This window comes from Echiichthys vipera (genome assembly GCF_963691815.1).
Source record: "Echiichthys vipera genome assembly, chromosome: 5".
In the NCBI taxonomy this organism is placed as follows: domain Eukaryota; kingdom Metazoa; phylum Chordata; class Actinopteri; order Perciformes; family Trachinidae; genus Echiichthys; species Echiichthys vipera.
In genome coordinates this window covers 15,088,160-15,365,408 of record NC_139830.1, presented here as the reverse complement: position 1 = coordinate 15,365,408, position 277,249 = coordinate 15,088,160, and the positions used below count along the sequence as shown (strand labels likewise).

Sequence of the window (277,249 nt, the reverse complement as noted above, 5' to 3'; positions counted from 1 at the left end):
AAAATCATTAATGAGCTTAAGATGATCTCAGCTCTGCCTGCATAAAATCTTTTCTGGGTGCAGGCTTGATGGATTAAAACTCATTGAAAAGGCCAAGGAGCTGCCTTCTATCCAATAATATAAAGCGTGTAATTCCGCCAAAGGATCCTGAAAGTGGTTCTGGCTTCTCAAATGTGAGGACTTGCTGCTTTTCTGTATCTAAATGACAGGAAATTGAATATGATTGAGTTTTGGACTGTGGTTTGAACAATACAAGCAGTTTGAACACATAAAACTGTGAGAATTTCATCATTTTTTGACATTTCATAGACTCAACGAAGCCTAGATCCAGTGATACATCAGTTGAGATATACATCCTTACAGCTGATCTATCTATAAACTATAGTCGTTAATGTTAGTGACATACTGTATACAAACCCTTACTGGACAGAGGAATAGTCATATTTAAGTACCTTTCTCTAACTGAAGGGTTATTATTGGAGTGTCACTTAATATTTTGAGGGTCACATAAAAGTTTCATGTCTCCCTCACACACACATGCACACACATGCAGCAGCGGGCCCCTCACCTGAGCATCTTTTCTGCAGGGAGAGGATCTCCAGGTGGAGGCCATGGAGCAAAGTGAGGTGCTCCTGCTTGAGGAACACCACGCTCCTCTCCACGCTCCCTATCTGCCGGGAAAGGCTGCTCTCATCCCCCATGGCGAGTCTGAGAGGGGACAGAAGGAGCTGATTCATGTTTTTGTTTACTCCACCCGACTTCTTTTCCCCCCACCTTAACACACTTAAACTGTAAAGCTCCAGCTCCTAAATGTCACTTTCACACACTGAGAACATTGCTTATGTCAGCCACAGAGAGCCAGGAGGGCAAGTTCTGTATTGAGGTCATGTGGGAGCTATAAATAAGGTATTGATGACCAGAGAAGTCAGCAGAAAAGGAGAAAACATGCACCTCCTCCAAGGCAGGATGCTATACAAACATCTACAGACATCATTAAGCCTTTATTAGCTCTTAAGTACATGCAAATGGATCTGCTTACCTTTTAATGAATGTCAAGTGCCAAAATCTACTAAATATTATTAACAAGCGTTATAAAAGAGTCCTCTGATCAGGGCATGCTGGCCTCCAGTGCTGCTCCAAATCCCGTCGGCTGCGCCATTCACCCAAACACATTTTATCTGAGGCGTAAAAGTGCTTTCCAGCCGCATGTGACGCCGTTTGATTAGAGGACGAGGAGGCTGGACGGCCGCGTGAAAATGCAAAACCACCGCGACGCATGGCACCGCGGTGCTCCGGAGAACGCGCTCCTCCCTGCAACATGGAGCATCTTCACGAAGAGGATGTTTTCAGACGCGTAAACGCGAAAGCCTCCGAGGGAAGTGAGCAGTCCATTTTGCAACGTGCGCACCTGTCTCTCCCTCCACCGCCGACCGAGACATGGAGCCGCTGTGGACGGGAGGATGAGGCTGAGCTGGGGGAGTGATGAAAACAAGCCTCCGTGAGCAGAACACGCGAGAACATCGTACGACAGTCGGCGGGACAGCTGATTGGAGGGACCAGCCCAAATCAGCTGTACATCGACGCGTGGGAGTACAAAGGAAAACACGGTCCTGTGGTAGAAGCAATAAAAATAAATAAACAACAACAACAACAACAACAATAAGCAAACATCTTAAAATCTCACTTGGTGTTTATCAGTCAAACTGTTTATTTGGGGACTTTGTTTTTTTTTGCATGATAAACAGACACAATCCGGGCTGCTGCAGTGGTTCTCAAAATGCGGGCCGCGGACTTCCTGGGGACGTCTCGGGAGATTTGGTGTTACTTAACCCCGAGTCCCAGAACATTTAAATGGACATAACCTTTATCCGGCTGTTAAGTTTAACAAAACAACTTTTCGAAATACACTCCTTTGAAATAAAACAGACAACAACGGCCGAACATGTGAACAATTTCAATCACCTCTAACGTCAGTTAGGGCGCACTTACACTGTCCATCCGTACCGTACCCCGTGCTTTAGGGTACTTGTCCCCCCCTCCCTCACCCCCGCGGGCCAGGCCCGTTTGTACTCACACTGCCTGGGCCTCGGCGAATGCTTCTTAGCTGCCTATACGTCATCACGCCGTAACACGTCACACACATTGATGACGTCATCGCGATGTGTCGCTTCCTTTACAAATCTTTCCATAGACCTCTGAGTTTTTGTGCGTCTTGTCCAACTGTTTTTGAATATTTTCATCGACCAAATCCGCAGTAAACACTCCACCTCCGCATCACACAAACGTGAACCTTTCGCCGCCGTTGTTTTATATGTCTGTGCATGGTCCGTCCTGCTTTTTTCTATGTTCGAACAGGCGGATATAAAATGACGTCAGAGCCGCCGTAGGCCTCGTGCTTGTAAACCTGCGCACACTCGTGCTCGTACATGTGCAAACGTGCTTTACAAAAGCCCACCTCTCCAAAATGGGCTGTGGCCGGCACTCACACTGGTCAAACTAACTAGACTTTACCTGTGAAACATGCTTGGGCTCGATACGAATGGACAGTGTGAGTGCGCCCTAAGACATCTTTTTCATCCATAAGAAAGAGGTAAAATGACAATTACGTTGTTTCTTAAAAACTCAGATCTGTTCAAACAACGGGGAACACTGCACTGCGGCATCGGAGAAATACAAGGTTTGGACCCAGAAATCATATTTTGAAAGGGTGTTACGTCACGACTTGGCGGCTGGATAGGATCTATTTGATTACTGTCATGTAGCTTATATTATATAAAATACAGCAGAAGTATGTGAAAATAAATCTAGCTCCACCTGTACCAACATTATAATGCTGACATTACTCTATCAGTAACAATATTGTAGGAGCTATTTTATGCCCACGGTTTGCATTTTATTATTTAGTCTAGTCTTTAGTGTACTATTATTTTTGGACACATAGTGGCGGTCACTTGGAGCACAGGGTGGTTTGAAAAGGGGCACAGGTGACAGGAAGCAGTAACACAGGTAGGGGCTAAACAGTTTTTACCGGCCCTGCAACAGAGAAGCAACACACCACGATGAAAAGAGTTACAGAATCTTGTGCATGCATCTCTATGTCAACTACCCACACCATATACTCTACAACCTGTTAACCGCGTCAGTCTGGTAACGCACAGCGGGGAATATTTAGAGAAGTTTGACCAGCGACCGAACCAATCAGCGTTGGTTTTGAGGCGGGTCAAAGTGTGACGCAACGCAACTTATGAGGATGAGATGAGCGCAGTTATCGAGCAAGCCGCTGGGTATCCATTGGGATATGGACCGGGCACCTGAAATTGTGCCTTTTATCTGTAAATTTGCATTAGACAAACGGCAAAAATCCTTTACCGACATGTTGTTTACCTCCTGAGCTTTGCCTCAACGCTGATTGTACGTCATACGCTTCGTTGATCTGATTGGTCGATTCATGTTGGTGATAGCGGATGGTTTATCCAATCAACAACCAGTATTTTCGCCCCTTCCCAAAAGATCTCTAAACAAGAGTTCCCAAACGGACGATGGCGAAGTCAGTTTAGGTTACATCTGTTCCTTATGTCCAATTTGAATTGTATGAATAACGTTTTAAATTGTGATATAGCTATTATTTAAAGGTTCGGAGTATTTCTCACACCACTGCTATGTAGTATTGATAAGTATTACTAGACCGTAAGCTAATTTGCCCAAGTACTCCAGACTGTTTTACTCAATTAATCCCAAAATCTGCAGAAACTGACAAATGAACTTTAGTAAAAACAGTCACAACACAACACGTGTCCTTTCAAACTTTATTTTCACGTTAAACAAATAGTTAATATACAAACATATAAATCAAAGTTTTAATTAGAAAACAGTCCAAAACATGAAAAAATAAAACTGTTATATTTACACTTAAAGGCATAATTTTGTGAAACATGACAGATCACTTAGCTCTCACGACCTCAGGTGCTTCAAGATCCTTCCCCTTAATGAAGGGTTTTAATGTTCTTGATGAGCTGCACAGTGTCAATAGTCTTCACTGAATTTATTCATTTAATTTTTTTCATAGTTAATACATAATATTTCACCAACCACCAGGAAAAAAGCCACCAAATAAATGAACAAGCAAGGATATAAGACTGGAGTTTTGTTTTGTTGGTTGTGATAAGGGAGCTGGTATTTTCTAATTCTGAGAGATCGATGCCGTTTCCTGTGTGAGACGAGGCAGCGTGACTTCATAACAGCTGCCCCTCTCTCCTGAAATAACGTGTCCACTACCCACTAATACAAAACCATAGATCCTTTGACCATTGGGACAAATAGTTTGAAATCCAAGCCATACAGACAGCAAAAAGAGCAGGAATTGGAGCTTGATTCACTCCAAAAGTTCCTCAAAGTGTCTTTACGACGCTTCTTCGAGGAGGCATCTCGACTTGGCTGCGGTTTTATCACAAACCCTAAAAGCACACAGCAGCATGATCTATAATTTCAACAACATTACAGCTTTATACGACACATTCACAAATATAAGCTTGCTTGTTACAAGGAACTTCGATTGTTTAAGCTGCCCTAATTCAAAGAACTGAAAAAAAGAAGCAAATCTACATTCACAATAAAAAAAATTCAAAAGGGAGTTACTTTTGATATTACAATCTGGGAATCAGCCACGACAAAAAAATAATCCAAATTTTTACCGCCCCCCTCCCAAACAGTGCTGTTTCTTTAGTGCAGTGATGTCTTTGATTTTAACGTGGACAAAGAGTTGCATGTACAGGCCCTGATAGGTTTTGTCATGTAAGTATTTCAGTGTACACTTTGTGTGTCTGATGTTTCCTTCCGACCCAGTTCAGCATGTTGGCGTTTGTAATATGCTTGACAGACTGGTTTTAGGGCTCGAACATGTGTGCGTTCAGACTGAGGTTTTCCCCTGTAGACGTTGGGAAAATGTAAATATAAGACCCAAACAACACAACTTACACGATCATATCAGCTTCACTATAATCAAGTTATTTTTTTCAAAAACAGGGGCATTCTTTGAACATCTTAAATCCACAACTTCTTTTGAGTACAAATAAATTACACATTTACACAATTTAACCCCTTAAACAATGATTATACACAAAAAGGCAAAACATTAATGGCATCAAATATTTCCATATAAGGACTGTAATGCTATGATCAGCGGTGAGAGAGTGTGTATGAGAGTTCGCTGTGTTCACAGATCTCAGACCGGTCGGTTTTTCTACATCTCGCGGTGCAAATGGAAAGGCAGGAGGCACAGATCTACCAAGATCCCACAAAATAAAGACATCTGTGGCGTGTTGAGGTGACTGCAGGGATGTTGAGTGTGCCGCCCTCCGCAGGACAAATGTAGAACAACAACTTCTGCCTGTCTGAAAGCTCCTACTGCAAACTCACGGCCCACTAAAGGAATGCATGCAAATTGTGAAGACATGGACGCTAGTTTGTACTGCAGCACTTTCTATTGTCACTTAGCTTGTTTTGTTTTGTTTTCATTTTACAGGCTTCAAGAGTGCTCATGGATTCAGCAGCCGGCTGAGCTGTCTGACAGCCTAAGATCTACTAACACAATGAATACAAATACAATTTGCCGATGAGGTCTGAGGGGCAAAATCTGCTATAACCTGACTATTAGTTTTTTAGATTAAATAAGAAATCATTTAGTCTATAAAAATGTCAAAAAATCGTGAAAAGTGTCAAAAAAAATTGTGAAAAATGTCCATCCCAGTTTCTTAGAATCCAAAGAGACTTTACAACCAAAAGTATCCAATTTAATATGATATAAAACTGAGAAAAGCAGGAAATCTCCATATTTAAAGAGGCTGAAACAGCATTTTCTGTCATTTCCGCATGAAAAATTACTTTAATTACTTTAACGATGATCCGATTTTCAGAATAAGAAGGCACTGATTTTTCTGTCCATTAAATTATCGTTGCAGCTTTAGTTATACTGTATATTTCTAATGAATGTAAAGCCTGCTATGATGTTCATGATTTCAAATTTCTTTCTCACAGATGTTTTAATACAGTTTGGCAAAAGCATAAAATGGCCACAATTGTTTGCTACTAAATAACAAGCTGTTCTGCGTCTGATCTGTTTTATTTACACACCACTTCAAAGTATTCACCCGTCACCCTGTCCTCTCCTGAAGTAAGGACTGGTTTCTGCTAGATATCCTTAGAGGCAATATATAGTAATAAAGAACCTGCCAAACACTGACAGCAAAGCTTGTTCAAGCGTGAGGCAAATAATTGTTACAAGCTTTCTGAGGTAGCAGGCGTCTTGTTTAGTTGAGGAGATCTGTTGGAAAAATAATTAAATAAAAGATAGTCACCTCTGCAGTGGTAGTGTTAAACAATAAGCAGGTTTGGTTCCACAGATGGCTACTCAGTGGTAAATAAATGTAATGTGAGATTTTAAATTACCCACAACAATACAATAGAATAGAATATATTATAATATATTATATCATTTATCAATAAAAGGTTATTCTTAAGATATTTGTACCTGTTTCCTATGGAAATATATGAGTGTAGCTGGGTCTGTTTGTATCTTCATGTACCGCAAACTACATTTTAGAAGAGATTTAACTGAAACACCCTGTGGGAATTAAAGGTGTTTGTCATTGTTTGAGAGGCCTTACATTGTTCATATGAAGAATCCTCAGCCACAGGGCGTTAACGTACAGTAACGAGTGTTTTTATGAGTGAGAATACTCCTTGTGTCCCTTCCTCCTCTCTACATCTCCTTCTCTTTCTTCGTCTCCCTGGTGCTGCTCTTCAGAAAGTCGCTCCTGAGCAGCCGACAGAACAGGACGATATTCATGACCGTCATGATGGCCATGCCCACGCTGCCCAGCGTGTAGGCCAGCAGGGGTACGTTGTCCCTGTTGAGCACCAGCCAGCGGGTCATCCAGGCCAGCGTGTTGATGCGGAACACCACGTATGTGCCGAGGTTGATGATGCTGTTGACCCGGTACAGCGTGCCCGTGGCGTTGCCAGCCATACGCAGCATTTGCCTGAGGTGGAGGAACACGGAGTTTATTTCCACCAGCAGTGCCACCACGGCGAAGCCCACATAGCGGTAAGACACCACAGAGAGGCCGAAACAACTGATCACCTAGATGGAAAGATGGTGAGAAAGAAGACAAGGGAGAGGAAGGTAAGGATGGGCGTGGCACAGCATTCAATACAAATACAATATTGTCAACGCTGTGATCATGGACGCATTATGAGATAAAGGGCTTCTGCACAAGATTGCTGGATTAATACTGTATATAATACCTAGAATTAGTGATAGACCGATACATCGGCCAATATTTGCGTTTTTTAGGTGCATCAGTATGAGCCGATGCGGGTGTCCTGAGATAACTTCTGTTATGATTTGGCACTGTAAATAAAACTGAAGTGGGCACAGACATGCAAAAAGGCCCGCCATCTGTCCCCTGACACATTTGGGCTTGTTCCATGCTGATGTTATTTAAGTGGTTAATATATAACTTATGCCACTATTAAATGCAGGGATGCAGCTGATTCCACTGACGCCAATATGCATTTTCATTGACAAATCATCAATGAAATTCTTCGTTTGCTGTCCACAGAATGCCAGACAACGTAAAAGGAAAAGATTAAAAATAGTACAAATCACAGCAACTTTAAAAAGGCAGCATGTTGCAAATATATGAAACAACAATAAAAAAGTGCAAATGTCAGAGAATAATACAGAGAAAGTTAATAATTTAGATTTTCTTTCCAACTGCCTCTCAGTGCTGATGTTTGAACACTTTCTTTCACCTTTGACAACGTTTATTACTCAATGACCATGTGGAAGGTCACCACCCCCGTGACTCATTTCTGCTGATCAGTGCTTATGAAAGTTTATGTGATAACTAACAGAACGTCTCCACAAGAGGGCAGCAACATCCCTCAAAACCGGTCTGAAATCCTGTCTGCTGACAGTCTGGGAAAGGATTACAGACGCTCTCTGACATGTTGTGACAGAATAAAACGCTGCCGTTTAACACACTTACACAGCAGCTGCGTTGCAAAACTGGGATGATGGAAACTCATTTGCACTCAAAACGGCCGATTCAGCCAACTCCCCACAGGAGCCAGGAAGACTGTCACACCACCACGCTCATCAGCTTCACTCACACTCAGAAGATTTCACTTTAGTCTCAGGGTTGCATGAGGTCCCAGGATCTCTAAATCAGGACATGTGAGGAAAGTCAGCAGCACGCTATCCCTCACTCGCGCTCACATTAAGTAGTCGGTCAAGTCAATTTTATTTACACATCCTAATATCACAAGTCTGTACAGCATCCGACACCCTCTGTCCTTGGACCCTCACCTCAGATAAAAAACTCCCCTTCTTCCCCCCCAAAAAAACTTCCATACCTCGGAGAGACATGCAATAGATGTGTGTACATTTTATATCCACTGAAATGTGTGACTCCTGGGCTTAAAAATTCAAAAGGTTTTCTATACTGGACGCGTTTCACTCCCTTCAAAGAGTTGTTAGTCTTGGCAGTGTTTCTTGTTAAGTGCATTGCTCATCTTTCTCTAAAGAAACTATATCTACGATTCAAACTCTCATCAAAATGGTTAGGGCGAGGCATCCAACACTGGGGGTCATTTGTTTTCAAGATGTCCTGTCATAGACTAAGTGTCGGTCAAGGGGACACTTTGACCTTGAAGTGGCTCAACTGGGCACTAAAATACAGAACTCCATTTCTGCCAGTAAAAGAAAAAAACAAGATGAAACATTAGCCTCATGAAGAAGAAAAAAAGATCCTATTGGTCATTATAATGAGACACTTAGGGCTATGCAAATTTAACTAAGTCATTGTTTCAAGAGGTTTTCTCTTTATAATGACTTATATATTTCAATCACCACATCAGGCTTCCATACTTCCATACTTGTAAAGAACAAAACTATAAATAATCCTCTGGGAGATATGTTCATCTGAACTGTAGTGTTGCACAAACATGGGCGTCCTCAGGCCTCGTTGCTATCTGATGAAAAATACATCGTTTCAGTGTAGCTGAACAATAAAAACAATGATGCGAGGATTGACTCTGACTCACAAACACACACACACACACACCCCAAACAATCACAGTACAAATCAAAGTCGTAGTCACACAGTCAAGTTACAGTGAAGACGAACAGCGTCAGTGAGTAATGACGACAGCGAAAGCACCGCGGTTAGCAACACAGACTGCCCACCTCATCACACACACACACACAGACACGATGAGTTTGAAAACTCCTGGATAAGTGAGGTGTGTTATGATGATACCCTGTTATCACCGAGGCAGGCAACAACAAACGACTCCAGTGACTAAACTAAACTGGTGCTCATTGCAGTCACCATGATAATCCACTGGACTGCTGAACAACTATCCCTCACGTTTGTTCTGCACCTCGATGGCTTTGGTTCCAGAAGATATCTAAAATGAAGTCAATAAAGCAGACTATGATGAAATTATAATTTAATAACACATTACACAACGAAGCACCAACAATGTAGTTCGTGAACCCCTAATTTATTATAAGAATTTTATGAAAACAGTGTTTTGAAAGACTTAACTACTGGCCCCGGTACCAGCTCCTCTCATAGTAAAGTCCATTCAAGTCTATTACCAAATGCATTTCAAAAGGACGGAGCCCATTAGTGCTTCGTTTTACGTGTAGGGACTCTTATCCTGCTACTGCAGAGGTTTGGTGTTATTTTGAGCAGTATAAATGGTTAAAAAAAGCAATAAAAATACTTTCACTGTACTGCCGCGAGCTAATCAGTGTTAGCCACGACTGGCTGTTAGCGACTCTCCTGGATTTCTCTGTTAATAGGTCATACATGAAAAAAACTGTATCAATGGCTTATTTGATGTGTTTAAGTGTTGAAAAAAAAACATGGGATGATTTTGCACCAGAATTACACTTTAACTATGAGCAGAAACTAAAAAAACACATCTTCAAATAAAGAAGTGTATTAAGAAGAAGTCTTGAAATCAGTTAAAAAAAAAATGAAAGACAAAATAATCATTATCAGCGCTGGCAAACATTTAACACCCATCTGTTTTTTTTGGGTTAGATGGAAATCCACTCTGCTTATTTGGGATCATCTCAAGACATAAAGCCCATTCCCACTGCATGTTTGCTGCGGGGCTGTTGCGCTGTTAATATGCCCGCCTAGCTCACAGAAGTGAGCTGACAACTGAGGTTTACACAGAGCAGCGAAAGTGCTGAGCTGACGTCTGTGTGAAGGGTGGGTGGGATGGTTGTCAGCCCGGTGGAACGACACAGTAGTGATGGCGAGTCGACCCACAGCAGGTCAAAAGGTGACAACGTTCAGAGTAGCCCAAAATATTAATAACTTACAGAAAAATTGCGCTCGATAGTCCACCTCTTCTCCCTCTCTCAACAACACACTGCAGTCGGTCTCGGTCCTTCGCTCTACTGACAGTCGTGCTACTATAATAGATGAAGTTGGTAGTTTGTGGGTCGGGTCGGGCTGAACGGTGCAGATCAGATCCCTGTGTGAAAAGCCCCTTACACGGTTTCGACTAGAGACGCAACTCCTTATGAACACAAACTAAAAATCTCTCTCACACTGACTATGAATCCAATATTTCAAACAAACGTGAAATGAGAGGATATCCTCTCATTTCACGTTTGTATATATATATATATCTATATATATATATCTATATATATAGATATATATAGTGAAAACATACTAAACACGCACTCACTGTTTTCAGTTTACCACCACAATACCTGCAGTAAAAAGTGTGTGTGTGTGTGTGTGTGTGTGCGTGTTATAAAAACATCCATTCATGTTTGCTCAAACCCGAAGCAAAAGCCCTGACAGCCAGGACCCTCATCTGTTACCCTGAACATGTGAGGACAAGACCACACTCTCTGATTTACACACCAAGGCCAGGTCATCGCTGCAACCACATCAACCAGTAGTCTTTAGTAGTGTGGCTCATCTCAAGTCTAATCTCATAATAGAAGATAAAACCAGGTAGAGCACAGGTCTGGGAAGGTCAAAACAAACCCTTATACAACGCTGAGATAAGATGATGAAGACGATTCTGGAAAACAGACTCTGTGTTACTTCGTTCTGTCGTTCAGCAAGTGGAATCATATCAAATCAGCATTACATTTGGAGACACTTCTTGAGGTGTTTTAATGTAAAAACAGAATTTCGTTATGTCCCTCCTGCATGTGGATCCAGGTAACCTCTCTTTTATGATATTTCAGCCAATGACATAAATCCATCTAATCTGGGAATAAACACTGATAGGACAACGGACACGCTATATAACATGCAATAAAGTTGTACAACAAGTAAGTGATGAACCATAAAAGGGTTATGTGGACGGAAGAGCCACGATGTGTGCATCCTCTTAGTAGAGAGGCAGCAATCAGGTGACAATGAGCCCACGTGGCTCAGCAGCCAACCACACACCAACTCTCTGTGATAGATGAGGCCTCTGTTAGTCCTCCATGAAGGACGGGGGGCAACTCCCACACCCTGAGCTGAGAGGGAATCACAGTAATCCCCCTGGATCCATCAGATGATTAGTGATTCGGCATTCGCTGGATTTGCTTTGATAAACTCTGCTGAAGCTTTGCGTTCACATACAAACACAACTACCCAACTAGAAACACACACGTGACACCTGTTGCATCATGCAGCATGGCTGCCAGCAGCATTTTTAACCACAATGGCAGCATATTATTACAGATGTAGTATTAATGCTGCGTCAAATACATTCAGTCTAATCTCAGGTCATTACAAATAATTATTAGGATTATGTATCTGAAACATAAGTGAAAGGATTAGTTCTGCAGTGTGGTGGCAGATTTAAAGAAGAAAATGTACAGCTCGTACATTTGAGGAAGATTGTGTAGTATGATTGAAAGCTGAACCAGCTGATCGACATTTTAGTAATATTGTTTTATCAACTTATTTTTTTTACAATGTCAAGAATGAACCTTCAATCTCATTGGAATGGTTCGTGGTTAAATGCACTTATTGTGCGTCGATTTGGATAAAAGCGCCAGCTAAGTAAATACAATGTTTTTTTTCCCTTAAAAAACATGGAAGTTGTTTAAATGACCGGACACATCTGTGTGGACAAACTTCATCTTCTGAGCAAAACCTCTTCTACAATGGAAAGCTCCAAAACAGCCACTAAAGGACTCTGTGATGAGCTTGTTTTGTGCCGTTTCCACAAATCTGCTACACTATAACTGTAAATATTCTCCTATAACATGGTAGAAAGAGGCTCAACAGCCGAGGACAGATGGTGTTATTTAACCTTTGGACTGCACTTTTATACATCAACCTACTGTTTATAGCCATAGCAATAGCATAAGCAAGGTGCAAGGTGGTATGGGTGTTTGTTTCCTACATTTTCTCCCAGTGGGTTCAATTAGATGTTCTCTACACCCTGGTGAGGGACCTCCTCGTCCCACTTTCAGGAGGGGACACTGGGTGAAAATAAGGAAGGCAAGTATGGTAAACAGTGTGAACATGTCTGTTATATGAACATGGTGAAACCTGTTAAGAACAAAAGAAGCTCTGAGATGGGGGGGAAAAATCACTTTCTTCCGTCTTGCACCGTCAAAAGGAAACCACCACTCTGACCCACTAAAAAAAAATGGGTATAAAGTTCATGGCATCTATTGATAAAGGTTTTTGCTTTTGAATAGCTACTGCAATCAGTATTCAGAATAAAGCTAAAGGGAAACCCAGGGCGAGATAAAACTGATAAAAATGTTCGAAACACTGGGCTGCAACATGTGTCTTGCCATGTGCAGGCTACAGCGCTAACTTCTGAAAAAACTACACCTTAACTTAGCTTATTCGCTCCAAACCAGTTGACTGAAACATGCTGAATTTTTTTATGCACTTTTTAAAAAGAAGATTGTATTATTCTACAATATTGAGAAAAAAAACAAAGATTCAAAATCCCAAACTGAAAATTGAATACCTACCCAACAGACGAATATCTAAATAATTGAGGATTTGAGTGTTTAGCCTACCCATGGTCTTTTCGTCATGAAAATACATCAAATAAGCCACCAAGACAGTTTTTTTTCGTTGTTCAACCATGTATTGAGAATGCCCAAAGAGATGCTAACAGCCCCAAAGGGCTAACATTGATTAGCTTGGGGCAGTGCTCCAAAACTGCTCAAAATAGCACTCCTCTCATTTCCGTGTCAACACTGGATCGATATGTCACAAACAGCAAAGTAATTATTCATTTCCATGGAATCATAAATGCAAAAACAGTGCATTCGGTAAATGACTTGTATGGACTACCAGACAGCATGGACCTACTGGCACATACTCTTTTTTAATGAATTCCAGGTTCACTAACTACGTTGTTGGTGCTTCGTTTTATGTGTAGGGACCCTAATCATGCTACTGCAGAGGTTTGGTGCTATTTTGAGCAGCATTAGTGGTTAAAAAATTGCTGCTTTGGATGCGTTCAGCCCTTTAGGGCTATTATCGTCTCTCCCGCATTTCTCTATACATGGTTGATCAACGTAAAAAAACTGTCTCGATGGCTTATTTGATGCATTTTCATGACGAAGAAGACACTTTACGCCTTACACTTTAAGTAATTAACAAAAGTAATCTATGCTTTCATCTCATCGCGGCAGGATTACTGTAATTCCTGATATTCAGGGCTCAGCCAAAAGGCCATCACTCAACTCCAGCTTGTCAAAAACTCAAGACAAGACCACAATTCTCCCATCTTTGCAGCACTACACCCTATCTGGATTTCCAACTTTTACTAATTACTTTTAAAGTTCTACCAGGCTTTTCTCCTATAGATTAACTCATGTCCTCTGAGCCGTGCTGCTGTCTGCATTCCTCAGGTAGGACTTCCCTAATTTTTTGCGCTCTCTTCCCGCTGCGTTACCAAAGGAAACCGGGTTGTTTCCGATAGAACCCTGCAGTTGTGAAACTCTACAGTACGTCTCTCTCTATCACTCTTTTATCATTTGTATTGTGTGTCAGTCTCCCTCTGTCACCCCTGGGCTGAACATTTGCAGGTTTCACACACACTTACACTGATGCAGCGGACATTTACATGCTCATGTGTTTGTATAGCTTTGCTCATTTAAAATAAAGCTGGACTCGCCCTTCATCCTTATCACAATTTACAAAAGTCAAAGCAGACACAAAAAGGTTACGCAAGGATTCAAACCAGTTTCCCTGCCTCCAGCTGATAACTTGTTAGCTGGCCCAGTTATAAAAAGGAGAATTTCAAGTTCAGTACAAGCCCAGCATGTTTTTTTTGGGTTTATTTTACACAAAGAGAGTGTTGTATGATAAAGGGACTGTGTGAGAAAAAAAGACAAAAAAGGTGGTCAGGAGGGCGTGGTCATTAAGGTTCACAGAGGCCCGACACAGTCTGTGTGTGTGTGTGTGTGTGTGTGTGTGTGTGTGTGTGTGTGTGTGTGTGTGTGTGTGTGTGTGTGTGTGGTTGAGATGTTTTTAATAACTGCACACAAGCAAGATGAAAGCATTTTCACACCCATATTTGTTAAGTGATTAAGTGTATTCCAAACACATCACAGTTCAGTGAGTCATGACCACACCACTAACTCATGTTCACAAAGATTGCGAAGAATAATCTAGAAGGTGAGTAAATTTTGAATTCATCCATAAATAGGGGGACGTTCAGAGCGGCCGTTGGAACAGTGGTTAGAGCAGTCGCCCCATGTAAAGAGGCTGAAGTTCCTTGAGGCAGCGGCCGCGGGTTCGACTCTGACCTGCGGCCCTTTGCTGCATGTCTCCCCCCCCCCCCCCTCTCTCTCACCCCATTTCCTGTCTGTGCTTTTACACAAACCTGAGACTATCTGGGCCACAGACAGACAGTGGCTGAATCTGTGCTGTTCGGTGTACATACATACAAAGACGACGGTTGAAGATTAATTTATTTTACATATTCTCAATGTCCGGGGGAAACCTAGTATCTCAGTGTTTTGTAATTTTTAATTTTATCATGAACCAGTGCTGTTGGTCACTCCTCACGTCTGTGTGCGGGGTTTATAACGTTTTAACCAACGAAAAGTATTTAAAAGAGCTTGTGACCAAATCTTGTAACACCATTGGACCCTCAAACTGTCAGCAAGACCTCACATTCATGAAAAATGACTGTACAAGGCTTGTTGAGATATAAGGATACCATCACAACGTTACGTTTCCTAAACAGTGCTTCCTTAATACAGGTCATGAAGTGACAGGAAATGGCCAAGTGAAGCTCCGTAAAGAGATGAGAGACATCTGGTGACAGTCAGACAGCTGTGGGGTGATGAGCAGGAGGGAGAGAAAATGGAGGGAAGGATGTGCAGCTCTCACACACACACACACACACACACACACACACACACACACACACACACACACACACACACACACACACACACACACACACACACACACACACACACACACACACACACACACACACACACACACACACACACACACACACACACACACACACACACACACACACACACACACACACACACACACACACACACACACACACACACACACACACACACACACACACACACACACACACACACACACACACACAAACTTTTATCATGAGACCTGCGTTAACTCCCGTCAGCTGACAGCAGCACTGCAGGGCACTTCAGCGCCTCACTGTCACAAACATCTGTTCAGAAACCAACCCCCACCCCACCGATGCGGCCGAACACAATTATCCAGGCCAAATATAATCAATCAGTAATGTGGTTATTAGTTTTTTTAAATGTACCGAAAGAAATAGTCTTTTGCTCTCGTCTTCACGAGACACCAGGGCGAGGCTCTCTGACTGCTAAGAGGCGTGTTTTGGAGAATTGTGGTCACTTGTAGTATTCAGGCCCTGAGTGCGACGGGAGGAGCGGTGGTTCACAACGCTTTGAGAGTACTTTACACTCAGCTATGACCTCACTTCCCAAAGAGGCCAAGGAAAGATTCCCAATGCGCTTGACAGTCATTAGCACCAGGAAGCACCAGAAAGCTCTTGAGATAATATTCCGGTTTGTTCAGGGGGTTGCAACACTTTTCACATTACTTCACCAATGCATCATTTTGCTTCCAAAATGAAGTATTATATGTGTATTCTTAAAGGAATAGTTTGGCATTTTGGGAAATACTTTCTGTTCCCTTGTGTGTGCCAAGCTACACTAGTGGAGGAAATTTAGAAAATATTTTGGGGGGAACTTTTAATAACAACAATAATAATAATAATAATAATACCATATACAGTGATACTGTGAAACTATAATATTTTCTGAGACGTTAACGTACCGTGAAAATCTCAACCCGTTGCAGCCTAGCATTATGATAGGCAGGAATTCTGGGGAGAAGTGAGATACAAACAAAGGAACCCTCTCACAATTACTGCAGATATTTCATGTCTGTAAATGGTACACTCCACTCTCCTCAAACACACGATGCGAGGTTGGTATGCTGCACTCTCACATGCTTGCACACCCGCCTACGCTGCTGTTGGAATCATACAAGTGCTCTGGTATTCCCACCGCAGCTGGATCTCAGCCAAGTTTGTTCTCTATCTTTTTTCCATGCAGTGGTTCGAGGCCATTAGGTGTGTCACTGCGAGAACAAATGCACAGTTCCTACTTTGCCCCACCTTGCTATTTCAACAATGACAAATAGCTTAGAGAGAGAGAGTCGACTCCCTCTGTTTTCTAAACCTGCTGATGGATGCGTGCCTCTACAAACAGCATTCCTGGTCGTCATGCCAACTGCAAACAAATGCCAACTCCTTTTTTACTTTTTTGGGGGCACTCGGCTTTTCCAGCCTCTTTGGGAAGCATTGCACGTGCGCGTACGAGTTTGTGACTAAACTGCTCTTTTCTGTCGACTACCTCATACGGCTCATTCACGCCAGCCTGCTCTGTTTAGGATGGATGGCACCTGCATCTGAACGGCTTATTTCTACCTCACACTGATATCCTGTGATTGGATCAACACCAATTATACAGTGAGTTTGTTTTTACACACGTGCTGTCAACTGTTTTACGATCCAAAAACAGCAGATTAAATAAAAATTAAAGATGTACCTGCTATTTCTTCCTCATTTATTCCTGTAATTGGCAATTCTACCTCCTAATTCCCAACCAATGCTAATACAGGGTTACTACACATTTTCCAAAGTCAAATTCAAGCACTTGTCAGGCATTTCAAGGAGCATTTTCATGCTTTTCCAGCACCTTACAGCTGTGGTTCACTACATGTCGGTATACCGTAAAATAGTCAGTATACTTATGATTGCACTTAGTCATTAAATAAGATGTTATTGTCCTATAAACTAAAAAATTATGTTTCGTGGCAGCTTTCTACAGAAGGACGAGAAATGAAAGGAAAACTAACTTGACCAATAGGAATTTAATCAACTATTTTGATAATCTGTTAATCAACAAAAGTCATTTTTCATGCAAAAATGTCAGAAAAGGTTGTTTTCAGTCTCTTAAACATGGTGAGATTATTTTTTGTGCTATATCATATATACCATCCCATATAACATAACATTTCAAGCATTTTATTCAAAATTAAAGCAGTTTTCAAGGATTTCCATCACCGTACAAACCATGCTAATAGTTTCCTTTTTCTGTCTTACTGGTCCCCAAAGGTGTTCAATACTCCAAGAGATTAGATGAGTGAGACCAAAAAAAATGGATAAGGAAATTCCTCAATGTCAGTCATACCATAGGGGACAAAAAAACAAGATATAATACCAACAGAGCAGTGGAGACTCTCATTGGTTTGTAGCCATGTGAGGGGGCGGAACAAGCTGCAGAGAGTAGGTGGACGAGGGGGATGGGGGAGATGTTTGGAGTTCATGCTAAGATAGGGGGGGTCGAGAACAAGGCAGCGTGTGTGATATATGGAGAGGAGCTGCAGCGCAGAAATGTTTTGAGGGCTCAGGAAGCAGGAGGTTTGCTTCATGTTTGTGGGTCTCTCTCTCTCTCTCTCTCTCTCGGGAGGCTGAGGTTCATATGGAGACCAGATGTCTGTCCTCCTGTCAGGACATACACAGAATGGCGGGGGGAGGGTGGGGGATTTCCTGGGATTCCCCGCCAAAAAAAGGAGATCGCCAGGACACAAACACACATCACAAATCCCTCCACCCCTCCATTTTCTATTTTGAAATATGCGTCTCTCTCTCTTTGGCCATCACCGTCGTCAGTATGTGGCGTGGTATTGTTGTTTTTGCATCATTCAAGGGCAGCGAGCTGTATGTTCTGCTGTAATTTCACCAAAAAACAAAAGCGGACGTTCCAGCAGTTCACGGTTTACACAACATATTGTTGACACTGGAGATTTTAAAAAGCAACCCTCGTAACATGTGGTCTGTGACGTCAACGTGTGGATCAAAAGGAGGAGTGTCAGAGCCCAAGGCTTGTGGACGGCTGGAAATATATCTGTGGGCCGGCTAGAAGAAAATAACAAAACAAACATATGCTGAATAAGCTGCTGCTCTAAAATATTAAGAGGCCCTGGATGTTTTAAGCACGCAAAGCATCACAAGGGTATATTACAACCCATGCTCTACACTTCTATTTGACATGAACACTAATAATTCTCAACCACTGGAGGAAGTACGTCCATCAGGAAACAAACCAGCTGAGCTTCAGATATGTTTGAATAAACAGGGCCACCTCAGCAACAATGGGGACTTCAAACCAAATGAGGCTTTAAGGATTAAAAATCTAGCCACTCTGTGTCGACTGGTGGTCCATGGTCTTTACAAAACCAGCAGCGAGTGGAAGGAGCAGCTGGAGCAATGAAAAGGGAAATAATAATAAAGCAAAAGACAGAAACAGACACACAGGACGATCAGGTTCTACAGAGTCGAAGGCGTTCTGTGGCATTCCAGTGACACTGTGTCAAAAAAACAAAGTATGTTACTGCTGCCAAAAGTGACATTCCCTTTTGGCTATGTAAGGTAAGCTTCACGCTCCTCTCAAAAATCTATTTTCATGCTTGGTAAACTGAGACAAGTTCCACACATATCTGAGGTTGGTACCGGACGAACATTCAAGAGGGAAAATGTGACCGAAGTTGAAAACGGCGAATACAGAGTGTGCGAGCACCTAAGAGGATTCCCAGGTTATAAGAATACAAACACACAGACACATGTGACCATCAACCCAAACTCCTTATGCATGTTACACCATCCACCAGCAGGCGGACGAAAGGATGAAACCTCTTCATAACAACAATTAAAAGTATAACGCTTAATTGTAAAAGGCGGGACAATGATATAGTATATCTCCAGATACAGAGATATACTTGCTGAAAAACCTGTTAAAGTGCCGGAAACAGACATCTTTTCCATTCAACTGTCAAACAAATTAGAAATGCGAATAAACTAAGCTAAAGTGAAGTCTCAGCAGACGTTGCCGCCCTCAGCTACGCATATAAAAAGTAAAGTAAATGAGTCGCCTTGGCTGACGAAATCACCCACGAGAGAATCAATCAATTGGGCAAGTTTTAATTGTTCCTTCGTGTCAGTTAATATTGGCCTTCTTTCATGCTGTCCGGACGCAAAAACACGCCATGAGATACATCTTTGACAACACCTTCATCAGCCATGTGAGTTAAAAGTTCTCTACGTCAGAACTTATTTAGCAAGGGCGTTTTCATATCCCATCCTGTCTATAATCTCTCATTTGATTACTAAAACATTTTTGCACAATTTTTCCGTTTCCATTCAGCTTTTTTAACGTGATACCGCAAAATAAGCATAAAAATATGCAAATGAAAACACATAAAATTACTTTAATCAGACAGCTACATGGCTCCAGACTTTCAAAAAATATGAAAGTTCATGGAGATGCCCAACCAAACTTAAGTTTTTCAAATTTTGCACTTAAAATTGGTAAAGGGCTTGGGCGAGGTTTACAAAAGCTCCTTGTCCAGCTGGAGCAACGCACATATTACTGCCACAAAAGCTGTAAAATTTGTGCAACATGTTTAACATTTGAAATCTGAGGAGATGTGACAGTTATATATATTTAACAGTCTTTTAGGTTACAGGCCTCTCAGGCTGATTATTGCACATTTGGAGACAGCAAAAGGCAGATGAGAACTAAATTAATTCCCCAGGGTGTTACAGGAGCCTATCATTCTTCTTGTGTGTGTGTGTGTGTGTGTGTGTGTGTGTGTGTGTGTGTGTGTGTGTGTGTGTGTGTGTGTGTGTGTGTGTGTGTGTGTGTGTGTGTGTGTGTGTGTGTGAAAATCAACTTGTGCACAGTAATCCTTGACACCAATTAGACTGTAAATGATGATGAACGGTTACACAACTAAGATCCACATAAGGAGAATATAAGGAGCATAGTGCAGAGAATAAACAAGAGTGAGCACTATACTTTTGAAGAAGAGCTGGGAGAGCAGATGTGATTAGAAACAGCGGGGAACCTCAACTGCTGATTAGCCTGCGCAGCCTCCGTCTGTTTTAAAGGAGCACCGCCCTTGGCCTTCTCTACAAATAAAATTGAATTCTGCCTAATGAGAGAGGGATGAGAAGCATTTATGGAAGGAAAACAGCAAACATGTGAGAGGGCAACGAGAGATTCAATTGGTTAGACGTCGGATATACTGCAATAATGCTATTCACATGCTTTCGTACTTCACGGAAAAAATAATCTGCCCTTTTCTGCTTCTGTTTGGCATCCTTCTCTTCTGGCTCATACTTTTAATTGCAAACTCACTATTTCCAAGAGTCATGGACAAACGTGGCGGAGACATACTCAACATGGGGAGAAGGGATTTTTACAAGAACGGCAAACAAACCCTGGTTTTACATTAACCCAACTAACTGACCAATGCACTGCAGCGGATCTCAAACAATGACAACCTTATCTTTCTTACACACTACGCTTAACAGGCTACACATTTATGATTCCTTTTGAAAGCCTCACGTGTTATGGGTTAGGTGCGTAGACATATCTAATCTCCTCAGAAAAAGAACCCTATTTCTGGCAGAAATATCAAGACTTCCTGTTTTCCAAAGGAAGCACCGGGTTACGGCTGACAGGATCTCATCAGGCGTGAGTGACTGCGGCAGGGCCCGCGTGCTTCTCAGACAGAAATAAGTAGCAGTAATCTCCACTTCAGTCAATAAGAAAAAGAAAAACTTTCCATGGAATGCATGACTTTGTTATTCGTCCTGGACTGCGACAACAGGGATCAACAAAACATGTGTTAAAACTCATGCTGTTTCACTACATGTTTGTGTAAAAGAGGAAACCCTCAGAGGGTGATTACACAAATGAAGACGCCAAGATACAATAATTAGTGCTTTTGAGCAGGCAACCACTAAAGGAGAAGGGAGGGGTGAACACAGAGCGGAGGAGAGAGGAGAAAAGTGAGGGAAAAACAAACAGGTTCGACAGCACAAACTGGGTCAGACAAGTGACTTACAACTCTGTTGGCGTTTTGCAGCTTAAGAAAACTTTTATTACAACTTGCATCTTCCCTCAGGGCCAATCCTCTAGCTCGCAACTGTAACATTTACCTTATTTATGAGCATAGATGGGCGATTCATCACATTTTCACAATGTTTAAGAAAACAAGATAATGAAAGATAAAGTTAATAAAGTGCCACATTCCGTTTTTCAATGATGCTTTTGTTTTGTCTTGTGTTTTAAATCCAGCACACCCCTTTCTCTTATAGCAGTGCGCCGTTTTTGCTGAGTTTCTGACTGGAACTTGTTAAATAATGGTTTTACAAAAATGTTGAATAGAAGGAGTTTACAGTTGTTTGTGGAACTGCACTAAGGATACAACATAGTTAACTTAATTAAAAAAATAATAATATATATATATTTTTTTTAGGTTTTATTTGTTTTTCAGTTGATTTATATTGAAAGTTCTGGAAAATCCCCTCGTTTTTTGTAATGTTGTCTGCCCTTACACTTAAAAGAACATTCAGTCAATGCGTGACTCAACGTACAATACTAACACACATTTTTTTACCATCAATTGCCAAGACAATGTTCAAAAGACGCAAGCCCCCTGTACAGTTTTTGCACACTAGTGTGGTGTTGAAGAAAAGGATTTTCATGGGTGAAAGATGAATCAGTGGGCTGCCGATACGAGCAGAAGATTAACTAAAGACTAGTCTCTTCAGATGACCGGTACACTTACGCTTGCAAATCAAGCCCTGACTCGTTTCTTCTGCTTTACAACCCTTTGTGAACCTCTTTCGCAATAACGAAATGTCCTATAGCTGCCTGAAAAGAACAACAAAATAACAACAAAATAAACAAGAAAAGGGCAAGATGTGACACGATAGCAAAAGAGTTGAAGGATGACGGCCTACGTGTGAATCAGGGAGCGAACACCACTGAAAAGAATGAATGGAAGTCTTGACGATGGTACAGTGGCAATGAAGGAAGTACAGAGAAACACAGAAAGCCATGTGAATGAGGAAGAGGTCTCTGCCCCTCCCACACTCTAGTGACAATCTGAGGCCAGCTGGCTCGGCCAAAGCATCCATTCACAAGGCTTCCAGGAAGTGAAGGAGAAAAAAAATAAGACTTTCAGACAATACGGCTATCTTCTCACGTTAGGCCTTTGCCACCAACAACCGGGTGGTGTTGGAGCTGGTTCCCACAACTAATTCTGACTGACTCTTAGCGTTTCCATCTCTCTCCTGGTAAAAAGTGACTCAGGTGTGCCTTTCACCTCGTTTAGAAACAAAGGACCAATCAATAGCCTCACCGTCATCTGTTACTAGGCAACCAGAAGCATCATGAGTACAGGCTTCAATGCTAATGTTCAGATGTCAGTTTTACCTACACAATTGTTTTATTTATTAGCAGTTGTCAAATAACAACAAAAACTAAAGTCAATTGTCAGGTTAAATCTTAATTAATCTGGTTCTGCACATGTGCAACTCTCAACATGACGAGAAGGAAGCAAGGCGGAGCTCTCCTTAGCTACTTCCATCATCAGCTACTGGAAAACAAACTGTAAAAACTGTATTAAATATTTTTTGTTTTACTACTTGCGCTGATTGATTCACTAGCCAACGATGACCACATTTCACAATGAAACCATAATTTAATGATTTGTCAAGGAGGCAAATGTTTTATTTGAAAAATGGTACTAATGGAGCTAACGACTAAGAATTGGAAAGTTTGCCCGGAAACAGCAGAACATACGCAACAATTCAAGATTAACTACATTTTTGTACTTGGTGCATTTGGCAAAATGATACCATTGGGAAAATCTCAAGCTCAGGGACAGCACTCAGAGAGGACTGTGTTGACTATTTTCTAACTTTTTATTATTTTCTCATATGCATATGTTGTTATGTGGTCTGTTATGTTGTGTATTTGTTGCAAGGAATTTTTACATCTTATCACGCAGCCATTAGACGACTAAAATCAGTAGAACCATGGGCCACTTTTACATGTGGTGTAAAAGTGTGTTTGTGTGAGAGAGAAACTGTAAAGGGGCTCATTCAAGAGGGTTGTTTTGTATGTAAATATGTGGGAAGATATAAGGAAAATATAATATCAGTATAAGGCCATTTAAAGTATGTTTTTCTTCTATAAATCTGTAACTGTAATGTCAGCATGCAACGAAGATTATGAGCCACGTCCTCAGTGGCCTGATTTCTAAATTCTGCAGAGAAATATTTCCACATACTTTGGCTTGAAAACACATCTGCCTTAAACAGTGGTTCCTCCACATTTTCCAAAGTCTAATTCAAGCACTTTTCAAGCATTTCAAATTCCATTTTCATGCTTTTCCAGCACCATACAGCTGTGGTAAACTACATATTTGTATAACACACTCACAGTTTATTCAGTATACTTATTATTGCACTTGCTCATCACATTAAATTAGATGGTACTGTGCTATAAACCGACATTATGTTTCGAGACAGATTTGCAGAGGGGTGACAAATTAAAGGAAACCAACCTTTCATGTTTGTAAATAGACTTGCAACAATTAGTTGACTTACAGATCGACAGAAATATAATCAACTATTTCTGATAATCTGTTAATCATCAAAAGTCATTTTTCGTGCAGTCTCTGTTTTCAGTCTCTCAAATATGCAGATTGTTTTTCTTTGTTTTAAATATGCCATTCCATATAACATAAAATTTCAAGCCATTTCAAGCACTTTATTTAAAATCAAGCACTTTTCAAACCTTGAAAACAACACAAGTGTTTTCAAGGGTTTCCACTACCCAAACACAGACATGGTGTGGCTGCTGTGCAGTACAAATCCACCCCAATCCGGCCAGAAACACTTCAAATAAAAATTTAAATAAACAGCTTTGATGAGGTGAGTACTAACGACAATAACCAGTCGAGAGCTTGGCAACAGAAGGCAAGACACAACGTCGTTGGCGCGGTCTTAGGTGTAGGTCACAGAGAGAAAATATCAGGATGTAAATATATATTTCCACTTCAGGTCATTTCCCGTAGTGTTTAAAAGGCAGTAATGGGGGACGGGTGAACTGATCAGTCCTGTTCTTCCCTCAGGGAAATATCTCCCAGCAGACCAGCCTGCTGAGGGTCAGGATGACTGGCTCTGAATCTGCTGGAAACAGTTAACCACAGTTAAGTGGATGGCAAGAGAGGGAGCCGGGTGTTCAAGTTCAACTTTCTCAAGGCGTGAAAGGAGGTTGAATGCTCGGCGGGGGGCTGTCAGACTGGAATGATTGTCTCTTTGTTCCACCCTCACTTGTCCTTTGTCACCAGACGGGAAAGACGGGTATTTTTTCTTTCCCATTTATGAACTTCTGACAGGTGCGCTGGGGTTTTGCTGCATGATTTATCGGTGCAGTCACTACTGTATATTGATTTCATAGTGGGGGTAGGTAAGAGGTTAAAGATGATGATTATTTTTAAGACAGACACCTTTCTCATTGCCAGTAGATGAGTCTGCCTTTCTTATTGTTTTTTCTGATGAGTCACATTCAAGGTCACTAAGATACCAGAAAAACAGGGATACTGAACAGTAGAAAGCGGCGTGGAGTTGGTGGAAATGTTGAGGTGGTTTCTTATTTTTTGTATCCGTTACCAGTTTAATCTTTCTTGCAAACTCAGAATTTGATTATAACTTTTCCCACTAAAGACAAAAAGCCAGATGAGTGTTACTGGGTTTTTTTTTGTTGAGTGGGAAAGGCTTTAGATGTAGGTTATTGTCCGTAATGGTCATGGTGAAACATCTTTGGTCAAAGTGGTAAATCTTGGACCTGGGTTTATGACGGTAATGCTTGAAAGACCTACCACAATGTGATGAAAGAGAAGCTCCCAGGACTGAGTCAACTTCTGGTTCACCACCATGTCAAGGAAGTCATAGATGAAGTAACCTGTGAGGACGGAGAGTGTTTAGTCAACGTTAATGACATCTATAGGTTCAGCAATTCATCAATCAACCAAAGCATGACAGATTTATTTGGCAAGAGAAGCCTCAAGCATATCAAGAGTGTCTGGGGGGACCCTGCTTCCATGACGACAGTGATGGCAACCAAGATGTGTCCCGGAGAGGGGCTATTCATATCCACCAATCCCCACCCCTTCCCCACCACCAGCTGTATCCATGGTGACAGCTATTCACAATGCCGGAAAAATAATGAAGTGTTGGGGATGAGGAGGACGGAGTGCGAGGGTGCTCGGGGCCGGCGTGAGACTGGAATTAACCCTTATTATGTTGGAAATTTGACCCCAAGGATGCTTTTTTCCCCCAATGTGGTGACATGTTTGGGTTCGTCTAAATAAATGTAATCGCTACAAGCCGCAGAACAAACCATTATCTGACATTCAATTGATTTATTTGCATTATCTGATCTCCATAATGGCTCATATTGTTTCAGAAGAGCATTGACGATGATAAGGGACGATCTCCACGCCAAAGGAGTCTTTTCAACAATGGCGAAGGAGAGTTTGGGTCAAGTTTACGAACGTAACGAAGAATGGATGTCGTTTTTTTAACGCACAGTATTTCTGTTTATGTTCTGCAAGGGGGACATGCCAATGTGCCAATGCTCAATGTGCCAACGCTCAATGTCTTACTAAGAAGGCCAAAGGAATCAGAGAGTACTTGACTTTCTATTGGCTGCTGGCCAACAGGAAGAAGATGAGGAAAAAACAGGTTTCTAGTGAAATCCTCCAGAGCAATAGATTTGCTTTTTTCCCCCATTCTAGATCCTGTGAAGATCTTGAAACCAGTTTGTCAAACAAAGCGAGTTTGACGCTGGATGAATACGTTCAGCCTGAAACTCGGTTGTCTGACAAATTGGAGAGGCTCCATGAGCAATACTTGCGATCCTCGTGTCTTTTTTTCTGCATTAGAGATAACATACTACTCTTAAACACAACAGATGCAGAGAACTATTCTTTTAAATTAGTTTTCTGCATCGCAACGTGGAGAAGGTACATGACAACAGTACTGCACACATGAACCGTTGGATTCCTCTGCAAGACAACGTTCTAAGAATCGAACAAGGTCTTCATTCAACAAGCGGAGAACCATTTGTGGCATTTCACTGCGAGGTTTGCAGCGTGGTATCGCAGCGAGCCGGGCTGAATACACAAGTCTGGTGAACAAAACTCCTCGCTCCAACTCGCTGAGGCCTCAGAATCACACCACATCACTAGTGGGAGGGCTCGGGAGAAGCACTCCACTTGTTTTTGTGTGAATGACTCCCCTTTCTGTTACCACTGGCGTGTGACGTGCACAGCTTGCATAAATCAACTGACTTTTTTGCGCGGTTACTGTCTCGGTGATGTCACAGCACAGTACAGGGTTACGCCTGGTGCTTAGGACTGATAATAATGCCCCCCATTGATCTTCACACGCGGACACTGCCCCTCACTTTGCCAGCCTCCAGGGCCGGGCTTCCTGAAAGAATGTCAAACATCCTGGGAATCCTCGGGGAGCCCTTGTTGACCGACACGGATCCAATAAATTTGTGGTTTTAAGTTGGCTCACGTGCCACTAGATGCTCTGGAATACTTTAAGGATTAAAGAGAAAAGGTAAAGTTGCTATTCTAACAATGTGGGGTCGCACGTGCACTGGGGTTTAAGAACACTTAATGAAATCAAGTTAAATCCATTTCATGTAAGTGTTTAATTTGGTTCACGGAGAGCAGATGATGAAGATGAGGATGTATCCTACATGTGGATTCCACGAAGCAATTCAGTAGCAAAAAAAAATAAATAAATACTACATGACAAATGAACTTTAGTCGACACAACAAGTGTTCATAGGGTCAGAGTCACATTAAAGGGAGAGTACACACACCCTAAAGCACACCCCAGACTCAATAATGCCCATCTCTCAATCATTCATAGATCGTGGCAGATCCAGGAACAGGCATAGGACTTAAGAAATTATTGAGCAACAATTAAATCATTCAGCCTTCAGCGTGACGTTCACTTATGAGTAAAAAGGCTCAGTTTACCAAAGGGCTGTGTGATATGATGATATACATCGTCAAAACTATACAAAAATGCCAATGGTGTTATTTTAACTTTAACAGTGGCCAAACTGCTTTATGGCAATATTCACATAATTTTGATGCCACTTTACGCTCGGATCCTTGCACATTATGTTTATTTTGCGCTAAAATTCTTAATAAGATGAAAAAAAAACGGTATTCTGGAGTATATGACAGTGAGCTTTACCACGTGGTTATTTAGTATTGAATACTTATTTATGTAATTATAGGCCTACCGGGATAGAAGATTTTGCCCATATTCCACTTTTGTGTACCTCTCTTATAAAGAATGTGCGTTCATTTGTTTCAGTATGTATTGCTGATAAAATATATATATTTTAAAAGTCTCTTATCCAATTTATTAAACTAATACATATTTGTCAAGTTAGGTCATGCATCAGCTGGTTACATTAAATGTTTTATGATCTGCACACAAACTGTTTGCCCTAACACCATGAGAAAAATGAGACTAGCTCGGATGAATAATGTCACTTCCTCATTTCCCCTTATGATGGCAGCACCTATGGGTGAACTCCATCTCCAGCCCTCCCTTCCTACCACCACCACCACCACCCACCACCACCACCACCACCCAGCCCATTCAGACTATGATTCAGACACAGGCCACAGTTTGTGACTGTATTAGTGCCCACGTCTACTCACCGATTGAAAACGACACCAAAGCGTGAGAAAACACAGAGTAGGTTTCTATCAGATCTTCAGCCATCTGAGGGTGAAGGAAGAAGCTGAAACACAGAAGTCAGATAAATCATTTCAAAGGAAAAAAATGTGTGAACTTTATTGAGAGTTATACATTTTACAGTTAACAGAGTCCAAAAATGACACAAATGATATTGAAGTTAGATTATAATATTAAAAAAGTGGGTCAACAGTAATGAACGAAGGGTTTTGTACAAAAACATGTTTATATTTCTTAAATTAAAGTGTCGGAAATTGAGGATAGTTTTGGTTTAAGTAGTGAAACTTAAGGTAATGTTTGGGCACTAATACCCCAAAACTATTCAGAAGATACCCAACCCTATACTGAACCCAACCAAAAAACGTGTCTAAAACAGAACAACAACAAATAAAGACAAAAATGACACTGAGGTTAGTTTATAACAGGTAAAGAATGCAAAGACCGAAAAAAAGGTTATAAAATAACCAAGTCATAGAATAACCTTCTCACTTCATCACATCCATATTATAAATACTAGTAGAGGATCTGGTCAAAAATTAGGTCGGTCAACAATATGATATAAATACAAACTACAGTCAAAAAACATTTAAAAGAAAGGAAAATATATTTAAAGCACATTTCTGAACACAACCGCGCCAAAAGCCAGCATCCATTTATTGAAACCATGCTTCCAAGATAAACACAATAAACCATTTACTTCCAACACTGAATAACACTGATTTTGTTGGGGTTAACTCACCACAGCACTGCCCACACCGCGGTTATAAAACTGTGCACGAAGGATGTGGAGATGTTTCTCCATTTCCACGCATTCCTGCAGGCGGATTCAGGCATGGGCAGCCTGGCCACTCCAGCGTTGACCAGCCTGAAAAACCCCACGGAGCCCCCGGTGGTGAAGATCACTGAACTCAACTCCATGGCTCAGTTGTTTGTGTAAATGTAAACACTTCACGGGCTGCGACTGTCCCCCAATGTGAGCGTCGCCTGTGGTCCAGACAGACACAAAAGCGTGTTTCTTTCACGGTTGTTTTCCAGGGGGAGAAGGCGTGGACGCGTCTGTCAAATGCCTCCCCACTGACTGAATGACTGTGGTGTGTTTGTGCGGGGAGGAGAGCGCCGTGTCCGCAGGTGCAGCCGGTGCAGGGTGCGGTGATGGATGCGACCGTGAAGCCTCTGCTCACAGTTGTGAAACCGTCCTGTTGTAAAACCTCATCCCCTGGCTTGTGTAACTTTTTCACATCAACAGAAACCAAACGGGAGGTTTTCCCCGCCCTACTATAAAGGGGAGCGGCCACGAGCACGTTGCGTGTGTTGTGATACGTTCAAGGGCTGTCGGAAACGTCGGAATCTAAGGCAAGCGGTTTAAACATTGTATCAAATCACACTCCCATATTTTATTACATTTATAATATAATTTATCCTGGTCAAAATTGAATTGTTTCTAGTCAGAATGATCGTTTCAGATATCCACAACATGTTTTATGTTTCATTAAAGCATCCCGATTAGCTAATGCCATAGCAGTTCGCTAGTGTTCCTGGGGTCCACATACCAGCAGACAATACTCAATACAGTCCAACAACTTAACAAAAATACATTTTAATACAATACAAAATACATTTCAAATACAATACAAAATACATTTTAAATACAATACAAAATACATTTTTAATACAATACAAAATACATTTTAAATACAATACAAAATACATTTTTAATACAATACAAAATACATTTTAATACAATACAAAATACATTTTTTTAATACAATACAAAATACATTTTAATACAATACAAAATACATTTTAACTACAATACAAAATACATTTTAAATACAATACAAAATCCATTTTAAAAACAATACAAAATACATTTTAACCACAATACAAATACATTTTAACTACAATACAAAAAACATTTTTAATACAATAAAAAATACATTATAAATACATTACAATAAGTGCAGCACAAAAGTGCATTATAAAATGCATGACAAAGTACCTCGAGGAAGTGCAATTACCATATTATAGAAATAAATAAAAATAATACAACTTTATCCATAAACCCTGAGTCAACCACTGAAAAGTGCATCTTTAACCTCTTTTTGAAGGATATTTTACTTTTTACTTTAACATCATCATTATGAGTACAAATGACGTCACTTTTGACATTCATGAGTGTTGGGCATTCAGTAACCTAGATATCCATAATTAAATTAAAGATTTCTAGAATGAACATTATGGGTATCTGTAATGTCATTCGTGCTAGGATAAACTCCCATTTTAGATATCTGCAATCCAATTGTTACAGTAGACATTTTCAAAGTTGTAACATAATAAATGTGTCCAAGTTTGATTCCTGTTGCAGTGAACGTGAACGACATCAGCTGACAGGAAGTTCACAAGGACCAAGGCTGTTGCCTAGCAATGGAATTCCATTAAAAAGATCTGTAGTCATAGTTTTAATTTCAGATATCCCAAATGAAAAAGAAACATATTTCCATAATGTAATGTTGACTATGATTCAGTAAAATGTCATTGCAGATAAGGATAACAAGAATAACTACCTCTCCATCTAATCCTCTCTGTGATTAAATTTCACAATCACTACTAATATTCACATTAGAAGAAAACTGTATACGCTAATATCAATTATGATAGAAATGAAGACTGACTTTGATTTAGAGACAGCCGCCTACTCGATGAAGAAAACACTTAATACATTCTTGTTTTATTTTTCAGAATGAACTAATAGGCACCAAGATAGATTTTGTCACGATGTGTTTTATGTCTTGCAGAAACACTAGATCATACCTCAAAGCAGCCTATTGTCAGATCTAGGAAGTACGAAGAGCCCTTAAAGGGAACATTGCTGAACCAACCTCAGCTGTCCACAAACCACTGTGGATATATGGGAATAGTAGTTTATTTAACATACAACTAGTGAATATAATAATAACGCACGGTAGCCGACTTTGATTTAGCACAACAAGAAGTATACACTGGTATTGTTTGATATGAAAACATGATGAATATTTGCCAAGTGGAAACGGGGAACACACCTTATTCAAGCTGGAGTCTATCCAACTGTGTATTTGTCAAACAGCGCCACCTTCTGGTTAAAGGTCATCTTGCTCTCATAAGTATACTCCTGTCATTGGCATTGTCAGCAGGTTAAAGTGACTGGATATCTTCTGTGGACTTTTAAAAAGTGTAAAATGTGTATTGTAAAACAATGCCTTAAGATTTGTTTTTGTTTTTTACATATTTTACTTCTATCAACAGTCATTTCAAGACGAGAGTAAACAAAAGCAGTGAAGTCAGCAAAGGGCTGACATGCACTTCAGAATCAGAATCAGAATCAGAATCAGGTTTATTGCATTTTTTTTTTCATTTTTTCATTGCAAGGAATTTGACTTGATTTGACAGTGCCTCCATAAAAAATAAACATGAATACAAGCAAACTAAACAAACTAAACATACTTACACATTTATATACATTTATATGTACATACAAATACATACTTGTGTAAGAAATGCAGGGAAGGGCTGACTTACATTTTCAGGTCAATGCTGGGATTGAACTCACGCTGCCCAGGCTCATAAACTTGTGAACTTGAGTCATAGTTTACCCCCTCTACTATCATTTATGTCTTGAAGGGTATGCTTTATCCTCAAATGTAACCTTTTCTAAAAGTGATACATTTGCAGCAGCTTGAGACTGCACTCAAAATGTGTACCACCCTTAGGCATAATCTAAAATACTGTTTGTGTTGACTACAGATCATAACTAGTTATGCATCTGGTGACTATGGAGAAGTCTCTTTTCTTCCTAGCAAAAGTAATAAGGGGAAGAAGAAGAAGAAGAAGAAGAAGAATTACTTTATTTTTATCCCACACGGGGAAATTCAATTTTTTCACTCTTATTATTAATCATGTTACACACACACAGGCCCGAAATACACACACATGCACAGACAGGACCTATACATGCAATTAAGGAGAGATGTTAGAGCGAGGGGGCTGCCAGTGACCAGCGCCCCGAGCAGTTGGGGGTTCGGTGCCTTGCTCAACAGCACCTCGGCAGTGCCCAGGAGATGAACTGGCACCTCTCCAGCCACCAGTCCACGCTCCATACATGGTCCACACAGGGACTTGAACCAGCTAACCCTACGGTTCCCAGCCAAGTCACCTATGGACTGAACTACTACCGCCCCCTAATAGTTTCCTTTTTCCTAGCAAAAGTTATAGGGGGATACAAATGATGTCAAACTCCATATTCAAATTACCATACAACAATACATACAATTCAACCTGCCATAATGCATAAAACACAGTCCATGTCCTACCAGTGTTGTGTTTTGTGTATACTTCAGATCATAACTAATACCCTTGGTGAATATGGAGAAGTTACTACAATCCTCACAAAAGTTACAAAAGCTGATGAAAGCTATTTACTTCATCACCTTTCACCGTGAGTGTATTCCGTTTATCTGTGTTGCGGTCGGTTGTGGGAGGAGCTCGCGGGTACCACGTGACGGTGGTAGGCTGTCACGCGGACAGTTCCTCTGCGCTCGCTCTCGTAAGACCTGACCTGACTGTCGCTGCGTCTATTTGTTTCCTCCGAGGAAAAGGCAGCGAGGACGGGTTTGAAACGCCAGATGCATCATTTGTGACTGTTGTTTTCTGCGGAAGGAAACGGGTGAGCGCAGCTACACGGAGGATCCACATATTTCATATATATTCATATTATTATTTACATTATTTAATTCACGCAGCTAAATTTATGTAGAGGTGAATGGGAGTTTGTTGAGAAGCCGGTCTTGTGAGTCTCATCTCTCTCAGATAATTTAGTAAGTCTGTTAGCTTCACGGTAACAGTGCGAAATGTTCAGACTCATACTTACTCTGCATATTCATCGTTTGTTTTACATATTATAATATTTCCCTCTATTATTATTATTAGGTTTCGTCTTCGGGTACTGTACGGGTAGATGAGAGTTACAAAACAAGCACAAATGCCACAAAACAAAGGCATTCAAGATTTTAAGTGTATTGCAATGGTGTATTTATATGTACAGTAAAAATATAGGTTAACGTTACAACGAAAGGGCGTAACAAAAGGTCAATAAGGTCAATTTACTTTCTTTTTTATTATTCATTTGTCGTTTTTACTGTTCGTTAAAAGCGTCCTATCGTTTCTCTCTTTCTGTTGATAAATGTGTCCGTCAAAACACCCTGTAAACTTCTGTTTTGAAAGGTGCTTTAGAAATAAAGTGATTATTATTATGAAGGCTTTAGTCTACAAGTGTGAATGTAATTTCCTGTTGAACTAATCCATACTTACTTTGATCTTTAAACAAAGCTTAATGACAATGTAGCCTCTACCTTCAAAATAATAATTGTGTGCCTGTATCCTGTATCCTCCATCATAGCCCGTTTATGTTCCACCCAGAGCCAGTTTTAATTCAAGCTGGTCGTCCTAACAATTGTCACACTGACGCAGGAATGAATCAGTCCAGAGAACCAGGTCAAGGTGAGGAGGAGGAGGAGGTGACAGGGATGGTGTGTCAGGAGGCAGACCTGAAAGATGGACAGTAAGTCACAACGCTTCTTCTCCCCGAAAAAAGATCAGACTTTTTCATATAGTCACCACAGATCGATGGAGATTATCCATGCTTTCATGACCTCCTTGAGTTTTTTACTTCAATATTTCTCATTCCCTCCCCTAAAGGATGAAGGAAGTGACCGTGGGGGAGCAGACAGTGTTGCTGGTCCGTACTCAGGGTCAGTACAGTGCTGTTGGAAGCCAGTGCTCTCATTACAATGCTCCTCTTGTCAAAGGTAAACCTTCAATCTCTACATACCCTTATATGAATTAATACCTTTGCATTGCATTTGAATTTGAGTGTTTGAGTTGCATGTTCTCTGATAATCCAGGAGCACTGGTTGGTGACAGGGTGAGATGTCCGTTTCATGGTGCTTGCTTTAATGTCAGAACCGGAGATATCGAAGAGTATCCAGGTCTGGACTCGCTGCCTAGCTATAAGGTAAAACACGTTAGTATTTAATAGAACTTTACCACGCTCTCATGTTTAAAATTTGATCACATTTGAGATGGTTTGCACATTTTTACATACATACATATTTTACTTATATACCACATTGTCCAAATTATAGATTTAAGCTTCAAATCTAGCTTTTAAACAAAAACAAGTGGACGTTTATTAAAGAAGACACAGAGAAGTTTCAAATTCTACCGCAGCAGATGAGAGATTAGATTAAATAGTCCCACAGCCCTACATATTTTCAAAATAAAATAATATTTTGTCAGCTGTTAACACACATTTAGCTATGTTTGGCAAGAAAAGGGCAAATTTCAACTCATTACTCGTTAAATTCAATTGTTCTGTTGCCAGATCTTATTGTTGTTCAGAGTAGGGTGCGTGATTATTCACATTTTTTTTCACTTGGGTTTTTGTTTTACTACGATTGTTGAAAAATGTTGAATATATGTGAACAAGTTCTCAGTAAGTTGTGGCAGTGCAATACAACAGTTTTGTTCTCATTTCATTTGATTTATTATTTATATATTAAGTATGTTATATTTAAAAGTAATATTATTTATTTTATTTATCTCACTTCAAATACAATTTATTATAGATATGTCCAGCTTTTTTTGTTCTTTCCAAAGTCAAAGAGCAATAGTGTTAAATAATCATGATATAATGACCAAACTATTTGTAATTCTGATATTTGCCATAATCGAGCTGCTGAGAGTACTTCCTCGCTCTAAAACGTGTACTTTGTTTTAATGAATGGATGCTTTCGTCAGTGTTTTACCTTAACTTCTCTCTCATTTTAATTTTATTTCACAGGTAAAGGTTGAGGGTGGCAAGGTGTATGTTTCCATCAACAAACATGTAAGTGATGGGAAGTTAAATAGATTAAAAATGATCACGTTTACTTTCATTTTGTATTCAAATGTTAAACTCTTTCTTTTTTGTCTCTCAGTCGCTGAAGTTGAGGAGGCGAGTGAAGGAGATGTGCAGCATGGTGCCCGACATCGAACACACTATCCTGCTGATAGGAGGAGGTAAGGACTAGATATGATAAATTAATAATGAATACTTTTTTGTAAGCTCCATCTCATCCCTGACAAATCACACACTGAATAAGAGTGTTGTGATTTCAGGCCCTGCCTCCCTGGTTTGTGCTGAAACACTGCGGCAGAACTGCTACCAAGGTCGAATCGTCATGGTGACCAAAGACAACCTGCCTCCGTTTGACAAGCCCAAACTGAGTAAGGTGAGAACTCAATCAGAGAAGAGAGGTAACCTGGATTAACTCTGCCTTGTTTGTCTTTTTGATGTTTTTAACAGCCTGTATTCAGATGTGTGTTTTTAGTCAACGTCACCTTCTTTCAGGCTTTGAACACGGACAGCAGCAGCATCCTCCTCCGACCGAGTGACTTCTATCAACAGTTTGGGATTGAGGTGTGGACACAGAAGGAGGTGAGAAGCAAAGAGCGTAAACTGTGAAGTACTCTCAGCATTTTGAGTAGAAACTCATCCTCTCTATTGTTATGACACCACCACACTTATCTTGATGTAAGATGAGATTTATTTTGTGAATATTTTGTTAATATTCAAGATTCAAGAAAACTATGTTTATCCCCAAAGGGTAATTAAGGTAAGGCACGTAGAGCAGACATTGCACAACGGCAAAAAAGAAAGACAGACAGACAACAAATATGTACATACGTTAAACAGGTGCAAATCGGCAATGAAGTAGATTGACTTGTGTGGCAGGTTCACGGCCATGTCCACGTTATACAGATTGGTATGTGCTAATGTGTGTGTGTGTGTGTATGTGTGTGTGTGGGGAATGAAGGGGGTTAATAGAGAACCTTTTTAGGGTTACTGGAATAAGTGACACATTTGATTTAATTGTAGCTTCATGGTCTTTTCTTTGAGTTAACAAGGGATCTATCTAACATGTTGTACCCTGCCTGTAATTCAGGAAACAGTTAAAGTTGGCGAAAGTATACGATGATGAGATGATGTAGCATGTTTGTTTATGAGTACTGAGTTGTCCTACGCTGAGGGGTGTCATTAAAGTAAACCTAGTCGAAGCTGGCTCCATGCTCTTGCTCCATCCACGTATCTAAAGTACTTTTGTGTAATAACTCCAAATTAATAGTTAACGCTATGAAGAACCAGAGTTACATTAACTATGTAATATGTTTTGTGTTGCAGGTGGTGTCAGTGAACCCAGCTGATAAGGCGGTGAAGCTGAGCGACGGCTCTTTGCAGCGTTACGACCAGCTTCTCATCTCAACTGGCTGTAGGTTAGGGTCATCATCCTGTTCCTCAAGTCACGTCTTTATGTCAATTTGTCACGCTCAGGTGTCATAAGACTTACTGATCACATGAAGTTTGGGACGGTGAAGCTCTTTTTTGTTTTGATCACAGAGCGCGGCCACTCGACTGCCCTGGTTGGGACCTGAAGGGAGTAAAGTTACTGCAGACATATGAAGACGCCAAAGAGATTCATAACTCCTGTCTGGACCAGAAAGCTGTTGTGATTGGAGCCTCATTCATTGGTTACCAGATTCAGTCTCTCTTAACATAACAGACAGAATGAAACTTGGATTGTGCGTCTTTGTTTTTGATTCACAGCTTGACATTAGTCCTGGGCGGTATGACCTAAAATATGTATCTAATTTGTGAGATTCTGGCAGTTTCACTATATTTATTCTAGGTTCATATAGACTTATTCTATTGTCAGGAGTACATAGAATGTAAAAACACATCGTTTGGTGGTATAATTAGTGTGTACAATTATTAGCGTTACAAATTCTTTATGTACAAATGGCTGTGGGCCATTGTCTTGCGTCCCGTTAAAAATGTTCATCGTGGGCTATTAATTGTTGTATTGAAGTTTACAACCATTACTAAGAATGTTATGCCATCAGAGCGGTTATTTCAGTTATGCACTGGATTGGTGGTATATAAAGAATTCATATCATACAAGAAATTATAACTGGTATACCGCCCAGCACTAGTCGAGCTCATTAGATTGTTCATAGCCGTCACTCTCAATATTTAATCTACTGTGTAAATATTTGACAGCGCAAGATAAAGCTACTCTACAATACATATAGCCACACCAATATTGCAGGCGCCTGAAGTGTTTTTCATTCACACCATAGGTATGGAGGTGGCATCCTACTTGTCAGACAAAGCTGCTAGCGTGGCCGTGGTCGGCACCTCCAGATACCCGTATGAGCGATCTCTGGGGCCAGAGATCGGCAAGATGAGTATGCAAGTAAGAAACAATGATGCCGGTCGTCTGTCACTGTTGTCTCTTAATGTGATTTTATGCTTTTGTTATTCAGAACTTGCTTTAAAACACAGTTTCCTCTTTTAAGATGTTGGAGGAACACAATGTAAAGTTCCACATGAGTGATAGAGTCACTGAGATCCAAGGGGAGAACGGCAAGGTAACACGGACACACACGGACACACACGGACACACACACACATGTTCGTATTACACTTCTGACCTTACTACAAGCCTGACTCAGAAGTTGTAAGTTCCTGATTCCTGATTAAAAGTGAACGCAGCATAACCGTAATCGACGATCTGGGCCAGCAGTCCAACCGCTGTCAGCAGCGTCACTAACATGGCGGCGTATTTACATTTAGCCCGGTAATGTCGACACAGACACGGATAATGTACTCGCAACACGTGCTTTCATTAGTGGGTCATATGATCAATCACCATTGTCACTATTTGAGAGATAGTAACTTAAAAGACAATTAAATAAGGGAAAATCTTATGAAGTACATCCTTAATGTTATTATTTACACGTGTTTTTCCTGTGAAAAAAGCCTATTATCACTGAAACGATAGAACGAGTTTCTGATGCCTTTATTAATCTTTTGTCCAGGTGAAGCGGGTGGTGCTGAAGAGTGGTTTAGTCCTGGAAGCTGATGTGGTGATTGCCGGAATCGGTAATTTCTGTTGTTATACACTCTTTTTATTAATATAATAGGGTACAAATCAAGTTTGGGGCTATTTTAACATGCAGTTCTGCCAAAATCAAACACAAAGATTTCTGTTTTTCAGGTGTTATACCCAATTCAGACTTCTTGGCAGGAAGCAAGTTGGAAGTGGATTCAAGGAGAGCTGTGATTGTTGACAAGGTAACCAACTTAATTTAATCATTGGCACGACCAATGAAACATAAAAGTGGTTCACAGTTTTACATTTATGTCTATGTCTGATGGATACGGTTCATTGTCTGATATTGTATAGCTGTGTAAATATACTGTATAAACATGTCTTTGTGACGCCTGCTGCAAACTCATCAGTTCATGAGGACCAATGTACCAGACATTTTTAGTGCTGGAGACGTCACCTCTTTCCCTCTGTCCATTCGTGGAGACCAGAGGGTCAACGTCGGTCACTGGCAAATGTCACAAGCTCAAGGTGAGAGACTGAAGCATTCAAAGAAACACAGCTTTAAACTGTGTTGGATGGGTTCTATTTAGTTATTTCTGCGTAATGCATCTTTTTTAATCCAAAATAATTTGATGCCTTGGTTTAACTTTATCATGCATGTATTGTTTGTGTATGTTTTACCCTCAGGAAGAGTAGCTGCCCTAAACATGCTGAAGAAACCAACCAAATGTGAGTCTGTTCCTTTCTTCTGGACTGTGTTACTTGGGAAGAGTATCCGATACACAGGTAGAGTATTTATTGAGGAAGGTGTCACCCTTGCATCAGAATATTTAAACCCATATCAACCGTCTATACAGAGTCTCATTTCCTCATTCTAGGCTATGGAGAAGGATACACAGAAATCATATTCAAAGGGAAAGTGGAAGAAAGGAAGTTCCTGGCGTTTTACATCAAGTGAGCAGCGGTCGACTAACTCCTGATACAGCTGAATATGAATTTATGCTGTTTGTGCTCAGTTTCTTTCATTTCTGCTTTCACAGAGATGAGGTGGTGGTAGCAGCGGCCAGCCTGATGTTCGACCCCGCTGTGGCTCGTCTTGCAGAGCTGATGGCTACTGGCCAGATCTTAACAAAGGCACAGGCTCAGTGAGTTTCATCCTGGTTTCACAAAGACCAGTCTATGCCTTTATATACACTGGATATAAAAACTATAGAATAAAGTATTAAAACTTCTTCTTCTTTTTTTATTTAGATTTATTCTGAAATGCTGTTATTTTCAGAATTTGATAGAATATCCGCTGTGGCTATACCACTGCTGTACTAGCATGTTTTTTTAAATTAACCAAGGCACTTCAACAAAAACCTTTATTTTGAGAAAAAAACAGTGAGCAAATTTAGAGATCAGTAACCATTGTGTCAGAAGAGAAGATTTAAACAATGTTTTCTTAGTTAAATAAGTCAGTTCAATTTGGAGGAGGAAGTGTCAGAGTCCAGAGCTAAACACCATAGAAAATCTCTGGAAAAATCCTTGGCGACAAAGTAATGTCTAATAAACCCACTACAGTTACTGAACTGTGGAAGAGACTGAAGAAGAATGGACCAAGACCAAACCAGAGCAGTGTGAGATATTACTGATGTCCTGTGGGCGCAGATGTGCTGAATTCATTCAAAGCAAGGACCTCTACACTTCCTATTCATTTTTGAATCTTATAGTCCTAAGAAAACATTATTTAAATCTTCTCCTCTGACACAATGGTTACCGTGCTCTAATTTTGCTTTTTTTTCTACAAAATAAAGGTTTTGTTGAGGTGCCTTGGTTATTTAAAAAAACATGCTAGTACAGCAGCGGTAGAGCCACAGCAGATAGTCTATCAAATTATGAACAATGAAAAATAGCAATATGTTAGATAAATCACGTATTTATAATTTGTTCACTAATTTTGATCTCCAGTATAATTTATGCTCATCAATTACATGAAATAATGAGGAATTTGTCAGCTGTGTCATGCCATTATCCCACTTGGGGGCAGCAGAAACACATCAACCGTTTAATACTGCTATGGCCAACCTGTGAGCAAACGATGCTTTTGTTCACATCCAGCAGATATGGAGCAACATTATTATTCATTTGGAGTTGTGTTTGTATCCATGTGGTGCTGGGCATTACCTCTCCATTTGTTCTGTTCTGCTATCCACCAAATATCTGGCTCTTTAACTACTAAATCCTGCAATGTGTTCACCAGCTAGTCACTAACTTTGTGAATGCCATTTTGTGCGAGTCAGGCAGCTCAGAGTCAATTCTTAGAGTTTTTCCACTGAGCAGAGCTGGCCGTAAATCACGCATGAGGGTGAACCAAAACAGTAAAAGTAAAATTGGCAGCCGTTAAACCAAAAGAACGAGCTTAAAGACGCTAAAACACTCCATAGAGCTAAGGCTAATGAAGCTCTGAGGGGCATTCTCTACAAATGACACGTTTCACTTCACATAGTAATCTGTTAATATGACAAATACTTTATTGTAACTCAGCTGGTATATACATGACAGAAACACAAGACAGGATGTTCAATACGTACGTTCAATAATGTCACAAACATTTGAGTGTGATGGTTTTTTCATATTGTTCTTCGAGGCAGATGTTGGCACTTTAAATGGCCCGTGGCTTCATACATCAATACTGTAAACATTAATAATTTGATAATTAATGTGGGGGGGGGTTGTAATGACTCATTACATGATGATATTATAAATCCATATTCCAAATCACAAGGTAAGACTCATAACCTGGATACTTCTCTCTGCTGATATCTGTTTTCTCATTTGCTCATCGGTTCAGGGCTGATGACCTGAGCTGGCTGCAGATGTAACCAGAGGTCTGCTGTATCCAGGAGCAACACCTCTCAGCGATGGAGGATGTCACTTTTCTCTTTCTTGTTCCTAAATGGTGCCAAACACTGAAGCCCATATTGCTCCTGACAGTTGGCCGGCACCGAGCATGGTAGATGCTGCCATCAGTGTGCGAGGGTGAATGGGTGAATGGGAAGCTATAATTATTAAGCGCTTTGGATAAACGCACTACATAAATGCCGGCCATTTACCATCTACTGCCTCAGGGCGTCTGAAAGCCAACCAGACCTTTGCTCTTACTCAGAACGCTGTTACCATAGCAACATGCAAAGCTTTTTTTCTAGCAGAGTCTGGATAAGACTGGATTTTCACCCGTATTCATTTTAACTACAGCTGTATTAAAAGTGGGTCGTCTAAATGATAAAATATTTCTAGGGTAAATAAAAAAAACTAGGCAACATAAATATATACAAACTGTTTTGTGAACTTGAAATTTTACGATTCCATTAACACTCAATTTAGTATTAAAATAGTAAAAATAGTAAAGTAATTTTAGCCAGTTTAGCTAATTTTAGACATTCTGAAAACACACACACACACACTTTATTTAAGTAACTTTTCTAAAAATCTAAAATGTAAAAGGTCAGTTAAAATGTTGCACTCAACATGTATACAGGGATTAACATGCCTTTTATTAGCAGTTTATTTTCATTTTTTGTAACTCATTTCACTTCTAGGCTTGAATCAATCCTAAACATTTATAGCAGAGATGTAGCATATTCTTTTGTCTTTATCATATAACTTGAAATTCAAAAATAAAACAAAACCACTTATTGTAATCTTAGCATTCATTGCGTTACAAATAAACTCTGGGTGCTATGTGGTATTTAACTAAAGCTCTGTTTCCACGTCACACTTTCTGTTAGGGTGGTTGAGTTTTCTGTCAGGGATGTTCTTCCTGATATTGTTTGTTACACTGACGACAACAAATCATCTCAACTGTAGATCAACTTTGTTATTCATTAGTTTTAGATTATCACAGTCTGACAGTTGCTTATGAAACGGTGATTAAAAAAACACAATGTAATAATTTTCAGGTGTAGTGGGAGAGTGGTTATTCAGTCTGTTTCGTTTTCTTTAAATCTATTATAACAATCCTTGACAATAAGTCTCAAACATTACAGATATAAAGAAATCATCAATACAAAGATAATAGAAAGGTTATACATACTTTCACATTCACCATAAATGATCCTATGAAATGTTTCAATATGTTAACTTTGAAAAGTACAACATAACAGAAGTTGCAGTCTCATGGTTATGTAAACAGTTCACAGCCTTACGTCTATGGGTCCATTGGTCCAAGGAAGGTGGCTCAGCTGATAATCATAATAACTCTATGGGCTAATAACAGAAGGGCTCTATCATTTGTTTTTGCCCAGCCGCCTTAAGAGAAACATTACTTAGGCTCAAATGGAAAGGCAAAAGTCAGAACTTTTCTGTTTAACCTTCTCCCAATAAACTTGTAGTTTAAAATAATCCCAAAAATCTGGGAACAGTCTCCCATTAAGCTGCATCCTCCACATCCAACAGAGAGGATTAAAGTTTCTATTAGTGGTGTTTTAAAACACATCATCCTCCACTTCCAACCAAATTCTTGTTGGGCTACTTAAAGGTGCTATATTATGTTCATTTTCAGGGTCATACTTTTAAACGTTTACATGCTTGAATGTTATTTTTCTCATCCTGTCTGTCTGAATAAACCTGCATTCACCCTCTGGAAGGCTTCGTTTTTAGCGCCTGTGTCTTTAAAGACCCCCCTCATGAAAAAAGACCTGTCTGCTCTGATTGGTCAGCGTTTCTGGGTCTTTTGCATCTGTACTATCGGAGTATCTGCACCATCACTGCAGTCGGGAATGACTGTAACTTTACTGTAGCAGCACTTTCTTCCTGTATACAGTACACATCACAACGGTACAGAAGTCCTGACGGCTCGTTTAAAGGCACAGTTTCTGAATATGAGCAGTGTGCAATTCTCTGTGGATTTAGTGTTTTGATACTTTCACAGTATTTATATATATAACACCTCGACCTGCTTTATAATTTTTTTTTTTTTTTTTTAAAAGACGTGGAAATCTCACTTTTTACAATATGGGATCTTTAAGCTTTCGTGCTAAGAACATCTCCCACACCTCATCTTCAATTATGGTGTCCTCCAATTTTCCCTTTACATACAATGTAATGTTCGTTTGAAGCATAGAAAGGTCAAACCAATACTACAATATACGTTATTTTAGAATCTGGACACTTATTTAGTATATTATTAATGTGAGTGCATTATTTATCAAAGAGCCGTAAACCATGATATTCAGAAATTAACTACATCACAAGAGACAGGTCATGATTAGCACAGAAAATGATTAGACTCATGTTATGAACTTATTATAAACTAATTAACATCTTTTAAAACTTTTTCTTTTTAAACATTTTCACCAGATCTACTCAGTCCTCAGAGCAAGCTCCTCAGGATTCAGACACAGCTTTATTTGCTTGTTTTTGAGCATTTTGTGACGGAGGATCCCAGTTTGTCAGCCAGCAGAAACGGGTTGAGGTGGCAGTACTGAGGAACAAATAAAGACAATTCAATCCTCAGTTAATAACAAAGCTTTCACTGTGCAGTTCTGACAAAGACTTATTATTTCTGTGAAACCAACATTTAATTTGTTTCTTTCATGCGTGGGTCAACTTTACTTTTTTTCTGAATGTGCCCAGTAGTCAACCTTTCAAAATAAAAGCATTTCAGCCAAGGTAAACTCAGAACATCAGTTACCTGTGGAGTCGACTCTGAGCCAGTTGACTTCAGTTGATCAGATATCTGGATTTCGAAATCGGAAAAGAAACGGGATCTCTGGAGGATTGCTGCCATCTCTCCACTCACCTGCACTGCCACGTCTTTCTGCGTGGCACAAAAGAAGACATCGGTGTCATCTTTCCAACAACACAACAGATTCTTTTTTACATTTGAATATGCAGGATTATTTTCTTTAAAATTAAAAATACATACAAACATTTACTTTTTCTTTTGTTATAACAATTGAAAACGCAAATTTACTACAGGCAGACTGAGGTTTTCTGGTGGGACTTTTATTATACCTTGAAACAGTGGGAGGAATCAAAGTCCAGCTGATCTGGGAGCTCTGCCACCGTTCCTTTATAAGTCACTGTCGCCTCAGACAAGATTTGAGTTTTGGGCAGCTTAAAGAGTCGGTAAGTGGCCGAAGCATAGCTGACATCACCTGCAAATATGAAGAACTGGCTCAGTTGGAGAGTGAAAACTATCTTTGCGTGTTATCAAAAGTGTTGCTTTTTTTTGTTACCTGCTTTTGCTTTGAGCTCACTGTTGTAGATCGCAATGTGGATGGCTGAAACCAGGTGTGGTGTGCTGAAACCTACGCTGTGTGCCAGTGAAATGAGATCCGGCCAGAACAGAGAGCCACCCATTCCTTCACCTATAGGCTCGAAATCAAGTGTCAGTGGGAAAAGGGATTCTGCTCTTTTACACTGAATTTGAGATAATAACCCAATGTTATCTTACCCCACAGGACTGCGTCTTCCTTCATGTGCTCAGGAACGACTTTGCTGGCGTACATGTCACTAAAGTACATTTCTCCTCCCTCCTGTGTAAAATGAATAAAACCGTAAACAGTGTTTTCCTGCACACCACATTTCTTTTTACACATTAATGTAGTTGACAGAAATTCTTCAAACTAACCTTTAGGACATTGTGAGCTTGCTGTAGCACTGCTCTTTTATCAGGACACAAACAGACTACACAGTTGGATCTGGACACATTAGAGGGAACAGTTTTGGTTAGAAGTTAACCAAAGCTTATAAAACAGGCCTCTGATAGATCGTGTAGACTCATTTCATGCTTTAAACCTACAGCACAACATCCACTGAGTCTCTCTGTATGCCTGCTTCACTGAGCTTCTCCATGTACCCCTGGACAAAAGTGATGTTGGGCTTCTCGTAGCCAAACTTCTTCTGATGATACTCGACGTACTGACGAGATGCTGTGATCTAAAGTAATAAGGGGGAAATTGTTTTTGTTACAAAACTCCAGATATAAACAACATATATTATACAGACAACATATGTGAGAGAAAATTTAAATTTAACTTTACAGAAATTAATATTTACAGTAGTGAAATAAAGTTAAATCAGCAGTGAGCGCAGAAATCAAGCGATGTGTGTGAGCGTGCATGTGTAATCACCAGCTCCTCCGTCATATCGATCCCTGTCACATGTCCGCTCGGTCCAACAAGTTTACTGAAGGCGTAAGAGTCTCTGCCAGAGCCGCTGCCGAGGTCCAGGACTCTACAGCCCTCAAGCTTCGCTGGAAATGGAAGACCACAGCCAAAGAATCTGGAGAGAGGTGTCGTTAATCACCTAAGTCATTGTGCGAAGGTGGGAAGCATATATATTAGATGTTGTAGAGATAGTTCCGTGGTGTAAGTGATGACAACAGACTAAGAAAGTCCAAAAGCTAGTTCCTCTGCTGGGATCTATGGCTGCAACTAACGACTCTTTTTATTTTAAATGAATCGGTTCATTATTTTCTCAATAAAGCGATTGATTGTTGGGTCTATAAAATGTTAGAAAGGGTAAATCAGAAGTTCCCAAAGCCCAAGATGACGTACTCAAATGCTTTGTTTTGTCCACAACTCAGCTGACTGTCATAGAAGAAAATCGACATCAGGAAATATTCACATTGAAGAAGCTGGATTCAATTCAATACAATTTTATTTAAAGTGCCAAATCATGACAAAGGTTATCTCAAGACAGTTAACACATAGAGAAGGTCTAGACCACACTATGACTTATTTATGATTCACAGAGATCCAACAATTTCTCCATGAGCAGCAACAACTATAATAATAATAATAACTAACTATAAAGACAATTTATAATGCTATTTTTCTTTCAAAAATACTCAAACCCATTAATCGATTATCAGAATTCATTTAATAGTTGACAACTAATCGATGAATCATTGCAGCTTTACTGGGAACTTCAATTTTAATCACTGAATTGAAGCTTGGTTACATATTTAAGTAATGTCTGAATTTCCGTGCCCTGGATAATAAAGGGTGAGCCTTGTACAGTCATGTGCGTATGTTTTCCAGTGTGTTTACAGAGAGGTTCAATGAGTTTCTGGCAGCACGACCATTAGTTGATGATTGCCTGACCTGTCGACGGCTGCAAAAGAGTTGCAAAAGAATAGAATTGTCTTTATTTGTCTTTGTACCAGGACAACAAAATTTACAGTACAATCCCTTAAAGTGCAGAAATAATTTAACATTAAAAGCATCAAAGAGAATATACTAGACCTTTAAAAGACACATTTAAAAAGACACATTTAAAACGACACACACACACACACACACACACACACACACACACACACACACACACACACACACACACACACACACACACACACACACACACACACACACACACACACACACACACACACACACACACACACACACACACACACACACACACACACACACACACACACACACACACACACACACACACACACACACACACACAGGTATTTGCGGTGTTCAGCACTGTTATAGCTTTTGGATGAAAACAGTTCTTAAAAGTAAAGGTGAGGCGAGATTGGACACTTGTACCTTTTGGTTACCTCGGGGTGAACCAGGCTCAATGCATCGGTGACACTTCTTGGCACTGGGCGGCGAGACAGACTGCAGGCACTTGTTTGCAGATCTCCAGAGGACTCCAGTCGACTGCCGTAGTACTTCTGCACACGACAACATATATCTGACACAACTGTCTTTACACATGCTGCTATATATTAAATAATTCCCTCCTGGGATTATTAAAGTATTTCTGATTCTGATATTTACTTTACATATCTAGTTAATGTCAGTTAAGTACATTTACTAAAGTACTGCACTTAGGTACAATTTTGAGGTACTTGTTATTTGCTTAATTCCATTTTAATTTACTTAATACTTCTTTTTCGCTACATTAATTTACTGATTACTCTACAGATTCAGATGATTAATACACTATATTATCAGCAAATTAAACAACATATATATTTATATAGATTAAGCTACACAGCAGTATTTAATGTAAATAAAAATGTGCAACTTTATCATTTATCAGCTGCAACATTAAGATGATATTTACATTAATTTAATAATTATTCATTCTCAAATGGACCATTCTGAATAATGAGTAATTTTACTTTGTGTACTTTAGGAACATTTGGTGCTCATACTTTTGTACTTTTACCAAAGTTACATTTTGAATGCAGGACTATTACTTGAAACAAAGTATTTCTACAGTGTGGTATTAATACTTTTTTATTAAAGGAAAAGCTCTGAGTACATCTTCCATCACTGGAAAATACTCAGTGGGTCGTTTAATTTAACACGACTTTGCAATGTGTCAGAACTGATTTTGAAGTAAAGCTGAACTCTGGACTGAAGATAAAACCGAACTGAAGTCTGAAACAAACTAAAGTACCTTCACATTTTCCCGCACGTCGTCACAAGTCGCCATCACGTACAAATACTGTGAACAGAAAAAAAGAGGCTCCAGTAGATGAGGACCGCAGCCGCTGGGTTGAATAAATGACATGTGGGTCAGTCCTGCCTCCCTTATGACGTCACTCTACTCTTCCGGACAAGCTTTCACAATAAAAAGAATTAAAAATAAAAGCATTGCTTTAAATGTGTCTGTTATTTGATATGTGGCACTCAAATGAGAAGAAAGCCAGAAAAACATTAAGTTCCTTCTTCATAGCCAGTAAAACTACCAAAAGTATGTTTACAAGGAAAAATCCACTTGATAAAGCAATCCAAAAACATAGATACATTAATAATAATAATAATAATAATAATAATAATAATAATAATAATGCTAATACTTACCCATTTATTTATTTAATTTTCCATATTTATCAGAATCAGAATTAGAAATGTGAACACATACAAGGAATTTGATTCCAGCTTATTGTCACTCTCAATTTACATACACAGAAATAGACGTACAGCTAAAAGGGAAACAAAAATTAACAAAGGTAAACACAAACATTGAACTGATGTGTGCAGATCTAGATACACACACACACACACACACACACACACACACACACACACACACACACACACACACACACACACACACACACACACACACACACACACACACACACACATATATATATATATAACACAGGAATGCTGCAGAGTACATTGAACTGATGTTTGCAGATCTAGATACAGGTATATATATATATGTATAACACAGGACAATGAAATGTGCAATGCTGCAGAGTACAATTGGTGCTGGGATAAATATTTCGTTGTGATAAATATTGTAGTTAAATCCAATATATATTGCATTATATGGAACAATCTTCCTCCCTCACTTAGGTGTATCACTTATTTTCAAATCTTCAAATCATCAAATCATCTTTATTTACATGTTTTCAAACATTCTGCTCTTGTTTCTGACCTACCTTACTTTTATTTATCTCTCTCTAGAACTCATTCTACTTCAGACTTGTACCCCTATTGTTCACGTAATGGTCTATATATATGTGTATATTTATGTATAATTCTGTATATTTTACTAGTGCATGCAAGCAAATGTATTTATAATGGCATGTGATGTGTTTCCTTGTGCATATATATATATATATATACTGTACTGTTCGTACTTTATTCACACCTTGATGTTGTAATGGGCAGACTTTTTAAATAAACGTATTATGTACCGTTCGTTTTACGTTGAAGCCCCAACACTACAGGGGGCAGTAGTACACCGGAAACCCAATCATCCGGGTACTTTAAAATTGCGCTTGTCCAACGTTTGCGTAGGATTTTTTTACGTAGAGCCCTAACTGTTTCCGTGGCAACACTCTTATATCCGGCGTACCTGTTGTTCGTGAGTTCCTCTGAACTGCGTCCATCGTGTGGCCGCCGTCGTCCGTCGTGCGTGATGCAGTTTTTATGAAGACAAATCAACACAACAGTGAAGCGGAGAAAAGGACAAAACAACTTTTGAAAGAGACATGTTGTGGTAGCTGGTTCTGTCTTCAACGTTAAGATACTACACCGGGCGTGAAGGTAGCGAGGTGAGTGGTGGTGCGAGCATTTTGGTTTTGTTACGTTTAGTCGTTAGCTGATGTGCTAGTTTTAGCAGTTGGTTAGCTTACCGCTTCATCCACGCTGGGCCTAACGTTAAGCAATGAGTGCCGACATCGACGTAACACTTTTCTAACGTTGGGTGAAGTGTGTTGTAAAGAATAGATTAATTACATGTGGTGCTGAAAAGTTTACCGAACGGGTAATAAGTTAAGTCCCCTGTGCGCACATAACGTTACATTTGGTGCTGTATGGGAAGACCTGTTGTTAAGCTATCTGGCTAACCGTTAGCCAACTATTTGAATGGTTTCGTAAGCATTTCTTAGCCAAGATAATGTGCAATAGGTGTCTGCGTTTAGCTTTTGTCTGTATCAAAGCTAAAACAGAATAAATATTTTTAAATTATTAGAGTTCTCTGGCGAACATGCCAGCCAGAGGTCTTTATTGCCTGATGTAACAGAGTTGTTTTGTGTATTATTTTTATTTATTTTTCTGAGTTTGAGCTTAAATCACCAGTTTTTGATAATCTACATACACTGAACCAAAATCGGAAAATGTCAGTGCTTACAGAAGCTCTTTGTTTGGTGTTTTCTTTCAGTAGTGAGGCGCTATGGCAGCTACCTTCCCCTACAGAGGGGTCCCTGCAGGGATGCCACCAGGTGTGCCCCCTCCTGTGACTATCCCGGACTACATGTCTGAGGAAAAACTGCAAGAGAAAGGTATGTTTGCTTTCCCTCAATGCAGCACATGTCCTGGTGTAGTTAAAACTACAATGTCATATCACACTAAATGGTGATTTATTTTGTTTTAAATGTCCTATCACTCTACAGCAAGAAAATGGCAGCACTTGCAGGCAAAGCGCTACTCCGAAAAGAGGAAGTTTGGCTTTGTGGATGCTCAGAAGGAAGACATGCCACCTGAGCATGTTCGCAAGATCATCAGGGACCATGGAGACATGACTAACAGAAAGTTTCGCCATGACAAGAGGGTGTACCTTGGGTAAAAATAAATCATACTATAGTAAATGTGTATTTTTTATTTTTTCGGCTGATTAACATTGTCATATGTACTCTAGGTAGACTGCAATGCACATGTGTGCTTAAAACTGATTGTCTCTGTGCACAATTTATTGTTTTAAAAAACATACAAACATTGTAATTGGACAAAAGTAAACATCACCACTCATCCTGTATTTTTGTTTTTGTTGAACAGTGCCCTCAAGTACATGCCCCATGCAGTACTGAAGCTGCTTGAAAACATGCCTATGCCCTGGGAACAGATCAGAGACGTCCCTGTCCTCTACCACATCACTGGAGCTATTTCCTTTGTGAATGAAATCCCTTGGGTCATAGAGCCAGTCTACATCGCCCAGTGGGGGTAAGAGAGAGTTTCATATTGGGTGCTATTATTTTTGTAGAATGTGGCACTTACAAATGTGAGAAATGCACAACCACTGCATTATACTTCTCTCTATTCCTAAAATATTGAATCATTGGTATCTCTTATCCTCCCCCAGCACCATGTGGATCATGATGAGGCGTGAGAAGCGTGATCGTCGGCACTTCAAGCGGATGCGCTTTCCGCCATTTGATGATGAGGAGCCGCCTCTGGACTACGCTGACAACATCCTTGATGTGGAACCCCTGGAGGCCATCCAGATGGAGCTGGACTCTGAGGAGGACTCTTCAGTTGCGGAGTGGTTCTATGAGCACCAACCCCTCAAAGACACAGCCAAGTAAGCCATCACATCACACTTTTAAGGCCAAACATTTTAAATGTAACACATTCAGTTGATGTGACGCTAGCAGAATCAAAGGCTAATTCATTTGTGCCCTCTTCAGGTTTGTGAATGGGACCACCTACCGTCGCTGGCAGTTCACGCTGCCCATGATGTCCACACTGTACCGCCTGGCCAATCAGCTGCTCACAGACCTGGTGGATTTCAATTACTTTTATCTGTTTGACCTCAAGGCTTTCTTCACTTCCAAGGCCTTGAATATGGCCATCCCCGGGGGACCAAAGTTTGAGCCACTGGTCAGGGACATTAACCTTCAGTAAGAACCTCTCAACTTTAATAAAATATGCAATTGTTTCTGTTTAACCCCTAACAAAACATCAAGTAAGAATGGGTGGTAGATGATTTGTGCCTTAGCCGGTCCTTCTCCGTGTCTCCTGCAGGGATGAAGACTGGAATGAGTTCAATGACATCAACAAGATTATCATCCGACAGCCTATCAGAACGGAGTACAAAATCGCCTTCCCCTACCTGTACAACAACTTGCCGCACCATGTCCACCTCACCTGGTAGGAAATTGATTAATGAATTCATTCTCACAGATTCATGAGAAGTAATTCAAATTAACTAAAGAAAGAATATTCAGATGTGAATTGTGTGAAATGCCCCTGAATGTCTTTGCTCATCCAGTGAACACATCTTTTCTAATATCTTTCACATTTTCTGTAAGAAATTAGTAGATACTCATGAATATATCCCTACAGGTATCATACACCCAACGTGGTCTTTATCAAGACAGAGGATCCAGATCTCCCAGCGTTCTACTTTGACCCGCTGATCAACCCCATTTCACACAGACATTCTGTCAAGGTAAGGGTGGATGATTGTGGCTGCTTATTCATCTGAAGTCCTCTTACAAAGGCGCACTTGCATTGTTCTGCTTGCCTGTGCGTAAGAACTAGAGGAATATTGAAATGAATGGTGACTTATGCATTACTGGCTGCAGTAGCAGTTGGCCCTTCATCGTTCAGATATTGCTTCTAATTATTTGAATTTGAATGAGTTGGGGTAAAATTCCACATCCATTTTCTTTGCATTTAACTGTTCTAATTACAAATCAATATTCTTTAAATTCTTATTGTCATTTCCTGTACCCACAGAGTCAGGAGCCGCTGCCTGATGATGATGAGGAGTTTGAGCTTCCTGAGTATGTGGAGCCCTTACTCAAGGAGACCCCACTCTACACAGACAACACAGCTAATGGCATTGCTCTGCTGTGGGCACCAAGACCCTTCAACCTCAGATCTGGACGCACGAGACGAGCCATTGATATTCCCCTGATCAAGAACTGGTGAGCAAACTACCAACAAATGTGTCATTTACTTTGATTGCGGACATGGTTTTGTGGGAATGTTTTGTGTATCTCATTCAGATGTAGGACTGTATTTTTGAGAATTTCTAAATCCTAATTGTTCAATTATTCTTCAGGTACCGTGAGCACTGCCCTGCAGGACAGCCAGTGAAGGTGCGAGTGTCATACCAGAAACTGCTCAAGTACTATGTGCTCAATGCTCTCAAACACAGACCACCCAAAGCCCAGAAGAAAAGGTGGGCGTCCCTTTATTTTGGTTTCCTGTTAACCTGTCTATAATTTAAGGTGTTTCTTTTTCCTTATTGTTTATTTTTCAACTGTTGTTGTCTTTCAGGTATCTGTTCCGCTCCTTCAAGGCCACCAAGTTCTTTCAGTCCACCAAGCTGGACTGGGTGGAGGTGGGTCTGCAGGTTTGCCGACAGGGCTACAACATGCTCAATCTGCTTATCCATCGTAAGAACCTCAACTACCTGCATCTTGACTACAACTTCAACTTGAAGCCTGTCAAGACACTGACCACAAAGGTACCATCTCCATGGCAGATTCAGCTGTTGTTGTTGACGACATTGTTGCTCTTAACCTACAATACTGCCATTAACCCCTTGTTGGTAGCTTTAAGCACAGAAGCCCATATTTTGTGTGAAACTAAAACGTGGATTAAGCCCAGTTTTTTTTGTTGCTAAAATGTCTTGCACTCTGTACTATTTCACGAGTGTGACCTACAACTGTTTTCTTGTTTGTGTCCCTCAGGAAAGAAAGAAGTCTCGATTCGGCAATGCCTTTCACTTGTGCAGAGAGGTGCTACGTCTCAGCAAGCTGGTGGTGGACAGCCACGTGCAGTACAGACTGGGAAATGTTGATGCCTTCCAGGTTAGTTCAACAACAAATTTTGCACAGCACATCTGTATACGAGCGACATTCCCTTGCAGTCTTCCTTTCAGTGGTGGCAACGTCTTGAAATTGTTGTATATTGTTTTCAAGAATTATTTTACAATCATTTCACACTTGACCAATCCCCAACTTTTACTTCTGTATTGTAGTTGTCTGATGGACTGCAGTACATCTTCGCCCATGTGGGTCAGCTGACAGGCATGTATCGCTACAAGTACAAGTTGATGAGGCAAATCCGGATGTGCAAAGATCTGAAGCATCTCATCTACTACCGGTTCAACACTGTAAGTAAACACTCCTGTGTATTGATCTGCCAACTCTTTGTTTATTGGAGATATTATGTTATTTCCCACAAACTACACAAAATGTGTTTAGCTTTGCACCTTAAGTTTGAATTATAATGATTTTTATTTATTATTTCTATCAGGGTCCTGTGGGCAAGGGTCCAGGTTGTGGCTTCTGGGCTCCCGGCTGGAGAGTGTGGCTGTTCTTCATGAGGGGAATTACTCCGCTGTTGGAAAGGTGGCTGGGGAACCTGCTGGCTAGGCAGTTTGAAGGTATGATTTTCTGGTTTGGCAACAAAATGGAGGTTTGTGTCTGCAGGAACCAACAAACTTTTAAAACAAAAATTGCCTTTGATTGCTTCAACAGGACGTCACTCCAAGGGTGTTGCAAAGACGGTGACCAAACAGCGTGTGGAGTCTCACTTTGACCTGGAGTTGCGTGCTGCTGTGATGCATGACATCTTGGACATGATGCCCGAGGGCATAAAACAGAACAAGGCCAGAACTATCCTGCAGCACCTCAGTGAGTCGTGGAGGTGCTGGAAGGCCAACATCCCCTGGAAGGTCAGTGCTTTACAGAGATCCTTTACACTGAGTACGATATGGCAGAAGGGGTTATTTGAATCACAGAATCTAAAAATCACCGTTTCATATGAGTTGATATTTTGTCTGACCCTGGAGTGTCTTAGGTAAAATGTGAAGTGCCTGAAGTGTTGGGGTCATTTCAAGGCCTTCAATTGTAATGTTGCCTAGACTTCTTAAGCATTCAGTGCTTTAAGTTGTATGCACCTTGTACTTGGTGATTCAGATAATGTGTGGCATTTGTATTGTGTTTAGAAATGTGAATATTCAATATGGTTTCTTAATTAAAGACTCAGGGAAATATTTCCTTTTATTATACAGCAGATCACAATGCGAAGATGACAGACCAAAGAAACGGCATAATAGTGGTTCAAAACATTTGTGCCACTTTACGTTGAGCAAGAATGAATAAAAAGGTGTTTTCTTCCCATTATTACAGGTGCCAGGCCTGCCCACTCCCATTGAGAACATGATCCTGCGTTATGTGAAAGCTAAAGCTGACTGGTGGACCAACACTGCCCACTACAACCGTGAGCGAATCCGTCGCGGGGCTACTGTGGACAAGACCGTGTGCAAGAAGAACCTCGGGAGGCTGACCCGTTTGTACCTGAAAGCTGAGCAGGAGAGACAGCACAACTACCTGAAGGTAACACACAGAAAAGGAAAGCTCAAAAAGAAAATTGAAAGGGCCTTTCCATTAACGTATTTGCACTGTGGGAGGTATGAATTGTTGCTTTGATTAGTCATATTTGTGTGCTCTTTGGTCTATGACCAGAAACTGAAGTCCTCTTCCAAAGGCGCACCTGCATTGGTCTGCTTGCCTGTGCGTAAGAACTGGAGGAATATTAAGATGAATGGTGTCTCTTTATTTTTTACTGACTGCAGCTGCAGTTTGCTCCTCACCATTCAGATATTGTTTCTGATAATTTAAACTTAGTGTACTGTCTTAACTTTTACATTAAGCTGTTTTAATTGCTCAAATCTTTATTTGCTAATAACATGAACTTTTAAAGTATTTTTAACATGTGTATGTTCTTTCTAGGACGGCCCCTACATCACAGCTGAAGAGGCCGTAGCCATTTATACCACCACTGTTCACTGGCTGGAGAGTCGGCGGTTCTCGCCCATCCCTTTCCCTCCACTGTCCTACAAACATGACACCAAGCTGCTCATTCTGGCCTTGGAGAGGCTCAAGGAGGCGTACAGGTAGACAACTTAAACAGCAAATATTCAGCAGACTTCACACCAGGCAACACAACCTGGCAGAATATTGTTTCTGACATTATTTGTTTGCTTCTCTGTGTCCCCCAGTGTAAAGTCTCGTCTGAACCAGAGTCAGCGGGAGGAGCTGGGGCTGATTGAGCAGGCTTACGACAATCCTCACGAGGCCCTGTCCAGGATCAAACGTCACCTGCTCACCCAGAGAGCCTTCAAAGAGGTCAGCACCAAGACATGCCAATATTCAAAGTTGGCTGTTGTCAAACTTCATGTGGAATGTTGAGAGCAAAAACTGGCTAAAAATATATTTTGATTCCACAGCTCAATAACAAACGATACAGATAGTAAGCATCAAGGTATAGTGGGAAATGTTACACAGTATTTACCATAAGTGGATGAAATGGTCTTTATTTAACAGAGCTTCTGTCATTAGATTGTTGGCAGAAAAAAGTGACTTGAGGCCTAATTCACAAATTAACCGAGTACTAATGTCAACAGCATACTTTTTCTAAGTCACTGCAGGAAATGTTTGTTGCAGACTGACTCATGATGACTACTTCTTATGCAGGTGGGTATCGAGTTCATGGACCTGTACAGTCACCTGGTGCCCGTGTACGATGTGGAGCCCCTGGAGAAGATCACAGACGCCTACCTTGACCAGTACCTGTGGTACGAGGCAGACAAAAGACGCCTCTTCCCACCCTGGATCAAACCTGCTGACACTGAACCACCCCCCTTGCTGGTCTACAAGTGGTGTCAAGGTCAGAACCAATAAGAGGGTTTACTGTATTAAGTTATATGTAAAAATTATATTGTGTAATAACTTGGTGTGCATTGAGTTGGCCTTTAAATTTCTGTTAATAACCTGAATCTCATCTGATAGCTCTCTTTATGTTGGGACCAAAAGTCAAACATTATCTTTTTGTTAATTCTCCTCAGGTATCAACAACTTGCAGGACGTGTGGGAGACAGCGGAGGGAGAGTGCAACGTGATGCTGGAGTCCCGCTACGAGAAGATGTACGAGAAGATTGATCTGACCCTGCTCAACAGGCTGCTGCGTCTTATTGTGGACCACAACATTGCTGATTATATGACAGCTAAGAACAACGTGGTCATCAACTACAAGGTAAACACACTTCTTCATTTTAAATTTGATTTGATCCTGTATAATCTTAATAGCAGGGGTGCCCAATTCGGTCCTGGAAGGCCACTGTCCTGCATGTTTTAGGTTTCTTTCTGCTCTTGTGGCCTTCCAGGACCAGAATTGGGAAACCCCTGCTTGATAGATCATTCCTTAGATCTCTTATATAAGGAACTTATTGCTCAGTGTATAGACATACTCAAGTTACTGTTAAAGAAGTTTTTACTGATGTGTTCTTACATCGAGGCTGAATACTTTTCTGTTTGAAGCTAAAAAAAATAAACTTGCCATGCCTTTTCCTCATTGTCTCTTGTCTATCTAGGATATGAACCACACAAACTCCTACGGCATCATCAGGGGGCTCCAGTTTGCCTCATTCATTGTACAGTACTACGGCCTGGTGATGGACCTTCTGGTGCTCGGTCTGCACCGTGCCAGTGAGATGGCCGGCCCACCTCAGATGCCAAATGACTTCCTGAGTTTCCAAGACACACCCACAGAGAGCGCCCACCCAATCAGACTGTACTGCCGCTACATCGACCGCATCCACATCTTCTTCAGGTGGGATTTAAACACCAATAAGAATGATGTTTATATACAGCTTTTAGATATGTGGCTATTCAGCAACACAAGATTTGATTGACAGCATGAGTTTTGAAAATGGCCTGACTTATTAGAAATCTAAATCTTGGTTCTAGTCAATTCTTCTGTCGCTGCAGTACATATTTGTGGACAGAATTGTAAAAGGTTTTTGTTGATTTATTGTAACTCTCAGCATTTTCATGGGTTCACCAGGTTCTCTGCTGACGAAGCCAGGGATCTGATTCAGAGGTACCTGACGGAGCACCCAGACCCTAACAATGAGAACATAGTGGGTTATAACAACAAGAAGTGCTGGCCCCGTGATGCTCGCATGAGACTGATGAAGCACGATGTCAACCTGTGAGTCTCACCTCAAGATTCAAATTCTTAAAACTAGTAGTTTATTGTATTATAAATTATTTTATGATGATCATATATTGCCAGGTTTGGAGAGAAATACGCATAACCTTTCTAATCTTAATCTTCACAGGGGACGTGCTGTGTTCTGGGACATCAAGAACCGCCTGCCCAGATCAGTAACCACTGTGCAGTGGGAGAACAGCTTTGTTTCAGTCTACAGCAAAGACAACCCCAACCTGCTCTTCAACATGTGTGGCTTTGAGTGCCGCATCTTGCCAAAGTGCCGCACCAGCTATGAGGAGTTTACCCACAAGGATGGTGTGTGGAACCTGCAGAATGAGGTGAGGAATTGATGCCCAAAATGAGCTTCTAACATTTGCATTACATGATAAGAAGGATAGCTTAACTGCTATCTTTCTTGAAGTGGCCACAATCAATCCTGTGTTTGAAGTTCTCGTATTGCATGTGAATGTGTAGGTAACCAAAGAGCGGACCGCACAGTGTTTCTTGCGTGTGGATGATGAATCGATGCAGCGCTTCCACAACAGAGTGCGTCAGATCCTGATGGCCTCTGGCTCCACCACATTCACCAAGGTCAGCTGACTACCGTCTCCCAAAAAAATAGAGCATGTAATGGAAAATAATGATAGCTTTTTCAGAATATTTTACCGTGTCCTGTCTTTACCTCCAGATTGTGAACAAATGGAACACTGCTCTGATCGGTCTGATGACGTACTTCCGTGAGGCTGTGGTGAACACCCAGGAGCTCCTGGACCTGCTGGTGAAGTGTGAGAACAAGATCCAGACTCGTATCAAGATCGGCCTGAACTCTAAAATGCCTAGTCGCTTCCCTCCTGTAGTCTTCTACACTCCCAAAGAGTTGGGTGGCCTTGGCATGCTGTCTATGGGCCACGTGCTCATTCCACAGTCAGACTTGCGGTAAGTCAGCACGCAGGCTGCTAATATCTTGATCTTTAGTCACTAAATTATCTTGTAGATTAATTTAGCAAACTGGGCTTTAATTATTCTCCCTCTCTACCAGGTGGTCCAAGCAGACAGATGTGGGTATCACCCACTTCAGGTCTGGCATGAGCCATGAAGAAGACCAGCTGATTCCTAACTTGTATCGTTACATTCAGCCATGGGAGAGCGAGTTCATCGACTCCCAGAGGGTTTGGGCTGAGTACGCCCTCAAAAGACAGGAGGCCATCGCCCAGAACAGGTATTATTTCAGTTGGATCAGCTTGTGAATGATAACATCCCTTGGAGACTTATGATCTGCTGTTCTACGCTGATGGAATTGTATGTATTTTTAAAAATGTAAGCTGAAGCTAGACAAGGCAAATAGCACTGCGTTTTCTGTTTCAGGCGTCTGACCCTGGAAGATTTGGAGGATTCTTGGGACAGAGGAATCCCTCGTATCAACACACTTTTCCAGAAGGACCGACACACACTGGCCTATGACAAAGGCTGGAGAGTCAGGACAGATTTCAAACAGTACCAGGTAAGATGAAGACACTGCTAATATGTTGAAGGGGAAAAGTGTCTTGGGATGAAATGAGAAACCAGGGATCAATCGTTTAAGTGTAATTCTGACGACATAAACCTAACAAATGATTTTTGTATGTTAATATAGTAATTTTGTTTTTGTCTTGATTGTGTGCAGGTGCTGAAGCAGAATCCGTTCTGGTGGACACATCAGAGACACGATGGCAAACTGTGGAATCTGAACAACTACCGCACAGACATGATCCAGGCTCTGGGCGGTGTGGAGGGCATCCTCGAACACACACTCTTCAAAGGCACTTACTTTCCCACCTGGGAGGGTCTCTTCTGGTGAGAGCATTTTGATACTAAGAACGGTCACAGTACAAGAGCATAAGAGAGCTTGAACACAAACCACTCTTAAAGAGAAGAGTGCACTTAGCACAACCAAAATACTTTTGCACTTGCTGTACTTGGTCTGTTTGTTTTTTCTTTTCTTTACAAATGTTAACATCCTTGGAACTGATTTTGTGGACTTTAGGGAAAAGGCCAGTGGCTTTGAGGAGTCCATGAAATGGAAGAAGCTGACCAATGCCCAGAGGTCTGGTCTGAACCAAATCCCCAACCGTCGCTTCACACTTTGGTGGTCACCCACCATCAACAGAGCCAACGTTAGTACAACCAATATTTGTAAATTTACCTCTTCCAGAATTGATAGACTTTTAGGTCCCTGTAGAAAAAAAGTCATGAATGAAGAACTGTCTTAATAGCTTAAAAATGTCTGTCTTGGTCTAATTTTTTTCACTCCTCTGTCTTCAGGTGTACGTTGGTTTCCAGGTACAACTTGACCTGACAGGAATCTTTATGCACGGCAAGATCCCCACACTGAAGATCTCCCTCATTCAGATCTTCAGGGCTCATTTGTGGCAGAAGATTCATGAGAGCATTGTCATGGATCTTTGTCAGGTAGGTTTTATTTTCTTTTACCTCATTATGGACTTGCTTTTCACTCAGCGTAACAGCAAAAAGGTAGCATGTTGAACTTTTTTTTTAAAATGGCTTTTACCTGCTAAATTAACTGTTCTTCCCACAGTGGTAATATTTTTTTGTTTTTGTGTACAGGTGTTTGATCAGGAACTGGATGCTCTTGAGATTGAGACAGTGCAGAAAGAGACCATCCACCCCAGGAAGTCGTACAAGATGAACTCGTCCTGTGCAGACATCCTCCTCTTTGCATCATACAAGTGGAACGTCTCTCGACCATCTCTGCTTGCTGACTCCAAGTATGTGTAGTATCAGGATTTATATGACTTTTACCTTTAGAAATATGTCCCTAAAAAGTTACACTAGGTGCGCTGAAAACATTTATGGGTTTCATAAACTCATCATGGAAGCATTTGAAATGTATCTGTTCAAATTAAAACATGCACCTCCTCCTTCAGGGATGTGATGGACAGCACCACCACACAGAAGTACTGGATCGATATCCAGCTGCGCTGGGGTGACTATGACTCACATGACATTGAGCGCTACGCCAGGGCCAAGTTCCTGGACTACACCACCGACAACATGAGTATCTACCCCTCCCCCACAGGAGTGCTCATTGCTATCGACCTGGCTTACAACCTCCACAGGTTAGGAATGTTACAAACATTGATACAAGACCAGTATGATTGGCAGATTGACATAAAGGAAAACCTAAAAATAGGGTGCAACATAATTATTGTTGCTATATTGTGTGATCTCTTGAACCAACATAGTTATATTTGCTACAGGTAAAGTAGCACTGCTTGGTGGTAAGAGGGTAAAGCTGTCTTTTCTTTATAATTGTAAATGAACCCCAGTGTATTATAGTTTGTACAAATAAACCAAACATATGTACAGCAAATGCTTGACAGCATTGCCTGAATTTTGACATCTACATGTTCATGTCCACAAATATGTTCTGCAGTAGCCGTGGAAGTATTCACACTAGCTTTCTAACTTGTTTTACATGAATGTAACTGTCTGCAATAGTAAGTCAGTTCAAATTGTGTTGTGTAGGCATACTCTGACCTCCCTTAAGTGTACTAAATTAGTTGGTATTGAACTATCATTTTCTCTCCACCGCAGTGCCTATGGTAACTGGTTCCCTGGAAGCAAGCCTCTGATACAGCAGGCCATGGCCAAGATCATGAAGGCTAACCCTGCCCTGTACGTGCTCAGGGAGCGCATTCGCAAAGGTCTGCAGCTGTACTCATCCGAGCCCACTGAGCCCTACCTGTCCTCACAGAACTATGGTGAACTCTTCTCGAACCAGATCATCTGGTTTGTAGATGACACCAACGTGTACAGAGTCACCATCCACAAGGTGAGGGCCGACTATTTATTTTCCTCAATAGTAATTCAATGACAAGAGTTTGTTTTGGAATTACTGCTTCTTATTTTTGTTAATAAAGTGTCTGAATATTATAATATTATGAATAGATTATCCTTTTTTGTTTAGTCACATGTATTCTCCGTCTATTTCAACAGACCTTTGAGGGTAACTTGACCACAAAGCCCATCAACGGAGCTATATTCATCTTCAACCCCAGGACCGGTCAACTTTTCCTCAAGATCATTCACACGTCTGTGTGGGCCGGACAGAAACGTCTGGGACAGGTACGGCCCTGCTCCACCACTCACACTTTTATTATCACCTGCTCTGCTTTTTGTATTGATTTATTCTGATTCCTATTGTGTTATGTAGCAGAAACTCTTACTATGATACATTTTAATTATATGTTCAAGGGGAAGAAATAACTCTTACTACCATTTTATTTTTTATATTTGGTCTATATTATGTTCGACATTGTTTAAAAAGAAAAACATATTTTTATTACTGAAACAATGCAGCGACATTTGAAATATCATAACCAGAATGATATATATAGATAGATATTTGGCACAAGCACTAAAGTTGTCCATTCGTCCTACGTGTCTGACTTTATTCTTGCTCTGTCTCTGTAGCTGGCCAAATGGAAGACAGCTGAAGAAGTAGCTGCCCTGATTCGCTCCCTCCCTGTGGAAGAGCAGCCGAAACAGATCATTGTAACCAGAAAGGGCATGCTGGACCCTCTGGAGGTGAGATTCTCTCATGCTTATAACGGCAATAGTAATTAGGAGCCTTGACATATAATCTCAGTGTAACTGCTTAAAGTTGGATACTCCAGTACTTATGCAATTGTTCTCTCTGTACAGGTCCACTTGCTCGACTTCCCCAACATCGTGATCAAAGGTTCCGAGTTGCAGCTGCCCTTCCAGGCTTGTCTGAAGGTGGAGAAGTTTGGAGACCTGATCCTGAAGGCTACAGAGCCTCAGATGGTGCTGTTCAACCTCTACGATGACTGGCTCAAGACCATCTCGTCTTACACAGTGAGTTTCACTCTATCCCGCATGAGCCTCAGACCAGGATTACGTGGATCGCACTAAATTTATATCACTGTATCGTGTCTCTATGGAAGTTTTTTTGTTGTATTTGTTTACACATGGAAATTATAACATAATACAAAGATGTTAGAAGCTTCTGTGCTTTGTTTCCACCACAAATAACGGTTAAAAAACAAACTTGTCCTTGTGGCTGTCAAGTGTAGCTGAGCTGATCCAAGATGACAAAACTCATCAGAGTGCATTAGGTGACATCAACTTATCCCCTGTGTGAATAGTTTTTGTGTGGTGTTCTGCCCCATCTCTAGGCCTTCTCCCGACTCATCCTGATCCTCAGAGCGCTCCACGTCAACAATGACCGCGCCAAGGTGATTTTGAAACCTGACAAGACAACCATCACCGAGCCTCATCACATCTGGCCCACCCTCACTGATGAGGAGTGGATCAAGGTGGAAGTGCAGCTCAAGGATCTCATTCTGGCAGATTACGGCAAAAAGAACAAGTAAGTATTAATACATGGACTGAATATTTGCCTGAATTAAATACAGTTTGTCATAAATGTTCTGTAACTTAATAAAACTGAATAAAGCCAGACTTGTATTTAGTGCTCAATGCTTCCCTTGTCTTCACCCAGTGTGAACGTGGCCTCGCTGACCCAGTCTGAGATCCGTGACATTATCCTGGGAATGGAGATCTCAGCTCCGTCACAGCAGCGTCAGCAGATTGCAGAGATTGAGAAGCAGACTAAAGAGCAGTCGCAGCTCACAGCAACGCAGACCCGAACTGTCAACAAGCACGGCGATGAGATAATCACCTCCACCACCTCCAACTACGAGACCCAGACCTTCTCCTCCAAGACTGAGTGGAGAGTCAGGTAAGCAGAGTTTATGATCCTTAAAGAGATAAATATATAGTTTATCGTAGTAAATGGGTAGAGTTTTGGTTTCCATATCAGTTGGCTTTAATGTTGCTCGTTCCTCACTTGCCAGGGCCATATCTGCTGCCAACCTCCACCTCCGAACCAACCACATCTACGTGTCATCTGACGACATCAAGGAGACGGGGTACACCTACATCCTGCCCAAGAACGTCCTCAAGAAGTTCATCTGCATCTCAGATCTGCGAGCACAGGTATGTACGGGATTCATAGAACTGCAGTTTTCCTTTGACATGTCGTCGACGTAGTCATCAATCTAATCGACGTGAAGTGCAAAGTAAAACTGTGCTAGATACTGATGGTACACCGTCTCGTTCCAGATTGCAGGCTACCTGTATGGCACCAGTCCACCAGACAACCCCCAGGTGAAGGAGATCCGTTGTATCGTCATGGTGCCACAGTGGGGGACACACCAGACTGTCCACCTGCCCAACCAGCTGCCTGGTCATGAGTACCTCAAAGTAAGACAAACTTGCTCTTTCTTACCATTTTAAGATTGTTAACTGTGCTTTCTGCTTTTAACAGTTTTAGTTTTATCTTGTACCAGCATTTTAAAACTTTTTTTCCCTTCCGTAAACAGGAAATGGAGCCCCTCGGCTGGATCCATACCCAGCCTAATGAGTCGCCCCAGCTGTCCCCACAGGACGTCACCACCCACGCCAAGGTCATGGCTGACAACCCTTCTTGGGACGGAGAGAAGACCATCATCATCACTTGCAGGTACGTTTCATAACACAGATGGTGAGCACTTATAACTCAGAAGTACATGGCAATCTTGTACTTATAAAGAGGAAACATCTGTAAACAAAATACAGTAGTAAACATAGTAAAGTGATGCTTGTTAATTGAATGCTAAGTAAATTGATTTTACCTCCATTTTATCAGCTTCACCCCAGGCTCGTGCACGCTTACAGCCTACAAGCTGACACCCAGTGGCTACGAGTGGGGTCGGCAGAACACAGACAAGGGCAACAACCCCAAAGGCTACCTGCCATCCCACTATGAAAGAGTGCAGATGCTGCTCTCTGATCGCTTCCTGGGCTTCTTCATGGTGCCTGGCCAGGTGTCCTGGAACTACAACTTCATGGGTCAGTAGCCATAGTTTTTACTTTTATTAAAGGAACTTATATTTTGTACTTTAGAATAAATTATTTTTTGTTTATTGCTTTTATTAGTTGAACTAAATGATTCTGCTTGAGTTTGAATCTGTGTGGCTGTATTTGTCATATACTGCTGCTTGTGTGACAGAAGTCGGTGCTGTGTATTGATATTTCTCATCTGGCCCTGTGTCAGTTTGATTGATTTTACTGTGCAAATAACTTTTTCATTACTCTGACTAATACTCTCTCTCGCACCATGATGATTTTCAGGCATATAACAGTTTTTAACTCAAACAAAACTTAATTCAATATGTTGCACACATTTTCTCCTAGACACTTTTCAGGCATTAACCATTGGTGTCTTCATTTAAATGTTAAAACAATGGCTTATTAAGGCAGGACTGGCGTGTACAAGGGCTGTCATTTCCCTGATTCCCACTCATTGTCTGTGAACCACCGTGCAATGCATTCTAGTAGTACGGCGGTGAGTTTCGAGTGACTGGGCTTCAATAAAATGAAGGTCCAGGCTTTCAGCGAGACTCTCTACCTCGCGAAACTCACAGATATCTTTTAAACAAACTCTTGTTTAGCTCAAATTAGGACAAATTCAGCAACTGCATGGTTCTTATCTCGCATAAAAAATGTTTAGAGAAACACTTCTCGGTAAACTATTTTTAGAATATCAGAGAAAGTTTCCAAACCAGCCGCCATGATAACGTGTTTATCCTACTCCAGGTGTGCGCCACGACCCCAACATGAAGTACGACCTGCAGCTGGCCAACCCCAAGGAGTTCTACCATGAAGTCCACCGGCCCTCGCACTTCCTAAACTTTGCGTCACTGCAGGAGGGTGAGATCTACAACGCAGACCGCGAGGACATGTACGCCTGAGCGCACACGCTCTGCTCCCCACATATTTTGTAGATAGGTCTGCCAGAATCATGTGGAGCCGGTCCAGAACAGCCCGTGTAATATTTCTATAGAACACAAGTAACTGTGATGTCTGGAAATTTTTATGTAAAGGCTTTAGGACGTTTTTAGTAACATGTTTTTTTTTTTACATTTTCTACAAATGTTTTGTTTTGCTCCCCACTCTCTTTCCTCCCTTAATTACAGTAAATATACTTCAAGAAGATGCAGTCTTTAGTTGTTGTGGCTTGTTATACACCTAAGCATGTGTGCATTTATGTGTAGTTTTCTGTACACAATACTGTGGGGTAATATTTGTTTCAAAGGGTAAAGACTTTATTTCCCCTCTGCTCTTTGAGAAATGAAATTGAACTTGCCAGTAAGTCCCTGTTATAATGTTCTGTACATCCTGTGACATTGTGGCTTGGGTTTAAATAAAGATCACAATTTTTTATAAACAGTTGTCATGTGATAGTCCAATGTGCTGTTATTCTTATTGCTTAATAAAACGGCTGTTAACCAGAAGAGAAGTGACACACGTATGTTCATTTTGACTGTGCGGAGGGGGAACTTTCTTGTTTTGACCTCAGAAAAGCCCCAGGTCAACACTTGGTTTTGGTTTCAGTGAACTGCTCAGGCACTCTTCAGCAAGTTGGAAACGGACCTAAAATATGTCAATTCGATTTACAGTGCCAAATCATAAGAAAAAGTTATCTCAGGAAACTTAACAGAGTAGGTATAGACCACACTCTTACTTATTTATGATTTACAAAGACTCAACAATTCCCTGTTGAGTACACGGAGAAAAACGAAAACCTTCCCTTTAACATGCGGGAACGTCGGACGGCTATTAAGGAAGTGTCCCCTTTCTCAGGGTTCCCAGGTTGCTGGAAATCTTTTAACACCTAAATTTTAGTGTGGTGTTTTCTAGGTTTAAAAAGTGCCTGGATTTTGAATAAAGTGCATGAAACCGCTTAAAGTGTTAAATTATATGGGATTGCATTTATGATATAACACAAGATTTTGAGACACTGAAACCAGAATTGTCTGACATTTGTGCACAAAAAATTACTTGGTCACCATAATAATTGATTATATTTCTGTTGATCCACTAGTCGAGTTGTCGTCCTGTAGAAACATGTCTCAAAACATCATGTTTGTAAGTGCAATTATAACTGTACTGAGTATCGTACTCTATACAAATATGTAGTTTACAACAGCTCTAATCTGCTGGAAAAGCTTGAAAATGCACCTTGAAATGCTTGAATCTGACTGTGGAAAAAGTGCATGAGCCCTGTTACTGTTCTTTAAGACTTCATAGAATATAATAATGATGTTCTGCTGTAGTTAAGCCTGTGTGGGTGTAGTTTTCTGCCTCCCAAAAATTTTTATTATGTGATATTCATTTGGCAGTTATGGGTCAGCCCTTTCTGACTGCAGATCTGCAGAGGAAATCCAATGTTTACGCTCTGGTGCATGCATCAGTATGCTCGACCTGACAGGCGAGTCTCTGCATGTAGTGTGTGTATATACTCAAATTACATTGGTCAGAAAAGTAGGAGGATCCAGCAGCGAGTAGACTGCACAAGTACTGTCCAGCCTTGCACTAATAGTTCCCTGCGGAGTACTCGGTGTTCTTGTATTTTTGTGATAGGCCGTGTTACTGTGAGCAAACATTAAAAGTACGTGACGTTGTTTTAAAGAGGAGCAAGTTCAGGCGTGTCATCAGCGTGGGCTCAACCGTGCACGCGCTTCACACCTGCGCTTGTTTGTTGCTTTCGCGTTCATAATCATTTTTGTTTCACGGCTGGCTGTCATGACGCTCTGACCACAAGCCGCCCTCAGTTTCAGTAGCGGGTACAGGGCATGTGAAGAGCGCTGGTGGCACTGGAGACATGGAGGCACCTGAAGCACACTCCGAGGGCTGTTTTCACCGCCCCTTCTCGGCTCTCACTGTGGATGATGTGTATGAAATAGCCAAACTGGTCGGCGCCGAGTTGGAGAAACTCATCGACGGCTGCGGCAAAGAGAGCGTCGTGGGTCTGGTGCCGAAAATAGTGAAACTGTTGGAGCTGCTGGAGAGCTTCGCATCCAGGAACCACGCTCACAAACTGAAGGAAGAGGAACTGCTCAAGACCTTCGAGACGATACAGCTGCAGCAGCAGAAGCAACGTGCGGGCAGAGACAGCGACGACGGCAACGATAAAAATGAAACACGGGTGAGGAATATGGGCGCTTATTTATCCACTCGACATTTTTTGTAAGCGACATGTAAGCACCTGTGTATTTAATCCACTAACGTTGTGTTTGTTATACCAACGTTACAACAACGGTAGTAACGGCTGTATTCTGTGACGTTTAGCTTCACTCAACGGTAGTAACGGCTGTTTTCTGTGACGTAACAACATTGAACTAACGTTAGTTGTGGGGCGGCCAGAGGAGCACTAACGTTAACTGTTAAATAGCAGTTCCAATACATGGCCGACGCCTCCCAAATGTAGCGTAAACATTGGAGATACAGGAGGCTCGTATGGGGTGAAATTCTCACTGCGCTGTATTCATATTTTATTGTCTGGGCCCTATCACTGGTGGCTAACCTGTGTCAGTTACTATTGATATCAATCTGCTAACGTTAACCTGAAATACCGGCACTGGCTGCCGCCCTTTGTTGTCAAGGCAACCACTACATGACAGTTAATGCTTCGCTCGTTGTTACTGAACGGTTAACAGTGAGGATACGACAATATTTACGTTTATTCTTTTGTATTTTCTAATGCTAACGTGTCGTATAAGGCTATTGGTAGGAATATAATTAGGTTAGTAACGTTAGCTACTAAGTTAGCTGGCTAAAAAATAACCTAGCTAGCTACTTACTTAGTAGCTTACTTAGTGTGCAATGCTGCCTAGAGGAGGTCAGAAAGTCAGAACATATTCTAAAAGTAACATACACATAGTAGCCTGAATTCACTTGGTGTTATTTAGCAAAGTAAAAGCAGACCACTCATGCTTGCATTATGAATGTGGATGTACAACAGTCATTTATTATAAAAAGAAAAACACAATTGTGTGTTTAGCATGTTTTATCTTGTACATTGGACTTCCAGCAGGACTACAGTGGCCACTAAGTGTAAGTTGTTTGTGGCATTCAGTTAACAGAAACTTTGAATGGGAATATGCACTCTAAAGTAGAAATAGACCTGCCCGATATTTGTGTTTTTTAGGTGTCTGTATCAGCCGATGCGTGTTGCTGGAAACCCCTTTTTTAGGCAAAGCAAGTTTATTTATATAGCACAATTCAACAACAAGCTAATTCAAAGTGCTTTACATAAAACATTAAAAACATTGGAAAGAAACACATTTAGAATGACACTTGAAAACATTTTAAGAAGACATTCAAGTAAAATTATTAAAATTGTTGGAAAACACATAAAATGACATTTGAGTAATGTAAGTTAAAGGTCAATTAAAGCATTAATTGTCAATTATCATTTTCAAGACATTTTAAGTTCAATAAATGTTCCTTTTTTTAAATTCAGACTCGTAACATTTGTTATCATCATTGTGTCATTGTTATGATGTAAATTGAGGGAGCAAAAGTAGAATCGGCTCAAGAAAATCGGCAATCCGTATAGGTCATGGGCCAAGGCTGATGATAAAAGAATCGCTAATGGCATCGGCCCTAAAAAAATCCATATCGGTCGATCCCTACTCTAAAGTATCATTTCAGGGGTTAACAGGGAAGCTAATTTTCCCCAGGCTCCCCAGGCAGATTCATCCAGCCATGCCTTTGTTCTTCATAGCCTATCTAAGTCTTTCTGAAAAGAAAACAGACGAAACTTACTATTGTCTTAAAAACCTGCATTGAGCAAAAGTATAGTGTCACAAACTAAACAAAAACTAGTAAAATAACAGGGCTCCAAAACAGCATACATGTCTTGCTACAGTGTTATAAAGTATTGAATGAGTGCAGTTTGAACCAGCATACATGTGACAAAAACAAACATGCAGAAACTACTGCGGTATAATGCTACAGTAGCCTACAGCAAGAGGGAAGTTGGCACTGTACTTCCACCGCAGAAGCCTGCCAATTTACTATAAATGGTTTGATTTAATAACACATCAAAAAAAGTCATTGTTGTGGGACTGCTATATTTCAAATGTGTTTTTATAAAGGCAAAACAATTATATGTTTAGGTCTGCACCTAATAAATATTTTCATTTTCTCTGTTAACAGAGTAATTTGATCTATAAAATCCAGAAAGTTTCCTGAGATGACGTCCTCAAATGTCTTTTTTTGTCCCCAACTATAAGACATTCAGTTTACTGTCAGAGAGGAGGAAAGGAACCTGAAAGTATTCACATTTCACTTTTTCCCCCCATAAAAATGTATCAATTATCAACATAGTTGGCAATTAATTTAAAAGTTGACAACTAATCGACTAATTGCTTCAGCTCTATATTTGTTTATATAATTTGTCTGAATGTTTATGTTCTGTGCTTTTAAACCTATTTGTTGCCAGTTCTGCATCATATGAAGTCTCTTACAGTAGTGTTGATCCATCAGCATGTCTAACCCTCTACACTTTAATCTGTGGTATTGGTGCATAACAGTGTTATAATCCTTGATAAGAAATTAAATGAAGGCTCAGAAGTCTGAATTTGCTGGTGCGGTGCTAGGGAATAATTTCAACAAAACATCTGGAATGACTTACACACCAGCTTGGATACCTATATTACCAAATCCAAATTCTTATATTCTCAGATATTATTATTATTATTATTATTATTTTTAGTTTTGCGTCTCTGAGGTTATGGCTTTACAGTATGTCTCGCATCCTCTTAAGCAGGAATTGCAGCAGAAGGAACAGATGTGGAGCAGGAGGTGTGAGGAGCTGCAGGCCCAGGTACAGCAGCTCCAGGAAGACAAGGAGGAGCTGCAGAGCAGGCTGAAGGGCAGCCATGCACAGGGAGGTAAGGTCCCAGGGTTTGGAAGTTAAATGATGAATGATCACACTAAATTCACATCCTGTTCTCAAGCAGTGAGGTATATATTGCGTGCTAGATAGAGTCATCCAGAATTGCCATTAGCTCTTTTCAAAAAAGCAACTTAACCTCAAGGTCATGTGGTTATGTAGTTCTCCTACTCCTGTCCACGAATGCACATGTATGTAACAGTTCTTAACATGAAAATGCTCCCCCACCAATGACTGTGCAGATTCAAAGCAGTGGGTTAACAGTCATGTGTACTGAGGCGAAAAGCAGTCGAACTGGTCATTGTGTTTATAGTGTAGTTATGTGAAGCAGCAGGAGTTATCACAGGTATGAGAGGACTCGGAAGAGGGCTGTGTTTACCCTGCAAACATAAAGATGGGGGAAAAAAATAAAGATATGAACATTAATTTGTAAAAATTGTAAAATTAAAAATGTGCAGAGGAGGTTTATTATCATGTTTTTATCTTTAATCACAAAAGGATTCATTTTCACTTGGTAGATAGATCCTGGCACGGCATAGGAGTTGCAAAGTTGCTAATGGCAACCAATTCTTGGCCTTAGTTGCAATTAGAGGGAACCATTTTTTTAGGGATGTCGAAAAGGAACACATGCACCCCAAAATAAATTGCATCAGTGATATTTAAATATTGTTGTTACAGACAGAACCTGAACAACGCTGCAAGTGACAACGTTAATGTGCGTGGACAGGCATCTGTTTTACAGACAATGGCGAAGCAAATTAAGTTGTTTGATTGTGGGGTGAAAATTTTAGCTAAGCTGTCAACATCACAAATAAATGTGCAAATTAATTTAACTGACACAGCAGAACCAGATGAACCTGAACGGAAAACAAAAAGGAAATCACTGATCTTTGGGTCCTTTATGCCTTATTTTTAGTATTAAGTTCACGTATAACTGCAAATTATCTTAATAACTCAAAAGATAAGGTAATAATACTAAAAAGGCAACCGTATTTTCAGTTTTGGTAACTGTAAGCTGATGCTGATTTTAAAAGTTAGTGTTGAGCCCTGTAGATTGTCAATATTTTGTAAGAAAAGCTTAAATAAAAGTTATTCTAACTGGCGGAATAATTATCTGTTCATGCACATAAGTTATGTTTGAGATCTACTTCATCGATTTAGTTTTAATACTTTTCTGCAAAGTGAAACAGAAAATATATCATTACTTCTTCTCTTCACCACAGTAAAGTGAGCCAAAGGGTGGAGCTCCTTCGCTGACTCTTGTTTTCTTGTACTGACACGAAAAATATGATGACCTCACTTTTTGAGTAATTTGAAAAGAGGCCATGTGGCAGATGAATGTGATCATTCATTTTATGCGATGAATGTGACTGCTGTTAAGCCCCCACTCTTCACTCAGCTCACTTGAAGTCTGAATGTGTGTGTGTGTGTGTGTGTGTGTGTGTGTGTGTATTCAGTTTATGTAAGAGTTACATGTCAAGGGTTTATTGTTTGTTTATTGTATGTTTAAGAGACCCACCGTACTTTTTGCTGCAGCGGCAGTATGTCTAGAAGGTTCAGTTTATCCAGATAATAAAACAAACAGAAAACATCTTGCCATGAATCGTATCTGTCTTCGCGGTATCTTTGGTATTTGCCAAAGTTTGGAGATATCCACGTCAGAGTTTTCTCCCTCCGCTCCGCTCAGGTACGATAGAGGCGATAGAATGTTATTTGTGGTTTGCATCAAAGGAATGCATCTGAAAAACTCAACAGTAAAATGTCTTTCCAAAACAAGTCGCTGTAGATAATCTACAGGCCTCGCTGCAATGGGGGTGTAACCTGGGCACATAAAACTGCCTGTGAGCATGTGTGAGATACCGTGCAGGGTAGGGGGAGATTTGAAAATATGACCATGTAATCAAAACGACATCTTAAAAATAGACTTATTGTTAATTCCTAGATGCTTAAACCAGGCCTGCTGAGCCAATGGGCTTGCAATACACTGGGGGAACCCTCCTGTATGTTTTTTGGGATTTGGGTGAACTGAACCTTTACGTCTGTGTAAAAAAACATTAAGATTGTTTGCAGTATCCTCTGTCACCTTTAAAGCACTTTGTTTAACCGGTTATATGTAGATTTCTTCATTTTCATGGTAATTATTGCACATGTTCTTGAAGGAGAAGAGGACTTGTTTTAGTCTGTAAAATATGCTCAGATTCAGAAATGAACCCTGAACTCTGTCTACATGGTTTAATTTTCTCAGTTGCAGTTGCGGAATTACAGTACTATTATTAATTACAGCTTATTCAATCCTACAGATCACTGAAGTGCCTCTAATAACAATCAGTTATGTATTCCACCTAAATGTTGTCATCAATTGATGACTGATGTTTGTGTTTACGTGAGTTTGTGTTTGTGTGCAGACCGTGTCCAGCGGCAGGAGCGAGAGGTGATGCTGAAGCTGAAGGAAGTGGTGGACAAGCAAAGAGACGAGCTGAGGGCAAAAGTCCAGGAGATAACTACAATTTCCAAAGAGGCGGAGGCAGTAAGGAGACGCAAATGTTTTCAAACATTTCCATCATTTAAAGTCACCACAGATAACGTTTCCGTCTTAACTCATCATTATAAAATATGTAAATGTAGATTGCACAGTGTTATGGCTAAGGAAAAATTACACCACCAGCATTTTGATTGGCTTTCTATAGGCCTTGTTTTCACTATGCAATTCTGTCTGCCTGGGAATCCCGTCAAGCACTTGACTTGTGCCTGTACTTATGAAGGTAATAAAATAATAACATGAAGGCTTCGTAGTCTGAACAAAGACTATCATCAACTGGAGTTCTTGCTGGAGTGCATGACACCTCAGACACGTAAACACTATTCAAATACTAAAATTGCTTTGGCTTCAAAGGTCAGTTCCTTAAAGGTGTGTTGACTTTCTCATACAAACAATAATGTTTATTATATCATTGTCTTGCTCAGATAATGTGTTTTAAAAAAAATATTTGTACACATACTTACACAGTCATGTATCACATACAGCATCAAAACAGAAGTTACATCATGTAAATTACACTAATAAACGCACAGGAAGACAGAAAGTTTGTCGGTGGAAGAGTGCAGAGATTATCCTCATAGTTACTGGTTGAAGATGAAGCTGCACTTAACACCAGTCTGGGCAGAGCTTTACCCCTACACAGCTACCGTGTGTGTGTGCTGTTATGAGTGTTTGCACGTGTCTGTATGTCTGTTAAGGCATGTGTGACACGTGATTTAAATAGCAGTCATAACTGGGTGTGTGTGTTTGTTAATGCTTTGCTTCTTGCTCACAGTCTGTTGACCTGAATCTGAGGAAACAACTCATGGTCAACTGAACTAGTTTCTGTGTTTACTCAAAAGGATGCCTCAAATGTTTTTCATCCCAAAAATGAATGCTTCACTTGTTTGGTTTCATTCCTTGACACCCCCCCACCCCCCTAGACCTTTGGTCCAAATCCCATCCATGGAGACATTTTCACCCCACTCTCATACGCAGAGAGATTGTTGTTTTGGTTCAGCCCTGGCTTGTTGGTTTTGGGTCTAACTATATTTTCACCTGGTGGGAAAAACGTAAACTGCCTGTTTGATTTTGAACCTGTTTAGTAGATATACTTGCAGCTGTTTCATGATTCAAATTTGTAGTTAATCTGTGTGTGTTTATGTGTGTGCAGCTCCAGGAGCAGCTGGAGCGCTTCATGAAGATGAATGCGGAGCTGCGACACAAGCAGAACGTGCTGCAGGCCCAGCTGAAGAGCACCGTGGAGAGGAAGGCCGACATGGAGGCCGACCTGAAGGAGAAAAGCAAAGAGATAGAAAACCTCCAAACTCAGCTGGACAAAACCAACAGCAACGTCCCTGTATGCACGACTGTTACAATATATATGTACATAATTTATGTTTGCTTTATTTCACGTCCAAAGAATAATTCAGAGATGTTTTTACATTTATTTATGATATTAAAAAATCAACAATCACTGAGCTGCAGGTCAAAATGAATCTAGACGATTAACTAATTCTACTGTTTCCCTAATTGAAAAATGTTCTGGACAAGAGCTGAAGATTTAAAAAATAAATGTAAAGCGTTTACTACTTATCAAATCCACTCCACAGAAACAAAACCGAACAGAAACAAACTATCAGTATGTCTTTACACCTCTAACAAGCTGAAGGCTGTTGTTGACTGTCTTGACGTGGTCCTGTAGTCTGTATGACCTGATGTGTCTTTGTTGTCCCATCAGTCCAGCCCAAGCCAAACAGCTTGTGAGTCCAATAAAAAGTCAACAGTTGACCAGAAGGATCCCGATCAGCCGTGCTTTACCAAGAAGGAGGTGCGTGACATCATTTTCGAGAGGAACGAGCTCAAAACCAACCTGTTCCTGGTGCAGGAGGAGCTCAACTACTATCAGAGGTGGATCTACTGTGTGTGTGGTCGTGTCTTGTTTTGCCATCCTTCTCAGAGAAAGCTAAACATGTTAAAGTCTGTTTCAATGCCAATGTGTCGACTGCTGGATATGTGGGTGGGTTTCTTAGCGAAGTTACATGTACATGAAAATGATGTGTGTCTCTGCAGGGAGATCCTGAATGAGGAGAGGTGTCCGGGTTTCCTGTTAGAAGCCGTCCGCTCTGCCATCAAACAAAGGAGAAAGCTCATTAAGGCAAAGATGCTTGGAATTCCTGTGAATGAATGCAGCAGCAGGTCTTTCTTAAACACACGCAACACACATCAAATCCAGAAATAATGGGCCTGTTTACAGTTTTTACAAAGTTTTTGTTTCTCACCAGTGACAAGGAGGAGAGGAGTTCTCTGTTCGGGCAGACAGAAGTAGACAGCACTGAAGTTGATGACACTGACAAACCAGCTGAGTCACGCATTCGAAACCTGTGAGTACAACTTCGACATACACTGCTACACTGCACTAGCCTGGCTTACGCAATTTAATCTAAAGAAGATTTGGTCTGGGAACCATCTATTCATTTTCTCGTATTTAAGACGTGGTTTACAATTGTCCAGAGCTGTTTATTGGGCGCTACGCATCAAATGCATCAGTACGTAGCTCATAGCCAATCGTATCAATTATACCAGATGATGTATCCATGGGTGTAAAGGCTTAGATGTGTCGCATAGACATAGACATCGTCATCATCTTGCCGTCCCTCCCCGTTCTGTGATTGGTTCCTTCGCTGAGACGAAAAATCGATCCATGGAATCAAAGCTGCCGAGCAGGGCAAAATGAAATCGCGCGCAGGCTAACACTGCACTGCTCAGACTTGAAACCACAATGGTCTGCAAAAAGCCAGAGATGTTGTCCTCTTTTGTTGAGATCTCTCTCCTGGGTTTTTGGTAGTGGCAGTTTGGTATTTTTGGTTAGCACATGTCCCTGCCTGTTTTCTCTAAGAGAATTTAAGTTAATCCCCTTGCTTGCAATGCTTACCAGTGTTGTATAGCAGATGTATTAAAAGATGATTCTTATTTCCTTTTACTAAAACGTTTGTTTACTGTAGAGGTGTGTGTTTTCTCATTGTTCCAGAGTCTGGCATGTTGGACATTTTCTGGTTATCTTAAACGTGCGTGTGACATAATTATGCTTCTCTTCAGTGATTAGTCCTAAGAAGTGCTCTCATTAAATGCAAAGCAAGTGCAATCATTTAACACAGCAGACATCTTTTGTGAACCAAATAACTGTTTTCATCTGTCTCACTGTCTCTGACTTTGTCCTGACATCTTGGTCAATCCTGGACTATGTTTAGCCGTAATCCCTGACAACAGATCTGACCTCAAGCCGGTTTTTTCCACTCTGTTGGCTGCAGCTTCGGCTTCCTGACGCGGTCAGGCAGCGGCCGGAGCCCCACCCACATGAGCAACTCAGCCTCCAGCTGGGAGATCATCGGAGACTCAGAGGCTGCTGATGAGACGGGGCAGCGACCGTCCTCCTGAGCCTGGTACTGAACACAGGGTCCACACTATGAGACTCCCTTCTTCCCTCTGTCACAGCTTCGTCAGCTTGTAGCTTGTGGTTGTGGCTCAGGAAAAAGATCACAAGGACATTTAAACGAAGCCCCAGTGTGTATAACACAAAAGCAGTGTGTGAGGAAAGAGAAGGTGTGAAAGTTTTTAAACAAACTTTTTTAATTTCCCTTTTGTTAACTTCACTCGTGCTCAAAGTCCACTTATTTTTCTATAGTACTGATAAATAAGTACATATAGTATTCTAGTACTACAGTACAGTATAAATGGTACAGAGTATAGCAGTATTAAGAGGGATACTATATAACTCACCACAGAAAAGATATTTCCTTTTGTATGATTCAGGTATTGATACATCATGTTATTCTTCATTGTGAGGTGTAAAAATGGGTTATTACACAGATATTTTTATAGATCTTTAGACATTTTTAACAAAAACCAAAGACATTACAAAAAGATGCATTATACATACATATACATTATATACATATATATTTATATATATATATATATTCTAAAATGAAACTCTCCCCTCTATAATATGGAAAACAGTATAAGTTCATCTCTGTTCCACAAGAGGGCGTTAGATAATTTTATGACTAACAATCAAGATTTTACAACAACAGAACAATCTATAATGTAAGTTTTACTTCAGTAGGGTTTTTTTTTAAACCGAGTGTTTACTCGTGTGTTTTTCATGATTTGAAGCACTTTTATGCTCAAGGACGAAAAAAGAAAGTTGTACTCATATTAGCAGTCACTTCCAGTAGTGAGTGCATTTTAACCCCTTAAGCCTTAGCTTACCGTTTGTATTGTTAAAATTATTTTCATTGCACAGAGTCAAAGCCTTTGGCTGGTGTGTGTTTGATGCCAGTGCCATAAAAGTGCATGTGTAATATGTCTGTGTAAGGACATGTATTCTGGCTGGTTCCTGTACATTGGTTACTTTACTAAGGAAAAACTAAAAGCTTTCTTCTGAAAATAAGAAATTGTGTGGTTTTCTTTAGTTCCTACAACCATTAACTGACCAGTTAAAGTAACCAAATGTTGGGTCCCTTCTGTCCCCTCTAAATGGCTGACCATAACACTGCTCAGACAATGACAGACCAGTGGTGTATATGTTGAGAGACAATGTATGACCTTCCAATCACGTCATGTTTTCCTAAAATACTGTTTGCGATGTATTTTTGTAAGCATGTTTTTGCTGACGAAACAGATTTAAGATGTCAGTTGCCATGTGAGTGAATGTTATTGATAAAATGGGATAAAGACAATTCAAAATGTGATATTGAGATTTCAGTCCAATAAACACAGCTGTATTGAAAATCAAAACGACCTCAATGCATTTTTTCCCATGATTCAAGAAAAAAGACATAATACTAGTTTACAAAACGGCACTGTGCACAAAATGTTGCTAAGCAGGAGCTCAAAGTGCTCACGTGATCATCTTTGTTCGGACTTTCAAGACTTATAAGGAGGACGAAGAAGGCGTTCTTCATCATGTCCTGGAAGACCGTCAACAATAGATTCTGGGAAAAAGGTGAACATTGGGGGTGTGGGTTTATGTTTGTACAGTATGTGACCCACCAGTGTGTGCGGTGAGTTTTGTGTATTAGTGTTCGACCATCTTTAAAAAGCTCTCTGTCTGGCTGAATAGAAGGAAGTGGCTCTGACTTCCCCAGGAAATGGGAAGAGGAAACCTGGGGGCTTCGGGCCACAAGACGACTCACAGGAGAGAAAGAAGAAGGGAAGGGTGGAGAGTCGAGAGAAAGGGATACTGCCTCCCATTGTGCTCCCTCTGACTGGAAGGAGAACAAGTTGAGCAGAAAGTAAGGAAAGATTGGACATAAAGACGTGAGAGAAAGAATTTGGTCCCTGTGTTTTTGGTTTAGGACTTTGTATGGAGATGAAGCTTCTCCTCAGAGCTCTGAGTGCTCTGCTCTGCTGCTCGCTGTCCTCCTCACAAACACTGGATCCTGCTGGGAAGAACGTCTGCCACAACATCAGGTACGACAGAACCTCCACTCACTCTGTTCTCTTTTCACTGCTTTGATTTTGACATTGCTGTGAAAAAGCACAGTATTAGCAATATTTCATATCTACTTTTTCCGCTTAATTATTTTCTCAGGCTATTGCTATAGTTTGTAGTTAGAAGTTTTATTAAGTTTGCAAATTATCGTACTGATTTGATCATTTTCTGTGTATTCAGGGATCCTTCCACCCTGATCTGTTGCACTGGATGGCGTCGAGAGGGAAACGAGTGCACAATACGTGAGTTTAAATATTCGAATGGCTAGCAATCTGCAGGAGTTATTTTCTATTTTATTTAACCTTTATTTATACAGGTCATCTCTTGAGGCACAGGGTCTCATTGACCTGGTCAGCACAACAGCAATACGATACAAGGCTACAGACAAACAGGACATTCGTTAAGCTTTTTCTGCCTCCATATTTACTTTGTTTTCTTGGTGTCTCATTCCCTAATGTGTGTGTGTGTGTGTGTGTGTGTGTGTGTGTGTGTGTGTGTGTGTGTGTGTGTGTGTGTGTGTGTGTGTGTGTGTGTGTGTGTGTGTGTGTGTGTGTGTGTGTGTGTGTAGCTGTGTGTGAGGGGGAACAGGCCTGCCTGAAGGACGAGACCTGTGTGTATCCTGGAGTGTGTCGCTGCCCACCTGGCTACTACGGAGCTCACTGTAAAACACGTGAGTTACAATAAAAAGGAGCTGTTTACCATCAGTTTGTTTTGTTAAAGTGATCATTTAGGGTCCCTTAAGATGATACTAATATTGCATTTTTGTAAAATGACATCATAAACCAGTAATTGTTTCTCTTTAATTTCATGTAAACTGTGAAAGTTTAAGAGAATTTTGACCAGTTGGTAGAACCTTTAACGATTCATAAACATCTGAATTGGGATATAGGGCCCCAACTAGACACTGATTTTTGTGAGTCACAGGCCAAAAAGATTGTTGAATCAAATGATGAGGAATTCAGTAGAGAAAAAAGTATTAGTAAATATTTTCATCTGAAATGTAGAGGGGTGGAAGTATCATGAAATGGAAATACTCCAGTTGAGCCCTCAAAATCGTTCTGAAGTACAGAGCTTGAGCAAACGAGGTGTTTTAAGTGTACAAGTGTTATATTTATTTGTTTTGTCTGTTTGGTTGTTACCAGGCTGTCCTCCTGAGTTCTGGGCTCCAGACTGTCGGCAGGTGTGTCAGTGCCACCCTCATGGCCGCTGTCACCCCGTCACAGGTGAGTGCACCTGCAACCCCAACCGCTGGGGTCCGCTGTGCCAGTACGCCTGCAAGTGTGCCCGGCACGGACACTGCCACCCCGTCCACGGAAACTGCACCTGCGACGAGGGCTGGTGGACTCCAACCTGCACCAAGTCGTGTCAGTGCGTCAGCGGGGGGGCTATGGGGCCCGGCTGTGACCAGCTGACAGGCCGGTGTCAGTGCCACAGGGGCCACTGGGGGCTGAAATGTCCTGTCACTTGCAACTGCTACCTGTCACCATGTAATCAGCGTACCGGTGTGTGTGAGTGCGAGGAAGGCTGGTGGGGACCCAGCTGTGACCGGCGATGCAACTGTGACCTCACGCACAGCAGATGTGACCCAGCTGACGGGCAGTGCCTGTGCCACCCGGGGTACCATGGTGTCTACTGCAACCTGCCCTGTGAAGATGGGAAGTACGGCAGCGGTTGTAAAATCAGGTAGGTGTCAGAAGATTCATTTGTTTGTTTAAATACTTGTGAGTTACTGGTATTCCTTCTGTTTTTGTCACCCGTCCTCAGCTGTGGTTACTGTAAAGACAACCAGATCTGCTCTGCCACTGATGGCGCCTGTAATGCCTGTGAGTTAGGCTGGAATGGGACACAATGCGACCGCCCGTGCCCGGCTGGTTCTTACGGTGACGGTTGCCAGGAGAAGTGTCCGCGCTGCAGAAATAATGAACCCTGTGACCCAAAAACTGGGAAATGTTGGAGGTGTGACCCTGGATGGACTGGACCCAGGTGTGCATGAGAGTTTTAGGCACACATAAACACTTTTGACCATGTTGTACTTAAAGAGATATTTTACCCATTTTAATCCAGGTCTCTGTCATGGCAATGTTCAAACAAACAGTGTTTGGCCGGTCTCCATGGTGGACGACAGAAGTTAATGTGCTAATACATGCATATTTATAATATTTGGGGATAGTAAAAGTTAAGTCTGCATGAAAATACTCCTTTATCTTGTCTACTTTCATCTTTACATTTCTATGGTAGCCAGCGTTTTAGAGTGTGAAAATGTGTGATAAAGATGGACAGATACGTTTTTTTCTGTCCAAAAGTATGTGTGGGACAATATCCAAAAAAGAGGAGAATGTTTAAACTGTTATGCATCTAGTGAGAACAGGGTTTTATGATTCGAAATCGACGTGAGATGATTATTCGTGTTCTTGGTCCTCACTCCCTGTCGCCCAGGTGCGAGGAGGCCTGCTCTAACAGGACGTTTGGAGATGCCTGCAGCTTCCTGTGTAGCCCTTGTTTCCATGGTAGTTGCCATCATGTGACAGGAAGATGTGTCTGTCAGCCAGGCTTTCAGGGAGAGAGGTGAGCTTAAAGCAGTGTTGAAACTGTTTCATTCTATGTTTGGGTTTTTTTTAGTTATGAAAACCTGAAAATGGTCATAGTGTCTGCACCAACAGGACATCACTAGTTTCTCACACTGCTCTGGTTCGATCTTGGTCCATTCTTCTTCAGTCTCTTCCACAGTTTGGTAACTGTAGTGGGTTTTTTGGGGGATTTTCCAGAGATTCTCTATGGGGTTTTTCGAAGAGTGCCACAGATGTAACTAGCCCAACTCAAAAACTACTGTTTTTATTTTATTTTTCTGAAATTACCATGAAGTAGTAATGCACTTGCAAACACCTCTGGCTAAACAGCACTGAACTGAACTATGGTCTCATAAGATCAAACCCAGGGGACAAACAGCCATAAACAAAGATTCATGTGAATTAGGTTTTGTTTCCCGAAGAAGGGAACTTCTCAAACCAAGACAGTCATGTAATTTAAAACAAAATATGCTTCCTAGCATAGTTGACAGTGTTGTTATTGTGTAAGTGTTTTGACGTTAGCAGGTTAAAACATGCAAAACCTCCATTATGGTTCCTTTACTGTAATGTTCTTCTCTATGACGCAGCACTGTTCATTACAGTAGTCATAAAGGTTCATTTTAACAGTACACTAAAATAGATTATGACTCATACACAGATTTTTTTTGCTGTGGTGATGTAATTGTATGACTTAATGTCTTTTTTTTTCCAGCTGTAACAGCAGCTGCCCCACCCTGCAGTTCGGCTTCAACTGTTCATCCATCTGTGACTGCAGTGAGGGGGAGAGCTGCCACCCAGTCACTGGTGTCTGTCCCAACAGTAGGTCCATCCATCTGTCAAAATGACTCTGCGTATGCTGGTACATGGATATGTGCATGACCCCTGTGTGTATGTGTGTGTGTGTGTGTGTGTGTGTGTGTGTGTGTGTGTGTGTGTGTGTGTCTGTGTCTGTGTCTGTGTCTGTGTGTATCAGGTGGCAGAGCTGCTGTTCTAGCAGGTGTATTGGTTCCTTTGTTCCTGTTGCTCCTTGCTGTGCTCTGCTGCTGTTTGTGTTGTGGAGGAGGTCCTATTGATGGCAAAGACAGGTCTGTACCTCTACCAACCTATCTATCAATATTATGTTCACTGAGCATACGCTGTAAGCCAAACACTACTGGACTACCTTAAACTGGACTGGAGGCAGTTTGTGTACGTCAAACATTACCCACTTTTATTTGTCAAATGTGAAAATTAAGGGTTTTTACTTTGATTTTGAGCCATGACAAACTGAACTTTTACCTCTACAGCTCCAGAAAATAACATAGTGTTTATGTAACAACCCAAAATCTGGAAGTATCTTCTTCCTTTACATTGGCAATTGTGGTGTCATTATGACATTTTGGGTGGTGGAAAGACAAACAATACCAAGGATTTTAACTTGTATAGAAAAGAAGAATAGAATAGGATAGAATTGTCTTTATTTGTCATTGTACCAGTACAACAAAATGTACAGTACAATCCCTTAAAGTGCAGAAATAATTTAACATTAAAAGCATCAAAGAATAGTCTAGACCTTTAAAAGACACATTTAAAACAACAGCTTAAGGAGACAAAACAAAAAACACTAGAATGCAGGGACCCTGAGCATCATGTACCATCGTAATTTAACTATGGCAACCGTACAAAAGTGTGAAACTCTTACACTATAAACCTTCTTTCTTCCAGGGCCGCTGTAGCTGATGGAGGGGTGTCAGTTCGGATGAAATATCACGTCTACAGCGTCCTGGCTAACATCGGTGCTGCCCTCCCCTGTATTTCTAACTGGTCTTCTGGCCTGCCTCGTGTCACTGGTCGGTCTGACAACACAGTGTTTCTTGTGTAATACACTTTAGTTCATGGATTGTGTACAAACTCCACTACTCCAAAAGTTGTATTTATACGTAAGGATATGTACAGGGAAGGTGAAAAAAGTGCATTTTGGCAGTTATTTTTCAGCGACATTGTGCTTAATGTTCCTTTAGTGAGAAATATTTAATATATTTTAACTTTTACTTTCTGAGGTAGAATGACTGCATGAATTATGAAGTAATATTTTATTTAGGTAACATGCTGAAAGGCGGCGTGAAATGTCAAAGTTCCCTCACTTTGCTCGACTAGTTACTCAACTGTTTATTACTAAACTCATCTCAGGTGAAAACACAACGGGTAATTCCTGACTTATGACATCTATCATGTTTTATTATGCAGATACATTTATCATGAAAAGTAACCCTTCTTAATTCTAATAGTCCTTCCAAAGAACTTCAAAAAGGGAAGAATTTCTTCAGTATCAATGCAAAACAATGGAGCTGAAAACCCCAAATTCAGATGTTATCCATATGATCGGAAGATGGACAGACTTTTTGATATGGAACGTATTTTACATGGAACCGAATATGTAACAGTGGTGCAAAAAAAGTGTATCGATTTGACTAACATTATCTTTTATTATTCATGTCACACACACACACACACACACACACAGTGTCTCATCATGACCCGGAGCTGACGTTCAACCACAGCTTCATTGAGCCTCCCTCCTCTGGCTGGGTCACTGAGGGCTCCTCCTTTGACAGTGATGAGGAGGAAGGAGAGGCGCTCTACTGCGTCCCTCCAAGAGAAGGTAGGAGCAGGGATACGGCAGACTTTACACTGCTCTCTTCTGGTAGTGAGCAGAACTGCCACTGCACACAGTATTTTAGTGCACTGTGAATATAAACCTTTATGACTACTGTAATGAACATGGCTGCGTCATAGAGAAGAACATTAAAGGAACCATAATGGAGGTTTTGCATGTTTTTACCTGCTTATGTCAACTGGACTTTTATGTCTCTTTGTCAGACATCCCGGCGGTGGCGGGCGGCGAGTTCCACGAGATGACCTCGAAGTGTAACATGTTCATAGACCCGTCTGGCTTCAGCAGCGAGGACATCACCTCGCCCTTTAACATCCCCCGCACCTCCAGCATCGCCAAGTCCAAGCGTCCGTCTGTCTCTTTTGCAGAGGGTACCCGCTTCAGCCCCAAGGAGAGGCGCGGTTCGGCTCAGGACCTCGGTGCGCTCCCTGGACACCCACGCAGCAAACCTAAGTCACCCTGGGGGGTTTTGATGGTTTCCGCCCTCCAAAGTCCGGGAAGTGCAGCTAGAACTGGGGAGGACGATGCATCTGAGGGCCAGGAGGGCGAGGATGAAGACGATGTGCAGGCGACAGAGAATCAAGGATCAAGCAGTGAGGCGGGGGACCAAGAAGTAGATAGAACCCCTTCTCGGGCAACCCTACAGGTCCCTGGGGCATCCGGACGAAGGAGGGCTATGTCCAACACAGCTGCTCATAAAGGGACGCCGCTCCTAACATCTGCCTCTGATGCTCAGGTGGGGGTTTTAAATAAGGTCACCACAGTGTATGTGACGGTGGGTAAGGCAGGTAAGCCCGTGACAAAGACGGAGACGAGCTCTGAAGGCCCCGTTCAGGCCATGTTGCGGCGACTCGGCAGCCTCCAGAGACAAAGGGAGCAGGAGTCTGGCAGGCCCAAGCCTAAAGGAGCTGAAGGGATTACCAAACCACCCAGGAAGAAGCTCGGTGTTCGGGCGAGTGTGTGGGAGCAGGGAGGGACGCCCGGAGGCGAGGTTGGCATATGTAAGCCAATCAGGAGAAAGCATGCTTCTCTCAACTCCCCTGACACAGCCGGTGCTAATGACACTCCATCATCAGAGGGCGGCACTCCAAAAAGGCCTCTGTCGTTCATTTTGCAGAGCGTACCGGAAGCGGCTTCGGCTGACTCTGGTTCAGATCTGAGAGCTGAGGTGGGTGACCCAAGCACAGGGAAAACAGAGGGAACCTACCTGACTGTGGGACCAGCAGGGGACGCTGTTAGTCTCACTGAGGTCATCACCAACGAAGGTGCAGTGGTCAGCGTGAACGATGAACCCTGCTACGAAAATGTCATGATTAAACAAACTCATAACCTCTGAATCAAACACAGCTACATTTAAATCTGGAGACACTTAATCTGAGTGAACCGTTTATTGACACATGCACAATAAAGATGAGAAAAGAGAAAAGACTTTTTGCGATTAGACCCCCAACGTGACCTCATCATATTTAAAAGGGGTTAGAGGAGCCGTGAGCAGTGTAGGATACTCCCCGATGGAGTCCAGACACTGGTGGTGACGAATGAGGAGGATGCAGCGACCTGATTGGATGAGAACAGGAGCTTCTAGTGAGCTCAGACCTGAGTGCTGAAACTGATGAACTGGAGGTGAAGGGGGTGGAGGAGGGTTGTAACGATTCACACTGAAATTAAAACAACAGAGAAGAGAACCAATATAAATGTTGACAGCAGAGATGTGATTAGCTGATGGAGAGTGTGGCTAAATCTGGTTGAAATTCTTACCTTTCTTGCATATTTCAGTTAGAGCACTCAGCGCTCCCCACCAAAGTCCCAGCCTCTTCCCCCTGCCTGACCTGACGCTCTCTCTCCTGTCACGTGCGTTGAGAGAGAAATGTTGCATTCAAACTATTGGATTTGAGGGAGATCGACCCCGAATTCTCGAGTAAAAGGTCCTACTTTGACAGGTATTCCAGTGCACTTTGCCTAGTTGGAGGTCCAAAAAATTCGGACTTCCCGTGGCACTGGAACGCAGAGCAACGGATGACAGGCAGGAAGCTCTGCAAAAAAATTTCTGGACCGGATAAAATGATTGGTCAGACTTTTATTGGAAAAGTATGAGAATTGAATATTGACGAGTTTTAACACCTGGTGGATTTCTTTTACATTTTAGTGTGCCATACACTTTTTAGGAGCATTTCAAGATTACAAAAGAAAAGTGTAAAAAAGCCAGAAAGGTAAGAATTGCTTTAAGTAATGTTTGTTGGAGTGAACGCCCCTAATCAGCTGATAAAAAGGAAGCAGGAGAAGAGGGCGAGAGAGAGAGGAATGAGAATGAGTGTGTAACATTAGATAGTCTTGAACTCATGCTAAGCTTCATATTTATTACTTTGCAGTTGTAATGCTGCAGGAAAAGGGGAACTTTTGAACCATAGAGTTATGGGTTACACAATGTAATGTGCAGCATGCATGTTGACATTTACAAAGTATTTGTGATTAAAAAAAAAAATCTTCACCTTGAGCCTAAATTCTACAGAATATAAATGAAACACGTGCAATTTATAGTTTTGGTTGAAAGATAAATGAAACTAAAAAATATCAGGTGTGGCATTTTGGTTATTTTTCCCAATGAGGCCAGTGATTGCACTCAGTATCTCCAGTTTCATATGAACAAAAGTATAGGCACAATTGAACAATCTTTTTTTTTTTATTGTCTCCAGTGATGCGTGTCGTATTAACTGTATACATAGAAGTACTGTAATATCTGGGACTGCTTCTTGGAATGAGATAAATAGACATAACAACAGTCTGTTTTGAACATCTGGGATGTACCGGGAAGACGAGAGTAAACAACAGCAAAAACATCATAGTAGTCATAACTGATGTTTTTTATTTGTCATGGAGGAAAAAACAAGTAAGAACAGACTGCTACACGTTTTGAGTGTGACTCAGTCTGAATCATCGTTTAAACATCCGTCAAAAACTGCTCATAATCAACAAGGTTCATTTATTATCATTGTATTATAGTGTCCTATTATATTTTGCCCACTAAGGTGTACAGACAACTGGAATTGTAAGAATTTTAAAAATGTTTTCTCATCAACGACCTACAGTCAAAGTCCCCCCCGTCCCTCTGACCTCAGCTGTGACAGTTACAGACGCTGCTGTTAGGTTAAAAATATTTATTGGAATTTAGGGATTTTGCCTCTCATTACTAGAGGGACGACATGCCATATTTTGATGATCCCCCTGGTGGGTTTAATGTCTTATAATCTCTGTGTTACACTTTGTTATTCACTGTTGTGTGTATGATTAATAAGGAGAAAATAAACATTCTGAAATCTGTAGATAAATGATATAGAACATCACTAAATTACTGTCTGTATGGTTGCAACCTAGCAAACTTAATTGTTGTGACACTGAAAACATAAAATCTTATAACTGTTGCAAATGATTTTTAATAACATATATATTTAACTAATCAAAATGTAGTGTTTGCGGTCTCTTCTGACTTTATCAGCTGAGTTTATTGTCATTAGAGTTGTGTTTAAGTCGGTCAGCTGACCTAACTCCACCAGCTGAACTTTGGCCACGTTGAGGCACACTACTGTGGAGAGCAGCAGTGTGGACTTTGATTGATCTCCAATATTTGCTAAAGCTCAGCCGTTTGTTATGTGTTACACTGAGAAAATATGTCAACAGCCAACACTGCCTGTTTCAGGTCAAATTAATGATCAGTTATGTACAAATTTAGTCAAAAAATAATCCTTGAAATACCCAAAATACTACTTCTCTGCCCCGGTGTTGACTGAACAGCCAAGCCAGTACTTGGCGATGGATCTGGGATATGGAGGCGTGGCGAAGTCGACTCTCTTAGTCCTGAGGTCCACTCTGTAGTATTTATCTAGAAAACAAGACAGCCATTATTGTTCCCTCCCCTTGTGCTTTTTTTTGTGTGAACACATCTTACTCTGATGTAACTGAACAGGAGTTTGGACCTGAATCATAAACCAGATAACAGTACTGAAAATACACAGGAACTGCAGTCAGTTTAGGCATCTTGTTTCTTTGTCACATGGACAAATACGCATCATGCGAAACTAGTTATAATAAGCCTTCTGCGATGAGGCAGAGCTGGGGCAAGTTTAATCAAATTAGTCAAAATAAGCTCCTGCCTGCTCTCAACATCTGAAACTCATCTCACAAAGGTCTTCCTTCATCAGTCTGCCTGTTCCCTTGACCACTTCGCCCTTTAAACTTTATAAATAATTAATATAATGTGAGCATTCCTGCGTTAAATTGTTTTCTATAACTAGGATTAACCTAAACTGCGCTGCTAAAGAGTCTGTCCCTGTTGCGTTACCTCCTTTAAAGAAGTAGACGCTCTGTATGGGCAGACTTCCTCTGATACCCCAGTGCGACCTGTCGTTTCTGGAGTCGTAGTTTCCTCTGTTGTTCTGGTTGTAACGATCTCTCCGCCTGTCCCGATCCCAGTCTTGATCCCAACGTCTGGCCAGGTCTCGTCCGAGCCTCTCCTCCATCTGTCTGAGCCTCTCCTCCAGCTCCATCCTTTTCTCCGCCATCCTCAGACCCAATTCCATCCCTCTTTCTGCCATTTCCTGCCCCATGTTCATCCCCTGCTCAGCCATGGACCCCCAGAAAGGTGAACGGCTTTGCCTCCTACGACCCCACTGCTGTCCGTATTGCTGGTTCCACGGCTGTCCGTACTGCTGGTTCCACTGCTGTCCGTACTGCTGTCCGTACTGCTGGTCCCACTGCTGGTAGTCATTGCGGTGTTGCGTAGACCTTAAGGGAGGGAGGTATATTCTGCCGGCCATGGCACCATCAAGTGGAGACTTGAGGCCCTTCCAGTCCCTGTCAATGAAGTGGTGTTTGTCGTGATGCTGAGGCACTAGAGAAGGTTAGAAAAAACATTAAGTTACATTACCTGCCTCCACCGCCAAACAAGTACAAATGATCCCAATTGCCACAACTCACATCCAGATAGGAGCTCGCTGATGACACGTTCATAGTTGTTGTAGTAGTATAGGTCAGTGTGACGCCTGAACAGCGTGGACGGAGACCTCTCAGACATGGTGACACACTCCTCATGAGACGGCTGGTGCAAAAACTCATACGTGTAATACTGATCCCCTGGAGAATCCAACAAGATGCCCCAAAATGAAAATATTTTATGTAACTTTATATGTTTTTTTCCCACACTATCATGTGCTCAAAACACCACATTTTCTATAGAACTATCTTGATATATCGTGTTATGTCTGGCTGTACCTTTGAAGAAATAGACCTTCTCTTTTCCATTGTGACCAGGAGCAGGCAGCGCAAACGCTGCGTCCACATGGTCAGGAACTTTGTCAAAGCCCACGCTGATATCTCGAGGATAGTCATCATCCAGCACACCGTTATCAAACCTCCAGTACTTGTTTCCCTAATGAACATTTTGATCCGTTTTTAAATTGTTATCACAGCAGGGTTTTGATATTCATCATTTATTAAGACAAGATCCTTTCCTGTGTTCCTACCTTGAAGATGTAAGTCTTGCCTTGACAGTTGACGCGGGTGAATGCGGCATCAATAGGCCCAGTGATGCCCCACACGTCCTTTATGAGCTTCGGATAACCAGGGAGCACTGACTTCTGGTCCAGTTCAAAAAAGTAATCCCCTAGAAAAAAAAACCCACAAAACTTCATAAGCATGTTTCCCCTGCAACAGAAAGATCTTATACCTCGTTTTGCTTTTTTAATCAGTTGTCAGATTACTGCACTTGAGTTGATCTCTCACCTCTGAAGGCATATATGGAGCCATTTTTTTGTTGCATGAAGGAGTTAAAAGGCCTCGCACTGCAGGCCTCAGCGTCTGGGTCGGGGGCTTCAGTAGGGGCTGTAGTGAGGGGAACAGTGGTCGTCTGAGGGGGTGTAGTTGTGCTGGGGCCCGGCTGTGTAGGCGAGACTGTCTGTGAAACGGGGGGACTAGGGACATTCTGAAGTATAGTATCAATCAGTCGAGGGGGTTTGATCATCTCTAGTGTTGTTTCTGGATGTTGATGTGGTCTGCGAGCGAAGTCTGCTACGATGGGCTGATGTGTGGGCTGCTGGAGCTGAGGACTGACAACAGTGAAAGACTCGTCGTGGGCTGTACGTCTAGACGATGGAGTGGTAGCTTCAAACAGCTCCCCATCATCGTCCTCCGCAAACACAAAAGTGTCTCCTCGAGCTGAGGGAGAGAAAAGTGATGTCATCTTTCCCTGCACCGTTTAGACTGACTCCCAACATGACAGTGTTTTAAAGGAAATGAGCAGAGAGGTTTCTTACTCAGCATGCCACAGTTGACCTCAAAGTCAGAGCAGCAGCTCTTGTAGTACTTGCACATGGAGTCGCACTGACATGTCTTCTGAGCGTCAAAGCCCTTCTCACAGCGACCCATACAGGACTCTGAAGGTAAAATGACACAGTAAAAGAAAACGGATGGTCTATATTCTGTAATTGGATGTACACTGTCGCCCAAGTTGGAATCATTTTGTTTCATTTATATGTGGTTTAATTTTCAGAGATTGATCAATAAAGTTCTGAGAATATATACACTTTATCTATCAAGAATCAAAATATTGTATTACAACATTGGGCAACAGTGTATTTGTGTCTCTAATCAAATGCATTTCCTCTTTTGGGTAATAAAGTAAAATTGGATTTAATTTGATTACAGCTCCCATGAGGCATTGACAGCACGTCAGTGGCAAAGGCTTATGGGATATGTGTTTTTTTCATCATGGCCATACTGAATTTTAATTTTGTTGTGGTTTTATTTATCTAATATCTTAGCCTCATAACTACAGTGTCCTGAGCCTCCTCCCTATTCTGTATCCAGAATCTCCAGAACAATCTACGTAGTCCTCACATATCTAACTGTCATACTTCCTGCAAATAGATATAGTAAGGAGATGTTGTGCCCTGGCCATTTTCACTATTTTCTATCATTTTATAAACTAAACATTTAACTGACACATAATCAGATTAATTGTTAATATAAGTGCAGCAGTCGTGTCGACAGGGCACCACAGTTAAAACCTCTGATTGGTTGATCTTATGCTAAAGTCCTGAAACATGATGACTGAAGGATGAGCAGCAAGCAACACTCCTCTATTTGCGACCTATACTCTGAACTTAAACGTGATTATTAAAGTCGTACTCACCATCGGCAGCAAAAGTCTGAGCGAGCAGAGAGAGCAGCAGGACGAGCCACGGCCTCATGTTGCCTCTGGAGTGTGAGAGGGAAGAATGAAGAAGTAATGACGGACCGTGTGCTCACAATAATTGGAAACATGTGTCAGTCACCCCGCTTCCTTGTTTACTTTAAACCTATTTGCAAACCTCTTTCTACTGGAGCAAATAAACAGAGACACAGAGGGAAAGAGAGGTCGATGAAAAAGAAAAGTTTAAGCCAAGTTGCTATTGCATTTTTTTTTAACTGTCAATCTATTTGTCATTTAGTGTCATTTAGCAGTGATTTTCTCTCTGCGGTCGGAATAATGCTACTCAACAAACAGCAGGTTTAGGTCAACAATCAGGGTTCAGACTGAGGTCATGAGTCCATGTCCCCCTGACACCGGTCTACCAGAAAATAAAAAAAATAAAAAAACAGCCATCTAAACAGTCTCTAATTTGATTCATTTATTCAGTTGAACGCAATTGGTAACATTTCATATTAAGATACATACAGTATATTCACCATTTACTAGTTGATTTTCAGCATGCATGTTAGTGGAAAATTGTCTCTTTAACAGTGATTTACCACCATAATTGTTGGGCGGTGGTAGAGTGGGTCGTCCTCCATTCGAGAGATCGGCGATTCGATCCCCAGCTCCCCCCGTCCACATGTCGAAGTGTCCTTGGGCAAGACACTGAACCCTGAATTGCTCCCTGTGCTGCGCATGGGTGTGTAAATGTGGTGTAAATGGTTAGATTAGATTGTTGATGTCTGTGTGAATGTGACGAGTGTGAAAGCGCCTTGAGTAGTCAGAAGACTAGAAAGGCGCTTTATAAGTACGTGAGTCCATTGACCAATTATCATCATTGTCATGTTCTATCACCTTAGCTGGGCTTGTTTCTACTATTCTACTAGATTAAATGCCATAACATATAAGTCATATTCACATTACTGCAGATATTATTACTGTTACTGTAACTTTTGTAGTTGCTTGCATCTCTGGGACTGTCTCTCTGTCTCTGTCTTTGTGTCTGTCTTTGTCTCTGTCTCTCCACCTGTCTGTCTTTTCTCTCTTTCTCTCTCCTTTTCTTCCTCCCCAACTGGTCAAGACAGATGTCCGTTCTCCACAGAGCTGGGTCTGTTCGACGTTCCTGCCTGTTATAGGGAAGGTTTTTGTTGCCACTGTGTGCACAAGATTGCTGGATTAACACTGTATATAATAACTATAACTACTCTTATTAAAACTAGTGTGACTAGTGTTGTTGCTGCTCTTGGGGGGATTGTTGGGTCTCTGTAAATCATGAATAAGTCACAGAGTGTGGTCTTTACCTTCTCTATATGTAAAGTGTCTTGAGATAACTTCTGTTATGATTTGGCACTGTAAATAAAATTTAATTGAATTGATTATAAAGCACTTTATAACTATAGGCCATTAAACAAGGGCATTAATAAGTGTTTTATAATTACTAATAAAGAGTGCTGCTATGCAAGCTAACAAGCAACTAGTTAATGGTGAATGTGTGCCTTAATATTAAGTGTTGCTGTTCAATTTTAAAGTTTTATTTCCCAACATGAAGGTATGTTAAGTCCTCTCCATGCTGCAGTGAAAAAAACATTTTGGTGGGGACATTTTGAATCCATTAAATGTGTGTGTCTGCTGACTTTAAGCCGTTACATTTTAATAAAAAATACTCCTAAAAATACTGAAATCAGCATCCGACGTACTCTCACACGTTGCCTCTATGATTGAACCCTCTGCACAGTATCACAGTCATTCACAACAGTCAATATTGTCTCAACCTCTGATTTTTGTAATGCTTTGAATTTGCTGCACTATTCTTTTTTCTCTCAAAATTCTCTACATTACTTTTAAAGAAGTTGTTTTTAATATTCTAAGTGGGATAAATGTTCATTTATTCATTATTCAATGAGGCATTACCACTAATAAGATAAATGCTGCATCTGTATCTTGAGCATATTCACTTTTCATATTTCATATTATACATGTTTTAAACTGTCAGCCTATGGAGGACTAAACATGACTTAAGTCTCAATAAATAAATAATGTATAAATAAATGTATAAATAAATACAGGAATAAATACATACAGAAATAAATAAATGGGACCTGCTACCTCATTCACATATTAACACAGAAATACATAAATAAATAGATGTAGGTGAACTATTTATACATGCATGTATTTGCTTATGCATTTGTTTATGTTTTTATACATTTATTTATACATTTATTTATTTATTTATTGATACTAAAGTCATGTTTAGTCCTCCATCTCAGCCAACACAAAGGTGAGTTTCTAGTTCCCCCTAATGGCATGCATTTGACTACCCTTAATAAAATAATGATATCGTCTAACAGTCTTTACATAAATCGTATATTGATGGTGTGACTCAGGTTTCCTCCTCTTCCTCCAGCAGAGGGCCTGCAGTGTTTACACCGCTGAGCAGGATGAGCTGTGACCGGCTGTGATGCAGGAGGAGAGACGGGGGGAGGAGGAGGAGGAGGAGGGTGGTGCTTGTTTTTCCTGTTCATCACTGGCAGCATCAGGAGCCGGTGGGCGGTGCAGACCCCTGAAGATACAGATAGCCTGCGGATGCTGACCGAAGGCTGCGGTGATAGGCCGGGGGGTGATGCTATTGGAGAGCGGTGTCATATTTTGTATTTGTGCGGGGGAGAAGAGCCGCTACAGCGGCAGCGTCAGGCAGGAGGTGGCAAAGAAAGACGAACAGGTCGTCTTTTGTCTGCAAAACACAGACAACAATAGTTTGTTTTCTTCACCGGAAAACAAGCAGGGTTGTCTTCCTCCTCTTTCAGACTGAGGTCCTGCGTGCAGAGATTTTGTCTCTTTAAGGACACTTCTGCAGACACAGATTTGGTTCGGGTATTAAGTCCTCCATTGGTCGGAAGGATACAAGAGACAAAGCATCAGCTGTTGACTCAAGATCTGCTCATGAGCCTTTAAAGTCAGGCAGGGCACCGATTAGAGAGGGTGATGCAATTTGGTGAAAGCTGTCACTTCTGATTTACAGCCGAGGTCTTCCTTGGGGTCCATCTGTAGGAGGCAGCGGGCTGGAGATCACGGAGGGGACAAGAGGCCTTTGTCAACAAACACATCTCAGCATCCTGACGTGTTTCTGCCGGTAGATGCTCTTGTCTCTGACGCTCTTCCTGTGGAGGCTCTACCGACATTTCTCCATCATGTTCAGCTCAGAAAGACTCACAGTCCCGGAGTATGTGAGCCGGCTGCAGAGAGGGAGGAGCGGCTCCGGCTGCGACCCCAAAGCGGTCTCCCCGGGCATCAATGCCGACGTCCAGTTGGTTCTGGACAACTCCCTCCCCGCCCTGCGCTCCGCCATCAGGAGGCTGAAGTCGTCTATGGAGACCTCGGATTCAGACGAGACCCGCAGCTCCATCGCGCAGCTCTTCCAGCTGGTGGAGGAGGCCTGGGTTTTGCCCACTGTAGGCCGCCAGGTGGCCGAGGAGATCTGCAACAGGATCCGGCTCGACGGAGGCCTGGAGCTGCTGCTCCAACTTCAACAGACACCTGCTGTGGAGATCACCTATGAGTCTGCAAAACTGCTGGAGCAGATACTGATCTCAGAGAACAGGTACAGTGTGTGTACAGGGCTGGATCTTCTGAAGATTTTAATGTGCACTTTCTGTTGAAAGTTTGTTTATTATTGCCATAGTTTTTGAGGCCTTAATACATGTTAATATAATAATGCATCATGTTGCACAAAACAACACAAGCAAATGACAATATCATGTAATATAATAGTGTTTCTGTCATATGATCTCTCCAGGACAGAATAATGGAAACAACTTACCACATAGTAACAACACAACATAATAACCTGAGTTTACAACTTAGGTTATAGCAAGGCTCTTGCTTGTACAAAGGCATGTATTCATGTTTTGTGTCCACTGGAATTGTTGGGTCTACGTAAATCATAAATAGGTCATAGAGTGTGGTCTATACCTAGTCTGTAAAGTGTCCTGAGATAACTTTTGTTATGATTTGGCACTATAAATAAAATTGAATGGTATGACCTCCTTATATATATTTTAGGACATATTTTCTGATTACTCAATTCATCATTCAGTCTATAAAAATGTTTGAAAACACCTGTCCAATAATCCACAGGTAACATGACATCGTGAAAGTTTAGTCCGACCAGCAGTCCAAAACTAAACTATATTTCATTTACAGTGTTATAAAACAGAGAAAATCAGCCTTTCCTCATATATGAGAAGCGGGTTCTGAAGACTGTTTGGCGATTTTGCTCAATGAAGGACTTAAAGGATTAATCAACTGTCAAAACTGTTGCTTCAGTCGAACTGCGGTCAGCCTGAGTGCATTACTGAAGCTTTGTCATCATATTCCTGTTTTCAGAGATTATGTAGCGCGTATAGGTCTGGGGGTCGTCCTCAACCTGACTCGACAGAAGGAAGATGCGCAGCTGGCTCGCAGTGTATCGGGGATCCTGGAGCACATGTTCAAACACACAGAGGAGACATCTGTCCAACTCATCTCTAACGGTGCCCTGGACGCCCTCCTCTTCTGGTGCCGAGGTACAGACCCCACTGTGCTGCGCCACTGCGCCGTGGCTCTAGCGAACTGTGCCATGTATGGAGGCCACCGCTGCCAGCGATGGATGATCGAGAAACAAGCGGCTGAGTGGCTTTTCCCACTGGCTTTCTCCAAAGAGGATGAACTCATTCGCTTCCATGCGTGTCTGGCTGTGGCTGTGTTAGCTGCGAACCGGGAGATTGAGAAAGAAGTGGTGAAATCTGGAACCCTGGAGCTTGTTGAGCCATTCATTGCATCTTTGGATCCGGATGACTTTGCCCGCAGTTTATTGGACAGTGCAGACTGCATGCAGGGTAAGACGGCAGCGGATCTGCAGCATCTTCTGCCATTACTGGATGGCACAAGACTGGAGGGAAAGTGCATTGCAGCCTTTTACCTTTGCGTTGAGGCCAGCATCAAGTCTCGTCAGCGTAACACTAAGGTACAATCACTGTCCACTTTCCATGTAACTCAACATTTTTACGTAATACTGTCTGGTTTGTTGTGACTTTAATTTGTGCTCCTTTCAAGATATTTCAAGAGATTGGAGCAGTGCAGAGTCTAAAAAGAATTGTCATGTACTCCAGTAATGGCACAGCCTGTGCTCTCGCCAAGCGGGCACTGAGAATGATGGGGGAGGACGTGCCAAAACGTATCCTATCTTGCGTGCCCAACTGGAAAACCTGTGAAGTGCAGACCTGGCTGCAACAGGTTGGCTTCAGTGCCTATTGTGACCGCTTTCAGGTACAACTTTTTTTACTCAACAGAGAGACTGTACAGGCATAAATATCAACCTGTTAAACAAAATTTCTCACCTTTTGCTGTATAGGAGCTCCAAGTGGATGGAGACCTCCTGCTGAACATCACGGACCAGGAACTGAGCGCCGATCTGGGCATGACTGCAGGCCTCACTCGCAAGAGGCAAGTGCTATGAACCTTTCAATTCAGGAGCAATGTGACGAATGTCTGACAAATACCTCGGTTTCGTCTCCTCCTGCAGGTTTTTGAGAGACTTGCGCGTGTTGAAGACTTATGCCAACTACTCCATGTGTGACCCAAACAACATGGCTGACTGGTTAGTTGAGATGGACCCTCGTTTCCGTCAGTACACCTACGGCCTTGTTCAGTCAGGAGTGGATCTCAACAACGTCCAGAGCCTGACCGATCTGCAGCTCCAGCACGACTGCCACATAGGCAACGGAGTCCACAGAGCCAAGATACTCTCTGCTAACCGCAGGCCCTTAAAACCATGCCACACAGATGCCCAGCCTGCAGGGCCCGACGTGTTCATCAGCTACCGTCGCACTACTGGCTCCCAGCTGGCCAGGTCAGAACTGAAACAGGATTAGTGGAAAAATAAGTAGGAAATGGGGTAAATTAGAGCCAGGGCAAGAGCAGAAGGCATGTGTGCTACAGCTACATTTTTACTTGACTTTCTAATTTTCTTCTCTATCCCAAGCCTTCTGAAAGTGCACCTGCAGGTTCGAGGATACAGCGTCTTCATAGATGTGGAGAAGCTGGAGGCTGGTAAATTCGAGGACAAACTGATCCAGAGCGTACAGCGGGCGCGCAACTTCATCCTGGTCCTGTCCGCCAATGCACTCGACAAGTGCATGGGTGACACTGATATGAAGGACTGGGTGCATAAGGTCAGAAGTTTTCCATTCTCTGGAACTCCATGCTGAAATATTACGTCTCATTATATCTGATCTCTGCTTAAAACTTTCAGTTCCACTTGGCTCTTCATCAAGATATTTATATTGATACAACAGCTGCTTGTGGAATCTTTTTAATCCTGTTACAATCATATTCCCTGTCAGATGAAATTACATGTGACATACATATTGTAGCTAAAACAAGGGGTAGGATGTTTTACATCTGTGCTTTAACATGTGTGAACATTTTATGTATTTCATAGACTCAAAGGAATTCTCATTAATCTTGCAGGAGATAGTCACAGCCTTGGCTGGTAAGAAGAACATAGTGCCTGTCACAGATAACTTTATGTGGCCCAACCCCACGTCTCTGCCGGAGGATATGAGAGCGATTCTCAACTTCAACGGCATCAAGTGAGTAACTGTTTACTCTAAAGACTCAAATCAACCAAAACTTTACTGTGCAAAATCTTGTTATTGGTTAACACATCTGTGTATCTGGGACAGCACCTTTTCACACCAACTGTGACTGTGTGGTGTACAATAAACTTCATTTAGAAGGGGTCAGGAAGATCCCTTCCTCAACAGTTGATTTAGTTGGATTGGGATTTTTCAAGTCAAAATAATAAATATTTTAAAGCCTCTTTTATTTCTATGATTAATAATTTACGAATACAAAGGTTACAACTTTTTACTGTCTGTGATCCATGTTTCCCATGCTAATATTGCTTATAATGCACGCCATCAAATGCCCGTTGCCTTTTTGTTGACGCAGATGGTCCCATGAGTATCAGGAGGCCACGATCGAGAAGATCCTACGCTTTCTGAAAGGACAGCAAGACCAAATCGACAGCGCGGACGCCTCCAAAGGGCAGGAGAAGAAATAAACAGACAGTTCGATCTCAGCTATAATACGTTTAGATGATGCCAAATTACACATGGCCTACGGTGAACAGGCCGGCAGCTTTCCCTGCTCTGCCCAAATGCATGTGAAGTCAATTTGATTTTATTTAGCTTACATGCTCATACAAATACCTAATATATATATTATAATATACCACGAACAAGAACAGAAAATTATAAAGGGGATTTCAAATTGTATATAATGAACTGTAAGCCTTTAATGATAGCACCCTCACACTGCTGTATATGTGTAATCAGGTACAGTATACGCCTTCTGTCTCTCAGGAAAATAACTGTGATTGATCAGCTGTCATTGGCACCCCAGCAAAAGCATCAATAGCATTTTCTGAAGCATCCACTAATCCCAAACGTTATATGTAATCTTACTTTACTGTTTTTATGTTTGGGTTGTGACGTACCTGAGCAGATACAGTGACGTGTTCATGATGGCAGTATCCACGGTGGGCATAATCCTAACTAGAGGCATGACATATTGTACAGAAACAAACAAGCTACACGCTGTATAACTGCCCCTGATTTGACCACAGATTTAAGGAGCGTGCAGGAAATGAAAAATGCCTATGTATTATTAAACGTTTCCTTCCTGCTGTATGTTTAACTTTGAATTGAAATACATAAACTTAGAGTATTCATAAATGCACCGATGAGTCTTTGAAAATGACTCCGTCTGTGTTACAGATTGTCAAGTCTGATGAGTAGAATTCTTTGTCCGCTTTGTAATTGATACCTTTGTTCTCTCAGTGTGTTAAACGGAAGCAGAAAAATAAAAAACAAAAACACATCCAGCAATATACAAGATACACCGAGGTTTGTGAAAATATAAAAGACAAGGGGCAGATCAAAAATTAAGAAAAAAACCCTGCTTCATAATAGATGTGTGATAAAACATTTACGTCTCTCCTGTTCTGTACAGTTATATCACTGTAACCGGATGGCAACTGCTGTTCTGCAGGGCTTTTATCTGATATGGTCTACATATTGTTTGCCTCTAATGTCTTCCTTACATGTGCTTTGTGAACTTTTCTTTTCAAATATTTGATTTTTTTAAATCATATTTTTAACATTCTCAGTGTGAAACAAACATCATTTGGTCCCTTTATTTGAAACATAGTGAAAATAAAAGGTGCTGTAAAAGAATTAACAGTGACATCCTTTGTTTGAAATTCACTTAATCACAGGTGACATGTAAACTTAAACAAATTTAACCTTCATCTTTATCACAAACTATTCATAATGATCCAATTATATTCCAAAAAAAAAAAATATGAGATAACAATCTTCATGCTGATCAATTCACAGTAGCTGAGTTAATACTTCACTTAACCTATAAACTTCCCTTTGTGCATTTTAAAGCTGATTTGGCAGCTCTGGTTCCCCCACTGGACATCTAGGACCTGACCCCTGTGTGCATGTCGGCTGTGGGCCTGTGCTCTGGGACTATCCAGTGTTGTTTGTGTTGGTGGGAGTAATCCCTGCCTGCTGCTACAGTTTCATGCTCTGCTGTCGATGACTGATAGTTGGGTTTGGACGTTTGGCAAAGATCATCTTTTCTGCATAGTGTGATACCACAAATCTTACTCACTCCATTGTTTGGGTTCTACAGAGAACTTCCTCAGATCTTTTACCTTAATGAGCAATACCACAGTGTGAAAATACATTTGACTTGTTTCTAGTAAAAAGAAAGTAAGAAATTTACTAAAATTCCAAAAGTAAAAGTACTTTTGTTATTGGATTATAATAATTTACACATTACTGTGCACATCACTTATGCTGCAGCTGGCAAAGATGGGGCTCACTTGAACTACTTTATGTACTGTTGGGTAACTTGAGAAAGCCATATATTATCTGAATCTATAAAAAGACATCTTAATTTAAGTTGCAACTTATGTAAGAAGTGAGAAGTATCAAATACAATATTTGCCCAATTGTTGTACGGACTAGTAGAGGAACCTGTCCTGTAGATAGGATCTGGATGTGGTGGCTGAAAATAGACTGATCTTGTAGTGTAGTTCACAATTTGTATTTTTCTTCCAAATTAGGACGATTCATTACCAAACAAATCACCTATCTATCATTACGTTAAAGTGAAGTGATCTCAATGAATGATATTTGTAGATGTAAAACATTTAGCAAATTAAAACAACACCTGCCACCGACCTGAATCAATTACGTGCGCAGTAAAGTCACTGCAGCAAATATCTTGGACATTTAAGCAGCAAAAATCAAACGAGTACCGGTAGTTATAAACTTGACAAAGGAAACAGAACTAAACTTTAGCCTTAAGCTTTAGTTACGCTGCTGACTGCTGTACAGCTGCACAGAAGGGCATTTCACAGAATCAAATTAATATTTTCCTCACTAATGGCACACTTTTTCACCCACCTGCAACACATCCACTATTAACTGATCTGCACATCACTAAACTTACCATATGAATAAAGTGCCCTTTAAATCGTAGGAAAATACTGCGCCATTTACCAGGTTTTTGTTGGTCGATGGCACAATCTCATTTTAACACCAGCACACCCAGGGGCGCATGAGTTGAGCGCAAAAACATTTACTAAAACAACATGGATGTGTAAATTACAACTGCGTTGGTCTGGATCCAGCAGTGACAGTTTTGCTGTGTGCCTGGTGGAAGATCGAGCCCATTATGTTCATGTTTTGGAACAACCGAGGAGTTTGTGGATGTTTTCTTTTATGGTCAGCACCGTAAGCTGTAGTGTGCTTTTAGAGCTACTGAAGTTAAAACATTAAAAATAGAAATGTGTAGGGTACAATCTTTTGCATAAAATCACAAAATGACATTGAACCATGTTCATGATATGATAAGACATAATTTGTATGAATCATAAAACATCATAAGACATAACCACAGTGTCCACTGTCAAATGATTTAGACAGAGGAGGTGTACAGTCATGTCAGTCAGGAGGTTGATCGTTCATCCTCTGGTGTGACCAGGAAGAATCCCATTGCTGGGCTCGTTAACAGCAGTCAGCTGCCCTATCACTGTGTTCAGATCAAAAGTCTCTCCCAGATGGACCTGGTGGATGACTTTGAGTCAGTCTGCTCACCTCATAGACTGACACCAGGACAAACTTTAACTTCCTCGATGACCTTTAGGTTCCTGCCCTCTGCTCCTCTTCAGGTCAGGATGCTGGGGAGTCTATGTGGCCTCTCCTCTGCTCTAAACATTGTAGGGTCCTAAAAAGACAAACATGAAAAATGATGAATAGTTTATATTGCCCACCAGGTGTGGATATTGATTTTTTTTTTGTAATGTGCTTATTGGAAATGTTTTGCTTTTGGAACTAGAATTCACTAATAAGAAAACAACAAAACGTTCAATGAGGCAAGAGCAACACTCACCCAATTATTCCAGCGGGGATGAAGAGGATAATGGCAGCAAGTAGGAAGGGGAAGCCCTTCATGAAGTAAAGTGTGGCTGGGTAGATGGAGTTGAAGAGGCCACTGCCCACAAGAAAACATAAGCTCTCCACACAGGCGACGGAAGCAAACAGGGTACCTGAGAGGAAGTACAAACGTCAATAAAAGTCTCTTAAGACAAAGGGACATCTGCTTCGAAATTAAACTGCACTGCAGCATTATACTACTGATCTAAGTATAACAATTAAAATTCACTGGCTACTAGAGATGCACCGATCCAATCTGATCCCGAAACCTGGGCTGAGCGTAACAGCCGATACCTAATACCGATCCGTTACTACTGTTGAATGAATGAACCGTATACTTTGCCATGTGAGTGAAGGCGTCAGGCTTGACATAAACATTTAGCATTTTAAAAAGGTAACAAATTAACACAGATATAAATGTACTCAATATTATTTATTAACAAATAACAAAGTGTACATTAGCAGCAAAAATGAATAAATAGCTCTTCCATGTAAAGTGCACTGCAAACAGAGATATTCAAATGGAATATAAAATATAGCAGTTGCCTGAAACCCAACAAACAATCACTTAATTAACTTTATTAGTCAATATCGGAGCCGATATCCGATCCAGACCGGTGCATCTCTACTGGCTACAAAGCTGACACGGGTTCTGAAAACAATATATCATGTATTAAAAACAATGTTTAAAACATGAATAGTATTTGTACATGTTCAGTGACTGACCTTGTTCTAAGAGTGTAACGATACTTGGATCTGGATCGATATGTCGATTCAATGATCAACGATCCAATAACATCAAAGTAAAGTAAAAAGTAAAAAATTTTTATTAAAAAGGAATAATAGATTGTTTTCATGTAAATGTCTGGGAAAGCTAAACAGTAAAAATGTATATTTTTAAGTATATTTTAGTTGCTTTTTGAGGGTTGATATAAATGTAACTGCTAACTTATTGTGGCAGACTTTGTGACATCATTAAAAACTGCATTGTTGTCCAAAGAAATTATATATTATCGTATTGTGATAAAGCTTGTGATTTACATCCCTACCTTGTTCTGATGGGCCCACCAACTTGGACAGCTTTGACCTGAGCACAGGCGTCGCAGCCATGAAGAGGAAACACAGACCATAACCTGGTGACAAACAAATGAACAGATTTGATACAATAAAAAGGAGCTCCAACAAGTTAAATATCAGCAAAAGATTTATATTGTACATTTTGAAACGACATTAACAAATATTACAAATATTCTAAATGATGTAACATGGTCCATATGATATTGTGCAGCTACTTTACAATCTCTGAAATCCTAACTACATACGCACGGTTAAACTTGTGTGGATGTTAATTTTCCCCACAGTCTACAAGCAGAGGAAGTGTTTTTTTAATTGACTGGTATCCAAAGTTGCCTGTTAACACGAAGCCTGTTCAGTCTGTCAACTCGCTGAGCTGGACTCCTGATAGCGTCAGTCTGATAATGTGAGACTATTTTCAACGGTGGCAGAAAAAAGTGTCCTTGCTTTCAAATCCTTTCGGCAGAGCTTGGACAGCACAGTCAGAGGAGGATAGTGAAAGTAAAACGGACATATTCAATTTCAGCGTAAAGTCATTAAATGGACAACTAATGGATATACTCAGCAATTTTGCTGCAAGGGATAAGGGATAATCATAGGAAAAGATTTTAGTTGGGCACATATGTCGCCATGTCTTATAAAGGCTGAATGTGCGTAATAATGCGTACATAACTGATTTCTTTGCTTTACGGTGGAGTACGCTTGAAGTCATTTCCCTTGCGATGACTGACTTCGCTTTTGTTTATGAGGAGAAAACAACTTAACAACTCAAATTAATCTTTTCCCGTAGTCAACAAAACATCTGGAGATCACTAACCCACTCCAGATTCTCTCACCTGTAAACATGAGCTGGGTGCTGTCAGCTACGGAGAATAACACCAGCCCGCTGACATTGGAAGCCAGACCCACGAGAGCCACCCAGGAGTCCTCCAGGCAGCGCTGCATGATCTTCAGCCCCAACAGACTGCTAAGGTAGGCCAGGTGTTGAGCTGCTGATCCGTAGCCAATGAGGGCCGGCCCCCAACACAGCGGTGAACTCAGCTCGTACAACACGTACAACTCCCTGCTGCCGAAGTGTACAGTCACCACCAGGAAGAAACACAGCGTGTATAGCCATAGCTTGCATCTGTGAAATCTTCCGCCTGCCTCACTGGTGCTGCCCCCTGTTGAGAAGAGGTGCCAGACAGCTTTATAGTGGCGAGAGGTGAAGAGCTTGGCACTCGGGTCTGGCAGGACGGACTCACGGACAAACAGGTAAGTGTACAGAGCCGAAGCCAAGTTAGTGGCCAGGACCAGCCAGAATGGGTTGATGTACCTAAATGCAGGCATAAAAATATAATGGTAATGATCATCAATTCAGATAGGAAAGTGCACTGGTTTGACTGACTTCTCTAGAGACTGTGACTGTGCAACAAGACGCTTTTCTTACCCTTGTGCCCGTCGCCACTGCCCTCCAATGATGCTGGCTAGCATCCCTGAAAGGCCCAGACAAGCCTCCAAGACCGCCACTCTGAATGTGCGGGATTTTCTGTCGCTGATATCGGCCACATACGCAAAGCAGCCCGCCAGGATGGCGTTGAAATCACCCGAAAGGCCACTAAGCAGCCTGCCTACCAGAAAGTAGACCACAGGCAGCTTCAGGTACATCACCACTAGGTAAACCACAGCTTGGAGAGCCAGGCCGAGGCTGGGGATGATAAGGACAAGTCTGCGACCTGCGACGTCACTCCATGAGCCCAGGAGAGGCACCACGAACAGGCCGACAGAAAAGCCCCCAAGACTGATGTACAGGTTCCAGTGGGCTGTCAAGGTTTCCACCTCCTGCAAAAAACAGTCAACCACATTTATCAGTAAACAAGAGTTTAAGAGACTCAAGTTGTTTATGCTTGGCCCCCTCTCCTACCCATTGTCACATTTACCGTGCATCCTAGGAGTTAATTTGGTCCCTGACTAGATATGTATGACAAAGGGGGCCCTAGTGAACAGGGCTGAAAACTACTGATCTATGTACAGTACCTAACCACTACTAATGGTTCTCATTTAAAAAGCATCAGTGAACCCATCCGAATAGTGCAGGGTCATCATTTCTCTGTTCCTTAGTTTCAACTTGTGACAGCTGTTCCTCTTTGCTTTTATTTATTTACCCATGCACCTGCATTTAGGTACAGATGATTTCACCTCTTTGTCTGTCTATACTTAGTCATTATATTTAGCTTTGAAATAATGCTTCTACAGGGCCTATAGAAAGTCCTGATACCCTTTTTGTGTTTTACAGCCTGATATGATAATATATATAAAAATATATTTTTCCAGCGTGATTTCGGTACATATTTTACCATACAACATTCAAGTGAAATAGCTTTTTTCATTCTGTTTTTTTTTAATTTCTGAAAACTAATAAAAAATGAAAAACTAGAATAGCAATGTTGGAAAAGTGATGAGTCCACAGATTTAATACTTTGTGGAGGCACCTGTTGCTTTAACTACAGCCATCAGTCTGTTTGGATCTGTCTCTACCAGTTTTGTGCACCTAGATCGGAAAATATATTTCCCCATTCTTCCAGCAGAACTATTCAAGTTCGGTCAAATTCTGTGTTGAGCAGCGATGGACTGCACTCTTCAAGTTCACCCACAGATGTTCTGTAGATTCAGGTCAGGGCTCTGACTTGGCCACTCTAGGACATTCACCTTCCTCTCCTATAGCCACTGAAAGCCCAAAAAGTGCAATTTTGATCTCATCTGACCAGCTCTTTTGAAAGCATCTTTCCAACCATGATTAATTATATGTGTTACAATGCACTGCGAGGTGGTGAATCCTCTGCTGTGGGATTTTTTGATATTTGTAATTTATAATCTTTATTAGGTCAGACGTGAATCCTGCATCCCCTATGTAAACCTTTTCATATGACAAAATTGATCGCCATGTTTGTATATGGTCTGCCAGATGACATGAGATAATCCCGGAGAACACTGAGACATTTTTGTCCTGTACATCCTGTTCCTGTAAAGTCTTGTGGTGACGAGTCTGAGAGAATGCTTTGTCTGAAGATGTCACCCAGCTGAGTCTTTGCCCTTGTGACCTTATCTGTAAGTTGGATTCCTCCTCCAAAGGTAGATGGCTACTAAACTCAGGGTCTCTCCTTCTGACTGAGCTTTGTGTTTGAGACGGCAGGAGTTTAACTTATTTTTGTCTACAGAGAAAAATACTTTTTCAAATAAACCACAGAGAAAAAGCTGATCCTGTTTGTTGATCTTTATCGAACAGACTAATTTCCACAACACCTCAAAGAACAGCTGATTTTATTCTGAAGTAAAGTCAAAGCCATCATAATTGATGTCAGGTGGAGGCCAATGAACTTAATCCGTTATACCTGAGAATATTTTATAATGGTTATTCTACACTTTTCCAACACTGCTTTTCTAGTTTTTAATTTTGTATTAATTTTCAGAAAGTTTGTGGAAAAAAACGTTTTTTTAGGTATAATCATATCAGGCTGCAAAACAAAAAAGTGACTATTTCAAAGGGGTATCATGACTTTCTATAGGCACCCTAATTGTACCTAAATGATGATGTCTTTCACTGTGGACTTGCTTTTATTAGGCCAGTGATTTATGTTTTTTCATGTGCTGTTTTTGTCTGTGTGTTGTACACTGAGTGGATTAAAATGTAGCACAATGCCATTTTTTAACAATATCCTACACATTTCTATTAATAATGTCATTTTTATATTATTGCTTTAGATGCAACTATTTTAATACTGGTTTTAACTTACAGGTCAGTAGACTGGCTGAGTCGTGATGAGCAGACTGAACTATTTTGTGCCTTTTGTAAGGGGGGAGGTGAGAGGGCCCTCTGTGAACCTCCACTATTTTCCGCAATACATAATCTCTCAATGTATTCAGCCATTGTTTTTATTTATCTTATGACAGTTGTTACTCAGAAAACACTAATTACGAGGAAAAAAAGTTTTCCCAGCCACCCCACCCTTGTGCCCTGGGTAGTCTGCCCCCCCCCCGTCTTCGTCCATGATCCTGAGACAGGATAATGTTAGGCAAACAGCATTTTGACACGGTTCCTGTTATTAAACCACATTTAAAATTACAATTCCTTTACTTCAGACTTTAGTGAATTTAGTGAAGTGCTGAAATCATTTCGTCTACAACCCCTTTAACTTACGGGACTTTATTATAAACAGAAGTCCATTGCTAGGCGACAGCTTTGGTCCTTGGTAACTTCCTGTCAGCTGATATCATTCACATACACTGCAACAGGAAATAAACTAGGACTGTTTATGTTTACATCTTTGAAAGGCTCCATAAAGCCCTTTGTTCCCCCCGGATAGTTAATAAGTGCATGTTACGAAGCCGTGGCTATGATAAATGTGACATTTGAGTAACCGTTAAAAAAACGTTGACTACCGTTTGAAGAGGGTCCGGGGGCACGGAGCTGTTGCTGCACTCCGACCTCCTGGAGCCGTTGAAGCCGAGGTCCTCGCTGATCCGATCCCACAGATACTGAGTGGACAGAGGCGCCTGCAGGGCCAGAGAAAACATGGAGAGGAACAGCACCGGCTCCACGGACACCGGCAGCAGCGGGCATGTGAACGGCGGTCGTACGAAGCGGGTGCCCGGTACATTAACATCAGCCTCCCCTTTGTGCTCGGTGGTTTCGTCGTCAGTGGATGCGACGTCGTTGAGCTCGTCGCCGGGAAGGATCGCCGCGGTGTCCAGCTCGTCCATGTCGAACAGACTTCACTGTAAACATTAACCGTGGTAAGTTAATGTGCGTACTTAACGCCACTTTATGTTAGAAGTATCTGAACAAAAGCGAGGCATTAGGTTGCTCTCTAACTTTCGGTAACGTTACTAGTGTGTTCACGCTGCTGGTAACGTTAGTTACAACGGCTGGACGGTAACTTATCCAACGGCTGAGCTCAGCGGAATAAAGGAAGCGATACTGAGGCACATTAAAGTGTGAACTCAGCGACACCCCCTGGCCGAAGAGGTGAACTACATTTTCTAAGACGAATATATCAGTATAGTTACATCAACTGGCCACTTCAAGCTTAACTTTACCCACTGATTTAATAATAATAATAATGATAATAAGTTTATTTGATACGGCACATTTTTACAGACAAAGTCACACAGTGCTTCACATGATAACATTGTTAAAATAAGACCCAGACTGTAAAAGGAGCAAGCAAAAAATTGATACCATCTCATCTCATCTCATCTCATCTTCATCCGCTTATCCGGGGTCGGGTTGCAGGGGCAGCAGCTTTAGCAGGGGACCCCAAACTTCCCTTTCCTGGGCCACATTAACCAGCTCTAACTGGGGGATCCCAAGGTGTTCCCAGGCCAGCGTGGAGATATAATCACTCCACCTGGTCCTGGGTCTTCCCAGAGGCCTCCTCCCAGCTGGACGTGCCTGGAACACCTCCCTAGGGAGGCGCCCAGGGGGCAACCTTACTAGATGCCCGAACCACCTCAACTGGCTCCTTTCAACGCAAAGGAGCAGCGGCTCTACTCCGAGTAGACCAGCCACCCTCCTGAGAAAACCCATTTCGGCCGCTTGTACCCGGGACCTCGTTCTTTCGGTCATGACCCATGACCCAAATTGATACCAATGGAATTAAAAGTACTTAAAAACCCAAAATGACAAACCTGAGACAAAAGCCACTTTAAACAAGTTAACTAGTTGCCTCGAATTGAGCATTAACATTAACACCAGGGCCAGAGCCAACATTTGAAAAATCCTGAGGCCTGAAAAGTAGCCCAATTCATAATCTTAAAAACACGGGAATCCACCTATTTAATTTCAAAAAGTGGCCTATTTTCTTTTTTTTTTAAATTCCCACAGTTTCTAAAAACACCTCAAATTCTCCACAAAAAGCAGGAAGTGTAGACACACTTGCTCTGAATGACTTCAACACATCTGCGCCCACAGGACATCACTAGTTTCTCACACTGCTCTGGTTTGGTCTTGGTCCATCCTTCTTCAGTCTCGTCCCCAGTTCAGTAACTGTAGTGGGTTTCTTAGCAATTACTTTGTTTCCAAGGATTTTACATTTTATTGTTTCAATATTCTTAACTTCAAAGAATTGCATAACCTATTTTGCCGTGTGACAGGGGGCATTTTCTTGTATGAAAGTTGCAGCCGATTGGGAGACAGTTGCAGTGAAGGTATTGCATGTTGCTGAAGGAGGTTCACATAAACATTTGCATTCACCCTGCCATGTATCTGTAGATGGGGCCCCTCCTCCAAATTTAACTGACTTCTTTAAACACTTTGGGTTCAGTCTTCCCACAGTCCTACGCAAAACATTACGTTTCCATCAGACACAAATAAATTGAACGTATGCAATCCTTGCCCTGTTCAGCCCTGAACTGGAGAGCAACTCCAGCTGCAGCGTTGAACCGATTCCCCACTGAGAGTCTTCACATATTCCTGTCCTCTCATGCACCTGTTTTACGTGGGCCAGCCTTTTTGAGGGACTTAAATTAATCTGTGTCCTTGTGAAGTTTAAATATTCTTTAAATCACAATCTTGGAACGACCAACCTCTCTTGCAATGACTGAGAGGGTCATCCCTTTGGCCTTCATCTGGACAACCTGCTGTCACAGGGTTTCAGTCACCTTAGAGCAGCTGACATCTTGGAAAGTAACCAGGAGAATTAAGTAAATTGTCACCAGGTGCCAGATTAACACCAAGGTATCTGAAAGTGTTAATCTGGCACCTGGTGACAATTTACTTAATTCTCAGTGCTTTTTTCACAAAATAAAGTTTTTGTTGAAGTGCCTTGGCTATTTAAAAAAATATGCTAGTACAGCAATGGTGTAGCCACATCAGATATTATATCAAATTATGAATATCAAAAAAACAACAGTATTTCAGAATAAATCAGGAACCAATACTTTGCTGTCTAATTTTGATCTCCACTGTATACCATGTCTACTATGTCGTGAGTAATTATTCTCGATTGATAACGCTACTTCTAATAATGAGGTTAAGGAGAAATCAATTTAACTTGAGGCATTTTCTAATTTCGGGGGAGGAATGTTTGGCAGAATAGCAAACTAGCTGTCGGCAACTTAACTGTAATTAAATACATACTCAGGGTAGTCTCAAACAAAGAAACATCACTCATCACTGTCTCTTGCAAAACCTTTTCACTTCACACACGCACAGTGAGAGGATGATCTGGTTTGTCTACATTTCAGCCTCTGTCGTAGACTTTTCTTAGGAATCACAACGTACGCCCACACGACTTATTTACTAAGCCATTAAATCTGTTATCTAATGACACTTTGTTTTTTACAGATCACCCTCTCCTGCTCCTTCAACAAGACACAAACAACACAGTTATCACGTCGTAATTCCCATCAGGCATATTCAACGGTAAATGTGCCTTGCTCTCTTTGATAATCAGTGATAAAGCTTTATTCCATCCACTACTTCAGCAAGCACCCGAAGGTGTGAAATGATGTAAATGTGTGATGTCTAATCTGTGGTAGGCCTTTTTAATTATCATTAATAATTTCTTTTACACCTGAAAGGCAAATCAGCTGTGTTTTTCCGTAGATTATTGCTCCTGGTTCTTACCGTATCGACCCCTTTCTAAACACATGGAAACGCCCCCTGTACATGCAGGCCCCTTTATTCTAAAGTACATTTTTAACCTTTTTTCAGAGGAACATACTGTTTATTAGAGGTGTGACGAGATTTCTCGTTATATCAACACATAAGTGGATGAACGGCAACAGAGTGACAGTAAAGTCACGAACAATATATAAGAACTGTGAGAGGATAGTTCGGTCAAACAGTGCAACACTTTAGGAATAATGTGTCTCAGCGTAAAATTGAGGGGATTTCATCGTCTCAGCGCTCATCGTGCTGGAAGATTTGTTTCTGTAAAGATATGTTTAGAAGTTAATGAGGCTGAGCATGACTGTCGTAATGAAAGTGATTGAAAATGTCATTCTACCACTGAGGAGTCAGGAGAGCGAAGAGCAGAGGCTCATTAAACAAACACCAGCAACAGAGTTCAAGTTTTAGACAGCCAGTGAAGTATACAGGAGGGGGGCGACTCATTTTGTGGATCCTGGAGAAAACAGTGACTAAAGCTTGAATCTTTGGTGAGGAAAATGTATTGAACGCTAAATTGTACAGTGTTTTCTAAGACATGCTAACATGCAATTAACCGAGGATGTTGTATTAATAGAATTTCGCTCAGAAAATGATTAGATTTGGTCTTCTGAATGAAACGAGAATCAATTTTGATTCAGAGAAACAACAAAATGAAAATAATAATCAAAAAGGATCAAAGACCTCAGTCTGAAAGGACATTCATCGCTTTACATCGTCTTCTTAGCTGCAACAAATCCAGGAGAGGCCTCCGTCATTGACCCGTTGTACCATGTAATCTTTGACTATGATAATTGAAAAGTGGGATCATGATCAGGGGGTCAAATCAATCCATGTGCATTTCACAGGAGCATTTTATCGCTCTTTGTTTCTTGTTCAGCTGGTGTAAATGGAACCTGCAGCGACACAAGCAATTCAAAGCAAGGACGTGTTTTATTGTCATGTTGAAGAAGATTAATCAAGCTTTACAGGCTCAACGTGTGTTTCTCTTTCTCAAGCAGCTGTCACTTGTAGCCTAAACATGTCAAGTGCATCTGATCATTTATGAAATTATGTATCATGGGGCTGTACTGGTGTACGGAGCACCTGCCTGCGACCACCCTGCTTCCTGTTATTCTCCTCCCCATGATGGGCACCATGGAATCAGGCGAGGTATTTCCATCTGTATTTTGACACACATTTTGATGAACCATTTCTCGAAATTAGTTGACAGGCATTTGGATTTCCCTACTCATTTCTTCCCTTATCCAGGTTCGTATCCAGTACCTGAAAGACTTCAACGTGCTCTTTGTCGGTGGGCTGCTGGTGGCCATCGCTGTCAAGCACTGTGACCTGCGCAGGACGATTGCGCTTCAAGTGCTGCTTATTGTGGGGGTGAAGCCAACTCTGTAAGAAACATTATAAACATACACACTGCAGCTACAGTATAAAATGTGTGGATATCCCTGTTGTTGTGTGGAAGAGGTTCTGGAGCAGGACCAGGGCCAAAATCAATGGCCAACCTCAGTAATGCTCCTGTAGTTGAATGAGAGCAAATCCACGATATTGTGCCTTCGAAGTAACAGCCTATAAAAAAGGCGTATAGACAAATTGAGGGCACCTTTTGAGGATCACATTGTTTAAGTTACGGTTTAACTGTGTCTGTGCGTGTCTGGACAGCAGAGTGGGAAGGGTTCATTCTCTGTTGCATCACATTTTGTCTGTGGCATATTAGGTCTGTCCCATGAAGATAGTGCAGTTTTATAAGCATGCCTGTCCTCTATCTGTGTACTATAACAGACAAAGAAACAGTCAATAACTTGTACTGCTTGTGACAGCTCATCTCACTGATTCATTGCTCTCTAATAGATGTTATCCCCACTGTTTCCTGAGTTGTAGCCTGATAGCCCCAAGGTCAAGCCTGTACAACAGAACATGCTGTGCTGCTCCTTTTAGACAAATTACTTTTGTATCAATGAATATTTTTTTTCTCCCTCGGTAACTTAAGTTAAGCGTGTCCTGCTCCTTCCTATAAGCAACAAGTTCTTTGGTACTTGAACAAGTGGGAAAGCAGTGTGTTTTGTATACAGACGAGTGACACAATGATTAACATGCACTTAAAAGGTATGAGGCAGACTTTGAGGTGCCAAAGTACATTTCTCATCTTACAAAAAAAAATATGAAAAGAATTAATCCACAAAACCACATTTTAGTTCTGATTTTGATGGCTTATCTGTTTATCAAATTTATGTTCACAGCATCTTTCTCTGTATCCATAATTCATTAAGATCTATCCCTATTTATGATGGGCCTAACCAATGATGAAAATAAACTGTTAGCTCCGAAGAGTCCCTTTTTTCTTCCTTGTCTCCTTGCTCCATCACTGCTAAACTCCTTTCACCTCTGCTCAGTTGGGACACCGTCCATGAACAGAGGCTTTTGCTTCTGGGAGGAGGTTTTGCATTGACCCACAGGAGTGAGGTAATGCAGTTGATCATCAAGTCCCAATCCTTTTAAAGATAATTATTTCTATGAACGTTTGAATGCTGATGTATGTTTTCCCACCTTGCATAAAGAAATCTGGACTTTCTTTGTGGCTTGGAGAAAGTCACAACAACAGAGCATCCCTCCTCTTGCCATCTTCATCCTGTTGTGTCCTCGGGTGGCCATGTTCACCGAATGTTCCAGCAACAATGCCCCCACCACTCTCTTTCTGCAGATACTGGCCTCCATGGTGAGACAGGACACAATACTCTCTCAATCTTCAAAGGAATAGTTCAGCATTTTGGGAAAAGTGACTTCCTAGAGTCTCGACATAACGGTGAAGTTGACAGGCAACTGTGTTCCTCAAGAAATGGTCACATCATGTGATTCCCTGTGCTCCCTTTGTGTTTTAACATTTCTGTGCAACAAATGAGTAACAAGTTAATGTTAATTATTGAGTGCTATCTTTTGGTAGGCTAGTCAGCCTAGCTGTTTACCCCACCATGGGGCCCAGAGAGAGAGAGAGAGAGAGAGAGTGTGTGTTTGTTTTTAATCCAGGCATCAAGATACACCCACTGTATGTCACGTTTCCCTGCACCATCTCTGCCTCGCCGGCCTTCATAGACATGGTAAGACCTTTCAGACAAGATCGAGGCCCCATAAGTGAGTGTGTTGATATGCACACAGTGTTTTGAATAAAGGCTTGTATCTACTTTTCAGATAAGCAGCCTATATAAATCTTTATATATGATCATGATTATCTATTTGCATATACACAATATTCTGAATATCACCATGGAAACCAAACTTAGGCAGACTGAGCAGTTAACACAACGTGTATGTCGACAAATTGGTATTAATACCTACTCTGAGGGGGTGTTGACAAAACACTGTATCGCCTTGTACCATGGTTAAAATATATATATATATATATATATTTTATGCTTCCGGTTGTACCAGGTCAAGCTGGAGTCACAATTAAAAGGTCATTCCAGCGCAAAATTATCTCATGGTCTTTTTTGGCACTCGGGGTTCACCAACTACATTTTTGGTGCTTTGTTTTATGTGTAGGGACTCTCAACATGCTACTGCAGAGGTTTGGTGCTATTTTGAGCAGCATTAGTGGTTAAAAAAGCTGTTTCAATGCCTTCACCGTGCTGCCCCGAGCTAATCAGTTTTAGCCACGTCCGGCTGTTAGCAACTTTCCCACAGTTCTCCGTTAATCGTTGTTACACAGAAAAAAATGTCTCGATGGCCTATTTGTATCTAAGTGCTGAAAAAGACCATGGGATGATTTTGCACTGGAATTACACTTTGTTCCAGCTGAATACTTTACCTGTTGGGCCAATGTCACCAAAGCAACTTGAATGTGAACTCAAATGGAAAAGGCTTATTGATCATTCTAACACTGGAGGGCTGAGCTGGCAGTATTTCTTTATTTAAAGCTCCCCTGTATACTCCCAACATCACATCCTGATGTGCACTGAGACCGGTCCTTTAGCGCTGAAACCGCTTCTTCTATAATCTTACATCCTCCCTCACATTGCAATGCTCCTCAGAAACCAGCCGAACGTGCTGACTGGAAACATCGGAGCACCTGTTGTTGATCTTTTGACTGAGCTGACTGATAGAGAAACGATCAACAGAGAATCATCATTATGCTTACTTTCTCAGTTGGTTACTTGGAGCAAATTATACACATACAAGATTGAAAATAATGTAGTTACTCAAACTAATTTGTGTTGTCAGTCACCAACAGAATATTAATTTTCCAAGAAGATAAATGTTTGGAATTAGAGCTGCTGCAGGATCAAGGGCTCACTGTTGTATTTGAGACCGTTAAATGTAATGATGGGATCAAATCTCATTACCATCCACAAGATTAGGACCACTGGGTCCTCATTTGATTCAAAGAGAGCCAAGAGACAGAAGGCAAATCCCTTCAAAGGTTCAATGTGGGAGAAATACAAAATGATTGAAGGTAAGGGAAATCAATTATAGGAAACTTGATTGAAATAATTTCATTGAAATCCTTGGCAGGGGTCTCCATATCTGCCGAATGTACTGTAAAGAGCAAAGGGGATTGAAAAAAAGGTGAAACTACAGTACACAGAGGACAAAAGGTCATGCAGTTATGAAATCCAAAACGTTGTTTTGTTTGATCTAACAATCATTCTTCTGGTAAAGACGAAGGGATGGCAACATTCAAAGGAACAACTGTCAGTCCTGTTCTCACAGTAATGGAAGTTAATGAAGGTGTGATGGATGTCTGTTATCAGAGGTAAGATAACATCTTTATGTCAAGATATGTTCTGTCTTATTTCAGTCACTTTTGGTCTTTTTATAATCACAATGTGAACCAGTCCTGTCTGAAGCAGACAAAAGGCATGCAGGATCAGGATGTATAATGCTGCAGAACATTTTCTGCTTAAAAGCATTTATTATAAGTCTCAGTTTATTGACCATGTTCAAGACACGAGACAGGAATCAGCACGATGCATAATTGCAATTATCAAACTCTCTAGAAAATGTTTTCTTTTTTACTCTGCTTGACTTAACATTTCTGAACCTGCTTTTATAATGAATGATCTGAGTCTAATTAAATGATAATAGTGAATATAACATACCGAGAACAGTCATTTGGGGAGACAGCTGCACATTTTATTATGAAGTATCCCTGGGACAGGCAAAGTAATTGCTGAATTTATATGACCTCACCCCGAAGGGAAAAAGAGAAGTATTCAGTGATAAATCTCGCTGCCTCAGGGACTCTGAATGTTTTTAAAGAGACACTCATAAATCACAGTGTCTGAAAATATGTAATTAGATTTGCCTTTACTTTATATTACACCCATCTTCTGATTTACAAAGATTGTTTTTACTAGAGGAAAATTATCAAACCAATACAAACAAATTAAAATGCGCCATGCAGTAACCGCATAGATATCCTCATGTTTTCAATTAGCTACAGACAGGTTAAAGTGTGTGTTCCTGTAAGATCGATCACAGAGTCCTTGAACAGATGATGGCAACAAACTGTTGTCCTGTAATTTGCAGTTGTGGCTTATTAGGAAATTAACAACAAAACGACACAGAGCAGTATAAAGAAAGGCAGCTTTTCTGTTTTAGATTGAAAATTATACACACTGTGTTCCATAAGATTGAAATGATTCATTAATTAACATGTCCTAAATCTGCAAAACATGATATTGCTACTGAGAATACCTGAGCACTGCAGGACTTATCTCAGAAAACAATGAGACTTTCATTGAAGTGGCCCCTGGAATCTGTTCCCACATTACACCCTCCTCAAGAACTCCATCTTTGGCAGAAAGAGCCTTCGGCACTAACTTTTCACTGTAACACGAGTTTATTCAAACTGTAATTAATCCTCTATCTCTCTGTCATTCTGCCTCGCCCTCTCACTGAGGACAGAGTTTGTTCAAGGTATAGCAGCAACTTAAGGCTGCAACTGCTTTCCTGGTTCATTGGGAGGATAGGATAGGAATCTACCTGTATTGACATACCTGTACTCCCTCTCTCACTTACTCCTTAATTTAACTGCCACCCGTACTCTTTAAACCTCATACTGTAAAGGCTTCAGAGAAGAACCAAAGTTTCAATTTCTCAAGGGAAAAGGAAATGCTTGAAAAGACGTCCCCATGGAGCATCTTAAAGTGCGCTTAGAAGCGACTCGATGGTTCTGAGATTAGTTTGACTCCACGTCCTGCAGACCGTAAGAGCCTGATTGGTGGTTACGTCACGACATTAACTCCTATTGGCTGCATCAGAAACTGACATTTCAAGATTGACTGCTTCTGTTTACCAGAGTAGCCAGTGCTTTTGGTTCAGTTTGCTCCAGCTGTAACTTTGTGTGTATCCTTGCCTGCGTTTACTTCTCAGCGTTTGTTTGAAAGCGCAACAGTTAAATGGAACTAGATCACATTTAAGACAGCCTTTGCCATGGGCGAGCTCAGAAACCAGGGCTCTGTGCCCGCCGCTCTCAGCCACTGGCTGCGATCAGTAGTGTATCTTATATCCCGTTCAGACAAGTAACCATTCAGTCAGGCAAAGAAAGACTGATGGAAGGAAAAGAGAGCGCTGTCATCTGCCAATGACTGCACCAGTAGATGTTTTGGAGCCTGTTGCAGCAGGTTTTTCTTTCTCTATATCTTATTGCTGGGCTAACCTGGATGAGAGCCAAACACACACACACACACACACACACACACACACACACACACACACACACACACACACACACACACACACACACAATGGGGATGATATTCAGAGCTGCCAAAATCTGAAACCAGCCCATCAACCATTTCCATTCGTATTTAGACAGACAATCTAATCGAAGTGCTTCACTGTGAGGACAGAGGGTTAAATGATGCAGAGGCTACGGGTCTGAATGAAAACTTCTGACTGTAACTACAAATCCACAAAGAAGAGAGGGTTATTTGCAAAAGTGAGGTGAGTTAATTATACTTTTCTAATATGTGAATGTTGGTGTTTATATCTATATAAAGAGCTGTAAGAATATAGCTCTTTTTGCTCTGATTTGCATTCTTTTACCTCCGTGTTTATGTAGTAACCTACAGAGCACATAACTGCACTGGCACTGCTGTAGGTGTTGCATGTTGGTTGACAGCTGTGAACTTTGAGAGGCAGCCTTCTCATGTCAACACTACTGACAAAACTCTGTTAGCATATTATCCTGACAATTGGATGGACAGATGTACCTGTTCTTGTCTTCTGATTACTGTAGACTTCTTAAACATTTGTACAAAGCGTGGGACATTTTGGGCCTATTTGAGGTACTTGTATTTTACTTAGTATTCCAATGTTATGCCACTTCATACAGTACTTGTACTTACTTTGCATCTTACAAATTTTCATACCCTTTGTTTTCGATAAATCAAAGTTGAAGTGTTCCTTTGTGTAAAGACAATTATCCTACTTCATGGTAAAGTCTTTAAAAAGCCTCTTTACACTGTCACTTTATATTACCACTACATCACTTTATTAATGGTACTGTAACTATCTGCTGCTACACTTACTGTGCTTAAGGACATGCTGCTACATTTCACTGTGGTTTACTGTAACTTACTGTAACTTACTTCAGTATGAAATGCTGCTACACTTCACTGTGCCATACTGTCACTTAGTTCTGTAGGAAATGCTGCTACTTTTTTAACATTTTTAACACTTATAACTTATCGCTCCTTCTCACTTATTCACTTATTTAGTTTGTACTTATTTCATTTCAATCTGCTGCTAAACTGCACAGTGCGTATTGTTGTATATTGCATATACCTACGCTTAACCTGTCTGTTGCACTCTGTCACACTTAGTTCATTGCTTGATTTATTTTAGGTTAGCTTAATTTTTTTTATTTTTGATTTGTTTTATGTTTTATGCTTATTGTTACTCTGATCCTTTCCCACCTTTGTATTGAAACTGTTGCAAAATAATTTCCCTCGGGATAAATAAAGCTTCTTGAATCTTGAATCTTGAATCTTGGATCAGCTGGAAAACATATCCTCACAAAGCTGAATCCAGGAGAGTTTTCCTGATGCCATGAAAAGTTGAGTTTATAGAGAACCGTGATGATCTTACAGAAGATCAAGTACTGACTAAAACAAATCAAAGAGAACATATTTCTCCTGTATTAGCTTATTTGCACTGGCTACCTGTAAAATCTACAATAGAATTTAAAATCCTTCTTCTTACCTACAAAGCTCTTATTGGTCAGGCTCCGTCGTATCTTAAAGAGCTCATAGTACCGTATTACCCGACTAGATCGCTGCGCTCTGAGAATGCAGGGTTACTCGTCGTTCCTAGAGTCTCCAAAAGTAGAAGTGGAGGCAGAGCCTTCAGCTACCAAGCCCCTCTCCTGTGGAACCGACTCCCAAGTGTTATTTGGGAGGCAGACACTGTCCGCATATTTAAGAGTACATTCAAAACTTACCTCTTTGAAAAAGCTCACAGCTAGGCTTACGAGCCCTTTGCTATGTTGTTATTTTTAAGATGATTTTTTCAAGACAGATGGCCGTCCACGTTTGTGGTTGCTTGCATCTCTGGAAGTGTGTCTCTGTCTGTCTGTCTTTGTGACCGTCTTTCTCTCTCCTTTTCTTCCTCCCCAACCGGTCAAGACAGATGTCCGTCCTCCACAGAGCTGGGTCTGTCCGACTTTCCGGCCTGTTATAGGGAAGGTTTTCGTTGCCACCGTACTCTACGGGGGAATTGTTGGGTCTTACATCTTAAATATGTCATAGAGTGTGGTCAATACCTACTCTGTAAAGTGTCCTGAGAACTTTTGTTATTTGGCACTATAAATAAAATTGAATTGAATTGAATTGAAGATGATGCACTGCTGTAGATTAAACTACCCAACATAAAAATAACACAACCAAATCTACAGCAGTAAAAATGCAACATACGCATTAATGCAACAATAATATTAATCCAAAAACCTCATATATAAGAGTAAAACACTGACAGGGAACATTTTTACTGCTGAATGAGTACTTTTACTTTTTAAATTTTGCTTTATAGACATATTTTAAATCAGTTCAGAAAGAAATTTAACTTTTATAATAACAAGAAAACAATCCAATATGTTTATTGTCAATATCGTATTATTGTGAGAAAAGGTGCTCCTTTTATTAATGTGTATTTTTGAATAAGTTAGCAATTAAGTTAATGCTGTTTTGGATAAAATATTTTTACTTTAACAATCATGTGATCATGTTTTTATGTATGCACATCCTGAGTCAATGACCAATAGAACTGCAGAAAAACACTTTATATTTTCACTCAATTTCAGCATAAAAGTCCAAAATAATGCAAATAAGGGAGTGTAATGAAATAATATGATGAGATACATTGTCCCTGGCTCACAGCACAAGTAATATATGATAATAGGAATTATGAAATCACAGAAAACATATCCCCAATTAAATAAACAGCTTTCATTCACCACTATATTAACATCATCAGATCCAGTGAAGGAGGAAACTGTACATGTAAAACCTCCTCCGTAGGAATCACTTTCAAACTTGTCTCAGATTTGATCAGATTATAAGAAATGTCAGTAGAGTCCCAAACTGACTGAAGTATTAACAATGGGAATAATCCTGCTGGACACGCTTGTGTTGATAGTTTGTCTAAATTTTCAGCACCGCACCCAGGCTGAATGTTCTTGAGAAATGCCACAATGACACAATTGATGCTGTTCTGTGATTACATGCCAAACCCCATAACTTATGATCATTCATACGAACCGTAAAGATAAGATCTAAACAGCGGACTTGTCTTTTCTACATCCTGTTGGCTGTTACTTGTTGTTTGGCAGAAAGTAAAACCAGCTCTGGCGGGAGGTTTTACCGATAATTTCACAATACAATATAAATATATTTTTTGTGAAAATTAAATACATATGCAAGTTAAAGTAAACTAGATGATTAAAGTTACTAAAATATTGCATGCTTAAAAAACAAAAATTGAGCAAAGATTGAAAACGCAAAATACAGGTTTTCAAATAATGTGTTAAAGTTGTTTATTTGAAGATAATATTTGAGGGATCCAAACTTTCATTGAGGTTTTTAAGTAATGTGAGTAATATATGGAAGAATTTGAAGAAACATACTTAAGTACTTAAGTAAAGGTATATTCAGCAAAATTAACCTGCGTATCAAAGGTAACAGTAATTATTTTTCAACCTAATGGGCCCTGTCAGTATTACATTATCATATATTATCATATATTATCATATACATAATATAATATATAACATTTATTAAGTCAAATTGTTCCAACAGAGATGTACCGCATGGTGTCATAAGCCGTATAGCTCATAAATCAGGAAAAACTTTGAATGTCTGCTCTAAAGTAGCACTGTATAAATACATTTTAATTAGTCACTTTAAAAACAATGAATTCCTAAAACAGGTCCTCACAGTTGAACCACTTATGTTTTTATGCTCATATAGCATTGTTCCTGGCCCCAGTTTGTGACTCTCAAGATTACATGCAAGTCGCAGAACTATGCAACCAATTACGTGAAAAAGGAATACTCCGTGATATTTACAAATCCAAAAAGGTTACCACTGTTGTGAAGGTATTTCCCTAGTACCCAAAGCCTCTTCATGTGTAGGCTGACAAGATCTTTTCATTTTAGTTCATGTTGTACAAACTGAATAATCTATCTATCTATCTATCTATCTATCTATCTATCTATCTATCTATCTATCTATCTATCTATCTATCTATCTATCTATCTATCTATCTATCTATCTATCTATCTATCTATCTATCTATCTATCTATCTATCTATCTATCTATCTATCTATCTATCTATCTATCTATCTATCTATAGATCTATCTATAGATCTATCTAATATAGCTATCGTTATTAAACAACTGGGTTTTTTTCAAATGCGGATGCTCACAGTTCTGTGACTCAAATGTTGTGTTAACACATGAGAGACACACAAACTGGGGCCACTTCTGCACGTTAAACCTGTGCATCATGGGTCACACACAGAGAGAGAGAGAGAGAGACACACACACACACACACACACACACACACACACACACACACACACACACACACACACACACACACACACACACACACACACACACACACACACACACACACACACACACACACACACACACACACACACACACACACACACACTACTGCTGAATCTTCTCTTTCTGTAAGTGCATCTGTTCTGGCTGGTGGCAGCGTGTCTGTCAAGCAGTTGAGAGGATTTGTTGCCACAGTGGTTAAAAGGCAATCTCTCAACTTTCACCTCAACACTTCAACCTCCTTTGATGTGAACAGGAAGAGCCACGAGTGCTAATTGTCTCTCTTTATCTCTCTCTTTCTTTCTCTCTCTCTTTCTCTCTCTCTCTCTCTCTCTCTCTCTCTCTCTCTCTCTCTCTCACTTCTCCGCATCAGCATTATTTCGCTTTACATGACCTTGAACAGCCATGGTTTGTTGGCAGTTTTAATGAGCTTGGTGTATGTCGGTGGTTGAGATTACCTTTACTGGAACTTGGGCCACGTGTCTGTCACCTCCGCTGGGATCAGATAACACTTCTTTACACTCAGTTATATAAACACCCTGGCCCATGTACATCCACTTATGTCAAACTTTGCTGTTTTAATAAAAAAAGAAAGGAACTGTCTTCACGCCTGTATTCATACTGTCAAAGGACACAGTATAGTGTATCTTTCAGATTTACAGTAGAACGATGACTCCGTAGGTGTGAACTCAAAGGATCAGTGACAAAAAGTGCTTTGTCAAAACACTCGAGGTACGCTTCCTGTCTTGTGCCAACACTAATATAAATCAAAAGCAGAATTACAAATGATTTCACAACTACAAAAGGAGTAGTTTGACTTTTTGGTTATATGCACTTATTTGCTTTTTTGCGTAGATGAAATGATCAATACCACTTTAATTTCTGTTTTGGTTGATATGGTGCCAGCAGCTGGTTACCTTTGCATAACATAAAGACTGGAAACAGGCACCTCGAAGATGTGTGCAGTTGTTTTTTCTTCTTTGGATATAGCCAGGCTTTATGTATGTTTGCCCACTTCTAGTCTTCATGCTAAGCTACCAAGCTGCGTGTTATATTCATCTTTAGCTATTTTCAGAGTTACTGTCAGCTACAGAGCAAGCAGCAGTCTGCTGTCCTGGAAAGTGAAGCCAATGCAACAGTTCATTAAACCTGCAATCTTTTTAATGGCCAACAGGGGGTGACTCCACTGCCTCCAAAAATAGGTCTACAAGTCACAGAGAAAATGGACCCACTTCTCGTTTGATTTATTACTTGTTACTCAGTAGCTAATTTCAAGTCTTCTTCAATACATATACAGACCATAAAATAGGGGATGCTTGTGTTTCTCTCTTAGAACTTTGATCCTATCGGTGTTTTTTCAGTTCTTTGAAGTTAATTTTAACATTTTGGTCGCCTAAAAATGTCTTGTTTGATTGTATGAAAAGACAGTCTGCTGTTCCTTTTTTCACCTTGCTAACTATATTGGAAAACTTGGCTCCATCCTCTTAAAAAGCAAGATAGCAACAACCAAAAAGTCAGAGTTGAGGCTTCAAAACAGTAGTTCACAAACCGATAGGCGATGTCTCCCTTTCCTTTATACTGTGGTGGTATCAATCAAGTGGTATCAATCTTCTCATCTGACTCTTGGCAAGAAAGCGAAAACTATCACATTTCCCAAAGTGGCAAAATATTTCTTTAAGTCTTAGCATTTGTGTGACCTTTAATATTAACTGATGCAGCTGACAATTCAAATAATCTTTATCCTCCGTTGCAAATTATGCAGAACCCCGTTGGGCCTGACAAAACTGCTGACTAAAGATAGATGACGGTTTTTCTTCCCCATCTCAAATTTAGCTTGTTTTCCATCTCTTTACAGGAGCAGGTTTTGGTGCAGCAGTGTCAAATCTCAAACATCAACCCCTCAGGTCAGCCTACATACCTGTGAACCCTGTGGGACCTCCTGCCAACAGATGGCAGAATCACAGGTACTGAGCCACGTCAGGCCTTCCTGTTTTAACCCAAAGCAACTTCTGTGTATCACTCGAAATAGAAAATCAATTCTGACTCTGCCTGTACATGGACAAATGACCAACTGTTTTAACCTGCTTTTGATCTGTAGGCTTTTTCTTTTTTGTTTTTAAAGACAAAGTATGAAACACCAAATGTTTAAGGAATAGTTTGATATTTTGGGAAATATTCTTGCAGAGAGTTAGAAAAGAAGTCAGCCAGACTCGTGTTTGTATGGTAAAATGAAATGAAATTAAGCTCAAACCAGCAGTCAGCTAGCTTAGCTTAGATTAGCTTAAAGACATTACATTAAATTTAGTTTAGCTGACATTTTTATCCAAAGCGACTTCCAATAAGTGTATTCAGCCATTAGGGTACAAACCAGAAGAGCTAGAATTAAGTAAGTGCATCATCTTTAAATAAGCCACACTACAGAGTGCTACATAAATGTGCAGGTTGAAAGTGCAGTGTATATACAGTAATTTATTTATTATATAAAATGTCCTCTTAGCCAAGGGGCAGTCAAAAGAAATGCATTTTTATCCTGCAGCGGAAGATGTGTTGACTTTCAGCTGTCCGGATGTCGATGGGGAGCTTGTTCCACCATTTTGGAGCCAGGACGGCAAACAGTCGCGACTCCGTCGAATGACTAGATGTTCCTCTCAGTGAGGGCGTAGCAAGCCGATTGGCTGATGCAAGCTGAGCAGGCGGACTGGGGTGTAGGGTTTAATCATGTCCTGATTGTAAACTGGGCCTGATTCCTTAATAGCACGATAAGAAAGTACTAGTATCTTGAGCCTTTTCCCCTTCTTTCCAGTCTTCGTTCTAAGCTGCTGGCTGTAGTGTTTAATTCTTAGCAATAAAGCAAAAATACTTTTTCTAAAATGTCGAACTACCCCATTAACCAATCAGAAGCACTGCATATTACAATAAAATTGAAGTAGTGTGTTCTGCTGTCCCATAAATAACAGTTTGATAACATCAAGGTGTAGGCCTAAGTATGTGAACATGTCAATTCAGGTTAAAAGGCTGTTTGTGGTTTGTTTACTAGGAAAGAGGATGTTTTCCAGTAATGGCCTCAAGGGATTCACAGAAATAAAAAGTGAAGTCATTACACAATGAACCCATCCTTGATGGTTTTGTCAACACTTAGTGATTGTAATATTCATCTTTATTATGATTTATATTCACTGTGATGATCACACCATAGACTAAAGAGGGCAGGGACGTCTGCTTCACCAAGAAAGAGGGCAACACCTTGAGCTTGAGGACAGCATCTGTGAGCAGGAGGCACAGCGCCGACGGGATCCTCGGTTCAGGGTCAGGATCCGCACCGGGACAAGGCCCCGTTGTCTCGGATCGTTTCCATCCCTACCGTCGACAGTTCAGCGATGGAGCCGTGCCAGCTGCAGTTTGCCTCCAACAGTGTTCGTCTTCCTTCAGCTGTCTGCAGGAGGTGTGCAGTCCTGGCCCTCGTTCACATAGCTCCAGCGTCGAGGCACCAACATCCTGGGATCAGTACAACGGCAGCATTCAGGTTTCTAGATTTATGGTACACTCATTTATCGTCGCCTATTATTCAGTTTATGCAGTCAGAAAACAACAAGTTGATATCAGGAAAGTGACTTAGAGAGTCTATAAAGTTTACTAGAAAGAAAGGGAGTGAATCGGCAGAGTGGATGACCAGAAGTGTGTAAGAGATGTACTACCTGATGTTCCTCACATGTTAGGATGACTACAGAGACACACACACATGCCTGCACACACTGAAGCAACTAATTGGCGCTCAATCAAATTCATTTGTGCAAATATTAAAGAGGCTATAATGTAGATTTTTCATAATAACGGTGTATCAAGTGACAATGTGAAAGGGGTACAGAGCATTATCACCTGAAACTGCAGCTTTACAGAGCTTTATAGTGACTTTCAGATCAATGTTTAGCTGTCTGGCCCCAACTACCGCTCTCATAGTGTTGTTTTCAGTGCAAACGGTTCTAAAAATGCCCATTTCCTGCTCTAGCACTAAAAAGAAGACGGACACAGTTAGATAGGTAGCTGGTAAATATAGTGGGGCATTTAGCAGCATTTCCCCTCAGGAGTTGGTGGAGACACAAAAACAGAGCTTAAAGAAAGTGAATATTTTATTTACATTCAAGTCCAAGTGATCAAAAAGGCAGACATTTTATTACAAATGTTTTTATTGTGCTTGCATAATACAGTTTGGATGGCTTCTCTAGACAACTTCCTTTTACTTCCTTATATTTGCAGAGTTCGTTCCCAGAAGTACCAACTCTACCAGGAGAGCCCTCCTGTTTCCTGTCTCAAAGCTATCCATCCTACAGCTCATCAAGCCCTTTACAACAGGTGAGTGAGCACGTCGGTAGAACAATGTAGAAGTTGGGACGTGTGTGATGGTTAAACGTGAGTGAGATATTTAAGTTTACCTTTACAATTTGAGGGTATCACAATAATCTATATGAGCCAAGATAGTGACACCGGATTTGTTTCAAATGCAGTGGGAAATACATGACGTGACGTGTGTGTGTGTGTGTGTGTGTGTGTGTGTGTGTGTGTGTGTGTGTCCTCTTCAGGTCTCAGCTAGACTGTATCTTAATACTGATCAGTCCAACAGCTCAAAATATTCTCTCCAAAGTCTCTCCCCTCAATCACACCAGGAGAACACCACACACTCCCTTTTTCCGAAGCCCATTTACTCATACAGGTAACACTGCATCACACAACATATTTTGCAAACATTTATATTACTGTCTACTTTTATTAAGTAGTAATTAATAACATAATAATAAAAGTGCATTGTGTGTATAATAATAGTACATACAACATTGTGCAGAATTCTGATGTCAATTCTATCCAGTGATTATGGACGGGGTATCTTAGAATTTACGTGCTTTGTTTGCGCCGAATGAAAAAAATGTTAATGTAAAGAATGTTTCCTTCCTGACCGCAGCATCTTAATCTTCTTGGCTCTGAAGAACAGTAACACCGGAAGCCTGCCGGTTAGTGAGATCTACAGCTTCATGACTGAGAACTTCCCCTATTTTAAGGTACCACAACTAAAGTTTAAAGATAAACTCTATCACATGCTTGATCTTAAATTAACCAACTGAAAAAACTCATCAGTGACACAAGCACTGAAAAACAAAATGTGGTTGTGAAGTAAAACACTAACCTGTACAATTAGTCTGCTCCAGAAGGCTCTCTAGTTCAATCGATAGTCTTTCTATTAGGCATGGGACGATATGAAAATTTCATGCCAAGATTTTCTGGGTAAAACTTTGTGACTCATATAAATTCAGTGTAATTTCCCATTATTACAGTAGTCCAAAGAAGGAAATCAGGCAATAACCGGGATAACTCTGCCCAGGGAGGAGGGTTGGCGTAGTGTGTGTGTCCTAAAACACAGGACTTTCACCCGGGAGACTTGTCCTGGAAGTACTAAGCCAAACCACAACATTTTATTCTAATCCTTTCCATGTCGTTGTGATGCCTAATAGTCAGCTTTTGTTGCTTAGACCTAACTATTGTAGTGCACTTCGGTCCCTGTTTTATGGTGTATCCATTTCTATATAGATCAACAGCTGAACAGGGGTTCATGCTCAGGCTAATTACTCTCTAATGATTAATGACACCCTGCAAAAATCAGTGTGCTACACCTGGACCAGCTGGGTTTTAACTTGTGGAAGCACGAGGCGGCATGGGCAATTTAATGAGATGTTTTGTATCTGTTTGTGTGTGTGATTAAAAGGTTGTTGCAGGTTGTTTTCACAACAGGAAATGATTAAAAAACAACAACAAAGAATTGTCATAATTCTATGACATCATTTATCAAGTCGGTAGATCGAAACCCCCGTGCTTTAATATTGATAAAGGCAGCTGCAAGGTTGAACCTCTGTTTGAACCCTGGGTCGTCACAAATACTGCACATTCTTTAAAATAATCTACAAATCAAAGAAGTTCAGACTTACTTCTGGAAAGAGCTCAAACACTTGGTACCATTCATATTCAAGAAGGCACCTTATACATGGCTGCTTTCCAAACAGCTGCCTGTAACATTAAACTCAGGCTGCAGGGCCAGAAAAACACATGAGGTAGATGAGAAGGTATATTTCAAGGACAGTCAAAGTAGTGTAGATACATCTTCTTTCTGAATATTATTGTTAGTAATAACTGTCATGATAAAGTATCTTTGAGTTCATTTCAGTTCAGTGGACACTTGCTATGGCATGCAGATATTAGACACCGCAGATGGTGGAAAAATCAATACACGTTTTAATATCGCCTCCAGGGAAGGAGGTTTCTGGATATGGATTTCAGGGAATTTGAAACAACACTCATAATATTTGAGTGCTTAATATGACACATACGTAGATACTGAAACACAGTCAGGGAGTGGGTGAGAGCTGAAGTGAGGTCAACAGTCTTCATTGAACATGAAAAGAGAAAAAAAGGGCATTTCAGTATAATTATTTTCTTAAAGGTGTGAAACAAGTTAAAACTAAATTAATGAGGGACTTAGGAGTAAGTTCCAAAGTATAATGGAGCACACGAATAGCAGGAAAACTTTGTTGTCCGGCTAACGCTTCGACGCCAAGTGTATTTTCATCGGCGTCAAACAGGACAAAAACTCCTGTTCTTTTAAACGTATAATATGTAGAAAGTATTGCTTATTGTTAGAGAGAGAGAGAGAGAGAGAGAGAGAGAGACAGACAGACAGACAGACAGACAGACAGACAGAGAGAGAGATGGTTGAGTGAGCTAGAAAGTGACTGAAGAGAGTGAGCGACGTTCATTAAGGACAATGGCATGAATCAGAGGAATAGAATAGTATTTCCTAATTATTTTGCAATTCAATCAAAGAACAAATATACACACATACATCCGCAAAACCACTGCTGTAGGGTGCCTCACTGTTGGATTATGGGTGAATGCGGAGCTTCATCTTGTCTGTGAGTGTGTGTGTGTGTTGGTAAAACAGACACACAGCCTCATACCCTGTGTGTCAGTATGAGATGCTGAGACCAAAATAAGAAAATCCACACACCCATTAGAAGTGATGGTGTCCATCACTTCTAATGGGTCAGAAGTTATAACTGAGAGGGTTTACTTTTGTATTACTTTATACATGGTTGTTTGTAAGATAATCCTACATATTATATCTTTAAATAACATCAAAATAGAAAAAATATTTGTCAGACAATCCATGTGCTCCGTTATACTTTGGATCTTCCGATTTGCTACTGCTTTCTTTATGTCATGTAATACAATTTTATACATGATTGGTCAGACAACATAAGCTATCTGAAGATCTCACTGATTATATATATATATTTTTTCATTTTCTTATAGGAAATTATATGAAGTGTCCTGGTAGCACAATGGTTAGGACACATATGTAGCAGACATAATAATGTGCGCTCTTTACTTTTCATCTTGTACCACTAAGTACTCTGACATGACATTATAAAGAACAGCTGCTCAAACTCTTTTCTTTCCTATCTTCTGCATCTCTCCATCCCTCTCTGTTTTAAGTCAGCTCCTGATGGATGGAAGAACTCTGTGCGTCACAACCTCTCCCTGAACAAGTGCTTTGAAAAAGTGGAGAACAAAAACGGGAACTCGTCCCGTAAAGGCTGTCTTTGGGCTCTCAATCCGGCCAAGGTGGAGAAAATGCAGGAGGAGCTGCACAAGTGGCGTCGCAAGGACCCCATCAGTGTTCGCAGGAGCATGGCGAGGCCAGGTGGGTCCCTTAAATGTATTGAAAAATGTGGGAACCAAAGAACGGAACAAATGGAAAATAATGTTTTTCAGAAGATTGATTTTTACCATGAATGGATTACAGTAAAAGATTAAAAGGTCAAAGATGTACTGTACGGATGTTAGACCATTTAATCATTTCTTGCTGATCTGACCTGTATTTTGGAATTTTAGTGCATCCTATTTGATTCAAACTTTATTTGATACACATTCTTTATACAGAAGACCTTGATCGTCTACTGGGAGAGAGACCGGACAAGCTTAGGTCTTTGCCACCTTACACTAATCCAGCTTTGTTATCCAGAGCGGCCCCTATCTACAGCACCACCTCGTCATCTTGCACCACAGCCCAGCTTCAACCACCCTGCCTACCCATTCGCCGTTCACAGTATACCCATGCTCAAAATCAGCAGCCCTACTACCTTCCCACTGCCGCTGTTCACCCCAGCAACTCATTTGCCCTGTACTCACCCTGTGGACTGCAGCCTGCAGCTGGCGTCTCATCAGCCACTGGAAGCTTGCACTCCCCTATGGCTGGTAAGATGCCACCGGTTTACAACGCCGCCCTGCAGGCTGAGTTCACCACCAGGAGCATGCAGGACTTGCTGTTGGAGGGAGACGCCAGTTATGACATCGACGCACTCAACCCCAGTCTAACTGACCTGCAGCTGCAAGGTACGAGAGTCAACTACAATATGATGGATAAGAATAAAACAAGCTAATTTTCCTTTTTCCTTTTACCGTGCAAGGAGACTAGAAAGTGCCACATCAATGGCCACGCATCATGCATTCAGCCAGGACACAGGAAGAGATCATAGAGACGTGAAGAAGATAATTCATCACCTACACACAACAAGTCTTGTTTGTTCTATTCTAACTAGCTATTTTCAGCTCATAGTAGCTAGTAGTTACCTAATTTTGTCACTACAGAGATGTGGTATCATATTATTTGCATACAAAGTCTGCATACGATTTGTCAATGCACAAAAATCCTGTGTATATTAAACGTTTCTGCTGCTATCACACCGCATCAGACATTTTCACATCTAAGAAACAAAAGCTCAGGTGCAATTAATTACATCAACAATGGCTCCGTGTCATTTTGCTTAATCGTCTTTATTCTCTAAAATACCCCTTTCACCTGGGTTTTCGCCCAGGTCAGTGTGTTAATGAGTCAAATTCAGCCATTATTTATGTTATTACAGATATTTCTTCATCTTTTTCCAGGTAACTTGTGGGAGGAGTTACAGGAGGACAGCCTGGTGTCTAATCCACATGTCACCACCACAACCCCGTCCACGACCTCTGCGCCGCAGGATCATCCCGTCCAGACCAGCTGCTTGCAAGTCACGTCCTCCCCCATCAGTCAGATGTCAGAGGTCACCGCCGGCGGTCGACGAAAAGCAGAGTATGAGGACGAAAACTCAGGCGGACACTTTGAGCAGCATGGCTGTTTGAACGGACTGCATCCTGTGGTTTATTCAGGAGTGGAGAGTCTGGCTGGGTATCTGACCTCCTGCACCGCATCCATCTCCTTAATGTAAAGAGCGGACTGTCTGGGCTCTTTCACACTCCCTGACCATTCATGTACTATATTAACCTGAATGGAAAATGCTGTCACAAGCAGTTTCATGCCACATTATTAGTTTGGGGATTATTTAAACCATCAACTCCGCTGACAGACTCTGTAGAGGAACTCATTATAGTATATTATTACTTTTTCTCTCAACCTATTTATTCATTTGCAAGATCTCATGGTGAGTCAGCAAATGATAATAGGTTTTATACATGGAAAAGTAAACAGGGAGACGCTTGACACATTAAAATTGTAATTAAATTCCTTTATTTGTGAGTTTAGCTATTTATTTACCTTTTACAAGTTTTATTTTAAAATGTCACATCATGGTGGTATTATTTTGTGTATTTGTTTTATATAATTACAAAAATACTTCATTTATGGCATTTAATAATTAATTAAAATTATTTAGTAAAAATATTTCAACTTCATACCCTTATTGATGCATTGTTTGCATTCTTAACATTTCAGTTCTTCTTTTTTTTTTTTAGTAAATAACAAATGATTAATTGATTTATTAATGATCTTTTTCAAGGGTTGAGTTCCTCCATATTAGAGTGTAAAACAAAACAAAACAAAACATAAACACACATACATTGCTGGAGGATGTCCGACACTGAAGTGGCTGCAACCTGAAACAAATGCACAGTTGTCTGGATAATGTGAAAGGAAACAAATTGGACCTGGCTGCTTTTCCAGCTAACTAAAAAACAAAAAACAGTTATTAAAGGTTTGAACATGCCTCTGAACATGTTTAATATAATCTAATATTGTGTGTAATAAAAGCAAACCTGTGAAATCGTGTATTGTATATTTTACAGTTACACTGACACGGGCTCAGCATGAGAAAATCTGTTTACACGGAGGTTCATAATTTGATTGATGAATGAACGTTGGCGTCATGGCAACAGTGCAGTAAGACCATTATCACAGAAGATGGCAGCAGAGACAGTTTGTGACCTGCAACATGTTCAATATGAGGAAATATGTCCTCATAATGTAATAAAATGTCACATCTTTTACTGTTTTCCTATTTTAGTACTCTACAATAAGTAGCCTGAGGGAAAACATGATATAGACCACCCACAAACTTTATTTACATGCATTATTTTAGCACTTCAGGTAGTTTCAATAACTGTTTATGTAAAGTGTTGTCTTGAACTGATTGAATAATGTTATTTTTAAGTAAATCTGAATTGAGTAATTGTTAACTCTTGTTGTCTTAGTCTATTTTTTTTGTCTTAAAACATGTCTGGAAGGGATCTTTAGTCTTTAATATGTTAAATATCCAGCACTCTGTCTGAAAACCAATAATACTATTTGAGAAGATACAGATTATAATCAAGTAACATTGTCATTTTGGAATAAATCTTTTGTCTATCCCACCAATAAATGGCTGGCAAAAGAGATGTAATTATGAACTATAACATTAACATTATAGTTGATTATATATACTTGGTTTTTGTTTCTTTTAGTCTCCTGTTTTGAACTGATTCAGATTCTTTGTAAGCTTCAAGTGTTTTGATAATCTGTCGTCTGCTTAACATGATTTTTACCATTCCTGTTTACTTCCTTTGTTCAGTTTCATCTTTTGTGAAAACAAAAAAACCCCCAATAGATGTCAAGATTTCGAAAAAATCCCATATTTATTGCAGTGATGGAATTTCCGCTGTCAAATCTTTACATACTTTTTCATGTTTCACTTAAAACATTTATCATCGTTTAAGTATACACAGTGTTCAGTACTACAGAGAACGTACTGGATATCAAAATTGGGATGATATAGGTTTTCTGACACTTCAAAGTGGCTATTTATTTAAAAAATACTCCTGAAGTAGTAGTACTACATGAAAACATACAACAAAAAGTACACATTTCTGTTTGTCGTTCAAATGAACGATGACGGAATGAATCATTCAGATGTGTGCTACTAGAAATTTAAGAAACTTCAGGAGTAAAAATGTAATGAGCTTCCTATACAAACTATATAAATGTACATCTGAATGAATTCATTATTATTCAACTCTTTTAGGATAACTTCTCTCTCTATGTCTCATAGTGTGTTTCTGACTCTTTTTTCTTCATATTAACAGCTATCAAAACACACAAAATGGAAATGAATCAACGTCTTCCTGATGATCAAGTGGAACCCACATATTCAGACTGAAATCCACAGTATGTACAGACACTGCATGTGTTTGCTGCCCACACACTCACTCACACACTCTGATGCAAACTGATGATCAAACTGGCAGAATTCAATGTTCCTGCAAAGACGCAAAGGGACAAAACTATTGGTCTGGCAGCTGAATACCTGAATGGAAATTTATGGAGTTAACATGAGTGAGAAAAGAGTGTTTAATGCCAGTCAATTGTCCATTGGTTCATCTGTTTATGGTCCTGAAGTGGTACATGTCATGGAAAATGTCTAGAGCAGGGAGGAGTGAGGGGTGGAGGCTTGTCTTCCTATGGCCCCCCACTGTAGGAATAGTCCGCCTTGTTGTGCATCACCAGCTTGTTGTCCACAAAGTAGAAGCTGTCCGACTGCGTCTCGTAAGGGTGCAGGATCATCTCACGCACTGAGACAGAAAAGAAACACTGAGAACTCAGGATTTTGTATCATTAGATCCTGTTGGATCTGATCAATGTTTCTGTGTGTGGTCACGTGGGTGTGTGTGTGTCTGTGTGTGTCTGTGTGTGTGTGTGCGTGTCTCTCTGTGTGTGTGTGTGTGTTTGTTTGTGTTGCCGTATTGTGCATGTGACACTCACTGATGTCCTCGGACAGCGCAGGGAACTCGTAGATGTGCTCGCACGTGTTCTTGCTGCTGGGCATGCAGAAGCCAAACTCAAAATCAAAGCTCTTGAGCAGCTGATCTCGGAAGTAGTGTCTCTCGATCATGCGGAAGTTGTTGATGGGTGTGTCTCCCACTGTGAACTCCACTCTGCAGAAACACAGGGAGGAAATTAATTTACCAAGCAAATGAAAAACACAAGCTTTGGGGACTACAAGGTCAGTTTGTTCCAGTTTATTTCAAATAGAGCCATATTTTTATAGTTTTGACCCTAATTTACCAGTTATAACATTAAACCTACTAAAATAACTATATTAGCACTGGAACTGTTCCTATATCATTCAAAACCGCTGCAATAACCCCAATCCTGAAAAAACCTGGTGCAGATCCTACCAACTACAATAATTTCCGTCCTATTTCAAATCTGCCCTTCATTTCCAAAATCCTCGAGAAAATAGTCTCTACTCTCACTTATCACTTAACAACCTGTAAGAACAGTTCCAGTCTGGTTTACGTCCCCTCCACAGTACCGAAACTGCAGTTGTAAAAATCACCAATGACCTCCTCATGGCAGCTGATTCTGGTCTACTCACTATCCTCATCCTCCTCTGCCTGAGTGCGGCCTTTGATACCATCAGCCACCCACCCCCCCTCAATCGGCATCACCCACACTCCACTAAACTGGTTCAGATCCTACCTCTCAGGCCGCACTCTGTTTATCCAACTCAAATCCTTCACATCCCAGCATTCCCCCTTCACTTCAGGTGTGCCCCAGGGCTCTGTCCTGGGGCCCCTCCTTTTCATCATCACCTTCTTCCCCTCGGCAATATCTTCCGTGAGTACAACATCAGTTTTCACTATTATGCGGATGACACCCAACTCTAACTCTCCGGTAAACCCACCTCCACCCTCCCACCCTCATCCCTTGCTGACTGCCTAACAGAGATAAAATCCTGGTTCTCTTCCAATTTTCTCAAACTAAACAGTGAAAAAACCGAGGTTCCAAATCAACACTATCCAAAACTCCACCGTCTCCCCCTCCCCACAAGAGTCTGGGTGTCATCCTCGACAGTACTCAGTAGTATCTTTTCACTCTCATATCAAAAACATTACTCGGTCTGCTTATTTTCACCTACGCAACATTAACCGCCTCTACCGCCCCTAAGTCCATCCACAGTCTCGCTGCCTTTTCCCTTTGATCTTATTTTCACTGTTGGTGTTACTTTAACCTGATTTGATCATTTTGTTTACTCCCCATTTTTATTATTGTTTGTGTTGCACTGTTTTTAACAAATGTATGGTGTTCTTGAGTGCTTAGAAAGGCGCCTATGAATAAAATGTATTATTATTAATATTATTATTAAAATTATCTGTGTTTAAAGCTGTATCTGAGCTCCTAGGGTTCATTCAGTATTTTCCCAGTGTTTATGGTTTGTATTCCCTGTTTTTGGGAATCAAACAGTTCATTCTTTAGTTCTGGTCTCTTGCCTGGTAATGTTTTCTGCGTTTGGGTCCACCTGCCTGCTTCAGCCACGACACCTACGCTTGGGAACCTGTTTAGGCAACAGAACTACTTGGTTCGGATGAGGAAAAGATTGTGATTTAGGGTAAAATAAGTATCTTTGTTGTGTTGCGTAATTTACATAGGTGGTGTTCCTGAAGTATGTAACGTAAAGTAAGTTAAAATAATGACCGTGGGCCTCTGGGTGAGAGTGCTGTGTTCATTTGACCCATCCATCCACCTCATCCACATACAGATTTGGCGCGTTTTATACTACATCACCTGCACCAGCCCTGCAAATAAAATTATGTCTCACTAACCTGCAGTTTGTTTACAACCTGTTTGATAGATGACAGCATTTAAGTGATGTTGCGTGGTTGCCAGATCTAAGCAATTATTGTAACTTTAACAATGCAATGTTGTTATTACAGGTAAGAATGAAGGCCAAAACTATGAAACTAAAGACAAACATAAGAAAAAACACATTGTATCTAATGTTCATTGAGCTTTTTTCATTAAGCCTAGCTTATGAGTCAGTTGTTGGGTTGAAATTAGTCACAAAGTAGGAGTCTGATGATGAGCGCCACTCAGGAGCACTGACAGCTATCTGGTGCCTGACTCAGCAGGTGGGCTTACTGTCTGCTCTGTATGTTCACACTTATGGTCGTCGGCCTGCCGTCCCACACTGACGCCCACACACCTCCCACATCCGGTATGTGTCTTCTGTTAGTGCAGTAGGGTTGACCGCACATTATTGCATAATTCAGATTTATTTTCTCTCTCTTAAATAAACACTGAACATTAACTTACGTGGCTCCGACCTGCCGCAACTGCAGGAAGGCTGGAGTGAACTGGTATCGGACAAAACGGCCAGCGTTGGGGTCACAGTGCTTTCTGTCTCCTGCTAAAGAGATTTTAACAAAACAAGTGAGAAGAACTAACAGCTCACATACAAACACACAAACAACTCCAGACTCTGAGTAGTGGAGTGCTGTAAATAGGTTTTAATGAAGTGTTTGGAAACAGGGTTCGTAAAGCTTTTTCCAAGCACTTTCAAGGTCTATTTTCAAGCTTTTCCAGCACCTTAAAGTTGTGGTAAAATACATATTTCTACAAATAAATACTGTAGATATTGAAAATGATTATTTCACTTTTTTCCCCATTAAAATCACATTAAAAGAGATGGAACAACTAAAATTGTTTTGTAATACCAGAAGGATATGAAATTAAATTATATTTCTATTCTATAGCTATTGCATATATAAATATATATATAAAGCATCAAACCTTAAAAGCGCAGCATTAAAATTCAAGCATTTTCAAGGATTTCAAGCACCTATACGAACCCTGTGGAAAGTAATACTAAGCATACGAGGGATAAGCGAGACCTGGATTATACTGCAAGAGTTGTGTGAGAGATTGTGAGCGGATGTTTTGATATAATTTTGTGAAACGACAACACTTTTCTCCGGTTTTGATGCTCAATCCACTGTGGAGGATGTATGACAAACTGACCTGGTGTTGGAGGTTTAGTAATCTCAAACAGGACCGTCCCTGTTTCCATGTCACGGATCTTAAACCTGGTGAAGTCGATCATGTGGACATTTTCTTCTGGAGAACAAAGATAATCTGAAAGAGAGAAAAGACTGTATTCTCATCCACATACTACTACAACTGCTTTAGCCAAAAATTACAATTCACACATTTGCTTTACAACCCATTCAACGTACGACACCTTCTACCCTTAGATCCTCAATTTGAATATAAAAACAAAAAAAAGGGATTCCTCTTGCAGGATGAACAGAAATACATCATCATCCAAATATGTGCATGCCCGGTTTCTCTGTGATTCAGTGTCAAAGTGTGTCTCTCTGTTGTGCTTCCTCCTTAAGAAAACTGGAACACAATGGGATTAAGTAGAAAAGAAAGGAGCAGGAACAAGCCTGGAAGTTTTTGAATACAAAGCACCTCATTAAACAACATTCACTTATTCACTGGTTAGTCGGCTTCCTGTCTGCCGACGCTAAACACTGTTCTCTCACCTTCTTACCAAGTATTTTAAATCTTCTTAGATCTTTAAATCACTTTTTTTACATGAGAGAAATGTTCAGAATGAAGCTTTAATGAAACGATAGCTCATATACAGTAGGTGATTTGCTCATTTTTAACAGGGGGGGCATTCACCTGCGATCACAAATCCATCTGCTTCTTCAGCACGCCGGACAGCACCGATTTATCAATACAGAGTCTTGCATTGCCAAACCAAACTAGAGTATGATCTAAATATCTACCTCTGTATCAAGGAAAAATAGTAAAGATAGCTAAAGGGGTGTGATATCCGGCACACACAGCTTTATACCCGCTATCCAGTAAGCCAGACTAATCAATGCACAGCATATTTAGACTGCTGATATTTCAGAGCCGTGGTGCGTGTGTGTGTGTGTGTGTGTGTGTGTGTGTGTTTGTGAGTGAGTGTGTGTGTGTGAGTGAGTGTGTGCGACACTCCCCTCCCAACGGGTCAGGATTAACCCTAAGAGGCTTATTGTGTTTTACCATCACATGGATCGGCTGCTTGGGAGGGGAATGTCTCTCTCTCTCTCTCTCTCTCTCTCTCTCTCTCTCTCTCTCTCTCTCTCTCTCTCTCTCTCTCTCTCTCTCTCTCTCTCTCTCTCTCTCTCTCTCTCTCTCTCTCTCTCTCTCTCTCACACACACACACACACACACACACACACGCACGCACATACTATCTCATTAGGGTTATGGTAAGGGCAGTTATAATTAGTAGTCTATGTTGCATAAGAATGGTCTTTCTTACTGCTGACTTCATGAAGCACATTTAAAAAGACAGTAAGGGGGGCAACAATGGAGGTTAAAATAAGATAAACACACACATGAAAGCATCTGTGTATCTGTGTATGTGTCTGCACATACACAAACTCACACTGCTAAATCCTCTACTATTTCTGAGAGTTAGAGAGCAGATGGGCCACTCAGGCTTTAGCCACCTGCTTGAAGATATTTATAGAGCCTTTCTTACAGTACGGTACACCGTACCTGACACCTTGTCTAAAAATGTCGTTCTTGTGAAACAGGACTATTTAAAACTTATTTTTTAAAATAGATTACATGTTTTGAACACTGATGTAAAGCTGTTTTGAATATTGCCGATTTCACGTGGTGACACTATGATTATTTAAAGCTGCAATTTGCAATTTTTTTTATGTCAAAACTCAAAGATAACACAACATCTGGTGTCTATCTTAAGTTATGACATCACAGTTATTGTAGACAAAATGCCATTGACTAATTACATAAATTAAATGCAATAACATTTTAAATAGTTTCCCCCCGGGGTTTATGTGGAGTGTGCAGTATTTAAAGCTTTAGTATTTGGTTTCATACTTCACCACACAGATGGATCTTGCGATATGTTAATGGGAAAAAAAAACAAAATACATATTTCAGCTTTAAGCCTATTAGCGGCACTAATAGTAGTGTCTAAATGTCAGATTCCTCCTCATCACATCACATCATCCATCAGAGGTCTTCATGTGGTTCATACTGGTTACAGGTATAAATCATGTCTATACAAACCACTGATGCTTTTATGAATTCGACAATACACCATACAAGAAATAGCTTAGAAACAGCTACACAAGGCATATAACTAAAGGCTTTTGAACATTTTAAAACACTTTAATGTATAACCCTTTAAATCTAAGTGAAGAACGTTATGTCATCTTCTTGACTTGTGTAATCATAATTTCCTTGCAATTAGACCTAACTGTAAACTGGTAGATAGCTGTAAATGCTGATGGGAAGAATTGTAGCATTGCATGAAGTATTTTACATATGCATGCATGTGTGCAGAAAATACATGTGCACCTTTGAATGCATGTATGTATCTCGGCACATGCATTGCAGAATGCATTGGATGACTAGAGGATTTCTTGTTTACACACTGTAGAAATGAGTGGAGTGTTGCCATGGTGAACATCACAAGGCTGGTCAAGACGTTTCCATGTAAAGCTGCTCAAAAAATTCTTTATATAGCTCTCCAAAGTGCAGTAAGAGGGTTAGAGAGCTGCTGTTTGATGCAGTGCCCTCTAGTGCCAGTTCATTTGATGTGAGGCGCTTATCTGCTCTGAGAATATTACTATAAGTCTACTGTTAGTCTCAGATTGCTTTTCTTATAAAGCAGCAGAAAGTAAACACTTTCACACAGTTTTTATGGAGCGCTTGCATACACGTGGCCTGAGGCCAATCAATGTAGAGAGTTAGTCTGAGAGGAATTCAAATCATCTTGACTCGAAGACAAGCTTTAAACATCATCAGCTGGACCAAACACTGTTATATAATACTGTGTGATTAAAATGATACTGTTTCTTCACCACTCCGATTAAAAAATATATGCATATATAACATGATTTATACGTAGAAATATTTTTGTATGTATTGTACACAAACACTTGGTCGTAAGCCGAGTGACTGATAGTTTCAGCCTGCTGAGGTTAATCCAAACTAGCTTTTGTAATTGGAGGATTTATGTAATATGTTATATTGATGTTTGTCTGTGTGTGATACTGCTGACTGTGAATAACTTGTTATCAATGTGTATATTGAATGCAATTAAAGGGTTAATGAATAGGATTTGTAAAGTATCCATAACATCAGTTGGATGTTACAAATTTGAATCAGTAATGTGTTGATTGAGTTTAAAGTTTATTTAATTTTTTTTATTCAAGGGTGTACCCCGCCTCACGCTCGATGTCAGCTGGGATCGGCTCCAGCCACCCCGCGACCCCGACCCCGGGATAAGCGGTTGAAGATGAATGAATGAATGAAAAGATTTTTTTTTCTGATTTTTATTCCTTTATTTATTAGTAGAGCTGAAGACTGAAAATGTGGAAGAGAGAGAGGGATAACATGCAGCAAAGGGCCGCTGTGAGGACTCGCTACACACGAAATAAATATGTGGAATACACAAATGACTGTGCATCACTTTTCTTAGTAAAACTGAATGTACGAATGAAGTCTGTTTTTGCTGAATAGACAAAAAATGCATCAGGACGATAATACTAATTACTTTTCTATTGCTCTTATTTTTTTTAAATACCTTCTAAAAATATCAATGTTTATCTCCCAAACTATGGTCAATACTATAATATCAATAACAGTGCTGTCTCGATTAAAGAAATACTTAGTAGGCTAACAACACTCATACGATTTTGTTGAGTAACTGATTTGTTTATTTAATTGACAGATCTGTAAATCTTAGTTTCTCGTCCCTATGTGCTCATAAGTCATTCAGCATTTTTTAAAAAAGCATAAAAAAAATTACAAATCGACTCAAGAAATCTTGACGATCTAAGACCAAAACATAGGTACATAAAACATACAGCAATTAGGTGCCTGGTAAAAATAAATCTCTATTTTCCCTCATAGCAAAGAGCGAGGGAAAGAGTGTCTAAAGGGTAAAATATGTGTCATCCACTAGACTGATCATTTCTGACAAAAAATGCCCTGTTTGAGAGTCTTTTAGCGGAGTACTTGAATGCATCATGTGCAGCTGTTATTGAGCAGCTCTCGTTGTGGGCAGATGAATTTTGTGAATCAGAGATGGCTTCTTGCCAGAACCTGCTGAAAAAAGACAGATGGAGCATTTCATCTGATAGCTCAGGCAGTGAAATCACTTTTACCCAGTCTACTGCACATATTCACGCCATAGACTGTTTAAAAAATGGACACGGCCTCTACGTAGATGTCCGTTCTCTCAACTTGATCCAATCATCCTCGCCTACAGGAGTCGCCATCTTGTCAGACTTTGACTCCGCCTCATTTCCTCTGACCAAAAAAAGTACTGATGTGACGTTGGGGGGAGGGAGATGCATCCTGGCTATACTGTACCTCTGAGGTGAACTAAAGAGGCTGCGCCCCTAATTATTCATACATTATCCATACCCCCAATAAAATAAAAACTAGCCTGGTACAAAAAAAATTCACTCCCCTCAGTGTTGTCATGGAGATAGGACCTAAACATACAGACTTTTGTACCAGGCCTTTAATATGTTTAATTATGGTGTGAAAAACATCTATTTAACGTCGGGGTCAATGAGAAACTTCCCTATTAGGAACCTGGCTCTAGTGGCCACTCGGAGAACTGCAATTTTTGGCCCTTCTGTATTGCATCAACCAGGGAATCGCTGTCGTTGGGGCTGGATTCACACATAACCATGTCACTCCCACAGTTGAACAAGAGTACACCACTCTGATTTCGGAGCCCAGATGACGATGCACTGCTCTGACATTTAGGGGTTTGCAAGAGTAGTAATACATTTTATTCAGATGTTTGCTGCTTAGTGACAGCAACGTGAAGTGTGAGCTGTGGAGGAAGAGGAGCAGAATACACACGATGAACGATGAGAATCATTTTCAGGTTGTGAGAGACAGAGAGGGGGTAGAGATAGAGAGAGAAAGAAACATAGAGACGGAGGATACAGAGAAAAGGGAGACTGCATATTTGAGGAATAAAATTGTAAAACATCGTGAGTGCGTCTGTGATGATAGCCTCTTACAGACTGCAGTTAGTCACAGTATTTTCTACGATGAACCAGGGCCTTGTTTCACAACAATAACAGATGTCTAGGCTTGCATCTGGGAATATTCAGGAACATTACATTACATACATTTCCAATTTTAGGCAAATTAGTGAGCTTGTGATGGTCGCAGGCCGATTTTGTTTCCTATTAACTGAGCTTCCAGTTACTATGCTAAGCTAAGCTAACCAGCTGCATATTTATCATACAGTTACACAAGTGGGGCAAGTGCGGCTGTGGCTCAGGAGGTGGAGCAGGTTGTCTACTAATCGGAAGAGCGGTGGCTCAAACCCCAAATTGCTCCCAAAGGCTGTGTATATGTGTGTCTGAATGATTAGATCTTGATGAGCAGATGGCACCTTGCATGGCAGCCTCTGCCGTCAGAGTATGAGTGAATGAAGCAAACGTAAAAGTGCCTTTTGTGGTTGGAAGACTAAAAACGCATTACAATCCGTTTACCATCTTATCATCCAAATCTCTGCGAGAATTTAAGAAAATTTACCAAAATGTTGAACTAATCCTTAAAGAATTTGCTCTGGCTCCAACACAAGTAGTCCAAGCATTGTTGTAAAAGAGGAAAACCTTACTGCAGTCATTGTTTTCTAATAGGAAATGATAATGTTGGAAGGAAATTATCCAAGCAAACAATTGAAATTGATATAATAATGTAAAACTTTAACGTCTTGTAAGAAAACCGTTTTACTATTTCCCCTACTGCATTAATCACTTTGTCTTTCAAACCATGACGTTCATACCTCACTTCTTTCTTCCTTCTGTCTTTTACACACACGCACACACACACACGCACACACACACACACACACACACGCAAAGTGCTCCACTTCACTTCCTTCAACACCGTCACCTAGCAACGCTCCTTCTGATAGTCAGCCAGCTCGATTAGCCTCTTTTTCCTTCCCCTCATCCACCTGGCTGCTCTGCAACAACAAGGTACAGCAGCGAATCAAAGCAGAGTATCTGAGGTTAGGCATCGGGGGCATGCAAATGAAAGGTTTCAGGTCTGCTGAAGGTATACCTGAGGCCTCCTGCAGACTGAGGGCCTCCTTTTGCCTGATTTCACAAGTTTGAAGCAGAGAAGGAATCAGGATGTGCAGAACACTGGGACTTCAATTATAATATGACACGATAAATAACAATATGTTTTATTGTCCCCGTGGGGAAACATGTCGTTAACTCTCAGCACATCCGATGTGCCATAATTGTATACTGATGTTTCCACATTCATCTTATCGTGATTTCCATGTATCTTATTTCATGCTTTTAGCCTGAAAAAGGTTTTTACTATGTGGGTTCTCATCTATGCTAAAACACATTAGTCATAGACCCGACAGCAGGTTCTTATTAAACATATTTATTTTCACTCGACTGGAATAGGAAGTCAATACAGTCCTGAAAAGATCCCTCTGGCAGCAGCCCCATTGAAGGGAGTAAAATTAGCACCAAGTCTTGAGTCGTGCTGTGTTTCCTGTGTTCGGATACACAGAGCCTGTCTGACACTAAAGTGGCATTCATAAAGAACAAACGAGCTGCCATTTATAGCTCCTTAATCCACAAGATTAGCCCGGAGTTACAGACTTTCAGCCACAGGGATTGACTTGACATGCCTTATTCTTTCCATTTGACCCTGTGGTTTGAAATCAATGCAGAGACCGTCTCTTGAATGAATCCCAGAACATGAGGAAAAACAATGCAGGCATGTTTACTTGTCTTCACGTTACAATAATCCATAGCCAGAGGCAGCCGGTGACATTAGCATTACACCTTGATGTTCACATCATGATGTACGGTGCACCTGTGTGTGGCAGGTTGTTACATGTTTCTTGGTTAACAGCACCTGTGGGCAAACTGGCGAACGTTGAGGTTCATGCAAAGGTTGCATTCTGAGCAGCTGAATGCAGATGAGGCTCTTTCCTCTTATCTACGGCCTACCTCACCGAGTTGAAAATCTTCTGTGAGAGGGTTTTATGTGGATAAATAAGTGCCATGGGTGAGAAAGACACTGAACCCCAAAAACAAACAAAGGGTTGTAGATCCAGAGTTCGAGATATGGGGAAGCTCACCAGAAAGCCTCATTTAAAAACTTAGGGGGTAGCTGTAAATTGAATTGAAATGTAATTAAAACAGTTTTTTTCTGTAGAAATGTACATTTTTCTGTTTAGGTTCCTGTAATAAGTAAAGTTATCTTGACCAATATTTGAGGCTGCGTGAATGTTCATAATTATCATGGGACACAAACCATTGCCTGTCCAATGTGCATTGGCATTTTTATTGTTTCTTGGTGGAGGGCAATAATATATATACCGTATATCATAAATAATATTTTATCTAAAATAATATTATATTCTGTTTCTTTGTTGCCCCCAGGCTAAATATTTCTCTGTATGAATAAAAAAGTATTGATAGCATACTTTTCACGTAAAGGTGGGTGCATTCATGTATGCATGTTCATGTCCTCCCACCCCACATGCGAAAAATAAGGCTCACTCAAAAGCCACAGTGTCATTCGAACACTGAGTAGGTATATACCGCGCTTTCATGTCTGTACAGTAGATATGAAGCTACAGCCAAAAAACTGTTATCTTGGCTTAACAAAAAGACTGGATACTGAGAGAAACAGCCGGCTCTGTCTGAAGGTAAAAGCTCACCGATGTTAAATGACATGTAACATGTTTATTTGTGAGTTTTAGAGGTTCTGGCAGGCAGATTTTGTTAGTTAGCTGTTTCCCTCTGTAGCATTGTAAAACAAATATTACGCATATTTTCCCAAATCTTTGTTAAATCAGTGGAAAAATTGTGAATAAAGACTTTGCATACCAAGCGGCTTTAATCATCAGATAACACACGCAGCACTGTGCAGCACACCATGAATATATCAGTAGCTCACCGCTAAGTGCTAAGTGTTTTTTCTTCAGGTGAACCAAATTACAGCACTTCATGAGTATGATCCAACCTCTGTCTCCACACAAACACACACACACACACACACACACACACACACACACACACACACACACACACACACACACACACACACACACACACACACACACAAACACAAACACAACACACACACACACACACACACACACACACACACACACACACACACACACACACACACACACACACACACACACACACACACACACACAAACACAAACACACACACACACACACACACACACACACACACACACACACTGACCAACCATTTATTTAGCTGTGAGAGGAAGTTGAAGGGAGTCTAATGATCTAAAAAGGGAAAAAGCCTTGCAGACAGTTTGTTCACAGGAAGTTCTAAGAGGCGAATAAAAGGGTTTAGAGAGGAAATAGAGCATCAACCCTGTAAAAACAATTAAATACAGTAAATTTGGAAATATGTATGTGATTAAAATTCCCTTTTCAATATAATCACATGCAGAAGTCAACCCTCAAACACATGTGAGTGTGTGATTTAAGCTATCATTGCCTTTTCATGTGAGCTTCCACTTGCAACCCTTTTGTACAACAGGTTATTGGAAGCAACTACAGCAACTTAGTTGCTCTAATTTCTCCCTTTGCTTATATACATTTTTTCTGATAATTTCATTCATAACAACAAAGGTTATTTGTATACATTTTCCCCTGTAGGGATATTGTTATTGTTAGGGTCAATACAATATAATATGAGTTCCCAGCTCTACAGCAAAAATAGAGAACAAGGTTAAACTACCGTATCATAGGCCTTCATGAATAGAATATGATATAGGATTGTTTGACGCACGTTTAGTCTGGATAATCTTATCTCTTCTGGGGACTCCAAATATTCTTCAAATAAAACAGAAGGAAAAAGAAATCACTCTTTGGCTGATGTGGCCATAACTCCCAGATATATGCAACCAGAAAAACTGTATTTTCTTTTAAATTAGTCAACAGTGTTAAGCTTGGATCATAATTATGTTGCTGAGGAATGCCTGTGGGCTGACACTCTGTAGTTATCATGTGAAAGAAGATCTATTTAATGGGAATCATGGGAACATTGTGAAAAAAATGCTTTTGGCCCCTGTAGATATGTTGACTGCACATTTTACTGTTTCTTCAATTGAAATCTGAAATGCACACAGATGAAAGTGTGGGCCTTTAACACAGAGCTTCTGCCAGAAATATCCGCACCAGCCAGTGATCACTGAGTTATTGGTACTAATCAATAACCCTATGACGCTCTATGGGACAGTACAATCTTACATAATGCACCTCGAATGTGATAGCATTTCTAATATTGAGTTAATATGATCCTGAGTTTGGCAACAACTGCCCAATTCAAAGGGTGAGAGCAGACACATCTCCATGTCAAATCACTCTGAAAGAGTAACCTTGTGACAGCTGTGCACAGGAGATTAAGAACCGGCTGCACCAATCAATTTTAATTAAAGCTGTATCCATTGTGTTGGCAGACATCACAGAGTGGAAATCCCACCCAGCGCAGATAAAGCACTGCTCTGTGTCCCAGACTTATTAAGGCCAAATAATTGATCACCCATTAGTGTAAAAAGGAACCAGGCTTTTCATAGTGAATCATTTGGACGAGGCAAAATTACACATCAATGTAGTTTCTTTTTGGAGTCAAAATAGACGCAGTGCAACACAGGATCTAGTGGCGTGGAGCTCCTGCACCCCATTACATAAGGATTTCAATTTTGTTTTTATTTTCTTCTTCTTCAGGTAACTTTCTAAATGTACAATCCAACAAGCGCGTCCACTTCACCCAGGAGGTGGCAGGATTCAAACTTCTCTCCCAAGCTCTCTTTTTCCACTTTACATACAACTACTTCCTTCACTTTTCATATGTACAATTCACACCATGAATGCCTTTGAAAAGCAAAGTGTGCACCATTAGTGAGCAGGCCTTTCACCTTCGTGTGGCAGGTATAAAGACACAGCAGTAACAGTCTCACAGCAAGGTTGCAGATTGCAAGCGTGTAGGAGAACTACGGTGGCTGATATGAAAGTGCAAATGGCCCTCACTAGAGTCAGTGCTTGGTTTGTCCGTTCTGAGCTACTGTAAAAACATGGTGGACGACACAGGAGAGGACATGCTCTGTCTCCTCTGTATGTAGATATAAATGACTCATTCCAAGGGAATGGAAACACAACTATTCTTATTTTCAGGTGATATTTAAAGACTATAACGGAGTTTTGCATGCTGTAATCCTCCCATTCACTCTGGACATTGAGAGATCCCTCTAATGCACTTCCAATGTAAGTCAAGTAATTTTAATAAAATATATATCAAAGTTTATCTGAAGTTAAAGGTACAATATGTACTATTATCCTAAAAAACAACTTATAAACTAAAACAGTCCCTCTCAATCATCACTGATGACCCTCTAGAAGAGTGTGATGGCGTCTGTATGAGCAGACATCCTGACCTCTGCCTGGATTCTCTCTTTTATTTAAATTTTTTTTTATGTAGACAGGGACGTTTCTGGCTATGGGTAAAGAGGCACCCACCCTGCGTGGGGGTTTCCCCTCCAGTCAACAGCAGTGCAGGGTGAGCAGCCCTCAAACTGACACATGGGACACAGGGCACACACACGCACACACACGCACACACACACACACACACACACACACACACACACACACACACACACACACACACACACACACACACACACACACACACACACACACACACACACACACACACACACACACACACACACACACACACACACACACACACACACACACACACACACACACACAGACAAACAGAGACAGGATGAAGCTCTGCATTCACTCATAATCCGACAGTGTGGAACCTTCTAGCAGGGCTGTGCCGAGATGATGATGATGTGTTTATTTGTGCTTTGAACGTAACCACTATGAAACAATCAGAAAATACTATTTTATTCACTGCATTGTCCTCACTGAATGGCGCTCACTCTCTTCACTCACTGTCTAGCTCGACCATCGCTGCACTCTCTCTCTCTCTCTCTCTCTCTCTCTCTCTCTCTCTCTCTCTCTCTCTCTCTCTCTTTCTCTGACCATTAAGCTGGGGAGGAGAGGAGGGGCGACTGAACGCTGTGTGTTTACTAACAGTAGGGGATACTTTTTTACATATTGTATCTTAAATATGTGGCTTTGGCACCACAATAAAAGTTGTACAATTCTGTCTGTCAGTATTATAAATCGCTGTGCAGTCTTGATAAACGCACAGCAAAGCGTTAAACGTGTCAGATGAAAAACAGCCCTGCGTTAAAGCAACACAGCCCCCATGCGTTGCTTAACGCAGGGCTGTTTTTCAGCTGAATCCCTGCTAACTGTGAGTTAGGCCTGGTATCCAGAGCTCTGAGGTTACTAAGATCCAACCGAAGAGTATAACTGTTTAAATTCATGCGTCACATTTAAAAACTATTGCAGTCAAATTGAAAGACTCAAGAGCAAGTCCATGTTTTCACTTTTTATCAACAGGATATTCTCCCTCTGACTGCTCACTCCAGAGCACTCACATGGAAACACAATTAGACATGTGGGATGAGAGGAAAGTAAATCACAATTTCAGAAATGTACTGAGTTTTCTTCCAAAATATATATTGATTATGAAAAGATATAACTACTATAATTCCTGATATTGAAAGATTACAAGATTTCAGTCATAAACAAACCATTTTTCCTGTAACAGCAGTATTTCTTTTTTATGTCTGCCTGCCTGCATATCACAAATCATCCATCATGTAAACAGTAAACTGATAATTTTTCATATCGCACCAGCGCTTCTCTGCTGCCTGGATTATATTTCTTCTTCTCTCCGCCTGTGTAACAATGAGGCGCTGTGCCTCCCTTATCAGCACTGAAATGCTGTGACAGACTGGAGCTGGGCTGCCCCAAAATGGTGGCATTTACCTCCCAAAAGCACAACTGGGAAAGTCATTTACACCGCAGGGTGAGGCATTTTTCTCTTCTCTTGCCGAGATTTTCATTCTCTTGCAGCAGAAAATGATAGCTGAAATATGCGGCACAATATTTCTGCGCTATCATCACTTAACAGGACACAAGGAAGACGATTCTACATCACTTCATTTGTATAAAACCACACATCATCCAGCTAGGGTTCAAATGAAGAGAAATATCGCTGTTGAGAGGTTCTTTCTGTTACAATGTCCAGCTGTATAAAGCCGGTAAATGAATGGTTAGGCAGCACAACATTAACTTTATGTCTAATCTGATATCCACAATATAAACAAACAGCTCTCAGGCTATTAATTACCTTAGGTGTACAGTATCGCGTCACAGGCCTCCTGACATAATCCAGATTACTTAGATGTCAGTGGAGAGCAGTGACGTGCAGTGAGGGTTGGGGTTGGGGAGGCACTGACTCACAAGTCATATTTATAAACATACAGTAGGATGCCAATAGGATAGGAGGAGAGAATAGGATGCTGAAAACCATTTTAAAACACCAGTGCAACTGTATATTGCAGTATATCTGACCTTTACTGTAAATGACTATATATTGCAGCATATCTTACCTTTACTGTAAATGACTGTATATTGCAGTATATCTTTCCTTTACTGACTGAAAGTCCAGCTTTGAAAAATGTCTTAGTTTAGAAATAAAATCCTCCATTTTCAGGGCGAGAAATGACAGCTTGTCGCTAAGCTCTACAGCGTCGCACAGCACACTTCTTGTGTTTACTTTATGCACACAGGTCAGAGTTCACCGTGATCTGCCTGCTGGCTATCAGGCTGCTCACTATCGCCGCCTTCCTTGAGGCAGAGGTACTGCCTGCCTCAAGCCAAGCATTTCCCCTGTGGATTTATGTCACATCAATAAGATGTAAATATTACACACATACGTAAAATACATCACTGAACACCATGGAAAAGAAGACGTATGCTTTTATTTCATAAAAGTGTCCTCAATCATCATAATGGAAACATAAACAGAAATGGGAACAAGCACGCGCAGAGGGCACGCGCTCAATCCAGTTTGTGAGTGATTGCGCAATCTGGAGGGAGGCTCGGCTGTCCGTGCCTCACCTCTCGTCTCCGAAGAGACTCCGTTTATTTAAATAGGAAATACAGAATTTTCTGCCATTTTTACTGTAAAAACGGTCAAAATACTTTAAGAACCACACCAAAATCATAGTCCAGAGGATAAATATTAATACTTGTGTTATTTTATTATTTCGTTTCTTTTTCCTCTCATGATGACAGGGGAGGCACAGCCTCACCTGCCTCCCCTGACCGCACGTCACTGGTGGAGAGCGGAGATTACTGCACCATCATGAGTGATTTAACTATAATTGCACTGACGGAGCTTTAAGAATTGCTTTTCTGCTGAGGGGAAACAAGATGGTTTTTACTATACTGCTATATTTTGGCGGAATTCATTCTTGACTTCAGACTTCACCGTCAATCACTGCTATAAATATGATTTAATGAAAATAAATGCAAATTAACCTTTTATGAATCAATAATAAATTGTTTATTTTTGTCTCGTGTTGTCAGTTCATTAAAAGCCTGATCAATCAATTCAAAGTGAAAGCAGGGTTCGATCCTGTTAATTATAGCGACAATAAAAATGCAAGATTTTTTTTACAATTTTTGGGATCTAATGTGGGTGGTTTAGGTAAGGAGTTAGAGGGAAAATTCAGAATATCATTAGTCATTTCACAAGGTCTTCTGCTAAACCCCTCTTCCAGTCTCTAATGAGAGTTTGCTCACATTTGCTGATGAAGACCTTGAGATGAGAGACTCCAGAAATGAAGCAAGTAATCAGACCTTGAGTACAGATTTTCTTATTTTTTATCTGTCAAACTAAAATGTAGGTCAAGAATGAGCTTTCATGCTCATTATAATACTTATGAAGTAGACTCGATTAATCACATCACTTTCTGTAAGAACTATATTCTTCCCCGGCCTCTGGGTATCTTGATTCGACGCCGCCTCCAAAAACTTTTCATTTCAGTCCCAATCTCACACTGAATCAAAACAGCAACATCATGGTCAGCAATCATTTCAGAGAATAAGTAATCCAGGTGACAGTGTGTGGTAGTATGTACTCATGAAATAGAAGTTGGTAGTTTGTGAACTAACCAGGCCTATTAGCCACCTTTCACAGTCTGCCCTTCCCTGTTTCCATGACATAATCTGTAAACAGTTTCCATAATATGTTGAACAACAGGCTGATAGTATTATTCTCTTGTATTTGTTCCAGCTGACTACTGTCTGTGACAAGCTATAATCACTGGATCACATCTCTGGCCACCTGTTACCTCAGAGCCACAGGTGTCTCGAGGTGAGGATGTAGTAGGAGCCAGATTTTTTTTTGTCTTATTAGGATTTGGGAAGCACACCAGGAAGTACATAGTAACTCACCTTCTTTCTCTTTCGATGCCTGCACACTCAGAGAGATGCAAACCCCTACTGTCACACACGTTAGTAGCTGTAACACGGGGCAACGTGCGGTTTTCTTTATCTAAGGTCCAATCCAAAATGGTAAATACATCCAATTGCCATTGGGTATGATATTAATCTATAACTGCTCACTGACTGTGGCACACACCGGTTAAAAGTGTCAAGTCTTATTTAAAACCATATGGACTCTGAGCTCCATCGGCTGTGTCGCTGTCCATGGTATGTAGTTCCTCGAGACGGACAATAACAACCGTAATTGAACGCAGGGAGTGTGTTATTGTGTATAATAAACGGAAATACACAATGAAGAAGGACGCCACAGCAGATGGTTTGCACTAATCTCCTCTAACTGTAAGGCTTGAACTACTCTTCGCACCGTGCCAGTTACAGGAGCGGGTCACTTACTCTTGGTGATCTTCTGCAGCCCGAGCACATCATCGGGCGTTATTACGGTATTTCCGCGCAATTCCTCTTCAGTTCTAACCGGGATCCCCATGTCTGATGAGTTGCAGCCTTGCTGCACTTTCATGTCCAACTGAAGAGGGCTGTTTCGGTGCGCAACCTGACAGGAGCTAAGGCTTTCTGATGCTCTCGGCGTCGTCGCCGCAGGAGCCGATTTAGTTGCGTCGCAGCTTTTGGTTGCGCGCTGGCTAATACACCGTGCAGCAAACAGGCTCTGTGCTGCTACAAGAATAACTCATTCTCCGTGCCTCCTCCCCTTCTCGATCCGGTAAAAGATAAAAATCAGTCCTTAGCTCCCTCCCCACCCTCGCTCAAGCCTCATCGGTTCTCTCACAAGCTATTTAATCCAAATCCTGTGGCTTTAAACCGACCGGGGGTGCGTGGCTGACAGTCTGCGCGCGTCGTCATCTGCTGTTACACCGGCGCGTGCATGGCTGGGCTTTACTCAGGAACAGTAACTGATTACTTCATACTCTCTTTCTCACCTCGGAGAGAGGAGCCGCTACATCCGGTGAGGCAGAGGTTCACGGGTGTCAGAAATAACATGTGGAAATCATAGTTTTGTTTATGCTGTGTGGAGACTGACGGGTGCTAAATCCGCATGTTTATGGCTGTTAAATGACTGTTTCTCTCCTTTTGTTCACACTGTGAAATAAAATAGCTTCTTGAGGTTTGGTTCTGTGGCATTGTTCACTTCAACAGGTAAAACTGTATTAATGTTAATCATTTTATGGCCACCTGGGGGCAGAAGAACAACCTGTAGATATAACATCTCCTATTGTAAAAAGTGAGAATGGCATGCTTCCCCCTGCTTCTTCACCCTGCTTACTGTCACCAGCAGAAACAAACTCCTCCAAATCTCACACACAGCAGCCAAGTTGAACAACCTCACCACCCCCAGCCTCACAGAAACAAATGTACTTGCAATCATACGCCTGACACGTGGGATAGATCACCCTCTGAACCCACACTTCACTCTGCTCCCATCTGGCTGCAGATATAGGGTGTTTGACTGGAGGAAAGCCCATTTTAAAAGAAGATTTGTCCCCTCAGCCATCACAGCGCTGAACAAAAATATGTAGATCATCATGGCTATGTGCTGTCTATATGTTGTTCTGGGGATATGTGTTATTTGAGGGGAGAGGGTGTGTTATCTGTATATGATGTCCATGTGTTGTGCCTTTTAAATGTTTGCTACCAGGAAGAAAGAAACAAAGAACTGGCTTGTGAGAAAACGATTATTCACTTGGCCTTGGCGACAGTAGAGAACCTAAAAAACCAAAAGCAGGAAAATACTGTTAAACGATTCAAAGGCACAGCACATATTCAGAAACGGCGCCTTTAAACGAGCATTGACTGTGCTGTCCTCATTCACTGTTCGTACATATAACTAGAAAAAGTAATGCACTGTAATTTCAACAATTTAAAGAACAGTATAAGAACAGCATGACTGATTAAACAAAAATAGGGAAACAAAGATGAAGAGGAGACTATCTTTCAGCTTTACAATATTTTTATTTCATTTTTCTTCGTTGGAAAGTTGCTTTCCAGATGCCAGCATCCCTGAGAAAGTGTAAAATGCAAATCTTCCAGATATCCCCATCATTAAGCTGAAACGGGCCAGCCAAAAGATATCCACATCTGCAAAACCCCAACCCTGCACAGCCACCTTTCTCTTGGTTAATCACAGACTGGCCAGTGCCTTCTTCCTTTCAGTGAAGTGAGCCTTTTATTCTTTGTGCTGAGGAGATAGTGCCTCCCTCTGCTTGGCAAACTTACTGCAGGGCATGTGCAGAGCTGAGAGCTGTCCATGGTATTACTTTGTGAGGAGTGATATGATTGTTTATCCCTTTACTCTCTAAAATCGAAGGATCCCAGGAGAGCGAGAGCACTGGTGAACAGGCCTATTGGCATCATGTCAGCTAGAAACACAGAGGCGAGTAAATAAAAAATAAAATAAAAGGGTTATAATAGCGTTGAAACAAACTAATAAACACCAACTAATCCCCTTCTCCCTTTAATGATCTTTTTATGAGGTCTGTAGACAGAGAGCATTGCTACTGTTTTTATAGTGTTCCAGTTACTCTGGAAATCTGTGGCAATCAGAATCATTCATGATGCCACATAATCCCAAATGCTACCAGTAAAAACATAACAATATTCAAAAGCCATTAGCTTATGTGAGGCCAAGTGGCTGTTGAAGAATTTCCAAGGGATGGTTAGCAGCATGGCAAGCCTGACCCCTTTGTTATTCCCTCCTGTTAGCCCACAGTCAGCTGGACTCCTCTCTATGCGGTCATCTCGAAGCAGCCCCTGCGGTGAGTCTGCATGTCTCTCACCCTACGGATTGACTGGATCTGGGGTTGGTGGGCTCCCCACTCGTTATAGTGCTTGAGAGGACCCATCTCGAACACATACTGGTAGCCACGGTAGCCAGGGTACTGGTAGCCCACCCAGCTGTGTAGACATAGAGAGAAACATATGTAAATCACAACGCTCTACTAATGTTGTTGGCTAACAGCTGTGTCTCCTTTTAGTTTTCCTTTAACTGCGATGGATTGAAATGACTTACGTTCCACCGGTGACCTGAATGCTGGCAACACGGTCCTGGAAGCCGTAAGACCACAGGCTTGGGATATCTTCATCGCACACCTCCATCTTACGACCCTCGAAGTTTGGACATTCAAACAGGCAAATCTTGTGATCCTGGGGATCCTATAAGATACAAACATCACTTTTATATTAATAACTGTTACTATAGATGTTGTTGGTGCAGATTCTGGTTCGCTCTCTGTCCCAGATTTTAGCCAAAGATGGATTAAAAGCAAAAAAGTAAAGTCAGGATCACTAAGGTTGGATGAAAAAGCAGCATGAGTACAGTTATTGCTGGTTTTGATAGAAATTTAAGCCAGGTCAGAACTCTGAATACTTATAGTTGCCTGGATTTTTTTAGTCTGAACATCATCAAATTGAAGCATAAACGTAAGAAAAATGTCAGCTAATAAGAGCCAAAAATAAAGTCAATCCAAAAATACTGGTAGTGGAATGAGCCTATAAATACACATATAACTGCATCCATAAAAAGCACTTCTCTTTGTGCCAATTGAAGACTGAAAGCTAGACACAATAGACATTAAAAAAAAAAAAAAAAACCTGCAGACTGATCCCAACTCACCATTTTGACGGGCCTGACTGACATGAAGCGGTCACACCTGTAGCTGTTGGACCAGGTGTCCCAGCGGGGATACTCTCCCTTCTCCAGCATGAACATCTCACCAGTCATGTTCTGCTGCTCATAACCCACCCAGCTGAAAGACAGACAGAAAGAGAGATAGATAGATATTATTTAGTGAAAATATTTTCAGTGATTTAACAGAAATTTCGATGGAAAGTGGGGCGACTTACGGTCCACTCTCGACCCTGATGGAGCCGATTCTGTCCAGACCCTTCTCGCTCAGGTTGCGGCACTCTCCAAACAGGTCCATCCTGCGGCCTTGGAAGTTCTCATATTCATAGAGGTATATCTGAAAGGTGAAAACAAGCTCAACGCATTTATTTCTGAAATAAACAATATTTTCAATGCATACTGTTAGTCGTAGTTTTTAGGATTAGTCGATAAAAATAAAAAAAACAGTAGAGGTACCTTGTTATTGCGCAGCCCAATGGCAGAGTGGCTGCCAATGCTACCCTGAGCACCTGAGTGAGACATGATCAGATCTAGAGAGAGGGAGAGAAGCACAAAGTCAGTCACACTTCATTGTGAGGCTATGAGGAGGGTGATCACTGTTGGAAAACACCATGTAAACCAAGAGTGGTGTGTGTGAGCACAAGGATTCCTCTTGGTGGTAAGAGTCCCTGGAAGGATCTTTCAGTCTTCCGAGCCTTCGTTCTTTCGTTCATTCGGCATTTCTTGCCTCAGCGCTAAAAGGGAACATTTTGTTGCTTGAACAGTACATGTTCTGTTGATGTTCACATAGCTTTAAAGTGACAGAAGAAACCTTTCTATATGAACATTTATTTTGTGATGGTAAACTGTAGAATACTGCACTTAATGTGTGTAATCCAGAACAGTCTAATGTGCATCCTGATGAAGGCTTTGATACGACGACGTATCAGACCTATTGTACACTAACACTAATAAAAACAATAGCCAATTTTTTTTTTTTCTCTGAAATTCAAGACTTTAACATTGGAAATTTTGAGTGTTTTCACAGAAAATTAGTCCACCCCCCTGGCTCTGAAATTATTATTTTCTTACCTACAGCAACCTACAGCAGCCCTAATCTGCCGTCGTACTTTAAAGAGTTCACGGACAGCAGGCTGATATGTGGTTCTCACTGCCCTCTGTGATTTCAATATTTTGTTTCGCTGCTTACCATAATCAGAATCAGTGTTGGGTGTGGTTGAGGGGGAGCACCTGTAACCACACCCAACAGTGATGCAACAATGCACTGACAGACCCTGGGGTACACTACTGCATCACCGCAGCATGGTGAGACGTTAAACCAGTCATAAAAATAGGATTTTAAACAGTGTTAAATGGCTTTTTCGAGGTTAAAACATATTGTGAAATCATTCCAGCATTATGTCTTCCTTTTGGACTTGTTTTCTTTTTTAATGTACAAAAATGTTCACTCAAAATCAAAAAAAGGAAGCAGATTTCTGCACAAGAATTTCTAAAACAACGTTGCCCCTTCTTTCTCTGTGTTTCCATTAGTGTCTCCATGAGAGCAAGAATTCTCATTGATATGCCACACAAAACCAATCTGTCCAATCCTGTCGTGATCAAATTTTAGGGATAACAGATTTTGTACAGCACCTCACCAGTCTCAGCATGACAACATAAACTCCTACCCTGCTGCAGTTTATGTCAATACTCCATCTGCTCAAAGTTAGGATTAAATCTTTCAGTCCAAAGTGTGAGCAAACAGGAAAACCACAATTATTCTTCTCAATATCCAAAGTAAGAAGACCTTAGAGTGGAAACTTACAGTTACAATTGCAGGTTGAAACGGACCGACCTTTGGAGAAAGTGATGGAAGCCGGCGTTGTTAGCGTGGATATATATATACATTCACATCCAGGCTGAGGCTACAGAGGCTAGATTCTCACTTCTCATTGGCTGGGAGCTCTTTGGAGAACGGTGCAGGGTCAGAGGTCACGCCGCTTATCTGTGGGCAAGTCGTGCTGACTCGGCTGCCTGTTTGATTGTCCAGCACCATTGTGGGGGACCGGGGACAGTCACTGCCATCAGCAGAAAGTTTGCTTTTCCACACACACACACACACACACACACACACACACACACACACACACACACACACACACACACACACACACACACACACACACACACACACACACACACACACGCACGCACACACACACACGCACACACACACACACACACGCAAACGCACACGCACACATAAACACGCACACACGCAAACACGCACGTACGCACGCGCACACACACACACACGCACACACACACGCACGCACACGCACACAAACAAGCACACACACACACAATTACTTTTGCAGACACCGCTCTCATGGTCTGTCCTTCACTTTCTTTCTAAACTCTTTTTCTGCAGTTTCTCTGTGATCTGTTTTGTCTTTCACCTCCATATTCTCTCTATTTCTCTTGATCCTTGGTGCAGCCGGCCCAAGCCTTTGAGCCCTGTGTGTGTAATGTGCTGACTGGAGCGCTATCCTCTCTCTATTGTTTGGACTGGCGAGTGTTGGACGCTCTTTTGCGTATTAATGCTGGACAGGCTATATCCATACATGCACATCTCATACAACCCCAACTACACAATCATGTCATATGCACACTTGCTGCACACGCTGCAACTTTACACTTTTTTGAGATGCCTTGTTGAAACACTGTTATGAAAAAAAAAAGGTTAGATTTTCTAACACATATTTCTTTATTCATGCTATTCTTGTATGCAGGGTTTTCTCTGTCCATGAACTGTCCGTTCCATGTCAGACCTACAGTCAGCACCTAGGCTATACAAATTCACACATTCATTATGGTACCCAAACTCAAAAAGGCTATTGGGGAATTTTTTTTATTGTACTGCATCAGATTTGTCCATGTCATACTTTTTGGCTAGACCACAACTGCCTTATACTTGGTTTTGTATTGTTTCCATCCTTTTAAAACTCATTAATGCTAAATACTGTAAATAAAAATGTAATAATCAGCCAAACTTATGGGTAGAAATATCTACAAAACAAGATTAAAACAAGATAAAGAGTTAAAATACTTATAACATCACAATTACTCCATTCGTTTCTGACTGATTACTGATGACTGGTGCATTTGACATCCATACATATGGAAGTAATACATATAATCTGTGAATCTATCAGGGTATTTTTGTATAACAAAAATGAAAAAGTGTTTACACATATACAAGAAAAGACTAATACCGTGATGCTGAAGTGAGGCAAGATCTTATTAGAACAATGTGAATTCCCCCCAATGAATAATTTGGATGCAGCTGTTAGACAGTGGTGAAAGGCCTGTGTGGAAATCGGCAATTTGAATTTATAAAAAAGAATCATAAGAGCACAGAAAAAGAGAAATGTCCTCTTTTGTTTTACCAAATTCAAAGACTAATGAACACATTTAAGATATTTTTAGAGTAGAGTAGAAAGGGGTGTAGATTGAGTGATCAGTTGCCCTCATTTTGAGGTAATGACAGAACCGTTTATGATTCTTTCCTTATCTGTGTGATGGCCAACAATCATCCCTTCCTGCTTGCTCACAACTGCATTACCTGCAGGCCTGGGGCATTTATCCTATTTAGACCAGGAAGTAGATGTTTCTGAAGGCGTATGTATCCTAGTGTTATAGTTTTATCTTTACATTTGCATGTGACATTTACAGTAATAACATAGTCTTTATATTGCACAGTCTATTGGTAACTTGGCACAGAATGTAAACATCACATCTCTCATCATCGTTTTGGGTGTGACTGAAATATAATTTAGTTTAAAGGCTGCAGACATTTGACTAAAGCTCTCATACATGAAAGCTCAGCTTCATATTACACTTAAAAATGAATTCACATTGAAGTCATACAAGTCATACAAGGGCGGTAAAAAATATAATGAACATTTTTACATTTTGCTTCTTAACTAACTTTAAACACATTTACTGCCTCATTTATTTCATTTCTCATCATCTCAGAGTATTTAGGAAATACTTTATGAAACAATGAAAATTTATTATAGGAGTTTTTGTGAGAGCTACCACAAGTTTACAGTTTAACTGCCTTGAAAAAGTGTTTTAATTTTTACATAAATGTGCTTTTACAACATGTTTAGGCTCAATTGACAGTTTTAATCGTTAGTCATTTTTATGAAAAAAATTAATCAGAATCAGAATCAGCATCAGAATCAGGTTTATTGCCAGGCAATTTTCATTACAAGGAATTTGACTTGATTTGACAGTGCCTACATAAATATAAACATGAACACAAGCAAACTTAACATAACTAAAATAATTAAAATGAAAAAGTAACATTTAAGTGTACAGTGACAACACGTTCAGCTGTCATTGTCTAAATGTGTGTGTAAGTGTGGGACTTCTTTTGTATGCTCTGAATGTATTTCTGAGTGCATGAACAGGCCTTTGCGTGCCTATCTCTGTCCATGACTGTGTGCGTGCATGACTGAACATGTGTGTATACAGCAGTGAGTCAAAAGGTGAAAGGACCAGAGATGAGGGGTCAGTTGAGGTGGACATGGCGTGCAGATCGGAGATGGAGCACAGCGCAGTGCGGACATAATTCAGTAAGTACATTGTGACAATACATACCCAGTTTGTTTATTAGAAAATGTGTGTCATTTTGCATCCCGTGTTTATTTAATTACATTTTTTTGTTTGTAGCCTGCAGTTTCTGTTTTTTTGCACTTGAAGACTGAATATGTTTTTCCCTTTGCACCAGAGTCACTGGCAAGAGTATCCACATCTGTGATGATGTGTTTCCTGGACCAGGCTGTGCCAGGACTTGGTTTGGCCCATTGGTCATGGACCATTTGGAACTTGTGCTTATCTGCACTGGGCACAGTGCCCTCCATCCAGTCCCACTGCAGCGAGCTAAAGCCCGGCAGCTCAGTGCTGAACAATGACTGGAGCAGCAATGTGCTGACTCCTGCCCCGACCCACAGGCCCAGCTGCTTTTCAGCACCAGCATGTATAAATAGGTCCGTTTCCTCTGGGGTCAGGACATCGTTTTTGTGGAGCCCCCTGTGAGCACTGCACTGCTATTCTTTGGGGCCGGTGAGGTAAGCCCTCCATCTCAATCCATTCATCCTATAGACCATTGTCACTTTACATTTCTGTGTCTTTTGTCGTGTGTTGTTTGTTGTTTCTGCTGAGCCACATAAACGTATAGATCCAGGTCAGACATGCACATACACATAGTGACCATGCACTGGGAGACCAAACAGCACAGTGCCTACATCAACAGCTTGTGCATCATGTGAGAGCATGTAGCCAGCTTCAAGAAAGACTTCATACCCAAACAGATGACATGCAATAGTTCAAATGTTCTTTCATATAGGTCAAGATTATTTCTATTGTATTAAATATGATAACACAAGAATATGATTATAGTGTTAATAAACACTGACTCAAAAAAGGGTGGTGACATGTTGTGTTTGAGCTATGTGATGTTTTGCTTAATGAGCTAATTATATAAATAAAAATATGATTCTCCCTGCTCTCTTCACTGAAAGTAAATCATCACTGAGACACACAGTAGCATGGCTCTGAATAATCCCAACCCACTGGGACCATGGAAGGTGAGTTTGATGTTTTACCATGGATGATTAACAAAAGCAGATTAAGTTCATTTTTAATTTCATGCCTGGCCTGATGATGTCAATGTGTGTGTGTCTGTACACACATCAGTGTGTGCGTGTGGCATGTGCATACTACATGTATGCATTTGTGTCCTCTCCAGATCACAGTTTATGACCAGGAGAACTTCCAGGGGAAGCGTCTGGAGTTTACCGCAGCCTGTCAGAACATCATGGAGTGTGGGGTTGACAACATTCGCTCCCTGAAGGTGGAGTGTGGAGCGTGAGTGAAACTAAGAGCTCTGCATAATATTTCACACTGGGGGGAACTTACCTACAGGAAACAGATGCAGCTATCAATACATTTATAGTCAGCAGCAATTGAAATGTTCAGCAGATCTACTATCTGATTCGCTGTCGGTTTTACAAATGTCCTAATGGTCCTACATGTTGTGTCCATATGCTTGCTGGGGATAGTTGGGCAGGATATGAGCACTCCAGCTTCTGTGGACAGCAGTTTGTGTTGGAGAGAGGAGAGTACCCTCACTGGGAGTCGTGGAGTGGCAGCAACGCCTACCACATTGAGAGGATGATGTCCTTCCGCCCCATCTGCTCCGCTGTGAGTTTCTGTCCCTCTCCAAAGGCTTCTGTTTTTGACTTCGCTTGTTTCTCCAGAAAAGATTAAGAGATAAAAAAACCCCCCACAAAATTTGTCTCATCAAATTGACTCACTTGTTTTTTTATGTGACAGTCTATGTGATCTTATGCACTTTAAGAATTTGGACTTTCCACACAAATTAGATGAATATGGTAAATAACATGTATTTTCTTGCATCGTGGGCACACAGAACCACAAGGAGTCCAAGATGGTGCTGTTCGAGAAGGAGAACTTCATGGGACGCCAGTGGGAGATAAACGATGACTACCCCTCTCTGCAGGCCATGGGCTGGGGCAACAACGAGATTGGATCCATGCAAGTTCAGAGTGGCTCGTAAGTTTAACTTCTGCACTCAGATGGATCTTTACAGGCTTCTGACTTGTTATTGAATTCACCAACATGTTACATTTAAACTCATATACATTCGTGAAATGGGCTGAATGTAGAAATACAGAACAGAAATAAGAAAAAGTACAAAAACAACAAAAAAAGAGGTTTTTGAGAGGTATAGAGATGAGAAAAGGTTGAGGGGGATAAATGGGAGGTAATTGTTTATATATTAATTGATGGATATTCGGGTTGTACACAAGAGCACTGGGATACTTGTTTGAGTTGTATATTTAAAAAATATGATTTCATTGTTTAAGTTACGGAGAAGGGGTAGGACTAGACAAGTGAAAACTTAATCCTACTCCTTTTCATATTTGTTTTGCAGTTTATTTGTTTTTTATGAGAATTTTAATATTGAGTTAGCCATGTTGACTGTTTATTTGATTATTGTTTGCAATAATTTGTTTTTATTTTACATGTTCAAACTAAACAAAACTAAACATGACATAATACAACAGATCAGTATATTGGTAATATTAATAGAAAATCAATCAATCAAAGGATAGTGTTATTGATTAAATACTGAAAATGAATATATAATAATAATGAACATGTTGCATTGCATCAATAGAGTTGCACCGTTTTTTTTGCTGTTACACTAACAACCTGCAGACACAGACACCTGAACAACCACCTGATCCCATCCATCAGGTGCAAATTATTTATTGCATCTTAATTAGTGTCAACAGTGCAATTTTGTAGTTAGGTGTAAATTATGTATTATACCAGGATAAACCCCTTGAGATGTATTATTTAGTTTTCAAGGGGTTCCATGTTTCTGTAGGGTGCATAGGGTTCATACTGTTGGTTATCCATGTTCAAAATATATATAGGTTTCTAACTTTTTAGTGTACTTATACGTTTTTTTATCTATCTATTACAGTTTAAAAATGAGCACTAGCTCCCATTTAAGTCTGATTCATTTGAAATGATCCTCATTGATTAATCAAATTGATTGGTTTATTGGTCGACTGACACGAAAATATTTTGATAATTAACAATCGTTAAAATCATTTTTCATTCAAAAAAATGGCAGGAAATGCTATTTTCAGCCTCTCAGATATGGAGATTTCCTGCTTTTCTCTGTTTAGTATCATATTAAACTACAAAACAAGACTTTTAAAGACATCAGCTTGGACTTTAGGAACTTTGTGAATTTTTTCACTATTTTTTGACAATTTATTGACCAAATGCTTAATCCATTAATCTAGAAAATTAACTAATATAACAGAAATAAAGAAATACAATGTTTCCCATTTTCTGACAAAGTCAAAATTACTACTTTAACCTGATAATTTCTCGCTACCATTTCTATCATATTTCCCTTTGTTTGAATGAGTGACATGATCACAGTGACAGTTTTAAAGAGACCTAACAGCTGCCGTCTTCTCACATAGTTTTGAAGAGGGGTTATTTTCAACCATTAATCACTGCTTTCCTTCTTCCTCGACTGCTCCCTCTCTCCGCGTCCAGCTGGGTGTGCTACCAGTTTCCAGGTTACCGTGGTTACCAGTACATCATGGAGTGTGATCGTCACGGCGGCGAGTACAAACATTACAGAGAGTGGGGCTCCCATGCTCAGTCCTTCCAGGTGCAGTCGCTGCGTCGAATCCAGCAATAAGACCTGCAGCCTCATCTCCCAACCTCTCACTCTTTACCTCCTCCTCCTCCTCCTTCTCCTCCTCTTCCTCTTCCCGCTTCACCCAGTCATTCCAAGCTTTAGCCAGCTCTGTTGGACCTTAGTGAACTAAGGCTGACACGTAGGTGGTGCTTCACAACAAAGATGTTTACCGCACTTTTGTTTTATTCTGTTGTCAAATGAAAAAGAAATAAATAAAACACAGTCACTGAGGAAAAGCTCCTGGCTGACGCCCCACTGAAGAGAGAAGAGGAGGAAGTAAAAGGCCTCAGAGTGGAGATGTCACTCAGAGTCATTGCTCCTCATATTCGTGGGTAAAGATGGTGCTACCAGTGATCAATAAAGAAGGAATGGACAACAACAAATAAACAGAAATACAAGAGTCTGCTGCTAACATCCATGGTGCTCAGATGTGATTTATTTTCATTGTTTGCTTTTGGAAAGTTTTAGATTTACAGAACATTCACACTATGGCTTCTCCATTCACAACATACGGGCACACAAGACGAAAAAAGAAAAAGGTTGTACCAAAGCTGAGCAGTGTAAACTACAATAATTCTTGTGTTGCCTGGTGAATATACATTTGAGGAAGTTCTGAGTTTGTGATGTGAAAATAATTCAAACATAAAAATCAACAGCATGTAGTAAGTGCTACTATTATTGATTGGAAATCAGGTGCAACAGTGAGTTCATGAGAAAACCATGCTCTGATAGTTTTAACGGAAGATAAACACTTAAATCAACAACACAACCAAGTTAGCTGTATTGTGGTTGCCCTATCTGTACACACAGTAAAAGATAGGCTTAAGGTTGCTGATAACAGTTAATAGCATACCTACTATGGAACTTAACTTAACTTAACTTAACTTAACTTAACTTAACTTAACTTAACTTAACTTAACTAAACTTAACTTAACTTAACTTGAAATTAGAAAGCTATTGAATTTCTAGCACTGAATATTTAATAATTGAAAATATGTATCTGACTGCATTGACTCTGAATTTAACTCTTTATTTTTCAGTGTTCATAATTTCAAGGCTTAAACATTCAACATTAAAAAATTTAAAGTTAAAAAATTTTAAGTAAAAAAAAAACAATATGCCAAATTCAGAAGCAAAATTCAGTGTTGACATTCAGGGAACCAGGGAAGAGCAATGAATTCCAGATAATACTCCATTTTCTTGCATACATACAGTGGTGCAGTGGTGTTCACGAGGTGGGGGATCTGCTAGGTAGGTGAGTATGTGACCATGAAGGGAGTGGGTAAACTTACATTTTTTTATCATTGTCATGCAAAAATAATATGTCCAGCACAACTATTGACAATTATTTTGATAAAAAAAAATGATATACTCTATATATTCCAATGTCTTTTTGGACGATAAGTGGGTATACTGTAAACTGCCAGTGTAAGAGGTATACTCCGTATACGCATACTGCGTTTACCCTCCACTACACCACTACATACACAACAGCACTGATGTTTTTTAAAACATGCAGAGAAATGCATTTTCACTTAGATCCCTTGTCAATAATCTTTAAATTAAACCAAAAATCTCTGATGCCATGAGATAAAGAGTTACAGACCTTTTGCTACATTTTTCGCAGTTAATGGTACAACAGAAAACTGTCTGTAGTCAAAGGAAAAGACTAAATAAAACAAGAAACGTGAGTTTTCAGTCATAAAACAACTCTGATACCCACAGTAGTACAAGATTAGGCTACTTGTAATCAGTAATATACTGTATTTCCCAACAATAAACAGCCCCAAGCCCAGCGTGTTCCTTTACACATAGGTTAAATTCCTATATTAGCATACAGTCCAAAAGAATTTGGCATCGTACAAGTTCAAGTCTACTGAGAACATTTTGTAGAGCAAATCATCAATCAACAGATGTGTGATAGGGAAAGAATGAAGATTTTAAAAAGTATGCCTAAATAGGATGTGTTCAAATAAATAAATGACAATAAATAAAGACGAAGAAACAAACACACACACACATAAATGAATAGACATGCTAGAAGTTATTGGTCACTCACACATTGGCTTTATGACATAAAGTCAGAATGGTGTGGAACTATTCCAAACAGAAGAGACAAGATGATATGTGAGAATTAAATATTGGCAGAAAATCTTTGGTGCTTAGACTCGACAGGGAGATTTGTAATCAGGGGACGTCCACCCCGAGTAGCAGCAAGACAAATACCTACATGGAGTCAAGACACTGTGGTGGTGGCTGATGATTCTGAGTAGACTGATGGAGCTGTGAAGACTGGCGGTGATAGGGAGGTGGAGGGGCGAAATTGACGGATGAAAGGTGCGGATAACAGCAGCATGAATGTACTAAGGGAGAGAGAGAATAACATTTAAAAAGTATGTAGGTGTCTCACTGTGCTATTGGACAGATGTGACCTGAAAACCCCCTGGTGACATGATTGACAGCCCCAGAAAATGACAGTAAAAGAAAGAATGCATGAGAGGAGTGAACGACAGGATGCATAAGCATGCAAAAGGTTCAACTTAAGCAAAAGTTTCAATAATAGTGTCATACAATTCTTCTGAAATAAAATGGTTCTCATGTCTCTTATAACACAGAAAACAAACAAACAAACAAACAAATTATGAAGGATTAACAACCGGATTAAGACTCACAACCTAAATGTTGCGGTGGATTATACAGTTTAACTGGACAAACAGGCTCAGATGGTTTTCCTGGGTAATCAAGTTGATTACCTTGGTGCATTTTAGGGGCTGTTAAGGTAGAACTTGGGCAAAAATATGTAAAGTTCACTTTACTTTTATTTGTTTTTTTATTGATCAACCAAATTTACAAACAGCAAAGTGGGTGGAAGCAATATAAAAATCTTACTGCGTCTGCAGGGACTTGCACAGACTTTTTGAGGACTCTTAAGCACATGTTTTGGCTAGAGGACACTTTAGTACGTGTTTTGGCACCTAGAGGACACTTTAGCACACGTTTTGGCTCCCAGAGAATGCTTTAGCACACATTTTGGCTCCTAAAGAACACTTTAGCATACATTTTGGCTCCTAGAGGACACTTTAGTACATGTTTTGGCACCTAGTGGACACTTTAGCACATGTTTTGGCTACAGAACACTTAAGCACATGTTTTGGCTCCCAAGAGGACACTTTAGCACACGTTTTGGCTCCTAGAGGACACTTTAGCACAAGTTTTGGCTACAGGACACTTTAGCACATGTTTTGGCTCATAGAGGACACTTTAGCACACGTTTTGGCTCCCATAGGACACTTTAGCACACGTTTTGGCTCCTAGAGGACACTTTAGCACACGTTTCGGCTCCTAGAGGGCGCCTGAGCACATGTTTTGGCTCCTAGAGAGCACTTTAGTACAAGTTTCGGTTCCTAGAAGGCACTTTAGAACATGTTTTGGCTCCTAGAGAGCGCTTTAGGACACGTTTCGGTTCCTAGAAGGCACTTTAGAATATGTTTTGGCTCCTAGAGGGCACTTTAGCACATGTTTTGGCTCCTAGAGAGCGCTTTAGGACACGTTTCGGTTCCTAGAAGGCACTTTAGAACATGTTTTGGCTCCTAGAGGGCACTTTAGCACACGTTTTTGAACAATTGTGCCACGAGGGGGGCGCCACTATGTGTCTGTGTGGCAAAAACGGAATAGCAAAAAAAGCCATAACAAATCCAGTCCACCTTAAATGTTTCCGTCACTGTGGAGATCCGCCCCCTGTGAGATGAGCGGAAGTAGGTGGAAACAGGCAGGCCAGACTGACTCTGACAGCAAAGATACGTCTGTCGCTGGGGAGCCAAACTCCCCCGGACCTGGTGTTTTGTTCTTTCATTTTTAAACTCCGAATGGTGTAGAAATAGAAGAAACGTCAACATGGCGCACACTTGGGAGCATCTCTCGACGACGCCGAAACTCCGGCTGGCACTTTTCGCCTTTCTCCCCTTTCTTGTTGTCTCCCTTGGCGACGCCGTCACGCGTTCTACGGAGGAAAAAACGGTCGAAACTTACGACAAATACTACAATTATGTTACCATGACCGCGCGTTTACAGTCCTTAGCTCGGGAGTACCCTCACATAGCTAACCTGTCGAGCATAGGTCAGTCTGTGGAGGGCAGGGAGCTCTGGGTGATGCGGATCACAGAAGACCCCAGCAGGGACACACCGGGGAAACCCAAATTTAAATACGTGGGGAACATGCACGGCGACGAAACCGTGTCCAGGCAGGTGTTGGTGTACCTTGTGGAGTACCTGCTGACTAGATATGGAGAGGAACCGCGCGTAACTGAGCTGGTGAACACCACGGATATTTACATCATGCCCAGCATGAACCCCGACGGCTTTGAGAAGTCCAAAGAGGGCGACTGCAGTGGCGAGAACGGGGGGCGAAACAATGCCCGAAATGCAGACCTGAACAGAAGCTTCCCTGACCAGTTCGATGGGACGCGTGTCAATGCAGCGAACATCCCCGAGGTCATGGCCGTGATCAGATGGATACAGGAGAACAAGTGAGTCACTCTCTTAAACACACTGTACACACACACACACACACACACACACACACACACACACACACACACACACAATAACCCAGAGTCCAATTGTTTGAGGTCTTGTTGCACAGGGCAGAGATCTTCAACAGGGCTCCTCAGATATACTGCAGGGGGTCGGCTAAATTGTTCTTTCCAAAGTTTTTTTTGTTTTGTTTAATATGTCTGAAAACATACATTAACATAAATGCAACGTATTATTATCAAATATACATTTGTGGGAAAAAAAATGATAAGGTAGTCATACACAAATACAATTGAGCTGAAGGATTCAATGTGGCTTCCAAATGTATGTTTAACATTAACATATGATGTATAAATATATGAATATGTTTATAACGACCCTTGTAATATCTCAGTATTGTATGCACCATAAAGAGATGTGTGTATAGACTTTAGGCCACCCTATCCGTAAGGCCAAATTTAATATGCAACTCAATTTAATGCAATATATGCAGTAGGGAGTCCCTGCTTCGTCTCTCTTAAAGCTATGGGGTCCTTGGCCTAAACAAAACGTTAAAGAGCCCTGGTCCAGAGCACAGGCTGGAATGACTTAAGTAAACCTTATTGATCTCTAGACACTTTTTGGTCAATGTGTATTTCACAGTGGAGGATTTAAGGAGTGACAAACGTTCCTGTCAATGAGCAACTCTTTGTCTCCTTTTATTATAACCTCAGGGGGTAGCAGGTGTGACTCACAAAAAGTACGACTGAGGTACACCTGGCACTTGGGAGTTAAGCTCAAGATAGATTTGTTGATAAATCAAGATAAATTCATCTGCAACTCTTTTCATAATCAAATAACTGTTTGAATCACTTTTTAAGCACAAATGCAAAAGTGGTTTCAGCTTCTTGAAAGTAATTTCCTTGTTTCTTGCTTTTTTAGTAAACTGAGTACCTTTGGTCTCTACACTACTAATATTTGGAGCACATGACATACAAACACAATGTCCATGGTTCCCTTGTTTACTGTCTGTCACTATACTATCAGCTATCCAATAAACCCATAAATGGCCAAAAGAATATATGCAGATTTATCAATAATGAAAGTAATCCTTAGGTGTAGCACTAATTTGAAGAGAGACAAACATTTTTGTCAATGAATAACTCAGTTCTCCTTTCCTTAATTTCCTTCTTTATCAGTGAGTAATGTGTATGACTTAAAATAAAGTCAGCAAGAACTGCTGGCCTTAGTCATGGTGCAACTAAGATTTACTTCGAAGAATAGACTTAAACACTGCTTGTTCATGAATAATCACTGAGTAAAAGTGGCCATGCCGGCTTCCAGGCTGCTATGCAGAAACGGAATTTTCCTCTAGGGTATTTCACACAGCAGAATTATTTCCTTGTTATGAAGAAAAGCTACATATGTGCATGAGAGTATTGCTCTCAGATGGACCTATCCTTCTAATATGTGCCATTGTCTCCTCAGATTTGTGCTGTCCGGGAACTTGCATGGGGGCACTGTGGTTGCCAGTTACCCTTTTGATGACTCAGCCTCCCACCAGCGGCAGGGCCACTACAGCCAGTCACAGGAGGACGGCCTGGTCCGCTACTTGGCCCTGGTGTATTCCCAGAACCACCCTGTGATGAAGACGGGTGAGCCCAGATGTCCCGATGCCCTTGATGAAACCTTTAAAGATGGCATCACCAATGGGGCGCAGTGGTATGACGTGCCTGGTAAGATGATCCACCTTTCTAGTTTAATCTTGTGAGGCACCACAAAATTATTTGTTCCCGTGGTGATCAGAAATCGGAAAACATTGGCCAGTTTTATTTGAGATGACCCACGTGGCGTTGATATTCTGTCTGGAAGGTGAGAATATCCAGCCAGAGACCGTTTTTAAAACTGAGTTCAGTGGTGGGGGTGACATACTATCCTATCGACTTCAATGGACCATCCCACCCTTTCTTATAGAGGCTAAAAAATGTCACTCTGACACTGACACTCTGAAGTGAAACACCTAGGTACTTTGTTGCCATGGAGATGGCCCGTAGACCTATTGTTTTATATTTGTTGTTGGCAGCAGTAAAACTCTTGTTAAAAACATTTTTCGTGACAGTCTAACCGATGTTATTGCTTGTTATCTCCCCATCCATGTATCTTATCGTTGTTGTTGGACAGTTTGCAGCATACATTATGTGGGTTTGCACAAGTGATATGAAAACCTGTTTCAGGAAGCTGTGACTCAGGAACAAATGATTACATCTTCCTTTACACTTGGCGTAGCAGAGCTGTTCTCACTCAAGGTTTTCTCCCACTGCAGACAACAAGTAAACAAATCAATCTTTTGTGAGCGCAGTAGCATAAGTAACAGTCCAGAGCAACCTGAAGAACTTGCTTTCCAAAGCTGCTTTTAGACAGTTTCCTGTAGCTTTATTTACTCATTTAATAAGCTCAGTTAAAAGGCAACATAAAGCAAAGGTCATTCTTTACCGTGAGTCCTGCTGCAAGTTATACTGTATACAGTAGCTGCATTGTGAAGCTTGTTATAGACATTTTAAAGGAAAAATAAATAGAATTGACTGGTTCTTCATAATACAACATTGGTAATTTCTTAATGACCCAAAAATGATTTTAGTCTCATACTTGAGTCTTTGAAGCACTGAATAGTGTGGCCTGGTATTGGGTTTGCCAGGTGTCAAGTTGATGAAAACTGTAAGCACATAAGCTCAGAGTGCTCTACTCATCATGTTTTTCTGCCAAAGCCTGTAATTACTGAATCTGTTAGAGCCCCACACAGGTTTACCATGACAGCACAGTTTGTTTGTGACTTATCTAATATATATGTATCCCTGTCCTGTTTTAGGTGTCTTTTCCCCTCCTTCTTCTGCAGTGCTTTGAGGTTAAGAAAAAGTCTCTACTCTGTATCATTCGGGCAGAAACTGGATCATGAACATACTACTACTCTTGTTTTGATGGTTTCTCCGGGGCTAACATGACAGATGGTCATGTTAGCGATCGCAGCTTCAGGTTACCACATTGCTTTCCCTATTGAGGTGTGCTTTGTTGTAGTAAAATTAAGCTCAGGTGAGGGTATTGTCTCTTCCAATTGTTTAATTCCCTTAGATTAGCATGCATTCGCCTTGGTCAGATGAATTGACCTGATTAAATTGTAGCTCTCCAGAACTGTATATTTCCTGGTTAATTTAGTGGAACCAGGTACTCCAACTTGATTGATCCATCAGAACAGTAAGTCAGTTTAGGAGTCTTTAAGATCTTTTAAGTATTCTTGAGTGTGATTCTTAAGTTTGTGGTTATGAAGTGGCAGTACGATGATGATTGTTCGGACCAACTGTCTGGGAGAAATCTACAGGTTGTAAGCAAATGTCTGAAATGTAGACAGGTTAAAGTGTTAAACTGACTCTTCAGGATTCCTTAAAAACTATTATTTGTCACTTTAGGTGACATATTAAGTCATTACATGTCACACTGTATGTTTACTTTCAAGATCAGAGGCTGCAAATCATTACCAAGCCTTGAGCGCAAGTTTTTACACTATCGCAAAAGTTTGCTAAGACTTGCCTGTGTAAATATTGGCCTTTATTCAGAAATGAAAAGCACAGTGATTACAGAATGCTGGTTTTGTTGTTGCTGTTTCTCCACTTAAACAGCAGGTATTCAGGCAGATTCAAGCTGTAATAGAAGCCAGTTATTAAAGCTCGTAGCAGCAGCAACTGTCCGTATATCAAGATGGTGAAAGATAGAAAACAGTGTAAAACTGTTGAATAGACAGTGTTTGTGTCTGTGTGACGTGTCTCGGTGGACAAAATGTCAGGGCTAAAACGGGGCTAATGTCAGATGATGGAAACGGTCAGGACATTGTGTGACATAATGAGTGGCCCAGGCAAAGAGCCAGGACCAGGAGTCAGGGACAGGAGAGTTTTTGTGTGGCAGTAGGGGCTGGTAATATTCAGCATAACATGTTATCTTGACTCGTAATCTTTAGACACAGTGTGGCCATCCTTTACTTTTGAGCTGGGTTCATGTAACCCTCAGCGCATAACTAGGGCACCCTGGTGTTGTTGAAAAATGTATATTGTCAGTTTTAAGCTTTTTGACTCACACACGGTCCACTTTGTTGTGTTTTTGTTTCATCAATTCCGAAATGTTTAAAATGTTTATAGGTCATTTGTTGAAAGCTGTAGGTCGTTGTAATCCAGTATGTGTTGAAAGTTACACGTCACTGCTTTTAGACATGAAAGGGAACAAGGTCTAGAATGTCATTTTACTGTATGGAAATACAGCTCTATAGCTGAGGATGTTCACACCTCTGAACCCGTCAAGCTTTTTATTTTCACTGTAAACAGCAGACAGTTATATCAATCACAGTAAAAATATTTTTCACTTTCCTGGATTATCATTTAACGTTTTTCTTAAAGTATTTAATTACATTGTATCACCAAAGCCTTAAAGTCATCTTACGTTATAAACATCCCTGTGCGTGCCCTGCACAGGAACTTCAGTCACCAGCTCCGACTTTGACTCCATTGTCTGGCGAGTGGTTTCCTGAAGATTTTAGGGTGTGTCACTGGATCCGGTACATAGACAGGATATCTAAGGTTGGGTCTGCCACAGTCTATCTGTGTGTTTGTTATTCTCTGTTAGCAAATAGGAGGTGCTTACTTTAAGTAAATGACACTAGATTCAGTTTGAACAACAGTACTTATAATGTAGCAGATGAAAATGCCTAACATCTCGTGACCAGAGAGAAAAGGGCTTTTTAAGTTGGTGCAGCCACATTTGGATTTCGACACATTTCCACAGCTGAATGTAGATCTAGCGTTATTTGCTCATCATTAGTAGGTGATATTTTTATAAGACTGAAGTTTGGTTTGGTTGGCATAGCACCCTGCTATCTCTGCGGCCACCACAGGGGGTAAAACCTCTTAGGATTTACCCCCTGACACACCTCTACACACCACCACATTCAAAATAAGCTCAGAAGGCATGGTCCCTATTGTCCTGCCATGTTTACCTTGTACCCACCAGTTTAGTATTGATGGGAATGCCCCTCCTGTATTTATTAAAAATGTAGTTTTTCTCTCAAACCAACGTGAAACAGACATCCGAGAAACATGTCTGAAACGTGTCAAATGAGCTTTAAAGAGTTTTTTCACTTCTAATGTGACCCTTTACAGTTCCCAGTGAATGCCCTGGCAGCCCTCGCCAAGTTTCAGACTGCTGAACAGCTGCTGCTTGACCGGGGATGACTCGTAGGAACTTGTGTTTGTGGTGTATATTTTGGTACTCCTGCTCTTAGAGCCAAGGCATGTACCACATAACAGCCGGCAGCGTTTCTCCTCAGCTTAAAAGGGACGCATTGTTATTTTGTTTCCTGCATTTCCTCCAGTTAGCAATATGACATTCAGGAGGATTTCATCATCAGGCAAGCAGATCAAATGATGTCTCTGGCAAAGGTTGCTTAGTGCCGTACAATAGAAAGGAATTTAATAGAATAGGTTGCACAAAGCACGGAAAAGAGCATCTAGAACTGTGGTGTTAGAGTATCTTTAAGTCTTTGGGTTGTGAATATTAGGTGTTTAGTGTACCTCTTCTGTTAAAACATTGTAAATAGATTTATGTGGACACCCCTTTGCTCTACATCATAGATAGTTAAAGGTCATTGTTTTCTGTTGTCGTATGGTAGATGTAGGGCTGTCCCAGATATCAAGGCTCCTTTCATCTGCGTACACTTCCCATGTGCACAACCTAAATATGTTTGGTACTAAATATGTCAAAATCCGCAGGTGCTGGCTCATAATCAGCTGTTTGCGGCTTGCAGCTCTATTTCTCGTTGGCTGTCCCTTGAACTCCCATGTAATTTCCCTTCAGAATGAGGGTCGAAAGTTCTATTTGCAACCACGAAAAGGGGTTCTGGGGTAATGCATATGTAACTCCTCACTAAGAGGAGTGGAAAGCTGGTTGCCTTGCTAAAGTAATTAGTTAGTGTTTGTTTGGTGATGTGTACGTCCTCTTATTTAGACCATTTGCACAGTAGCAAAAGGTGGCCGTTTCACTGGGTTCCTGAAGCCACTCAGCAGGCAGTCATGGCAACCCTCCAGCCAGGAAGCCTCTGGCCGCCTGCTGTCGCTCCAGGGGGATGGTCAGCCTGAACATAGTGGTGCGTCTTTCTGTTTGCCTTACTGCAGATGTCATGGCTTGTTGCCATATTAAACACTCTCTTTAAACTGTGGCATTAAAGAGACAAAGAGGGCTCAAGCCTTTCCAGACAGGGTGTCTTTCTCAGTTAATGAATTGGCCTGGCACCAGTGAGGGTCAAATTTATGGAAGCAGAGCATGTTTAAGAGCTGCATGTACACATCAGTTTCCTGGATTTGCACACATCCTTCTCTTTTGTATAATGTGTAATTGAATGTGTTTGGCCATTTCTTGCATGATGTACTAATTACATTTCTGCCATGTTATCTAGGAGGGATGCAGGACTACAACTACCTCCATGGAAACTGTTTGGAAATCACCATGGAGCTGAGCTGCTGCAAGTATCCTCCTGCTTCTGAGCTCCTTAAGGAATGGGACCTGAACAGGGAATCCCTAATAGCCTACATAGAAAAGGTAGAGCTTATAACTAAACAGAATGAGTGATGATGCATCATGTATGCATTCTTTGTATTAACAATAGCGCTGTCTTCAAGGTCCATATAGGTGTCCATGGCTATGTGAAAGAAGCCATAAATGGCACTGCCCTCACCAATGTCAACATTGTGGTGGCAAACATTCGCCACAACCTGACCACAGGAAGATACGGGGACTACTACCGCCTTCTACTCCCAGGAACATACGACTTCACAGCTGTGGCCCCAGGGTGAGAAATGCCATTGAAATTCCTTTGCATAGCAGGTTTTCCTAATACACAGGTTATGTATTTAAGGACAACACTTAAAGATGCCAAATTATTGTCAGGTTTGAAATGTAAGAGCAGTGACCGATTACAGCCCAGCGAGCTCCGTCTCCTTGACCCAGTTACATTTACCCACACATACTGCACTAAAGGAATGCTCAACATAACTTACTTCCTCTTACAGAGTAACTTTTTTTGTTCCTGAAGAAAAGGGTGTTTCGCAGCTTCAGTGGTGAATGACTTCCTGGTAGAGATGAAAAGAAAACTACACAGATTTGTTTTTTGTGTCAAGCATATGTTTTTTGGTCTGAACACAGGTACATGCCAATGACAGTCCGCAGTGTCCAGGTTGTGGAGGGAAAAGCCACAGAACTTAACTTTACCTTGGCACCTGTGGTCAAGGAGACTTCAGGTAGCATCACTGTGACTACATACTCCATACCATCCACCAACGAGCCAAACCTCTCCTCCACTACTACCACCACCACCACCACCACTGCCAGCACCACCAACTCTTCTGACTCCACCCAGACCCGGGTGGTTCTTTCTGATGGAAGCAAGAACAGCCCTCCTTCACTTCCAGCTGTACGTCAGCTCATCCAGCCTCAGATATTTCGTCATCACAACTACGCAGACATGGAGCTGTTCTTACGCAAGTTCAACAGCGAGTTCCCCTCTATTGTCCATCTTTACTCAGTCGGCCGCTCCGTGGAAGACCGCGAGCTCTACGTGATGGTCATCTCGGACAACCCCACTGTCCACGAGCATGGTATGTCTTAGACTGATGATTTAAGGAGTTGAGATAGTTTTCTTTACGTGTTATGAAGACTTTGCCCTTAAAATGTTCTGAGTGATGTGTGATGTGATCTCCTTTTTTTTTTTTAATTTGCTTGTCAGGTGAGCCAGAGTTCAAGTATGTAGCCAACATGCACGGTAATGAAGTGGTGGGCCGAGAGTTAATGCTCAACCTCATCGAGTACCTGTGCCTTAACTATGGTACTGACCCTGAGGTCACCCAGTTGGTCAACAATACCCGCATTCACATCATGCCTTCTATGAACCCAGACGGCTATGAGGTAGCCACTGAAGGTAAGTGATACACAGGCAGCAGTAAAGAAACACTATGTGCACAGTATGAGATGTAACATTATGGCAAATATGTTAGCAGACGTGGTGTAACGTTACAGGATTTGAGGAGTAATTTGATCACTTGACTAACATTCTTAAATTTACCGCTGTTAAAAAATGAAACAGGGCATAGTGACAAAGTGACCTAACCACATGCAGGGGAAATCATGACTGATACTTAATTTGCTCTGTGTTCATTAAATGTTTAGAGGTTTCCAGGGGCTACCACAATAAGCAGTTGAGTTGGTGTTATATAAGCTGTTCTTTAGCAAAATAGTATATGGTTACATATTATCTCCTTACTGCAGGCTTCACCTTATCTGCTGGTTGAAACGGCTTTAGTTGCACTGTCTTGTTTCTTTGAATATGTTTAAAGTATGTATGGAGTATGTTTTTCCAATATCTTTTTGCCGATAGCTGCTGATAATGATGTTACAGGAAGTAAAGGAAGCGTGGGGCTGAGTTTGTGCATACAGAGACATAGAGATCACTCATCACTAATATTTGTCTCCTCGCAGGTGATGTAAAGGGCTACAAAGGGCGCAACAACAGCAACAATTTGGACCTGAACCGCAACTTCCCAGACCAGTTTTTTACCATCAAAGAGCCCAGGCAGCCAGAGACTATAGCTGTGATGAACTGGCTGAAGAGCATCCCCTTCACCCTGTCAGCTAACCTCCATGGAGGTACAGTCTCACCCCTTGATAATGATCACTCCTATCTATAATTCAAAATATTGTGTATGTTTTCACATGTTTTGCTTTTTACATGTGTGTGTGTTTTAAGAGACAGTAACATGCACATGATTACATTTTTTTTTTAAGTAAACTTCAGTAACTGCTATGGATTACTCCTGTGATTGGCTTCAGATCCACACTTTAAATCTAGATTTTAGGCTAGATTATCAAGGGTCAAACATTTATGTGAGGTTTAATTGAACCACAAATTAATATATATTTTTTCGTCCTACCTTTTGTGGTGGAATTTAGGCTCCTTAGTGGTCAACTACCCCTATGATGATGACAAAGAAGGGATATCTCGGTACAGCCAGTCACCTGATGACAAGGTCTTTCAACAGGTGTCTAGAGCATACTCAGAGGTAATTGGACACTGTTGCTGTTGGATCCGTTTCAGTGTGGGATAATGTCTGCTTGTGGTTTCATGTTGTAATTGAAAAGACAATTTGAGTTAGGACAGATATAATCCACTGGCTTTGTGTAGGTTTGAAAACTTGACCACAATAGTACTCTCTGTTCTAACTTGTGTGTGTAGGAGAATCCTTTGATGCACAATGGACACCCTTGTGAGGACCTGTACCGTGAGGAATATTTTCAGGATGGCATCACCAATGGTGCCAACTGGTACAATGTTCCTGGTAAGCCTAAATCTCTCATCCTCCTTTGTTACTCACCACATCATTTTTATATGTAGAAAATAAGCTTTTTCCACAACTCTTTGGCCAACTTCTGTTTTATAGCGTTAAAATGCAAATTTAGTCAGTTTGTCTGCAAAAGGTGTATTCAGTGAAAAACAAATTTAGCTACTGTAGTTATAGGATTTAATGGTACTGATACAATTACATGTTGGATGTTTAAAATAAATCTCTATGGCTTTGTGCAGTTCATCTCAACATTTAATTAACGCCATGGTGTGTGGTATTTGTCAAAGTTTGAGATGAATTTTAAAGGATCACTTTTTTTCTCCAGGTGGCATGCAGGACTGGAACTACTTAAACACCAACTGTTTTGAGGTGACCATCGAGCTGGGCTGTGTAAAGTACCCTATGGCCAGGGACCTGCCAAAATACTGGGAACAAAACCAAAGAGCCTTGCTTCAGTTTATACACCAGGTAATAAACTTAAATCTTAACAGTCCCCTGAGCGTTCTCCTCACTTTACTCAGTTTTGCATCTACTCACGTATATGTGATTATGTGTCCCTGTAGGTTCACATTGGAGTCAAAGGCACCGTCTCTGACATTAGGGATGGCACAGGAATTCCCAATGCCACCATTAGTGTGGAGGAGATAGACCACAACGTCACCACAGCTCGTACTGGAGACTTCTGGAGACTGCTGACTCCTGGGACTTACTCTATCACTGCCTCTGCCCATGGGTAAAATTTGGATTTCAGAAGAAAGAACAAACAGACAATTTACCATCAAGTTTCTATCTACTGTATTTCTGTGCTTGTATGTCCACTTATTTCCAGTGCTATTAACTTTCTCTGTTATGTGCTCAGTTATAAACCTGTGAGGACCTATGCCACAGTCTCAAAGGATGGAGTAGAGGTGGTGGACTTCAGGCTGACCCGTGTACACACAGACCCTGGGGGGCAGTCTCCCAAGGGCCCCGAACCCACCCAGAACCCATCTGAGAAAGAGTTCCAGAGCTTAATCAAAGACCTCTCTCTCGGCCAGGGTTTGGAGGAGTTGGTCAGGACCACGGCCACAGAGAACAGCTTCCGCTACAGACGCTACAAAGAGTTGTCCGGCTTCGTGAGAGGCCTCACACTTAACTTTCCCAAAATTACATCTTTACACAGGTATTTGAACCAGCCAACGTCATTTGCTTTTTATGAATACTTAAATGTTTAAATGCAAATCTTCTATCCTGATATAGATCATTTAATATCTCAACAACAATATATATCATGATATAGCATGTTTTCTTGTAATTCAATAAATCAATAGTCTATATGAAAAAGTAACATTGGAAATGCCTATTTTGTATAGACTTGTTTCTCATTCAATTAAGAACTTAACATAACCTTATCAAGTGTAATTAATTAGAGAGGAAAGCATATTTTTCCCAGCTCTAGTTTGACACCTCTGTAAGCCAAGAGTCAATGTTGACCAGGTCGGCTATGTGTTTCACTTTAGTTCATTTTCTTATAATACTGACATATGTCCTTGTTTCTTCTCTTCTCCGTACAGTTTGGGCCAGAGTGTAGAGTTTCGAACCATTTGGGCTCTGGAAATCTCCAACAAACCCGGGGAAGCTGAACCATCTGAACCCAAGATCCGCTTTGTAGCAGGCATCCATGGAAATGCCCCAGTGGGTACAGAGTTGCTGCTTGAGTTTGCAGCCTTCCTGTGCATCAACTATGGCAAGAACCCAGCAATCACCAGGGTGAGTTTTGGAGAGTCTCAGGATATATAGTGTATTGATACCCTGGACTTCGTTGATCATGCATTAACTCTAACCTAGCTGATCAATGAGACCCGGATTGTCATCGTGCCTTCGATCAACCCCGATGGACGAGAACAGGCTGTTGAGAAGCAGTGCACCTCCACACAGGGCTCGACCAATGCTCATGGCAAGGATCTGGACACAGATTTCTTCGGTCAGTTATATGGATTTATGTGTCAGTTGTGAATTAAACAAATAAATGTCGTTGTACATACACTTGCTATAAAAAGCTAAGCATGCTCTAACTTTTCCTCTCCACTATATGTTTTACTTCTTTTTTTTTCAGGCAATGCGTCACAGCGTGTGGTGGAGGCCCAACCAGAGACAAGAGCCATGATGGACTTGATTCTAGACAAGAGCCACACTCTGTCTGTAGCCCTCGATGGAGGCTCCCTTGTTGCGACCTACCCTTATGACAAGCCCGTTCAGTCTGGTAGTTTTCACAAGCTTTTCATATGTAGTTATAAACATTCATCATACTGTAGCATTTTTTGCTGTTAAATATTACTTACTAGAACTAAGTTTGGCTGTGTGATTTTATGTCCTTTTTTTCCAGTTGAAAACGAGGGCACATTGAAGTACTTAGCAAATGTTTATGCCAACAACCACCCTAAGATGCACCTTGGGGACACTGGATGTTCAAATAATGGTCAGAGTATGTCAATTAAGTACTATTATTAATCCCTGTTGGCATTGAATTGTCATTAATAACCTAATGATACATTTTTGTAACTCAGTGGGCAACATCCCGGATGGAGTTATGAGGGCAGCAGAGAGGCAAAGTCACATGGGGAGCATGAAGGTAAGTGTCTCTGTAATCTGAAATAAAAAAAGCAAAATTCATTTTTCATTGGAGTTGGAGTGTTTTGCAAAAATATTTCTGTCCGAACAGCCTGTTAAACGCGATCCTGAATATTATATATATTATTAGTTTGGAGATATCCATGAAATCAAATGAGAAGTTAAAGCAAAGACAGAAATTGGCTTCTTCCCCACCACTGTGTCATATGTTATCTTGTGTGTACGTGTGCTCCCAGGACTTTAGCATGGACTTTGGCCACTGTCCAGAGATCACAGTGTATAGCGGCTGCTGTTTGTTCCCTCCTGTTGAGCAGCTGGCCACACTCTGGGCTGAGAACAAGAAGCCTCTCTTAAGCATGCTGGTGGAGGTATGATGCCAGATCCGCACAACATTGAGACTTTTAATAGATTTTTAACAGTTGTATGACTTGCACAACTTTTGTACCTGACTTTTAAATGAAACATTTTCAGAAAGCAACACAGCAGCATGTAAACACGAAATTAGTCCATGTTTTAGCTTTAAAACAAGTATTTTAAAGACATGAGTATAATATATATATATATATATGTATATATATATATATATATATATATATATATATATATATATATATATATATATATATATATAGTCCTTAAATCAAGGATTTAAGTTTTTTGAACTATTCTACTATCAAATAGCCTTAATTTGCCTTCCATTTCTCACCCAGGTCCATAAAGGTGTGCGTGGCGTGGTGAGGGACAAGAGTGGAAAGCCTATTGTTGGGGCGATCATTGTATTGAATGGGGGAGTGAGGGTCTTTACTTCAGAGGGAGGCTACTTTCATGCTCTACTGGCTCCTGGCAACCACAACATTGAAGCTGTTGCTGACGGCTACCAACAACAACGTCAAGAGGTACAACATCCCTTTACATACCCCTGTATTTTGTTGTCTAGGAATGTACTAGCTTTCAGGAAGATGGCCATGATGGGATAACACTTAACAAGTAAATCAAAGTTATATGTTCAGTTATAGTTACTTAAAATGTGTATATTATTATAATAATGAAAAATGCTTAAAATTCAAATGTTTAGTACCTCAGATAAAAAAAACAAACATGGACTGGCCTTTAGTTTACATTATTATACGTGACAATTTTGAAGATGTGACATGAGCATTTAATGGGGATGATAATGCTGGGTAAAAGAAGAGGCTTATAATGTCTGTTTCATATTTTTATAAGCAGAAGTCACATGTTGCCTTTTGAACAGGTGGTGATCATATACACACGTACAGTACAAACATATAATTTGATATACTGAGCTCTTTGGACTCTATGTAGATACAACACCTGAACAATTAAAATTCACGGCATTCACAGACGTTGGCTTCATTGGACTTGCATAGTTTGTCTTTTTTAAACTGTTAATAGAGAGGAGTTTTATTGCAAATGTCAAACATTCGACGTGGATTTTGTTTCAATAAACATTTGAAAAATGAATCCGGCTGATACATTACAGGAAAAGGAAAATGGCCCAAATAAAGGATCAAGAGACAAATAAAAAATGAATCATAGAAAGTCAGTGGGAGGATGTTACTGTGGTCCCCCATTAATGGCTATATCTATGAAAGGTGTAGGGCGGAGCACACAAAATCTCTCTATCATCTCCACCTTTCCATTTGGCTGTTCTGAAATTTGAAGCGTGGGGTAGGCCAGCTCTTTAAACAGATGTTCTTTAATGTTCCTGCCCAACTCCAGACTGTAGGCTGCGATCTTCCCGCAAGGTTTAAAGAGCAGGGGATCCACCACTGAATGATATGTTTGCTGGTACTCTGGTACAGTGAAGCCATGGATCATCAGAGGTCCTGGCATGCTAGTTGACACGCCACTGGAGGTCCTCTCTTCAGTAGTGAGGGCTCCGTCGCTGTGGGGCAGTTTGAGATCTGGAAGAATGGAAGCATTCCTTATATACCTGTCATCCAGGGCTTTCTGGGGGCCTGCTTCACTCTGCTCACACGCAAGGTCCAAATCATAACTTGGAGCCAACATGTATTTCCTCTCTTTAATAGTCTCCCCATATTTCTTCGGGCATCGAATACTCTGCCTTAGGCCATAGGGACGCATTTCATTCCTCTGGGAATTAAAGTGACATTAGTTTCAGTGGATTCAGGTCCTCTGTAGGTTCTTCTCCTTCATGTTGACAGAAAACTATGATCAAACCATATTGATAATAAAAAAAGAAAGAAAGATCAAGATCACTTACTCTTTGACAACAGCTCTTTGGGTGTGTGTTCCAGTCACATTACTGAATCAGGTTTGAAGTCCTTGTTTCGTGAGCTTCCCCCATTTTTTAACTGCACTTAAATAATGACACTGAATAAATGAGAGACACTTGCTATAGAGTAAAGTCAAGCAAGTTACAAAAAGTGAATTACGAGATTCTTGTCATTTATCTCTCAGAAGACCGTTGTATAATTTAGGATTTTAATGAGCCAACACTGAAATCCCATTTTGGACATACAAGACAACCTGCACCAGATTATACTGAGCAGTCACACCTGCAAATGAGGCTTGCTAATTGGGTAATTATCACCCACACTCCTGTAGGAAGACAGCTAAATGTCTTCACTTATATTTGGAGAAATAGCCAGAATGGATGAGATGATGTGGTAGAGCTTGATCCTGTCTTTATGTTGTTGCATTGTGAGTGTGGTGAAAAGTTTAAGAGAAGTAAAGTTTAGTGAGGCAGTTATGAGTTAGATGCTATCATACCCAGACCAAAAAAAAAAGTCAGATTCTGATATTTAATTTGCCGATTAAAAATGTTGCTGTTGAACTGTTGTCCCAGCCTGACCATGTTTTGGAGAGGCTCAGAAGCTTATTGAAGGATTTTTTTTGCTGTGTTGCAGGTGGTGGTGTCTTCCTATGAAGCAGCTAGCTCCATTATCATTGAGTTTGACATGGACAACAGCATCTTTGGCCTCCCCAGAGAGTTTGTGGTGGCCAGTGCAGGTAAGCATGTCTATGAAAAGGAATTGTATGACCAGCGTTGATGTATGTGTTATGCGACCTTTCCACGTAAAAATAAAGCCTATATGATTTTGTATTTTGCCGACTATGTGCTAAAACTGTTTTCCAACCTGAAGTTTCATATTTTGATTCCATGTTGCTAACAACTTTAAACTTTAAATCCATCCATCTAGTATGTTAGGGACATGCCCTCAAATAATGTATTCCCTTTCTGAAATACAAAAGTACAAAATAATACTTCTCAGTGTTTTAACAAGTATTAACAAAGACTTCAATAGTTTTCACTGAGAAATGTTCTTTGTTGACACTGAAGGCGCTGTCTTCTAAGGGGATCTTTTTCATTGATACTTAGGAAGAACCATCTTATCTTTTATGAATTCAGATTATACTTAATTGTTAGGTGTGTGGAATTAAAGGTCTCTTTAATAATCTCCCAGCCAAAAACTGACATGCTGAGTTGTATTGCTCTTCTTCCATGCAGCAGCCTCCATGACAGCGTTGGTGGTGACGGCGTGCATCATTTGGTGCGTGTGTGCAGCCAAGTCTAATCGTCAAAAGGACGGCTTCCACCGCTTGCGACAGCACCGAGATGATTATGACGATGAAATCCGGCTCACATCCATGGGCTCCAAGAAGTCGCTGCTCGCACATGAGTTTCAGGACGAGAGTGAAAGTGATGAGGAGACGCTGTATGCCAACAAAATCTGAGAAACACCAATTTTGCTGTTTGCTCAGTATTTTATTTTGATCTCCCCCTTAAATTTAACCAGCAAAGAACAGGTTGAACTTCAGGCAGAATCTCTGTCTCTTTTTATGACTGAGATATAGGAGTGATAAAGACGCTTTTTGTTCTGTTATATCAACAAGCTCTAAGGACTCACTCCCAGTCACTCAGTTATTAGTGCTACTAAATTATTACTTTAAAAGCCTCCTGCTGATGTCTGGACTGAAGGGTGTGCTCTATCTCTGCCTGACAGGATCAGGAGAAAAGGAAAAAAGTGGTAATAGAGGGAGAGAGAAATAACTGTGGCCCTCATCCGTCCTTATAGCAGATTTTGAGTTCCACAGCTTCTTCCGAGCCACGCAAGAGTGCTCTCTTAGTCCACGACCCGTCCCACCTGGCCAAAGGGTTCCAGCCGATAAATCCAAATAAACTCTTGTTTAGTGGATGTGTAATGAACTCTGGATAGAAGTGCTTAATCTCACACTGATATCATGGATTTCTTTCAATACCACTTTGCGCTAAGAAGGTAGAAATCATATGTTTCTTATTATCCAAGACAGCATTGCCACATTGACGTGTGCAAGCCTTTAGGAGACTGAATCCAACACTGTGCCTTGGCTTCTGTAAGGTTTCCAGTCTGGTCGGGCTGTAGTATGTGACAAAAAGCAGCACCTTCATGAATAGATAGTTTGATCCATCCTATACTCAGGTGGTAGGAAAAGAAATTCTTATTAGTGGACTTCTGAATTCCAATGTTGCACTGATTCTGCACAAGTCACTCTAGGTCGGCAGGCCTGGGTTCAGTCATTTTGTATTTTTCCAGTGAATCAATGTTGTGGCCAGAATCATCATCATGCTCATGGGGACGAGCTTCTCAAAAGCTTTAAAGTATCAGGGAGAATTGGTTACCAATGAAATGCTTGAATGAAACTCCGACTGCAGGCCAGGGTGCTCTTACGTATGCACGGAGGTCACTTGCACTAAATGGAAAGCAAGGATTTTCCCATATCATCGGTAAAGAAAACAACAAATTTCTAAATATGTAATTATAAAAAACGAATGTATTGTTTTTCTCTTTTTGTTTTAATTATAGGATGTAGGTTTATTCAAACTGCCTGTACATGGAAAGTCTGTGCCCGGTTTTTGATCGATGTGCATTCTCACCATGTCCCATAAGGAATATCAATTCTGTTTTCATTTGAACGTGTTTGTGTTTATTCCCCCACTAAACAATACTCTGGAGTGCAAAAGTCATACTAGGTATGTCTGTCCGTTAATGATCGCTGCCTGCGAATTAACGTCAGTGAACACTGCATTCAAGTTTAAAGGTCCAGTGCAAAGAAATTCTTATTTTTCAAACTTACTGTCAAACAAAGGGTGTGTAGATCATAACCCATTGGACTGACAATTACTATGTTAATATAATATGCACTGTTGGAGATACTTTTCAGCCAGTTTGATAGATACACTGAAAACCAGAGGACGGCCTTAATGGCTTAAAAGAACGATGTAGCCTGGTGTGAAATGATATGCCGTAATTTGCCATTTATCTTATGTTTAAGATTGAAGACATGCAAGTGCAAAGTTATTAGAAGGAAATGAGACTTCTGCGTTGGTAATCTAGGCCTGAAATCTCCAACATGGCACAGAACTTGCCCATACTTGTGGTTTTCTTTGCATTAGAAATCCATGTGAAATCATTCCTAACTAAATTTAAATTGATGCACTGGATCATTAAAATCATGTGGCTCTTAAATTGGGAAGGCCATGCGTTTGTCCATCACATATTTTGAAGGAATACACGCTTATTCACTAAAATTTGCCTTGATTTCTTTTCCTCTAAATAAATGCAGCTGTCATTGGTAAAGTTATACCTGATGTATATTATGTTTCTTTCTTAAACTGTTCCTGTGAATGCGTGTGTGAATTTTGAAAGGTCAGTGCGTGCCAGGGTCACACAGTGTCGGTGTGAAGATTTTATATAAACTGGAATCTGCTGTAAATAATGTTTGCAAATTGTGAATGGGGAAATACATGCAATCCTTGTTAACCATCAGTCTACACACATTTAATAAAAACCTCTGTGTGATCATGTCATGCTAACATGCACAAAACTCATGAAACACGACGCAAGCCTCTCACATCTCTCTTGCTTTTATGTTGCTTTGCTCTCTTTTTAGTGGCTGTGGGTGCTGTGGCTCAGAGTGCCAAACAGGCTGTCATTTAATGTCAAGGTTGGTGGTTTAATCCCTGGCTCCTCCTTTCTACGTGTCAAAGTGTCCTTGAGCAAGACACTGGACCCCAGATACCCCTTGATGGCCATGATGAGTATGTGTGTATTGAGTCTGCACATGTTGGTGAAAGAGGCATTGCAAAGTGTCTTGTGAGGGTTGAGAGGAGCTATAAAAGTGCAGTCCATTTACCAGTGTAGGGGGACCACAGTCGTGTGATATGAGTCACTGATATTGTATTTTTGCAGCTGATAATAAAGAGGCCACCCTGGGAAGTCATAGAATCAAAAAGAAAAACAAAAGTTAACATATTGTCAACTTAATATTAAGTTAATGAATAAATAGAACTTAATATTGTCATATTTCAACCATATTTGTTATTTCATTATTTTTTAATGCTAATATCCTGTTATTTGTATAAATACACAAGCAAACTGTTGATATTGTTTATTTGACCAACTGGGTGGTCTTGGAAAACTGCTCTGTTACATTCACTGCTGGTTATATGATGCAATATTAATAATGAAGCTGGGTAACTTCTTTGACATTTGCTGAGGTTTAACAGCACAAAACACACGAAATGAATGCAAAAAGATCACAATTTGACAGCTTAAATACATACTTGATATGTCCTGTATGTATGTTTCAAGAATTTAAAAAGGACGCAAACAAAAGACAGAGATCAGTGTAGTTGTTGAACCCCGCTTGGCCTCAAGGTGGCGCTGTTTATACTGTGTCATTGTCACACAGGGTGGTGTGTTGCCTGAGAGGCTCAGCTGAGGGCGACACACTTTTTAAAACTTTATTTACACAAATAGACCTACAACAGTGATTACGGTTTAATCCTCAAACAATACAACAATAGTAACAATAAGAATATGGCTGGAGGAAGTGTATATATCATAATCAAAACAAAACATCGGTACATAAATCATTACAGATCAAATTCATTTCACAGCTTTGCAGTTGGTGCTGTCCTTTAGTGTGTCCAGGTAGTTAAAGTAAGAAATCAAAACAATACAATTAGCTTTCTGGTTTGAAAATGTGGTGGTGTGTGTATATGAATTTAGCTAAAAATAAGAAAATAGTATTAACATTAAACTTTTTGACAGGAAATATATTTTCAAAAATGAAATCAGCTTTGAGTTTGAGTCGTAAACCTAACTTTCTGCTTAAAAAGAGGGAAGTTTCACAACACAGTGTTTGACTAAAAGAGCATTCCCCAAAAAAACGTTACGTTGTTTCATCTGTGATGTGACAAAAGGAGCAGAGAGGATCAACATTTAACATAAATCTTACAATAACAGAATTTACAGGATAACATCTGGGCAATAATTTCAGGGACACCTCTTGCAACTGATTTGAGAAAAAAAAACTTCCTGGGTAATAACCAGGTTTTTTTCCCATTCTGTATCTAATATTACTCCAGGGAAATATATAAGCAGCTTTTACTAATTGTGCATCTTTGTATTAATTCCCTTACACATCTATTATTTGTTTTTATACTGAAAAAAGAGAGAGGTCTGCTGGATATTATCTCTAACTGCAGATGAAAGTAGAATTTTAATACCTGAAGGAACTGCATCAAAGACAAGGAAGGAAGCACAGCAATGTTATTCTCTGATAAAAAATCATTATATGTAAATAAATGACCCTCCTTGTCAAACAGTTGACATACAAATATTATACCATTATCAACCCAATTCTCTAAAAATAATGACTTGCGTTTAAAACATATATCTTAATTATTCCAAATGTAACATTTGTGAGGGGGAAAGTGATGTTTATATATCAGGGACCAGCTTAAAGGTAACTGTTTGTGAAAATCCGAAAGTTTCATGCGAAGCTTTTCTATTTTATAATTACATCTTAATAAAAATGTAATTCCCTAGGCTTCAAATATATGAAACACTGATGAAAACATGACACGGGAAACGTCATCTGACGCCACCTGGTGACGCACCCGGAACTCGGTGACGTCGCAGGACAACAAAGATGGCAGGAATAGGAGGCAGCAACTACTGGGAAGGTAAGGGACCAAAATTAGACTCAGTTTAAGAGAACAATGTGTAAAGCAACATCTAGTACAGTGACCGTAATGTCTAAAGATCAATGTCATCACTGTCGGTACAGTTGGCTCATATCCGAGGTTTAAACATACGTGTCTCTAAAACGCTCACAACAAGCTAGCTCACATATCGCCATGTAAATGAGCGTTATTCCTTTAGCTGTCCAGTTTGTCTAAACGGGTTATCGACAACACACACTGAGGGTCGGTTGAGCTTGTTGTTACACACATTAGATGGTGTGTGTGTGTGTGTGTGTGTGTGTGTGTGTGTGTGTGTGTGTGTGTGTGTGTGTGTGTGTGTGTGTGTGTGTGTGTGTGTGTGTGTGTGTGTGTGTGTGTGTGTGTGTGTGCATGTGAAAAGGTTTCGCTGAAAGATTCTGCAAGCATACTGAAATATATTGGCATAGTTGACAAAATGTCATATTGCTCATTGATGTGCTTGCATAAATGAGACAGTGTGCACTATGTTTTTTAATCAGTATGGATTTTTTTGTATGCAGTGTAAACAACCCTGATACACAAAATAATCTACAGTTAACAACGTCATCAGTGTGGTCATATAATTGTGTGTGTGTGTGTGTGTGTGTGTGTGTGTGTTACAGATCTGCGAAAGCAGGCCAGACAGTTGGAGAACGAGCTGGATCTGAAGTTGGTCTCCTTCAGTAAACTGTGCACCAGCTACAGCAGCTCCAGAGATGGACGTCGAGGAGACACGTAAGATGCGACACACCTGCAGAGTTCACGACCACCTAAAGCAAAAGACAGTGGTGTATATTATCCTCAGTAATAATTCCGTTTTATTTATAGTGCCAAATCATAACAAAAGTTAGGTTGAGGTTGAGAAGTAGTTAGGTAAAGGTAGCTCAACTGGAGACTCTACAGTTAACTAACTACACCTAAATCAAGGCAAGAACACATCTGACATGATTGGCCAAGTTCCCTTGATGTGTCGGTTAAAATAGTAATTTTAGCTGAAATGAGTATTGAAAAGTCCATTTGTCAATCGACAAAATGAATCTGCAACTTTATTGGCTTAATCATTTCTGTTATTTTTCAAGTAAAAATGCCCAATTTTTTCTAAAACTGCAGCTTCTCAAATGTAAATGTATGATAATGTCATGGACATTACATTTTGTCTCAATGGTTGGATGAAACAAGGAATTTAAAGACTCCACCTTGGGTTCTGAAAAATAATAATGGACATTTTGAAAAACCAAATGATTAATCCATAAAATAATAATCTGATTAATTGATCATATTATATTCATGCCTAATACTTAAAGGAATACGTCACCGGTAGAAACATTAATCTGTATTGAAAGTGGGTCATATATGTAGTTGAAATGTAACATACATTTCTTAATTTGGTGCCTTCTCCCGAGAAAAGGCAAAAAGTAACTTCATGGCACTTGTGGAACTCCTGTAATGCACCTCATCTTTGCCAGCACGCATGGCTTCTGTCTCGGCTGTAGCAGCCACTGTAGACGCCTTCTGATGCCTTCTGCTCGCCGCTATATTGCGGCATGTAAGGGTAGCCACGAACATCTGATTCCAAGCATCAGATTTTCCAAATCCCCTTCTTCCATATCAGAGTGAGAAACTCCACCATTGTGGATATCACTGAATTGACTACGAACTTGAGTTTTGGCCGCCTGGGAATTAGCTGGGGTTAGGAGAGTCTTGTCTGTGGGACTGTGTTTGTGTCCATGTTAGGTCCTGTATCGTGTCTCACTTTATTTCTTTTCGGACTTTGTATTATGTGTTCCGTTATATGGAAGGACCCCCTCGAAAAGGAGATGATTCATCTCAAGGAGCTATCCTGAATAAATAAATTCGATCAAATTCTATTGTCGTTACTTCAACAGCTTTCTCCACAACGCCGGTTATCTTATTTTAGCTACCAAGTAAGATGGCAGATGTTAGTTTACCAGAGCCCTTCTCTAAACTTCCTGCTTTAAATGAGGCAAAATGACAATTTTTAGGGCATTTAAAGCAGGAAGTGTTGGAGGTAGACACAGCTCTCTCCCGTCTCAGGGGAAAATGAGCAAATGATGCACGGCCATTTAAAAATATGTCTGGGTTCCTAACGATACAATGCTTGATGCAAATGGTTGAAGAATTCCTTAAACCAACATGGATGCATAATCCATGGTATGGCATGCCCTTCATTAAGTGAGAATGAAAAGAAAATGGCTAACAATCCAAATCAGTGTTCTGGTCACAATTACACAACGAAATGTATCGCAACATTGATTTAACAAGCTCAAGGATCATGAAGGTGCAGAAATTGCCTCAGCTGTAGTAGTCTGGGCCTGGATATGTGGATTGAGGCTTGCCAGCACAGGAAAGTGCTGGTTGCAGGAAGGAAGTGTTTATGAACAATGCATACCAACTCCAAGGGTGTTGTTCACTATCTACAATAACCAAGGAGGGAGTGAAGTGAAGGAGAACTTCCCTATGGAGAATTGATTATTGTTACAACACTATGAGTAGTACACCTTCTAGTTTCATTTTGGTAATTAAGCCGCTACTTGTAAGCTGTAAGGATTTTGATCTCTTGAACACCTTTACATTTTTGATCCCTTGTTGCTACATGATGTCGTTTTGATGCCACACTTAACAATCAGTGCACAATTCTACTGATGCATTCTTACATAGGACAATAACTTAACCATTACCAGCTAAGAAACTGATACTGTAACTACCCATGCCATTTAATCTAAAAAAAGGTCTACATGCTTTAGTATGTTTCCCAGACGAATGTCTTAGGTCATGCTTGCTTTGGCTATATGGATTGTGTCAGTAAAACATTTTAAATGACACTTTCTTAACACAAAGTCTATTGTGAGTAATTTCTCATTCAACATTTATTTAATTTGGCTGCACATTCATTTCATTTGCTAAAAATGTTTACACAGTTTGAACCCAAGTGCACAAGATTCTTCACACAAGCATTATTCCTTTTGGTGTAAAGTTTTGGCGATAAACTTGTTCTCCCTTCTTTGTTTTTCCTCCTCAAGGTCAGACACCACCCCGCTGCTAAACAACTCTACGCAAGACAGGATGTTTGACACCATGTCAGTGGAGATCGAACAGCTGCTGGCCAAAGTAAGTCGATTCTCATGGACCAGTGGCCCGTAGAAGACCAGGAAAAAGAACAGCACTTATTTATGCCATGAGTCTGGTCTTCCATCAAGGAAAGAGTAAACTGCAGGCTCCACTTTTTCATATGGTTTGCATTGGATCCTGTAGTGTTTTCATGTATTTGACTCGGTTCAAATAAAAAATGGAGACGCACAATTTCAGTCCTCATGGGGAAGCCAAAGGTAGACTCAAGATCATAACACGAGTAGATTTTAACAGCACAGTATAATTTTTAGGGTTAATGACTCACTTGTAATCACTTACAAAAGAATGCAAATCAAAACAACAACAACATTAAGGAAGTAATATTGTGCTTTTGTTCTCAAAAGGGTACAATGCATAAGATCCCTATAATGTGTTTGTGTCATGAAAGACGTCCTTTTTAATATAAAGTTTACATCCTCAAATTGACACGTGTCACCGTATTTTACACAAGCAGCATGTTGTATTGTTATTCTGTGCGTGTCGATCTCCTGGTTGCCCACATGTGTTTTCTATCTTACAATGCTTTAATTTTCCAATCTCTGTGTCAGCTGACCGCAGTGAATGACAAGATGGCAGAGTACACCAACACCCCGGGTACGACTTCTCTAAATGCTGCACTCATGCACACGCTCCAGAGACATAGAGACATCCTGCAGGTTTGCCTTCTCATTCTTCACAATTAGTTTTCCCTTTATTCCTCTTGCTCATCTACAGGGTTCGTACAGGTGCTGGAAGTCCTTGAAAATGCTTGAATTTTAATGTTGTGTTTTCAAGGTTTGAAAAGTGCGTGAATTTCGGATGAAGTGCCTAAAATTGCTTGAAAATGTATCTGCATTTCTTTCACAACAAATACAAATAAAATTGAATTTCTTATCCTTGTATTACGAAAAATTACAGTTTACCCCAACTGTAAGGTGCTGGAAAAGATTGAAAATAGACGTTGTTCTTTTTTGTACTAAATTCACCACAGAACACAACATCTTTCTAAAACACACAGAACTGTTTCCAGATTTTCAAGTCTTTCTTCGTTGTTTTCTATGTAGGATTACACGCATGAATTCCACAAAACTAAAGGCAACTTCTTGGCCATCCGGGAGAGGGAAGACCTGCTAGGGTCTGTAAGGAAAGACATTGAGTGAGTATCCAGTCACACCACGTCACCACATTATGACCAATTTGACCATGTACAGTTATGACAGTATGGAGTTTATTATTCACACGTTAAAATGTTATTTCAGTGCACAGAACTATTGAGAACTCATTAAATTCATCAGCTCCCCCATTTTAGCCTCACTCCACTGGTTGCCTATTCAGTTATGGATCCTCTTTAAAATTATTTTATTTACTTTTAAATCCCTGAATGGTCTTGCCCTGCCCTATCTGAGCTTCTACACCCCCCTGCTCTCTCAGGTTAGATTATCAGCTCCTCCTGAGAGTGCCTATAACTAAGCCGAAGCTCAGAGGGGAACGTGCCTTTGCCGCGTCAGCTCCCAAATTATGGAACGATCTGCCTCTGCACGTTGAACAGGCCTCTTCTCTGTCTGTTTTTAAATCACTTCTTAAAACCCATCTCTTCTCCGTGGCCTTTGATACTCAGTAGGATGTCGACTTTACTCACTTGATTTAATTTCTTATTTTGACTGCTTTTATTGCATGGCTATTTCCTTATGTTTCATGTCTTTTCATTTATTGTTGTATTTTATATGCAATTTTTGTGCCTTGTGTGAGCTGTTATGTCTTTTTTTTATGATGTCTTATTTATTCTTCTGTACAGCACTTTGGTCAACATTGGTTGTTTTAAAGTGCTTAACAAATAAAGTTGGATTGAACTGGATTGGATTGGTAAAGGTGCAGTAAATGGGTGGTCTGAGCCAACACACATACTGTATTGTCTTTATCACTGGAAACTGTTCATGGTATTGCATACAAGACAAATCTTGTCATGTGATGCATTGCTTGTGTTGGATCCTAGTAGTGGTGGAGGAATAAAAACTGCCAAGCATTATTCACAGTGCTTTGAAAGTTGTAGGCCTTATTCCTTAGAGGGATAGTTGAACCTTGACTTCCAGTTGGCACTCTCTTGAAAAATGTTGGCCATTAAAACCTAAGATTGATGGTCTCTTTGGCCTTGTATTGAGAAAGTGTGTCCTCTACCCAGATTGGCTCAGTTCTGAGTGAGTGTGTTGAAATAAGAGGGAGGCTCTCCCGGACCATGACTCTTGTGGGCTCTTTTTGTTTTTTTGTAATGGCTTATTGATCTGTAAGAACGCAGCAGTGAGCATATGGTGAGCACTGCAGGATTCCTATTGATCCCTTTCCATCCATCTAGTATGCAGATAAAGTCTGCAGATGCCTTATATAGATTCCATAGGCCTCACAGTCACTTTATATTATCACTGCTTTCTCATTAAGCTCACACACTAACTCATTCAAAGGTGTGTCTAGTTCATAATAGTTTGTCAGTCCTTATCTTGCTAGATTATTTTATTTCTTCTACTCTCATTGTGTTACTGGTAAAATGTTGTATGAGTGTAATCATAGACTAAGATAAGTTATTCCTTTATTAGTCCCTCAAAGGGGAATTTTTTTTACAGCAGCAAAGTTGCTAGCAAACATAGAAGAAGCATCAATAAAAAACCATAAATTGTAACAAGCAATATAAACAAGGAAATATAGAAAAATATGAACAATTCCGGTATAAACTCAGATGAATATAAAATATAAGAATAATAGGAACAGTATATACAATATCTATAAATGTACAACATGGCACAGAGGAAATAACTTGTGTACATCGTATATGGGGGATATATAACGGGCTATCATCAGTTGTGCAGGCTGCCTTCATGTTCTATCGATAATGCAAAAGACTGACTCTGCTGTTGTTCGTGTGATCATTATAGTAAAAGAGGTCCCATTAATATCAATTGATGTTAACATGAGTTTAGGAGACCCACCACTTTTCCCCTCAACAGCTTTCTTTTTTTCTTTATCCGTAAATGAACAAAGTAGAATTGTTTGTCATGATAGTGCATTATTTGTATTCTTTAAGTGAACCTATTTTAAAACTACTCGTATCAAGGCACTACCGAGCCATTATCGTCTAATGATAATTTGAATTAACAATGAACATTAGCAATCACATTTTCACTCGGTAACATCCCATGAGGTCAGCCCCACATACAACAGTTCCCTCAATCTTCTCATTAAATCACATTACTAACTGACCCTGCTAATAGGCGTACTGCTGATGAATCTAATGCATAGAAATGAGCCCGTCTTGTAGACCCATTGCTTAGGCTAACGATGACTAATGTGCTCATGGGCTGCTAATAGGGGAACCATCTGAGCTTACAGGTAGGGGAATTACAACTGCTGCTGTTGGGATGCAGTGCAATGATATGTTGAGTCAGGCTTTACATGATGCACTTTCTTTTGAAGAGCAAATTGCCCCTAACCTCCCTCTTGACCTTTTCTAGTGGGGCATGGGACAGTGATAAGGTAGGACTTGAAAATATATGTATAATAAGACTTGAACTGCCCCTGACTGTAGTGCAGCTTGTGAGGAATAACACAATTCTGAGCTTACTTGGTTTCAATAACTCACATTTTTATCTGATCACCTGATTTCAGAGGTGCGAACAGAGAAATGTTCATAGTCTTATCTGTGAAAATTGCACTGAGATAAATAAAAACCACAAAAATATTTTCCTTACGTCACTGAAGCAGAGCCCCAGTATTGTATGACTAGTTTCGAACTTGCATCATAACAGAATAATGTTGTGCATAAATGTTAATTATCACAGTTTAAACACTCTTCAGTGTAATATATATTGCGGTTTAAGTTGTATTTGGAAAGCAAAATGTTCAGGTCAGTTCTGAAATGTCTTGGCCCATTATACAGTTATGGCCATTGCTGCTGCAGCTGAGCCTTTGTTCCCTTACGTCAGGCAGAGGGCAGTAGAGATCTTGGGCATGGAGTAAACCTGGCCAGGACGTTGTTAACTGTAGATTATTTTGTGCATCAGGGTTGTTTACACTGCCTACAAAAAAATCCATACTGATTAAAAGAAATGGTGCACACTGTCTCATTTATGCAAGCACATCAATGAGCAATATGACATTTTGTCAACTATGCCAATATATTTCAGTATGCTTGCAGACTCTGTCAGCGAAACCTTTTCACACACACACACACACACACACACACACACACACACACACACACACACACAGCTGCACCATTCATAACAGTAGGATGAAGCAGAGTCTAATATTCCCTCTTCCTCTGCTTTGATCCTAAATGTCAGCAACAACAATGACAGCTTGCCCGTGATTTACATTGGTGCCCTTTTAAAAAGCCTTGCTGGAGTGATGAAGCTGGCTGTCAGTACAGGCAATTCAAGCCCCCACAAAGGCATCAGCTCTGCTGGTGGCGTGGCCAGCTCAGGCTCAAGGCAGCCACTATGAAGTGTGCTGTGTGTGCACTGAATATAGTATTTCCATTCAACGGCTACGGATGGCGCACTGGGGATGAAGTAGGCACATTTGTTCTTGCTCACACAGTAAGCTGGGTGGGGTAGGATTTTTAGTACATGTGTGTGCATACTCTTATGTGCATACTCTTATGTTTCACAGTCCCCCCTCCTCCTCTGCTTTTTTTCTCATTGTTGCCCAACAGGAGGGTGGGGCTGTGTTAAATGACCAGAAACCCAGGAGAGCACTGGGATTCAGCTGTTCAGGGATGCTGATAGTTAGAGCTGCATCGAGCAAAAGAGAATGGGTGTGATGTGTTCGCAGCCCATCCGTTAACCTGTCTGTTGACTTGAACTGACTGTTTTGCTGCCAGATAGTTTAATTTCATTTCTGCTCCTTTATTTACCAGAGATTGTATGGTGCTACCAGTATGTGCTTGGAATAAGTGGTCTCTTACATAGATAATGTGTAGAAAAGTAAAAGAATTGTATGCCATTCGACACCCACTCTGAGCCCCACTGTATGGCCATGCTCGAGAACAGGACGCCCGTCTCTGCCCTTCCATGTCGTGTTCCATGACTAATGCGCTCAAAATACGTGGCAATGCAGGTGACCAGAGAGAAGAAGAAAATCTGCTCTCTCCAGCTTTCAATATGATAGAAGCTCCTATGTAATGTACAGAGGTTTGTTCCACTCCTACCACCCTGTCCTTTCTTTCAACCAACCATTAACAGTGTTTTTTTTCCCGATCTGCTCTGCTACAATCATACTCGCCTGTATTTGCTGTGTTAAGTTACTGCTAATGCAAACCGAATATTTCCTGCTGCTTGCTTCACATTAAAAGCTTTCTATGGGTGAACCACAAAAGGGCTTTTACTGTAAAGCAGTAAATGCAGTGGGATTGGCGCCATCTGCTTTTTCATAAAAATTGGCCTACACAGCAGTAACATTAGTGCTTTTTGTCAGTGGATTAGATTAAATATCTTGATGAATAGTAACAGAATAAATAGCCGCAGTGAGCTAGTTAGATAAAGAGGTGTAGGCCACGTGTGTGTGCAGTTTGTGTGAACCGGCAAAGCTCCACCACACCATTAGGGTGAGCGACGCCTTTCACCATGCCACTAGGTCCCTAATCTTCAGTGGGATAGATAACTTCTTTTGACTGTGGGTGAGAAACAGGAAAGGTTGTGGTGGAGATGAAAAACGAAGTGGGTTGCCACTCTGGTAGCTCTTTGTTCAAGCAACTGATTCCAACTCCCACTCATCTGAACAGATACGAGTCATTAGTGCCACACATACTGCAAAAGCTACAGTCGAGGGTAAGGCTCAAGGCTTTCGACCATCAGTTAACTGTCATCTTGGGCTGTTAGAACCCTAAGAGGTTGTGAGGTCTCGATTGTTTTTGACTTCAGAGACTTAATTAGTTAAGTTGTTGTTCTCTCACTGTTTTTGAATGTTGTGACACATTACACAAATAGCAAATACTGTTACAAAGCTTTCTTTAATGTGTGACCTTATTCAATGTGACAATCATGTTTTTAACCAGTGCCTGTATTCCCTTTTCAGGACATACAAGAGTGGCTCGGGGGTCAACAACAGAAGAACAGAGCTGTTTCTAAAGGAGCATGAGCACCTGAGAAAGTAAGTTCCCATTGCTTTTTTTTCTTTGCTCCATTTGAAACAGTGGAAGTAATAAAGAATCTATCTTTTTTATTCACTTAGAGCATAGTTTATAAGGATATTTATTAGTTAGATTTTGTATCTGTTCCTGAAGATCAAAGTAGAATATAGCTGTACAGGGTTTCCTGGTGAACAAAAAGCCTCCACTTCCCAGAAATCAAAGATGGGGTAGCTCATCTTGATGGTGCAGCCCAGCCATTTGGAATACCACTGAAAATCATAGCTGTTGTTATTGACACTTTATCTCTTTATACTTTTACTCTCTAGCAGATGGGAAGCCACTTTTTCCCTGATGTCACATTCATTTAATCTGGAGTTTGTTTTTTAAGTCAGGATAGAGAAAATTAAGATTTGAGTGCTTTTCTGGCTAATAGAGACAAAAAACGTGTGCTTTAATTAATGTCCTGTCGAAGAAAATATAGGCAGACAGGTTCAGATTTACTCTTAGGGGGATTTACTTTATTGTCTTGCCCCTTGATACAGAGTAAGCCAGTCAAAAACATTTTCTACTCTATTGCATGACATAGCATTTTAAAGTAGACCTATTATGCTTTTGTAATGTATAAACATAACATACACATAGTATAAACACAAAATACACATATGAATCTGAAAAAGAGTACAATAGGTCCCCTTTAAGTCTGTAAAATTGTGTTACTTTTCATACTGACACAGTAGGTCAAACCATGATCTGCCAGCAACCTCATTAGTGTCCTACTATCATTTGGCTGACTCTCCAGCGCTGCAGAACTGCATGAGGTAGCAAAGTTTGTGAAGTCTGTATGTGCGTACTTGTGTGTCAGGAGTGTGAGAGGCACCCTCCCTGCGTGGAAAGTAAAATTGGATGTCAGCAGGACAGACACATGCACACACTCAACAAAACACAAATAAAACACAGAAGATGTTTTAGCACCCAGAGTTAAGGATGCAATCTGGTAATTTGAATATGGCAAATACAAAGCAGTCTGATTGATTCTCTCTGTGGCTAAATGTTTTTCCTCTTGTAGCCTCTCAATCTCAATGCCTCAATTCTTCCCCATCAAAGACCTCTTAATTCAATTCAAAACAGACTTTACCTGCTCTGACGTGGCATGGCTAATGTTTATTTCTCAATGTGACGGGGGTGAACTCAACAACATAAACCCCTTTGAAATACAATGTAGCAATAAGACAGGGCGAAGAAATACTGATCCGCATTTAAATTACCTCCCCAGTCTTTCACCTTGTACAATTTGGATGACTGTAGTAAAAACATGCACAGAGTTATTCAGGTAATTTATCTGGCTTTATTAGATAATCAAATTAAGCATGACAAGGCGTGGATAATTTCACAGTAGATCCACTTTCCTAAATGGCCTTGTACATAATTATACAGTATTTCATGTGCGAGGGAATAAACACACATTTGTGTTAATTTGTATGTGTGAGTGCGTTTTTATTTGTCTTCAAAAGTGTAATTACATCTATTGTTTTGCACATTGATGGTTTTTTAGGGTCCTTGTATGCTGGTTTTTATTTTTTGGCTGGAATTTTGTTCTTAAATGATTAAAATTGCATCAATATTTTCAGATGAATCAAGTGTGACTTCAAAAAAGTGTTAAATGCCGCTTTTATAGCTCACATACGTCTCAGTCCCTACAGCTAGATAACAGCTGCCATGCACTGTGGCAGTAACATAACAGGGGATCTGTAGCGTATGGTGATAAAAATGTGGCCGTATAGAAATTGGTGCTTTATGTTGTTGTCCATTGCTGATGGGTGAGTACAATGAGTACAATGTCATGTTGGAGTTAAACCAAAAAGGAATTTGGTCGCCATATAGTTTCAACTCATTGTTCCTTTAAGGATTGCTGGTCAGTCATTGCTCGACAAAACTTGCAATAGCATAACAGTTACCAGCCTCATGAGACCATCCGGATCCTGTGAGCTCCATTGTATTTTACTCGTCGATCAGTCTGGTAACGTGCGACTGAGAGAGTTTGGAACTGTTTGCCAAGCAAACGTCAAATCAGGGTTGGCTTTGAGGTTGGTTTAAGTGTGACTTAGCAAATGCAAATGCAAGCTGATCTAGACACAGGTAGCCCTAATTTTGTAAGCCGCTCGCTAAAGCTTTTTTCTCTTGGATCCTTCTGTTGGAATGTGGACCGACTAAAACTGTGCCTTTTTATATTAGCGTTACACAAATGGCACATGTCCTTTATGACATTTAGTTTACGTTCTGAGCTTTGCCTCAGCACTCTGTTAGTACGTCATACTTTTCGTTGATCAGATTTGTTGATTTGCGATTGTTTATCCAATCAGCAAACAGTATTTTCGCCCCTTCCCAAAAGATCTCCAAACGAGACTTCCCAGATGGATATGCAGAGCAAATGAAAATCATGCGATGGCAGAGTCAGGTTATACAGTTACACCTCCAACTCCACAAGTCTATCACTGTGTTGGTGCAGTCTTTACCGAAATGCACCAATTATATTGTTTTATCAATACAAATTTTACAGTAAATTTGAGAAAAATTGGTCGCATACTGGTCACACCAGTACTCATTGACAGATACCCGGAGTTAAGGTCCGGGACTCAGAAGAAAGAGCTTTCCTGGAGAGTGATGTAGCTGCAGGAATGCTACCACTAATAGACTGCTCAAGTGAATTTATTAATGAAGTTTAATTGCAGGAGCATTCTTTCAGTTACTCCACAGGGGACTTCAAGAGTCACATGAATACTTCAACATTGTGTCAGGTTGCATTGTGATACTTACTATGACACTGCAAGGAAAAACCCAAGTGAATGCCTGAATGGATTCATGTGCTGAAGCAGAGACAGAGAGAGTCACTCTTCCTGTTCTGTCACTGAGGGAGTGTCACTGAAAAATCAGTCATATGGTTACATGTATCTGCTGTGTACTTTGAGTTCTGGCTTGAAGATGAGACCTTGTCTGTCGTCATGTATTCAAACTGGGCTCCAAACAGCCAAACTGAATAATGATGATGAAATAATCTTGAAGTGAATTAATGAAATGGGAACAGGGGTGGCGCATTGTGTTGAATTTCCTCTGGTGGCTTCCTTCAGCCATCTGTGTTCCCAGCAGCAGTCAATTTGGAAATTGATCGGGATCTAGAGAATTAAATAAACGTATTAAACCAAAACCCATGTTATAGGGCTTCCCACGACCATTGATAGAGATGGGACAGGAAGGAGGAGTTTGGAGATGAGGATCGAGTTACGCTTGATTGATCCTATTAGAGCCATAAAACAGGAAAAAGGCCCTTAAGAGAAAAGGACTAAAATGTGTTAGTGGCCAGAGAAATGGTCCGAAGTCTCACTGAAGGCAGAGCATGGATATTCGATAAATATGAGAGATCTGAGTGAAAGTGCTCTTTATCTTTGTCATGCTCCCTGGCAGTCTGGGATGCTCTCTTTTCATAATAGACAATTTCCTGAATGATGTGTCACCGATGTGAACTTAAGTGATCTGTATGTATCTAGAGCCAGGGTTCCCAAACCTTTTCATCTAGAGACCCAAAAGAGAAACTTGGTGTTTCCCTGGGACCCGAATTTACAAAAATACCATACATCATAAATTCATGCAATTGAGAGTAATAGAATCACGGAAGTCACACTCAACATCACCTCAACCGGACAGCGTAAACATGTTTTTCAGGTCAAGGTATAAGAGAGAGAAAGGGAACCAGTGAAGCAGAAAAGAACACTCTTCTATTTTAATTAGGAAAATGAATTCATATGTTATCATTGTTGCAATTTACTCTGCTGATTGGCGACCCACCAAAAATCGTTTTGTGGTAACTTTTAAACCCTTTTTTTTAAAGATGTTTTATACTTTAATGATCACGCTGTGAATTGTCTTTCGAAGTGATTCTGCAGCGCAGCTTGTGATAAAATCCTGCTTTGTGCCCTTGGCTTTTTACCTGAGGCAAGTGAGCCAACATGTGGATTCAAATGTTAGGTCTCTACAGTTGGTTTAGGGCAGATGATGAAGTGTATGATCAATATAAATTTGCACAAATATGCGTGCATGCGTGCATGCGTGCGTGTGTATGTATGTGTTTTCAGCCAAGACTAATCACTTTCGGAAGGAAAAAAGAAAACAACTCCATCTCAGTTAATCTACAAATGCCTGCGGTGTGCGGAGTGCTTGCCAGCCTGCATTAATTCTCAACGAAACCTAATAGGACAGAGGAAACCAGATCCATTTTTAAGATAACTTCCTCTATAGCTGGTAGTGATGAACCTTGTATAATTCCTCATACAAGTTCCTCGCAGTTAGACCTGCCTGTACATTATGTTCAAAAAGCTGTCATTGCAGGAGCCGATGCGAAATAACGACGTTTTCAGACAGCGAGTGGCTGCCGCCCAGGTCTGAAGCAGCAGAAAAGACAGGGAGGGTGGCTGCTGCTCTTGTAAACGCACACAGATATTTGGCGCTGCATTCAGAGTTTTACGATGGTTCAACTTTTTCTACTTGCCGCTGTAGCTCGCTGTGTGACCATGGCAACAACAGAAACTACAATGTGATGAGATAATACTGGATTGATAGTAGCAGCCTGTGATATACAGGTTAATAGGATCTGAGGTGTGCCCTGGTGCTGTCCATTCAAAAGACAGAACGTCGATTTCACCCCAAAAAAACAATTTTTTCAATTGCTTTTAATAGTAATTGCAAACCTTAACTTGCTGTTTAGTTATTGGAGCTACTGCAAGTACTGTTGATGTTTCTGCTGTCATCAGTGAGCGTGCCTTATCTCTGTCTTGTTCTCCACCCTAATCTGTTTTTCCATCTCCCTGTGCCATAAAGGTTAGTGTTCATGAATAAACTAGAAGGAGGGAGGAGCGGGTCCATTAAAAGTTCATGTAGGAAATGCTCTAATGGTAGTGGTCACTCTGATAAGGACTTCCTGTCAAATAGAGGATTGGACAACAGCAATGGTGTCGGTGTGAAGCAAGGCAAACTTACACACAGTGACACGCTTGAATTTGATGGAGTGCCTTTGCTGTGGGGGTGCTTGCACCGTGGGACTTGTCCGTCTAGACTTTCTATGCTGTAATGCAGCATCTAAAAGTCCTAAAAACCTTAAGGTGTGTACAAATTATACTCACCTTTGGAAACGATGGGCTTTTAGCTTGGTGTTAAGTTCCTCTTTAAACAAACAAACAAACGAACAACAAAACATATGTGTGTGTATATGTATTTATGTATGTATGTGTGTATATATAATAATATGATAATAATAATAATTTTATATATATATATATATATATATATATATATATTATGGCATGTCATTCAAGAAATGAATATATATTGAATGAACCTTGAATATATGCCTTGATGACGTCAGTCAAGTTTCATTCAATATATTCAGACTTTCATTCAATATATGTAAAGTAAAGTTTACCAAACAGGACACTAAATACTAGTATCTTTTGAATACTTGCAATCAGAATATAGTGTTTCAGTTCAGTAGCTATGATTAAACCAGGACAGTCTATTGCCCATCCAAATGATTGAAATGATCAGCTGGAACATATTTATGGGAAAAATAATAACAACCCTAACCCCTCACATTGATCAAGGTCTTGGTTGTACCAAAATGTCATATTGTAAAAACAGTGTTCTTTGAAACTATATTATTAAGTGTAGTGCATAGTGAAGCGATGCTGGGGATGAAAAAGACACAATTAGCAAAAATCTAGAAGTGTAGGTATGTTTGCAGGTGCATTCAACATTTTAAACAAACTGTACCCTCCACAGCCGCCCTCTGTTTTCTCTCTGAGCAGCAAACTGTTGTAGATCCCCACAGCTATTCCACTGCTGTCAACTCACAATAGGGACTTTAAACAGCAACGGTTGAAGGGACGGCTACGGCCTTCGAAAAATATTCCAGTGGGTTCTTGAAGTTGTAGCCCAACTGTCTACTACAGCAGAATGACAGTAGCGTCTACAACGGCAAACTGTTCTGGAAGGCCGTAGCTGTCCCTTCAACTGTCGCTGCTTAAAGTCCCTAACGTGCAGGGATCAGAACCTACCAGCTGAACTGTTGACAGCAAAAATGGAGGAATAGTTAGTAGCTCTAGTTCCACACATAGCTATTTGATCCAACAGACAAATATTAATATTACCTAAATAATATATTCATGGAAGTTTTAAGATTTTTTTCCTGCTAAGTTTAATTGTGTGCTTACATTGACACACAAAAGGCTGGTTATATAACCCTGTGTCTGCCTTTCGTTTTTCAAAATGTTTTGTGTCCAAATCAGGAAAAAAATAATGCCAGTTCACTAGTTATTACAGATTTGCAGAGTTCTATAATCATTGGCCAAGGTGGGTAAATGGCAGTAAATGGCTGTAAACATCATCTCTGTGAATCTCACATTTTGTAAGGCCTGATTAGCTCCGAGCTTTGATTTGTGACCACTTTCCTCTTTGCTGATGCAGTATGCTTTCTGCAACTGTTGCCAATATTTGCTGGACTGTTTCCACAGCAAAGTAATTAATGTTTCAGTTGACCTGGCTGATTGTATTAGTTGCCTCATATTGGTCTAAAAGCCAACCTGGCAGAGTATTACTCTCAGAAGGTTGAAGCAAAGCATTTCCTTTCAGAATACCATTGAGATTATCTATTAATCTAGTCATTGAGTGGCATTTGAAGAACCTTTTTTAGGTTTTTGCAATTCTGAATGCAAATTATGTGTGTGCGTCTGTGCTTCTGTGTGTGTTTGTGTGTGTCGGTGGCAAGAGAGGGCAAGGAAGCATGTGGGTGAGGGTGGGTTGTACATCACACCGGGAAAGGCAATTAGCTTGGAGCTAATGAGCGATATAATGACTGCAGCAACCAGGGGAAATGGAAGGAACCCACTCGCTGAAACCACAGAAGGCTACATATACATGAATGTGATGGCACAATCAACCCTCACCACTACAGCTGCGACTTGATGATGGAGGGAACAAAGCATAAATCTTTTGCCCCCATCTCATCTCTGCATATAAAAGCTCCATAAATCAAGGCTCACTTCAGCTCACAGCCGCCCTCTTTTTTGCTCTTCAGCTCATAATTTATAAGGTGAACACTGCCGGCAGTCAGATAGTTAAAGGTTTAGTTCTCTCCGTCAGTCGTTTGTCTGTCCTCCGTGATGTTTTTTCTTCCTTCATTTAAGACCGATGTCATGGGGCTGTCTGGCCTTCATCTAATCACATCTTACTTTAGTTGTATTTGTTTTTTGTTTCAGACATATAGCTTTTGTTAGGTCACTGCTACATCTCATGTGTTCAATATTCAGATAAGCACACTGGTGTTGTAAGATTTTTAAAATGACAGTTGATTTAACTGAATCATAGCAGTTGTTTCTGTCCTGTTTTTTTACTTGCAGTATTCTTTACTGCACCCACCTTCTCCCACAGTCCATTTGTGCAAAACATGCCTGCCAGCCTTCATTCTGAGTCACCTGCCAGTTACTGTCCCATTTCACAAAATAATTTGATTCCTGTAAAGGATTCCATTTCAGTGTGATAAGAGACGACAGATATATTACAATATACTGCCAAAAAGCAGTTTGGTGCTTGTGTGCGGAGCTATGATCCAAGAACAGAAGGTTTTCCAGCCCACACTGTGACTGTGTCGGTCCCTTGCCGTGTCCGGTCTTGTGGGCGACACTCTAGAGATGACAGCGATTAAACCCAACAATTAAACATTTACTGGTTGAGGTCAGTCCTGTTTGGCCCACCAGCAGAGAGAAGGACCCTAGCATTACAGGGCATTAGCACGACCAATCTCAAAGTAACTACACCATTAAATAAGCCCAGAAATGGTGAGAATGGTCTCTCTGTCTGCCTGAAAGATCAGTTGGTCAATACTTGACAACATAAGAGTGTTAGGCAAGGTCGACGTGTGCTGCCCAGAATTAAACTTAGTTAGAATCCCTTGATGGTATTGCTTGGTTTTGTAGCTATGGTGATATCATTTTTGGTCAACCTGAAAGAGCTTTGCCAAACTCTTGCTTTTCTTTTGAGGTTAGGTCTTCCTTAAATTCATCATTTTGATAAACTGGATCTTTGAAACTCTGTGAGGGTTGCTTGGCATCTGTTCGATGGAGAAAAAAAAACAACTCAGCTCAGCAAACATGCTTGCCAATACTGCATGTGCACATGCAGAGCCCCACAGTTTGTTTCCCCATTATTTAAAAAAACAAACAGCTGCAGGGCAGAGAGCGGCCACTCTGTTGAATGTAAGGAGACCTACCCACTCATCCATCTTTCTGTCAGTTTGCCGCGTGATAAAATTTATAACAATGCCTGCTTTCGCATTCAACTCTCACATTAAATGATGTGATAAAAAGCACTATGTCTCTCAAGGCCAAAGTAAAAAGAAGTTGATTGGAATAATATGAATGTTGCCTACACTTAACAGATCTACAGGGTTTACGATTATTTTAAAGTCTAATTCCAGCGCAAACTCATCCCATGGTCTTTTGTCTTCACTTACATACATCAAGTAAGCCATTGAGACAGTTTTTTCATGTATGAACTATTAACAGAGAAATCATAGAGAGTTGCTAACAGCCGGACGTAGCTAACACGGATTAGCTCGAGGCATCACAGTGAACGGATTCGAACAGCTTTTTCTAACCACTTATACTTCTCAAAATAACACCAAAGCACTGCATGCAAAGAGTCCTTACACATAATACTAAGCACCAACAACGTAGTTGGCGTACCAGAAGTTTATTAATTGTTTTGAAAGACTTACCTCCTGGCCCCCGTACCAGCTCCTCTTGTAGTAAAGTATATTCAAGTCGATTACCAATCGTAAGTAATCCAAAAGTAAGGAGTCCACTGGTGCTTTGTTTTATGTGTAGGGACTCTTATTATGCTACTGCAGAGGTTTGGTGTTATTTTGAGCAGTATTAGTGGTTAAAAAAACAGTTTTAATGACTTCACCATAATGCCCCGAGCTAATCAGTGTTAGCCACGTCCGACTGTTAGCAACTCTCGAAAAAAACTATCTTATTTGATGTATGCATGTGCCGAAAAAGACCATGGGATGCTTTTGCGCTGGAATTACACACTTAAAGTCAGACCAGAGTTCATTGTCTTCAACATTAAATATAGGTCTTTTTCACTGAAGACATTGTTGCAGCATGTGTAAATGATGGAATTGATAATTTCTGAATTCTATTTTACGGCTTCAGTTTCAGGGTCCCGGTTTTGTCCATGCCAGTAAGATAGTTCCCCTACGGTGTGAGATATTAACATCCTCACAAGCTGACATGAAATTATGTGTGAGCACGAGCACTGGGATTAAGCACCAAACCAGTACGTTGGGTTTATTCGTGAGATTGAACACAATAAGCCCCGAGATGGTCAAGTAAAGGTATCAAGAGACGATTTAGGTAAAGGTTGGAGATGGTTGGAGATTGCTGAGAGATTTTGTGTGAATCAAGGCGAGATATGAATCTTTGAGAGAGCTACCCTCTCTTCCTGGAACTTTGGTTGGATACTTAAGGATGCTAAGAGCTTAACAGAAACTGCATACGGAGCTGGAGAATGAGGATGTGGAGGAGTTGTTGAATGGATGTTTACTATGAAATACAATCCCTGCAGTTTTTGTTTGTTTGGTTTACTTTAGTTCTCTGAAACATCATCCAAATTGATTCCAATTAGGGAATAAACCACTGAGAGCATCTTTGTTTATGAGCAACTAGAGGCAACAAAACTGGTGTTGCAGCATAAGAGGTTTGTGCGTGTGCCCTCCAATATTATCTGTACGACAAAAACAAGCATCTCACAACCCTCTCTGGGTCTACTCAGTTCAGACTCCCTGTCGTTGTGGGAATCATCCGTGAGGAGAGAATGAACTAAACTCATTACCTAGTCACGCTATTTTGTTATTTATTTTAGCAATTTTACTTGAAATTTAAATTGCCAAATGATTTGTCCTTGTATTTAAAATTGGATTGGGGGATTACATAATATATATCTATTTGAGTGTTTTGTGTGTCAAAGTGTGTCCTCATTGACTTACATGAGTCATTCTGATGAAAGCTAAAAGACTCTGACTTAAAGGCTGTGACCAAAAAGTACTTCTGTCATCTGGGACTGCTTTTTAAATGATCCACGCAAAATTTTAACAAATAAGCCTTTCTGTCACTTAGCACAATCAAATGCCATGCAACAAGTAACACACACACACACACACACACACACACACACACACACACACACACACACACACACACACACACACACACACACACACACACACACACACACACACACACACACACACACACACACACACATTCAAATTACATAAAGCTGTGTTCTGCCAGACTGGTCAGATAGTCACTACGTGGGAGTTAAAGAGATTGATCCAGAGAGAAGAAAAGGAAATCCAAGTCCCAAACAAACAACAAATTAAATTCAGTTCATTGTCCAGCTCAGTGTCACCAAGTAACGTGATCACATTTCTGTATTGATCACTGACAAACTGAAACAGATGACTGCCCCCACATAATTCATTTATAACCATTACATGTCTTCTTACACTGCCACATGCCAATAACTAACCCATCTTTATCTTTTTCTTCCCCCTCCCCTCTCCTACTTTTTGTCTATAGTTCAGATCGACTGATGGATGATACAATAAGGTAAGACCTGATTTCTGACCTCTGCATGTGGGAAGACTTATATTTGCATAAGATGTGACAGCTCCCATCCCCCATTCTCCGTTGTCGTATCTACCTGCTGAAGGTCTAAAAAGGTCCTGTTGTTCCTAACAACTGTAAAAACATAATCACTGTTTATTTTGCCTCATCCTTTAGTAGCCACTTTATGGCAGAAATGGTTACCCTGAGTGAAGAAATGAATTGATTTAACAGAAATTAGTCTTTAGCCCCATTTCAGAACTGTTAATATAATAAAATAAACCTCAAACTATACTCTTTGCCTTCGTACGACCATAAATATTTTAAATTCACTTCCCAGAAATCATGTTTTTGTTTGTATGGCAAAGGTGTTACTGTGGATGGTACCCATGAGGCTCCGCAGCCATTGTTATAGAAAATACTAACTATCCAGCTTGAGTTTCCAATCATGGCTGTTCATTCAAACGTTTTCATTGTTGCATTTAGGACAAAACACTTTACCGTAGATGCTGAATTGATCTAAAATAAATCCAGAATCTGAAAGTGAATCAATTTACTGGTGAATTAATTCACACACTTTTACAATAACCAGCCTTCAAATTAAACCTGACATTAACACTGCAGGAAACCGTGTTGCTCAGTTAATGGCTGTTTCTTACTGTAGTGCTCTTTAGGAGTTATAGCTGACTTCTAAGTTTTAAGTGCACTAATTTGGAACACTTTTACTGCAGTTGCTCGCTGTTTGTGCTGATTATTCAACTGCGGGAGTTTCATGCACATTAAAGCCTTGGAAGTGCGCCAACTGCTGGTCACATTAAATAGTGTGTGTTTGTGTGCATTAAATGAATGGGACTGTCACATGCCCAGAACAAGTCCTTCCACTTCACTGACCATCCATCTCTCACTAGTCCCTGCTTCTTTCCCTCCCTGCAGACCTTCACTAATGTGTTGATTGGGATTTACCCGTCCATCTTCCAGATGTTTTTTTTTTTTATCTTCCTCCCTTGGTCCTTTCCGACCAATTGCCTTATTCTGTTTGTCGTCCTTGCATCTCGTACAAACAGCGGTTATTGATGGATTTTGTCCCTGAAATTGTTGATGATGCCGTGTGATATTTCTCCCCCCATTTGTTTCTTTACTTTAATTGCTGATCTTTCTTAACAATAGCATTATTTTGTACGGACCTTGTCTAAGTTTTTGTCCACATGAAAGAACAACAACAAAAAAACCTATAGACCGAATCACCATAACCCACCATTTGTTTCTTTCCTTTAATTGCTGATCTTTCTTAACAATAGCATTATTTTGTACGGACCTTGTCTAAGTTTTTGTCCACATGAAAGAACAACAACAAAAAAACCTATAGACCGAATCACCGTAACGTCACGCAAATAACAAATCACTCTTGGGTAGACAACTGGCAGTTGATGTAAATTGTGGAGATATGTGAAATCTGTAAACTTGTTCATTTCTGATTTTTAGCCGAACTGTAACAACATTAAGGCGTTGTCAACGGTGCAGAGCAAATGCTTTTCGACACAATTGGATAGACCAACAACCAATCACAGAAAAGAAACAGCTGTGCTTGCTTAGTAGGGTTGCAAAGGAGCGAAAAAGTTTCCACTAAATATTTGGAAACTTTTCAGAATTTTTCCAAGTTAAGCTTGGGAAGTTTGGGATTATAATCTTTTGTGCAAAAGAGTTGGAAACTTTCCATAGGAATTAACAGGAATAAACTGGACATTCTGGGCTAAATTTTAATAACTGTATTCTGTTGCATACTTGACTGTGACGTTGTCAGTCATCGTCTTAAACCTGCCCCACAAGAGATAAACATTAGTGATTGGTCTGTCAATCTCAAGCTGCAGGAAATCTGTTGCTATGAGAAAGAGGCCATCCACCAGATCAAGTGAAACATGAGTTTGGCAGATGTGCTGATTGTGTATGACAGTTTGACCAGGTACTGTACTTTTCAAGTTGTCATTTCTAGATTATGATTGACATTAGACTACAGATTTAGTCACATCTGAAATCATATCTAAATGATAAATACACTGATCTAATCCAATCCATGCATCTCTCTTAATGCATTTTGAATGTTGCATCTGTTTAAATGTTTCCTTTGGAATTGCTTCCTGTTCTTGAGTTGTTAGATGAAAATAAAAAGCACCCATTGAGCTTTTCCGGTTACAATTAATGTTAGTAGTGTATCCTCTTCCTGAGATAACATTTTTGACAACTTGGATCCTAATTTCCATATCCCTGCTGTGCACGTAAGACCAAACAACAACCTTGAAAACAGATGCTGAGGGTTTCTTTTATACAGAAGTTAGAGGTTATATTTTAATGGGCCCCGGTTTTCGAATAGAGGGTGCCATATGTTGTACAGATTGTAAAACCCTCCGCGGCAGATTTATGGATTTGTGATTTGTTATTTAAATATTAAAATTGACTTCTACTTCAACGACAGGTTAATCGACAACTTGAGACCACACCTCCGGAGCAAAGAACAGCGATTACTGACTGATCGCTGTCAGTGTGTGTTTGTGTGAAGAGATCTCTATCGGCTCTGATTCTCATGAGCTGGTTAACATTGAAATAAAGGCTTGTCGAGGCTGCTGGAGTCAGCATAGTGTTTCTTCCTGACCGAGGAGAACATGATCCCCAAAACGCTGCTCCAGGCCAAGACTGCGGACTGTTAGGAGATGCCGTGACCTCATACACGCACGCACGCACACCACACACACACACACACACACACACACACACACACACACACACACACACACACACACACACACACACACACACACACACACACACACACACACACACACACACACACACACACACACACACACACACTTATTCTCTCTAGGCCTGCTGCTCATCAGATTTGCCAGCCAAGAGTAAACAACTGTGGGGATTTCATTTACTTTGTTTTGACCTGCCTCCTACGGGGCTCTGTCACTCGGGGATGGGAGGTGTTTGTCCCCTGCGGCCAGTGCCCACTGGTTGTCACCCTGTTGTTCAAGAGTTACATAATGCTGATGCTGTACCACCTGTCTTTTGAGCATATTAACATTTTACTTAAGTCAGTATTTTTACTTTGTCAGGTGGTTTTGGGGAGCTGATTTCCTTTACTTAGATTCTCCCACCATGTGAAGGGCTCAGTAGCTGCCATTGATTATTGTGTGTAACAGATGCCTCAGAGGGCAAGGATAGAGCCTGAAACTTTCCCTGCCAAGTGCCCACTTGCACTTTCCTGTTCTGAAAGTTGCCGAGCAAGCGCAAGAGAGCTACGATATCACAGCAATTCTATACCTTCCTTCTTAAAGCCAAGGCGGCTCACACACAAACTGTAGAGAACGTGACAGTATGAGTTATGTTACACCCCAGAATCGTCCCTACCTTGTAGCATGGATGTGCCTACAGACGTGTCATCTTTTAAATATAAGTTCATATTCATTGCACAGGAGAATGTCAACATTTTCAAACTATGTTTCCCATCCTGTTGTATTTGCAGGAATGTTCACTAGATAGTAATAGATAAGAACACTTCAACCTTTTCAGCAGGAACATCTGATTGAATACTTAATTTGGATTCATTGGATTGACAGTTGTAGACTTTCTGGAGTGAGATGCGATTATTAACATTGGTTAAAAATGTAGTTTTTTAAAGTTTACAAGTTTAAATAAAAAAATCACTAGGTGTTTCTTTTCCATTTTCCAAGTGCCACAAATTGCAGTTTACCCAGTGGCCACAAGGGGCAGGCTTCATAATAGTGCAATTTCTCATTGATCCTCATGTTAAACAGGCCGTTTTCACAACACAATTAAACCTATTTAAGGCCTGGTACTGGTTATTGGAAGTTAAAGTTCATGAATAATTAGGGACGCGGCCTCTTGAATGACAGCTAGCTGCTGGCCATCACTTGCCTCGGAGGCTAGTTGTCAGGATTAGCACGCTAACTCTGTCATCTTGACCTGGACCGTGGCCATTCATGTGGTGGTGTTACCATAAGTGACAGGAATGGCTTGCTCTTTGATCAAATGTACCAACAGATGGTTTAGTAACATAGTATGTTAGCTCTGTTATGCTAATTTAATAGCCAAACTTGCACCATGACTTTCAATACAGCTTACAATCAATGGCACATTCGTGCCATGAGGGTCTGTGTTTTACCGTCTATGGGCATGGTGACTGACCTCCCGTGTCAGTCTCTAAAAAATCCTGTTCCCGTTACAAAATTCAAAAAATGACTCCCGTTCCCTCCTGTCTTGGAAAAAAATGATGACTCACAATCCCTTTAATCTAGTAACGTGTTCTGTTAGCCTAGCTCCCGGGGGGTAGTGCTAATGTTGCTAATCCAGTGTATGTCAGCCAGATGGACGTGTCTCCCTCCCTCCGACGTCACATCAATACCCTTTTTTGGTTAGAGGAAATGAGGCGGAGTCAAAGTCTGGCAAGATGGCGGCTCCCAGAGGAGAGTACGATTGGAAGTTGCGAGAACAGACCTCGACAGAAAGGCTCCTTCAGTTTTCTTATGCAGTCTATGCTTGAAAAACATCATGTAGTTTTTGCCTAACAAAATTCTTCTTCCTTGCACCAAAAGGTTGAAACATTGATATGGTGCAGTCAGTAGACTTTAGATGACAGTTATTTTCACTGGTTGTGCTGTCCTCCTTCAGTCTGTAGCTTTAAACTGGATGCTCATTTCTCAAAACTAAATTTCTCTCTCTTGTCTCTTTAGTATTGCCATGGCGACCAAGGAGAACATGACCTCCCAAAGGGGCTTTCTGAAATCCATACAGAGCAGGGTCAACACACTGGCCAGTATCCTTTATGCTGCATATGTGCATGGTTGTGAGTGGGAGAAACTAATGGAAGAAAGCACACAGTAGATTAGGAGCAGAAGGGTTCCTGGTATGAAATCACTACTGGACCTTCAGAAATCAATGCTCACATATTGCTTTTCTGTGACGGAAGGCCTGTCTTTGTTGTCAAGTGTTGTAGGGCTTTACCCAGTAGAGGTTCGATCATTCCCACAAATATATTATTTTCTTTAGAGGCCAAATAATGCCAGAAGGTCAAAGGGCTGCAGCAGGTTAAGAAGGGGATGTTCACCTATCCACATTGTTAGTTTATGTGAGCTTTACAATGCCAACATTAATTAAGTCTCCAGACCAGTTTTTGCATTAACTGTTTGATCAATGCTTTGTATCCAGTGTAAGATGTTTTTAGTCAGTTAGAAGTTCTTCTGTATTATGTATTTAGACCAATTAAAAGACAAATATAGATAAAACAGTTTTTCTTTAATTTTATTTTTTAAAAATGGAAAATTCAGGAATTTAAACAGTTTTGATGTTCCTTAACTTTTGACCCTCCTAGACCGTTTCCCAACCATCAACAATCTCATCCAGCGAATCAACCTGCGGAAGAGAAGGGACTCTCTCATCCTCGGCACAGTGATCGGCGTCTGCACCATTCTCCTCCTACTTTATGCTTTCCACTGAAAGCCGGACCTGGTGAAGTCTTTAAAGGATTGATCTGCTCTTTGTAACATGGGAACCCCAGGAGACTGAGCTCAGTGATCGGAGAAGGCTGGAGGCTGCTGAGCAGAAGGACATTCAGTTGGTCCAGTTGTTGGATGGGTACAGATTTGGCCCAACATGAACTACTGAACTTGTGTTTAGCAGTAGGACAAATGGAGGGCTGCCAATAAGTGAATGGAGACCAAAAGTACAGATATGACTAGATTTTAATTAATTATATTGATAACTCACTTGAAGAGAAACTGAGGAAGTGTGAAGAGAACATGTTATGCATAATTCTGTTTCACAGGTGGAAGGATTTTTAGTTGAATGGTCCTTTTTTTAATTGGTGAAGTGGGATGGATAGTTCTTTGTGGGCTGTAAAATGTGAATCAATAAATTATTCATATCAGTATGTGCAAAGAAGTGTGTGGCACTACTAGATATTGAACATTTTAAACATTTTATTTTTCAAAATATATGTGAACTCTACTGAAAAGTGTATTGGGCCTCATTTCTGAGCAAATTTAGATTTCTATATCTCAAAAAATGCTACAGAATTCCAAACAGCCTCTAAAATGTGATCATAGGCTGCCTTTCTTTTTGTTAAACACAGTAAACTGAATTAAGGGTTTGGACGCTTTGGTTAGACAAAATACAATTTAGACATGTCACATACCGTTTGGCTCTGGAAAAGGCTGATAAACATTTACTATTTTTCCATTTTATCAAGCAAACAATCAATTGACACACTAAAGGAAAGAGGGGGTATCAGCAGATTAATCAATAATTAAAATAATCATTAGTTTCAGTCTTACTTCCATACATATCAGCAGTTTCAATAACTTTTTCTCTCTGTTATTTATAAGGACGGTGAGACAAATGAAGTGCACATTATTAAGTCACTGATAAAATGTACATCAGTGATGATTTTTAAATCATAGTATGTTATAGGATTTGCAGAAATATAAGGTAAAGGGCATCTGCACTATTTTTGGGGGTTTCTTATAGTTTAGTCCCCTATTCAACAGGCTTCATCAGTTCTACAGACTGATGAGAGACGTCACATCATGGCAGAGTTATCAGATTCATGTAAAATAGGAATTGTGGATGAAATCTCTGAAAAAAGTGAAATGTCTTCAACACAAAACAAGCCAGTTTTGTTGCCTGTTTGTGCAAACAACTAGGTTTCCACAGTGGAACACACCGCTTTGATGATCGACTGTTGAAAGAGTAAACCATTCTGCACAATTTGTGTGCCTGGCAGAGCCCATGAACATCTTTTTGATTTCACTCCACCTGAAACGCAGAGTGACATGTACGTTTGAAGGTGGGAACTTAAGCATTCATCTGAGAAGGGGATTGCAGGCTGCCTTTGACTCATTAGATTAAAGTCTTACTTTGTGGGTGTAGGAATGTAAGAGCGAGACGGCCGTGTGAGAAACATCAATGTGTTTTTGTCTCACAGCTTTAGGCTCACTTCAACGGACTGAAGAGGATAAATTTGGTGTCTTGTCCTCATTCCCCCGTTTGATGCCTTTCTCACAAAGAGCCTGAAAGTAAAGAAAACAGTTGTCTAGCCAGACGAGCGTTGGCATCTTCCCCCTGCATACCTCACCTCTTTTAGGAGGGGAAACCCTGTGCTGGAGTCTAAATTTGGTTCAGACATGTGTTCAGGCTGTCGGTACGACTGCAGAGGTGCTGAAGCGTTGAGCTCCTGAATATTTCAGCCACTCAAACTGAACGCCACCCAAGCAGAACTAAGCGCCAGATCCTCTCACTTAGAAGGGGTCGCGCTACAATAACCTCTGACAAGCACAGTCCGTCTTTTCAGAGACAGAAGTTTGGTCGTCTGTGTAGTAACCAGACGGCTCCTTCAAGCACTGCAAACTTGTCTGATGACACAAGTTGCAGTTATCTTTGCAGACGTTTATTGATGGGTTAAAAGGCGTTTTGAGTATCAAGTATAGGATAGGCATATGTAGTTCTAACTTTAATTTTGGCAAATTAAAGAACAGACCATTTATATCTGGAAGCCAGAAAAAGTCCTTCAGTCAGGCAGAAGATAGATTACACGTTTTTTATTGTTTCAGCATCACATCAGGCAGCTACTCTGCCGAGAGCATAGATGCGGAGAGCTGGCTTTAAAAGTGCAAAACCTGTCATGAATTCTTCATTTCTCATTTTTCTTTTTTTCTTTCTCCAGTGCCATCTATAACCCACAGTTGTGGCGGCCAGGATAAATGGTGCTTCAGTGGCCTGCGCATCAGGACCTGCAGTATGTACAGGGTTTAGATCTAATAAAAGCAACAGCTGTACAATGTAGCACAATCCAATACAAAGGCGCCACAGACTGCGGCCTTAACAAAGAGTAGAATAAATCTCTCGGATTCTGTCTCAAAAGTTAACACATAAATACTAAATTCACAAATGTAGCTTTGTGCACTCACCATGCGTGTATGAGAGAAATCGTTGTGGTAACATGATTTTGATGTTTCTACCTCTTTCCTCTACCTCTTCCTCTACCTCTTTCAATTTGCATAATTGATAACATTCTCCATAAGCTTTTTCTTACTATCATGCATTCCTTCTTACCAGTGAGTGGCCTGACATTTTGTACACATGATCCCCAGAAGATGAAGTCTATGACTTCGGTGAGTCCCTGACAAAACCTCTAACTTGCTTCCTTTTTTAAATACAGTCTAACAGGTCTCAGCTGTCCTTTGTATTTGGTCCTAAATTGTAAATTATGGCATGCTGAAATGGTGAATATTGTAGCTGTAAAACATCAACATGTTGGCAATATCAAGCAGATGTTGGCATTTATTTTAAAGCACTGCAGTGCCTAAATACAGCCTCACAGTGTCAGAATATGGCTGTAAATTCTTCTTGTTAAGACTTCTAAACTAAAAAAACAAACATGTCCTAGTGTCCTTGGGCAAGACACTGAACCCAAATTGTGTAGCATGAATGTGTGTGTGAAAGGGTGAATGTGGCAAGTAGTGTTAAAGCACCTTGATTGGTCTGAAGACTAGAGAGGTGCTATATACAGTAAGTACAAGTCCATCTACCAAACAGTATCATCAGAAGACAAAAACTTGGACCATGCATGGTAACATTTATTCCAGACATGCAAAATGTACACCACAAAGATGAAAACTGGCACATACAGTATACTGGAAAGGAAATTGTAATATATCAAAAATGAAACAAAGGTTTGAACTGTTTTACTGACAGAGCAGAGCTTATAAACTAGACAGATGGCTCTTAAGCATCAATGTCAGCTATGGAAAATGCCATATTGGCCACAATGCAATGTGACGCTTTTAAAATTTGGTAGTTAACATGGAGGATCTTTGGATTTTGCTGCTGCTTTCAGATGTTTGGATAGAAAATGTGATTTTTATGTACAACTATGAATTGGTATGAATTGAGAAAAACCCATTTCACACAAAACATTGTGCATTTAACACTTGACAGATTGCAGTTGTTTAGCCTTACACATTGATGATGGTTGTGTTGTAGAGTCTCTCTGGCTGTATAGTCTGACACATTTCATCCCTCATATGTTGAAATTAGCTGGTGTTTTGCTTGTATTTGTGTTACATTTACTTGTAGTCCTCAAACAAACAAACATTTCGTCACTTTAAAGGGACTTTGTCCAAATTATTCCTGATTTAAATTGCACAAGATGAAAAAGAAACATTGACGCCCAAAGAAAAGCTGTGGATTTAAAGAATGCTACATGGTCTTGCAGTAATGTTACCTGTGCTTGTAGCATAAGCCTGTGATGTGTCAATACAACAGTCCTGTGTCGTCACCTCCTCTGATAAAGTGACAGATAAAGACAATCTGTCATGCTTGGATTTTAAAGAACGCTTCTTTAAATGCTATTCGTTGTTACTCAGTCAAACTCATAGGACTGTTCATTTACAAAAACATAAACGTGTGTAAGCCTGTTTGGCCCATAGCATGCATACATATTACATATATATATGCCCATATAAATACATTTCATACCAATACAAGGAGCGGAAAAGAACATTCAGTGAAATAATGGCATTAAACAGTCAATGTATAACAATGTAAGAATGTAAATGGAAAACGAGGAGCTATGGTGTGTAGAAAGGTAGTACAAGGTAATATGTAAAATGGAGTTTCAGGGTACCAGAAGAAGGGTACAGTCACTAAATAAGGGTTTGTCGTAAAGAATTGGAGGATGTGAAAGACAAAAAATAACGAATTTGGGAGGTCTGGCATGCATTTCAGCCCCTGGCAAGGTTCAAGACATTTTGAAAGAAGGGTGTTTGAGGGTTCGATCCCAGTCCTCACACACTGTACGGGGGCTAGACCTACAGAATGTACACAAATCATTCTTACATGTGCAATCCTGTTAGCCTCTCCGACTCCTTAATAAGAAAAGAGACAACTAATAACAGTCAAAATGAAGGCAGAATTTTGGTTATCTACATTCAGGCATGCAGTTGGTCTCAATTTTTCTTTTAGTTTCAAAAATGATAGTAAATAACAAAAATGAAAGATGTGTTTCCTGCCCCTTTTTTCAAAACCCTTGGATTTCCACTGATAATCTAAGTGCTGACAAAGCATCCATCGTGACAGTCTTAACAAACCCAGCACCACTTGGCATACAAACATTTTATAAAATGTACATCTATATATATATATACTCATATATCCATATTTCAAATATATTTGTAGCTGTATATGCTTTGAATGCAAGAGGTTCAGTAAGGAATATATGAGGATTATATGCAGCTGTCCCAAGTTCGAAGCCAAAACCCAGAGTCTGTTTCTCAAAGGAGCCCAGACATAGAAAATGCGTATCACTCCTCACACATCATCCTCTTCATTTTAAGAAGTCCATTATTACAAAAAAGAAACATTCATGAGTCCTCCTGGTCACATACAAATCTGCATTTTCTTTTTCCTCTGTTTTAACCTGAACAATTTTACATCAGGTTTTTTGTTATTTTTGTCAAGCAAATATTACTGGGTTTTAATGCATGCATCTCTGAATTCTTCTCTGAATGCTTTTGTTCACTTGCAGTCCCTACTCTCAGGAGTTGCCTATTTTTTTGCTCTCTAAGTTCAGTCATGATGTATTTACAATATGGCATTAAGTTAGGAATTGTATTTCTTGTTTATTTTGTCTTGGAACAGGCTTTTTTCCCCCCCTTGTTGCATCCGTGTTTTGGCTTTCACGGTTTATTCTTTTCCATCAGGGTCCTCCATGTCAATGACTCACTGCAACAGAAAGAAGACACAAAGCGCAGCATCGTCAGAGAAAGTCAGGCCACACACAAAGACAGCTTAAACTCAACATCAAATCAATTACTTTGACTTGTGCAGCTCAAGTGTCGAAGGCTTTGAGCAATAGGGTAGCTGCCCTTGCTGCATAGTCAGCCCACTACAGTTGCTGTGGTGCTAAATCAATCTGCACACACACACACAGGGCTTGGAAATGTGCTGAGTTAAGACAGAGCAAAACACACACCTCATGCTTGTGTGGTAGTGTCATATATCATCCTGTAATCGTAATGCAGTAGGTATTCATTGTTGTTGAACACTTGTTGTGAAAGCCCTGTGTGTGTGTGTGTGTGTGTGTGTGTGTGTGTGTGTGTGTGTGTGTGTGTGTGTGTGTGTGTGTGTGTGTGTGTGTGTGTGTGTGTGTGTGTGTGTGTGTGTGTGTGTGTGTGTGTGTGTGTGTGTGTGTGTGTGTGTGTGTGTGTGTGTGTGTGTGTGTGTGTGTGTGTGTGTGTGTGTGTGTGTGTGTGTTGTGCACGTGCGTGCGTGCGTGCGTGCGTCTGTAAGTGGACACGTGCTCACACGCCATACATCGTTTAAAGTGATATCCATTTGCTCATAATCTATACTATATTCATTTCATGTACACTGGATGTCACTGAGGCTAAACCTACTCTATGTAAATGTGAGTGATTATCACAAACATAAAAACTAGATTGCATTTTGAAATTTGTCCTTCTTGTCGTTGTTCCTCTACCTGCAACGGAGACGTAGACTGTGATGCTGACGATGCCCAGGATGATGGAGACGATACTGAGCAGACGAGCCAGTCGACCCAGCCTCCTGGCCCCGTCAATATCCCCCACCTGGAGACTGTTTCTGGACTGGAGACGCACAAAAGCATATGGTATTACCAAGAGTAACATTGGAATGATAATGTTAACTCACAGATGTTACATATAAATGTAAACTAAACCATAACATAACGTAACGTGTAAAAAAAGTGTAATGAATACATTTTATTCCTCTCACAAATCGGCATAAAAGATAAGTGGCCATATTAGTCATATAACTGCTCATATTACAGATTATAGAAGGCAGGTTGTTACATCCGTCAGAAGTTACTTTATTTAATGCATATATTCCCCTGGCATGACATATGTATGGAGGGACCTTAACCCCTCTGAAAAGCAATATACCTATCACTTGTTATGCAGAATATTCCAGATTAGATTACTTTTTCATATCTGCTGCAGTTGTATAACCTTGAAAACAAAGGTTTCTTCAGATAACTCCAGGTCAGTGATGACTTTTGTAAAGAAATGAAACAAAGAAAGGATAGGGAACCTAACTTGGTCAATATATTACTGAAGCATATAAGATAAGATAAAGATAACAAACATCCAAAATCAAGTATACACAATATATTACAAAACTACAGGAAATCTACTACTATATGGAAATGTTCATGGAGAAAGCACAAAACAATTATTATTTGTATTATTATTATTATTATTATTATTATTATTATTATTATTATTATTATTATTATTATTATTATTATTATTATTATATGGGAAAGCCAGGCAGAGACTTTCAACTCAGGAACCCGGAGGGAGTTATATCTGAAAATCATAATACGGTCATGAGAAGAATGAATGCTGGAGGGAATGTGGTAAAAAAACACAAAATATATTTTAATTAATACTGGCAATAGATCGCTAAAGAAGTAATGACAATTTTTGGAATAGAAATTGATTGCCCTTTTGCCACATTATACGTGGGCAAATTCACAGACAAGCTCATGGCTCAAGATGACTGTTATTCAGAAAAGAGAGCTGAATCAGCAGTAACCATATTAACTCTCTCTCAGTACCCCATACATACATAACCCAGAGTAAGTTCCCTACACAGTACAAGAGCTCTCTCTGAGAGTTATGCTTTAAAATATTTATCAGGTGGTTTTTCCATTAAGTGACTGCCGAGTTATTTTGCAAGGGAAATGACGAACAATTAGTGTAGAAATTTTGACATGTCCACTGGGTGCTGCAGAGTCCCTTAAGGTAAAATTCCGAAAATAATTTATTCCTAGCTGTGAACGGCAAAATTGTCTATTTCAGATTGGCAGATTGGGATTGATCCAATTGGATGGAGTATGTGAGCGCAGCGATGTAAAGGGGCTGTAGATCAACTTGACGTGTGCATATTGCTTATGTATGCTGCAGATATGAAGACAGGATGTGTGTGTGTGTGTGTGTGTGTGTGTGTATGTGTGTGTGTGTGTGTGTGTGTGTGTGTGTGTGTGTGCGTGTGCGTGTGTGTGTAAGGGGTGTGGGTTTTCTATATTTGTGTGCATTGCTTTCATGTGTGAGAGTCCCAAAACAAATCTTAATCGGTTGATTGTCACTTTCTTCTCATCAACGTTTGTTGGATTTGGGTCGCTTTAAATTTTAGTTAATTCCAAGAAAGGTTCATTTTATGACATGTTGATTTTCTTTTTTAAAAGAACTGAACACTGTGTTTAAATATTAAAAACACATTCTTTATTCCTGTTGTATATGTTACTTATTTCTGCCACTGCTGCTGAAACAGTATATGAAACAGTCTTTTCAACACAAAATTAATTGATCCCACGTGAAAATATCCCCCAGCTTTACTCCTGAGTAACATTTTTTAGAACATTAAAGCATGTAAACATGTCCTATTAGAAACCAAACAACAACAAAAACAATATCTTATTATTTTAAATAGAGTGACTAGGTCTATCAGGTCAGGAGAAGTATGATACCTATTTGATTTCACTTGTTAAGTTAACTTAAATGCAAATGATATGTGATATAACAGATACCGTATATAATGATAATACGTTTAAGGTTAGAGAGTAAAATAGGACAACAGGAAGTGTGCAGAGCGTCAGAAAGTCTACAGTGGGCTCCACTAGTGCTGAAACCCCATAACAATATAACATCTTAACATAAATGTGGTATGACAGCTAATGGCTGAAGAGTTGTGTTTCTATCAGCACTAAACAAGAATTACAGGTTACACTGAGGAAAGGAAGAACAACATTGGACACTGGGGAGGAAGCATTTGCCTGGTCTGATGAATTCCATTTCCTGCTGTCTCACTCCGGTTGTGTGACTAAATGCATCCAACACACAGAGTGAAAACACTGCAGTCTGGGGTAGTGTGACGGTGTTGGTTACCTTTGCATGGCACTCACTGAGCCTGTTTTATAATGAACGTTTGAATGCTAAAGGACAAGTGACCATCCCTTTATGCCAGCGTCTTTTAATTAGATAACACACCATGCCTGGAGATTAAAACTGTCCAGGAATGCTTTCGTGAACAAAAGAGTGGGATAAAGTTATGCAGTGGCACTGGCCTGTCCACTCATTGCATTTCAATCCAGCTACTTGGATAATGTACACAATACTGGCTTATTTAAGTCGGCATCCCTAGGGTGGTTTTAACTGCGTTTTTGGGTCTATGCCCCGGTAAACTGAGACTGTTGAAAGGTCAGACTCAGAGGGAAAACAGTATCATATTCTGTGTTAAACAACAGTAAAGACAGAAGGGGAAGAGATCACAAACAACAAAGTCTAAATTCACCTCCCATGCAACGCAGCCTTTTGCTCGTTTTATAAGTCTGAGGAAAACTGTAGGAGCTGTCCGTGGTGCTGAACAAAGCAGCAGAGGCTGCGTGCAATACATCAGGAAATTAACTTCACATTCTTGTTCTTCACTTTGTCATTTTCCACATTTTTTTTTTACTTTCTTTATTTTTTACCTAAGCAATGCATTTTTAAATCCCAATATGTTATCAGTATCTTCATTTTATATTGAGGGTGTAGAGTTGGGGTTTGCCTCAGTACAAGATAAGATTACACTGTAGGGAGAGAGAGAGAGAACCCTCCCGTCATCATCCCCAGTCTCCTCCTCGTTACTTAATCCTCTCACTCCCATGAGCCTCTCTGTCTCCAGGTTGTCTCGGGCAGAGTCAGATCCCACAATGCATTTGGGGCATGTGGGTGGGTACAGTACAACCCCAGGGGTGTTCCACTAAATCAGGTGCAGAGAACTACTTTCAAATACGTACACAGTAAACAGTAGTACACCATTTTTTTAATAACCTGTTTTCCTTTTCAATGTTTGTGAAAACAGTATACATCATTTAAAATGATGTGTAAACTACCTGTTTTCCACTGGCTTTTTGCACGTTATAAAATATACAGAATGATATATATATGTGCCTATATATCTGCCTATATATATATATATATATGCCTATATATATATATATATATATATATATATATATATATATGCCTATATATATATGCCTATATATATATGCCTATATATATATATATATATATATATATATATGCCTATATATATGCCTATATATATATATATATATATATATATATATATATATATATATATATATATATATATATATATATATATATATATATATACTTTAATTCACTTTACTTCAAAATACCTCTAAAAGACAGCTGTAAGATATTTAATTGACAAAAAAATATTGACTTGAAGGAGTTATTCTAAGATCACAGAATTTTTTTTTAATTGTTGTTGATATAATTTTAATGTGACTTTAGCCACAAAAGCTGCATGTGTCAATTTGGGTTCCTGACAGTAAAACAAGAGATTTTATTTCTTCCACACTCACACCGAGGGACACGATTCTCACTTCCAGCACTGCAATGTGAAGCTATGGTGCAAACACAGTCCCAGGGGAGCCTGTATTGATCCAGACTCACAGCACAGAGAAAAGCAACATCAGCACCCTAAATCAATGAAAGTCCCTTCCAGAAAACACTGTTTTTTTAGGCTGTCTGGAGAGAAAACATTAATGAAGGTATATGATGACATTTTACATCCATCATAAAAAGGCAAAGAAAAGAAAGAAATAAGACCAGGCTCTAAGTCAGCATCCCTGTTTAATACACGCTGTATTGTTTGATGCTAGCTTCAGGGGCTGCAGGTGATTTAGTGTGTGTGTGTGTGTGCGTGTACATGCATGTGTGTGTGTGCGTTTGTGTGCGTGTGTGCGTGTGTGTGTGTGTGTGTGTGTGTGTGTGTGTGTGTGTGTGTGTGTGTGTGTGTGTGTGTGTGTGTGTGTGTGTGTGTGTGTGTGTGTGTGTTCGTGTGTGTTCGGGTGTGTTTGGGGTTAGTGGGAGGTATCCTTCACTCAGCTGATGAATGTCTGTATTGATCCACAATGAGAGTAAGCCTGGTCATATTTGTTTTCTGAATGGGAAATTCAACCCTCGAAGTGTCTTGTCCAGTGCTCATTGTGCTACAAATGTACACACACACACACACACACACACACACACACACACACACACACACACACACACACACACACAGCTTCTCTCTCTCTGTAGTTCATGTGTTCAGCAGTGAAAGGTGGAGGCTATAAGTCAGTAAGTGCTCCCTTTCGCTCTTGTCATTAATAATGGAGAGCCAGCAGCAGCCTGGTGGGGAGGGACAGTGTACAACCAGGAGCTGGTGTGTAGTTATGTCTATAAGTCTATTAGACTTATGACTGAATTTTTAATCAAATTAAATGTCTTTATTTGCATCTATGCTGCTTATTTACTATAAAACATTCATTTTCAGTCTTTTTTCAGATATTTATGTGGCCCTCTTTAAAGTGTATGACACCTTTTGCTATGTATTTTACTTTTTAACTTAGAAACCTACATTTAAAAAAACTCTTTCAAAAGTCAGGCTTGAGGATCATTTATCATTAATTGTAGGCATTTTTTAGCCCTATCAGAGAGAGCACAAGGCTGTTGGTTGTCTCTCAGTCTCAGTGTTAAGGATCATGAGGACATAAGGAGCATGGCAGCCTCTAGGGGTCGCTAAGCAGGGCTTTTAGACTCTGTCTTGTTACAGGCGAATGACCATTAAAATTGCAAACCACTCAATGCAGTGAGATAATCAAATCTGTCAGACTCATGATGGCAGTGCTCTCATTCTTGGAGCTATAAAATGCATTCTAGCTGCTGCTGCAGCTTATACATTATATATTATATACGTTATCTTGTGGACTGGAAACATAGTTCAAACAAGCTAACTAACCTAAGTGTTAGCATTACAGAAACACAAAGCCATATAATGGTGTATGCCTTCATACATTTAGCACATCAGTAATAAGCGGACCATTGTTTATTTAGATAATCCAGGGTCAGGTTGCACAATTTAGTTCATAGCGCAGTACACTGTTATCAAGATTAACGAGGTATGCTGCTATTAGTGATATGTTTGTCAAAACTAAATGAGATCATCATTATACAATACCTCTACAAAGTGCCGCATGTCCTCTCCAGAAAGGGGCAAACACATAAATAGGTATCAGATTGACACAGGAAAAGGAAGCTCTAATAACCAATCAGGAAAGGTTTTATCCGGATCCATCAGGGGATTTAAAAACTATGAGCAAACAAGAGTCCAGTTACAACACAAATGCATGTACTGTATACTTCCTAACTACTTAAATTTGATGTAAAGCGGGTGTTATGGTTACTGTGTTAATGTTAGTTCATGTTAGTTTCGCCGGTGTTAAGTAATAAACTAATGTATTGGACAAATTCAGATTTCAACCTCCTGATGGTGTTACACTAAGAGTCGGAGGATAGTTAGAGATATTACTAATCAGGTCTGGACAAAGTAGATGGGAATTATGATTCGTTGAATGGAGCCGGATCTCACGTCTTTTCTTTCAAGGACAAGGGACATACTGTACATAATAAACACAAAAAATCACTAGCATAATAATAGGGTAAGATTTGGATCAGATTCAAAATAAGACCTCTCACCAATTTAATTCTAATTTTGCGTGTGTGGACAAGGTTTTTTCTAAGCTCAGGCATATTGACCTATAGCAGAAAAAAAAGATCCTGCAGTGGCTTACTATTGCCATCGACTTTGTGTATAAAAATGTACTTTTGCATGTTGTATTTTACTTTAATGCTGGGTGGTGCTCCAATGTCATTACATCATGACACAGCTAGCTTTCATTATATCCTATGTTATCCACTACGGAAGCATAATATCATTTCCTTTAACATTGCAAATAATAAATAAATCTATTTTCTATTAAAATATCATCAGTCCGTAGTTTTCTCTCTGCAAGACTCTGATAGGGTTCATATAATTGGGTACAACAGCATAAAGTGCTCTCCCACTATATCTGTGGTATTAGATTGCTAATAAGAAGTCATTTACCTATACACACACATACACTTACACACATATACACACACACACACACACACACACACACACACACACACACACACACACATTCACAGTCATCCATCCAGTGCAGCATTGCAAGTCCATATTTCACAGGCAAATCTGCCGAGCGTGCAATAATGCTTCTGCAGTTTGGGCCTTCCCATTACTGGGATAGGCTGGTCTGAGCAGTAAAAACCTATTACCCCCGCCTCTCCAATCCCCATAATTGACTGCACATCTTCCGTGTTTGCCAGCCGCAAGCCTTCCCCACCAGAGCATCTGTCAGAGATCTGTGGTGGTAGCCAGCTGGAAGTTGGCTTTTAGGTGGTCCTGCTGCTGGAAGTTGAGGTGGATGATGATGGATGTAACTTTTGGCAGTCCTGTTGTTAGCAATGCACCATCTGCCAGAACAGAAACATGCTGACTCCTTTTACAAGGCTAAATGAGGCCCTAACAGATTGAATTTTAATTAAAGTCATTTTGGTCATTTACAGGAATAAAACTGTCTCGTTGTTTGTTTGAAGTTTCGGGTCTGTTCATCGGTTATCTCTGTTAGAGTTTAATTTTTTACTTGCTGTGGCTTGATGCCTTCTAAAAGTTAGTTAAAATATTTGCTGGAATTATAAAATGCAGTTTATGTAATGTGGACATAAGTACAGTAAATGGTGAGAAAATTATATCTACAAACACATTCAGCTGCATTCATTGATTATTGGCCAGTTGGAAACACAACACTGACACATTATCACCATATACCGTAATGTTGTGTTAGCAAACAATTGCCTATTTACATACTCACACAGCGCAACATTAGCATTCATTGGGAGCCCTGCTTGTGTCCACTTGATGAATGAAGTCCAATATTCACACTACTTTTAGCTCTGTCTGGGTTTTCACCTACCCTTGAAATCCAGACGCAGCACTAGCTAATTTCCAATTGCTCTGCCGCTGCCTCTGGGCACTCAGCTATGGAGCCTATTAAAGTCATAATCCGTAAGAATTTAGATACGTTGTTTCTAGCGACCTCTTTGGTGGTAAGATGTTATTGCAGGCAAGCCAGTTCTTTCAGAGCCCTCCATCTTGTCACGTTCAGGGTCGCTATGTCTTAACTTTTTTTTCTCTTTTGTAAACTTTATTGACACATATTCACCTCTCTTCTTCTTCCGGTCCATCCCCTTTATGTTACCCTCTTAAATTCATACAAACACACTTGTTCCTATTAAACTTCTGCCCTTACTACAAGCCTGACTCAGAAGTTGGAAGTTCACAATTTTGGATTAAAAGTGAACGCAGCATAACCGACAGTGACGAGTTCTACCGGCAGACCAACCGCTGTCAGCAGCATCATTTACATGGCGGCGCATTTTTAATGGAAGATTTCAACGGATTTCCATTGCTAGGCAACAGCAATGTTGGTCCTAGTTAACTTCCTGTCAGCTGATGTCATTCAAATAAACTGCAACAGGAAATAAACTAGGACTGTTTTGAAAAGGTCTTTACAGAGGGAATGTTGCCATAGACACAGATTGAAATACTCGGCAAAAAGGCAACAAGTGCTTTCATTATCAATCACCGTTGTTTTAACTCACTTGTTGATGGATAGTAAGCAGACAATAACTCGATGAAAATCTTACAGATTATAACTTTAACTATTTCCGAAAATCCCAAATCACCAATCAAATCTTGCTATCTGTTATTTCCAATTCAATTCAATTTTATTTCCAGTGCCAATTCATGACAAACGTTATCTCAAGACACTTAACATATAGAGTAGGTAAAGACCACATTCTGACTTATTTATGATTTATATAGACCCAACAATTCCCCCATGAGTAGCAACACCAATCTTGTGCACACAGTGGCAACGAAAACCTCCCCTTTAACAGGCAGGAACGTCGAACAGACCCAGCTCTATGGGTGGGTGTAACCGATGACTACAGTGGTGCACATTTGAAGTTGTGATAGAAATTAACTCTGCCACTGACTTGTTTTTCCGTCGTTCTAGATACGCCACCTTCTTCATTGCTCTGATTGGGCATACTGCTATCCAATTGAGTGCAGTGGTATTCTGAATGCATGCGTTGGTGCTGCCCGTTGAGTTGGGAAGGTCTATCGCTCATTGCAAGATTCTAGGTCTCTCTACATGTGGGTCTTGACTTCCAGGGGAGTTTTCACCAGCTCCTGAAGGAAATATTTGGCCCGTAAGCTGCTTAATGATCCACTGTGCTCATCAGCCATTAACTAACTTGGTTTGGCTGCTGTTTGGTGCTGAGCAGGTTAGAAGTTAAAGTTATACAATAGTTGAAAACCTGAGCCCTTTTCAATGAATGAAGGCAGCTTTACACCCTCATCAACAGCCCACCTCAGCTAACTCATTATACACTACATTATGTCAAACATATTCATCCTGTTTTTCTTTTTACGTTTATAGTTTCCTGGAGTCTGGGCTGTTTCCTCTGACTTCCCTGCATTAACACCATTTAAACAGCAGTTGAGCAGTTTCTTTTTTTTTTTTTACTTTCCAGAAGTATCCATTTCACATGGGCGAGGAGAATATCAGCACTTAGTCGTGACTCGTGAGCTCGCACTCTAGGTAGGGCTGTATTGTGCGTTATCAACCGCATTACTTTTGATTCATTTGTTTGCAGAGATTGTTGTAAACCATTTTTTTCCTGCTCTGACTCACTTGCACTTATCTGACATCACTGTGGTATCTGATTCAATTCCTATCTAATCCAGTGATAGGAACTACTTTATAGCCATTTGCTGTCTCTCTCACACCCATCTGCCCTTGTAGCGAATGCTGTTTTGATCTTCTTTGCCCATATCCCCTTTCCATACCCTCAGGAAAGAGAGAGGATGTTGATTGCTGCCACATAGCTTGGCTAACTGCTGCATTCTGCCCTCTGCAGAGAAACTAAATAGACTTCTCGCCTTCGATTGAGTTAGTGGCCAGCTCCAGTTTCTCCCTCCTTCACTTTTCTTTCTTTTGCCCTCTGTCGAAGCCTCTCTCTCTCTCTCTCTCTCTCTCTCTCTCTCTGAGTCTCTCTCTCTCTCTCTCTCTGAGTCTCTCTCTCTCTCTCTCTCTCTCTCTCTCTCTCTCTCTCTCTCTCTCTCTCTCACTCTCTCTCGCTCTCTCTCTCTCTCTGAGTCTCTCTCCCTCTCTTACACACACACACTTTCTGTGCCATTAGCGAGTGACTGACTTGTGAATGTCAGTGGGTTCATGAGGATGGCTCGGGGAAGTACAAGCTGTCTTGTGGATACTGCCTGATATTCCCTTTGGTGTGTAGAGCCCACAGGAGTAATATTACAGAACTAATGGCTCTACTGCATTTCCTTTGCCTTGTTTCTCTGTAGATCTGAGTGCTGGCTGCTGTACGGTGTCAGAAGTAAAGTGTGGCTGTGCCAATAGCAACTAATCTGCCATCAGCCAGCAGGAGTTAAAGTCTTGACACAACAGAGTTACTACCGATGCCACTAAAAGACTCCTGGTAAAATTCTGCCAGATGCTCAATTTAAAAGTGTGTTGAAAGATTTATTCATCTGAACTGCTCAGTTACAGTAGACTATCTTCTCTGCTGTTCAACACAGATGTTCACTGGTGGAGGTAAAAGTACTTCTACACAGTGGGAAAATACTCTGTTACAAGTAAAAGCCCCCCAAATCGTGCAAGAATAATCAGGTAAATGTATATCTGTTTCTAATGAAGCACATTGAAGGAGTCCAGTTCAAGCACACACAGATCAAATAAGGGCCTCATCAGTAACAAAAGACAAAGGGCTTTTGTGTGATTCAGCAGAGGATTTGACCCTGATGTGCCGTTTCAATACCTCAGTAGATGAGCACACACACGTCTGGATTTCACTAGTGGTGTCAGTCAGCTAAAGACCTTTTTTAAAACTGAAGATTAAGGCAATTACAAATTTAAAGGAGCAGGATTACTGACCTGCCAGTCTCTCTGAATTTTTTTTCAGGATAGCATACACACAGCAGTGGCTCCGAAACTTTTCTTTAAACGTACTCCTGCACCCCTATCACATGAATTCAAGTCCCTACATTGAGACGTGTTCATTTTAATGTATTATTCACTTAATATTATGTAATACTACTGACCATATTTTATTCTTTTTTGATACAATTAAACTGTCAATGTTTAGGTTAGTTTGGTCAAGTATGCATTTGTACTACTAGTGGCAGATGGTAGACGTTTAGCTATTTCAATCATCATCTTCAACCACTTATTCCTAACGGGGTCATGGGGGGCTGGAGCCGATCCCAGCTCACATCGGGCGAGAGGCGGGGTACACCCTAGACAGGACGCCAGTCTATTGCAGGGCACATAGAGACAGACAATAATTCACACTCACATTCACACCTACGGGCAATTTAGAGTCAACAATTAACCTAACACGTGCATGTCTTTGGACTGTGGGACGAAGCCGGAGAACCTGGAGAGAACCCACACAGGAGGGCCCCAGCCCGGATTCAAACCAGGAACCCTCTTGCTGTGAGGCGACAGTGATAACCATCAAACCACACCCTTTCCAAATTGAGCTACGCCACAACATATGGTTGGGAATCAGTGTAGTATATATGGTGTGTACAATGACAAATAACTTATTGATTACCAGGCCTTCAATTTTGTCTGTATGGGGTGGCCAGTGGAACAGTGGTTAGAGCAGCCGCCCCATGTAAAGTGGCTGAAGGTCCTCAAGGCAGTGGTCGCGGGTTCGACTCTGACATGCGGCCCTTTGCTGCATGTCTCCCCCTCTCTCTCTCATCCCATTTCCTGTCTCTAATAAAACGGCTTGAAAACTGCCAAAAAATTGTCCGTAATTACCTAATTGAAATAAATATTGAAGTTCTTATTATTTTTTAGTAATTGTTATTTCAGATTTTGACTTTGTACAAGTAAATATACAAGATCAACCTCTGTCATCTGAGAGTTTAAAGATCAGGAGAGGAGGGACACAGTTACATACACACATGACAGTACAGGGCTGACGCTGGTTATCACACACCTTCGACAGCATTTGTTGGAGCTTCCTCTAGCAGGATGTTTGATTATATCAACTTGCACAAGTGTCATTTGAAACTAGACTTGAATGCCACTTTTTATTTATGTGTTTTTAGCTTTGCTGCAATATCACCGGCATATTTGCATAAATGATTTAGTTGTATATGTGTGTCAAAGTGAAGCGAGGGTCAGCATCACCATCATCAACGCTACGCTATATCTGTAGATTTTTTCTAAATGACAAAATCATGAATTTGTCGTCACATTTCTCTCCATGTCAGGTCACACTTGACCTTCACACCTTTTGTAATTTTACACATCTAAATCAACAGCGGTGTCTCCCTTTGACATCTAGGACATTCTCGAAATGTTGCACTGGCTGACTGAAACGAACTAAAAGCTCTAACAGCCTACAATAACAAGTCCACCATTTTTTACTGCAGACCTCTCGCCACTGCAGAGGGTGACAACAAGAAAAGTGTCAGCTTTCAGTTTTGGATCTTGCAGACTCAATTACATGAGCTGCAATATAAATGCAAAGAGGCCTCGCCGTTCACGGTTCGGGGTTGGGAAGAGTGTTTGTTGAAGACTAACGGAGCACTGTGTCCCCGGAATATTGATCAGAGAGTGCTAAACCGTAGCAGCGTATCAAGCATCTGTGGCTGCCCAGTGTGGCTTCATTGTCTTAGCTGCATCTTGTATCAGCATTTCCTGCATCCTGAAACTTTCAGTGAGGGGATTAATCAAGTGTCAGCGCCAGCAACGACCAGCAGCTGAAGCCTCAGCACTGGGAAAGCTGATGATGCACTGAGCTCTAGTTGTGTGTGTGTGTGTGTGTGTGTTGTGTGTGTGTGTGTGTGTGTGTGTGTGCGCGCGTGTTCCAGTGAACCCTGATATTCAGAGTTTTCACGGACCACCGAGTCAGCTGCACTGCACTTGAACACAACACTTTTCTTTCAATGAAATATGGAACATCAGGAAGAATTTTAGGGTATCCAGTTACAACAACAACAATATTGTGCTGAATTGTCTGACTGTTCTGCAGAGGTCTTCTCAAAAGCCTCTCTGTTGTTTCTCATTATGTGGGAAAGACAATATTAACTGCTTAGTGACTATTTTGATAATTGATTAATCATTTGTCGTGATTTATCCAAATGTGTGGATCTGCTGCATTCATCTGTTTTTTATTACTGTAAAATGGTTTTGGACTGTAAGCCAAACAAATGACTTTATTTTAAGATGCCACCATGGGCTCTGCTAATTTATGATGATGGGCAATTTGTCTTTTTTTTTTTTTTATAAAAAAAAAATACACTGACATGGTTCTTGATAATCTGATATTTATTCAAGATGAATATTCTCCTCCCAAGCAGCTTGATAACCACCCTCCCAGGGTTAAGAGAAATATCCCCTTTCTCCCCAAAATATCACTCCTATCCTCAATTATTTATGGGCCTAAACATTTACTGTAGAAGGTTAAACCACGCCAGAGTGCTGCAGAAGCTGTTTTGGGAGTTATTTTGCCATTTCTCAGTTATACAAACCTGACATTTCTGAACCAGAGTTTGTTGATATCACATATATTTTCACTTTTTGACTTGTACTTAATGTGCAGCAAAGATCCCTAAGTTTATGAAGTTTGAAATTAAAGACCTACAATAGATCATCAGCGTGTGGTCTCTCCAACACACTGAAAACATCCACCCATCCATCCATCTCTGCTGCCACACGTTTTTGCACTTTTTTTTTAATAGTAATGTGATACTCACCATGATGGAGTACACCAGTGCGACAATGCTGACGGGCCACACAGGGCAGAAGCAGGACATGATGACGAGGATGAGGTAATCCTTGGGCTTCGGGGTCTCCTGGACGGTAGCGTTCCCGGTGGAGGAGCGGCTGAGACTGGCCTTGGAAGGGGACAGGGGGGCGGCGGCGCCCAGCTGCCCGGTGGAGCCCGATCTCACAGCGACGCTGTGGCCGTTCAGGTCAGCCTCCTGGCCCTTGTCGCTGTCCATGTTGACCGTGAAGGAGGTGGACATCTTCATCCCGTTACCTCCGGGCTCGGTGGTCAGCGCCAGGAGCTTCTCCGTCTCGTGGGGGTCCGCGGGCTGAGAGCCTCCTCCACCCTCACTTAAGTTGGACTTCAGGAAGTCGGTGTCCGTGTTGATGGCCATGTTCAGGTCTCAGTTATATCAAAATAGATCAGAAAAATAAATGGTAAAAAAAAAAAAAAAGTTAAAATGTATTACAAGCCAGGAGACACTGACATCCCATAATAAAGCTGAATGCAAGTTTTTACAACTTTGACTGAATAGGCCTAAGTGTGATCAACCAGCCTGAAGTGAGGTGGGTGGATGGAAAGAAAATATAATTTGAAAGATGAAGGTGTTACAGATCACCTCCCCTAGAAGAAAGGAATCAAATCAGAGAGCAGATGAAAGCAGTGTGTGTCCTGCAGGTATCATTCTTCCCCTTGAATCACTTTCCGTCACCTTCCTTCACATCGGCCGTGTGGCTCATTCTTTGAAGGGGCTCAGATCAGAAAAAAACTCCCCTCCTCTCTGATAGGTCTTACATCCACTTAGAGGAGCTCCTGTTTTTGATCCACAGGCCCACCACTTTACCTTTAAGTCTGTCCATTCATTGAAATGTCTCCTGAACGCCTCTCTGTCCTTTCCTATGCACAGGAGGATGAAAGTGAAGCGTCTCTCAGAGCAGTCCCCACATCAGACACCTTCTCCTCCTCTGTCTCCACGACGCAGCAGCAGCAGCAGCACAGCGACTGGACTCAACTTGGGACCCGTGTCAAGTCACCCATATTAACACCGAGCACTTCCGGTGAAAACGCACAAAATAAAAGCCCAATCATCTTTTGATTTGATTTATTGATTTCATTTTGATTCATTGGTTTGCACACAATCATTTAAATACAACACTATTACAACACAACGAATGGATGTGTGTGCTGGAGGATAGAGAACAAAAATAATTACAGGCTGAAATTCAATCTGATGAAAATAGAATACGAAGTTGGTTACAGGTTAAAACTCAAATATGTAGAAAATAAGTAAATAATAATAAAAATGAGATACTAGGACCTTCTAAAAATTACAACCGAATGGAGGACATTTGAATGAAAAACAAACAAACAAACAACAACAAAAAAACAAGACAAAAGCTGATACATGATTTCACTTTTGTTGCTCAGTTGTGAGCCGGCTGCACAGTGTAAAAGCGATATATTGTTGTTTTTGCACGTATAGGTGCTACACTGACGTTATTACACTTCTATTGTAGCCTATAATTAACTTAATGGTTGTATCTCTTGAAATCATCACATAGGCCAACACCTTCTTTCTTTTTTTTTTAGAAAACCTTATTGAATTGTAGTTGTATACAAGGGAATGCAAACCTTTAATATTTACAAAAATATATATACAAATACTCACATATACATACAATCTACACATACATGTACATTACAAATCCATAATGTGCCAGGGAAGGCGCTGGGTTTGGCCCGGAGTTCTCCTCCTCCCGAGGTCTGGAAAACAAAGATGTCGTTTCTTCTTTTTTTTCCCCCACCACATAAAAAAAGTCCTGGATCTTTTTTGGGGAAACACACCTTTGCTAATTTTCATGGGAAATTATGTAAAATAACAAAATATTCTGTGCCAAAAGGTTTTGTCAAATAGCTTCTACAACTGTAACATGTACAGTATAGCCTGCATGGCTTCTGTGCATACACTAGTTCAGATGGTAGAGCAGGTTGGCTGGTACATTGAGCAGGAGTACTTGTTCAAAATCCAGCTTCTTTTGCCAACATGCCTAATAACTCCCATTGTAAGCTATGTGGATGCCAAAACGATTGCCCAATGTATACAAGAATGAAATAGACTGGCAGATAATCAGTTTTCAGTTTTTTAAGACATTTTAAAACAACAATTTGCATAAAAGTAAAAGGTCAAGACCAGAACAATCGATCAATAAAAAACAAAATAAAAACTTTTACCTTCCTTCCAAAATTTTAGCATTTACAGGTTTTTATTTTGAATACACGATGACCATACTTCCCATGTGAAACTGACTTTCTCAGGCTAACTTGATGCATCTCGTGTTGGAGCAGGGTAGTCTGGTGCTGAGCCTCCCCCTCCTCCTCCTCCTCCTCCCTTTCTTTCCCTCTTCTCAACATCAGCACCAGTGGTTTATGGAAGAGAGCCAGCGGCGGATTGTGCTGCTATGCAGAATTTACTGTAGCCCAGTGTTATCGTCCGGGGAAGGGTTTCCAATGGCACAGCCCGATATCATAAAACAACTCTTTCTAAGTCAATTTTCTGAACAGCGCTGATGATATTCAGGTTTGAAGATTAAGAAAATGTTTTACTGGATCTGAAAAAATATAAATTACACATAGTCTCTAATGAGTGCTGCATCAGACCACAGGTTTAGTCTCCCTGTACATTTGCCTCAGATCAGGCAGCAGGAACTGTATTGGAAAAGGTGGTTGTGAACGGCTGGATGCTACAGCATTTTTATCTGGTCTTATTGATTTCCCTCATCATGAAACTGGTGCATTAGCATTAGCCTAATTTCCCTGAGTGACTGCTACCCTGCACCATGACCTGTGGTAGTGATGAGGTGGGGGGTGGGGGGAACAGTGCAGATACTGATAAATGGGGATTCCCTGAATGAAACTGAGCTCTCTGTGTGATGTCATAGTATTGATCCAATAATTGGTCGATGCACATGCATGCTTCCATTCAAATGTGATTTTTAGTGCATTTCCCAGATGTATTAGTCACAACTCCCCCACCCCTGTTTCTTTACTCTCTCTATTGTTAAGATGTACTAAGGAAAAGAAGGAGACAAGCAGTAGATACGACCCAGGTCATTTATTTTTACGAGCCCCTTCATGAAGATGAGAATGCTGCTGAGAGAATCAGGATAATTTCTCTAACTAGAGTGAAACAGATGAATAACTGTGGTCAGAGCCCCACCTTGTGGAAGGCCAATGTGCTTACAAGACTTGGAGAAGTAACTTGGTTTTAATTCTATTTTATGTGACTATAACATTTATTCAACCCTGTCTAGGGAAAATAGTGGCAAAGTGTGACTATTGGTGGTGCTGTTGGTTCACATAACATCTGTTGCAGGGACACATTTAATCACAGAAATTCAGCTAAGCTCCAACAATTGTATTAGCAATCAATCAGGGAAGAATGAATGATTATTTTTTTCCAAAACAATGTTACAAATCAGAACAGTAACAATGGAATAGTTAGGTATTAGTATCTGGAATTTAGACAAGACTGATACAGCGCTCATGTCTGCACAGTAAATATGTAACTGCAGTCGGCAAACTTAGCATAATGACTGGAAACAAGGGGAAACGGGTAGCCTGACTCTGTCTAAATGAATGCAAAATCCATGCACAAGTATACCTAAAGATTGTATGTTATAATGGTGTCGGTTACTGGTAAGTGGCTGCTAGCTGCCCCTGAGAGTGTAGGACTAGGTGATGTGCCCTTCCGTCTATTTTTTTATACTCCTGTGTGAATTCAATACTTAAAAAATTCAAAGTATTTTCTCTTTTTATTTAGTGTTATAAAGAATGAAAATAACATTCAAGGACCAGAATGTAAAGCACCCAAATTATGTAATTATTGCTACAACACAGTTCAACCACTGTTTTATATTTATTTAGAAAATTATACAATAGACATTTTTATATTGTATTTGTGATCATCATCGCCCAAACTCTGTTGTCATTATTCTTATTCAAATCACTTAATGCATCCACATTCCTTGCATTTAGGTGCACCTTAATGCCTTGCTATACATGGGATTATAATATAAATGCAATACAAACAACAACCAAAAATCCATGAAATGTTAACCAATTTAAAGGTTGAATGTGGAGAATGAGCAGAGCACCGGCATTAAGGGTGTCAAGATCATAGTCACAAAAAATAACCACTCAGGTTGCCAGGTTCGTCAGACCGGGCCCAGTAGCCTGCAGGAGATCGGAGTCTATTTGAGCCTGTTTGAACCCGTCCCCTACGGCAAATCGCACCATAAAAACAGAGTTTGACTTACAGTTAGCGTTAGCCGTTACAGCTAAGTAAACATTAAAGTTAACTTACCGATCAAGGAGGAACAAAGCCTTTTATGTGTGTTTTTTTAATGCCGTCAAACTCCTTTATCTCAGTCCATCGAGTGAATGCTTGGCCTGTATTGACTCTCGCTTTAGTCCGTCTCCGGTCACTCAGCTGCCGGGACAAATAACCCCCCTTTGCTCAGTACGAACCCAGCCTACAGTAGCTGCGCCGAACAACATACAAACCCTGGCAACCTGCCGGACGTTTTTGGCTGGTGCGATGTAAACAGAAAGTGACAGAAAGTCATTGTCAAAAATGTAATTTAATTAATTTAATTTTAATTTACAATATTAATTCAGACTAAATATGTATATTATTTTATGGAAAAGCAATACTTTCATTCAGTACACCTCAAAATACCCTGTAGGTATTATTATTTTTTTTAAATATAGCTTTTAATAAAGATTCTACATATTCAACCTTTAAGTGAGATTGTAATAGTGAAAAGTACTTAATTTAATAGGTTGTCCTGCTTGGAGTAAAAATAAAGACAAGCAGAAAGGGAGGGGCTTATATAATATCCTGATTTAATACACCAGGATCATTTTAGTGAACAGTCTTTCATACTCCTGGCATCGTCTCACAGCCCTTGTGGAAGTCAAAGCAGGGAGTTGGGTGTAGTTGATAAAGGTAAAATTAATTGTGGTAAAAATTATACTTTTTTTTTGGCTCATTACTTCTCTGATTCGTCAACCTCTGCTGCACTTTCTCCAAGATCAAAACATGCCCTTGTACTTGTTCCTGTCCTCCTGGTTCTTCTCCTCCATGCGCATGTTAAGCACAGCCAGCTCCCTCTTGACGGCCTTCTTCATGCCGGGGTCCAGGTCCAGCACCCTGCTGAAGTCCTGCCGAGCCTCCGCCTCGTTCCACACTTCCATGTGGGCCTTACCGCGCAGGAAGAAGGCCTTCATTGCACCTGGAGGACAAATACAAACATGCATATTTGACAGCAGCCATTTTCAGCTTTGTAATATTTAATCAACGAGACCATTTTAGAGTGTTAGATGACCTTAACTGAAGTGACGTATTCAAAACAAATTACTTATTCTACTTCTACTTACTTAATCATCTTTTACAGCTTAGTTAGATTCACATGTGTGACGATGAACTCACACACATACACATATACACACACACACACACACACACACACACACACACACGTATACTGTAGACAGTGTATGCTGAAGTAGAGGCACCAGACCTTTTTATTGGGTCGGACTTTTATAGACACATGAAACATACGACTTGCATACACACACAGCAAAAACATATCTAGCTTGAAAAAGGCTGTCAGGCTGTACTGCTTATACAGCATGACAGTCTCTCATACTCACGATATGTATCAACGGGCCTGAATGTGATAATCTAATTAGCAAAGAAAGCCTTTTCTGCTTTACGGATGAGTCACCGTCAGTGTCAAACCTGGGTGCTGGTTGACGATGTCGGTGGTGTGCTCAATGACCTCGTAGTATTCTTCCGTGCGCATTAGACACTGGCAGTAGTTGAGTGTTAAGGTGTTGGCCATCTTTTCCAGCTTCAGCCATGGGACCTCCCACGCTTTCTCCTGAAGAGGAAAAGTAGTTCAGATCCACTTCTATACATACTGTTACAGAATCAAATTAAACTCTATTTCGGACCACTTATTTGATCACCTTCGCCTGAACATTCTTGATGCAGACGATAGCCTCCTTGTACTTTTGTGTGGCCTGTTCGTAGTGTCCTTGTTTGTAGAGCTTGTTGCCCTGCCCGTGCAGCACAGGGACCGCCTTCAGCCTCTCCTCATCACTCATAGCCCACGTATCCCTGTTGTACTCGTTGGGCTGCTGCACCTGTCAATCATACACACGCGCACGCACGCACACACACACACACACACACACACACACACACACACACACACACACACACACACACACACACACACACACACACACACACACACGCACACACACACACACACACACACACACACACACGCACACACACAAATATCTATATACGTATATATATATACCCCTAACCCCTTAACACAGATCCACATGAATCCATGTGGTCGTCTGTGTTCTTTCTCACCCTAAGCAGCTCCAAAACAAAGTAGAGGGGTTTTGGTTCCTTCATCAGCTCATCCAGGTCGTCGTAGCCAAGGCTGTGGTAGGCGAACATGTTGGCCATTCCACATGTATGAATGTGCCAGTCAACGGGGTCTTTGCCCTCTGCAATGCGCCTCATACTCTTGGACACAAGTGGATAAACGCCAGTGTGCTAGAGAGGAGAGAGGAGGAATTAGGCTAAAGGTGACTGAAGTTTGGATAACTAAGCTGTTTTCAAGTCATCACTAACATGATGTTATAGACCATTCTTCTCCTACTGCAATTACCCTACAAAGGAAATTAGTGATTTTCTGGTACCATTCCTTCCAGATACTGATTCTAATACCACAGCTTGCATATCTGCTGAAACTGAGTACTGATCCCATATCAGTGCCTTATAAGAAAAATATATTATTATTTCTTTTGTTATTGTGGATGTGATATGATTGCTCTCATTTGTATGGCCTGGCTCAGGTTTAACCTTTCATGTTAAACATGAACAAATAGAGAAGAGAGAGAATTAATGCCACAGAACCTTTCTTTTATTATCTAGTTTGACAGTCAGTTGTAAGTGAAAAAGAACATAAATAAACAAATAAATATTTCCTTCAGGCCTAAATTATGTGGTATCAAATCAGTGCAGACGTGTATTTGCTTGTATTTTTACCAGCATTTTAGGCAGTATCTGAGGCATTTCCGATGCTGGTATTGGTATCAGGATAACTCTAAAGGAATTCAGATTACTTTTACATTAAACTGATTAAAATTTGATCGTTATTAAAACTAGAGACCATCTTTTGATGGGATCACACCGACCACAACACCAAATCCAGGGGCGGAAAGTGGAGGAGCCAAGGTCCCTTCTTAACTTTCTATCGCTGACTTAAGCCCCCCTCGTTTAAATGACATTCATTTTCAAACTTGGCCTTTATATTGATCTCAATTACACACATGGTCACGTGACAAAAGTTGACCACAGACAGAGAGAGATAAAAACCTGGCAAAAAAATTATAACCTTCTCTTTGGTAGTTCTTGCTACAGTAGGTGTCTCCAGGACCACATTTTGCAGTAATGACACACAGACTCACAAGGTGAAAACAATACCAGCGTCATTGCTACAGCTGGTAATTCTAATTAGTTGTTTCACAACATCTCCAGTCCTCTTCAGTCTAACGTGGCAAGTTTGCCCTCCACTGAATGGGAGTGGTACTGCATAACGTATCAGTGGGAGTGTGGGGTGCAGCCATGTCGTTCAGAGAGGAGTGAATAAATGCTCTAAGCTCCATCAAATCTAATCAGAGTGGAGGGAGTCAGTAGTGCTGATTCAGCAAGAAACAGAGCCGATTAGAGAAAAGTGAGGCTGCTGCAGATTAATGACAGTACGCCTCAACCCATCTGTCTCTGACAGTGTGTGGCATACACAAACCAGAAATAACAAATTCTAGATTAAATTAGATAAGCACACTTAACACACATTCAGAGAAAGTGTGTTACAGTAGCTTCATAACACCTCTCTCTGGTAGGCTACAGGGGCATTTTTAAACATTAGATATCTGTGTGGGACAACATGTTTTATAAAAGAGGTCACACAGAAACCACATTCAGGAAGACAAAACAATACACCACAGGAACTATGCGGGGAATTCAAAATGTCCTTGAGGCAGTGTTCTGAATGTGAAGAGCGACATTATAATTAATATTATGTAAGTGCTTTGTACTTCAGGTAGCCTGTTCATCCAGTCCTGGGGAATAAAGTGAACAGTCAAACTTCTCAGAGGCATGAAACAAGGAGACGCCCAAACAAATTAAAACACAAAGCAGCTGGCACTTAACGTTTTCACTCACAATGATGTCGCACCAGTATTCAGCCACCTCACCAATCCTCATGGAGGACAACAGGGTCTCCCAGACGTCCAGTTTAAACATGTTGCCGATCACCATCTCCATGGGGCTTCCCACCACTTTGCTGTCATCTATTACTGTACGTTCATCATCACACAACTGGGTGCGAAAGTGGAACGTCACCTGGTGTAAGAAGAACCATAGAGACAAAAATCTTACTTGTTACAACTTTACAGTGTGGACAGAAAGTGGGGACATTTAACCTGAACTGCGGACTACTAAAATGGACTAAGCCTCTTTCAAGAAGCACCAAAAGTAATCATGAGAAAGGCCAAACAGTACCTGAAATGCAAACGATCACAAATACCATACAATTAAAGATAGCTTGTTGTGCTGAATTGAAAGACAAAGTGCAACTGAGTCCCAACAAAAATTTTACATCACGACCTGCTCAGTTATTCAACAGAGCAGACCTACAGGAGGAAGGACAGACATGCCAAGGTTGCATTATTGTACGATGTCCAAGGAAAGTTAAATCATTAAAAAAAACGTCTCTTTCATGAGCTTCTCCCACATTTCACAATAACAGTGCCCTCTACAGAAGCAGTACACGTCGATAATGATTTTACCAACATAGAATGATGTCAAATGCCTTTAGTGACTCATCAGTTGTGAAAACTACTAGGGAAACTTCCACTGTTCCACAGAAGCAGAAAACTATTACACACGGTCAATTAGCAACAGAGGTCACGAGGGTCACACAGCTGGTATGATCAGGGAAATGGCAACACACAAGGGACATCAAAGAATTATTTTTCATTCAGTTAAAAAATGTAAAAAAGGCTAAACTTTCAAAGAGGTGGAGGCTATTCCCTGTTGAATTATAATCACACACATATTATAAAACAGTTCTTAGCGACTTATTTTGTCCGACATGGGACCCTTTTTGCAAATTAGTTCCTTTTTAAAGCAAATTCATAGTTGAAGCTCAGTTATCATGGCAACTTGTGCAACCATGTTATATTTGCTTTATGGAACTGAATCAACTAAAAAAAGAGCCAGGCTGGCTTCTCAGTACACTTGCTTCATAGAACAGGTGTCTGATGGTTAAAGTGTGTTGAGTAAGCTCTGAAAATATTGTTCTCAATAAAGGGTCATTGAGTGTTATGTGTCCTCTATCGGCCTCTACTGGCCACCTGGAGAATTGCAGCTACATGGATATGCCTCCCGTTACTCATCACGTTCAACTGCAGTGGCTAAAAATTTGCTCAAGTCATGAGATCCGCAAACCTCAAGTAATGAAGCCATGCAACATCAAACAGTCAGTCAGGATTTTCAGCCGGCCAATAATAGAGACGTTCTGATACCATTTTTCCCTCGCCATACCAACTCCGATACTCGTGCTGAGAGTATCGGCCGATACTGAGTACAGATACTGATACCAGTGTGTTTAAAAAAAAGAAGAAGCTCTGCATGACTGTGATATGATTATTATTGTGGTAAGGCCTGGCTCAGGTTAAACCCTTTGTAAAACATGAATGAATACAGCAAATGGAAAGCAATTCATTTTTAAATTAATTTTTAAATAGAACAGTATAAAACAGTAGTGCAACAGCAACTTAACTATATAAATATGAGAATAATTATGAACAAAAACTACTAAGAATTATTTAACTGATTAATTAAAGATTAAGTGGAACCGTGTCAGAGTGGAGCTAACCAGTAAATAGATTCCCATTTCTAATAAATTGCGTGGTATCGGATTGTCTGGACTTCAGTACTCGCAGATACCGATGCCAGCATTTTCGGCAGTATCGGAGGCATTTCCGATACTGGTATCAGAATCAATAACAGTCTGTTCAGAACAGTACAGATCCTCAAGGAGACACAACAAACACAACTGAAGTGATCCTTTATGAGATTATATTATATATTAATAGAAGAAAAAAGCACATCTGCCACTTTAAAAATTAAGTCTATACGATAGTCAAAGGCAGGTAAAAAAGAGCCTCCATTTGGACATTATCTCATTCTTTGGTGAAATGATGTTGCTCTCTTTTGTCTGTGCATGCTCATATGATGTGTGCATGGTATGATGATTGTTTTTAACTTCTCGTTAAAGTGCATCTAATTAGATTCAGAACACTTAAAACTCTCTTTGTGAGACATATTATCAACCCTTCAATCATTTGTTAAAATAGGGTCTGAAATATGGCTCAGATAAAGTAAAATGCCTGTGGACTCGCACTTAATGATGAATGAGTGCTAAGTTGGTTAACTGTCTTAAAAGTGACCTGGATTTATCAGAAAGTGAAAATAAAGTACTTAAACCCAACAATACCTTTGCCCCTGTGATGAGTTTGGGGATGTCTCCGGTCCCTCCATGCAGGATGGTTTTCTTGATTCCCTCCAAGCCCAGCAGCATTGTATCCTCCATATCCGACATCTTTTTGTTTATTGATATGGATCACGTTATATTACCGTGCATATGTATGTATCTTATGAGAAAGTCAGAGTGTGGGGTACAACATGTGTTGAAGGTATGGATGACTTGGAGCTGTTGTTCCATGGTGGATTAGTTTAGGTAGGGATAATGAGATTAGTAACTTCTCCTCCTCTACTTATGTTTCATCATGTGTCTGTTACTTTGAGTCATCATCAGCATTTTCTCTTAATACTTTCAGACCCTAGAAACCTCCAGAAGGGAGGAGAAGCCGAGTCAGAAGTGGATCAAGTTTTTTTAATGATTAAATTAGTCTTTCTTCTTGTCGTTGTTTTCTTAGCCGCACACGTCGATGTCAGTGTGGGTGAAGAGTCCAACCCTGTTTGAATATACCGTGACACCAGAACAAAAATGTATGTGTGTGTTTGAGAGAGAGAGAGGGAAAGAGAGAAGAAAGAAAGAAAGAAAGAAAAGAAACAAATAACTCTGTTAGATAGGACATGGTTTCCATTCCAGAGGAAATTTCCTGGATTTATGTGGATGTGGTGATCTGAACAATGCTGAGAATACTGAGAAATGGGGGAGCAGACAATTACTGTATGGACTCCTTGACCTTCTCTATTAAACATCTGTCTCCCATCTGGGCGGTGTGTGTGTGTCTGTGAGAGAGAGAGTATTCCAAGGCTCCTGTAGTGTTTGCTAACAAAGTCTGCAATCAGTTTGAGGGGGCAATTATTCTAAAACATTACCCAGTGTTAATGCCTTATTCCGTACTAATTGCGCAAATAGAAAACCCCATAACTGCACCTTGGCAGTTTGTGTTTCCTCTGTGGAGCAACGTGGACGAATAGGTATTTCACCATGTTTTATCAGGCAAGGTTGCAGTCTTATCTCTATTCAAATAAGACCTATATATAACATACTTTCAAGTTTGCCTTTTTTTCCACTGATGTGACTGACAGGATTAAGCAACTATATGGCAACTCCCCCAAGTACAGGCAGTGAGCAGATTCTGTGCTCTCTTGTGGAAGAGGTCGGTAGTGCAGCAGGAGTTGGTCCTTCTCTTCATAATCATATTGGTCCTGATTTAGAAGTGTTGCTAATGTGGATGTGTGAAGCCCTTCAGAGACATTTACATGGCCTACTAGGCTACACAAATACTTGTCGTTTGACTCATCTATATTAGTCACAAACACTTACAAATTGTAACCCAGCAGAGGTGGTAGTGGTTCATGAGCAAAGTCATTCTTATATTAATGATGGTATATTTTAATAACAAGTAAATTGTTTCTCCTCTCTGGATTCTGCTCCTCTGTCCTTCTCTGTGGAAACACTGGCCATATGGCGGGGTGCTTCTCTTGGATGACAGGCTTGTGTTGCTATAGATACAGCCTTTTACATGATTATCATGTCTGTGAGTTAAAAAACAACACAATAAAAAGTGTGATTAATCATTGTTGGACGCCTGTCACATCTGCAATTATGGACCTGGAACCAAAGTTCCTAAGAGGTTGGTAGTGAATAAGGTTGAAGGTGGATGATTGTTTGTTTCTGTGCATTCATACAACTGAGTGAAAGGAGGGCAGCAATACATCCAACCTGTTGAAGAGTTAATACCATATCAATGGTGTTTGGTGTAAGGCTCAGGATTTGTGTCAGTGACTCATAATGCTTGCGTCACACCGCCTACATCTTTCTTTACTGCTCTGCAATTGCGCGTCTAACTGCGCATGTGTGTGCACGCGTGTGTATGTGTGTACACATGCATATCTGGATTTACTTCATGCACCTTGTAGCGTGGGGAAATCAAATGTGCCAGTTTGCTGAACCGCATGCACACGTTTTTGAGAGCAGGTTCAGCAACAAGCAGTCCTGCCAGCAGGAGGTACAACCCAGTCTTCATCATATTTAGCCCTGTTGGGAACCCGTTGCTGATGCATTAGTTCCACTTTAAGCAAGTCATACTCTATTTCTGGAAAGTACAGTCGTGGATTTCCTGGGGAGGAGCCATTCCCTGTGTAGAAGCCATTCATTCATATACATAACCCAAGAGGGAGGGCTCCTTCCATGACGCACAGCATATACGCACATAGCATAATGTTTATGAACATGTGAACCATTTGTGCTTCTGCTGTAGGAAAGAGGCACAGAGGGAGAGAGGGAGAGAGAGGGAGAGAGAGGGAGAGAGGGAGAGGGAGTGGGAGAGGGAGAGAGAGGGAGAGAGAGAGGGGGAGAGAGAGAGGGAGAGAGAGAGGGAGAGAGAGAGGGAGAGAGGGAGAGAGGGAGAGAGAGAGAGAGAGAGAGAGAGAGAGAGGGAGAGAGAGAGAGGGAGAGAGAGAGGGAGAGAGAGAGGGAGAGAGAGAGAGAGAGAGAGAGAGAGAGAGAGAGAGAGAGAGAGAGAGAGAGAGAGAGAGAGCTTCTTCCTCTCCCTGTCAGATTGACATGTAGAGCTGACCTAGCAGATCTAAAAAGAAGAACATGCAATAAGAGCAGTGTGGGGCGTCACTGTGTAGGGTTGAGAGACTACAAACATTATTTACCAGATGTAGTTACTAGGTATTTTTTAGATTTAAACTGTAAAACCTACAATGAGCACATCATTTAACATGATGTATTGTTACACAGTAGGTTTAGCCACCCAGTGTTGTTGTACAGTGTGTGACATAGTTAAAATTAGCAACAGCTACAACATTAAAATGCTGCATACATGTTAAATAATAAATAGATCCAGCTAACACTGACGGAGGTCATCTGGAGTGGGCTGCACGTTTAAAATAAGATAAGATAAAAAGTCGGTCTTTGTTAAGACCAGTTTTTTTTGGTTACGTATCAGTATGAACCCTTCCTGAATGGACACACTCATTGGTCTTTTCTAGCTCTACATCTGGAAAAACATGGAGGCGGTTCTGGAAATGTAAGATTCCTCCTAAACAATCTGGAGTAAAGAAGTTCATGAATTAATGTAGCATAGTAAATAAAAGAAGTTGCAGAAAATGCTTGATTTTATATCTATAATGCTTAGTGATGATGCAGTTCAGGAATTTGGAGAGATAGGATCATCCAAATGTTTACTGACTGGTCCAGTATGTACTGTATGTGACTGGGCTTAACTGACTCTTGAGTGGATGTTTAGAGACAAAAATGTTGTTAAAAAAACATTTATGTAGTCGGCTATGTCAGGTGAGGTTTTTAACCTAGAACAAAAACATGTTTTCATACGCTATTATGAAAATGTGTAGTAGATGTTAAGTTGACACAAATCTTGAAAACTATTTTCATCTTAATCATTTCCTTAGTAAGTTTCAGCTGCTCCCATCTGGCTACATACACCAGTACGTAGTCACAACATGCTGCAGATCTTTATTTAAAGGGAGGAGTCAGTAAAGCACAAATAAGACCCACATCAAAAAAAATAATTGTTTAACTTTTTCTTAACATCTCAGGATTGTTGTTATTTTAAGTTTAATTAAATTTATTATGGCATTTTTGCATCTTTTCTTCCAATTCTAAATTCCAGATTTTTGATGTAACATTGCTTTTGCAGTATTTTGGGTAGACGTCAAGGCTTCCGCTGAGTGAGAACAATAAAAGTTTATACGTTTTTACTCCTCTACTCTGCCAGATTAGGAAGTCAAATGTTGAAGATCTCCAGTCCATCCCTCATATTTCCTCCCAAAGATTTGAAAAGGATAAGCGAAATGGCAGCAGTTCAATCAAGCTAGTCAAATCCTCCGGGCTCACAGGATTTCATATTCAACTTGTGTGTGTGTGTGTGTGTGTGTGTGTGTGTGTGTGTGTGTGTGTGTGTGTTATTTATCAAAGGGACCAAAATGGAGGAAAGCTGTGCGCACAACTTTCATTCATAGATTACAGATGTCCGTGGAATTTGATCGATCATCCACCCGCCCAGCCTCAATGTACAGTGTATCTGCAGAAGTTATGATACAATGGCAGTCATCTGCTCCTTTGATGTATCTATAGTGTTAATCACTGGTTTGTGCACGTGTTCATCATATTGTTTCTGACCCTTATACTGTTCTACAATTACATTTCCTTGTATTCATTTTTATAAAAAAAAGAGCAGAGATCTGAAAAGAATGCTTAACAAGTGGCAGCTTCACAAACACGTCTTACAAAGTTCCGCTGTGAGTCAACAAGACAATGATGATTTTGGTCTATGGCTTGATTAACACAGGAACAGAACCATTAGAATAGAGATTTAACCCTGCGTCATACGTTTTCCACATATTTAACTAACAGGGAAAACACACAAGTTAGGCCAGTTACGTGTAAAACTAACCTTTTACTACATGGGACTTTCAGTTCTCTCTACCTTGGATAAGTCCTAGCTCTGACATGTGTAAAGCAGACTTTGGCCAGAATCTCAAGCACAAAGGTCAGAGGTCACAGCCACTTTTCTCTAAACCACTGAGGGAGAGGACTTTTGACCTTGCAGTATCTCTTCTGGCCAATAGGAGAACTTTTGGAGGTGTGTGTGTGTGTGTGTGTGTGTGTGTGTGTGTGTGTGTGTGTGTGTGTGTGTGTGTTCCTGACTTGCAACATTCTCAGGAACAGCCTGCACCGGAGTCATGTGAAGTCATGCAGTGGGTAACGACAGGCGAGAAGTTTCAGATTCCCAAGGTGTGCATCGGGTGCTGCTCTTAAATAAATTACATGCAGGCTTTACTTAATGCCGCCTCTGTAGGGGGAAATCAAATATACATAACTTACTAACTGATTATATCCTCTTGCATTCTAAAGCCTGTAATCTTTTAGCTTGTGTACAAGGATCTGTATTGTTTTGCGCTGATATCCATGGCTCTGTCCTAATCACTGCCCTCCTTTACTCCTTTAGAGCTCTCCGGCTCTTCCTTGCCACAGCTCCCCCTAACCGGGCCCCTTGCCGTCCTGCTCTCAGCCTGGCCCCGACCTTTAGCTACATACCACAACACATAACGGCCAGGACAAAGGGCAAATGCACACGACACATAAACGCACTCATACAGTACATACCGGCTCCCTGTTTCTAATGCACACACCAAGGCACACACAGGTGTTCTCTGTGGCACAGGAAATATTGGATCTAGGTCTACACACACACACACACACACACACACACACACACACACACACACACACACACACACACACACACACACACACACACACGGCATGGCTGCTGACAGTCACCTTCGCAGTTCACACAGTAGCATGCAATAGGTTACCAGTTGGAGATAAGGGAATATTCTGGGATAGAGATGGGGGCCGATAGTTAAGCTAAGCGATGCCACGCTCACACTTATACATAAATACAAAGTAATCATTTACGTGATATTTTAGATCACTAAAATAGATTTTGGATTCACCAATTTCCAAATACTGTGGATAAGAAATGAGTATTTGTGTCGAAGTGAAGCAAAAGTAGCTGAATAATATTTTGCAGCAGGACTCATCAGCAAGCCCTGTGAGAAAAACAATATCAGACATCAACATAAAACTTAATCCCAATCATCTTTTAGCCTCCTTAACCTCTTAATTTGTGTTATGTTTATATTTATTTCATTTTTTTAATATGTCGCTGGAACTCCTCATATCCACGGAGATCCACGAGCTAACAGAGCCAATTGACCTTATAGACCTAACAGGTCTGCGCAGATCTGTACAAACCTAATTCTACTATTTACTTTCAACAAGAGCTTGTGCCACTATGAAGACATCTACTTAGACATCCAGATCTCTCTCTCTCTGTCTCCGCCCTCTCCTCCTCCCTTTCCTCCTCCCTCCCAACATCACTGGACATTTTAATGTGAAATTGTGCCAATGCAAAAAACCCCAAGAAAATAAGCGGGTAAACACCTTAAGAATCCTACTGCATTGTGTAAAATGAATTTGAGCATAATTTACCGTAAATCCCGATTTCTAACCGTACGTCGTTATTATGGTAGCACGTCAACAAACCCTGATTTCTTCAACTCTTTTTCATTTAGTATCCTTTTGATTTAAAAGTAAACATGTAATCTACCCAATAATAGCAGGTGTGTCACGGGTGCGTGACATTTGAAATGAAGAAATTCAAGTAGCTAAATGACGTGTGTTGCAGTTGTTATTCAACCTACTTTAGAAGTGTCATTAGCCTGCTCCATTACCTTAATGAAATTGCTTTGTTGTATTGTTTCCTAAAGTATTGTCTGTACTTTTCTGTTTTTTCTTTTGGTACTAAATGCCACAAAGTTACCCTGGTACAAAATTCTGCCTGTGCTACCGTCAGTACTCATTGTTTAAAGTAGTTCCTCTCTTTTATCAGGCTATGTGACGCAGTATTGACCTTTTCTCCTGGGCCGTCGGGGATAAAAGAGGGGGAAGTCGGAAATTGAGTGTGATTGAAGTACAGCCAACAGAGAGTGACAGGATCGACCTGAGTATTTCCCCCCAACAAGCTGGTCTAATCTGTCGGTTGGACCAGGTCAAGGGATTAAACGTGTGCTGTTCAGCGGCCATCCTGTCTGACCTCAATACACTTAACCTGGTCTAGGCCTTAAGACAAATCGCCTACCTGTATAGAAGCAGGTGGAAATAGAAAAGTGTGATATTAAACATATAAAAAGCCAAGTTGGGGGTGCAGTGTTTTATTAATACATAATCCTTGGAAAGTTGTGCAATCTTTATTTTATGGATAAATATGTAATTATAATTTCTATATCAGCTAAACCTAATTTCACTCTGAACACCAGCAACTTGGCTCCGCTCTGAGCCATTGTTGTACTTACAATGACACCACATGTGGAGAAATCATTAGCTTGTAATTTCTGAAATGTGCAACCTGTAGTTTGACTCCTGCACAATTTAGTTTGACTATTACTTACCACCTTGAGGTGCACTATACCTTTTTTAAAAGGAGGCTAGGCTGTACGGATTTGGAGCTAAACAAAGTTCTGTTAATAATGCATCGATCCCAGCATTACAGTATCATAGTCCACTACTCTGCATGACTGAACACAAACCCAGGGAACTTCAAGTCTCTGCTTACACTCACAGGGAAGATTATCCACTCAGAAGCCCCATTTCAAATGCCATGTCATTTCCGCACCTAAAGACGACCACTGAAATAGCCAGACGTTTGATAGGGGAACCTAATGGTGAGCACGCCCTTGTGTGAGATGGCTTGATGTGGACCATGTGCTCTCAGAGGGCAGGACGAGGCTGAACTGGTCGTGATCTTTATGAGCAGCTATTGACAATTTCCTCAAATATGCGTGAGATGCACACAGAATAGGACACTCCCAGATGCACACACGCTCACACAGAAACATTTTTTCTATCCTGGCGAGGTTGTCGCATGCAGCTAAAAATCAAAGGTCAGCCTGCTCTCACATGGATGCTGCATGTGGTGAATCTCCTGTATCTCTTTTCTTTTCCTTCTTTACATTCGCCGTTTCGTCTTCCCTTCCTTCATTCTTACATTCTTCATTTCTCTTTTGCCTTTGCTTCTTTATCACCATCTTACCTGCACCTTTCCTTCCTTCCTTCCTACCTATCATCCTTCCTTCTACCTTTGCATCCTTCTTTCCCTCTTTTTTCTATTTTTCCTTTCTTCTTCCAGCTTTTTGTCTTTCTTTCCTTCCTTACTTCCTTCCTTCCTTCCTTCCTACCTTCCTTCCTTCCTCCCTACTTTCCATCTTTTCATCTTACCTTCCTTCGACTTTCTTGCAAGAAAAGAAACAAAAATCATGTTTACAGATGTTCTGGGTTGTTGAACCTTCCCGTTTTGAACACCCCAAAGCTGCCTCTGGCCATGGGCATGCATCCAAAGGATGACACCAGAGGATAGCTTCAGCTTTCACTTTTTCACTTGAGTAAAATAAGAGGAAGCTTGGAGGCTGCCTACATTCGACAACAGTAAGAAAGAGCCGTTAACTCAGATATAATCAATCCTCTTAATCCTGTATATTTGAGTGGGACTTTTTTTTCTATAGGGCTAAATGTATTTTAACCGCCTGAAAAAGGCACACCTTAAAAGAGCCATTCAGTTTAAATGTACGCTATTTTTAGAATATCTTTGCTGCCTTACCTTGCTATCAAGCAGCGCTTTTCTCCAGTTTCCACAGAAGTTTCCCCTCTCTCTCTTTTGGCAGTTCAGTCTACCTCTGCAAAAGTCCTTGTTCTATATAGTCTTGCATATAAGTTGTAGTACTTGTAGTATCCACGATGAACAGCATTTCGTCATCACTGTTATAATCTCTCATTTTTATTTTCTAGTATTTATTTATTCAAAAAACTGCAGAAAATCTGCCTCCAACGGTTGGTCTGCAGCTTAATACAGTGCATGGCACAGATGAGCTAATGTGTAGAAATACATTAAGAAAATGTAGTGCCAAAGGAAAGGGCTGTCTGCCGGCAAGGTAAAACAGTGTAAATATTCTATATATATCATACACGCAAACTGAAATTGATTTCTTTAAGGTGTTTTTTGAAGCAGCTTCTGCGCCCGTCCACAGCAGCTTCTGTGTCAGGACTCCTGTCTGCTTCTCCAAACTGTGCTGATTGCTAAGTACCTCATGGTACTCATACATCCCCGCTTTAAAAAAATACTCCTTTTAACATTTTTGTCTGGGAAGGAGCAGAAAAAAAACTTGCTAATAATGCTTATCTCGTCTACCATACTAAACTATTACTATCTATCTACTATCTATGACTTCTGTTGTGCTGACTCTGTGAAGAGTTTTAAATGTAAAAAAGCCCTGAAATGTGGGTGAGTGGAAAAGTATAGCAGAACAGTCTGTGTCTGTTTGAGTGAGTGTGCCCACGGTATGCACGTGTGACATTACAAGCTGAACTGTATCCAAAAAAGAGCAGAAGTTTGCTTTTCCTCTCCAAATGCTAATAAGCAACAGTAGCTTGGAAATCTTAGATGGCCCTCCGTTTACCAATCTCTCTCTCCCTCTCTCTTACAAGGGATTAAGTTGTCAGGTTACATTGAACTCTGAGCGCCCTCCAACCAGACAAAACCGTCTTAAGGTGCAGTCCGTCCAGTTATTTATAACTGTTGGGTAAGCCTCCACTCTCTACAGCCCACTCCAGCGCATAGACATGTATGGGCCTCTGTGTTCTGCTTTATTACGTGGATGAGGGGAACTCATCACAGTGGTTATATGCTACATTTTAAATTCCGATACTCTGTGTGTGTGTGTGTGTGTGTGTGTGTGTGCGTGCGTGCATGCATGCATGCGTGCGTGCATGCGTGCGTGCGTGTGCGTGTGTGTGTGTGTGTGTGTGCGCGCTTCACAGCCATTTAACAAGATTGTCTGGCCACTTCTGGACAGACTTTCCAATGAATTACATAATAGGCCTTCACTTGTCGAGCACCAGACTGACAAGAGCAGCTTTACTGACGTCAACACACACACACGTGGGCACACACACTGAATTAGGAGCGCAGGGTGCAGGCAGCAGATTGCAGACACACAATACAAGTCCTCTTTCCTTTTGTTACACTATCCTGTGTCCCACTCTCACTGCCTTTTCTACTTCCTCTCTCTTTCGCCTCATAGCCCACCTATCCAGAACTGCTGTCTATTTTAGGAGCTCTGTGCCGGCCAAGTATCGGCTGCAATGTGTAGAACACATCACGGGTAGGGGCCCTTTGAGACAGGATGCGTTCTGGCTTAAGCACCGTGGTGAGTGGGTGTAGGCTACTTTGTAAAATCTCTCATTCCTTGGCTGTTTTGGTCCTTTAAAATCAGATTTTAAACCCTCTGTGATATAATTTGCATTTTTATCTTTGATTAAGCATTGGAGATACTTGTATATTTGATATGCAGGATTAAATACCTGTCCATGGTTGCATAAAATCACTTAGACTAAGGTTACCCTTACATTTTCATCCTTCATGGACCATTCATGGATTTCCTTAGGGTGTTGTGAGGGAAACCCCTAATTTCTTGAATGTTTGCCCTTAACTGTCTAAGTATTCCCTTATGTGTTGCTAAAAGGTCCTTAGTAACCATTTTCCTTTTTTCTTTTTATATGTAAAATAAGTAAGATACAAATACAACTGAATTCATGGTGATTGCAGAGGTTGACGAGATACTATGGATTTTATGGGACAGGGAAAACCCATTAGACACACTGAGTGATGTTCAACTTGACAGACAATCATGAAAATCACCACAAAACTTCAGATCTTCCATCCACCTTCAACAGCTTGTCCCTATCAGGGTCGCTGGAGCCATTCCCAGCTGACATCGGGCGTGAGGCGGGGTACACCCTGGACAGGATGCCAGTCGCAGGGCACATAGAGACAAACAGAGACAGACAACCATTCACACTCACATTCACATCTACATGCGCATGTCTTTGAACCGTGGAAAGAAGCGGGAGAACCCGGAGAGAACCCACGCAGACACTGGGAGAACATGCTAATTCCACACAGAAGGGCCCCGGCCGGGATTCAAACCAGAAACCCTCTTGCTGTGAGGCGACAGTGCTAACCACCACACCACAGTGCTGTCCCCTCTAACAGATCCTGGTACACCAAACTAGGAGGTACCACGCTTTGCCAGCTTTCCAGCAAGTTTTAATAAACATTAACCGCTTATATCATATATTAACGTTACGTTGGACATAGCCGATCAATAAATGATCGATACCAGACCAATGTATTTTCACTCACCCATTTTTGTTGACCCCCGTTGATGTTCGACGATCTCCTTTCATTTTTTCTTTTTCTTTTTTTTAATGCTTTTTGCAGACCAGAGCACAGAAACAGGTAGAACACATGTACAGTATGTCTGCTTTAAGGTGAAAAAAACAAAACAAAAACAGAAAAACCCCAACATGAATCCCGCTATCCCTCCCACCAACCGACGTCAGACACAGAGTGGACCAGTTTAGGAATGTCCCTCCACTGTCATTAGTGATATCTACCCCCAAATCCTTTTCCCATGCATTTTTAGGTGAGGCAGTGGGGACAGGGGCGATCTCCTTTCATGCTGTCACTGTAATATTTTCCTATTTCTTCATTACTTCCTTCGCATTTCGTTTTACAGAGAGATTTCTCGAAATTTATTTTATTCTCCGTAATTTCTTGCCAAATCTTCTGCCTGTCCGAATTTGTTACGACTAGGTTAAATTTCCTTTGAATAATGTTCTTACATTTTCTTTTAAGATTATTTTTTGGAAGTTTTTCAAGCCTTTATTATATAGGACAGACAGGAAATGGAGTGAGATAGAGGAGGAGACTTGCAGCAAAGGGCCGCAGGTTGGAGTCAAACCCGCAGCCGCTCTCTAAGGACCTTCAGCCTCTCTTTGAGGAGAACAATATTCTCATCTTCTGTCCTGTTTGGTTTTTCTTTTCTTTTAGTATTTTAATTTTGGTCCGTTTTGAAGAAGGCTGACAACCTGCTGAAAAGTGAGTAAGCATAACCATGGTAACGTAACTATGGTACTGAAAGTAACCTGCTGTATTTTGACAGTTACTGTAAAAGCCTTAGTCTAAACACTTAGGCAAGGAGACAACCTAAAAAGCTTTATGCAACGCTCTTAAATTAACCCCTTAGCTCAGGGAAATGTTTGGTTTTAGGGACACACTTACAACTTAGGGTAGTTAATGCATCCGGGTACAGAACCTCCGCTCAACTTACCAATCTTGTTTTGACTCGTTTGACTTCATTGGATTCTCACCCGTGTTTCCACATTTACCACGTTGATGAAAAAAAAAAATCAAACAAGACTACTATGACTTAGATTTATATCAAAGCTGAACATGTTTTGCATAGATTGGTGCCAGTAATGTGCTCCTCCTACTTTAGGCCGTCATATGATTTATGGCCATGTTTATTAAACAGTAAAATATGACAATAAGCTCAGATAGTTATTGACTGTTTCAATATTTTTGCTTCATTCACTGTTCATTTATCAAAGCTTGGTAGACCCATAAATCAGCTGAATGAGACAAAACAGAAGACCACGGTGATAGATTCCCTACATTTAAAATAAGACTGTATAAAGTTTTTCACAGCATGAGAAAAACCAGACCTCACCACATTTCAGCTGCTGACATTTCTGCAATTACTCTTCAATTCTCATGAGCGAGTTGCAGACATTTTTGAACATACCATCAAGTGAAAACCCAGAGTAAATCAATCTCTCTGTTCATCAGTTAATGTGCTGTTTTTTTCGTGGTAATTTAACTCTTTATATATCAACAGGAGACGAGTGCTCATGTGGGGTTTTCATGCAGTATCTCATTTATGTCTGAAGACAATAACAAAATGTGTCTGGATTATTCACATGTTCAGTGATTTACAATGGCGTACATCGACTCTCAATGAAAATCACTTAACATGTAAACGAGCTGTATTATAGTTTTGTTCCTTACATATTTCTGCTGTAGTTGTATGGGTATAAATCATAGACTGTATCAATAAAAGTAAGCATTTTAGCTGGCAGCCAGTTATGTCTCTCCTGTAACTTATTATCTCGCCCGCCAGGAATCAGACAGTGATTCCACTTTGCATTTCTCTGCTTTCACATAAATATATATATTTTTTTAGTTTTCAAATGAAAGACAACAGCTGTTGTCTAGACAGTGCGTTGGGTATATTTAGTTTCTTGGGTTGTGCAATGGCCCCTGAAATTGTAGTTTTTCAAGATTGAAAGGTATTCTAACAGCTCACAGCACCATAGTTTACAGCTGCATCAGCTGAAAAGAAAAAAGTATTTCTCACTTTAGAAAACTACTGCTCAGCCACTGATATTTTCTTTTCCGTGTTTTACCTGGAAAAGGCTCCCCTGTGAAGCATTCATTTTTTAATAAAACTTGCCTCAGTGGCTGAGTGTGATAGGAAATGGGTTTTATTAGAGCATTGTGTTTCCATTAGGTGACAGTGCACCTGGGACCTCATTAAAATAAACTTGGAAGGAGACTATTCTTCTACTTATGCCTGGACCTAATTTTAAAGAAATGACAGTTACCATATACGTGTTAACTGCCAACGCCTGCCTCAGATAAATTAAGACTTTTCATATCTTATAACAGACTGCATTATGGACAAAATACAGCACAGTTGGCTCAACATCTGAACATTTTCTTATATCTGGAGAGAGCTGGAGCTGGAGCAATGGCTAAAAGACAGTATTCCCTTTATAAAATTCCCCTTTCTTCTTTGAAATTTACATTTTTAAGTTTTGTCACTGGGGTTGTCTTTTATGACTTTTGGTTTCTGATTTTACTATTTTATTTAGTTTTTGATCTCACTCGTATATATCCTATTATCAGATACTGAATTCCCATTTCATTTAAGGGCGGCTGTGGCTTAGTGGTAGAGTGGGTCGTCCCGTTCGAGAGATTGGCAGTTCGGTCCACATGTCGAAGTGTCCTTGGGCAAGACACTGGACCCCGAATTGGTCCCCGTGCTGAAAATGAACAAAGCTAAAGTGCTGTTTGGAAGTATTTAGCATAAAAGGCTAATGACCAGGAAACCGCTAAGGATCTAAACAAGCCACTAGCGGCTAATACTAAACAGTAACGTTAACGGTGGAGCTAAGCAGCTTACATCATCAGTTCTGCCTGTCTAACATTAAGAGATGTTAATTTAACAGGATGACACAATAACTTGTCTGAGAAGACAGAAACAGTGGCAGCTGCTATACCAACTCTATTCAATCAGCAGCGATAATATAGTGCCAGAAACACAGATAAACAGGACTGTATCTTAATACATTAGCATGGACCAGATCCCTGTTTACACTGTGGAGAAATCCGACGAACAACTTATTCACCAACTGAATCCAAGGTTTAACCTTCTTCACACAGAAATCCCTGAGCTTAATAAAACAAACAAGACAGCTTTTAGAAAGTGTTGATTGATTTTTTTTTAAATTCTGCCTTTATTTTTTGTAATTTTCTCCCTATGGTATCAAAAATGGTATTGAGTAATTGAGTAACACGTATTTTCCATCCCATATCGACTTTGAAATACTAGTTTCATGACAACCCTATTTAATAATACAAGAATTTCTAAAAAATCAAAATGTTTATCAAAATGTAATGTTAAACATTAATTACACAATCTAACACCTTCCTGGACAATCCAATCAACCGATTATCATGCTTGATTTGTAACAATTGTTTTAGCAATCAGATCACTAGTGCGTGCGCGTGCGTGTGTGCGCGTGTGTGTGTGTGTGTGTGTGTGTGTGCGTGTGCGTGTGTGTGTGTGCGTGTGCGTGTGTCTGTGTGTGTGTGTCTGTGTGTGTGTGTGTGTTTTCCTGATTTAGTTTCTGCTTGATTTGGGCCACAAGATGCATTTCCCTCCAGCGGCTAAAGGTCAAGGAGGATTGTGGGAGCATGTAGCGAAGCAGGCTGCGGTTGCGTCACCACCAGTATTGAGTCAGGTGCACTCCCAAAGATCTCACTGCCAGCTGCCGTCGAGGCAGGGATAATCTGCCTAAGCAGCTTTCACATGATTTCACCCACAGGGAAGAATTTAGGAGAGGTTTGTAAACCTCCTCAGACCTGGCCTTGGAGCTTCTTCCTGCTTTGACTTAAGAGGTGAACAAGGGCTGTACAGCAGATACTACACCGGAGAATACTAACACCCCCTGTTCCTATGCAGTTTATTAATTCCTGCGTACACACGCACACACACACACACACACACACACACACACACACACACACACACACACACACACACACACACACACACACACACACACACACACACACACACACACACACACACACACACACACATCCTCTTGACTTATCTAAAAACCCAGCATATGTGCATCTTGTCCATTAGCTCTTTGTTCTCTGACTTTCTATCACTCCATTAGCCATTAAATTGAAAGCACCACTAGGAGAAGAGAAGTGATAAGGAACATAGATTCAATCTTATGTAGATGTCCTGAGGGAGAATATCTGTACAGCAGATAGAGAGCAGAGTTAGATTTATCTTCTTGAAAAGACTGCAGGAAATCTCTGTGACCTTCTCTGTGAGGGCCAGATGAACTTGAACAGATGAAGTTAATCCACTAACAGCTAGAGGTCACAGTCAACGGCCTGATGACTATACGTGCTGTGCAAAGATGTGACTGGTATTGCATAAAGGGCACTGGAAACCCTATCCCTGTTGGGGAAAAAAACTGTCTCAGGCAGGCTTGTTCACCCATGCAAAGCTCAGACTTTTGGCATTTGATGGCACTGCAGATTAACATCTTAAAATTTTGTTTTTAGAAAGACCAAAAACTGACAAGACTGAAACTGAAAATCCCACTTTTCATTTTTATGTGTCGTTTGAGTTGCTTATGATATAATGCTGTCATAACCACAAAAAAAAGATGATCCTTCAGTTTGATACTTATTTTTTTAAACGATTAACTTTACAGATGTGTAAATTTATTTTTCCTCACCCTCCTTCAGACTTTCTTATCCCTCATGAGCTCAAGCCCAACCTCATCAGTGAAGACAGATTACAGCCTGCTGAGATGTTTGTACGCTAACCTTCAGCAGATGCCGGCCTGATGTTGATTAAAAGACCTGCAATAATGAAACGTTTGCCATTAGTGAAAACAAGTCACTAACCAACAGCAACCTACCTTTTAAACCATTTCCCCCGGGGATTATTAAAGTATTTCTGGTTCTGATTTGCACTGCAGATGTTTTTACACGTCATAGCGTGAAAAGCATGTATATTCAGTAATATAAAGAACAACGATGGATGCTTTCAATAGAGGGCTCGTTATTACAATGAGTACCTACTCACTGATGTAGCTCACTGTGACTAACCATTGTTATTGTTATTAGTTTCACCTGTGCTCTTCTATATCCTGAATCAAAATGAATAGAGAACACTATGTATGGTATCTGTGTAAGTTCAGACAGAAATTAGTCTTCACCAAAAAAATGTTCATTCTGGTCCATGTTAAGAGCACTGCTATGCCCTATTATGGTAGAGGTATGGTATGGTACTTGTCTCCAATTCAGCTTTAGATACAGTAAATTGCATAAGTAAAGGCTTGCTATTACTGCTCACAGAAGAAGCTCTCACCTTAAGAAGATTATTGTTTATGTTCCCTCTGGCTGTATAATGTATGTCTCCAACAGGAAGTGTGTTTGCTAAGTCCATAAGCCTGGAGTCTGGGACACTAATGTGCTGTATTTCAGTTCATGACATCCCAACCCCCCAGTAGAATGCAAGGGGAAAAAATATATATATATTTATATATTCACATTTAATGTTGTTAAACTATGTGATAATGTCTTTTCTTACTTTTAATTTAGTTTTAGAAGAGTGATCTAGAACCATAATGTTCTGTAATTCAGAATTACCTTTATTTGACAAGTATGTGTGCTCTTACATTATTATATAGCTCTTGATTTTCTGACACAGAAATATACATACAAGGAAGGACAACAAAGGTGTACAAATAAAAGTAAAGCATAGACAGGACTATTATGTAATGATTCACAATTTGCTATTTTTATTGTTTTAAGGAAAATATATAAAACATTTCTTAGAGTATGACTGCAGCATAGTACAAATTATCCCACCTTTATTCCAATTTGCTTTCGACTTAATACGCTCTATGCAATTAAATCATTGATAATAATAATAAGCTGATAATATATTGTGATTGATGGTGTGATGGTGTGTCGACTCGGCGCTCCTTTGATGATGCTCCTCCGTCTCTCCATTGGCTGCAGCTGTCTCTTCATCTCTTCCTGTGATAATGTTCTGCTAACTCACACTGCACAGTTGGCACAGCAGCTGGCACAGGTACAGGCAACCCGGGTCTAGAGGCACAGGTGTGGCACATCTGGGTGGGAAAGGAGGAAGAGAAGTGTGGATGCACACAAACATGTGTATATGTGTGTATATACACACATATGTACAGTGTGTCCCAAAAAAAAAATACACACTTTAAATAAGTGTTTGTGTGTGTGGTAAAATTCCTTTAATTTTTAAAATGTAATAGAATTTACAAACATCACTTTATTGTTTTGTTACCCCCTGTTCTCAAACTGACGTCCGTTTAGTCCAGACACTGCTGACAACACGAAGCAATGGAATCGCACACATTACGAAACGATTCCCTTGGTATTTGCGTGCATTCACCTTCGATGGCTGCTCTCAATTCAGCGACTTTTGCTGATTTCATAACATAGACTTTTTCTTTTAGGTAGCCCCATGATACCTAAAATAATGAATATATAATTGAGTTACCAGCTGCTAAAGTGTGCATACATATACTACCGGAAAAAGAAATGGTCCCACCCTGTAGGGTGAGGTGATTTCTTCTTACTGCAGGTGCATCCTTCCTTTCACAATCTCTTAATGCACTCACAGGCAGAGTCCCTGAGAGCAGATCAGGCAGTTGAATCACTGGCCTGAAACTACACACGGACGCACGCACACATGCATGCACGCATGCATGCATGCATGCACGCATGCACGCGTGTGGTCAAGGCGTGGTCCTTATATGCACTGGTGTGGCGCATTAATGCAGGTACTGGCAGTGCTCCCTGAAGACGATGTACAGGTGAACGTGTGGAGTAATCCCATGTTGGTGTTTCCCGTGTGTGTGTTTTTTTTTTGGATTGACGTAGGATTGTAGGGGTGAGGAAGCGGTAAAGAGGAGCAGATAAAGAGATTGAAAGACCACGTTAAAGGTAGACAGTTGATAAAGAAGACGATGTTCTTCAAGCAGGCTGAGGAGGTCTGCCCAGTTCTCTCTTCTATCTGCAGTGTTAAGTAAGAGCTTGAAGAGTGAGAGAAGGGAATGGAGAGCATGTGAGTGAGGGAGAGTAAGCCGGGGCATCTGGTTTTGTTAAGGCCTCAGAACATTCCTTCCCTCTGTTCGACTCTGGCTGGCAGCTTTTAAAGGGACACGTTCTCTCTCTCTCTCTCTCTCTCTCTCTCATATCCCGCTCCGGGCATTGCCCTCTCCCTTGAAGTTTGATTTATGACCGCTGAGGGTCACAGGCAAGGTGTCTATCTGTTGCATACTCTCCTGCATGGAACTCAGGGTTGTTACAGTGGAGAAATGCATTTTATGACACATAGGAGTAACATTAGAAGCATATGGATGACAGCCACCTACCTGTTTAATTATTATTATTAATTATAAGTGTTATTAGTTTTGGGTTTATCCTCATTATCCACTAAGGACACAGAGGCAGAGCATGCCTACTTTCCACTGTCACCACTAGCAATGGGTATTTTGTTTTCTAGCCTTCAGCGTTATTAGCTTCGACAGTGATTACTGATCTGTTGAGCTCCCAGCATTTGTGGACTGCCTCAAAGCTTTTGTGAGGTTTGCGTTTCAACACTGAAAGGATCATCTCCAAGAGGAATTTCACTGGAAATTTTCAAATAGCTAAAAATCCATTTCAGATGTTTGTTTTTCCCCTTTAAATTTTAACGAGGAGTCATATTTTAAGACCGTAATGAGAAAAAAATGTGACTGCTGATGCTCGACTAAAATGTTTTTTTTTTTACAGGGATGATGCAAGCCAGGTGAAACTTGGCAAAATTATACAACATCATGACACCATATCATGAAAAACACTTAACACTTAACTGCAGAGCTATCATGAAAACTAATCCAAAATGATAAGCGCCTTCTGTCCCATGATGCAATGCTTTTGTTACATGATACGGCAGGTGTCATGGTATGAATCTCAACACATGAACGGGCCGCATAAGTAACAGGGTTTTTATGTGACATTTTATGCTTATTATAGCCTCTTATGACTATAGGAGGCTGGATTTGATTGGGTCATTATCCTCGTGTTACTCCTGGTGATGGACGGGTCTTCAATGCAGGAAAGGGCCGACCACAACAGTTCTTCAGCTGGCAGCTTTAGCTGGTACATGAGGACATAAAGCTTGCCAGTGAAGAACTGCTGTAGGTCAGCCAACGAGCACCTTAAACCCAACAAGAAAAATATGCGCATAACATGAGTGAATCAACCATAGAGACATTTGAAGCTTTGATTTCAATGTGCTGACATCTGTGATGGTAAATGAGACGACTGGTATGAGACACATAATATGAAACACCTTCATCAAACATCGAAACACACCCTTAAACATACTCCTGTTTAAGTCCTAATATCTCCTAAATGAAACAGCAATTCCCTTTTCAGTTGAAGTCTATGCAGTTTGAGATTTTTACATTTACATTCAACATTTAGCAACCATTACTTGTGCTCCACCTAAAGGAGCTTCCACATTGGCTTCAGCTTTTGGCCATGGTGGTTGGTGCGTGCACACAAACAGTTTTGCGGTTTATGGCTTGTTTAAATGTGTGTGTGCACGCTTAAACAAACATTTTGCGTGTGTGTGTGTGTGTGTGTGTGTGTGTGTGTGTGTGTGTGTGCGTGTGCGTGCGTGCCGGCATGGAGTTGACTGCATCTGACATGTCCGCCTACTGTTTTAGCATTCTCTCTGCTTTTGCTATAATTGAATACAGTCTTTGCTAGCTAGATAGCTTGGCCCCTGGTTACAGCCTGATAGAAAACAGCTTTTGTCTTGTAGTGCAGTTCATTTTAAAGCAGCCATACCAGGCTGAATGACGGAATTTTCCTTGCTGTCCAGACTTTCACTCCCTTATGTGTGTTTGTTTGTGTATGTGTGTCTGTGACTGCTTCACCATGTCATGTATTTTGTTATTTCACCTTGAGAAAACCCCCACAAATTTCCATTCCGATGAATGTAACTTTAGGAAATTTTGGTAGGATGAAGTCCTTCAGAGTAACGACACAAGGACAATTCGGTTCATCATCTTCTATGCCATGAAATACTTTTATTAGTAAGTTTAACCATGGCCTAAACAAGTGTTAGAAATTAAGAGTGACAAGAAAACCCCTAATGTGATGTTCCACTTTAACATCCCCTTTCCGCTGGCCACTGTTTAATACTACATGCGAGTAGCCCAGGATTTGTCTTGCCTGGCTTCCATTCAGCTGGCCTGACTTCAACTATTGCAGTCACTCAGTCTGAAAAGCCTTTCCCTAGCAGCATATTCTTACACAGTTCAAGGACAGGACTTTGGGCAAACTAGCTCTCAGCAGCACTGCGAACCCAGCAACCCCTGGAAACTCACTGAACCCCACGCTGCTATGAGCAACGGTGGAAAGCTCTGGACTGCTGAAACACACACATGCACACACTCACTCTCAATGTGACCAAATGGTCCTCTTCCACAAAAGTCTGAATGGGCTGTGGGCCTTGATCTTGTACTGAACCTAGAGGGATCCATTGTGAGTGTGTAATATTGGAGATGGGATCCAGGGAAATGGCTTCTCCTTTTGTGCTCATTGAGTACATTTGTAAAGAGGCACCTGATATCCATTGGCCTTTGTTAGCAGTGAGGAGATAAGTTTTCTTCTGGTGCTCGACAGATTGTATTTAAACTGATGAAGATTACATTTTGAGTGAGTGAGTGAGTGAGTGAGTGAGTGAGAGAGTGAGAGAGTGAGAGAGAGAGCTCAACAGATGAAAAGGAATAAGAAGAGACGGAAGGATGATGAAAAGAGAACAGCAAACACTAACAAGATCAGGGAGCAGCACTGCTACAGTAAAACAATTGGTGGTGATCATGTTATAACCCAAATGTGACAAAGGGTTGGAACTGCAAGTCTCCCTCTGGCCAAATAGCACAATCTGGCAACTTGTCTATTCAGTTCCAAAACATCACATGCAATGAAAGAAACACAATTTGATTATTTAGAATCAAATTGCTTGCTAATCCAAGTTAGACAAAATATCTGCTGCACACACACACACACACACACACACACACACACACACACACACACACACACACACACACACACACACACACACACACACACACACACACACACACACACACACACACACACACACACACACACACACACACACACACACACACACACACACACACACACACACACACACACACACACACACACACACACACACACACACACACACACACACACACACACACACACACACACACACACACACACACACACACACACACACACACACACACGAAAAAGACAATATGAAATCAATTAACATCTTCATTATGCACAATTTGCATGCATTGGTTGGTTTTTCACATAGCATTAAAAATTAAGTTGTGCCTTCTGTGACAGAGCTGCAGTTTTCCCCCCACTAATGTAATTTTCATCCCGTTACTCTTTAACTATGTTCCTTCTCTGCTCACGATATGTTGAGCATGCACACTACAAGCACACAGAGACCATCCGCGAGTGGAGAACACAGTGTACCAGAGGAGTGATTTATTACACAGAGCTGATGATTCCCAGGACAATTACAGCCAGCCTAAGCAACAGGCTGAAAATGGCTCGGAGTGCGTACGCACAAATACGCAAACACACAAGAAGTACACAGTGCATGTGTGTGTTTGAGTGACTCAAGCACAGTTGGCAGTGTGAAAGTGTGGACTTAAATCGTGGAGAACAAGGCATACTGTCCCCAATTGAGTCGCTGTTCTTAGGTAATCATGCATCCCATATATGTTTGTGTTTCAGGTGATTTTAAGCTTTTCCTGTGACAGCACCGTGACTGCTTATCTATTAAGCTCCAAAAGCAAAGGCAAAGCTCTGAAAAACCTACGGTTGGATAAAAACTAGGCCAAAAGGTGTGTTTAGTGGTCATGGGGGATGAGGTGGTGGTTAACTTTGGGGTCAGAACAGAAAATGAGGTTTGACTGAAGTAAGACTTTAACTTAAGTGTTTTAAAATGCAAATTCACTGTGAGACTTATGAGATCACAACCTGCTGCCACTTTGCAAACAGCCAAGTATGAACATTCCCTCTTACAGAAAATGATTTGACTTCACACAAAGCGCTCTCCCCCCTGGGGGACGACACCCTCATTTGTTTCGAGTGTTTGAAGTGATCTTCTCGTTTTTTTTGATTTTTTAAAAACAGATTGGGGAATGGATCAAATCTATGGATGTATGCCAATATTAACATATCCTAGAGGGCCGTGCAGGGAATGACTTGGCAAACACAAAAGAATGGGAAGCCCCATCAATCATCCTAGGAATGCCATTTCTTATCCAAAATCAACTGGGGGAAAATGCATTCAGTCTGAATTGTGGAATTTGCACAATTCCAGTGCCATGGTGGTACAGTTGGCTAAATGTTTCTCCTGCAACTTGAGACGGCAAAAAGCTAACGTGGATACTAGAAACCACCACCACACAAGGCAAGATTTAGGCCAGATTGCATGCTGCATGTAAATACCACAATACCACAGCTGAGTATACCATAGTTGTTTTCTATACAGGTAGGGTAATCTTACATACATGCTTACTGTGCTTTGAGAATGGGAACAATTGAAAACAGATCTGGCAAGCTTCTTATCTGTCATTTCCACAAGTCATTTCATGACATTTTCACAAGTAGCATTACCCTGCCCTCTTCTGTTTTGGTATCTTGGTAATCTAAAATACTGTATTTTCCCTTAAAAGTCGCAAGCTTGGCAGAACCACCATAAACCAAGTTTATTACAGAAACCTTACAGCACAACCCAGAGTAATTACTTAACTACAGTGTAACAACCACACATATCCAAGTCCTATATCTAGCTGTTCAGAAAAAATACATAAAATAAATAATACATAATACAATAACACTGCACATTACTTGGAAAGAAAGAAAATATTACCATTTAATGCCTATAGCAACCATTATAGATGTCAGTGTATGCTACAAAATAATTCAAATGTTCACAGGCATTTGTTTTAGAATTTGCCTAAAATCTATAATATCAATGATGACTGTACCAGTAACGCAAATTCTGTAAATAAATATTGAAGGAAAATGTCCATCTTGGTTCTGATAACCATCTTCATTATAGCTAAATATTCTGATATTTTCTTTATTTCTGATCACACTAGAAACCATGCAGCACTTCAATCAGCTGTATCATTTGCATTCACTCTTCCAGACATAATCAAGGATCCATGTTTGTATAAATCTGCCACTGAGACTTTATAAAGTCTTTTAATGGCCACATTCAACGCTTGAATTATGCTTGTAAGAAATAGACAACTAATCCAAACTATTTACTTTTGCAACCCCCGGTGTACACGTCAGTATCTGATCCATTGTCCCATTCTCAGCCTGTCTGTAGGCCCTCTAAAGTCATATGTACACTCCCAACCCATAACCCTTTACCTAAGGCCATGACAAATTGCTTTCAAATCAAGGGTGGATCAATATATTTGCCAGTACTTTCCTCCAACAGCCTGGAATTGGATTAGGGAGAAGCAAGGGCATGAATTTCAAGAGATATAGAGAGGTATACATACACACAAACACACAAGCAAACAGTGTAAATCTGGCGGAGATGCATTAGAGTGCGTTCATCATTCGTACCGCTTTGCTTCTCAAAATGACCGAGATAGGGGAGGCAAGCTGGCACTAATCATTGTGTGTCTGTGTGAGAGAGATTTAATGTATATGCATGAGGTATGTGAGGGGGAGGGGGGGTTAGCCCACGCCCTGTTTTACAGACGCACGACTAGCTGCATGTAGCTCTCACAACATGCACACACACACGCCAAGTGAATCATGAAATGCCACTTGACACGGCTGAAAATAAGGGAGTGTGCGTTTACTGCACATGCGTGTTCATGAGCCCTGTGTGTCTATATTGTATCATCACAATTTGTGCTCTTTGTTTGCTTTGCTTCTCAATATTAATTTATGATTTAAAATGAATTCAGTTAGAGTTGGAAGTGGAAGAACAACTTCCAGTGGTAGAAAACCGCAACATGCATAAAACATTCATTAATTGTGGACTGAAGCCCCGTAAAGGGCTAATGTGTTGCTCCATAAAAGGTTTTGTCTAGTACAGCTGTTCCCCTGATAGAAAACTTACAGTAATGTCTCAAAGTGTTGTAATAAGACGTTTACTTCAGATTTGGGAGAGAAGCGGGAGGCTTGGGGGTGAAGGAGAGGGATACAGAGAAAGACAACGGTAAAGGTGGAGCCCGTGAAAACAAGGTGTAAACAAATGGCTCACACACTCACACACCATTGGATCTGAACAAGGATTTTTTTGCTGTAAAAATACACATACACAGACTGACACTGACAGCAATTTTACCATGGTCAGTATGCAAGCAGGTGTACAATTTTGCAGTCCCCTTTGATCCAGTGAGCACATCTTGTTAATGGGCTGATTTCCTCCAAGAGCATGATGGTATTTGCTTATGGAAGAGGTGGTGTCAACTGGCAGGAAGTCAGCAGGTGGCTAAGAGGAAGAGGGAATGACTAACAGTAAAGTCTTGCAGAGTGTCTAACAGGATTTTATACTGAGCATCTGGAGCCAGAATGCATGGGAAGGGTGCGTGTGTGTGTAAAAGAGTGAGAGGGGGTGGTATCTTCCTCAGTGATGTCATGAAGTGAGAATAAATTCAATTAAATTCAATTTTATTTATAAGACAACTTGGTCCTGGTTTTTTCACCATGCACAGATGAGAATGGCACAGCATAACTCAAAATGTGTGTGTCTGATGCAAGCTCCCTGTAAAGGACACAAAGTGTCAAATTGTCTATAAATGTACACACGCACACACGGACGCACGCCATCCTTTGGAAAACATATCTGAACAGGAGGGGAAGAGAAAGCTCCTGTGACTGCGATACAGAAACAGAGAGGTGGAAGTAGGGGTGTGAACACTGGATAAAGAGGCCCAACATAAAGAAAAGATTTGTGTGCGTTCGCCAGCTGTCATCTCCCTTCCTACCACTGGGAAGAAGCGTGTCAAAGACTACATTGTTTCTCTCTATGTATCTGTTTGTGTCCATCCCTTGCTCTGACTAAATGCCCCTGTGGTCCTTGTAAATTTATTCATCATTCTCTCCATTTCTGTATGTATATCCTTTGTCACCCACCCCCTCTAACTAGCAGTTTAGTTAGAGTGCTGAGAGACAGGAAATGCCTGTAGGGCAAATGAATAAGAAGTGGCAGCTGCCCATGCGTGGTACAAATCCTGAGAATCTCCTCGATATCATCCCTTCACCCCACCCATCCTCCCTCCAGAGAAGGAGAAAAAAAACAGAGCTGATGCATTTGGTAGATCGTCTCCTCAAAATGTAATTTTCCTCACAAAAGATTATATCTTAAAATGTCCCACTACGTCACCATTTGGCGGTTCATAATCAGAATATTAAGGTGTTGGTCTCTAAATCGGAGATAATAAATCTCTAAACATAAACATGTTGAATTTAAAAGATCATCTGGCTAAGAATGTCTATCCCCATTTTCTTGAAAGACACATTTCACTCCCCCTCTTCCAGTTCCATTGCTTTTTAAGTTATGTTTTGTACTGACATATGAATGTTTCCTTTAAAAAATGATTTGAATGGTTAGAGAGGCTGCTATCTGTACTCTAAACGTTTCCATGTGTGCAATAATGACATTCAAGACATTTAAGGAGCAAAACTTAAAAGTGTAGTTAGAAACTTTACAGAGGAATCCTAACTAACTTTTAGCTTCTGGGCTGCTGTTACTGGTGCATAAAAGCGCATAGCGGGTGTAATTAATATTTTCCTCATTAATTATGTATTATTTTACCCACCCAACTATCTAAACCACATGCATGTGCAGTAGTATTTTGTAGGCCTAACATTTTATGCTTATCTTTCATACAATAATACTTAATGTGATTCATGCGGTTACATATGAGTGGACGAGGGTGAGTGTGAGCAACACCTTTTAAACAATAAATTAACTATAGCTCAGTGCTTTACAATAAGGAAATTACATGCACCAAGTGTTTCACATGAAAAGACATAATTAATGCAGAATAATGGAATAATATTTTCCACCAGGTTGTCCATGTTTATAGAGCTTGCATAAAACAAGACACGGGGTGAGGTATCCAGATGCAGTTTTTGTAATCCACGTTCAGAATCCCATAGTTTCATCACGGCAGACCCACGTCAATAATAACATGTGCTGTTGCATAATTAAAGAGCTGAGTGTAGGTGCAGTTAGTTCTGTCTTTTCCTAAATCCTGATGAATTCTCCTTTGCATCTTTCCTTGACCTCATGTTATTCTCCATCAAGGTCAAGGATAAGGGGTTATTAAAGACATTGCCGATAATTTTTGGACTGCGACCGCCATAGTTTCTTTCAGAATTTTTTTTAGCCGAGGTGCAATGCTAGCTCAATCCTGACACATTTAATTTCAGGACCAATTTAGCTAGTAGATGATGGCTTAAAATGGTAATGGTTTAAACCTTTTTGCCTACTCTGGGCAATATTATAACCTTTTTAGTTGATAAGGTGAACTTGTTATAAAAGTACAAAATACAAAGCGGATAAAAAAGATAACACAAAATAAATTATAACATATTTCTCAGAGCTGTGTTTCTGGCCACCTGATTGATGGAAGTCAAATATTTCTTGTCCTTTTTGCTCCTTTTTTGGTCTCTACCAACTCCAAAGGGAAATGTCTATTTTAAAGTTACTGTAGTTTAAGCAATTTCTTGTAGATAAAAATCTGTCTTTGTGATGAATGGCTCCGTACCAGACCAGTTACCTTTCTAATCTACCTAGCTAACCACACTAAGCCCTTTGATTTGTGTGGAGGTAGTTACCGTGCTAACGTGGATGAGCCCCCACACAACATAGAGATTGTAATTTGGCATACTGGATTTTGGTTTTATGAGCTAACTATCTAATTAGATTGGAGAGGATTAAGAATGTCTCATCTATTGCACTGACACAAGATGAAATGATAAGCATATGACAGTTAGTTTGGTTGGTCAATGGAAAAACTGTGGCAGGTGGAGGTCAACGGCCGTTCAACCACAGGCTTGTCACACTCCACTGAACAGAGTGTGCATGTGTGTAGAAGACATGGCCAGGATATGTTAGACTAAAATGAAATGTTTATACAAGTGTGTGTATCTGTGAGTGAGTGTGTTTCCTGACATTCTGGCCCCAGCTGTACCCAGATGGCCTGAGAGCACAGTGTGCTAAGCTAACAGAGACGAGACAGAGACATTCGCCCCGAGTTAGTGAGCTGGAAGAACACTGTGGTCTGACACATAATAATACAGATCCATAGAGGCCACACCCTTTTAAAAATCCTCTATTACATTGCACAGGAGTTTACAGAATCCATTAGATACAACGTGTTCGTATTCAGCAGCTTTAATTATTAAATAAAGGGAGTAGGTTCCCACATGACTAGATAAGGGAATCAGGTAATTACAGATGCATTCACTCCAGTAAAATCAACAATCTTTAGAGTAAATGGTCTTTGTTTTAAGTTAGTTGCGTCCTGTTATTTGAAGGCTTTAATAAACTTTTTTTTTTGCATTTTAAGTTGTACTCTGTGGGATTTTCATCTATTTAATTGTCTCTTAAGTTATTATCAAAGAGTGAGTTAAAACAATGGTGACTAATCACATGACCCACTAATGGAAGCCCTTATACATGCCTTTTTGCCGAGTATTACAGTCTGTGTGTCTGTGGCGACATTCCCGGGCTGGATATAAATAAGCTGCCATGTTAGGGACACTGCTGACAGCGGTTGGTCTGCCAGCCCTGATGTCACCAACGGCTATGCTGCATTCACTTGTAATTGGAACTCTGGAACTTCCAACTTCTGAGTCATGCAAGGCAGAAGTGCAATAGGAACATTTGTGTATGTGTGCGTGCTTGTGTGTTTATTTAAGAGAGTAACATATAGGGGACGGACAGTAAGTAAAGAGTGGGATGTGTTTCAATAAGGTTTACAAAAGAGCAAAAACAGAAAAAGTCAACAGACACCGTGACTGTGAACATGACAAGATGGAGGGCTCTGAAAGAACAGGCTCACCTGCAATTACATCTTACAGCCAAAGAGGCTGCTAGAAACAAGTTATCTCAAATATTACGGATGACAACTTGAAGTTCCCTTGTTCTCTGGTCAGTTCTTCCAAATTTACATGTCAGGTCATGAAGAGAAATAATTTATGTAAAAAGGTAAAATTAAAAGTTAAGTCAAAGACTGTTAAAGCACACCAGCTAGTTAATATTTATTTATCCTCTTGTGTTTCTTATTTTAAGTCATAGGTAGTCACAAACTCAGCATCAGCTGTTTTCAATTCTATAAATCTTTTAGTCCATCACTTCTCCACCATCCCATCTTTCCTACACCCATCGCTCATGTGCTTCATTAAGCGCTCTTCTTCTGCTTTCACAGCTTTCATTTTCCTCCATCTCAATCCCCTGTGATCTGTTTTATCCTTTGATATCTTCCTCGCTCTCCGTTTATTTTATCCCTTTCTCTCCTTCTTATCCTGCTCAGCTCTCTCCGTGTCTTTAGGTTGGTCAGTTCAACAAGGCTGAGTTACATTCCTGGGATGCCTGCTACATATGGTTCACATTCCAGCTGGTCTGCCGAGAGGCCCAGCTCTCCTCACCACTGGCCCTGCAGAGACCAGCCCAAAGCCGAGCGTGCTACAGCATTGCTTCAGCCTAAAATACTTTTCACAAAGCTTTAGTTTAGCTCAGCCTGTGCCTGCTTGGAGCTAGGACTAAAACTCGGAACTATAGGTCCAACCTGAGCCCACAGTGATATTTCATTTAGCTGTCTTTCCTTGTGTACAGGCAGCTGGAGTTTCTTTCTCTGTATATCTCTTCCCTCAGGCTGCTACCTCAGGCTCTAAGTATGTGTGTGTAGTTTTACATTTTTGTTGCAAGAGAGAACTTTTTCAGTAGACAGGCACACCATGTGTTGTACATATGAGAATGGAGCCGGGCTGGTAAACCACACACAGCCCTGCTGAGGAGTGGTGACAATCTTACTCCATATGAGGCAGTTTCAATATAGTCTGGGACATAGTCTGGAATACTGTTAGCGCTGCATCACCACATCACCAACTACTATATCTTAGACTTAGCCATACTGCACACACCCAAACATCCTTGTCCTGTGCATGTGAGCACATGCAAGCACGGACGGAGAGTACATCTGTCTCTACATCAAACAATACCATACACGCATCTACATACGGCACTTAACCAGTTGCAGACACTCACCCTTTTAACCCGCTTTACACTCTATAACCTCTTACAACTGTATACAGATAGAAGCAACATTTAATTGGTCAGCAACAATGCTGTATTCAGCCTAAAGCACGTAAAATATTGTTTTGCCAAAGCGAGTCAAAGTTTACTCTCTATGACTGTCTGGGTGTGGCCGTAAAAATGTGCAACCTCATTGCAGCTACCGCATTTCTACCGCAGATCCTCCCCTCTTTGATTGGCCATCAATAATCAATGTCCAGTCCTTCTCACTTACACCACGCTACTTGATAGTATGGTCATTGAGTAGGAGTGACTCATTTCATCAACTGACACATTTTTACAGGGAAGGGTTCTGCTCAATATCATCCTCTGATGAGGTAAATCGGTTCGATGGGTATTTTGGAAAGTTAAATTAAAGGTCAGATTAAGCCCTTCGAGCCCACACATAAACACATATTTGCATAAAATGTGGCAAATACTCAAATGCACACAGAGATGAATGCATGCACTCAAAAATAATGACTGTCAGGATGACTTGACATTTGACTCTAGATTATAGGGCACTGTAGGGACGCAAAATTGCTGGTACAAACACCAGATTCCAGTCTTTCTCCCCTCTTACATGCCCTTTCTGTGTGTGTGTGTGTGTGTGTGTTGGTGTCTAGGGAGTGGCGCAATGGACGTCACTGCTGGACGGCTGTATTAATCGCATCCAACCAGAGATAATGACTGTGCTGGCTTGCCACGCACATACATACATAAATCGGTAAATTCAATGTGGCTGAACAATCAAAGCCCAGACAAAGCAAACACAACACAAGATAGGAAATGGGAGGAGAGAAAGAGAGCGAGATGGTGGAAAAGAGCTCATGAGGGAGTAACTTCTTAACGGCACAGCTGTACACTATACTGTACAGTACATAATAGTGGTGAATAAGGATGTCATCTGATCAGCGTCTGACTTAATAAAGGCATTACATTCCTCACAAATGAACAGTAATTACCCATGAATTGCAGGAATGCAGCTACTGAGGCTGTAGATTCAGCTCCTTAATGCAACATTCATGTTAACTTCTAACCTGGACCATATTTCAGAACGTTCACCAGGACTCCTCTAACAAAAAGGACAATGTCACATCCTTTTCAAATCCTTTTTGCATAGGCAAAAACACCTATAATATGTCATTGTGACTAATGTCAGCAAGGCCTTCTGAATACATAATCCCAATCCTATATGTGAAAGCAGCCCCAACACAGCGGTTCCAGCATGGGTGGGACATGTGCTGGGACTCCAACATTATTACCACAGAGGTTATTTTTTCTTAAAAAGAGCCTTGGGCAATTCCAATGGTAGCATCCTGATAATCCATTTGTATCCAGTTCCTCTGACCGGCCTGCAGCATCATATATAATTCACTATTCATACCCAAAGAGGGGATAATTACTGCTGGCCACTCTTAAAGGAAAGGGAAGGTAGTGGGGGAAGCCAAAATGAGCCCTGTGCAACTAACAAGCATTTCCAGAGCTTCTGAAAAGTGCATTTTCTATGATTCATTGTGTAGAATTGGAGCAGGAATGCAGGGGGAAAGGGGTCATTCTTACTGTTGCAATTTAACCAGGTAAGCTCATCAGTGCTGGAGCAGGTCCTTGCAATAATAAGCAGCACTGGGAACCTCTTGTGAATCTCTTACATCTACAATCTGGGGGCTAAAAAAGGCAAGTCATTGGCCAAGAGAAATTGCCATGATTTACACAATGTTATCCATCAGGAGCTTTTATGCCAAAGATCAGAGACGTCATTTGGCTGACGTAGATGGGAAGCAAGTGGAAAAAGCCACCGGTTGCTAAACAGAATGCGACGACGGAGAGTTGCAGCTCGGCAGCCAGCCCTTACTGAGTCATAACCGGACTCGAGAGCAGTTTTCTACCAAAGAATGTGAGCTTTGGAACTTGAGCTTAGATACCTTGTTATATTTTAACCCATTGTCTTCCCTAATGTTGAAATCTTTAAACTGAGGTTGTGCAAATGTTTGAGGGCCGCTAACACTGCCTACGAGATTACATAATCCCTGTCCAAAATGGGGGGACATAGTACAGACAGTCTAAACTTGCAGCAGGTTGATGAGCACATGCAGCGCAATAACCAGGGTGCCGGTGGGGGGAAAAGAGGCAAGCAATGAAAAACATAACATGAAAAAAAGCATTGAGGTATAAAAAGTAAAATTTGTCACAAGAATACACTTCTTGATTGTCATTGGTAAAGTAGGCCCTACATTTTTTCTCTATAGGGTTACAATTAAGCTGTAAGCATTCCACAGGTTGACTCAAATAGACAATCATGCCTTACCTCCATCAGATAACACCTCTGAAGATTCCTGGATGTAGATCCTGATGCCAGGATGTAAAGTTGGTTAAAAGACAAGATGATCTACTCTAGGCACCTGGAGACACTGAGGGAAAAAACGGCATAAGACAAGCTTGAAAGGTGAAATGAATGACGCGGAGGGAGAGACAGAAAGAGGAAGAGGAGGAGGAGGAGGAGGAGGGGGGGGCAGCTCTCCACATCCATGTTGCGCTACAAAGGGTGGGGCCTTGAGGAATTCACTCTATCTGCTCTGCTGTCGACTTAAAGCTTATCTTAATTAGACTATATACGGGGTCAGTCTGCCTCTGCACCCAATTATGATTTGAGTTATTGTGGCATAAACGCATCGCAAGAGTGAGGAATGACTCCTCTATATTCTTTAACAAGTCGAGCGGACTACTGTAATACGGAGCCAACTCCTTCCCTGCTGGATTTGGATTCATTCAACGCCCCAAAACGTTTTTCCTCGCTAAAGACAAACCCGCCTCATCCCATTATAGTAATAGCTATCCTCGCGCTGTATCATAGACGCATACATACAATGTTTTTTGAATTAATACAGGCCTCGATCGACCGACACACAACCTTCAGTGCATATTCGTGTTTAGACTGACACTAAAATACTAATAAAACATGTTTAAATGCCTTCTAGGTGACACCGTAGCACGCCCTCTCCTGTGGCGTTTAAATCTCACCTCCGCTAAAAAAAAAATTAAAAAAAGTTTGCAAAATGTATTTGAGAGTCGCACTTACTTTGGTTCTGGTAAATCCACTGGCTCCACCGAGGCACTTGTCAGTATGGCTACACTATGTCAAATATGTGCAATTTCCGCCGCGCTTGGATAAGATTTGAGGAGTATTAGGCTCTGCTTGGACCGTTTCCCCCACGCCCAGTTTGCCTGTGGCATCCAGCGGGGCTGGCTACTGTAAAGTTGCCACGTCCGTTACATTTTCACGGACTTATGAAACCAAAACGACATGCCAAGCAATAATTATACAAAAAAAAAATACTCGATTTACCTCTGAATTGCGTAAGACTCCAGTTAATCTAGGCTATGCAGCGATGGATTGAGTCAAAAGGTGCGCACATCAAGATGGCAATACATTTGTTATGTAATATCTTCCCAAGATGAAAATGACTGAACAGAATCTATTGAAGTCACTGGTAGATAGAAGAGATCAGGCCTCACTCTGGAGTTAAAACAGTCGGTTTTGAAACATTTCTCAGTGCAGAAGCCGCACAGAAAACCCTCAGCCACACCTTAACTCTCAATCAATTTTTCTGACACTTCCAGAGGTTTCGACGAGACGTGAAACCCGCAGTTCACCCTGACCACACTATTGCTTTGCGTGTCTCGTGCACTCCGGTGTTAACGTTTAACGTCTGAAAAAAGAAAGAAAGAAAAGAAATGTAAAAACGGTCCAGTCTGAGTATCCGGTTGGCCGGTCCCACCCCATGTTTGCTCGCTGCTCCTCGGGGCTCCCTCCCTGGTCTCTCTCTCTGGTCCAACTCCTCTCTTCAAACCGGCTTCTCACTCCGATCAGCTGGCAGTGTCGTGACGTCAACACCCGTGACTGGCCAATCGGGTGCGAACCGGAAAACCCACCGCTGACGCCCTCTGTACACGCACGATGATGATCAGGCGCGTCCACCAATGACGGCGCAGCTTTCTGTGAGAAATGAGGCGGGCGCTAGAGACAGTGACCAATGGGTTTACATCCGCCCATGAGAGGCGTTTTATCCTCTGACCTATTAGGTGTTGGGAAGTTTTATTTGTGAAGTGTTGGGAACTTTTCTAAACCAGCAGGCTACAGATGAAATTGAGTATAATAGAATTGAATAATTCCAAAAAGCCTGGGTGAATTAATAAAATGTCTTAACTATTAGAGTGTAAGCAAAATCAGCAGTCAACATTTCATAAGATCCATTTACAGCTTTTGTGATGCACCAAATGTCAATCTAAGATGTTGCCTATTCTTTTCTATTCAAGTTAGTTTTATTTATATATATAGCAGCAAAATACAAATTTGTTTCAAACATATGTCAATATCATGAGTCAAGCTCACATTTGAGGCCTTGCATGGTCTGGTGCTGCAGTAACCAAACTTCTAACTCTTTATTTTCCTTCCAGTTCAGGCTTTTTCACTGTTTACGGACATGCATGATCAAGCTTCTGTTACACTGGCTACTTACCTCTGGCACAGCCCCCCATTTAGCATCAGGTAAATCTAATTTTAAAACCAAATGTTTACCTTATTCAACTTTTTTAATTCTGCGTATGCTCTGTCATTGTCTTCTAACTCTGGAAAACACTTCCTGGTTGAAAATTGCTCCATAAATAGACTATCACATTAGTACTATGAGTTAAAACGTTTATAGAGGGCCATTACAAGTTCACTTTACAGTTATACTGCGACATGCAACTAAAAACAAACACTTGCCATTATGTGAGAAAATATGGTATTAGATTAAGGGTCTTATTATACAGTATGTTATGGTGCTCAATTCATTCCCACAGCTACTAGTTGTACTTATTGTTCTTTAATCTTGACAGTTATGGCAGTGCTGATACAATGTCCCTAACTACTTTACTAAATGCGGCACTGAAATGGTGCTTTTTTTCTTAGAGCTTCGTGACCAAGCCCCCACCACAGCGACCTCCTGGTTGATCCAATACGGAAGCGCCGAAAACTGCAGTTCTCAGAGTGTCCACTAGGAGTAGTTTGCACAATAGAGCCATTTCTCATTGACCCCCATGTTGAGAAGGCCGTTTTCACAGCATAATCAAACCTATTTAAGGCCTGGTTAAAAAAATATTATTCAATTTTTTTTTTCGAGGTTAAAGTTCATGAATAATAAAGGGTTCAGCTTCTTGAGTGACAGCTAGCCACCGGACCTAATTTCTCTTCGAGGTATAGGTCAGCCAGATGGACTTATCTCCCTCCCCCCAACGTCACATCGATGACCTTTCTTGGTAAGAGGAAATGAGGC

General features: G+C 40.6%; 18 protein-coding genes across 23 annotated transcripts in view; 9 read left to right on the top strand and 9 right to left on the bottom strand.

Moving 5' to 3' along the window:
* Positions 1–701, bottom strand: part of ccdc92ba (coiled-coil domain containing 92Ba) — a gene marked incomplete at both ends in the record, with an annotated part of 11,639 nt that extends 10,938 nt beyond the window's left edge. The window contains one exon of the mRNA XM_083914671.1: positions 569–701. Coding sequence (XP_083770797.1) covers positions 569–701 — 133 coding nt within the window. The remainder of the gene's footprint in view (positions 1–568) is intronic.
* A 3,091-nt stretch (positions 702–3,792) lies between these two features.
* Positions 3,793–29,482, bottom strand: tlcd2 (TLC domain containing 2). The gene is made up of 4 exons (XM_083914367.1): positions 29,009–29,482; positions 28,233–28,315; positions 25,356–25,438; positions 3,793–7,138 (listed from the first exon to the last, which is right to left on the bottom strand). Exons 1-4 carry the CDS (start codon positions 29,185–29,187, stop codon positions 6,758–6,760), a joined length of 726 nt encoding a protein of 241 aa, XP_083770493.1. The 5' UTR covers positions 29,188–29,482; the 3' UTR covers positions 3,793–6,757.
* A 4,291-nt stretch (positions 29,483–33,773) lies between these two features.
* Positions 33,774–41,733, top strand: aifm4 (apoptosis inducing factor mitochondria associated 4; the record flags this gene model as incomplete). Its single annotated transcript, XM_083913895.1, has 18 exons — positions 33,774–33,862; positions 34,000–34,109; positions 34,206–34,315; positions 35,144–35,188; positions 35,280–35,361; positions 35,461–35,573; positions 35,693–35,779; positions 36,524–36,615; positions 36,740–36,870; positions 37,480–37,595; positions 37,699–37,770; positions 38,221–38,284; positions 38,400–38,476; positions 38,645–38,762; positions 38,922–39,020; positions 39,113–39,188; positions 39,275–39,379; positions 41,068–41,733. 18 exons carry the CDS (start codon positions 33,774–33,776, stop codon positions 41,096–41,098), a joined length of 1,617 nt encoding a protein of 538 aa, XP_083770021.1. The 3' UTR covers positions 41,099–41,733.
* Positions 41,734–43,620: 1,887 nt separating this feature from the next.
* Positions 43,621–47,684, bottom strand: LOC310947552 (arsenite methyltransferase; the record flags this gene model as incomplete). Its single annotated transcript, XM_083914393.1, has 10 exons — positions 43,621–43,698; positions 43,909–44,034; positions 44,232–44,374; positions 44,456–44,587; positions 44,674–44,755; positions 44,851–44,920; positions 45,022–45,158; positions 45,353–45,503; positions 46,787–46,914; positions 47,649–47,684. 10 exons carry the CDS (start codon positions 47,682–47,684, stop codon positions 43,621–43,623), a joined length of 1,083 nt encoding a protein of 360 aa, XP_083770519.1.
* A 1,439-nt stretch (positions 47,685–49,123) lies between these two features.
* Positions 49,124–65,796, top strand: prpf8 (pre-mRNA processing factor 8). 2 transcript variants are annotated; one of them, XM_083914253.1, is made up of 43 exons: positions 49,124–49,263; positions 49,875–49,992; positions 50,104–50,272; positions 50,486–50,650; positions 50,790–51,008; positions 51,115–51,327; positions 51,452–51,577; positions 51,773–51,878; positions 52,169–52,359; positions 52,497–52,616; positions 52,715–52,904; positions 53,131–53,250; positions 53,421–53,555; positions 53,699–53,828; positions 53,923–54,119; positions 54,577–54,783; positions 55,180–55,343; positions 55,449–55,575; positions 55,924–56,116; positions 56,295–56,482; positions 56,820–57,058; positions 57,293–57,439; positions 57,570–57,780; positions 57,917–58,033; positions 58,131–58,378; positions 58,482–58,661; positions 58,808–58,943; positions 59,106–59,275; positions 59,466–59,595; positions 59,744–59,890; positions 60,047–60,207; positions 60,367–60,558; positions 61,037–61,274; positions 61,439–61,567; positions 61,916–62,029; positions 62,147–62,320; positions 62,641–62,834; positions 62,967–63,206; positions 63,322–63,463; positions 63,590–63,730; positions 63,850–63,989; positions 64,155–64,357; positions 65,105–65,796. In XM_083914253.1, exons 2-43 carry the CDS (start codon positions 49,884–49,886, stop codon positions 65,257–65,259), a joined length of 7,017 nt encoding a protein of 2,338 aa, XP_083770379.1. In that variant the 5' UTR covers positions 49,124–49,263; positions 49,875–49,883; the 3' UTR covers positions 65,260–65,796. The 2 variants fall into 2 exon arrangements, with proteins under 2 accessions (XP_083770379.1, XP_083770378.1); XM_083914252.1 differs by having other exon boundaries at positions 49,872–49,992.
* A 1,069-nt stretch (positions 65,797–66,865) lies between these two features.
* On the top strand, positions 66,866–77,528 carry rilp (Rab interacting lysosomal protein). Of its 2 annotated transcripts, none has more exons than XM_083913560.1 (8): positions 66,866–67,496; positions 70,122–70,248; positions 72,656–72,777; positions 73,943–74,128; positions 74,510–74,679; positions 74,842–74,967; positions 75,054–75,152; positions 76,080–77,528. In XM_083913560.1, the coding sequence occupies exons 1-8, from the start codon at positions 67,173–67,175 to the stop codon at positions 76,204–76,206; spliced, it is 1,281 nt and encodes a 426-aa protein (XP_083769686.1). In that variant the 5' UTR covers positions 66,866–67,172; the 3' UTR covers positions 76,207–77,528. The 2 variants fall into 2 exon arrangements, with proteins under 2 accessions (XP_083769686.1, XP_083769687.1); XM_083913561.1 differs by having other exon boundaries at positions 66,869–67,496; positions 70,125–70,248.
* Positions 77,529–78,076: 548 nt separating this feature from the next.
* Positions 78,077–84,862, top strand: scarf1 (scavenger receptor class F, member 1). Its single transcript, XM_083913431.1, has 11 exons — positions 78,077–78,243; positions 78,446–78,507; positions 78,834–78,935; positions 79,408–79,948; positions 80,030–80,248; positions 80,702–80,830; positions 81,545–81,651; positions 81,806–81,917; positions 82,537–82,661; positions 83,336–83,473; positions 83,692–84,862. Exons 1-11 carry the CDS (start codon positions 78,137–78,139, stop codon positions 84,819–84,821), a joined length of 2,772 nt encoding a protein of 923 aa, XP_083769557.1. The 5' UTR covers positions 78,077–78,136; the 3' UTR covers positions 84,822–84,862.
* A 1,463-nt stretch (positions 84,863–86,325) lies between these two features.
* vtna (vitronectin a) lies at positions 86,326–90,728 on the bottom strand. The gene is made up of 8 exons (XM_083914637.1): positions 90,669–90,728; positions 89,791–89,910; positions 89,261–89,692; positions 89,002–89,141; positions 88,751–88,907; positions 88,457–88,612; positions 87,822–88,370; positions 86,326–87,362 (listed from the first exon to the last, which is right to left on the bottom strand). Exons 1-8 carry the CDS (start codon positions 90,724–90,726, stop codon positions 87,244–87,246), a joined length of 1,731 nt encoding a protein of 576 aa, XP_083770763.1. The 5' UTR covers positions 90,727–90,728; the 3' UTR covers positions 86,326–87,243.
* A 3,119-nt stretch (positions 90,729–93,847) lies between these two features.
* sarm1 (sterile alpha and TIR motif containing 1) lies at positions 93,848–97,815 on the top strand (the record flags this gene model as incomplete). The annotated part of the gene is made up of 8 exons (XM_083913361.1): positions 93,848–94,311; positions 95,097–95,715; positions 95,805–96,017; positions 96,103–96,194; positions 96,274–96,600; positions 96,733–96,922; positions 97,221–97,342; positions 97,704–97,815. 8 exons carry the CDS (start codon positions 93,848–93,850, stop codon positions 97,813–97,815), a joined length of 2,139 nt encoding a protein of 712 aa, XP_083769487.1.
* A 2,420-nt stretch (positions 97,816–100,235) lies between these two features.
* Positions 100,236–107,081, bottom strand: slc46a1 (solute carrier family 46 member 1). Its single transcript, XM_083913616.1, has 6 exons — positions 106,760–107,081; positions 103,770–104,161; positions 103,177–103,655; positions 102,316–102,399; positions 101,223–101,379; positions 100,236–101,057 (listed from the first exon to the last, which is right to left on the bottom strand). The coding sequence occupies exons 1-6, from the start codon at positions 107,078–107,080 to the stop codon at positions 101,003–101,005; spliced, it is 1,488 nt and encodes a 495-aa protein (XP_083769742.1). The 5' UTR covers position 107,081; the 3' UTR covers positions 100,236–101,002.
* Positions 107,082–111,047: 3,966 nt separating this feature from the next.
* On the top strand, positions 111,048–130,361 carry foxn1 (forkhead box N1; the record flags this gene model as incomplete). The annotated part of the gene is made up of 10 exons (XM_083914207.1): positions 111,048–111,140; positions 111,240–111,376; positions 122,912–123,020; positions 124,253–124,579; positions 125,311–125,406; positions 125,634–125,764; positions 126,011–126,107; positions 128,593–128,800; positions 129,040–129,492; positions 130,045–130,361. The coding sequence occupies 10 exons, from the start codon at positions 111,048–111,050 to the stop codon at positions 130,359–130,361; spliced, it is 1,968 nt and encodes a 655-aa protein (XP_083770333.1).
* A 2,498-nt stretch (positions 130,362–132,859) lies between these two features.
* unc119a1 (unc-119 lipid binding chaperone a1) lies at positions 132,860–151,237 on the bottom strand (the record flags this gene model as incomplete). 3 transcript variants are annotated; one of them, XM_083913667.1, is made up of 5 exons in its annotated part: positions 132,860–132,972; positions 133,163–133,335; positions 135,497–135,580; positions 136,198–136,315; positions 151,114–151,237. In XM_083913667.1, 5 exons carry the CDS (start codon positions 151,235–151,237, stop codon positions 132,860–132,862), a joined length of 612 nt encoding a protein of 203 aa, XP_083769793.1. The 3 variants fall into 3 exon arrangements, with proteins under 3 accessions (XP_083769793.1, XP_083769791.1, XP_083769792.1); XM_083913665.1 differs by having other exon boundaries at positions 135,497–135,590; positions 136,202–136,315; XM_083913666.1 differs by having other exon boundaries at positions 135,497–135,587; positions 136,202–136,315.
* Positions 151,238–153,458: 2,221 nt separating this feature from the next.
* On the bottom strand, positions 153,459–154,879 carry crybb1l3 (crystallin, beta B1, like 3; the record flags this gene model as incomplete). Its single annotated transcript, XM_083914436.1, has 5 exons — positions 153,459–153,627; positions 153,743–153,885; positions 154,346–154,478; positions 154,576–154,694; positions 154,814–154,879. The coding sequence occupies 5 exons, from the start codon at positions 154,877–154,879 to the stop codon at positions 153,459–153,461; spliced, it is 630 nt and encodes a 209-aa protein (XP_083770562.1).
* A 5,063-nt stretch (positions 154,880–159,942) lies between these two features.
* On the top strand, positions 159,943–162,659 carry cryba1a (crystallin, beta A1a; the record flags this gene model as incomplete). The annotated part of the gene is made up of 5 exons (XM_083913498.1): positions 159,943–159,993; positions 160,155–160,273; positions 160,468–160,609; positions 160,839–160,981; positions 162,512–162,659. Exons 1-5 carry the CDS (start codon positions 159,955–159,957, stop codon positions 162,657–162,659), a joined length of 591 nt encoding a protein of 196 aa, XP_083769624.1. The 5' UTR covers positions 159,943–159,954.
* Positions 162,660–166,428: 3,769 nt separating this feature from the next.
* cpda (carboxypeptidase D, a) lies at positions 166,429–185,580 on the top strand. Of its 2 annotated transcripts, none has more exons than XM_083913676.1 (21): positions 166,429–167,185; positions 168,660–168,907; positions 173,662–173,804; positions 173,885–174,054; positions 174,408–174,859; positions 174,988–175,179; positions 175,737–175,904; positions 176,208–176,317; positions 176,491–176,593; positions 176,925–177,067; positions 177,163–177,332; positions 177,459–177,761; positions 178,153–178,348; positions 178,427–178,562; positions 178,695–178,841; positions 178,965–179,057; positions 179,146–179,210; positions 179,446–179,577; positions 179,920–180,105; positions 182,101–182,203; positions 182,703–185,580. In XM_083913676.1, the coding sequence occupies exons 1-21, from the start codon at positions 166,554–166,556 to the stop codon at positions 182,927–182,929; spliced, it is 4,119 nt and encodes a 1,372-aa protein (XP_083769802.1). In that variant the 5' UTR covers positions 166,429–166,553; the 3' UTR covers positions 182,930–185,580. The 2 variants fall into 2 exon arrangements, with proteins under 2 accessions (XP_083769802.1, XP_083769801.1); XM_083913675.1 differs by having other exon boundaries at positions 178,965–179,063.
* Positions 185,581–187,171: 1,591 nt separating this feature from the next.
* On the top strand, positions 187,172–213,094 carry gosr1 (golgi SNAP receptor complex member 1; the record flags this gene model as incomplete). The annotated part of the gene is made up of 9 exons (XM_083913287.1): positions 187,172–187,205; positions 187,847–187,958; positions 190,265–190,352; positions 190,922–191,029; positions 191,417–191,508; positions 196,416–196,490; positions 207,159–207,188; positions 211,940–212,022; positions 212,578–213,094. The coding sequence occupies 9 exons, from the start codon at positions 187,172–187,174 to the stop codon at positions 212,700–212,702; spliced, it is 747 nt and encodes a 248-aa protein (XP_083769413.1). The 3' UTR covers positions 212,703–213,094.
* A 2,808-nt stretch (positions 213,095–215,902) lies between these two features.
* Positions 215,903–233,028, bottom strand: trarg1a (trafficking regulator of GLUT4 (SLC2A4) 1a). Its single transcript, XM_083914097.1, has 3 exons — positions 232,053–233,028; positions 218,743–218,869; positions 215,903–217,985 (listed from the first exon to the last, which is right to left on the bottom strand). Exons 1-3 carry the CDS (start codon positions 232,458–232,460, stop codon positions 217,975–217,977), a joined length of 546 nt encoding a protein of 181 aa, XP_083770223.1. The 5' UTR covers positions 232,461–233,028; the 3' UTR covers positions 215,903–217,974.
* Positions 233,029–237,160: 4,132 nt separating this feature from the next.
* Positions 237,161–242,826, bottom strand: aipl1 (aryl hydrocarbon receptor interacting protein-like 1; the record flags this gene model as incomplete). The annotated part of the gene is made up of 6 exons (XM_083913924.1): positions 237,161–237,360; positions 237,870–238,011; positions 238,100–238,276; positions 238,521–238,709; positions 240,384–240,563; positions 242,722–242,826. The coding sequence occupies 6 exons, from the start codon at positions 242,824–242,826 to the stop codon at positions 237,161–237,163; spliced, it is 993 nt and encodes a 330-aa protein (XP_083770050.1).
* Positions 242,827–277,249: the final 34,423 nt, after the last annotated feature.

Bases quoted from the DNA above. Each gene is read 5' to 3' on its own strand.
- tlcd2 (XM_083914367.1), bottom strand. From the start codon at position 29,187: ATGGAGTTGAGTTCAGTGATCTTCACCACCGGGGGCTCCGTGGGGTTT. The intron at 28,316-29,008 runs GTGAGTTAACCC...TCTGTGTTTCAG, and splicing joins GCGGTGTGGGCAGTGCTGTG to CTTCTTCCTTCACCCTCAGA. The intron at 25,439-28,232 runs GTGAGTAGACGT...CCGTCCTCACAG, and splicing joins TTTGGTGTCGTTTTCAATCG to GTTACTTCATCTATGACTTC.
- slc46a1 (XM_083913616.1), bottom strand. From the start codon at position 107,080: ATGGACGAGCTGGACACCGCGGCGATCCTTCCCGGCGACGAGCTCAAC. The intron at 101,380-102,315 runs GTAGGGATGTAA...ACTTCCTCTCAG, and splicing joins GGTGGGCCCATCAGAACAAG to GTACCCTGTTTGCTTCCGTC. The intron at 101,058-101,222 runs GTGAGTGTTGCT...TTGTCTTTTTAG, and splicing joins ATCCCCGCTGGAATAATTGG to GACCCTACAATGTTTAGAGC.
- scarf1 (XM_083913431.1), top strand. From the start codon at position 78,137: ATGGAGATGAAGCTTCTCCTCAGAGCTCTGAGTGCTCTGCTCTGCTGC. The intron at 80,831-81,544 runs GTGAGCTTAAAG...TTTTTTTTCCAG, and splicing joins CCAGGCTTTCAGGGAGAGAG to CTGTAACAGCAGCTGCCCCA. The intron at 81,918-82,536 runs GTCTGTACCTCT...TCTTTCTTCCAG, and splicing joins CCTATTGATGGCAAAGACAG to GGCCGCTGTAGCTGATGGAG.
- vtna (XM_083914637.1), bottom strand. From the start codon at position 90,726: ATGAGGCCGTGGCTCGTCCTGCTGCTCTCTCTGCTCGCTCAGACTTTT. The intron at 88,908-89,001 runs GTAGGAACACAG...AATGTTCATTAG, and splicing joins GCAAGACTTACATCTTCAAG to GGAAACAAGTACTGGAGGTT. The intron at 88,371-88,456 runs GTGAGTTGTGGC...AACCTTCTCTAG, and splicing joins CAGCGAGCTCCTATCTGGAT to TGCCTCAGCATCACGACAAA.
- trarg1a (XM_083914097.1), bottom strand. From the start codon at position 232,460: ATGGCCATCAACACGGACACCGACTTCCTGAAGTCCAACTTAAGTGAG. The intron at 218,870-232,052 runs GTGAGTATCACA...GTGCGTCTCCAG, and splicing joins CACTGGTGTACTCCATCATG to TCCAGAAACAGTCTCCAGGT.
- cpda (XM_083913675.1), top strand. From the start codon at position 166,554: ATGGCGCACACTTGGGAGCATCTCTCGACGACGCCGAAACTCCGGCTG. The intron at 175,905-176,207 runs GTACAGTCTCAC...GGTGGAATTTAG, and splicing joins GTCAGCTAACCTCCATGGAG to GCTCCTTAGTGGTCAACTAC. The intron at 179,064-179,145 runs GTATGTCAATTA...TTTGTAACTCAG, and splicing joins ATGTTCAAATAATGGTCAGA to TGGGCAACATCCCGGATGGA.
- prpf8 (XM_083914253.1), top strand. From the start codon at position 49,884: ATGGCAGCTACCTTCCCCTACAGAGGGGTCCCTGCAGGGATGCCACCA. The intron at 50,273-50,485 runs GTAAAAATAAAT...TTTGTTGAACAG, and splicing joins GACAAGAGGGTGTACCTTGG to TGCCCTCAAGTACATGCCCC. The intron at 54,120-54,576 runs GTCAGTGCTTTA...CCATTATTACAG, and splicing joins AGGCCAACATCCCCTGGAAG to GTGCCAGGCCTGCCCACTCC.
- rilp (XM_083913560.1), top strand. From the start codon at position 67,173: ATGGAGGCACCTGAAGCACACTCCGAGGGCTGTTTTCACCGCCCCTTC. The intron at 70,249-72,655 runs GTAAGGTCCCAG...GTTTGTGTGCAG, and splicing joins GGGCAGCCATGCACAGGGAG to ACCGTGTCCAGCGGCAGGAG. The intron at 74,968-75,053 runs GTCTTTCTTAAA...GTTTCTCACCAG, and splicing joins GTGAATGAATGCAGCAGCAG to TGACAAGGAGGAGAGGAGTT.